At 34.4% G+C, this 210903-nt stretch overlaps 17 protein-coding genes, 1 long non-coding RNA gene and 3 other non-coding genes across 28 annotated transcripts; 8 read left to right on the top strand and 13 right to left on the bottom strand.

Annotated features, from left to right (window-relative positions):
* Positions 1-3897: 3897 nt before the first annotated feature.
* On the bottom strand, positions 3898-3969 carry Trnaw-cca. The gene has a single exon. It is a non-coding gene; the product is annotated as a tRNA-Trp (tRNA).
* An 806-nt stretch (positions 3970-4775) lies between these two features.
* LOC119080371 (C-type lectin 37Db-like) lies at positions 4776-5693 on the bottom strand. Its single transcript, XM_037188672.1, has 3 exons — positions 5433-5693; positions 5259-5367; positions 4776-5198 (listed from the first exon to the last, which is right to left on the bottom strand). The coding sequence occupies exons 1-3, from the start codon at positions 5634-5636 to the stop codon at positions 4954-4956; spliced, it is 558 nt and encodes a 185-aa protein (XP_037044567.1). The 5' UTR covers positions 5637-5693; the 3' UTR covers positions 4776-4953.
* A 2775-nt stretch (positions 5694-8468) lies between these two features.
* Positions 8469-12894, bottom strand: LOC119080218. The gene is made up of 3 exons (XR_005088293.1): positions 12805-12894; positions 12160-12263; positions 8469-8566 (listed from the first exon to the last, which is right to left on the bottom strand). It is a non-coding gene; the product is annotated as an uncharacterized LOC119080218 (long non-coding RNA).
* Trnaw-cca lies at positions 10281-10352 on the bottom strand. The gene has a single exon. It is a non-coding gene; the product is annotated as a tRNA-Trp (tRNA).
* A 155-nt stretch (positions 12895-13049) lies between the features above and the next one.
* Positions 13050-13121, bottom strand: Trnaw-cca. Its single transcript has one exon. It is a non-coding gene; the product is annotated as a tRNA-Trp (tRNA).
* Positions 13122-14632: 1511 nt separating this feature from the next.
* LOC119080208 (glycosaminoglycan xylosylkinase homolog) lies at positions 14633-16620 on the bottom strand. Its single transcript, XM_037188450.1, has 5 exons — positions 16093-16620; positions 15664-16027; positions 15290-15503; positions 15022-15222; positions 14633-14959 (listed from the first exon to the last, which is right to left on the bottom strand). The coding sequence occupies exons 1-5, from the start codon at positions 16387-16389 to the stop codon at positions 14755-14757; spliced, it is 1281 nt and encodes a 426-aa protein (XP_037044345.1). The 5' UTR covers positions 16390-16620; the 3' UTR covers positions 14633-14754.
* An 828-nt stretch (positions 16621-17448) lies between these two features.
* LOC119085723 lies at positions 17449-20906 on the bottom strand. The gene is made up of 7 exons (XM_037196172.1): positions 19866-20906; positions 19245-19399; positions 19063-19171; positions 18915-19012; positions 18734-18862; positions 17829-17943; positions 17449-17737 (listed from the first exon to the last, which is right to left on the bottom strand). Exons 1-7 carry the CDS (start codon positions 20770-20772, stop codon positions 17475-17477), a joined length of 1776 nt encoding a protein of 591 aa, XP_037052067.1. The 5' UTR covers positions 20773-20906; the 3' UTR covers positions 17449-17474.
* On the top strand, positions 18417-32166 carry LOC119085725 (BLOC-1-related complex subunit 5). The gene is made up of 5 exons (XM_037196174.1): positions 18417-18671; positions 22528-22767; positions 22836-23020; positions 31571-31759; positions 31817-32166. Exons 2-5 carry the CDS (start codon positions 22536-22538, stop codon positions 32033-32035), a joined length of 825 nt encoding a protein of 274 aa, XP_037052069.1. The 5' UTR covers positions 18417-18671; positions 22528-22535; the 3' UTR covers positions 32036-32166.
* On the bottom strand, positions 26489-28710 carry LOC119085724. The gene has a single exon (XM_037196173.1). It carries the CDS (start codon positions 28313-28315, stop codon positions 26726-26728), a length of 1590 nt encoding a protein of 529 aa, XP_037052068.1. The 5' UTR covers positions 28316-28710; the 3' UTR covers positions 26489-26725.
* An 11130-nt stretch (positions 32167-43296) lies between the features above and the next one.
* LOC119085776 (neuropeptide SIFamide receptor-like) lies at positions 43297-128729 on the bottom strand. The gene is made up of 7 exons (XM_037196272.1): positions 128203-128729; positions 127530-127809; positions 86202-86301; positions 45689-46131; positions 45446-45620; positions 44740-45386; positions 43297-43817 (listed from the first exon to the last, which is right to left on the bottom strand). Exons 1-7 carry the CDS (start codon positions 128347-128349, stop codon positions 43621-43623), a joined length of 1989 nt encoding a protein of 662 aa, XP_037052167.1. The 5' UTR covers positions 128350-128729; the 3' UTR covers positions 43297-43620.
* LOC119085787 (heat shock protein 27-like) lies at positions 48996-49590 on the top strand. The gene has a single exon (XM_037196286.1). The coding sequence runs from the start codon at positions 49024-49026 to the stop codon at positions 49483-49485; it is 462 nt and encodes a 153-aa protein (XP_037052181.1). The 5' UTR covers positions 48996-49023; the 3' UTR covers positions 49486-49590.
* On the bottom strand, positions 56918-60582 carry LOC119085788 (larval cuticle protein F1-like). 2 transcript variants are annotated; one of them, XM_037196288.1, is made up of 3 exons: positions 60546-60582; positions 57332-57480; positions 56918-57258 (listed from the first exon to the last, which is right to left on the bottom strand). In XM_037196288.1, the coding sequence occupies exons 1-3, from the start codon at positions 60555-60557 to the stop codon at positions 57048-57050; spliced, it is 372 nt and encodes a 123-aa protein (XP_037052183.1). In that variant the 5' UTR covers positions 60558-60582; the 3' UTR covers positions 56918-57047. The 2 variants fall into 2 exon arrangements, with proteins under 2 accessions (XP_037052183.1, XP_037052182.1); XM_037196287.1 differs by lacking the exon at positions 60546-60582 and adding an exon at positions 57649-57756.
* Positions 62649-63494, top strand: LOC119085784 (extensin-3-like). Its single transcript, XM_037196281.1, has 2 exons — positions 62649-62926; positions 62986-63494. Exons 1-2 carry the CDS (start codon positions 62649-62651, stop codon positions 63401-63403), a joined length of 696 nt encoding a protein of 231 aa, XP_037052176.1. The 3' UTR covers positions 63404-63494.
* On the top strand, positions 67853-74034 carry LOC119085785 (histidine-rich protein PFHRP-II-like). 4 transcript variants are annotated; one of them, XM_037196284.1, is made up of 3 exons: positions 67853-67966; positions 68134-68327; positions 73588-74034. In XM_037196284.1, the coding sequence occupies exons 1-3, from the start codon at positions 67955-67957 to the stop codon at positions 73919-73921; spliced, it is 540 nt and encodes a 179-aa protein (XP_037052179.1). In that variant the 5' UTR covers positions 67853-67954; the 3' UTR covers positions 73922-74034. The 4 variants fall into 4 exon arrangements, with proteins under 4 accessions (XP_037052179.1, XP_037052180.1, XP_037052178.1 ...); XM_037196285.1 differs by lacking the exon at positions 73588-74034 and adding an exon at positions 68384-68809; XM_037196283.1 differs by lacking the exon at positions 68134-68327 and adding an exon at positions 73327-73526 and having other exon boundaries at positions 67862-67966.
* On the bottom strand, positions 75950-76983 carry LOC119085781 (pectate lyase A-like). The gene is made up of 2 exons (XM_037196277.1): positions 76876-76983; positions 75950-76818 (listed from the first exon to the last, which is right to left on the bottom strand). The coding sequence occupies exons 1-2, from the start codon at positions 76973-76975 to the stop codon at positions 75983-75985; spliced, it is 936 nt and encodes a 311-aa protein (XP_037052172.1). The 5' UTR covers positions 76976-76983; the 3' UTR covers positions 75950-75982.
* LOC119085778 (circumsporozoite protein-like) lies at positions 112475-116531 on the top strand. The gene is made up of 25 exons (XM_037196275.1): positions 112475-112876; positions 113436-113471; positions 113556-113612; positions 113917-113970; positions 114034-114087; positions 114151-114204; positions 114270-114326; positions 114395-114448; positions 114507-114560; positions 114626-114676; positions 114734-114787; positions 114843-114896; positions 114959-115012; positions 115077-115130; positions 115189-115242; positions 115304-115357; positions 115425-115478; positions 115546-115599; positions 115660-115713; positions 115781-115834; positions 115897-115950; positions 116018-116071; positions 116132-116185; positions 116247-116285; positions 116345-116531. Exons 1-25 carry the CDS (start codon positions 112838-112840, stop codon positions 116360-116362), a joined length of 1269 nt encoding a protein of 422 aa, XP_037052170.1. The 5' UTR covers positions 112475-112837; the 3' UTR covers positions 116363-116531.
* Positions 128730-132291: 3562 nt separating the features above from the next.
* On the top strand, positions 132292-133496 carry LOC119085780 (speckle-type POZ protein-like). The gene is made up of 3 exons (XM_037196276.1): positions 132292-132461; positions 132520-133269; positions 133349-133496. Exons 1-3 carry the CDS (start codon positions 132313-132315, stop codon positions 133494-133496), a joined length of 1047 nt encoding a protein of 348 aa, XP_037052171.1. The 5' UTR covers positions 132292-132312.
* A 2984-nt stretch (positions 133497-136480) lies between these two features.
* Positions 136481-142760, bottom strand: LOC119085777 (sphingosine-1-phosphate lyase). 2 transcript variants are annotated; one of them, XM_037196273.1, is made up of 9 exons: positions 142516-142760; positions 142414-142446; positions 142156-142315; positions 138351-138775; positions 138055-138291; positions 137783-137992; positions 137341-137726; positions 136790-136910; positions 136481-136732 (listed from the first exon to the last, which is right to left on the bottom strand). In XM_037196273.1, the coding sequence occupies exons 3-9, from the start codon at positions 142304-142306 to the stop codon at positions 136616-136618; spliced, it is 1647 nt and encodes a 548-aa protein (XP_037052168.1). In that variant the 5' UTR covers positions 142307-142315; positions 142414-142446; positions 142516-142760; the 3' UTR covers positions 136481-136615. The 2 variants fall into 2 exon arrangements, with proteins under 2 accessions (XP_037052168.1, XP_037052169.1); XM_037196274.1 differs by lacking the exon at positions 142414-142446.
* A 1869-nt stretch (positions 142761-144629) lies between these two features.
* LOC119085775 (tubby-related protein 4) lies at positions 144630-200702 on the top strand. Of its 3 annotated transcripts, none has more exons than XM_037196269.1 (12): positions 144630-145225; positions 159465-159740; positions 185802-185966; positions 191147-191329; positions 191402-191678; positions 191741-192090; positions 192156-192314; positions 192388-192616; positions 192677-194850; positions 194916-195242; positions 195320-195511; positions 200359-200702. In XM_037196269.1, exons 2-12 carry the CDS (start codon positions 159645-159647, stop codon positions 200473-200475), a joined length of 4269 nt encoding a protein of 1422 aa, XP_037052164.1. In that variant the 5' UTR covers positions 144630-145225; positions 159465-159644; the 3' UTR covers positions 200476-200702. The 3 variants fall into 3 exon arrangements, with proteins under 3 accessions (XP_037052164.1, XP_037052165.1, XP_037052166.1); XM_037196270.1 differs by lacking the exon at positions 144630-145225 and adding an exon at positions 152246-152348; XM_037196271.1 differs by lacking the exons at positions 144630-145225; positions 159465-159740 and adding an exon at positions 185452-185613.
* Positions 161155-166945, top strand: LOC119085782. Its single transcript, XM_037196278.1, has 5 exons — positions 161155-161513; positions 161598-161734; positions 165687-165885; positions 165985-166121; positions 166199-166945. The coding sequence occupies exons 1-5, from the start codon at positions 161423-161425 to the stop codon at positions 166535-166537; spliced, it is 903 nt and encodes a 300-aa protein (XP_037052173.1). The 5' UTR covers positions 161155-161422; the 3' UTR covers positions 166538-166945.
* Positions 179452-182820, bottom strand: LOC119085783. The gene is made up of 4 exons (XM_037196280.1): positions 182563-182820; positions 182324-182442; positions 179942-180042; positions 179452-179872 (listed from the first exon to the last, which is right to left on the bottom strand). Exons 1-4 carry the CDS (start codon positions 182657-182659, stop codon positions 179470-179472), a joined length of 720 nt encoding a protein of 239 aa, XP_037052175.1. The 5' UTR covers positions 182660-182820; the 3' UTR covers positions 179452-179469.
* Positions 200703-210903: the final 10201 nt, after the last annotated feature.

The following is a 210903-nucleotide window of genomic DNA, read 5'->3' as shown; positions in this document are numbered from 1 at the left end:
TTTACAAAAAGAAAATCTATGAAAATAGCACTTACCACTCAATTTCACACCCAAATCACATCCACTCTGAACTTAGTCAAATATGGTTTAACGAAGAAAATCGTCGTCAATGTCGTTAATCATAACATGAGTATTGTTTTTGAAACGTCAAACAACCAACACAAAAATCAGATTTTGTGCGGAAATGTGCTTCTTGTACATTACAATCATGCAAACAAACAACAATATTGTCGTTTGGTGTGTTGTGAGGTTCAAAAGAGATGACCCAGTAGAAATAAAATGTCGGCGGTAAGCTTAAAAATTACGTTTAAGCGGAAACGCTTTAGTTTAAATGTGTGTACGTTTCCGGTAAAATAAATTAGTGAGAAAGCATCAACTTTTGAGGAGCTTTACGGTAACACCTTTAGTTAGAGGGGTGTCACATCCCTCATTATCGCGGACGCGTCGTATCAATTATGACTATAAAAGTAAATTTTTTATATTTTTCCACTACGATAATTTTCTTGATCATTCACTTTAGGGATAAAAAATTTAATTTTTCTGTAATGGAAAGCATTACCCTAACGCTTCGATATTTTATTGAGTTTTGACCACTTTCTGAAGAAACGATGAGTTCCTGAAGAAATCTCGTCATTTTTTCAGGAACTCACCATTAATTAAAGAAATCGTTGTTTTTTCGCGCCGTTTTTCACCTCTTTATTATTTTGTGAAAGAAATATTAATTGGACGCCTGAAACACATCCAACACTTATTGATCTTGACTTGACAGCAGCCCTGATACTTACCAAAATCAAATATCTTAGGAAACTTCAAACAGTTTCGCCACTGTACGGTCTTTAGTCGATATATCTTTAGGAAAGAAATTATGTTTTCGATTTTTTGAAATAAGTTTTTATTTTTAAGAAACAATTTTGTTTCTATCACGGCGGCCATTTTGTTTTCACCATCGATATAATATAGGGTAGATAAATAATGTCAAAGCAACTTTACGTTTTGAGAAAGCGCGCGAAATAATGTCATACAAATATTTGAAAATAATTGAAACTCTGCATTTCTCAATTTCCTTTTTCTCTTCGTTTTGTGTTGTGATTCGTATTTTTTGCACTTGTGTGTGTGCTATATTTCCGAAATTTCGTTCGGCTTGTCTCATTATCTACAGTATATTATATCGATGGTTTTCACTATATTTCGTCGTAAATGCTACCCATGGTTCTACGCTACTACAATTATTTGACAAAATTAGCGAAACCGCATACGCGAAAGTATACATATATATGTGAACGTGTGCAACAAGGTGCACACTGCACTATTTGTGTCGTATACAATAACAATTTCGAAATACAAAGAACGATTGATCATATAGAATTTGAACATTTTGTCATAGAAACCTCATTCATACCGTTCTATCGAAATTCATTTCTGATTAACATACAAAATGAGGTTTGAGTAGACATTGTGATTGTTTTAATTGTTTAAATTGTTCGGAAAATACCGCTTTACTAATCTGCTACTAAGATCGAAATCTGTCGAATTGAAATCAGTCATGGCACAATAGTAGATTACAGCAGAGACCATGTAAATGTTCGATTACATAAGCGGTTACAGCCGAAGGCGAGAATCGTAATTGCCTTGGTAATTGCGCTTGTGTCCATCATTGGTGAACCCAAAAAATTCCGTCGCTGGAATAAAAAATGAACTGCGCGGAATTAATGAGCAAGTCTGTGAGGTAAGAGTCGTTTATAATGTTTTTGACAGATTTAGAAACGCGTAAGGACGGACGGTGATGATTTGTAATTTGTGAACGGCCTGTGCGGAAATTATTGTGAATGTTTTCGCCACAAGTCGACTGGGTACCAACTTCGGTTGCAAACACTTGTCACTAAAGACAACGTTTCTCCTAAACGACGTTGAATATTTCAACACTAGTAAAGAAAAGTACCTTTCTTAACTAGTGTTGAAAAATCGCTACTATTTCGTTTCCAACTCATGATAAAATGCTTTTTTAGCTAATTCGATTGCAGAACTCTCCTTTGGCTAGTGTTGGAAAACTCAAACAGCCTTTTAGCATTCGTCAGGAAAGTAACTATTTGACGTTGAAGAAATATTGTTTGGAAAAACGCTGGTAAAAACATTCTATCTACTGTAATTGTTGTTTTTGTTTATTCGCCGTTTGCTTCGAAATGGTTTCTCTTTGATTATTGGACAGATGCGGCGACAATGGTCAAGTGTTATCGATAAACAAGTGCAATGTCCCGACAAGAGAGACTTAATTTTCAAAGTTCTAAATTAACTTATTTACGCTCTAATTAGTTTTAATCGATTGATGAAGGCCTAGAGCCAGATTTTTATTATAGTTCCTTGGCAAAGCCACCCTGCTAGTCATTTAAAATTTCATTATTTATTGCCGATAACAAAGCCTGAAGATGGGTCGAAATATGACCCGAAATATTGCAAACTAAAATACGAATTTTATTTACTCCATTGTCGCCGCATCTGTCCAATAATCAAAGAGAAACCATCTACTGTAATGTCATAATATTCACAATTTGGTGACACTTTTAGAATCAAAATGAGCTATTAATAAAATTGTTGTATCAAAAATGAGCTAGATTTAAACACTTCATTATCAAAACGTCAATTTATGAACTGAAAATTTCGATAATGTTTCATTTGCGCACACGAAAGGGTGGGATTATAGGACACTGTAAGTGACTTTATCACATTACCAAGCTCACTTATACTCCAATGAAGATGGTAAAATCTTCATAAATTGAACGTTATTCTGGTTGGTAATATTTTCACTTTGATCTAATTACAGTTGTGATGCGGATTCTTCGGTTCCCAGTGCTGTCAAGATATTAGACTAAAATATGAAATTAAGCATGGTAATTCAAAATTCACAAAAAACCATTGTTCGTGAGCAGTTCTCGCATGGATCATTTGTCGGTAACAATTATTTTTTTTAATTAATGGATACTTATAACCAATGCACTTCCATTGCGTTGATATAACTCAAACAATAACCAAAACGAAAACGGTGTATATTACTATATATATGCAAACTCTTTCCAAAGAAGAAGACAATTAATAAACTTGTAACGCAACGTCGTAGATTTTCAACGATACTGTTCAATGATATAATTTTGGTGTGGCTGTATATTTCGTTGGATTCTTATAATCATGTTAATGAATTATTATTTATGTTTTGCTGAAGCATACAGACTATTCAATATCAATCAAAATCGTATAAAGAAAAAACTGCCAACCATTGTAAAAATAGCCGCTTTGTTTACAAATTCATTCTCAGAATCAACTTTCAAATAATTTATTTTTTATTTTTATCTTCATAAATTGTATCAGAAGGGACTAATTTTTGTCTTCTCTCAGAAAAGATAAGTTTGGTCTTTACTCATACGATAAGTTTGGTCTTTCCCCATACTTGCGAAGTTTGTTTTTATCGAATTTCACCAAAACTCAATTGTAGAAATGGTTCAGAGAAAATAGTCAAATTTTCGGAAATAATGGTACGGTCAATCAACTAGTTATAGTCATTATATTGTTTGAAGAATGATTCCTTATTGTGACTTATCACTCACGGAAAACACATCAATTATTATCAAATCTGTTACTTCGTTTGATCGAAGTCTTTACTAAAAATTTAATCAAAATCTTTTACCTCATTAGTTTTGACGAACATTTTATTATAAACGACAGCAATTTTCTATTTTTGTCGGTCGTTCCAAATCAGTTCACATTTTATATACTTTAATGAACGAAAATTGACTTCGGTCTGATTCGAACTGTGTACTCCATACGATTTCTGCAAGGGAGCAGTTTTCTTTTGAAACAGTCACTGTGAAATCACTCTCAACACATTTAAAAAACAAAAAAAACTTGTGACCCCGACGTGATTTGAACACGCAACCTTCTGATCTGGAGTCAGACGCGCTACCGTTGCGCCACGGAGTCATACTTTGTCATGTGCTAAAAGCACACCATCAAACACAAACCTTTGTAAAGCAAAACAAAATGTGTGTGAGTATTCAGTTAAACGATAACGATGCTATAGATGCTATATATATATATATGTACGCTATGCGCTATACGCTTGAAACTGATCTGGGTGTTCAGACACGCTACAAATTCATAACATATTTTAGTTATTTCTTTTTTATTTATTATGTATGGCCTCTAACAAAGCTAAAAATCAGATCAGTGTAAGCTGTTTCAGTAACAAATAAACTAAAAATCAATTGCTGAGCTTTAAGTCGGACCTATTCTTCGGCATCTTAATGCATAATTTGGACAGAGGTAGCCAGAGCAACCAGCGCTCTTAGAGGCATGGTTCGAATTGCCTTTGTTCCAATTGAATTGTGTTCTTCTCTATTATGTCTGTTTGTTCTAGTTGATGCATTTATTTAATTAAAATGAAAATTTGATATTTGTAAGAGTTCGGAAGAACGAATCAAATGTACAACCCGCATTGTTCGTTATATTTTTCAGAATAGGATTTATATAAATGACTTTAATTGGTCCATGGTGTTTTTTTGTTGTTTATGTCACTTATATATCGAGAATTAACGAATTTAGCTGGTTACACTTTTTGTGGGTGGTGGAAATTCCATAGTAAAATTGTATAAAATTCACTAACATCCTCAAAAAAATTACTTCCAAGTATTATTATTCTTGGGAGCCGTGACTTGACCAAGTTTAATTCAAACCTAGATAACAGATAAGCTAAAACCGTTTTTGACTCATTAAAAATATGCCTGTGCTTATATGACTTCCGTATACGGTGTAAGTATACAGCCGTGTTTTCATCTTTTATTATTTTATAATCTCTTGATTTCACGTTGAATTTTCATTATTTTCATGTCGACGAAAGATGCATTGTTCGACCACTGTTATTTATCGTTCGATTTTACTTTCTTAACTTTTTTACTTAACTAGAACTCAGTTGAATTTCATTTCACAAATAAAGAAAAGGTTCGAATTACAAGGTAAATCATTCCAAGTATAAGCTTGGTCTTTCCATCGTATCTCCACACATCTTTCATTTGTGTCGTTTGAGTTGTTTGGTTCATTGGCTCCCCAGTTTGTGAAACTCATCGGTTTTCCATTGGCCAACCAATACCACTCTCTGAAAGCGCCAAGGTCATTGCCCGAAGTCCAGAAACGTGGCGATGCATCTCCACAACCTGAATTAAAATAATTTATCAAATATGTGACAAATGTCACAGAGCCAAGCCACGACTTACCCGACATATTTATGAGCATTGCGACAATATTGTTTTCTTCCATCGAATCAATGCTGGCCAAGTCCATGCCATTGAATTTACAAATATGCGCTGCTTTGTACCAATTGACCTGCCAATTAGATGAATGTTTTATTTGCCACTATGTGGTAGAGTTTTAATTAGGATTGGTGATACCTTTTCTGTAGTGACAAGGAAGAATTGTTTTGAATTCACGAAACTACTTCTGATTGCTGGTTGATCTGCCAGTGTAGAAACATAAGCGGCATCTTCTGCTTCTGCTGAATTTGCTACGTCCTTTACTGGCTCAGCAACAAATCCACTAGTTGGTGAAAGCAAAACTGCGTAAACGCATGCTATAGACAAAGTTATTTTGTACATTTTTCGGTTATTGTACTTGTCAGTTAAATAAACAAACTTATATTAACCTTTTTTTAGCGGACACAGGCTCTTTTATACACACAGGAAGTTATTGTCGAACTTATCAAAATTATCTAAATTCTCTTTTGTTACAATAATGAAAGACTTACTTGATGTTTCATATCTCCTATTTCACTGCACTTGAAATCCTAATGATAAAGAAAAGACAACAACAATTCTTTGAAAGAATCAAGCGATAGGTCTTTACGACCGAAGCCACTTGAACAACCTAAAATTGCAATTTAATGATGCGATATAAATTAGGTCTTATAATTTTTGATGAAAGATACCACAATGCATCAGTCATGCCGACTTTTATCTCGACCGGATGACTCAAAAACCTCTATCTATCTTCCCAAGCACAACAGCTGAGAGCTGGTGCGTGGTGACAACTTTCATTAACCTGCTACAGACGGGAAGCATATGTTACTTCCACCGATCAAAGTATTTTTAATCGGTTGATTTCAAATCTTTTACTTCCATTTTTTTAACAATCATTTTACTATAAGGGACCATATTACCCAGAGCTTGTCATTATTTTTGTCGTCGTTATCGATTACATATGAATAGCCGTGTGTGCCAGGTTAACAAAATTTTTCGAGCTCGTGTGAGAAAGTTAGTTAGAAAGTAAAAGGACAAGTAAAACAAATATCACAGATTAGGGCTATCGAATCAAGCGAAAGTTTGAACATTCAGCTATCTTAAGTCGGTCGTTATACATATTTGAAAATAGGGCAGTCTGCCAGCTGATGGTTGTGGTTTGATGTTAACACCGGACTAGTGAGACGAGGGTAACGCAGAACTTAGTTTTTTATAATTTATGGTTGGAGCACTAAAATTTGATCGATTTTCTTGATTTGAAAGTAAGTATAAACATTCGTATCATTTGAACCATTTGTACAATTTATATCACGGCAGAGTAAAGTAAACCAGACAGGAGCGCTTGATTTTACTAGGGACCTGAAGTATCTAGCATTATATTTTGCGAAAAAAATTAACCTAATTTTTGTCAGTGTTCATTTGAGTTTATTTCATACAGTGTAACTTGAAGTTTTAAAAATAAATCGCTTTTGCCTGGCTTATTTTCCTCTGCCGTGTTTATATCGTATAATGGAGATAGTGCACATGCATTTGAGTGGTTTACTCGCTTTAAAGCCAACAATGTTATAAACTAACCTCAAAATATATTTTTACATTTTCGAGGTTATGTCACTCGTTCCACATTCATTTCAAAAGACTTTTTTTTCTCTCTTTAGATTTTTTCTATTCCATCACGAGTGATTCAAACGACTCTTGCATCACACTAATCCTGACAGCATAGAAAACGATGTGGAACGATCGAACGAATGGTACTCGAAAAATTAAAGTAACATAAAAGGTTTGTTCGAGTTTAGTCTAAATTATTCTAGAAAAATTAATACTAGAAAATCGATCAAATTAAAAATGGTGCGGTCATGACACTCTTCAAGAAAATAAATTTTTATATGCTACATGCGTCGAAAACCGTACTTTTCTTGTTTCTAGCACTTCTTTCGAAGCCCTCAGAATGTAAAATCCATTACATAACTCGGGATAAAAAGATGAAAAGTCTTGTTTTCTATTACATGACTAGGGATAAAAAGATGAAAAGTAGAGTTTTCGTGTGAATTTTGTTGATCCGATATAATTCTAATTGTTTCTAACACTGATGAAATGAGATAATAGACAGGGGGCATTTGGTCAAAAAAAGCCTAGTCATGAAATAACGCGAAAAAAACACTAATTGGATACCAGGAATTTGGTCAAAATTGACTTTGAAAATTTCAAACCATTTAGCTGGAACTGTATTTATAGGTAATTTCGAAAATTCAAACACGTTAAAGTATGCTGCGATTTGGTTAAGATATTGAATTTCAAAATTTTGGTTTTTGTGTGAAAATAAGCTAAATTTCGTTTTTTCAGATAACTGAAATCGTCTACGTTAGTTAGTTACTTAGTTAGTTTCTATGGAAAAGTGGATCCAGCAACTTCTAAACGTTTCTATAGATTTTCCTATATAATTTCGGTTATAGGTTAATAATGGCTCAGAAAGAAGAATGGAGTGTTCGAAAGTTGGAAAAAACCCATACCTTGAGAGCTGGAGCTCCCAAAGTCTCCATATAAAAGCCAATTTGTATGTGTGTGTGCGTGTGTGCTTTGTTTATTTTGGTGCATGATATGGATGGTAATGTGGTGAAAGGTGTGTGTTGTTTTGCGGTGTGTTTCTTGTTGAAAATTGTGGGGATCATTAAGTTAACTTCCACTAGGTTGGTTCGTAAAATTTCAATTGGGGATGACAGATGATTCATCTTACACATCCTAACTTCTATAAGATTTTTTGATGGATTTGGGTTATTTTCGACATGAGTGAGGTGTTCCAAGGTTGGTTCCTAAATTTTTGTATGACAGATGATTCCTCTGGCACTTCCTAACTTCCATCTGTTTTTTTTTTTGATGGATTTGGGTTATTTCCGATTCCGATATAAGTGAGGTGTTCCTACATTTTGAAGTGACAGGTGTTTCCTCTGGCACTATCTAACTTCCATCGGATTTTTCGATGGATTTCGGTTATTTTCAAAGTAAGTAATGTGTTCCAAGGTAAGTTCCTTAATTTTGGGACGACAGATCATTCCTCTGGCACTTCCTAACTTCCATCTGAATTTTTGATGGATTTGGATTATTTTCGATGTAAGTAAGATATTCCAAGGCTGGTACCTAAATTTTGGGATGACAGATGATTCCTCTGGCACCTCCTGACTTCCATCGGATTTTTTGATGGATTTCGGTTATTTTCGACATGAGTGGGGTGTTTTAAGGTTGGTTCCTAAATTTTGGGATGGCAGATAATTCCTCTGGTACTTCCCAACTTCCATCTGTTTTTTAGCCCCGTACGAAGTACGAAGGGGCTTATAGGATTACGATGCCGTGTGTAATTGATGGAATTCGAAGCAGACGGTAAGGGCAAAGTGTTTGCCTATGTTCATAGATGACGAATCCGCAATAAAAATTTGGGCCGTCTGTCCGTCTGTCCGTCACGTCGATATCTTGAGTAAATCAAATCCGATTTCAAAATTTTTTTTTTCCCTGAAAGATAGTCAAAATAGTGAGGCTAAGTTCGAAGATGGACATATTCGGGTCGGCCCTTCGTGAGTTAGGGCCACCTAAGTGATTTAAGGTCTTTTGGTGATATTTATGGCAAAATAAACGATGGAAATGTAAATAACACGGCAAATGATAGGTATTGTCAATACCAATCCAGGAAAAAAAAGTTTTTTTTAAATCGGGTGAGTGGACCGTGAGTTAGGGCCTTAGAAGTGAAAAGCTACTAGGGCCCTATGTGTATTTTACATAGAACTCAAGTAAATTTAATCCGTTTTTCGTAATTTTTGTTTCATTTGGAAGGTAATCGAACGCCGAATAGAAAGTTGTTGAAAAAAAAATTAAATTTGGGTCCTTGGACTAGGGCCACTACTGGGGCCCTATGTGTATTTTACATTGAACTCGAGTAAATTTCATTCGTTTTTCGTAATTTTTGTGTCATTTGGAAGGTAATCAAAGGCCGAATAGAATATTGTTGAAAAAAAAATTAAATTTGGGTCCTCGGACTAAGGCCGCTACTAGGGCCCTATGCGTATTTTACATACAACTCGAGTAAATTTCATCCGTTTTTCGTAATTTTTGTTTCATTTGAAAAATAATCGAACACCGAATAGAATGTTGTTGAAAAAAAAAATTAAATTTGGGTCCTCGGACTAAGGCCGCTACTAGGGCCCTATGCGTAATTTACATACAACTCGAGTAAATTTCATCCGTTTTTCGTAATTTTTGTTTCATTTGAAAGATAATCGAACACCGAATAGAATGTTGTTGAAAAAAAATTAAATTGGGTCCTTGGACTAAGGCCGTTACTAGGGCCCTATGTGTATTTTACATATAACTCGAGCAAATTTCATCCGTTTTTCGTAATTTTTGTTTCATTTGGAAGGTAATCAAAGGCCGAATAGAATGTTGTTGAAAAAAATTCAATTTTTGTCCTCGGACTAAGGCCGCTACTAGGGCCCTGTGCGTATTTTACATATAACTCGAGCAAATTTCATCCGTTTTTCGTATTTTTTGTTTCATTTGGAAGGTAATCAAAGGCCGAATAGAATGTAGTTGAAAAAAAAATTAAATTTGGATCCTCGGACTGAGGCCGATACTAGGCCCTATGTGTATTTATACTCAATAAATTAAAATTTTAGGGCTATTTGAAATTTTTGTTTTATTTGAAAGGAACGTCGTACGTTATTTTCGATATAATTGGGTTGATCTGAGGTTTGTTACTAAATTTTGGGATGAAACATGTTTCCTCTGGTACTACCTAACTTTCATCGGATTTTTTGATGGATTTGGGTTATTTTCGACATGAGTGAGATGTTCCAAGGTTGGTTCCTAAATTTTGGAAGGACAGACGATTCCTCTGGCACTTCCTAACTTCCATCGGATTTAGGTTATTTTCGATATAAGTATCTTGAAGAGTCCGGGATCCTCGTATAAAATAATAATAATAATTCTATCTCAACTTTGAAAAAAAATAAAAAAAAATTGTGACCCCGACGTGATTTGAACACGCAACCTTCTGATCTGGAGTCAGACGCGCTACCGTTGCGCCACGGAGTCATACTTTGTCATGTGCTAAAAGCACACCATCAAACACAAACCTTTGTAAAGCAAAACAAAATGTGTGTGAGTATTCAGTTAAACGATAACGATGCTATAGATGCTATATATATATATGTACGCTATGCGCTATACGCTTGAAACTGATCTGGGTGTTCAGACACGCTACAAATTCATAACATATTTTAGTTATTTCTTTTTTGTTTATTATGTATGGCCTCTAACAAAGCTAAAAATCACCGGACTAGTGAGACGAGGGTAACGCAGAACTTAGTTTTTTATAATTTATGGTTGGAGCACTAAAATTTGATCGATTTTCTTGATTTGAAAGTAAGTATAAACATTCGTAGCATTTGAACCATTTGTACAATTTATATCACGGCAGAGTAAAGTAAACCAGACAGGAGCGCTTGATTTTACTAGGGACCTGAAGTATCTAGCATTATATTTTGCGAAAAAAATTAACCTAATTTTTGTCAGTGTTCATTTGAGTTTATTTCATACAGTGTAACTTGAAGTTTTAAAAATAAATCGCTTTTGCCTGGCTTATTTTCCTCTGCCGTGTTTATATCGTATAATGGAGATAGTGCACATGCATTTGAGTGGTTTACTCGCTTTAAAGCCAACAATGTTATAAACTAACCTCAAAATATATTTTTACATTTTCGAGGTTATGTCACTCGTTCCACATTCATTTCAAAAGATTTTTTTCTCTCTTTAGATTTTTTCTATTCCATCACGAGTGATTCAAACGACTCTTGCATCACACTAATCCTGACAGCATAGAAAACGATGTGGAACGATCGAACGAATGGTCCTCGAAAAATTAAAGTAACATAAAAGGTTTGTTCGAGTTTAGTCTAAATTATTCTAGAAAAATTAATACTAGAAAATCGATCAAATTAAAAATGGTGCGGTCATGACACTCTTCAAAAATAAATTTTTATATGCTACATGCGTCGAAAACCGTACTTTTCTTGTTTCTAGCACTTCTTTCGAAGCCCTCAGAATGTAAAATCCATTACATAACTCGGGATAAAAAGATGAAAAGTCTTGTTTTCTATTACATGACTAGGGATAAAAAGATGAAAAGTAGAGTTTTCGTGTGAATTTTGTTGATCCGATATAATTCTAATTGTTTCTAACACTGATGAAATGAGATAATAGACAGGGGGCATTTGGTCAAAAAAAGCCTAGTCATGAAATAACGCGAAAAAAAACACTAATTGGATACCAGGAATTTGGTCAAAATTGACTTTGAAAATTTCAAACCATTCAGCTGGAACTGTATTTATAGGTAATTTTGAAAATTCAAACACGTTAAAGTATGCTGCGATTTGGTTAAGATATTGAATTTCAAAATTTTGGTTTTTGTGTGAAAATAAGCTAAATTTCGTTTTTTCAGATAACTGAAATCGTCTACGTTAGTTAGTTACTTAGTTAGTTTCTATGGAAAAGTGGATCCAGCAACTTCTAAACGTTTCTATAGATTTTCCTATATAATTTCGGTTATAGGTTAATAATGGCTCAGAAAGAAGAATGGAGTGTTCGAAAGTTGGAAAAAACCCATACCTTGAGAGCTGGAGCTCCCCAAAGTCTCCATATAAAAGCCAATTTGTATGTGTGTGTGCGTGTGTGCTCTGTTTATTTTGGTGCATGATATGGATGGTAATGTGGTGAAAGGTGTATGTTGTTTTGCGGTGTGTTTCTTGTTGAAAATTGTGGGGATCATTAAGTTAACTTCCACTAGGTTGGTTCGTAAAATTTCAATTGGGGATGACAGATGATTCATCTTACACATCCTAACTTCTATAAGATTTTTTGATGGATTTGGGTTATTTTCGACATGAGTGAGGTGTTCCAAGGTTGGTTCCTAAATTTTTGTATGACAGATGATTCCTCTGGCACTTCCTAACTTCCATCTGTTTTTTTTTGATGGATTTGGGTTATTTCCGATTCCGATATAAGTGAGGTGTTCCTACATTTTGAAGTGACAGGTGCTTCCTCTGGCACTATCTAACTTCCATCGGATTTTTCGATGGATTTCGGTTATTTTCAAAGTAAGTAATGTGTTCCAAGGTTAGTTCCTTAATTTTGGGACGACAGATCATTCCTCTGGCACTTCCTAACTTCCATCTGAATTTTTGATGGATTTGGATTATTTTCGATGTAAGTAAGATATTCCAAGGCTGGTACCTAAATTTTGGGATGACAGATGATTCCTCTGGCACCTCCTGACTTCCATCGGATTTTTTGATGGATTTCGGTTATTTTCGACATGAGTGGGGTGTTTTAAGGTTGGTTCCTAAATTTTGGGATGGCAGATAATTCCTCTGGTACTTCCCAACTTCCATCTGTTTTTTTTAATGATTTGAGTTATTTTCGATATAAGTGGGGTGATCTGAGGTTTGTTACTAAATTTTGCGATGAAACATGTTTCCTCTGGTACTACCTAACTTTCATCGGATTTTTTGATGGATTTGGGTTATTTTCGACATGAGTGAGATGTTCCAAGGTTGGTTCCTAAATTTTGGAAGGACAGACGATTCCTCTGGCACTTCCTAACTTCCATCGGATTTTTCATGGATTTTGGTTATTTTCGATATAAGTATCTTGAAGAGTGCGGGATCCTCGTATAAAATAATAATAATAATTCTATCTCAACTTTAAAAAAAAAAAAAAATAAAAAAAAAATTGTGACCCCGACGTGATTTGAACACGCAACCTTCTGATCTGGAGTCAGACGCGCTACCGTTGCGCCACGGAGTCATACTTTGTGACGTGCTAAACATATACGACTAGAAATGAAATCGTACAACATCCCAACAAACACCAAACAACGACAAAGCAAAACAAAATGTATGTGATGTAGGTATATTTAGATCAACGAGAACGATGGTACTATACGTGACGCTGTACCGTATACGTTTCATTTCAGTTGTACTGTTCAATGATTAAATTTCGATGCAGTACATTGTTTTTGCCATTAGCAATTTTTGGTGCTTGGTTTGGATTAGAAATAAAGGACGCATGTCACATTAGTGACACACTGTGACTAGATTTTTATTTAATCTTTAGGCTAGCATAAAATAAATAAATGTCCTGAAAATCTCAAAAGTCTTCATAAAACCTCTTAAAAATTTATTCAGAATACAGAGAATAGACTTACTTATCTTGCAGGTAAGCAATTTCACTTGATATTAGAAAAGCTTTAAAGTCACTCTAAAATTCCTTTAAAATTTTTGAACATTCGTCGCATATTCCCAATAACGGAAGATTTGAAAATGACATCAAAACGTTAGAGCGCTGCCTAAGCCCATCCATATCGGGCATTTAATCTTTATAAATAAATTGACAAAGTCCCGAGGTATTCTCTTGAAATGTGGATTGAAAATTCTACTTTGTTGTGCTTTGTACCGATTCTAACCTCTACAAACTACATAATGAAGACTATTAAGAAAGAAGTCAATAAATAAACAATGTTCAATGTGTTAAAAGATCGGTTTCTATTACTTAGATGTATGAAAATCACGAGTGAATAGATGAGTGCTATATTTGCACGTCAAGCTTGCGGTCACCCATGCATTTGTGGTGTCATTAGGAAGCTAAAACCAGTGCATGTTTTCTGTTTCCATTCGATCACCTCCTAAGAGTAATTATGCCTAGAGAGGAAATTTCGAACATATGTGGTCTAAATATGAAATACGAAATGTTTATTGGTATGTGTGTTTGCCCTCTTAATTAAGAGGGCAAATTGAACTATCAAAAGCGAAATAGCGTCAACGCATACATGGATTGGTGTAAAATTATACGAAATGTGTACATTATAAAGACTGATGTTGGGACCACATCTCGTCGTGAAAATTTCCTCTCTAGGTATAATTACTCTTAGATCACCTCTCGCTAGCCATACAAAAGGCGAAGAACTTTCAAAAAAATATGTTTGGTGTCTAGGGACTAATCCCTATCTGGCACATATCAAAAACTCCACTTTAAAATGCGTCCGATTTCGGCAGGTCGTTTTACAAAAGAATCCCACTTTGTGTTCTATTAATGTTAGACGTGGAGGACTTAGAGTTAGTCTCACTACAAAATCATCATCATTTCATAAAATAAATATTTCCTTTCAGACCGATGTGTCGATCCGACTGACCATTATAATAATTACAACCGTGTAGAAAACTCTCCATATTTTTAGATTCGTCAAATTGCCAGCACAAGTGCATTGCAGCAACATTTATTATGAAACCAAGAACAGACCAAATAAAACGCCAATAAACCACTCAACCGTCAACTGTAACAACTGTTCAATTTATTTAAGTGAAAAGGTTATCCTACCTACATATTTTACAACATTTTTCGATTGAATGGCACAGAACTGAAATCGCACCAGTTGTTATTATTACTTGAGGACAGCCACGTTACCAAACTTTTGAAAGCAAAACTCAACAGCACTGAAAATGAGCAGAAATCTTCGGTTGACGGCTTTGTAATGACCCGGTGTCAACAGGGGATAGCTATCGTCCATTCTACTTATTTGATCGATCAATTCCGTTAACGTTCCACCGGAGAAAACTAGCAAACGTTCCCAGGTCGACCTTCTCAATCTAAAATTCAAAGTAAAAAAAAAATAATTCTCGTGGTCCAACGGCAGTGGACATCCACTTACATGCAACATTGATACAATGGAGCTAAAATATCGAGAAAATCGTAGTTGGAATTGCCCAATCCCTTGCCATTATCAATCAGTACGATCCGTTCGTTCCGCGTTTCGTAATGGTGTCGATCGCCGTTTTGTAGAATAAAATCGAATATGGAAGCGTCGACAAGATCAAGCAGCCGCGTTTGCGTATATTTTTCTTTGACCGAACTGAAAATTGACGAATGGAAGGAAAATTAATATTTGAATGGAACACGGCAGTCGTCCATGTTAATACCCGCAATAGTTCATATTGTCTTCCCACTCAGCCTTCTGATTGTCTTTGTAGGTGCGTTGCCACGGCGATCGGTATTTCGCAAAAGAGCCAGGAATTAATTGTAAAATTACACCTTCGAGGTAACCATTTTCGTCACCACAAACGGGCTCCGATTCTTTACAGTAAAAACATTTGCCGAACACACAAATTTCGGTTCGATTTTCATTTGGCACCGCTGTAAATGGAAATGTGAATTTGATTAGTAAGTCCGTTCCTTGATCATCAAAATTATTTCTACTTTTCATAGCAGAGTAAAACGCCAGGGAGGTGCCGTGGCTTTTGTTAAATTTTTTGAGCTGGTACTGAGAATCGAAAAGTAATCGAAAAATGCTCACCATTAACAGTCATCGTGCGTCTCAATGGTCTGTCAGCTTTATCGAAAATCTCTTTCATATTCAATTTCCGTCCGACCGCCACGGGTGTCCATCGCATGTTCAGTAATGATCCTAAATAGAAACCAAAGATTTCCGCATTGAAACGATCCTTTCCGGAATAAACGGGCCCATCAATAATGGCATTTCGTTCATACCATTTCGGTTTGAAAATGACTTTTTGATTGCCGTCCAATGTGAGTAGAAGTTTCAATTGTGTTCCTTTCGGTGAATTTTTGGCGGATACAATTTTTTCCGCTTTTAATGCTTGTATCAGCTGTCCCATTGTTGCATCATTTGGAGGATAAATTTCGTTGTCGTCAGGCCACTAAGAATTTGGTTGATTGAGTTTGATTTAACGTTTCCATTCGACTAAAGGCATAATTCACTTACCCAGTGGACAATATCCCAAACGACGGTTACATTGTCATAGTGTGCCGGACTTAGATGCTTTAACAATTTATTGCGAATGGTGTAGAATCGAGGATTTTTGTTTAGATACACTGGCTTTAAACTATTCACTGACCGTCGGATTAAGCCTTGAACATACGTTGGTTTATCGATTTTTAGGTGATCTTTGCCGTTTAGTTGATCATTATTTAGCCGGTTTAAAAAGTAAAAATTCAACGAAAATATTAACAAAAATAAAATTATTAACAGAACGAAAATCAAACATATTTGTTTTGTCATTGAATAACATTTGAACTAACATTTGTGCGTGCGATTTTAATAGAAAACGGGGAAATGAATGTGTGCCCTGATGAAGAATTTTAATTGGCTAATTGTTTAATTTATTGAGTTGTAAGGTTTATGCATTTTTTTTGCGGTTGTACACAGTAATAATAGAAAGAAAAACAAACCACACACTGTGCGAGTCCCATCAGCTGTCATGTGTCCATCAACCATTTTAATTTTCTTCCCTTTATACAGATGCCACTGGTGTATAGGAAATATCAAACATTCTTCGAAATTTAGGTGGGCCAGTGTTTGGGTCAGATAATAATACGTCTCGCTAAGCCAAGTTTGTATAGACCTTACCTTTGGGGTCCAACATTTCCTTACTTTTACAATGGAAAATGTTTCGAAGGTTTAATGCAGTAAACGTCAAAGCTGAAATTGAAATGTATATTTACCATAGCACTGAACCAAGGACGAGAACAGAACGAACAGAATTTTAAAGAGAGGCCTCCTTAACGCGGTAGTCAAAATTTTTCTTAGACATTTCGTTTCTAAGATTGGTATAATTTTATATATGAAAAGTGTAACCGATTTTCCGTTATAAAAGCGGTCCTAGTGCAGTGCTATGATTTTACATTCCGTTCATTGCATCAATGAAGCATTTTTTCCGTGCCCGTAGCATGTAAAATATTGTACGTAACTGGAACGAAAAATTAAAAGTTTCGTTTTCGCGTGAAGTTTGTTGTTCCGAGGCGAAGCCGACCTTTAAACTTTCCCTCGATTGTGACGTAAATATCAATGGGAGGAGTAGATACAAACAGATTCTTCGGCCGAGTCAAAATTTACCCAAAGTTCTAGAGATCCTAGCTGCTACATTGCAAGCCTTAGGTCGAAATGATGTTTGGGCGATTTATTTGTCATCTAAAAAGACCGTTACCTTTCGCAAATCACTTTTACATTTAGACCATATTTAAAGTAGAAGAGCATGGATGGAGTGTAGTACAAACAATACGCAAGAGGTAACTCGGATTTGGGACCACCTCAATTCCACATAAATTTTCAAAACTGGCTGGTTTTTTAAAAGTAAAATAAATTATTTATTCGGTTACATCCTGGCATGGTAGCTGTTGGTATATCAATTTAAAGCCACGGCCGACCACAGCATCATTTGTTCGTACGGGTATGATTATAGGACCAGCACTGTAATCGGCTACGGGTGCACTTATTGTAAAATCGTCGGTAACGCTTCCGTCGTTCAATTTGTCGCCACATAAACGTATTCCGTTTACCGATATAAAATCATCAGCACAATTGTAGATTTCAGCTCCAGCTTGTCCGGATGGTATGACGCTGGTTCCGTCTTTATTGAAGTAAAATGGTTTTAGAGATTTTTTTGATTAGTCTTGCGATCTATGGTCGACAGTGATAGAAGGTGGGTACTGGGTACTTACCCATATCAACATTCACCAATTGGAAGGGCAGTTCGAATTTGCCGATAATATTGGTGTATTGTATGGTACAGAATTCTGGCAATCGTTTTATGCAAATCGCGTAATTTAGGTTATTCTAAAGGATGTAAAAGAAGAACAAGTTGGTTGGTTTAGTTTTTATGTACATGCTTAAGAAAATCAAGTGATACTTCATGGTCATGTTCAAAATAGACAATATTTTTTGCTCATGATAAATTTTGCTCTGTCAGGTCTTCAACAAAAATCATATTAAGGAGCTAGATGACCAAGGTTAAGACACACACGAAGGCAGGTGGCAAAGTTTCATACAGTTTCACAGTAATAGGAATAGACTTTCTCTATATATCTCCCGGTACGAAAATGTTTAATTTCTTGCTTTCTTAAACGTTCATTGAAATTGACGACATTCGTAAATCGATCAACGGTTTAATGTCAGCTGTGGAAATTAGAATCTATTTAACTCTGCATTACTAAATCTTTCACAAAAAATAATAATTTAATTTTGAATACTTCCGCATATTTCATGCGACACCACTCTTTTTCATCATCACCATTGTCTGACAACGCTAAATTGACATCAAAACGTCAAACTTGGAATTTGTTATGTTTATGTTTTGTGATCAGTTAATTTACCTAATTTCGTGTGTTTTTAATGGAAAAAATGAAATTAAAGTGAAAATAGAAACCATTAATAAATGTTGTTGTTAAATGTTTGTTTCGTAGTCAGTTTACACACCATAAACTGACAACATTTCAGTAAATATTTGAATTTTTTCAACCGAATAATCAACAAGACTTTTGCAGTTCATTACGCCAGAAAAGAAGGTAAACACATCGTGATAAACACTAAAAATGAATATTTTGGTTGAACGGAATGTCACACTCACAAAATACGTTGGATTTCGTACTTCAACAATTTCGGCTAGATCGTCATAGTTAAATGTCTGTACAACTCCGTTTGCTTCTTGATAGTATTGCAAACAATTCTGCGGCGCCTGTCCGAATGCCCCTTGAATCTAAAATTTAATACAAATTAGCCGACCAAACGAATTCCATTAGTTCGCTTACTTGGGATATGCGTATGTTGAATGCTCTTGCATCGGGAGAGGCTGCCAGAACTGACAGATATAACTTTCGGTCCAGCGAACTATCAACATTAACGTAGACTGCAAAATATAGATTAGTTCAGAAACGAAATCATTTCAATCTACCATACCATGCTGTCCGGAATTCACTCCACATAAAATTGGAATCAGGTTATTCGAACTGTGTCCAGCCACAATGAATTGGTCGTCCACACAACTGCCACCTTTTGGTGCTTTCAGCTGGAAGTGTTTGATTTACTGTTTCTAAAAATTGTTTCATACATTCAACGAGTGGGACGTTGTGTGCACATACCTCGAAGAATAGAAATTCGAGAAAAACTTGATTTACATTTGGCTGTAGTTCGACGGTAAATGTACATATGAGTTTGGTTTTTGTAGCGGCCGGGAAATCGGGATTTTTGAAGTAACTAACGTTCTGATTTGTCGTGCCACCACATCCAAATTGAACTAAAAATCGGAGAATCAAATTTAAAGTCCTTGCACTGAAAATGATATTTCAGTTAAGCCAATGCCGTTGTGGGATTTTGAGTGCTTTGTGCCCGTTAATTCATTTTTGAAAACCTGGCAGCACAATAACGAAAGGGCTGTCATTTAGCATTAAAAAAATTAAATTGAAAGTTACATGAATGAATCGATTTTCTTATTGTAGGCGGAAAAACGCGTGAACCTACGAACCGTGAAAGTTTTGTGTTATTTGCTCCGACACGCTTTTCCCTGATGTGTTTAATGTCATTTCTAACTGACAGTTTTTATTCGTTTTAAATGCGTCTACAGTCACGACATTTGGTTCGATCGAGGTGTAACATATTGAATTAGTTCATCAGCTCAGCCTTAAATCTCTGACTAAAATACCAAACGTTCCGCATATTTCCGCATCAATTTCGTTTACAGATTGATTTAAATTTCAACTTACAAACACAGCACACTCCGTAGCCACCAGCACAAGTATCGACAGCAATTCCACCCAGCTGGTCGCATTCAAATTTGTGATAGCATGTACCATCTAGTGGAGTTAACGGTGGCTTTGACGATGTACAAGGCACATTCTCGAACTTTATAATATTAAACACATTCAGGAAACGCTGTGTGCTCGGATTAGCACTGACATCAATGGAAAATAGATTTTTTATCTTTGAATTTAAATGTTGAAGAGCCGCTGCAATCCTGGACGGCTGGGCTACATGTTGATATGAATTAACATTTTCGATTGATGGCTGTCCGTCGAAGACGTGTGAAACATCTACGAAGTTACTTGTTTCGTTGGTCACTGGTGGCCAGCTCGTATCATTCTGAAAAGATGTACTTAGGAGTCCTTCGTCGGCATCGTATGCATCTTCATTGTGATTGTCTTCTTGAAAATCGTTTGTAATGGTTGTGGTCTCATCAAACGTTTCAGTTGTTACTAATTCATCATTTTCTGACTCTTTGAAACTGAAACTTCTTTTAATTTTTTGTGGATCAAACCGAATGCCGTAAGCTTGTTGATAGTTGATGTAGTAGTGATCGTTGAATTGCTTATCGTCGAATCCATCAGCATTACGCGTTTGTACGTAAAAGAAGCGATTACTTCCGAAATTATCCAGTTTTCGGCTCATTCTTCCCACTTTTTGTAACTTTACATTGCCGACAGTGACATTCGGTCTTTGGTCTTGCATTCCCACGACACTAGCTAACGATCCGTTTAGGACTGCGTCCACATTATTAGAAAAGTTGTATCGATACGGTCGAACGAATGATTCATTTTCGATAAATTTTGGCGAGCAAAGCTTCCACAAATGTACAGTAAACACGAACTTAATCAAACTAGCTCGGACTACCATCGTATCAATTCACTTCATTTCTTCTTCTTCTTTTTGTATATTAAAACGAGCACGTATTTACTCAAAACGGATAAAACATTACGTTCCGACTACATCTGGTTGAATGTTGAAGAAATTAGAGCCAGTTTACCAGCTGCATCAAATGTTCAGTTAATAAATCAGCGAAGCTTAAAGAGTAGAACACTTTGTGTATTATAAAAAATTAAATCTAATTATATGTGTGACAATAACCTTGACTGATGGAAAAATGTTTTGTTTTTATGGCGGTGCAGATGATCATATTCAAATTAATTAGTGTATAAAAAATGGTGAACGTTAGAAAGTTAAGAAAACTTTTTTTTTGTAACTTTGTTACAGATCGTAAAGTTACACGGGGGGCGTTCACTAAGTACTTATTACGACAATGTATTATTGATATGAAATGATTTTGTTTGATAAGATGATGTTCACTAATAGAAAAATGTATCGCAAAAAAATAATTTCATTTACCAACCGAAACGTCTTCTAGGAAGTCGATGAAACACTAGTTTATGTTATATTTTGTAAAAGGAAGATGAGGCTATGACGTCCTGTCGCATTTGGGAAACATTGACCCTGTGGTCAGACCTAATTGTCTTCTAACGTTACGTTCATTTCTCGTGTTTCTTGAAAGATTTTCTTTGTGAATGTTCTCTATTTTGTTACGAATTGTCGATTCCACTTTCGTTTCTCAATTTTATAACCTCTAAGTTAGAGACTCTAACCTCTTCCGAATTATTTGGTTTCCCAACTGATTCATGGGGTTGGGACACGGGGCATCTAGAACTTTGACCTGATTTTTCTTCCAGAGTTGTCCAGGTTCAGTCAGATTCACATATACAGATACTTCCTCTCCGACTTCTCTGATGATTTTCTTTAATTATTGAGTTGATACTGCGAGGTGAAGCTATTTACTATCAGCAAAACTATTCATTTATAGAAATGAACAAAATTACTCCTTCTCATTACTTCGTATACTTTTACGTGAAACAATAATAGTAGTCTGAAGTGATTCTGCAACGTAAATGACCCATTGCACATAGTGACATATTTTTGGCCAAAACATTCTTCAAATCTATTATTCACCATACCATGGAACTATGGTGAGTTATGGATGACCTATTTTTGTGTAAATGCACAAAAATGTAGATTATGTTGTCTTTTACCATGTTACACCAAAACAACGCATATCATTTGTTTTTATAGAGCTTTAAGTTTCTTTTGTATTCCACTGAAATATTCCCCTTTTTCAATGGAATCAAATAGACGTTAAAAATTTCGAAAGCATTCCAAAGCATCATATAATGTGATACTATATTTCGGCTTAACACGGCAGAACTAAAAATAGCTCGAAAAACACAACATCTTCCTATGAACTCAACCGAGTTTTCATATAAGTCTCAACTACCTCAGTTTTCATATGGAATCCTCGGTCGACTAAATCAAACAAATTTTGTAATTAACACATTATCATTGTAAGTACCGCTGACACCCATTCTAGGAAGCAGATACATAAACTAATTTATTCTGTATGTCTCAGACCCACATTGTATTGAAACTATTGATATCCTCTGCTAATTTTAATTTAATTTTTCCTTATATGGGAGCACTACTTAGAGTTCATCTCTTATATTGATCGTTGTTGTAAATAAATTACGATAACAAATTAAAGCCAGTGTTACTTCAATGAGCCCATCCAATTCATGAAGTAATTTCATTTATTTTCTTTCATTCAAGCTATCACAATGGGATCAGAGCAGTCTCAACCCTCGAACAATACTCAAATTAACGCAGCACAAATGCGACATCCCACAAATGCATCTAGATTGACCAGAGGGAATACGATAGCTGTAACCGGCCAAGCGAGCCATACCGACGATGGATCACCATCTCTTTTACCTGATTCGTCACCACCTATAAGTGTTTGTTCTGATTCTGACCTACCCTACATATCATACACTGACAAGCCGATTGGAGGTGAATCATGCAACTATTTTAAATAATTAGAAGACAAAAAAATGTTTACGGAAATTTCTTGCCTATAGATTCGCCCAAGTTTCGTAACAAAGGAAACACATCAACGCGAAATGTTCGCGTTAATTCACTGGAATCAAACAAGCGACCGACTGTTGTCAATAAACGTATTATTTCCACGCACAACATCGTTGTCGTACGAGCGGCTAACAAAGAAGCTGGAACGGAGAAAGATCCAGACATTCAACGATTACAAGTGAGTTTTGTTATGCAAATTTTTATTGATTTGATTTTTTTTTTTTACTCGAAACGATTGAATGAACCTTTCACGCAACTCAATCAATGATCACCTGTAGGTGGTTTCGAATAAAAATGTTAACTTGTTTTACAATTGTGTCGTTCTAACTTGTGTGGAAAATCAAACGAAAGTCGTATGACATATAGACACCAACACATGGCTTTGTATGGTAAAGGCATTAGACTTTGACGGGAAATGAATTTGAGTTCTGTTTTTAATTGAAAACAATCGTTGCTAACAGAGGTTAATAAACATTTTTAATGTCAATACAATAGATTTAAGGATGAATATTTGATCAGCATCCGTGTAACGAAAATGAAACCAGAAGTAATGTTCAACCACATCCGACCTGTTGGACATTATTGCTCAATTCTAACGAATAATTTTTTACGTATCGTTATAATGTACTTCAAGTCGATATAACTTTGTTTAAAAAATTGAGTTCTTGCAAAACTAATGTATGAATCGTTGACTTTTTCCGACTTCCGACTTTTTATTGTTCAAGACTAAGAGAAAAATTGCCTTCTATTTCAATATTCTTCTTTACGTCTTGCTTCTCCAATAATTTTAACGCAACTTTCCTAATGTCGGGAATCATTACGCCAATGTTTACTACCAATATAACACATGAAAGCGAAAGTTCCTCGTTCTCTTACTTAGACCGTGACCGTAAACAAGGTTTCAGCGCGCTCATGAGGTTGATGACTAATCTAATGTTTTTAAAAAGGTTGGTAGACTCTGCGGTGTGTATATCCTGTTGTTAACTTACAAATTTAACTTGATACCAGCAATAACTGAAGGAAGTAGAATTGGTGTGATGAATAAAAATTGCTGTGACACAAAGTCACAGAGAAGGAAATTTTTTGAAAGAAGGTTTGACTATAGTATCCGATTCGTTGAACTTATTAAATAATATTAAGAGAAGAGGATGTCGTCTGACCCATATATATATCGCCATTAGTTAAACATGTTTTAAGAATAAATTTCCTCATGAAAGAATCGTAAGACTTAGTGACTCATTTTTGTCCCAGACTTTCTTTAAAACGATTTTTCATCCAAATTTTTGGCTAAATGAAGAAAAACGTAGCAGACGACATGATTTACATGAAAAGCCTAACGTTTTTTTACTTCCGTTTTCCTACTATAAGTAAATAGTATTCAACAAAGTTCATAGCTAATATTGGTTGTCGTAGTCGATAATAGATGACTAGCTGTTTTTGAGCTTTCGAAGGTCTTTGAAGTTTTTTTTTTCATCAGAGGCGCCGACTTTCGTTTTGCCCATGAGGGGCAATATAGTTTTTCTGAACTTAATCCATCCAAAGTCAATGTTAGAATCTCTTTGTAGTCGCTTCTCCAATAAAATGTTACAATTATGCTAGTTCTGTTCATGTTTTTTGCTTGTTGGTTGGAGGGCCGTAACAAGAATATATCTTAGTGTTTATTTTAGCTATTCAACATTGTCCGAATTGGTGTGAAAACTAAGCTGTTGGTCCCAAATGACGAATTAAATTCGGACCAAAAACGCTTCATTTTCACACCAATTTGAATTTATTGCGACGTGTGACGACTCTGCCACGCTAAGCCAAAATAAAACGTATCACATTGTATGGGAAAACCCTAGAAAGTATTTAGCTTCTTTTGGTTAATTTTGGAAAAGTCGGGAAAAGTGTCTTTAACAGTACATGGATCCACAAACGCGTAACGTTATATTGGCATGGCTACGAGATATTCACTAGGACTACGAGGAAAATCGGATACTTGAAGAAATGTGCAAAATTGGCTGATTTGATAGTAGTTGTGGCACGGTGGGGTTAAACAAAACTTAAATAGAGTCGCCATACCACCTCTGATTTTTCTTCATGTTCTTATTGAGGGACTTGAGTACTATAACTAGCCACATTCAGTTCGCGGATCCATCCAGCCGTTTCGGAGAACCGGCACTCATGGCCGTGAGGGACCGACGAGTCAATTTGAATACAGATTATTATCGCAACGGAATTCTCAGCTAATTCATGTTAAAATGGCTTCACTCGGCAACGCAGCTAAAGTCGAAATTTCGACATTTTTAAGTCGTGATATGTCCAAGATGAAGAGAGTTTGAAACTATTTGAATGGCGATATTGATAGAAAATTCCATGCTCTATTAAACGCCGAGAATAGATTTTAAAAAATTGGTTTGAATTGTACAATATTTAAAAAAAATATTTTCACCATCCTCGGCGAAACTTGGACTCATCTGTAGTACACAGGTTGACCCTGTCTGCAACAAAACAATAATGCCTGATCAGCCTGCAGTCTAAGCTTTACAACGATACCAAACTTGTTATACCAGCCTCACAACAAGTATCTGTTACGACATTTTGTTTGCAGCAAGGTCACTCTACGACGAAATTTTCAATTTACTATCTATCTTCAAGTGCCCGTTCCATTCGGATGAGTGGAATTGTTATCCATTCTTCATTAATAAGTGGTTTAAGTTATTTAAAGCATTTTTTACGATAATTACGTATATCTGGATTACGAGGGAAGCCATTTTTACACGAATTAGCTTAGAATTAGTCCCTCTATCCGTTGCGATAACAATCTGTATTCAAATTGACTCGTCGGTCCCGCACGGCCATGAGTGTCGGTGCTCCGAAACGGCTGGATGGATCCGCGAACTAAATGTGGTGACTTATAGTACTCGAGTCCCTCAATAAAAACATGAAGAAAAATCAGAGGTGATATGGAGACTCTATTTAAGTTTTGTTCACCGTGAGTGGTTTTCAATTCCTTCCACAAAAAATTCATTTAACAAATCAAAATCTATAGAATTCCGGAAAAGCAAGCATAACCGTCACAATCTCGGTCACAATCATGTTGAATTTTCGACGATGCCACTTATCGATTATTCGACAATTCGCATTTGGCACTTTGAGATTTTGGTGTTTTTCATTTAATTTTTAATTGAGAGTTATTTAATCGACTTATCAATTACTTGTTGTGCTTGTATTCCTCTTGCTTCCATTTGTTTTTGTCAACGGTCTTCCAGTTATTGGAGGTTTTTTGTATATGTCGGCTAGAGTGTAAGTAGACAATAAAATTGCGATTCATTCATTCATTCAATGCTCTGAAACTATCTGAAGGCGACAATCTGGTGTGAATTGGCTTTTATTGAATATTGAAATTTGTTAAATTTAACTGACAACAAACTATTTCCCCAATTAATGTGTGTGTAAAGAATGTACGTACATTGTACAAACTTCATCGACGAACAAAACCTAATATGTAATGCAAATACCAATTCGTGAAAAATGAAAAAGTAATAACAATAGATTCTCCAGTAATTTTTGGTTAAACAGCCATAATATAAATCTCGAAGAACATAAACCTCAATATTGCACAGCACAGCCATCACACAGAACAAATATATATTTCAAGAAAAATAATATTTATTTGTTAAATTATTTAATGTTGAATTAATATCGAACTCAAGGTTGTTTCTACATTTTATGAATTTACATAAATTGCACCATTATACACAATAATAGTAAAAAAATCGTAAAACCTATATGAGTGAATGTGATCGCATAAGCTGCGTTGTTAGACCGAATGTTAATCAATATGAAAACAAGTAGAAGAATGTCTCTGTATGAAATGTTTTTTTTCCTCCTCTCTAGTCTTCTATATAATATCTGGAAGTCCGACACCTACTCGCGTAACAGCTGATTCGCGTATGCTGAGAGGTCGTTGTTGTTGCAAACGTTCATCGTCTTGAAAGAAAATATTTGATTGAAGGTGTGTGTGGGCACGACGTCTTGCCTCATTTGGGTAATCATTTGCACCATTTATTGTTGACGAACGTTTTATGTTAGCAGCGCGCTCGTTACGGGGCTCGTTACGATATCTGCTGCTCTCAGGAATTTTCGGTGTCGCTTCTTCTTGGAATTCAACAACACGCTCGTTGCGTGACTCATTACGATATCTACCACTATCCGGAATGTTCTTTGTCTTCTCCACGTTTACTTGAACAACACGCTCGTTACGGGACTCATTACGATATCTGCCATTCTCCGGAATGTTCTTTGTCTTTTCTACGTTCACTTGAATAACGCGCTCGTTGCGGGGCTCATTACGATATCGGCTAATTTCCGGAATTTTTTCCTCGAAAAATTCGTCTGTTTCATCGAATGCAGTTGCCTGTAATCGATCATTGAATGTGTTGTTCTTGGTGTGTAAATGTTTCCTCAAATTCGTGCGCTCTTTGTGATCGTACTGGTCGGAATTTCGCCGTACCGATCCCTTGTCATCGTAATTTTTGGTGGTCGAATATCTTTCTTCGGTGAATTCAAAATTGTCGTTGTTCAATCCATGAAAGGAATTTCGTTGTGACTGTCTTTCGTTCGTCCGCGTTGGAATGTTGTATTTGGAACGATCATTGTAACCTTTTGTGTTGCCATTGTATCCTTTTGCATTGTAATCGCCACCATCGTCTTCATATCTCGGCTGGATCTGTCTGGAAAAGTTGATCTTCTCTTTGTTGTTGATGTTCAATTTGTTCAATTGGTTCGCCATTTCGTTGACCTTTTCATTCCTATCATTGTGGTCGTCGTTGTATGAAAGTTTTAATTTGGCTACATTATCCATTGACTTGCTCAATTGCAATTTCGATCCATTATTTCTGGTAAACGTTCGATGTTCGCTTATATCAATGGGTACATTGTGTTCGACACGCAAACCAACATCACGATTCTTTAGTATACCTTTTTTGGTCTTGTCCCACTCATCGGCTTCATCAAACGAAATTTTTTTCTTTTCGTGCACCATTTTTGCAGAATTTACTTTTGCAGTCGGTTCTTTCGGTTTTTCCGTCTCGACGAAGTCATAAAATTCAATTTTCGATTCAAATGTTTTCGGTTTGATCGGACTGGCATTGACATGGAAATTATTGTTTTTCTCGTACACATTGCGATTCAATTCACGCTTCTGATTTTGTTTCCGTACCGAAGGTGGAGTCTTTGACGCATCGGTTGTATCGTAGAATTTTATTTTCGACGATAGTTGGGTTTTGAACAACTCCTTTGGATTACGCACCTCACCACTCTCTGCATTGTATTTCCGAGCAACATCATTGTTTCTCGACCGGGGCGATGTATTCTTAGGTGTAGTTTCACTTTCATCTGGCCAAAAGAAATTGGTTTTCTGACGATTCGGCCCGGCTGACCGGTTGAGCTGATTCTCCGTTAATCCCGTATAGAATTTACCGTTCAACATTATTACTGTTCTTATTATGTCACACTCTTGCTTGCAAGTTCACCAATTCAATATACGTTTACTCAAAGAAACAACTTGTTCAATTAACCATGTATCACAATTTTGTTGCACACAACCCGACACACATAATCAATACCAACAGCCAATTTGTGGTACTCAACGAGATACGGTGGAACGTAAACTAAACATTGCAAAGTTATTTTTCTGAGATGCTGCTTGATTTTTGCTTAATTTGGTTATTCAATATAGTTGTTAGGTGGAATAGTTAGAGGTTTTGAGTGGATTGTTGTATGTCGACATCAACGGTTGTGTATTTTGGATGGTTTATGGACTTAACAATTGCAGTTGTTGGTTGATTAACGTTGTTGTAATGTGTGGTGTGCGGATGATCAATTAGGCTTCTAGGTGAATTTTATCGTTTGGAAATACTAAGAGAACTTGATGACTATGCAAACATTAGGTTCAGTTATGTGGGAAGTTTGAAATGGGGATTTGAATCTTGCGACCCTACTCATCTGTCGAAGTGCTTAACCCTTTTAACAATAAATAATTTAACGCGATGGGAAATAGTTTTAGAGGGTTTCCGCCTTGTGCATCATATACCCGAACCCCCCGAACCCGAGGAATAATCCACTGATGAGGAGTTTTTTTCAAGCAATTTTTCTCCCGAGTAATTTGTTTATCTGATCGATCTAGTTATTATAAATAGCCGTCGATTCTACCATACAACTCCAACTAAAATGCGAATTTTTCGGAATTAATTCAACACCTACACTTTTGGTGAATTTAACACAACAAGACACACACAAATTGCTACACGTATACGAGCATATTGTTAATATGGTCGATTTTTGGGATTCATAACCTTGATGGTTTTGTTCAAATCCTACGTAGTAAATCGGAGTCGCACAATTAGCAAATCTGAATCTTAATCAAACTATCAATGTACGTTGATCTAATAAGGGAATACCAATGATCATTTTGTTCGACTTTAGTCAATGTTGAATTCAGTTTATGTTCGATATAGATGATTACTCAACGTTTTGGTGAATTTGATGAGTCCATTATTGTTTTATTACAGTGTGAGAAAATGAAGAAGTAAAACCTATTCAACATCCAACATGATATCCACGCTAGTATTCTTACGCATACGTACGTACGCATTTGGATATGTGGATATCGCATGCGGAAAAGACAGGTTCTGTGTTACCTGTGGTATCGAATTTCGAACCATAACTGCACACTGCTGCAGACATGGTCATGAGGTTTCTCGTGGTTTCTCAGGCTTGGTATACAACAGAGTTCGAATGCCGTAGATACTGCTCAAAAGCGTTCTTCTTAAATTTATTGAAAGTTTCACCCAGATATCTAAGAGAACGAGGACCAGAAAATCTACTTTTTAACAAAACGATTGATTGTGCCAAAATGAGTTTTCGAAATCGGTTGAGTATTCCCGAGAAAGAACACTCTGTCTAAGTGGAACGATTAACATAAATTCGATTGAAATGGTCCGTTCTTATATCTGTAGTTGCAGGTGGACAGATTTTACTTAGCTTGTAAGAAAAGAAAGCCATCTTTCACATATCTTTTGTGTGTACCGAATATGTCCTACCCGCAATCTTACTTACGATTGAGAAGAAACATTCAGTGTAATTTATTAAATATGCAAAGAAAAGATAAGATAAATTGAAAAAATTGGTGGTTGTGGGTGTTTCTTGACAATAAATGCAGCAAATGCAGTAGAAACCCATGATAAAAATTTCTACTTCGATTCAACAAAGACGATCGTACTCGTACATAAAGGCTGGTTTTATTCCAATCGTATGATAATGTGTAGGATGTGATAACTACGCAGAAGTTTCTTCAAATTTCACTTGTTTTGTAATACTTACACTTGTTTTATTGTTGAATCTATTTCTTCGTTTTATTAAAGTAAAAAACGGAAAATACAGAAATGTATATAACCCTTGATTGCACCATAACTAAAGTAGTTCTGATCCGATTTTTGAAAATTTGGTCTCATTCAAAGAGAAAAAAAATTGTTGAGGTCATTTCGTAGTTGAACGAAAAGCGTAGAGATCATTGGAGCTATTTCCAAAAGAATTTTTCTTTGGTTTTTTTGATAGGAGGATATAATAGCATGGGTGGTTTTGAATCGATTTTTGTAATTTTTGTTTCCCAAAATTTTGTGAATAAAATTGTCACGGTCTAGTTCTGGACAAAATTGATTTAATAATAATAAAGTTTTATTATCAAAATTATTTTTATCTGATTTATGATGAGACGGTAACTTGATTGGTTCTCAACTGATTTTTGAAGATGTTTTCTTAACTGAAGAATCAAATGAGCCCTAGTTCATTGGTATGCCTAATCGATCTAATTCCTCTAACTGAAAGTCAGTGTCCTGCGGCAGATGATACATGTACGTAGTGCCGGACTGGTCCCATGGGCGTTCGGGCGATTCCCGAAGTGCCTTTTGATTTTTGTATGGATAAAGGGCAACAAAGGGCCTTTAGAAAAATTGCTTCATACAACGCCCGAAGGGCTTTTTTTTAGCCAGTCCAGCATTGCATGTACTCACGTTAAATATGTGAAAATGTTTGTACTTTCCTTGGTATTTAACTTGAATAAATCTCAATCGGTTTATTGTGGATTTTGAATTATTGGCTAAAAATGCAAAATCCCAAATGCGCTGGAATGAGTGGAAATGAATATGAAAAGAAACAATACCATCATAGGCATAGATTGGAATATATTTTCGTCGGAAGTAGGAAACATCCAAAAATATAATCGGAATTTTTTCACAGAGGGGGAAACATAAAATTTCTACGTTGTAACCTGTTGATATGATGGAAGATTAATAAAATGAAAGAAAGTCTCATCAGTCAAACGACCCGACCCACTCAAATAGTGGATGGGACATAGTGATGATATTGCAACAAAAACTTTCTAATAAAGTCATTTTGTGTCATTTGAAACTGACTGCAAGACACTAACGTAGTACAATAACTGAAACGACTAATATTGCCAAACGAGGACAGTTTGCGCTTAAGGCAAAATCTGTCGGCTAAAATGTATCTCAAAGCAATATAGTTCGGGAAATGATGGGCGAGGCCAAAGTTGTTTTAATAATTCGTGCATATCGAACTAGCTAAAGACCAAACTCTCTAAATAATTTTGGAAGATTATTTAACGTTAAACAAATATCTTATATGTTACATTGCCGACTAATTAAATTTTATTTAAATTTTTTAGAGCATTCCACAATTTCTGCCGGTAATGCGAGGAACTCTGTCACTTCCAGCCAATCGAGATCCAGAAGTTCTTGAGCGTCTTCAACCCGTTCATTTAACAAACATCTGTAATCGAATGCAAAGTCACTTGAATGCTTGCAGTTCGAAAATAGCATCCGATCAAGCTGTTATAACAGCGAAAATAAAAGAGGTACGGTGCAGCGATCACTTAAATTTTTTGTATGTGTTGATTGAAATTGATTTACAGGTGGATATGGAAACGGCTAAAGTATTAGCATTGATGGTGGAAAAACAGAAATATTATTCATCGTGTGCTGAACAGTTTTCCAAAGTTAGGCAAATATCGCAGCAGTTATCACGGTGTAATACTTTGTTGAATCAGAATATTGAGAGCATGGACATGCTGAACAATATGCTAAGTATCGACGAACGACTGGAACCATTTGTGTGGAAGACAACTAAGTAGATATAGAAACCGAATCGTAACATTATTATCACAGTCTGCTTGTTGTTAATTGTTTCTTTTTTTAATTTAAGAATCTTAAATTATGGAAAACTAAACCATTTAACGCGCTTAGAAACATATATACATAAAATGTGCTGCAATTTTATTTGCTTAAACTAAATACTAAAATAAATGAAAATTCCATTGAATTGAAAGTCGTCCGAATGTTTGTCTTTTCATCGAAATGCTTCAAGAAAGAAAGTTCGAAATTCGAATTTTGTATGAATAGCCTGAGTTTAAATGACTAAAGGTCAGGAAATTTTTAGCATGCATTGGTCGCAATAGGAAGGAAGGAAGGAGAAGTGTGGGTCTCCGTTTCGTTTGTAAAGGAATTTGCAGATACTTCCAGACATCGAATCACCCTAACCGGTCGCATCCACTCTGTCCAGTCAGAGAACTTTTTTTTAAACCAGATGAGATTGTAGCAAATAACTCTGATAAGCATCGTAAACATCCGTATATCTAGGGCGTGTATCTTGACACGCATCGACCTAGTCCACTGGCGTTACATCTTTCCAAAAACTATACGAAAAAATAACACATTTGTGGCACACATCATTCTACGTATCAGTAGCGTAACTCTTGTGCTCATACTAGGTACTTCCGTAAAAATGCGCGAAAAATCTTGAAAATTGGACGGTTGTCTCGACAGAAATGTGTTAAGTCGAACATGATATCTGATAAATTGAAAACTCGTTCAAACGATGGTTCTTAGTTTCATTCTGAATTTTGGATATTTTTGGGAATATTTGGGAATATTGTTGAATTCTTAAGTCTGAACGTCACTGAATCAAAAATTATGATGCGAAAAAGATGACATTATTCGTAGGTCCTGCCGGGACCGTCCTGGATAAGAAAAATATTGAATCTTTTACGCCATCAATATCGACTGATAATCGAATTACCAGTGAAAATTTACCTATTATCAGTCGACAAATCGATAATCGGTAAATGTCGACTGATAATCGGTAAATTTTCACTGGTAATTCGATTATCAGTCGATATTTGCGGCGTGATAGAATCAATAATTTCCTTATCCATGCTACGGGGCTATACAATCAGTATTTTTCTTATGCAAGCTACGGCGCGCGATAGTATCAGTATTGGCTTTATGCAATATATAGGCCAATAAGATTAGTATTTTCCTTATCTATGACCTACAAATAATGACATCTTCTTTGCGTTACGAAAAATACTTGTCAAAGAAACGTATGAGGGTTTACTGACATTCAGACCACTAGATCGATCCTGCATGATCACTGTGTATATTTGGAGATTATCCCATTAACCCAAAATTTCTCCCCTTTTTTACGGCCTAATGTTAATGAAAGTTGAGAATTCATTTTTAAATATTTGGTGCGGCATTTTGCCATCCGCTTAGGAAAACACACGAGCAATTTTGCGTTGATGGGATCGACAATTATGCTGCGTCTTCTATTGTAATTCGATATTCACCACAGGGTAAACAATGAAAAACGCTACATAATTGTCGATCCCAGCAACGCAAAATTGCTCGTGTCTTTTCGGCCTTAGACTCGATATGATCTGATTCTTAATTCGCTTTTTTCCTAAGAAGTGTTCAAATGGGTCATTTGGCACACAAAAAAATGGCTAGTACAAGCCGATGTGGAATGGAGCTACATTTGTATGACTTTGTGTTGCTGGTATCACAAGAGTTCAACTTCCAAAACAAGCAAAACAACATCTAGAAGTTGAGCTACATTTGTGTCTAAGATATACATAGTACTATTATGTTAGCGATTGGTGCTGCAGATAGTAGTAAAAGAGCTCTCCAGATGCAAATTTTCAACTGTAGGCGTCGATTATCGTTGATTAAAAAATTATAATTTGACAGTAGTTGTCAACTTAATGCTAAGTGTAGTCCCTTCGACTCGTAACTTTGAAGGTGACAGATGTAAAGTTACGAATCCTTAAATTCGTGGTAATCGACATCCTCAACATACTTTTTTTGAGTAAAGGAATACCGAGGAAGAATTTTCGTTTCTTAAAAAAAACAAACATTTTCTATGCTTTGGTTATTATAAGTTTTTATTTTGACCTATTACATGTTCACATATCAATATGTTCTTTCTTAGTTGATTAATTTTTATATTATTTTTAAACCTTAAGTTTTGCAACTGTCCATTCATCAATATGTTTTTTTTTGTTTTTTTTTATTTCATTTTTTGTTGTATTTTCAATTTTTTGAATTAATTTATTATTAGTTTTTATTATTATTAATATTATTATTATTTTATATTTGTGCTGATTGCAGCGCTTGTATAACAAACAAATTAATGGTACAAACCGAATGACAGTGTTTTTTCTTCTTTATATTTTAATTATTTTATGGCTATTTTTTTCTTCATTGTTTTCTCACCTTTTATTTATTCAGTTATTGTTGTTTGTTTTTCAACTATTTTTTATTTTATTTATTTCTTTTTATGGATATTACAAATACTATTTAAATCTTTGAATAAGTTTTTCTGATTGATGAATTACAAATTAAAGAATTTTTTTGTGGTTTTTAGTTTCATGTTTTATCGAGAAATTCGTTTATTTAGAGATTGATGTTTTAAATGTTTTATAAAATTGTTTGGTATTTTTATTAGTTTTGTTGATTTTTTTAATCATTTTTCGTAATTTTAAAATTATGATTTTTGTTGGGTTTTTCCTCTAAAAAGCCATTTTGAAAACGTTTTTATTTTATTTTTTGCTAGCATATAAATTATTTATTTTTTTTTACTTTTTTTGGTTTTATTTTATGATAATAATTTGTTATTTGTTTTCGAAAAAAAAAACTTTTTTTTATTTGGATCAGCATATATTAAAATATGGGTATACTGGCTTTTAAATGATATCTTTGTTTTTATTTTTAAAATTTATTCCTAATAAATTTTTTATATGTTAGGCAGGCATGAAACTTTTCATTTTTTTTCTTCCTTGTTTCTTTTTACAATTACCTTTTCAACTAAGTTTTAGGTAGTCGTTCAGAAATGCTATGTATATATGTAATTAAAATATATTTTAGTGATAAAAATATATATTTTTTTCTTTATTTCTTCCTTATATTGTAATCTGTTTATTCTATTTCAATTTTTTTTTGTTCAATATTCTTTTATATTCCATTAGTAACACAGTAAACATAAAATATGTAAACATAGTTGCAGTGTTGCATTTTATATTATTTTTCATTTTGGTTATAAATATTTATTTTTATTTTTACTTGTTTGCTATGTATCGTTCTAATTTCTTTTCTTGTTTTCAAATCTATATTTTTCTAGTTTTATTTTTATTTTATTTTTTGTTCTGTTTTTAAAAAGCATTAAATACCGTTATTCTTCATTGTATATTTATGCGATTATGTTTATTTATTGGTTTATGTTTTTTTTTTCTCCTTAGATATGATTCTTTTTTAGAGTAGATTTTCTTCAATTTAACTACCTTTTCTGATATGGTTTTAATTTTTATTATTATTTTCATGAAACATTTATAGACTGCGGTCTCGGTTAAAATTATTTTTTGCGTTTACAATTTACAAACACAGTTGATGTTGTTGCCAGTGTTCTACGAACTGGACTCGTATTTATACGTTTTGCTGAAATTGTTATACACATCGATATTTTGAGGGTTGTGAACGGTCATTTGTCACTGGAACTTTAGCACATTTTTCGAATTTTTTAAGAACTAAAAATGATTTTTAAAGAGGAGAAATTTCAGTTTAGTTGAAATTTTGTATCAAAATACGGTGAATTTTAGTATTGTTCTTAGAAAATCGTCAAATTGGCGAAAGTTTTGCACTGAAATTGGTTTCACTTTGTGTGCTTGTGAATTTTTTGATAAGTTTACAATTTTGAATATAAAGTTGTCAAGCTAGACTAAATAGACTGATAAGAATCAATTTGTCCTTTATTTTTTTGTGTCCTGGTACGGTGAGTGTGATAGAGTTTTACGTGCTTGCGATATATTTAATGTGTCATTACTTCCGTCCTTCAAAATGGTTTAATCCGTTAACTTTCCCACACAAGAAACGTAAATGCTTAGAAATTTCTTGTTTTGACTAATGGCGTTATATCCTTTGGTTCGGGCTATCTTGGTCCCACTAGTCAAAACAAATAATTTGTTGTGTTTGATGCCCGATTGCAAACCTATTTTGATGGCTCGGCTCAAAACACTGCGATATCTTTCCATATCGGTGGAATCTATTTATGTTGTATCTCGACAATGGAAACTATAGTAAATGAATGTAGGATTATGAAGTGAGTCTATTTAAAGTCTTAGCAAAAGATGAATTGAACGCTTTGTTTGTGTTTCTTATTCTTTGGAATAATTTAAGAGTTACATGTCTGAAAACGACGGAGAAAAAATCCAAATAGGTATCTTGACAATTACATGTTATCTCGTTTGCCAGTATAAAGAAATTCGTTTGTCGTTTCATTTAACGATTCGTTGCAACGTATAAAAACTCGTCCAATTCTGCAAACCCATGTGCACCAAAAATTTTCAATTAAAACATTCAATCATTTCAGAAAAACTCAACTTCTCAACGCAAACCTACCCACTCATACAGAAACTCCACAGTGCGCTGCGGTGGAATGAGTGGAACTGTTTGTAATGATGTCGTTTAATTCTAACGAACGATTGATCAATTGAGCAGTTCCCGTCAGGTCAGGATATATTAATCTCGATAAACATCCAGTCTACTTTTGCGATAGTTTATCGAAGAGTTTAATTTATCAGCCTCAATAAACTTTGGCAGGACTGTATGTAGCCTCCAGAAAATATACGTTTATTGAAAAGATACATTTATCAGCTTAGATAAACTCTGACGGGAGCACACCCATTGAGATTTTTCTTGTCCGTTTTTGCCATATTCAACAACGTCGATCTTTGTATACTTTTCGTTAAAGTTTCTTTCATATGATTTCTTTAAAAAAAAAACGCAAATTTGAATTAGGTTTTGTGCGCTCTTCAGTTGTAGAATAATCACCAGTTAGCGGTTGAGACCTTACTTTACTAACAAAAATCAATTTTTAAATTTGCTGATATTTGCAAAATGATAAGTTTTAAAATTCCTTTTGGTTTTCTTATGTTCTATTTTACATTGAAATTGGGTTTCATTGATTTTTTTTATTTTGCTCTGGTATTTTCTTCATTGGTTGCTTGCTTGCTTGTCCCAACTATTGATAAAATTCATTATTGTGATTAATAACAGTAAAATTAACTCAATTCCTTTTCGTGCTATGCGTTTGTTTCTTCTTTAATTTAATATTTGCAATTGTTTCTTCTTTAGGTGATGAACTACATTATATGCTGATTACATATAATATTCCGAAATCATTATTTGCTTTGCAGATGAATAAAATGGTTTCACGGCCAGGGCTTATTAGTTGAAATTTTATTTCTTAAATTTTTGAAATTCTCAAAATATTCTTAAAATTCCTAAATTTTTTTGTTTTTTTTTTAGAAATTAGGAATTTTTAAGAATATAACTCTGAAAATTCTAAAAAATTCTTGAAAGAAAATTCCGAATAATAAGCCCCATTCACGGCTCGAGTCAACTTAAAATAAGTAGTTGTATTAGCATGCCTTAATTAACGGTAAATTAAGTCCGAAGTCTCAGTAGATATATTTTTCGATTGTATCATTATTGTATGATTTTACGTCTGATATGATCGCGTAACTATATCACCTTAATTATACATAATTCTAGTCTTCGTCAGTGTGATTTACGCTACTAATTTAGCCAAGAGTCAATTCAATCACACTAGTCAAAAAATGGTCTCCCATAAATACGGCCGTGCTTACACAGCTAAAATGCTACAGTATATGAAGAGGTTCTTGCTTGTTATGTGAAGACATCCCGTAATTAATTTCCATAGGGAAAGGACATAACGTCTTCCATCGGAAATAATCCATCAGATGATAATAAATTGGTAAATTAATTTACTGAAATTTATCGAATTTACCAATTTTCGATAGATTTAGTAAATGGATTTCTCAATAATTAACCCTCAAGACTATATCGGCCGAAGTTATTACATTCCAATGAAAGTTCTTACACTTTGGCTATTTGCATGTGAAAATATTATCGTTAATTACTTTCCCCGCAACCGTCCCGTCACGATAACACCTCCGTTCTCACCTCTTTAGGAGAAAAAGTATAATGTTTGGCTACGTTTCGTTACACCTTCTACATTTAAAAATCTGCCCTTGTCGCCGCCTTTCGGTATATCAGATGGAAGACGATTCTCCTCGATATACAAAAATAAATAAATGAAGTAATGGCTTCCATTGTCGGTAAACTGAGGAGAATGAACATGGTATTTTGATTTATTATTGGAAGTAATTTCAATCCGAAAATTCGAAAGTAGATGCGGCAGAGCGACAACATTTTGAAGTACTCGAAACTGTTGAAAGGACGAATTAGTTGTGTGAATAAACCATTGTGATGGTATAAGAAAGTAACGGGTAAATTTACCATTTTGTTAACTGTCTGGAATAACCATCCATTCGAGCAATAGATATCGAGAACTCATATCTTTCGAGCATTTGTTAGAACTCGTGATTCCTAACTCTAGAATAATAGTGACTCTTACTCTCGAGGAGTTACTCGGGAAGACTGAAAGCGTTCGAGGAATTAACTATCCAGAAATCATAAGTGGTATCTATTGACGGGTCATACACATCAGGGGAATTGTTGCTGTGGAAACGGTGTCTTCAATAAATAATATTTATGACAACACATGACAGTAATTGCCGATATGAAACCTGGTAAATTGTTGATATGCTAATTAGGGATATCTAATGGGTGTTGAGGAATCTCGCGCCGCGTCATTCACAATAACCCACAAAGTGACACTTTCCTTATACAAAATGTGTCATTTTGTCAATTATTGTGAATGACGCGGCGCGAAATTCCTAGCAGCCATCTAATGCAAAAAGACAAGTCAGTCAGGCATTATCGAGATATCTTAGTTTCAGAACTAAAAATTTAAAAAATTGCACTTCACCCAATGTATGTTCATTTAACTTATTGTACCTTATCCAGCATCGGAAATTATGAATCGAGAAAGTCGAAATTATAAATTCTCTTTCGGCTAATAGCTATTTTCGAGTAAGTCATAAAATTGGCTTTTGTTTGCTTTCCATATCCGTAGAGAAGACTCATGTTGTCAACACATTGTGCTCGAAAATCTCCATTTCGTTACTGGAATAGATTTTATTAATTTACTCAAGAATTTTACATGCACTGAAACCCGTGTTTTTCTCGGCACCACCAAAATCAGTGCCTATTTTTGGAAAATTGATTGCTAAGATTTTCCAAAATTTATGACGAAATATTTCGCGACTTCGTCTAAAACTGTAAACAAAACGTTGTTCTTAACTTATGCTAAGAGGCTTATTTAGCGAACGAGACGTTTCCAGCACGAGCCAGAGTCACCATTGACCTTTGCTTCGCCTTAAATCAACAAACTTCACTCGAAAATTTGACTTTTTAACTTTTCAGTTCTAGTACGAAAACATACGTATACGTAAACAATCTAGATTTTGTTAGTATCCCGAAACCTCGCGCTACTAGTATTTTCTCTTCGTACCAAAATTTATAGCGAAATGCGAGTTTTTTTTTGCACGCAATGTGTCCTGTCAAATCTACAATGCGATAAAAAGCCCCATTTCGTCACTAGTTGCGAAAATAGCTATTATTTACCTTGAATTAAAGAACTTTCTATTTTTTTAGGTCATTCACAATAAAGTCATCGATTGAATAAATAGATCGAATGAAGTAGAAAAAATTGGTGTATGTATAGATGTCGCTCAAATATAATGTAATATCTAGCGCAGCAAATCTATATGCATACTTGTTATACAGACCTCGCACTCAAAAATGGCGTGCCTTATTAAGGAAATAAGGAGGTTTTTTAAAAAAATAAGGAGAAAATAAGGAATTTTTCGGTTGAAATTAAGGAGAAAATAAGGAGCTTGGAAGTAAATTTTTGGGTAAAAATCTTGATGATTTTTTATACGCACAACCCCTTGCACGCTTTTTTAGGCTCATAATCAAAAATTACGAAGTTTTTCAAAAATTCCCATACCCATATTCAACGATTTTACACTAATTTAATCCACTTAAATCCACTTAAACGCAATGAGCCACGTTCAGAAACGAAACGTTCATGACATCTGGGTAAACTTTCACGACCAAAGTACATCGTGAGAAATCTAACCTCAAAGTTAAACTTGACAGCGTTAACTCAACGAAACGAATGTTCACCCAGTGAAGAATTTTTCGTTCCTGAACGCGGCCTGAACGAATTACCATGGTTTAATAGTAAAAGTTAATTTGAAATTATTAACCTTAGCTTACCGCTACTTTCTTATACCATGTCAATTGTTTATTTTGTGGACTGTGAATATTTACGTGTAAATATTAATACAAATAGGTCGTGTTTTGAACCTCAGGATAAAACTGTACATTTCTCAATATGCTACATTCCTTAATTTTCTTTTAGGTGAAGTAGAGATTTGAGGTCAGAATTATATCAAATTTGTAAACAACACAATAATTTGATCAAATGAATTTAAGTTTATGTAGGTCTTGTTTTTTTGTGTGATCTACCACCAAATAGTTTTATGGGAAAGTTTCCCTCTTAGTACATCAGTGAAATAATAAAATAATGATTCTTCCCATAGATGACTTGGAACAGGTAGATTCCATTGACCTTTTCAAGCCTCCAAGCACACAAGTGGCGTCCACCAAAATTTTGAAACTTTGGGACCCCCTCCCCCACTGTGCTCTATTGTCGTTAGATTGTTTCTTAGACTGACTTTTTGTAAAGTCGATGTTTTAACTGACTTAGTATGACCGCGCTTTTTAGCGTGAGACAGAGGCAATTCTTTCCAAACATTCGTCCGTTACCTTCAATTCTTCAATCCATTGAGTGGGAAGGTAGCAAAATTACTGTAATCCACGTGGATATTTTTCTTCAGTAAAATCGACAACAAGGAACTACATTTCTATGGTTTGTTTACTAGCAGTAGGAGATCGGGTGAAGATTTACGATGACCCTATTGCTCAGTATTCTGCCGCGCAGCGATTTTTTTTTATTATCTGTTATCCAAAAATGTAGTTTTCTCGTCAAAATTATTGAAAGATAAGGAAAAAAAAGGAACTTTTTCAAAAATAAGGAGGAATAAGGTGGTTTTTTCAAAAATAAGGAAAATCAGGAAAATAAGGAGTAGTACGACCCCTGTTGTTATATCGACATTGCTAGGAAGGTGCAAATTCGGCATCTAAGCCGACTCATCCATTTCAAACTTATAATGATTTCCTTATTGACAAAAATAAATACCACGCGTTCAAAACCGTCTAATCTTGATTCATGAATAAAATATTGGTTTCGTTAAAATTGTACATTTTACAAGTACATTTATACTAAAAATTCAATACAATTAAGTTTATTATTATCGTTCCAAAACTTCTTTTTTTTTACTTTTTGTTTGCTTCTTTGGTTATGATCAAAATAATTGTATAGCGACCAGCACCAACATAATAAATATTAAAAATATTTTTTTTTGTTAGCAAATATAATTTTTTGTTTTCTTATGTTAAAATTCGATTTTTTTTGTTGTTCATTTTGTTTATTTTATTTTTTTACTTTTTGTTGTTAAAATATCATCACTAAAAAGAATACCGAATGAAAAATCTGAAATTTTTGCAACAAATGTGCGGCGTGTTACGGCTGTTGTTTTTAGCTAATCAAATTACTTCAAATAATTCAAAGTAACGCAAAGTGAAACGCACCCAGTGTGGCATCAACACAAGAAATGCAACGTATGAGTGTGATGTGAAGAAACAGGTATAAGTGTAAAGAGACAGATATACTCCATAGTGCACACTTATGTCAAATGCAGTAAGAACATAGTAACAGGAAGGGAAAGGGAGCTTCCATTCGTCCTACATTTGCATTTCTTTCCTACTTAGTTTGGAAAAGTATCGACCTCAAATGGTGATAAGGGTCACATAAAAATCATGCATAAACAGAAACGTGATGATTGAAGTGCTGAAATGGCTGAAATGAAATTGAAAAAAGTTGCAGAACAACGTAGGCATCTGCATTCAACAAACACCCAAGTCTTAGACTGGGTTAATCGAATGTGACTCAAGAGCTCGTTCAGAAACTCTTCGTTAAGTTTCACTGGTGAGGATTTTGACACTTCTTTCATATAAAATATGTCAAACTCTTCACTTTGGGTAACGAATTTTTAGTTCATAAACGAGTTCCAAATTCTAAAATGATTTCTAATTTAGATTCTTCTCTTAACCACTTCAACAGGACATTCGATATTTTTAACGTTGCGAATTGGCAACGGACTATTAGAATATCTACGAGTAAGTGTTACATAGAAAGCGAATGAAGTGCGTTGCTTAGGTTAAAGGTAGAATAGTTAAAAGTTTCAAGTGAAATAGAGTGAAAGCGAGGCTTTGGAGAGGTCACATAGAATTTCCATAGAATTACTTTACAGCGATGGTAGCGCTTTCATCATTTTTACATGTTGTAAATTAATTTTTAGCTTCAACGTGTCTGAGTGCCAGAGTGCCAATATGTAATTTTTGACTACCGATTGACGTCAACGCCATCTCTCGATGATTTTATGAATGTATACGAAGTTCGTCTGTGCGTGAAACTGTAACACTTGCGTTGCACAAGTTTCAGATTCTTCAATTGTATTAGATTTTTTTTTATATTTTATTTATCTTCTCATTACAATAAAATGCTTCCTAAATCTTTTTTAAAAATTTTTCTTATTTTTTGGTATTTTATTTTTTATTTTATTTTTTTTTCATTCCAAGAAAAATAGGATATACTTTGTCGATAGAAAAATATTTTATTTATCTTTTATTATTTCGTAAACACGCGACGCACTGCGTACTGTTTATCTATAATTTTTTTTAAATTTTTTTTTGTTTAGTTTTAAATTTTATTAATAATTATTTAGTTTTTGTGTTTTTTTCTTTGTGTTTATATTTAAGATTTACGTAATTTACCATGTTGTATTGTTAATAAAATATATAAGTATTGTTATATAAAACTGTAACAACATTTACATTTATTTTTTTTTCCACTTCATTTATTATTTTTGTGTTTAATATTTTTCATATTTTGTAAATTACACATTACATAGATAGATTTTTCATGTTTTATTTTTCTTTCTTCTTTCTTTTTCTGGGAGATTTTTGTAAGGCGCCACATAAAATTATTATTGAATTCAAGTTTTATTCCTATCAAGAAATAATTTTTAGTTTTCTTTGTTTTATTTTAATTGTTGAAATGTTTCGTTAAAAAATATTCTCATTTTCCTCGATTAATTTTTTTTTCTCTACCGAAATCAAAAAATATACAAACGAAATTGGAAACACATCCACTTTCACTTTATAAAAAGAAAAACGAAAAACAAAGAGAAAACAGATGATTTTGAACACAATAATTGGTTTGCTTTTAAAAATTTATTTAGTTTTTATTTTTAATTTTTTTTCTTTAAATCTATTCCACAAATTCTATGTTACGTCGGGGAGAGCTTCCTTGTGAATCGGTTTTCTTCAATATGGACACGTGATGGCCATCACCACTACGGTTTGAGGATGGATGTATCACAGACTCTTGTTTGGTTAGGTAGCCCCGTCGTTGATCGGCAAATGATATGACGGAATCTTGTTTGACTAGTTGGTGTCGACGATATTCTACAAAAATTTTCAATTGCTTTTTAATTCGAAAAATTGATGAAATTTCATGGGAATGGGAAAGGACACATTATAAAGACTTTTTTTATCGAGTGTTGGATGTAACATTGTTGTGCGTTGTGAATTGACCGTACTCTGCGAGGGAGATGAACCTCTACTGGAAAGAGAGATTAAAACAATTAAACACGACCTCTTTCCATTTTTGTACCGTAAACGGTGAGTAAACGGAGTGAAGTGCGGATTAAGCTCTGAAAAAAGACAAAACAACACCGTCATATGCCTTTGCATAGCTGAGTGAAAGGCATTTTTATACGAGACCTACAATCATGTATTAAGACGTGATCGGTACTAAATCCGAGACGCAAACCGAATAACCAATTGAATTTCAAACCCATAACTGGCAATTCAATGTGCAGTCTCGACTCACATTCTGTGCTGTTGAGTTAGCTTGAAGTCTCGACTCACATTCTGTGCTGTTGAGTTAGCTTGAAGCTAGAATCGCACTTACGCCTTGCAACTTTCATTTAAAGTTGGAATAGCGGTTCACTAAGTGTACGTTACAACAATAGAAAGACAGAGAGAGAGAGTAGTTTTTCGTTCGAAAACGGTTAGTAAACGGAGTGAAGTACGGATTCGGCCTAATTTTTCAACAATGGAAAAAGTAAGGAGTAACTGCGTATCGTGCTTAAACCAAGAAACGCAGTCACTCCGTTTATTACCAAACAATGAAAAGTCATCCCACTTTCCATTGTTGTAAGGTAAACGAGATCCAGGCTTTACAAACTTGTCGACTACTGAGACAAAAATTCTACAAAACTCTTCAAAAAAAAATCGCAGTTTAGAAGAGCTGCTAACTGAACTTGTAAGCACAATCGAGTCGTGGTTAGTCCATTTTATTTAATTGAAATAAATTTAAGATTACCTGGCCTTTGCTCTGCGAACGACACAATGGAATCCTGTTTAACCAGCTGATGTCGCTTATGTTCAATGAACGAAACAACACTGTCCTGGCTGCATAACGAATTCTTTTTGCTTTCAATATAGGAAATTTGCGTGTCCTGTTTGCACAACGTTCCTTTCCTTGGCTCGATGTACGATATGGTACTGTCCTGCTTCATTAACATTTCCCGTTTCGACAAATCGGAATCCTGTCTGATCAGTTGTCCCTTTTTGCTTTCAATGTACGATATTTGAGAATCTTGTTTGGATAAAACATATTTCGAACCATTGCTGTCTTGTTTCAACAGCAATTGTCGAGACACATTACTGTCTTGTCGCTGAACACTGTCACAACTTCCTTGCTTGATGAGCATTTGACGGGAGCCGCTACTGTCCTGTTTGAGTAAGGATTGTCGGGATATGTTGCTGTCTTGTTTTAATAGCATCTGTCTAGAGAGATTGCTATCCTGTTTTGCAATGATGTTATGCTTTTTGTTGGAATTTTGATCATAGATGAACGAAACTGCATCTGACTTGATAGATGGACTGTATGGGGCCTTTTTGTTGTGATAATGCGACGATTTACGAGTGCTTGTCGATGATGAAGCAATGGCTACATTCTCGTAGTATCTGTAACGAAACTGACAGTTATTTCGCTTCAACAGCAAAATATTTCCATTGCAACAAACCTCAATCGGCCACAACAACTGCGAGACTTGATAATTGCTACAAATCCTCGTCGATATTTTTTGTTGAAAAATGCATAGAGAATGGGATTGATGCAAGAGTTTGACGAGCCTAGCCATTGTGCTATTGGAGTTGCTATCTGCAGGAATTCTTCTTCTTTCGGTTCAATTACTTTGCCTAAAAAAGAACAAAAGTTCTCGCGGTCAAAACAAATTCAATTATTGTGAGTGATGCAATCGAGTTACCAAACTTAATCCTAGCAAAGATGATGTACAGCGGCAGCCAAGAGAGAACAAATAATATGACGACAGCAATCAGCATTTTCACCACTTTTATTTTCGATTTCTGCTGCATTCGATCCATTTGAGCGTCTTTCGAGTCGCCCGGTATTGACCGTTTCCACACTTTTATCCAAATTAGGACATAGCATAATGTTATCAAAACCATTGGCAACAGATAACATGCAATTAAATTGGCCAGCAAAAAATACAGTGCTCCGTCGAGACCTGGTGGCCAGATTTCTAAGCAGAGCATAACATCTGGAGCTTCTGGAAAAATGGGTACCAATTCAAAGAACAGAGCCCATGGAATTGTCGACAACAGTGCGATGACCCAGATGCCCAGAATCATAACACGAGCTCGTTTCTTTGAAATTTGTAGCTTTAGAGGCCACCAAATAGCTAGGAACCTGAAATAAATAAGTAAAGAATTTGGTTTGAAAAGATTTTGAGGTGGGTGTTATCGATAACGACGACAAAAAAAATGGCAAGCTGTGGGTTATATGGTCACTTATATAGTAAAATGCATGTTAAAAAATTGAAGTACAAGATTTGAAATCAACCGATTAAAAATACGTTGATCGATGGAAGTAATAGACCAGATAATAATTCTGGTCATATGGTTGCCGTCTGTAAAAGGTTAATTTACAGCCTTCTTTCGCATGAGTGCTTTTAATAGAATATGAAATTATATTCGAAAAACGTTTGTCAAATTAGACGCTCTCGAGTCTTTCAAAATATAAGCGTCGAAAGAGAATCCAAGACACTTCGATTTGTATTTTCGAGCTACTAACGGGCAATATGGACAATGCCTGAGAGTTGCAGTAGACCGATTTTTCTTTCATTTCACCTTACAAAAACATTTTTGCCTTCTTTACATCCTCCCTTCCGGCTAGCTACGGCCATAGTATTTTCTAACATTTGTTAGAACTATTCATTGAAATTTTTAGTGAAGAATTTTGTAGCTCCTAACACTCTTTGAGTTTATTCCTAGAAACAAATAGAAGTGAATACGTGTTTTCATCAGATTTTTTAAAATTATTTACTGGATTAAAGGCATTCTTGAGTGAATTATAGATTAGTTTCTTGCTGGCTCATCAGCTTTATGACTCCTACTTTTCTTAAACGTTGTCTTAAATTTTCTCGAATTTCCTATAATTTGTAGAAATTTCTAAAATTTTCCAAAGTTTCTTTAAATTTACGAATTTTTAGAAATTGCACAAGTTTGTCGAAAAATGTCAAAAAATTTCGGCGTGGGGTAATAGATTGTGGAAATTATCGTCACTACCGCAAAAATCAGCGATGGCACTGCCTTCGAGTCGGTCTTTTGAGATACGAAATTTAAAAATCAAAATCATTTGTTTGGAAATTAAATTTTCCATCACATTGTCCATGAAAATATTGTTTGGTGAAATGACAGAAGTGACCGACTTGCCGACAGCGTCAATCATTGAGAGTCCCTTGAAATAGTGCTCAAATCCACGATCTATTTGGCACACGGTGCTAAAAACAACGCATTTTTCAACTACGTAAAAGGTGAACTCGCTCACGATTTTTCGATACCAAAATTTTGTAAAAGTAGTCATTAAGTCGATGACATGACTAAAAAGGATTTGCTGCAATAAGCTTGCGTGTGCTGGTTCACCTTATACGTAGTTTGAAAGTGCGTTCTTTCGGCACCGTGTGCCAGATTCCTCGATACCAAAATTTCTTACATTTTCTAGAATTTGTACAAGTTTTGAGATGCGTAAAAGTTGAAATTTCCAGAAAAAATCCATGAAAATTCTAAAATTTGTAAAAGTTATAAGAATTGTCTAGAATTTCCAAAAAAAAGTCTAGACTATCTCAATCAACACTCAAATATATGCGAGTCAAAACAAAATTCTAAAAAAATCTGAATTTTTTATTAAAGTAATTTTTGACCTTTAAAACTTTGAATTGTACGAATATCTAACAATTTTATCGTTGTCATGTTGAATTTTCATTTTCCTTTACAAAAATAATTGTGATAAAAAAAAATCGTTGGGTTTTCATTCAAATTCAAACTCTTAACGGTCAAACATTGTTACTGTGGATTTACATAGCAACGTAAAAGTGACAGATGCAATGTTTTTTAAATACTGCAACCCGAAATTTCATTCATAAAATTAAAATTATGAATGAAATTTCGAGTTGCCGTATGAGAAAATTTTTGCATCTGTCACTTTTACGTTGCTATGTAAATCCACAGTTATCCTAAAAAATTCCAACTGTATACGTCCAAGATGTACACACAATGTATAATTCATAAGCAATGACATTCTAATGTCGATATAGAAAGTCACAGAAAAGTTTACGATATGACACGAGATTTGCATACACCCAAACCAGCTAAATTATCTTATTCAAATTATCAGTTATGTAACCGTCACAATATTCTCCACAATATTTTGTCAAACTTTTCGTCTTTTCATTGTCGAAAGCAACCTTCAACTTTCAAAGGCTTATAAAATATGAAACTTCCATACCGCCCAGAAAAAAAGATAATAGAAGGAACCCTTGCTCGCCAACATATTGCATTATGTGTCTAAAAAAACAATTTCATCGAGCCATAATCCACTTTGAGATAGAAAAAAGGTAACCATATTATCCATGAAACAAGAAAATGTGATGAAAGTAATTGTTAAATGATTTAATTTTGAGTCAAACGATGGGAACTTAGGAAAGCTCATAGTACGTTCTTGTGTGCTTTATAGTGCTAACGCTGTTACATTTAATTTCATTTCATCGTCTATTGTTTATGGAGCGAAAATAGAAACTTTCTAATCATTTAATGACAGCAATTATGTTTTGTTAGTCATGGCAGAGATGAGTTTTTCATTCAGATTTCGTTCGACGTAAGATAAAAACGAAAATGGAAAAAAAGGGAAAAAGAAAATTGAGACAATGGATGAAGATTAAATTTCAAGAGTAATCGCCGTCAGATTGATGTACATACCGTAGTATCCATAATATTTGAAGCGTTTTTTTTTTCATTGTGATCAAGGTTGAGTATGGATTAGATTTAGGACATTCACGTGCGTGTTTGACGGAAAAGAATCTATTGAAAATGCCTAGATCAAATGAAGTATTAGATCCGTTAGTGGGACTGCTGATATTCTTGCCGTCTGTGAAAGGTTAAGATCCTGAAACATGTTGAAAGGGTAAAACTCCTCAAACAAATTGAAACTGACAAAATTCCACGGTGTGAAATTAAGATTCTATCGATCATAGTAGACTTTAGTGCCTGTACTTCAGATCCTAAACAACCAAGAAAAGGAAAAATGGACAACCGACGTCACCAAGTTTCATTGGGAAATTTTAGTTTAATCGACTCACAACTATCACGGATGCGACAACGCTTCAGCGATGAAATGCTACGAATGGACAACGAAATGGACCGGCTAATGTCATCGGGAACGGAACGATTCTTTAATAATGATTCAGTATTGATAACCAACGATGGCAATCAGAAGGCAATAAAATTAACCTTTGATGTCAGTCAATACCGTCCCGAAGAAGTATCGGTGGAAACAACCGATGAAAAAATAATTGTTCGAGCCAAACACGAGGAAAGGTCTAATAACAAGAACATTTTCATGGAATATCATCGGGAGATGTCGCTTCCAGCCGGTACCGATCCGGCATCCATTAACATTACAATTAGTAATGATGGTGTATTGGTCGCAACAGTACCATGTACCGGTCAATTAACCTCTGCGACGACAGCTGCTATCGGTAATTAGATGGACTCAGTTATTTTACATTCGAAATTTTACTGTCTTCTATCGAATTAAAATGCATTTTTGCAATCATTTATCAATGTGATGCTTAAGTTTCATAGACGAGCTGAAAGACATCTTTAGTTTATCATCGTGCCATATATTGTAATCATTTTGTAAGAAATCAAGAAACGTTGAAACAGCAGCACACTATGTAAAACCTCAATCTAACCGAGCAAAATCTCGATAAGCTGATGTCCTATCTGTAGAGCCAAGGGGCTGATAGAAAAAGTGAAACTTGTCGTTATATTACGCTATGACCTACGTACGTCTTCAATTTTATACTGCAATTTAGACCTTTCACTGTTGAATTATATTGATCTCAGTATTTCAGAAAGATGGTACTAAAATCTTTCACTGCAATTGTTCAGACTTTAGTTTTGCTATAATAAGACTACGTTATCTACAACTCATTGTTTATTTATGTCGCCGTTGTCGATAGCAAATAGTTTAGCCGCCCGTTCATAATTTAATTCAGACGAAGATCTTTTTTCATTCGATGAAACTCTACAGAATCATGCAAAGCAGCAAAAACAGATACTATCTTCACATCATGGCATCGTCCCACCGGAGATTTCCTTCTAAAAGCGACACGTGTTCTCCGTATTTGTTATGAGCAGTAAAGCACACAGGAAAAATGCCATCAAATCATTGCTTCTTGAAGTATGGATGAAAAGTCTCGTTACATTTTATTTTTATTTTTTTGTGCAATTTTTGGGGAATTCCATAATAGTTTCATAGGGAAATGTTCACAGCAAACGATTTATGATATCTGCACCGAAAAGGTCTTGACTTTGAATGACTATACGGATGATACATTTGTGTATATTTCCCACTTACCAGTCAGTTTGCGTGAGGAATAACTATCATCTTTCGGAAGGAAAATCTTGAGCACATTTAAAACCCTTAGCAAGATAAACATTACGCTAAAGTATTCCTAAACGAGTTGCGTTTATGTATTCAAACAATAACATGCGTTCAGAATGAAATACTAACACGTACCAGTTTTTCTCTCCGGTTATATTAGATATTACTGTCTTATTATTGCAGATATAAATAAACGAGAAAGTCCATTCTCACAAAGCAACAGCATTCCATTTTGTAATATCAAAAAAATTGTAGGATATTTCTTCAGCCAGAGACAATATTTATGGAAGGATGATCGTTCTAATGGTTATGGTTTACTACTATAGTCATCTCGTGATTTCTTGCAATGATGTCACGTACAGGTTATTATTTGTTTTTTTTCTTCTTTTCTCTATACCCTCTTTGTTTTCCGTTACTTTTCAACTTTGGTCAACAATCTTACAGAGTCAGGCAGTATAATTGATGATTTATTGTTAATTCTGGAAAGAGCTTCAGTCACTTGAAGCAAATACTTGAAGTATTGAAACAAAGATGAAAATCGCCAGATTACGATTACGATCTGTTACATCTTTTGTTTAAAGTATCCTTTGGTGTGTGATACAAAATCTTTCACTTCTGTAGTTTGATTATACATTTTGTTGTAAAGATAGCTCGTCGTTTATGTATGTACTCGTTGTAGATAAGAGGTTACTATCCGTTCGATTTGTTTTGCGAATAATACGAAGAGAATGATATTCGATCAGCAATTTAATTGAGCTGCAACCACGGCAGAGTAAAATTAACCAGGCAGTAGCGGTTCATTTTCGAAACGTCAAATAACACAGTATGAAAATGAACTCAAATAAACACTGACATAAGTTGAAAAAACAAAAATCGTAAAAAATGTAGGACTACTAGATTATTCAGGTCCCTAGTAAAATCAGCGCTCCTGCCTGGTTAACTTTACTCTGTCGTGGATGCAACACATTTATTCACTTTATGATGTGATATTAAGCGAACAGCAAAAGCGTGGACAAGCTGCGATTGGAACAAAACAAATTAATGTTGTAAAAATTGTTCTAAAAACACGTCTCTGGTAAATCTCATTTGTAGGAAGCCTATCGATATTCTATTCGATTTCTAAATTAATAATTTATTTTCGGTTGCTAGGAATCTCACGCCGCGTTATTCACAATAATTCACTTTTTGACACATTTCGTATAAGGAAGATGTCACTTTGTGAATTATTGTGAATAACGCGGCGCGAGATTTTTTTTTTAAGTCGAATTTATTATCACTTCTTCGTGGGGGTACGTGTGAAGTACAAAAAAAACAAGTAACACCTTATTTTCACGTCAACCGTTTCCTGACCACAATTCGGAGGCACGTATCACTTTTGCTTTAATTTCGTGTTGACTACTGACATTACTAGCTTCATCCTTTGATCTTCAAAATTTTGGAAGTGCACGAATGCTTATTACATGAAAATGAATCCAACCGTTAAAGAATTTGTGTGTTACATTCATTGGTTGGATCCAGTAAAATATTCCGGCATTGAGAGTACATATACGGTTGTTTGTGATGTAAGTGAACGTATCCTTAATGTGGTTACTGATCATTTTTCATATTTGACTGCAGAGACTCCAACGATACCATACCCTTAAAATGAATGAACAAGTATCATGCTTCTGTTGCCTTCAAAGTAAAAAAAAAAATCAGTCACTTTGTGGTACACATTATCGGTTTTAGGGGTGATTACAAGCAAGTCAGAAAAATCTACCAGCCTTTGAGTGAATGTCTCTAACTACAAAATAAAATAAAATCAGCGAATTGTTTTTTCTCGTACAAATGTTGCAAAAGATAAAAAAATCAAAAGTCGATTCATTCTAGTCATACTACATCATCCTAATCTACCAATCATTACAAATTATTCTCCTTTGTTCAAACACTTTCACTGCAATGCTTACCCGACCCAATATATGTGGAAAACACTTTTTTTGCCCCACAATTTCCACCAATAGCAAAACTGTAAAACTCTCTGTTAGTACAAGGAAAAACTATGTTCCGTCGATGTTATAACAATCAGTCGAACATTTAATAAATTTCTGTAGAATCGGTCATTCCAAAAGTTTATCGAAATTTGTGATACGATATCATTCATTTATTTTCATTCTGAATGAACTGAGTAAGCGAAATAAAATTCAATTTGGTATGTATATTACCGCAATTTACCGATTTGATGTTTTACCCCATTGTCTTCGTGCAAAACAATAATACTAGATTACCACTGAAGTAATTTCAAATTATTTCCCGTGTGAGGTACGCAATTTTACTTTACTAGGGAGGTAATTGGACCATTCACTGCCAATAGTACATTACTTATCAATAGGGTAAATGATGGAAATGGTACTTCTTGTGTGAAATTTACCGATCGAGGCGTAGCCGAGTTGCCAAGAAAGATATTTTATTCCAAAAATTGCGGTAAAATTTAAGCTCCGTGAAGTAAAGTTAACTTATTAACCTGTTTGAATAAAATAGCATACTATACACGGAAAATAATTTGAAATTACTTCACTGGTAATCTACTATTACAGAAATTCTTGTGTATACCCTAAATCACTTGTAATAACATTCAATTTCCCGCAAAACTTTTTATGGATCTTAACATAAAGGAAATATTTTCTGGATTTTTTTTTATGGGGATAAATTACATTGTTATATCATCAGAAGCACCATAAACAATATTCTATATGCATTTCGTTTTATGTTTATGTGTGGGGAAGGCATTTGACAGACAACGTATAATTCAATATATTTTTATATAATCCAAAAAACAGGCTCTCTCCGTGACCCACTTTTCGGTCAAAATTTATATATCGCATGAAAGTCTCTACTGCGGAATGGATTCAAAATAAATGGAATGAATTCAATATTCGTAAAGGATGTTTCTGGACAATTTATATACCTAATATCATTTTTTGTGTGTGTACAATTTAATACAATTTTTTCTTGTTGGGGTAGTTCGAGGATTATGGGTTTATTGTTGCTGTTATTGTTATTTAGCTAATAATGTTCAGGAATTGAAGACCTACATTTTTTTGGTGTGTGTTCCCTGTGTAACACTGACACAATATCATCGCAAATCGTTTTCTATCACGGACACTGTTGAGTCATATATCCACATATTGTGGTGGTTGGTGAGAAGTAAATTGTAGTGCTCTTGAAACATGGGATCAAAGTCAAAAAGGGGACGGTAAGCTGTTTTATGCCGTTAGTTGAAATACTATGTTAGTTAAAGAATCCCATTTTTATGTGGGGTCGACGATAAGATCCAAGGCTAGATGGCCACATATTTTTGCTGTTAGTAGATTTCTGGAATTGCTTTGCTCGCAAACTGGAATATGGTTATTGTGAATATTTATGGGAAGGATTTTTGGTATAGGCAAAATAGTTGAACTAATCCGGAGAGTCACGGAAACACTTTGAGAATTATAGAAACGGATGGTTTTATACAATCCGATTCTCTGAATTCATTCCGCACGCGTTACCAACGATGAATATGTGGGTCGCAATTATCCGTTCTAATAATTCTTAATCTTTAGTAGCCCAACAACCTTTTCACTTCTTCTTCTTCTGTCCTCTGGTGCTCTTCGTTACGTTCAAATAATGTTGTCTCATATATTACATTCACAACCGCATGAGGTCTGGAGTACAATGCTTGTACTTTTTTTTAAATGTCCAACGTATTCAGAAGGTAACTGGTAACGCTGGAAACATTGAATTTGATACTCCTATTGTTTTAAGCAAAATCTGCTACTTCATATATTTTACCATTCATTTCGGACCAAAGACGGACTGGGAAGACTTTAGAGAACCGAAAAATCTTTCCTAGAGGCTAAAAAAGGCCCTGCTTCCCTGTGAGTGTTGAATGAGTCGCCACTTCTATTTGACGCCGCGAATGTCTTTTTTATACTTTCTTCCTTAGCATGTTGAACAGTTCTATAGACAAATTTACTGAATTGAACTGAACTCAACGAATCAAGTATTTGGGATGAGACATCCATTTTTAAAACGAATTTACAAATTGTGACAATAAAACTACGAAATTACCAAAATCATTTCAAATAAATTTCCTTGTTGCTCCCAACATTCTAAGATTTTCGTCCCAACTTAATGGCATTAATGTGGTCTGCGGTCGTAAAAAAAACGGCAAAAACGGATAAACGAAAAACGATTTTATTACAAACAAAAGAATATCCATCAACCACCCCGTAACATTAGTGAAACGAATATATTAGCACAAAACGATCAATTTGGCCTTGAACGATATGCTATTTTTTCCGGATTTATATGCGAGATTTATCCTATATTGCCTTAATAATGTTTCCACATTATAGTATAATAAATGTGCGGGTAGGGAATGGTTTGTATATGTGTACACATGAACGTCATCATACATCACATTTTTTTCCCGTACCGCATCACGTTTTTCATTCAAAATTTATTTATTTTTCGGTATGTTTAAGGCCTATGTCTTAACACACAATGTACAATTTTCTTTCTTACATTTTTTTTTTTTGTTTAAATCCACTTTGCATAATGCTGTTAGTTGCCTCCATTGCGAGGCATTTGAAGAAAGGAAGAGAGAGGAAAAAAATTGCGAAAAATGGTAGATCCTTCGAATGGTATATTCTTAAATGTAAAATGTGTCAATTTTCAACATTTTTTTTTCGTTCTCATTATACATTGGTCTATTCTTTGATGTTTAAATATTACAAATTACCAATGTTGAAACATCCGAGTGAAATGTTTATGGGATTTGTTGTGTAGCACGATTTTTGAACGGAAATCCAGCATTAATTTGTTGAGATTATAAAATGAGGAGAAAAAAAAAATATTTCGAAATTGATACGGGACGTTTCAATTTTTCATTATCATTCCACACGATTTTCTCGGAACGATAATAAATGAAAAAATTGTAATGGAAGGACCGGAGGGTGTAATTGATGGAATTTATTGGTTCGGTTCGTTCGGTTTAAGTAGCAGTGTATTTCTGTATCATGATAGGTAGAAAGTATTTTCAATCATGAGATTCGGGAATGAGGCAACACAAATCTATTGACATCAAACGACTTGTCATCTCTTTATGTGGTCCTGTATAGCAATCTCAAACATTTTAGTGTACACAAGCGACTAGAAATTATGTATGTAGCAAAAGACCGAGAATTAAAAAAATGTTTTTTTCTTCATGTTTCATATAATTTTTAGCGAACTGATGGTGTGGAAACGACAGTCAAGTACCAAAGTAGAGTGCATCATGTATAACACACGTACATACATATTGTCCGCGTGATTTGTATGATTTATTGTAATATTCACGCTGCATGTTACTCTCATACATACATACCCAAAGTATAATCGCAAATTACATTCCCCAGCTCGGTTATGCTACACCCTGATATCAACTACTAAGACAAGATTGGCGTGTTAACGTATCAGCCTTCCACTAAAACGATACAGGTTCGATTCTCCTATCAGACAATTACAAATGGAATTTTTCTAGAGATTATATCGCATTGGTAACATTCTAAAGTTCACTCAAGCTTCATGATTTGGGTAGTTGCAGTGTGTTTGGTGGCTGTAACGATGTACACACGGACGTATGACATTGATGTAAACCAAATACGATGAATTTGTGCGCGATATATCAATCAGCACCTAACTTTACCCCGAGAGTACTTGCATACTTGGAAGTCACTGCACTTGTTAGTGATACGGCCGTAAAAAGGCTGTTACTGAGGTCTCTAAACAGATCAAATCAACAATGTTCCTAATCACACAACAAATAAGTTTAAGCAATCAAATACTATCACACACTAGTTATCACACAAGTTGACGATGTGGTTAGTTATTTGTGGAAAGAGGCCGCAATCACAATAGGATGAATTTGAGATCTTTCACTTTAACAGCATATATGCGAGCAAAGCATAGCAAGAAATCATTTAGATGTAAAGAAACCGTTTTCAATAGTAAAGTGCAAGTTAAAACGATTCTACACAGACTCCTTAGCAAGACCATCAAAGTTGGAAACGAAAAGTTTAATTTCGTTTTTTTTTACAAATATTTGAAAGAAAATTTTGTTTTCTTGAAAACTGGAAATACTCTAAAGTCATCCACAAAGAGGGAAAAGGTATCGACCATATTTTAAAGAACAACAGAGAAACGAAACTGTCTGAAAAGCAATGACTGTAGTGCGATGAGAAAATAGTGTAATCGAATGTAATAGAATATAAATTTTGTATGCATTGCGATAGATAGATTCTCCCTTGATACAAGTTGTTCGACGAATTTTCCAAATGGAAAAGAAGAAAATGAATTTGTTGGAAAAAAAAAAGTTTTCAAAGAAATAATGCATTTTGTTTGTCTGTGACCGTAGAAAGAGAGATAAATTTAACCGTCGCCTTATCAATTGATTGATTTTCATTTCCGAGCAGATATGTTAGTGGAACAAGAATAAACCTCAGCAAATACCCGAATAAGAAGAAAATCCTTTTTTTTCGATAAAAAACAGTTTTCTTTATTGGCTCTGACAAGTCGAACGAGCTAAGATATAGTCAAATTTTGTTTGTACAACGAAATGTTTTAAGGTTATGCGATTCGTTCCAAAAGCGGGTGCTTATTTAATGATGAACAGCAATGACAGGGCTGTGATGGACAATTGGGCTGTGATGGATGATTGGGCTGTGATGCACAATTGGGTGCGAGACAACAGCGGTTTTGACTAGAGGAGCTGACACAACATGATGGTGTGCAACGACTGGTGCTACATGATGAGCGACAACTGGAGTGGCAATAATTTTAGCTACTGGGGCTGAGTGGTGGACAACGTGCCTGAAAATTCCGATAAAAATCCCGAGTTTTAGAATCGACAGCACAGTCGCAACGAGAAAACGCGGACACTCACGATGACGAATGGCTAACGGCGACTGGGTGATGGGCCACAGCCACTGGGTGGGCAACAAGTGGTGCAGCATGAACAACTGGAGCTGAATGAACAAGAACTCCTGGAGCTGGTGCAGCAACGGCAACGCTCAAGATGCAAGACACAAAGAACTAAAAAACATATATTTCAATTATAAGCGAGGCTAGATTCTGTTTGCGTCTTTTCACTGTTAATTTAATTAAATATCAAAAAACAATTTTCGGTTATTTTTCGATATTTTTTAGGATCACTTTGAGTCACTGGGCACTTTTTTTTTTTTAAATCACAACAACACCTACCAATTTGAACATTTTGACGGATTTTGATGTTTTATTGTTTGGTACAAGTTTAACTTGATATGTTTGAGCACTGGAAAGCTTCAGAAGTTACTGATACCTTTCAGAGAATCAAACATACCTTTTATATCAAAGCCGCGTCCATTTGCTGATTATTGGTGGGACACATTAAAACCTACATATATGTAATCAATGTAACGTAAAAATGGAAAAACTTTTGTGTATATACAATAAACGTATACAATTGTTATACCAATCCACGACGTAAACAAACTATTAAGATTCAGTTTAATTGATGAAAAATATTTAAACTTACTATATGGGTAAGGTGTACAATATATAATACAACACATACATCACATCGATCAACAAAACATACACGGTGTACGTATAAATATATGGACAGATAGTATACCTATATAATACATCTCGAACGGCATGCAGTGTGTATAAATGCTTTATGTGCAAAAGGTCTTTTAGGTGAATTATGCACCGTTTCGTCTCATTCTCTTCCATGGTGTCATAATAACACGACGCGATAATAATCTTATGAAAATGAATTGTATTATCCACTTCTTAGATGTATTTAGAAAAAGTGATCTTGAAAAATAAATGTTACATCTGATGAATGGTTTTATTATCGGGCGCTTTTCGAGCAACGCGTTTTTTTGTAATCAATGTTGTTGTTTATTATCGTAATTGTTGTTGCTCGGTAAATTAAAATTGTTGATCGAAATAAATTTAAATTCTTAACCGACTGGTTTTTCTCCAGATGATTTTTTGTCTTTAAATATCGATTTCGTTTTCAATATTGGCCACTTTTGCAATAGTTATTTTCCTAACGTATACTCGCCTCCGGCTCGAGTTGGAAACCTCTCATTCGCTAATACAAAAAAGTCTTTTATCATAAGTTAGGAACAACGTATTTCCTTAACGACGTGGGAAATAAGCGACGAAGTCACGATATTTCATCAATAGTTAGGAAAAAATTCTTTACGTAGACGCAACAGACATAAAAATTCAATTCGATTGTAGACTGTAAATGTGTGTTTCAAAAGGAGATTAAACATTTGTTCTAAATTCAATCGTTTTTGATCGATGATCATTGAATTTCAATAACATCAACCTTATGTTTCATTTTAAATCATGAAAATCGACTTTCGATAATTAAAATAAATTAAATCACCGACAAAACGTTCGTACATTTTGTAGACTGCATGCAGTTCAGAAAATGAGAAATTATTCCTTAGCACAATACTCTTCAATTTAAAGTAATGCCATCAATTACTGATCGATTTTTGACGGTGTTATATAGTGGCTGTAGATAAATTGATAGAACAATCCAATGAAACAAATGGTTTCACTTCTTCGTCGTTTCGTTTCGTTCGAAAATGTTTGTTTTTCCTTAATGTAATTTTGTTTTTATATTATGAATTTGGATGTCATGACGGCACGAAATATTTGCTGGAGTAGCTGTGTTCTATACTCTAACTTAAAGAGGTTTATGAAAATTTGAAATATAAAAAATTGATGAATCTCAAAAATAGATCTGCTCAAATTGGAAACACACTCCAGAAATTCCTATGTCACACGATTCAATTTTGAAGGATTTTTTAATCTTTTAAAGATTTTCCGCAGAACTGTTTCTAAAATTACGGAGTTATCTGAACTGATACAAGTCTCTGGTTTTCTTGTTCCCTTCTTGACTTCCAGGTTTAGTGAAGATAACTAGATCAAGATTTTTTAGGATATAACGTGTAAGGAAAGCAATCTTTCCTTGACATCCAAGTCATGCATGGCTAATTCGCTAAAAAAAAAAACCATTTAGCATAAGTTTGGAACAACGTTTTGTTTGTAGTGTGGTCGAAATGAGCAACGAAGTTGCGATATTTCAATACTAAAGAAACAAAATATTTTGGATTCCGCCAATAACGGTAACCATACCATTTTGTGATCATGAAATAAGTCTGGTGAGAAATTTCGACTAAACAACAACTTTATTACTCTATTTTTTTTTACATTTTTTTAAATTGAATTTTGAACTCTAAATCTATTCGTCGAAAGTTTTAAGCAATCGGCTCATTCACTTTAATGATGATGAAGAGCAATGACAGGGCCACTGTGGTGTACGACTGGGCTGGGATGGTGTACTACGGATGACGACGAAGAGTGATGCGAGACTGGTGAAGAGTGGACGACAGTTTTCACAACGGGAACAAGATGGACCGGATGGGCTTCGTGATGTGCTGAGTGGGCTTCGTGATGTACTGGATGGACTTCGTGATGGACTGGATGGACTTCGTGATGGACTGGATGGACTTCGTGATGGACTGGATGCACTTCGTGATGGACTGGATGGACTTCGTGATGTACTGGATGGACTTCATGATGAGAAACATGGACTGGAGCTACGTGATGGGCAACGACTGGTGTGGCAACTACTTTAGCCACTGGGGCTGAGTGGTGAACAACATGTCTAAAATATGGAAATATTGAGGAACATCACTCGAACAAAAAAAAACGGTATCCTTACGATGATGAATGACTGACGGCAACTGGGTGATGAGATACGGCAACTGGATGAGCAACAACTGGTGTTGCATGAATCACTTTAGTTGCGTGCACATCAGGTGCTGGATGGACGTGTACGGGCTCCTCAACAATAGCATGAACTACTGGGGATGAGTGGATAAAATGTCCTGGTGCAGCCACTGTGACACTCAAGATGCACGATACAACGAACTAAAACATTTTAATTGGGAGAACTTAGCCGGTTTTTTTCACAATTTCGTCTCAAATTTGTTAGAAATTCATTTTTTTATGATTTCCACACTTTTTGCCACCGAACACATTTTCTTTAAATTGTTAATTGGAAACCCCACCACAACAATAACACCTACCAATTTGAACATTTTGTGATTGTTTTCCGTAATAGATTTTTAACAAAATTGTTTTTTTGACTGATATGTCTAAACACTGAAATGATTAGAAGCTCACTGATAACTTTCGGAGAATCGAGCCCACCTTATATATGAAATTCTCGAATGCTTAATTATTGGTGGGACCTCATAACTAAATGGTTTTCAAATTATTTTTGCATAAACATTACAACCAAAACCAATATAACTCAGACATGGAACCAACATAACCGAAATATTTTTAGCAAAATATTAAGTAAATAACGTCACACATACGCTTCAATAGAATGCAAAAGCTCAATTACAACCTTCAAATTCGATGGTCTTAGTTTGTCCATTGATCACAATACAGTGAACGATATAATGAATAGTCCAAATGTTTGAGAGTTGATTTGATAAGTTATGAGAACCTCAGTGGATTTTAGCAATCTTTCTGACTTCTTTAGGAGTTTAGGGAATGAGACAGACCCTTAAAAGGATTTAGAGAAAAACAGCTCCGTATCACCAATGCCGTTTTTTTCTCAGATACTGATATAGATGAAAAGACGTGTAAAGAAATTCGTTACAATTCGTTAACAAATTACGGTTCGGGAAACTTCACACAAGAAATAGTATTTTCATGCTTCGGGGCCGAAAATGAGGGCAATTTTTCGAATTTTCTCGGGTTTCCGGCCCTCTGCATGAAAACTCACATGTGCACCTGTTTGGGACGGTTGATTTAAGGCACTTTCGCTTGTAAGCCTCACTTCGTTCGGCCTACAATCCGCGAAATTGCCTAAAATCAATCGTCCAAAACAGGAACACAAATGACTATTCCATCAATTGTCCTATTGGTAGGTAAATCAAAAATGCGTCAAAAACCGTACTTTTCGAAAGTGAAAGTGTGGTTTTCGTTGTGTATATATAAACTCGACTTGGCCTCGGATCAACAAAACTCTTCTTTTCACCTCTTTATCCCTTGTTATGCTAATAAATGTTTCAGCTACAAAAGCATTACTGCCTATTGTAAGGCAACACCATATAATGTATAAGTGAGGATTGTTATGCACTATCCATCACAAAAAGACATTTCCCAAATAAAAAGTTTTCGGTTCACGCATAGCTCTCCTCAAGTGATAAGACCAATAACCTCCACAATAAAATGTAACAGGAAAATTCTGTCACATTCCCTTAAATTCTTTAAGCGACATAATTCTTAAAAATTCCCTGAAACTACCGAAACAATTCCAAAACATTAGGCCGTTCAATATTTCCTACCATTTATCAAAAAAACTAAAACCATCGAATTTGAAGGTTGTAACCGAGCTTTTAATTTTAATTGAAGATTTATGAGTACGCTTGTTTGCTTAATATTATGCCAATATTTTGGTACATATTTGAGTTACAGTTTTGTTTGCGATATTTACTCAAATGATTATGAAATAGTATGTTGTGTTACAAGTATTGTAATGTTGATTTTTTCAGCACTAGACCCAAGTTTTCCTTACGAGCGGAGCGAGTAAGGAAAATTGGGTCGTGTGCTGAAAAAATCTCATTACAATACGTGTAACACATCATGCTTTGTGCCAACCGAGAATTGAAATAGACAAATGCACAAAAATTCAGAATTTTCATTGTAAACAATCACTCTTCGAATTTGATCGATCACGTTGCTTTGCATTTTTTTAAAACGAATGCTGTAATAACTCATACGAATTTCATTTCAACACTGGTTTGAGTGTTGTAATAAGCCATGAAAACGGGTGTTGTAATTTTGGACATTTCAATCTAGTTATCGATATTGAAATCCGTCGTATTTCAATTCTCGGTGGCACAAATGAACTTATGAGGTCGGAGGTCCCACTAATAAATTCAGTTTTCGAGCATTTTATATATAAGGCAGGCTTATTTCTCCGAAAGTTATCAGTGATTTTCGAGTCATTTCAGTGCTCAAACATATAAAGCAAAAAAAAAAACTTTCCTAAAATCTTTTTACAAAATCAAAACAATTCTAAAATGTTCAAATTGGTAGGTGTCGGCAGAGTTATTAATAAACAATTTAGAAGTGACGTTATTCATTGAAAAATGAGATTTTAAATATCTGAAATGTTTCAGTTCGTTCTGTGTTCCATCTTGAGTGTCGCGGTTGCTGCACCAGGTCATGTTATTCACTCAGCCCCACTTCAACCTACTCCAATTGTTGAGGAGTCCGTAGATGTACCCTTAGCTCCAGCAGTTCACTTAGCAACAGTAGTGAACGCAACTCCAGTAGTTCACTTAGCAACAGTAGTGAACGCAACTCCAGTTGTTCATGTCGCACCAGTCGTTGCCCATCCAATCGCTGTAGCTCACCACCACCCAGTTGCCGTTAGTCATTCATCATCGTAACTCTACCGCCTTGATTTTTGTGAGATCAATTTTTTCAAAATTTTACACATTTCAGACATGTTGTTCACCATTCAACGCCAGTGACTAAAGTAGTTTCCACTCCTGTTGTTGCCCACCACCTTTCCCCAATCCATGTTTCTCATCATGAAGCCCATCCAGGACATCACGAAGCCCATCCAGGACATCACGAAGCCCATAAAGTTCATTACGAGTCCCATCCAGTACATGTTGTTCCCGTTGTGAAAACTGTAGTTCCTGTGGTGAAGACCGTTGTCCACTCTGCACCAGTTTCACATTCCTCCTCATCGTCATCAGTTGTACACCATGACAGCCCAGTTGTACATCACAGCGGTCCAGTCGCACATCACAGCGTACATCACAGTGGCCCAGTGGTACATCACGGCAGCCCAGTCATACATCACAGCAGCCCAGTCATACATCACAGCAGCCCAATCATTGCTGTTCATCATTAAATTCGATGAATCACCATTTAGGAGCCATTCTCGACGTATACAGTCAAAGAGTAAAATATTGTAATAGAAGATGTTCAAAAGAATTAAAGAAATAAAGTTGTTGTTTAATGGAAATAATCGGAAGTATTGTTTTATAAAATTTAACAGAGGACGTGAAGGATTGCTTCACATAACCCACTGTTGTATTTTCGTTGACATACCAAGGCTTTATCACTTTGAAATACACATGGTCTTATGCTTTTTTTCGGAAATACACAAGAAATGTGATGGATATATTAGCCTCAATCCCTGAACGTTAACTCAGTTCCTAGTTATGTAATAGTATGTTGTGTTACAAGTATTGTAATGTTGATTTTTTCAGCACTAGACCCAAGTTTTCCTTACGAGCGGAGCGAGTAAGGAAAATTGGGTCGTGTGCTGAAAAAATCTCATTACAATACGTGTAACACATCATGCTTTGTGCCAACCGAGAATTGAAATAGACAAATGCACAAAAATTCAGAATTTTCATTGTAAACAATCACTCTTCGAATTTGATCGATCACGTTGCTTTGCATTTTTTTAAAACGAATGCTGTAATAACTCATACGAATTTCATTTCAACACTGGTTTGAGTGTTGTAATAAGCCATGAAAACGGGTGTTGTAATTTTGGACATTTCAATCTAGTTATCGATATTGAAATCCGTCGTATTTCAATTCTCGGTGGCACAAAGAACATTTGAAATGCAAAGCAACGTGATCGATCAAATTCGAAGAGTGATTGTTTACAATGAAAATTCTGAATTTTTGTGCATTTGTCTATTTCAATTCTCGGTTGGCACAAAGCATGATGTGTTACACGTATTGTAATGAGATTTTTTCAGCACACGACCCAATTTTCCTTACTCGCTCCGCTCGTAAGGAAAACTTGGGTCTAGTGCTGAAAAAATCAACATTACAATACTTGTAACACAACATACTATTACTTCACTTGTGAGGTAATGTGGCCATTCCCTCACCAGTGAAGACTGTTTACTTCGCTTGCAAAGTAAAACGCCATACTTCACACGCGAAATAATTTGATATCTCGTATCCAGATGAGTAAAAGTATCCGAGGGCTTCAGCCCGAGATACGAGATATCAAATTACTTCACTGGTATAGTAATGTTTCCTAACTAGTGCTGAAATATCGCGACTTCGTCGCTTATTTCCCCCGTCTCGTTCCTAACTTATGCTAAAAGGCTTTTTTAGCGAATTTGATTCCAGCACTCGCCTCGGGCTCGAGCTGGAAACCTCTCATTTGCTAACAAAGCATTTTAGCGTGCGTTAGGAAAATAACTATAATATGGATAGGATGGAACTGCTCAGTTTCGAAATACGTACTATACGTACTTGTAAATAGCTACTAAACTTTGGGGCGTTCTCTTAAAGTAGTAACGAAAACAATTTGGATACATAGCTGAAACCAGTGCCACAATTCTCATACGTTCGTAACTTTAAGAATTCGTAACTTGAGAGTTCTTACGGGATTTTATACTCGCAACTGTCAAGCTACGAACATTTTGAGGTACGAACATATGAGAATCGTGGCCAAAAATTAATTAGAAAAAACATGAAAATTATTACAGATTCCTAAATTTTTTAAATTCTTACAAATTCTGGAAAAATATTCCGCTCAATAAGCACCACTAGAGGTGTGCGCCGATCTTAAAATAGTCGGCGGCGGTGCGCCGACTGGTAAGGGATCGGCGGCGGCGCGCCGGAAGAAATTTATAGTCGGCGGCGGTGCGCCGATCGGCGCGCCGATAAATTTACAAAAAATCTAAACTTTCGAAAATAATGCAAAAACATTTGAAAAAGCGTGCGCAATCATTTTTCCGAACACTGAAATCTTACTATCTTGTAATCTGAAGTATCAACCACTTATACAAGGGGAATCAACTGAGGCGTATCTCACCTTTTATATTGTGTACAATGTACAATCACCTATTATTTTGAAAACATCTAATTTAATGAATCCAAGAATGATTAATGAGTTTGCGTAAATGACATGTAAGCTATAAGTCAAATTATAATTTGGAAATTTTAAGTCACATCTTCATACCAGATGTTCTGCAGGCTTCTTATTTCCAACTTATAATTTATGTCATTTACGCAAACTCACTACTATTATCTTTCGATTTATGCAATAACCGTTCCCGTTGCCTTTAGTCCATCTTCGATGAAGGAGTGAGATCGTAGTAGAAGGTTTTCGCAAATAAGAGATTTAGATAAACTTAAATTTATAAGTAATAAGTGCATAGACTACGCCAAAATGATTTTTTTTCCCAAATTTTTTAAATAAAGCAGCTAAAAATTGAAAATAAAGATACCCGTGTCTCGTCTTTTTGACGAAAAAACTTGAAACCGGAAAGATTTTCCACTTTATAAATTCCTAAAACACGTGATTTGCGCCATTTTCCACCCAAATTCCACATAAGGTCTTAAGTTTGCCACTTTACAATTACAGTAGTTTTGACTGATTCACTGAATTTTGTTCTCCTTCTTCTTCCTCTTATATGCACAGAAAATAGAGTAACGTACCCAAGAGTTCACGTTAAGTGAGGATACAGAAAAGACAAATGCTGTTTCGACCTCGGGTATCGATGGCGGTCTCGGGCCAGCGTGATCTGACCATCCTCAGTAGTATCCATCGATACCCTTCCCAAGACAGCAGCAAACTTTTTCTTTGGACTAGTATTTATATGGCGACCATATAAAAGACGAGCTATAGGTAGACCACCAGAGAGATGGACAAACGGAATTAAGAATATTGCAGGTACAAACTGGCAGCAAATGGCAATGGATAGCAGTGGATAGAAACAGGCTGAAAAAGAAGAAGAAGAAGTATTTAAAAATATGCATAAAACACTTGCCATCTACTGATAGAAATAGGATACGTTATAGAAAGCTACTTCGAAGATAACCCTATCGTAGCATCAGAAACAAAATCACCGTCGTACAGTGCAAGTAAGAAGAAAAACCCAAAGTTTCAACAAAAATTTTTTAACAAAAAACTCCTTTCTACGCATATAGAAACATAGCAGCATATAGAAACCTGACTTATAAATTAAGAGCGATAAACATTTGCTAAAACCTTGTACATGTACTCAGGCACACACTTTTGTATAGATTTTTCAATTTAAGTTTATATTTATTGTCGCCCATTAAAATTTCTGAAAGCACTAAACGTATAAAATTTCGGCGCGACGAAAATACAATCGGCGGCGGCGGCGTGAGCTATTATTTTTCGGCGGCGGCGCGCCGAAAATTTAGCAAAAAATCGGCGGCGCGCCGGCGTAAAATCGGCGGTGCACACCTCTAAGCACCACAACCTCGACCACAACTGTGTTTTTCAAGAAGAATTTTTGTAAAAAATATAGTACGTAACAAACTGTAGGCTTTTGCATAAAGTGTCCATTTATCTCTTCTTAAGTGTAACTTTTAGGATGATTTAATGTTTGAATAGTATAAGGCAAAAAATCATTCTGGTACATTGAAATTTCTAAGTGCCGAAAAATCCAATGGCACTTAATTCAATAAAGAATAATTTGCTAAGAACCTTCTTGTGGTCATTTTCATTATACTCGGTAAACAGTATTTTTTATCAAAATGTTACGAAGCAAACATGCTAGGGCCGATTTTAAGGAATTATATTTTAAATAATCCTAAAAATTCATGAAAATTCCCAAATTTACCTTTGGTTAAAACGAAAAAAGGATGATACGAAGTTATTTGGTTAGCTCGAGGATATCAAAACGAACTGAGAAATTCATAAAATGAACCAAGGTATTTCGATAAGCAATCTAATGTAGCGAAAATCGTTTGTTAATTTTAAGAATTTTTCAGAATTTAATTCCCTTGAAAAGGCCCTGGAACATGCTCACATACTATCACAAATCTTCAAAATCGTAAAATTGGCCAATTAAACAAAGAAAACCTATAGTCCGTGGCCTTGGCCTGGTAATAATTTTGTTAATTTAACTTTAGAAAATGTTTTCGTTCTTCCGTGACTTTAGCAGATTCCGCTGATAATGACAACAACTTCACTTACAAAATTTAAAAAATAAAATAAAATTCTTTCATTCTCTCTGACTTCGTAAAATTAACATATTCGCAAAATTTTCGATAATTCTCTAAACTTATCCAAGCCCTACACAATTCAAAAACACGAGACTATTCAACATTATAATACTTTACGAGTAATTGTCTTATGATTAAAATAAGACCATCGAATTTGAAGGTTGTAACCGTTGTAACTGAGCTTTTGCATTTCAATTGAAGAGTATGCGTGCGGTTGTTTACTTACCATTATGCCAATACTTTGGTACATATTTGAGTTATAGTTTTGGTGGTGATGATCACGAAAAAAATTCAATATTTACACATGAGGTCCCACCAATAAAATAAGCATTCGAGCATTTGATATATAAGGTGGGTTCAATTCTCTGAAAGTTATCAGTGATTTTCGAGTCATCTCAGTGCTTAAACGTATCAAGCCAAAAAAATCTTTTACCAAACCATTTCCAAAATGTTCAAATTGGTAGGTGTTTTTGTTGTGATGGTGGTGTTTGATAAATTAACAAATTAAGAATGGAAAATTGTATTTTGTGACCAAAAGTGATAACATTCACAGAAAAATGAATTTCTTACAAATTTTAAATAAAATTGTGAAAAAATCGCTAAGTTCTCCCAATTAAAATGTTTTAGTTCGTTGTATCGTGCTTCTTGAGTGTCGCTGCGGCTGCACCAGGACATATTATCCACTCGTCACCAGTAGTCCACACGATTGTTGCCGAACCCGTTCATGTCCATTCAGCTCCAGTAGTGCATGCAACTCCGGTTGTTCATGCCCATCCAGTCGCCATATCCCACCACCCAGTCGCCGTTAGTCATTCATCATCGTAAGTTGCCTTTCTGTCTACGAGTAACTTTGTTCCAAAATATTTCCATATTGCAGGCACGTTGTTCACAACTCAGCTCCAGTGGCTAAAGTAGTCGCCCATCATGTAGCCCCAGTCCATATTGCTCACCATGAAGTCCATCCAGTCCACCACGAAGTCCATCCAGTACATCATGGATCCCATCATGTTGTGAAAACTGTAGTCCCAGTGGTGAAAACTCTTGTTCCCGTTGTACACTCTGCACCAATCTCGCACCATTCTTCTTCGTCATCAGTAGTACACCATCCTAGCCCAGTCGTACATCACAGCAGCCCAATCATTGCTGTCCATCATCATTAAATTGGATGAATCGAATGCATATCGCAATTAAGAATCATTCGGATTGTACAAAAGAAATTCTTGGCGTATAGATCAAGAGATTGTAACAAAAATGTAAAGAATGTAAAAAAATAGAGAAATAAAATTGTTGCCTTTAATACAAATCTAAAAATTTAATTGAATTGAAGTTGATCGGTTTTTTTTTTGAAAACATTCACTTGTTCCAGAGCACATTTTAGGACTCACCAATACAATAATCAGAACATATTGACTCATTACGCAATTGGTGGATCGATTTTTTTTTAAACGGCTGACCCCTGGTTCCATTTGCATTCAAAATTGTCCAGAGAATCGCTTATAGAAGAAATATGTTTTTTTTTCTTCCATGCCTCAAGACCGATATTGATTGTCGGTGTAGTAGAGTGAGGTTGCATGCATTCTGACATGCAGTGTAACCATTACTATTACTGGAGTTAATAGCTGAATAGTGTAGGTTTAACATTAGCGTGTTGGAGGACGATGTCTACATTCGGGCATTATAAGTGTCAATTTTACCGACTTTTCGACAAAAAATTTCGACTTTCTTGCGGATAAAATCGACAAATTACGGCATATGAAGGCGTGTGAGGTGTGCCTGAATAGGTAATCTGTTAGGGAATCTGGGACATGTAAAATAAAATATTATTGAGTCCTGTTTTCTTTAAAATTTTCGACTAGAACTATAGTCGATGACATCTCAAGTAAAAGCTCTTTAAATTACAAACAAACTACTTGTTATTGACTTAGAATATATCGAAGAATCGTTGGTAATATTCGACCAAAACGATAATATTGTTAACTAATATTCCGACAAATTGATGTTTTATTGGTAGAGTGCGATTTAAATTATTTGTAAAAGGAAGAATTCCATTAGTGAAACGATAAAAGCATTCGCAGGAAAATGTTTCAGTTGAATTAGTGATGAAAATTCATGGTAAAAGTTATTTCAAGGATGTGTTTAATCAATGCAACTGTAACACATTGGTTCAACCTTATTTTTGTTTCCATGAGAAGAGAAATGAGTAGAATAATGCCTAAATTGCGTGCAGTATAAATTTGTCGGTTGAGTTTTCCAGAATTCTACTCGCGGAATTGATTCATCACTTAATAGCCTAACGTATCAACATAAGACCCTTGACTGTACGTCAAGGGAATATTCTTCCTAGTTATGTCTTTAGTAAATGATTAAATTTCCTTCTTTTTTCAGAGAATTAGATTAATTCAAATAAGCAAAAGAAAATAAAAAAAATTAATTCTACTTATCTGGACAACTGAATACATATGTGTACACTGTACATTTGCTCACTTTAGTTAGAAAAATTTAAAAATATATTTCTGTGTTAAACTAATTATCGATTAGACCACGCAAACACTAGTTTTTGCATATTCCTCTTAGATATGAGTAGGCATTTTGATACGTGATCTCAGGAGTGAATACCGCCAAAAAGGAAGTTCTTATTCTACTTACAGTGTGTTTATCTCTAGAAAACCAAATTTTAGATTTATAATAATTTTAAAAGCCATAAATGTTGATAGCTTCCCAGTCTATGATATTTTGGCGGAAAATTTAAATTCGCCAAGGCGTATTCAAATTTTACGTTAAAATATCATTGACTGGAAACACTTAATTGACTGGGAACATCGATGACTTTTAAAACTCTTAAAAAACTGTTAAATGAGGTTTTTTTTAGGATGAACCAACTGAACGCACTTCAAGCATCAGTGGTACCTAAATAGAGTACGAAACTGTACAATGTATCATACAAACGTAAAACACTGTAAAAACATGTGGTACTCTAAATAGAGTACTGCAACTGGACAGTGTATCATACAATTGTTAATCACTGTAAAAACATTTTCAAGTAAAATAGAGTACTTTGACCAACTGCATTTCTAAACTTACAGATTCTGACAGCTTTGATATTGGAGGTTTATTTTTTGGATTGTGTCCCAGAAAATTAAAAATTCAAAAAAATGCACAATCTAACAAAACTGACTAAAAACAGATTTTTTTTGAACAATGCATACAAATCATAATTTTTCATTGCTTTTACGAGTTTGATGAAGTTTCAAGTATTAAATGCGATTTGCATGCATTGCTCCCGAAAATTTACACTCTATCGTCAAATTACGATTAAAAACATATCACACTGCAAAAACTCTCCGAAAATGTATGCAAAAATGGATAATCTCAAAAAACTGTGCGGGGGTGATTTTAATTTTTATTGGAAAATGATCAGAGCTTAGTCATCTACTATAAACAGCCATAACATTTTCAACTAAAAAATGTTCATGCTCGCCGTGACAACTCATAAAAACCTAATTAAAAAAAAAAACTTTTTTACTTCTTATAACTACGCAGAAATCTTTTGCTATTTCAGGGTTTGAAGATAGAGCAATAGGGATACCCTTAGGAACTAACTTTTTTTTATTATCTAAACGTCATGTAAAAAATTATTTAATTGAATTCCTCCAATTATTCATTTTTTCAGTGGTCATTTCAAAACGTATACTTAACGAAAATAATAAAGCAATAATCACAAAATGTCTCTTTGTTTTCTGGCAACCAACAACCTTACGAGTGAGAGAAAAAAAAGGTTAATAAGTACACACACGTAATAATTGAAGAGGTTTTCGTCGAATTGGGTAATTTCAAGCTGACAGGTTATATTTCATGTGCTTATTATTAAAATCAGAGCTGAAAAAAGCAACATGTATATTATGCTCATTTCACTGTCGCAATCGTGAAAACAACAATTAAATTTAAATTAAAGTGAATTTTCATAAAAATATTTAAATCAAAAATAAGAAAGGGCCATACAGCAATAATATCAAAAATATTTATCATAAAATAATACGTTGAATGAAATGGCCATGATTAATTGTAAAGTCTTTTTAAAATCTTTTTTTTTTCAAGCGAAAAAATGAATAAATAAATGAGAAAAGGTGTGTTCCATACTGTACGTTTAATTATATTGTTGTATATATATAATGCGATGCCCTAAACAGTATTTGTAATTAAAAATACTGTTTTTTTTCTCCAATCAATTTTATAAGGAATTATACTCACTAGCGTGTCATTGAACGAGCGAACGAAAAAAAAAAGTTTTTCTTCATTCGATCATGATCACAATAAATCAATTGAACATGCATAAACACTCAAGTGGTGTGTATATCTTGTGTATATCTTAAACAATAATTTCTTTAACGCACAAGGGCAAACTTTGTAATAGATAATGGGATGGTACACACTTCAGCATCCTCAATATGTCGTTTTTTTCCTCATCTATTTATATTTGCCTATTTTTATACACAACATCTTAAGACAATAAACGCCAGTTAATTTACTGTCTTCGATGGTTTTAGCGTGTGTATTTTCATAAATCAATGTCAAATTTCGGGTACACGCACTATTGTGTCTGGCAGTTGAGCTTGAATTTATTTTCTTTGCAAGATGACAATAAATAAAGTTTATGAAGATATGTTGACAAGTATGCGGATAGGGTGGAACGGTTTGGAATTATTTAGATTCTTTTCTTGTTTGCGAAGGCAAGTTAATCCAATCTTGGGGTGGAAAGAGAATTTATTGAGTCATCTAGGAGTCTTCTTTTAAAATGTAAATCATTGATGTTCTGGGGATGCTATTGCATGACGTTGCACATACAGACGTTTAACTGAGATATAAAAACTTTTACGCGACTCCGACTACAAACCATGTCATCTTCAGATTTTTACCGAGTAGTCCTGCAAGGCGACTGAGTTATTTTGCATGAACTGTACCAAGCCTTATATCCTTGGGCCATTCATAAATTATATCAAGCTAAAACCGCTCCCATGTTACAAAAAATAGTTGAAAAATGAAGGGACTGTCACGCATGGTGGGACATCCTTTTTCCTCAAAGGGAAATATATTTTATTAATGACTCGGACCCAAATACATAAGGCGAAGCATCCAAAACAACTTCAAATTGAAAGCTTAAAAAACGAAGCACGCCAAATCGTTCCACCCTAATGCCCCGGTGTATATAGGAAAAAATTAGCTAATGTTTTTGCAAATATGTGTATTAGCGTAATGTTTGAATTAAAAAATGTTTGTCATATATGAATAATGCTTTGTCGTTCAGTCTACATTATTTCAATGAAAATCTCTAAATTTTTAAGTATTTCATTATCATAACATAGACTGTCTTCCTTAATATTGGCTTATGAGTAAAAAAAGAAGACCATCAACTTTGAAAGTTGTAGTTGTAGCTGAGCTTTTGCATTAGAGTTCGATTATTTACTTAATATTATTCCAAAACTTTGTTATCTGGTTGAGTCATAGTTGATGGTTCATGAAAATATGCATACCATGCGGAGGTCCCACCAATAAAATAAGCATTCGAGCATTTGATATATAAGGTGGGCTCAATTCTCTGAAAGTTATCAGTGATTTTCGAGTCATTTCAGTGCTTAAACATATCAAGTCAAAAATATTTTACCAAAACATTTCCAAAAATGTTCAAATTGGTAGGTGTTATGGTGGTGTTTTCTAATTAACAATTAAAGAAGAAAAAAATTGTGTTTCGTGACCAAAACTTCTAACAAATTTGAGATGAAATTGTGAAAAACTATCTAAGTTCTCCCAATTAAAATGTTTTAGTTCGTTGTATCGTGCATCTTGAGTGTCGCTGTGGCTGCACCGGGACATGTTATCCACTCGTCACCGGTAGTCCATGCAATTGTAGAGGAACCCATTCATCTCCATCCAGTGCACGCAACTAAAGTGGTTCATGCGACTCCAGTTGTTGCCCATCCAGTCGCCGTATCTCATCACCCAGTCGCCGTTAGTCATTCTTCATCGTAAGGATACCGTTTTCTTTTTGTTCGAGTGAATTGGTTCCACAATATTTCCATATTGCAGGCACGTCGTTCATCATTCAGCCCCAGTTGCTAAAGTAGTTGCCACACCAGTTGTTGCCCATCACGTAGCCCCTGTCCATGTTTCTCATCATGAAGTCCATCCAGTACATCACGACTCCCACTCAGCCCATCATGAAGCCCATTCAGTACACCACGAAGTCCATCCAGTTCATCTGGTTCCCGTTGTGAAAACTGTTGTCCCAGTGGTGAAAACAGTTGTTCCCGTCGTCCACTCTGCACCAGTTTCTCATCACTCTTCCTCATCGTCCGTGGTACACCATCCCAGCCCAGTTGTGCATCACAGCAGCCCAATAATTGCTGTTCATCATCATTAAATTGGATGATTCGAATGGATCCCAACAATGGAGCTATTTGGATTTTTACCGAATAGAGCTAAAGAGATCAATTTAATGTAAAAAGAATTCAGAGAAATAAAGTTTTTTTTTAATCGAAATAATTGAACATTGTATAGGGAAGTACCTGCTCCTCTTTGATGTAAAGCGCAAAAACGTCAAGAAACTAAAAATTATGATAGTGACTTCTATTCTGTGAATTTCAATTTCAATCTCACCAGAATTTCAACATCAATGAAGAAAGAACCGGTGACAATGCAATTCACAACATTTTAGATGAATATTTTGTTTGATTCTTCGAATAATTAGAAATCAGTTGAACTTGAGAAAAAAAAACCTCCAAATACATCCAACAAATATATACGAAAGTTCTATTCTACCATTTCAAACCAATCAACCATTCCAGCCTAATCTAAATTTTCACCAAAACATTTTTTCTTCTATTACTTCAAAAGATGCTAGCTTGTCGATAACAATTTTGTAATTAATTATTTCCGAGTTAATTACTCCTTCGTAGCCAGACGTATTTACTGCCATGTGTTGTGTTGTGTAATTCACGCGTGGGTGCGAATAGAATTCTCACAATTCGGATAAGTGAAGAATTGTCTAACCTTACAATAGGGAAGTTTACTGTTATTTGCTCATGCCCTATAAAATGTAAATTCTCCAAAGGGATCGAGTTACTTCAGACGTCCATCGTCTTGAAATCTTAAACGATTTGAAACCCCCTGCAAGTTTATTTTCAGATTTTTTTTTGCATATTAAAGTTAAATGAGCCAGAAACTGGATCTATACTTCATTTTCATTATATTGCATTTAAGCTCGTAGAATGAATTCTACGTACTGAATGTGTTGACCTTTTAACATAACATTAAATTCATTGCAAAACTTAAGATTTAATTGAATACATTTTTGCGAGACATTTGTAATGAAAATGATAAGAAAATTTCTAAAGAATTGTTGAAACAATGGGCTACAAATAAACGTGTATGCTATTTACTTCAATTGCAAGTCATAGAATTACACCGAATTGACACAGAAATATATTTATAAATTTAAATTTTCATTTGGTTTATATGATTTGCGAAATCCATATTTTCATAAATGTCCGTAATCAAAATCTTTAAAATAGAATTTCACGTTTGCAAAAAACAATTATCCGCCTATAGAGCAGACATTATTAACGCTGACAAATAATAAATAGAGAATGGAGAATTTACCCACAATCAGGCATGGGTGATAATACGGTTGATTATCCATTATCCATAATTAATCGATTGTCGATAATCGATAACATTTTCTAATCGATAATTACTGATATTCTGATAATATATATCGCTTTGTCGATATTACCATAATTATCGCAAATTTCTTACTCCCATGTCTACTAGCAATTATTTACCTTTTACATACTGTGTTCCGTATCGCGGTATTATCATTAAATCTGTTTGTTTCTTTATTTATTCGAATGATTAAACAGGTGACTTTTAACAGACATTTTTGATTTTTCTGTACAACAGCCACAGAACATCGTATTTTCGTAGTCGTGATAGCAGCCGTTTGTAAAAGATTAACGAATGAAATCAGCCGAAGCATCAACTACGATGAACTTTCAATCAGTCAATCAGGAGAGATCAATAATTTTATGAATGAAATATGATTTCACAGTTCTATGTGTCTCTTAAACTCTCGTATCTAGCGAAATGTATGACGAAACCTAATGAAGTGATAGAGTTTGTTGCAAACACTGGGATACAGTTCAGACAAATGAAGTAACAGATTTAAGGATTCTGTGCTACGATTGCTAAGCTAAGCGGACAGCTGATGAGATGTGCTGAGGGTCGGATTTAAATCATCATACAGATCCACATTCTTGGTAAAATGTTCGTATTAGTTCAAAGACCACTGAAGCAAGCAAATTAGCACGGCAGAAAATGTAAAAAATGTCTGCCACTTTTACCACGGTTGCAGTTCAATGTAAGGCATCCTTTAATTAAAATCTTCCGTATGTTATTTTCTTATTATTCCGTTATTTTATTTCATTTAAAATACAATTGTTGCGCCAGCAAATTGTTGAACAATGTAAGGTATCTTGGACAATCGATCAAGTCGGTAGGGATAGGGCGGATTACTAAAAGTTCCATGCTGTGTAATATTAACGACTGCCTGGCCGAATCGATTGTTTCGCTCTACAGCATATCCATCTTCGATGCTGTCTTGACTAGTCGTTAGTGCCTGCTTTGAATCGACAAATACATTCGATTCAACGAGAACTTCTGCACCCATTCTGCTATTGATTCCCGATGACAGCACATTTTCGTAGTAATTACTGTAGATGTGTGCCGTTCCGAAACGAATGGATGGTAATCTCGAATAACAGCGATAGAAATGATTGTGATGTATAGTGACGTGGAACTTTCCAGAATCGGTATTACCACTGCTGTCACTCGAACCAATTAATATAGTCTTATAGTGATCATGAAATTGGTTCCAAGAAACTGTCACGAAATCAGAACCACGAATTATGTCTAACAATCCATCGTAATAATCTTTATCATGTTCCAAATCGGAATAGAACTCATTATGGTCAATCCACACATTCGTTGACTGATCAATCGTTACAAGATCGTCTGGAGCCACCGCACAACAGAATCGAATTCCGCGAATTATGACATTTTTCTTTTGATTGATGTTGAAACCATGCACGGCTATCGATGCATTACTGTTGCCACCAAGAATGGACTTATTGGATCCTATTTGAACTCTATGTGACGGTTCGATATGACAAACAATTCGCACGATACGAGGTGTATCATCTTCGACTGCAGCAAGTAGTTCGTCTTCTGTACAAACCGACACTGTATCACCGCCAGCCCCTCCTAGTATGTGTATACTTTAGTAGAATTTATAAAAAGAGAAAAAATAATGGAAACAACCTGTAGTTCCGTCTCCTAAGGTGGCAAAACCATCTTGGGAGTAAATTGACTGTAACTGAACGGCCAACAGAATCGTGACAAATGAAATTATTTTACGCATTATGATGACTGAATTAAACTGGCTTGCTGTTATATACTACGAAATTAATTAATTATCGACTATTGATAATTTGAGATTAGTTTATCATTCATGTCATGTCCACATGTCCAGCAGGTATAGAAAACCAACAAAAAAAGACAACAGTCATGTGTTACGCGTTACGTTGTGAATCTCTGTGACATCCGTTTTCATTCATTTAAACATTGTGATCCCTGTTTCATGATTTGAAAGGAAATCAGTATTCAAGCAAAGGGAGTGCCATTGTTAAATACACCTTACACTTTAAAAAATCGTTCAGCCAGTTTTATTTGAGTTACATTACAGTTGACGTCAGACAAATTTAGATAGGAAATTGCTACAGCTGGTCATACAAACAAAATTTATAAAACCATGTAAAAACCTATAATGCGTTTTGTTTGTATGCGTGGACCAGCTGGAGAAAATTCCTACATAATATTCTCCGCTGTACTGTTTTAAACGCAATTTCTTTCTTAGCCGTTTTACGCTGCAGCTGTATTGACAAAGTTCACCAATTGCAATGGAAGAACGATGAAACGATTTGCCGCTAACATAATCAACTAATTGCACTAATAGTTGCAACATCTTAAACCCTTTGATGCCAACCGTCCGTACAGATTTGGAGTTAATGTGAAAAATTATTTTCAAAATACCTTCGGTAATTTAACTCTATAAAAGCCAATAGTCTGTGCACAACTTATTTCTGTGATAAGCATCATCTACATGCAGTCATTTTTGTTCTTTCTTTCTTTCTTTCAACAACCTTTCGTAACCGTTGATTTATTAAGTGACCTGCACAAACCAGAATCACGTGCTAAAAATATTAAAATGTCTTTTTATATTCGAGTAAAACGACAAATGAATAATAAAAAAAATGGTCAATGAAATTGAACGTAGTAAAATAAGACCAACGGTAAGGTGCGAAGAATCAGCAAGATGTGATTTGGTTGCCAGCCAGCAATATCTCCACACTTTGGCTTATCGGCTATGTCATCTGTAGTTCGTACGTTCGGTTCAATTGCAATGAATGTTTTAATGAATGCATCATCATCACTGTTCTCTAGCCAGATAACAACAAAGAACAACGACTTCTAGCCTGGCTCATGTAGCAAAATGAATGTTAAAACAAAAGAAGTAAAAGATTTTGCTTAAATCTTTCGGAAATACTTGTATCAAAAAGAGTAACAGATTCAATTAATTATAATGGTGACAGATTGTCGTCTGTGAAAGATTAAGGTATAATGAAGCATTTGTATCACCACCCGTTATTTGATTATCTCCTATTGAAGGGAAGAAATAAGCAGAAGTACTTTTACAAGGCTTGTACGATTTATTATTTGCTATAATGTGTACTACACTACACAGTGTGTAGTGCTTATTATGACCTTTTTGACATAAACTTTTCAATGTGACGTAAATCTATGATATATGCTAGCTACTGTAAAGCGCACTTTAGTTCACCGTTTAATGAGCTACCCTCCTGCTAGCGTGTAATAGTACATTACACAACTAAGGAAGATAAGGAAATACTATTTCTTGTGTGATGTTACGGAAATTATTGTGTTAATTCGCGTGATTACTTCGCTCACCTTCGGCTCTACAAACCTTACATTAATTTAAATGTATCTGTGCCATATAAGAGAAAACATCACCAACGCCACGATCCACAGAAAATGGCATTATTGTCTGACTTTTAAAGTTATGTTAAAACGAAAATTCAAGAACTTCGATGCTACGGTGTCATAGCAGATAAACATTGACATTGAATTAATTTTTTTTTTATGTTAAACGATCCAATTACCTGTTTTCAATGCATGTAACTGCATTTAATTTATCTATAAAAAGTAATGTTGTGCAAAAACAAAACTGTCCTAACATGGTACTTTCATAATGACTGTGTGATTCGCTATGGTTGTTACAAATCAATCAAGTGGACACGTGCGCTGAATGTATACATTATATCGTTTTTTGGATGCTGCAAAATTACAAAAATTGGCTGATGGCAATGGTGGCAATGAAATTGAAAAAAACTTCAGCTGTGTAGAGCTGGTAAAGTTCATGGATGAAATGATAATGAAGTTTTTGTTTGTAATTGGTTTAAATTTGCGGACTAGATGGGTATATATGGACAAAAATCGATGGACAAATATTATGTTTACTATAGTAGCGAACAACAATTTTTTCGTTAGAAAGGGAAAAGTGAACAGATCTCAATCAGTGTTTACAGTCCTTTTATCGGTTTAAGTACCCGAGTTTTGGGTTTTGAAATACAAGTATTAAAGTGTCCGAGTGCCAAGAGCTTAAAAAAATAGGTACGACCACTCGTCTCTCCTCAGTGCCGTGTCTTCTCGACGACCAACTGTACCATGATCCAGGGCGCTAGAAAACCAGATCATTTTTTTCTCTAATATTCGACGAAACACAATATTTCTGCTGCATAACGCTATACTTAGATAACGATTTTAATGTGGAATTTTCAATTATACCAAAAAAGCAGGAACTGTTTATGGCACTACATCAATCAACTTTTGTCATTCAGAAAACATTGCTCAGCTAAAAGACTATACTATAAAAGAAGCAAATCAATCTTACCACATAATCTTCATGTCCCTTCATTTGAATATTTGATTAAAAGTTAATTTATTGTTTTCGCTTTTTCAGTTTTGTTATTTAGTGTGAAAGATCATTATCGTATATGTGTTCAATAACAATTTAAATTTAACATAAAATGCCACACCGTAAAATCGAATATGTACGTACGTACAACAATAATGTTTCATTTATAAAGTGATCATTGAAGTCAATCTTTATTGAAAATCAATAATATTTCGTAATAAATCTATGGGCACGATTATTGAATGCGGTAACAATTTGAAACTACTGCGTTTGGTATAACGTTCAACAATAATGGGACATATTTTGTGAAGTGTTGGAGAATAATTAAAAATTTATGGATGCAATCGAATTACCTTCAAACTATTTCGAGGCATTTGCCTTTTTAATGAACGCATCAATACAATCGGTCGGATTTATCTCACAAATGATTAAATTAATAATTGAAATTCGACTGAAACGAGCCTTGACCTCCGGCTTCATGCTAATAATAACGAGTCCCTTCTGACAGATTTTGATTTCAGATAGGTTTTTAGGCCACCGAACCGGTTGGCATATCCATTGGAAATTTTTGTTTTATTTTTTTGGTATGGAATTGAAGTAGATATTCGTCACTCATTCAAGGCCTTCATTCAGAACTTCAAACAAATTTCTGTGTTACTGTTAGAGAATTATAAGAACCGACCATTTCAATCCAATTCTTTCTAATTCATACGTTAGCGTTACACTACACGTACTCCTTGTGGATTGAAATTGTTGGTTCTTGAAATTCTCTCTTGATATAAGTAAGTTTTTAAATTGTAGAAATGGTATAAAATTGAACAAATGGTATAAAATTGTACAAATGGTATAAACTTGTACAAATGGTATGGAATTATTCAAATGATATAAAAATGTACAAATCGTATAAAATTGTACAAATGGTCTGTTCATTTTGGTCTGTATACGAAATACATTTTGTAATGGACAACTAACCAAGGATCAAGGATTAAAAAAGGTTGAACTCCGTGACCAGCTAAGCTTCTTCTCTTAGAAACACACAGTTTCAACAAAAACACTTCTCGAACCCCTCGCTTCGACCTCTCCGCGACGTCACTCTCGAGACTATAAACTGTTAGGCTATAAATCGGAAAGGTCACGCAGACCAAGACTAGAGTCTCGGTTGCTTTAACGAGTCACCAGCGGAACAAAGATGATTTCCTGCTTTTTTTAATCAAAAATATTTCTCTGCATTTGTACGGAACGTAAAGCAAGAAGTGTTGGAGTTGGAGATGAAAAAAGTGCACCATATTTATCTTATTATTACGCTGCTGTTTACTAGAATACGTATAATAAATTTAATTTTATATGCGGTTGTTGTTACATATATATGTGTGGATTATGTGGATTTTATGTTATGTAACATTTTTATGTAGATTTTTGGATATGACATATTGGACAGAACAGGAATGTTAACAGAAAACTTTGGATTTTAAGTAAATCGAAAAAAAGACGAAAAAATGAAATTGAATTTCTATTTATATACGCCATTTCGTCCATATCTATATGATATTATGATATGAGATATGACCAGCTTTTTAGCTTTCGCTTAGATGATACGGTTGTACGAAAATAATGTCGAAAATATTTGATGTGTTGCAACACTATAATACATGTCACAGTCACTGACATATAATAATATTTTGCAAGGATATGTTATGATTGAAGTACTCTTTTGTTATCTCTACCGTCTTGTGTGTGTGTCTTTTTTTAATAAAAATAAATGTCTTCGTTTCCTACCACAGCGTAACTGGGTTACAGCAAGGGATTGAGTTTAATTTTATTTTTTGCTTGGTTTATCGACAGTAGAACAATAAATTGAAAACTGATCTGCTAGAGCTTAATGCAACGGTTAAGGTTATTCTTCACACGATGGTACACTCTGCTAGAAGAACTGTGCGTCGCATCGAAATGGCGAAACATTATGGAAAGAAACAAAATAACCAATGAATGTTCTCTAAGATTTGTGACTCCCAACCACTCGCAACCGAGTGATGATAAATAATTTCGGATGGTGCAGTGGCCTATACCATAGTATAGTAACTCTCAAGATATCGTGAACAAAGATAACTTGTAGACAATTTTTGGCGAGTTTCGATGAATGTGCCAGGTTTGGTATGAATCACTGATAGAATTGGCGCACGTATCTATAAAACGTTATCAAAAATAATAAGTCTATCTATTCATGTAAAGCCCGTCTATCCGAAGTGGAACATGTTGAGAAATAATACCCAGTGCCTTAGAGTTTTTTTTATATACAAGGTGATGACTGTCATACACGTACATCAATGTTGGGCAATTCATAATCTTTTTTTTTTCATTCACAAAATTTCGAATATTGCTCTTAAAAATTAAAGTTCGTTTACTCATTGCCATTTACTCACTCAATGAGCATCAGATCTTATATTGTTAGTGTCCAATTCAAAAATAACTGAAGCACCCTGTAGTAGGCGATAACATTAGAAAAATAGATAATAGATACAGTCCACTTGTTCCTTTAGATTCGAAATAAATCGTCCGGCATTTTGCTAACACAAAATCCAAATTAATTGTTATTTTGTTCACAGACACAATGTGAAATGATGGAAAAAAAATCCATGATTACACCTGTGGATTACAAGAGCGTGTCGGCAGGGTCGTTGTCGTATTTTATTTTTTTTTTTTCATTTTCGCGTTTTCGCTTTGCGTTCTTTTTATTCTGGTATTTGCTTTCATCACACCCGAATGAATAAATGACAAGACTTCTAGATGAAAGTATTCTTTTCAAATTAATTAAAAATTTAGATACATTTTTTGGTTTTATAGGCAATCTAAAGTTTCAACGAAAATTTGAAATTAATAAAATTTCACGGTCTAATGCGTGATGAAACCAAGGGCAGAAAAACGCAGAGGGGAAAACTTTATTGCAAACTCATTTCTTTGCTTCACACCTGGAAATTTACCGCAGCTATGAAGGTCCCCAAGAAGTGTGCACCCATGTGTGTCGGAAATGTTTCTTTCTTCCTTTTTTTTGGTCCCTTTTTCACTGTTGAGGAAACAATATATCGGTATGTACCATAATACCGCACAGAACGTTTCTAACGTTCCCTATCTATCGAAATTTTGTAATAACCTTCACTGATATCTTGGACAAAGTGACCGTTTGCTCTTTCATGTTGGCTGTACGTTGTAAGTGTCGTACATAAGTTAGACGCTTTTATCGTCGTTAATGTGACGTTTACATAGACAATGACTGTACAACGTACACTTGTATTGCCAAAACAAAACAGTTTTAAATAATAAAGGAAAGGAAGACCTCCAAAAATCTCTGGGAACCATCTGTTGAGAAAGCACCAATAATCTGTTATCGAGAGTGAAAACAAAGATAACGTACTGTGGCTAGTTTTAACTAATATATCAGAGTATATCTAGATCACAATAATGTAAAAGATTATGCATCAAACACGAGGCGATGCTAAACAAAAGAAGTAATAGATTCATTGATAATTTGGCGTTACAGTTGCCGTTTATAACATCTCCTTTTACAACTTAGAGAGTGACAATCCTTTAAGACTAAAAACTTCTTAAGAGAAACAAATTACAAGTTCTCAAACGTCTTCTGAAGAGTTGTAACCACGGCAGAGTAAAATAAACCAGGCAGGAGCGGTTCATTTACTCTGTCGTGGTTGTAACTCTTTTTTGTAGCCTATTCAAGAAGTTGTTAGCAATTTTTAAGGATTTGTATGACTTAATGACTTGACTTGACTGTCATCATAGATAACTTCCTAAGATTGTACCCATCATAAAAAGTTAGAAGTCATCAGCATTCACAGCTCATTGATTGTTACGTGATAAATTAACTCGTCAACTCGACTCAAAATTATGTTTGTAAGGTGATGCCATAAATCTTGAGAATCAGAACGATTCAATGAATTATTTCTTTTTTATGTACCAGAGCCGGTGTTCAGTTTAACGTTTTCATGTATATTTTATTATATAATTTATACAAAATATGTTTTTGTTTTCAATTTTTATCATTGGAACAAACATGTAACACTTTTTCACATATCGTCTGACCTAATTTCAAAAACTGGTCTTTATGCTTATATACGCTAATGATAAATAACGTCTCCTCGCGTTACATGCACCTCAATTACATTATATGTAGATTACACACGCTGATCAATGCAATGCTGTACTATATTTGTTGTATTTATATATATGGTGCATTGGTGCATGTGATCATGAACGAAATATCATTTTCATATAGTTTTTTTTTCTCGAATACATTGCAAGTGAATTGACTCTTAAAGAGATAAATGTGTCCTGTCAAGTATATTCTGTTTAAATATCATGTCGACCCATTGTGGACGGTAGTGGCTTTTTGAATGTTGGTTGTTTAAGTAGAAAAAAAAAAGATATTTGACTCGATTTTTTTAATTTAAGTACAGATTAATTTACATTTTTATCTTTGTGTGGTTGCTTAATTGTCATTTTTTTCTTTCATTTAATAGATAGTTTGCGCAAATGGCGTATAAATTATAAGTTGGAAATTATAAGTGAACTTCCAGAACTACTTGTATGAAGATGTGACTTATAATTTCCAACTTATAAGTTGACCTATAATTTATACATCATTTGCGCAAACTGTCTAATATCAATCATAATAGTTTCGCTATGAATAAATTCCACTTATACGACGTGTTCGAATATGGGGTATAACACCGTTTTTATTTCGCTAGGGACCCCTTTACTGCCGTAATTTGTATAAGAAACAAGTGTCTTTTATGCAAATTATTTGTAACCATTTTTCAGCAATTCTTATGAAAAATTAACGAAAATATGAAAAAAATTTGCATAAGAAACTTTTGTCAATTTTGTTCTAAACGAAATTGTAAGAGAAATTGTAAACTACTTTCCTAAAAATGACCACAAATAATTTCATAAGAAACTGATTGTATGGAATTTCTATGTATTTCGTACTGAAATTTCCTAGTTGTTTCTTATACAAATTATTTGTGGGAAAAGTTTTGCAAATTATTTATTGGCATTTTTGATCAAGTAGTTTCTTATAAAATTGAAAATTGCTAAAAAATAAATGGAAATTTACCGTTAAGTGTTTCTTATGCAAATTACGGCAGTATACTCGAGGGATGACAAAACGTATGTAGAAACGAGACATATTGAGAGACGATGGTAGCGTTGTTTTTACGGTCAGTAAAACAAGCGAAGTACAAGATTTTATATCAAACACTAGACGTACGTTTAATCAAAGTAGTAATAGATTTAGTGAGGATATTGCGATGTGCTTGCCATTTTTGCAGTTTTTAGACTGGTCCTTTACTGAACATAATTTTCCAACTGCCTTCGGGCTACACACTTGGCAAAATAAAAAGTTCCAATGAAGGACGTAATCGACTGCATCATTTTCCACATCTGCTGATATACCAAGATATCGAAATCTATCTGCAATCTGCACATGTGGTTTCAATGAAAAACTAAGTATTTAGGGAATGGGCGTTCTTAATTGAGCTGAATTTGATCATCATCTTGTCAGATAGTTTTTCAGCTTCCTTGGTAGCCAGTGAGTTAAAATGAAACTTCAGCCCAATTTTCAATTTTCGCAGAGTAAATAGTACAAGCTTTCTGCAACTGAGTAATTAAATGGTAACTTTCGTATAAGTGTCCTACACAAAATTTACATTAAATTAAATGCTGGATTTGAATCGATACACGGCATGTGGTAGTCAGCATTTGTTGTTAATAATGTTACTTAGCGCCGCTGAAAAATAATTGAGACAAACCAGTTCCAAAGACCTTGTGACAGTCCAAAAAAAACTCTATTTTTTGAATCTTGTTCTGAGCGAAATTTAAGAAGAAAAAAACGAATATGACGAAAAGGCATGAAAATATTACAGTATTTCACTAGCAATATTTTCTGATTCAATTTCTAATGCGATGTCATCATCTGATTGATGTCTTTTTATTACTAAATTATTCATGGTATACTAGTAATGGTAATTAAATTAAGCCATGACTTCGACGTTAATAGCTGCTGTTCATAATAAGACTCAATTTTTTTTTGTCGCAAGCGTCGACGAAAAACATAAAAAGCTTGGTCGTTTTTCACACATTAAATGATGACCTTAAATTTTAAGAAGTAAACTGAAATTACCAGCTTATGTCGTTGCAAAATTTTCTAATATGAAAGAGCCACACCAATCAGTTTATTTGCATTTAATATTCTTTTAGACTCATTAAATTTAAAATGCAATTAATTTGACATTGAAACGATCACATTTGCATAATTAATCGTTAAATATTTCCTGACACCGCAGCAAATACGTACACGAAGGAAGTGAAAGGAAGTGTGACTGAAAATTAGAACAAATTTGCTGTGAACTAATGTCAATAGTGAATTGGGTGCGTTTACGATAGCAATTATGCAAGGTTATCGAGAATGTGGACGTAAGAAAAGAAAATGATTATTGACCGACAATAATTCACGCAATTTTATGGAATAGTTCTTTGTCGGTAATTAAGCTCGTTCGTATTTTAAAAATTGAATTTTACTTACCTATCAACTGACACCGCACATAAACTATAAACGGATGCAGCCACTGAAACACCTTGAATGTATGGAACAATTTTACACATAAGCCAGCCTAGCATCCAAGCTGAAATTTAGAGAAAGAAAAACAAATTATTGAGATTAAGTAAACTGTTTGGTTTAATCAAAGTAGAAGGAATTATGAAGGAATGTACCAAAAATATATACAAACATATTACATATGAGCTTTTCAAACAGCATTTTCCTATAATTTTGAATAAATTTGCAACCTCTACCAGTGGACCAGTTGTGCGTATAATACAATAAAATTGAAAGAAAATTTCCTTTTCTTTTTTTATCTTGGACGTGTCTTGACAAAACATTGATAATTGACCTTAAGCAGCTTAAGCTGGTGTCGAATGAAAAAACACATTTCGCGGGAGTTGAGCTAATATAATACCCATCTAATAGCGAGAGCACACTTTTTAGTGTAAAAAAAACTAAACTAAGTGAATAAAATATCTTGAAATAAAAAGATTTCGCTGCCACTGTACTGGTTCGTGCATTTGTCAAAGACCTTTTAAATAAATCAGAAACATATGCTGCAAGCAAGGCTACAGGCATCGTGTAAATTATAGATTCATTCGCGATTATTTATTAAATTAATCCGTCTTAAAGACTAATCACTAAATTTCGTCCGTTAAGATCTCGCGCTCGGAAACTTTGAACGTAGCACAGACCTCATTAATTCACACAAACTTTACCATTCAAAACTCATCCATAACTTCAAGTTTTTTTATGATTGATGATGATATTATGGAAACGATAACACACTGTGTACCGTATATAACCGGATTTCTGTATCTTTAGCAAAAGTTTGATATTTAATCGAGTTTCTTTTTTAATTTCCGCATTTCCTTTGTATTGACTTTTCCATACATTCCAATAAATTTTGTATATAGGGTATTTTCTATCATGATGAACGTAGTCGTTAAGAAAATGAGAAACTTTTTTTTTTTTAGAAAATAGTAATCGGTAGAGTTGTAACAAGAATGAGTGGATCTATTAAGCGATGATTATAGGCATCGGGAAAGTGATTTTAATTTTTAGATATTTTTTTAAGTATTGTACGATTCACACGAGTGACAATCGTGTGAATTGAGCACCTTAAAATTTCAAAAATTTTCGTTCAATCGGTTTCATGTCTCATGAAAATGCTCCCTGCGGAGTTAAGGCAAGATTTTCAATACAGGCCCATTATATCACGAAGGGAAATTGTGTTTTATACTGTTTATAGTTTATATAGCCTATTTTCTACAGAGGTACAGGTTTCCATTTTATGAATCCGATTTTGTGATTCAGATCCATTCAAACATTATACACGTTCTACATGAAAAAGAGTCTGACGAAAGCGTACGCTTCATAAATTTTCCAGACCTTTTGTCGTGCAGAATCATGGGATACTATGGCACTGATAGACTAGGAACAACAAAAGAACTAACTAGATGTAAAACGGTAGCTCGTTTTGTACTGTTTTCAGGCATCTCCATTTTTAGCTAAAGTGTGTGGGACTATGTCGAGTAAATTTTCACTCACTTGCAAGAACTATAATCGACGGCATAGAAAGTTCTAGACCGGATTTACATAGCCAAAACGATACAAGTAAACTCCACAGTATTCACAATATCAACACATGCTACAATATCATCACATTCCACAACATCAACATACAGATTAAAGTCAGTTACACACACCGATAATATATCGTTCTTGCTTATCTTGGTTTCACTTTGTTTACGAATTAATGTCATTGACAATGGTCTGTTATGACCATAATGGTTATGGCAATTGTGAAACAATTAAAGTATAACAGCGTCGTCACGACAAGAAAAAAAAAACGTTACCAAAATCATTGTTTCTGAACAAAACAGAGAACAAAGAAACTTTCAGAACGTTTATTGGAAGTATAATATACAATTTTGATCAATAAATTTTTATTGCACCATTCCTCCCCAGACTAATTATCAATTCCATCCGTTTAGATTCATCGATAGATATTGCTGTTTTTTTTCCTCGAAAATCTAAAATAATAAAGCTTAATGCATTTCAATCATTTATAGTATACTCGTCCATTCATAAAACTACATTCAGAAAATTTTTATTTTCGTGCATTTTTAGTCTAAAATCGTTATCTTTCTCAATGAAAATTGGCGCCTTTGTCTAGACAATATATAAAAATAGATTTCATAAACGATGATGGGTTTTGTGTCATGGTATGAATAACAAAAAAGTTGCACTTTGTAAATGTGCAATTTGGAAAGAATTTTCTTTTTAGAAAAATATACTCAAAAAAATTATTGAAAAATAAGTCTTAAATAAGTGCTTCCAACAAAAGAAATGTGCATGAAATTTTCACTTTTATTACAATTCGTTCAATGATAGTTTAGAAAATATTGTAATACTTGACGAGAATACTGATTAGTAGATTATTGTTAGGGGATAGTATGGTGGCCATTATTAAGTGTCGGTATTAAACGCAACGGCTAGGTTTGCAAAGTCTGTATAATTTAGACAAGGCACGTATAAGTCTAAGTCATGTCATCCGTTAGAAGTATGTGTTGCTTTATTGTATATAGATGTGAAAACTACGACAAAATTATCCGAACCATTTTGTACCATCAGAAACTGCGTTCATTGTATGAAAAACAGACCTACAACATAAAGTTGAATCAACATATAATAGTGCTCGTATACATAAATGCAGTGTCAGATGCAGTTTCTCTTTTTTGTTGACATTTTATAGGTTCGTTGTTCATTCCGGAAGTAATCAAGGAAAAATCTTATTCACATAACTTCAGCACCATTGTGCACAATGTGAACACATTTCTGTTCGACCGATGAACGCAAAATCAGTCATTTTATGCCAAATTATTTCGCTTCATAATTGAATTTCCGGATAACGATCGAATAGATGTCGTAGTTCCAAAAAAAGTTTTTCCTACAAACAAACATCCCCCAAAGTTCTAACAAAACATTCCAATTACAAACACAAAGTGAATTTGCATTATACTATACAATTGACAGAGTGTGAGTGAGAGAGAGAGAGATGAAGTAGACTGTTCATTTCATTAGTTTCAATTTGAATGTAAGGTAAACTATTATGTTTTTGACCTACTCATGTTATTTTATGGTAAAATGCAGCAGATTTTATGTCAATTAATTGAGTTGCTCCATAATCGAAACAATGATTGTACTCGTCCAGCATCCAGCATATTGTCGTTAGTTTTATTTTCAGCAGGAAAAATTAATCGGAAATTGTTCGTAATGGAATCAGACCATTTTCATATTCTCTCAATTTTCTAAGCATTCCCATTAAATAATAACCGGAAATGACAACGCTGTCGCTGAATGCTGCTGCTATGCTATTATTCCAAAAGAAACATCTTTTTTACTTCAGCACACCATGTTTCACAAATGTATATCGTTCTGTTTATAATGCCGAACAATGGCTATTTGCAACACTTATTTGTGCACCGAACAACTGAAATACGACTTTTTTCTTAATCACAGATAGAATCGCGAGAATGAAATTTCATACATTCTTTCCGCACGAGTTATGGTAGATTACTCAATTATTTGATTGTTCGTCGAAGTGATTTATTGATTTATTTGGGTGAGTGTTTATTTCAGTTGTCCTGTGCACAAAACGTCGTTTGTACCTCGACGGAAAGGTATTTTTTTCCGTATTGGTACAAAATATACTATTCTGCATGGTGTTACTTGAGGACAGTTAAATGACCACTTACAACATTTATTTTTGCGTCCTATTAATAGCATACTACAGTCAAGCCTTACGGTGCATTATGAAGGAGGAAAATGCGAGACTTTCGATTCATCTAGAAGTAGATAGGTTAGAACAAAAAGGTTTGCCCTTTCGAGATAAATAATTAAATTATAAACATTAATATGTTGTTGAGTCTAGATAGTACTAGACCATTCAATCCACCATAGCGTTACCCCTCGTTACTTTTCATTAGCGACTCTTGAAATGGCTTGTCCATAGTGGAAAATGTTTTTTTTTATGAAAATCACTCTTTGCCTTTTACTATGGAAATTACATTTCGCAAAGAAATTCAATTTCTTATTTTGTAGGGACAATTTGCAAGACAATTTTCACTTCCATTTAATTCGTTAAATGATTGACGGTTTCAAAAACATCTGTGTTTATATTTAGCGAATTATATAGAAGTGAAAATTGCCTTGCGGGACCTTAAATCGTGAATATTTTGGTTTGACAATTGTGAGAACTACCGAAAAATCCAGTGCTACTCCAGTGTAAACTGAGCGAAACGGACCTATCCAATTAGGATAACTTTTAGTATACGGCGCAACAATATCATAGTATGTCTCATTGTTACACATTTCAAATTAGAGCTGGTTGCTCCACATAAAACATAACTAGGTCCACTGACCTAATAATAATTGAAACATTTAATGAACTCGCCTAATTACCAAGTTTCTGTATTGTTCCTTAAACTAATAATAGTCTGAAACATATAGCTTAAGATTTTACCGAATATCTTGTCTAATTTATTTTGTCGTCTATGAACTGACTCACAACTATCAAAAAACACCACAATTTATAATGATTTCACCGGTACTTTCCTTGATTTTTTTTTTCTCACAAGAATCATTCAATGAAATGACAAACTTTTACTTTCTCTGTAAACTTATTAGTTCCTCTAATGCAAGATTATTTTTTTCTTTGTAGCGATTTTCCATATAGAACATTAGCAATACAAAAGAGAAAATAATTGAACATGAAATATCCAATATAATAAACTGCACCGTTCATGTACAACTGAAGAGAAAATATGCGGAATGAAATCTTTCGAATATAAAGGCACAATTTTAAAAATACTTCAGATATTATTGAAATTCCTTTCAACAAATTTTGGTATTTTATATTATAGTTATTTGAAAATTTCGTTTATGTGTCAGACCTTGAACCTACCTTGCTCGAAACAGCACTTCCCTAGAATTTATAGGTCACGTTGGATAAGACAGGGTATAAACAATACGTGTCTATCTATGTGTAAACGATAAAAATGTGACGGTTATATTGGAATTAACATAACGTTGTTTTTTGCAGATAGGTATACACAACGTGAGTTGTTGTATTGTTTGATCCAGAAATAATTTTGCCAATGTCCAAACATTCGGCGAGGTGAATCTGTGAACATCGGATTGTATTTTCGTAATGTTGATCCTTCGCAAGCAATACAAACCGGTGTTTAAAGATTCACCCGAACATACATTCCGAAACCTACATTAATGAAAGTGGTAGATTAAATGGACTTTCATATGTACGCACTAGTGCGTAAAAGCGACGCTTGTTAAAATGAGGATCTCACTGCCCGAAATAAAAATCTTTTGCTTAACTTGTGTCTTAACAGAAATTGTACAGATAGAAAGTGTTATCAACCTAAGAGTTCGCTTCAGGCTGACAATTATGCCGAAAGCACACGAGTAATTTTCCGTTTACATTCAGGCCTCTCACTCTAAATTTGGACTCCTTATTAAGGAATTAAGGAGGTTTTAGCACAAAAATAAGGAGAAATAAGGAAATTGTTTATTGGAATGAAGGAAAAATGACAAATTTTTTGACCGAGAAACAATTTTTAAAAATTTTTTTACCTACGGCGGGAATTCTTACTTGACCCCACCCTCAAGTTTAAAAACTTGCTGGAGTAGATTTTGATCTCGTTAACTGCAAAAGCTGTTCTTTCCCGTTCGAATTTCGAAATAATAAATTGGTGAAAGTATAAATTTGAAAGAAGTAAGTGTAAATAAGGCTAAAACCTTGAATTGTTTGTAATAAGGATGCTAGTCTGAGACAATGTTAAGGGTGATTTATATGTTAAATCAAATAGTTCTACTCGAGACTCTCGAGCCGAGAGGTGGCGTGGAACCACAAAAATATAATGTTAAACCAGTCGTGTTGGAACGATCATGAACTACGACACCACCTTTTTATTAGAGTTCTTTGTGTTAAATAATAAAAAATTTCATTTTTGCCGCGCAGCGATTTTTTTTTCTTAATTTGGATTCCGTCGATGAAATTTGCGAATAAATAAGGAAAATAAGGATTTTTTAATAAAATAAGGAGGAAAAGGAGGTTTTTTTATAAAAATAAGGAAAAATAAAGAAATAAGGAGCAGTAATTTATTGGAAGCGATCATATAGTTTCGGATGCGTTCCTATCACAGAAATCTGAAGAAAAGCCTGACTAGATTCGCCTTTACTTATTGAAATTATCTGTTTTTTCAGAAAATAGGCACTCAGACTCGACCGAGTTCTATTTTTCATAAATCTATCACGGAAAGATTCGAATAGAGTGCTCCATTTTCTCCATCATCACAGTCATCCCTAAAACCCATCGAATCGATTATCCGCCAATTTATAACCTCTTACATATATTGCATGTTGCGTGGGTTCTAATTCAAATAAAATTCATTTAAAGAATGCTGGCGTTTTCCTCTAAAACATTTTTCCCGTAACATGGACCATGGCCTATATAAAATCAAGAAATGTGTATACTTGGGAAATATTCAGAGAATGAAGGTTATCCAACAACAACAACAACAACAGAAAAGCGTATAATACCACAGAGTAAAATACCATCGTAATACTACGAGAAATTTTCCGTATAAACCGATAAATAAATAGTGTCGTGGAAGATAGGCTTCCAAATACACTAAATAAACAATACCAACTACACTCAAAGTGCAAATATATTTTGTCATAGTCATGAGTCATTATACTGTAAGAGTTAAAGGTGTTCTAACTGTGTGTGTAGAGGCGCATGGCACGTAATTATGGTTGTAATATTTTATATATCTCTCGCTTAAAAAACGCACTTTATCTGACCGCAAACCTCGATATAAAGAAGGCTTTGTGATTCGCGTATAAACATCAAATATATAAGCCAATACATAAGCTTTTTAGTCGAGTATATAAGTTTAATAGTTGAACTGTAAAGGTACATAGGTGACGCGTTTATATACACATAGAATGTTTTTTTTTTGGTCAAATAAAGTGCGTTTAAGCGCTCAATATATAACATTTTTTATTCTACAAGAACGGGTATTTTATGTTCTCAAAATGGCAAATAGACCATTCCTCGAACATAAAATACCCTTTACAGTTCTTGTAGTATAAATAACTAGAATATTCCCAAGTGTATAATGATTATTCCCAAGTGTAGCATGAATGTAGACCGAAAGAACAAACCATCAGCTGTTTTACGTGAAAGCGCTAGAGGTAATTTTGTTGTGCGTTACGATTTTTTTCTTTCTGGAGAAGAGTATACACACTCCATGTGCTCTGCATAATGCTCAGTGCGGCATATACCATCTGTTGTTGTTAAACTACAGTCGACCTATATTCCGAACGACCTATCCAAAATATGTGTATAAATATCAGGTCAGGGCGGTAGTAATGGTATCTAACGAAATTGTTGAAGAACGAAATGGTTTGAAGAACGAAATTGATTATATCCGATTTTATTTTAAAATAAATTTTCTGTTTTGCCAGTATAATGTATTTATTGGAAATGATGGCATTTGGAATCGATTATTTAGGAATTTGATTGAGGCATCTTTGTTGGTCGTGGATTCAATTCTGTCTTCTGTCGTATTTTATTAATTATTAGTTAAAATAAAATGCAATACAATGCAATAAAGACCCTTTCGTAACTAGGGATGAAAATTTGAGGGAGTTAAACTTTCATGAGTTTTCGAATTCAATTGGACAAATGGTGGTAACTGTACTTCTTGTGTCCAAGGCAGAGACAAGATCGGCAGGCACACAAGAAGTTATTTCCATTATTTGTATCATTGGTACGTTAATTATTTTATTCAAAAACTTGCGATAACATCTCGCTGCCGAGAATAAAATTTCCATAGATTTCTTTTTTGAGAAATTTTTTTTTTAGATTACAGTCAACCTCAACCTCAAATTTATTCACTTTAGCTTGTTCACCAGCTGGTCAACGCATTGTGACTGTAACACAATTATAAAGACATATGAGAAGGAGAAGCTGGACGCTGGTAAGCGAGGTTATCCATATAGTTATTTCTCAGGGATTAAAAATATGACTAAACAATAATATCATAGTTTACCGGTCAGTAAATTATCCAGATTACTATAGAAAAACAGCTGAAGCAAAGTCATGTCACTGCCTCCAACTGTACATGCTCGAAAAAAGTGAAAAGTGAGCATTTCAGATGTTCAATGTATTCACATTTTAGATAGTTTTACACAGACGGCATTTTGAAAACCGACACATTGTCTGTTTCTGTTGAGTTTTGGATTTCTCCATATAAAAATATACGCAAAATTCACAAAAGACCAGTAAACCACGAAACAGAAAATGTGTCGGTTTTCAAAATTCCGCGAGTGTAAGAATAAAAAATCAGTTCTAAATAACCACTTCACTTCCTCATAAAAGCAAGACGAAATCCCTTGGAATACATAAATAATTTTTGGAATTTTATATTTAGTTAATTTGAAAACAAAAAATTACTTTTCTACAAGGATGCATTTTAATGCCACGAGTAATTAATTTCTTTGTAAAAACAGAAAGAAACTAAGCTGGGATTAAGAACGAATTGTAGCCGTGACAAGATCGTTAATTGCAGTACTGTAGGTTCTGGATTCAAATCTCGCTAGTTTCCCTACTAATAATAACAGATGTCACTCCCATCTGATTTTTTTTGATGATTTAATGATTTGGGGTTCAATAAAACTAATACCCAAAGTAACTAAATTTTAATTCCAAAAAAGATTCGGTCGCGTGAATGCCTGAAAGGTTGAGATCTAGATCCATAGTTATTTGTGTATATGATTATGATATCTTATCAAAATAAAATTCGACTATAAAAATCTATTCACAGAATAGACTAATCTTTCGTTCGGCAGATTACTCTCAACCGAAAGAAGGTTTCGGTCTACAGTTTGTTCAGTTTGTTCATCTTTAGAAAACACGATTTTATATTTATCAGAGTTTTAAAAGACATCGAAGCTTCCAGTCAATTAAGTACTTCTTAGTCTATGATATTTTGACGCGAAATTCAAATTTTACGCCAAAATATTATTGACTGGGAACACTTAATTGACTGGGAACATCGATGACTTTTAAAGCTGTTAAAAAACCGTCAAATGTGTTTTTTAGAATGACCCAACAGAACCTTACTACACATGAAGCATATCACCGTACTATGTGATAAAAATAAAAAAAAAATCGTTTGACATAAAGTTTCTATAAAACAAGTACTAAGCCGACAACACAGACACAGAGTGTATCAACATCTAACAAATGGGGCGTGAGAAATAAAGATTTTTTTTTTTAAATTTAGAGGACATCCGTTGTTTATTTACGATCCCTTAACGACGACAACTTATTTTGAACTACAAACCGTAACGTAGAAACGTACACATAAATTCCCTACGACAATGGCTCTTGCCCGAAGAGAGCTTATCGATTTGTTTACATGATACATTAAGTGAAACCAGATTTGATTTATTGTGAAAATGATATATTATCTTTGACTCTTTGACTAGATACCACCAATCGAGTGGTAATGTTTTGGCAATTAGATTACGTTATAATAACTTTCAATTCAGTTTCAATATCAATTTCATTTTAGCAATATTTGTGGATGGTGTGTCTAGTGAGACTATACATTGATTCCTATTGTATGATGGGTGATAGATGTATTTGTTGAACAACCAATATCTGTTCAACTTCTATCTACTTTAGCAAGGTCGAATCAATAGTGTTTCAGTAACTAAATGGTATCGAGTGATAAACAAAATTTAATATTTCACATCGTTAAACTTTGACCTTAAGGGTGTGTATCGAAATCACATAACAAGACGTGCCTGCCGTCGTATTATAAATTTGCTCATTAAAATCGGTACAAATCGCTTTGACTGAGTACTCCAAAAACGAAGGTGAAACCGGGGATCAGCAACCTAAATATTTTTCTCGATAAGAACTGACTTTGTTGGTTATTTATTCCTTATATACGTAGAATCGAGGTGCTTTAATATCGACAGCAATCATCTAAACACCACATTAAAAAAATGTAGGGAACGACGACGGTAGCATCTTTAAAAAAGAAATTTTTCTACATCTAAGAAAACATCCATATTGCACTTCCGCTAATGACTTCCGCGGTCCGCATTGATAAAGCGGTAATGTGAAAATAAATGAAATTTATTAGTGCAGTTCCGTGCTTCTCAATGCTGAAAATTTCATTTACCCATTTCAAGCAGACTGACTTTTTAGTGTCAGTATGTAGACTAGACGCTGAGGTTTTCTTTTCGTGCCTAAAGGTGAGTGTAATTTTACTCCCGAAATGAATGATTGAAACTTTTCTGAATTACAATCAACAGCACGTATCGCTGCCTGCCTTCGAGAAAACATTTTTGATTTTCTCGAATTTATTGAACTATCAATAGTTTTCTTGTAATCGAGAATATTCGAGAAATCTATTTAAATTTTCTAGAAATTCTTCATTTTTCTAAATTTTCTCTTTAGAGAAAATTTTCATGATTTTCGTGAAATTTTTCGATTTTCTTGAAAAATGAACAAGGCACATTACATTCTAATTTAAGTTATTTATTCCAGTCTTCTCTAGGACAAGGTTCACTTTAACCTATTTTCTAGATTTTCCTAATCAAATAAAAATATCGGATTTTTCCCAATCGAATGAAGTTCCAATACCTGATTTTAAACTTTAGAACTGGTTGATTTTGCCTGCTTTCACCTATCGAATACTTAATATTGTTATTGCGCCTCGATAATTATACCTTCTCATGATAAATTAAAGAAAATTTGATTCCGATAGTTACAACAGTATGTAGTGTCACAACAGCACCAAATACCATCTGTCCTATGGGCTCATATATACATAAATAGGTCGTACATAATTCCACACTTTTCGGTTTTGTCGAAAATGTATGTAAAGTTAGGCAGAAGGATACCATTAAAAGATTTACTTCAGATATATTCAACTGAATAACGACAAGGTTGCCGCGCTATCGAAAATAAAATAGCTCGCTATCGCTATTGAAAATTCTTTGGATAATACGAATTTCCTATAAGTTGAAAAGTGAATCAACGATTGGGTTGCATTTGAGGCAGAGTAGATATAAACTGAATTTAATTTTGAAAATAAAATTGAATATATGCCCATGTGTGACGGTGTGATTGAACTCGGACCACCAGAGCTTGACTGATTTTTGACTTCGAAATTCTTAAACATCACGTCAATAACAATAGAGTTCCATTGATCAGTGGTGTGTATGAGTACTTAAAATTTTGAAACAATTGACCAAGAATGTATATGAGGAGGTAACTCAGATCGCTGGGACAGTTATCGCAAAAATCCACCGAACTTTGCTATAATTTGCATACAAAATTGTAGCGCAATTTTAGTTCAGTTGAAATTTCGTACTGAAATGCAGTTAGGATCTCTATAGCGATAGCATATTTTGCGCTATTACGCTAATAGCACGCCAGCCTTGAATAACGGTGTCTGATTAAACGAACAGTTTCCAAACCAAAACACCGAACACAAAAAGCTTTAGCACGATATAATTAAGATATATATTGAACGACAGCTATATATCATCCATACCGAGCAAGCATTACCATATTATTTTAAGCTCTGTGAAGGTATTTTATTTTCATTCGGTAAATAGTGTACCATGCTTACTGTTCCTTTCTAAATCAAAATTAAACTGTCACTATGCGATTGAATTAATACTGACGAATAAATGTTTCGGTGTAGTTTAGCGAAGTGTATGGTTTTATACGTGAAAAATGTGTACACCGCCAATAAAATAGGTCATAATAATATTCCAACTGAAAAATTTACCATCAATCATTTTAATACCCCCCTTCAAAATGTTCCTATTCGTAAAACAAACTCCGAAATATAGTTTTGCTATCAGCCCATTACCAAATTGTGCACATGACTCATTCGGTATTACATGCACAAAAAAGTTTTGGAAGAAAAATAGTGGAAAATATATATAAAAAAAATTTGCAGCCACATCACACATCCCCCTCCCCTACTCTTTTTCATGTCATATTTATAGAATAATTTCTAGCTTTTCGGAAAAGTTTTTGCAATACATATAGTGAGGTATACAATTTTGAATGAATTAAATTTTAAATTCCATGTTTACATGCCAAGAATATTTCGTACGGCGTGTAGTGCTTGATATTAGGTGTATACTTTATTGCTCTACCGTATATTACCAATTTTTACTGTATGACTGATGCTTTTTCGTGTGTGCATCCTGACTAGTTAGTTACATAAACAACTTCTGTGTCGGGTTAGAAAATACGCACAAATGTTTTCTGGTATATAGCCAAATAGAAATAAAAGAAGGTTTTCCCTTCACAAAAATGGTTTTGCAAAACACTTGATAAAATGTCAATAATACAGTCGGGTGGGCTCACGAACGGAAAACTGTATTTTTTCTTCACTTTAGTTTATATCTACAGGGTTTACAACATGACATGTAGACATGTAGATTTATATATACATTCAAGCATACTAGGTCACAATAGAGTATATTTTATTGTTGCTGAATATTACAGTCAGAGGCAGTGGAATTTCAGCATGAATTTTCTTCCGTTGTTTTTCAGCCGATCCACATATACAATCAAAACTGTTTATACGTGTTTATACGGTTCAAGCTGCTCAATGCACACGCGTGATAAAACCGTATAAAGTAGTATTAGACATAGATAGTTTTCCCGAATTTTCTCAAATTTTCGCAATTTTTTCAAATTTTCACAAAAAAACTTTTTGTAAAAATTCACGAAAATTTGAGAAATTCGTGAAAATTTAAGATATTCGTGAAAATTTGAGAAAATTTTGTGAAAATATTTTCGCGAATATAGGCACTGGTTTTGATTATTTGTGTGGATCAGCTGAACAACAGCTGAAGCAAATTCATGCTGTTTAACTGGCTCTAACTGTACCCTGTTCGAATGTCGTTCAAGCTAAACGGCTCGTTTTTAAATTTTTCAAGAAATCGAAATTTAGGATACATCGATTTCTGTTATAAAATACTTCAATTGACATTAGGCAATTAGGCAATTGTCAAAATTCTGTGGTATCTAAATAGTATTTTATGATAATATGTCTGTGTTGAAGTGTGCGCAAGACAATTGCCGAAAAAGGCTAGTTTCATTTACAAATGAAACAGGCGACTTTAGACAATTGTCTAGAAATATTTTTTAGTCATTCAATTTTAACGACATTTGAGCAAGGGACTGGTAAGAAAAATCAAAAAAAATACTAATCGACAACAATAAAACATAATCCAAGCTATTGTGACCTGCCCCAAAAGCACTCTAACATCAAAATATCAAACGTATATATAATACACGTTTTATGGATCGACATTTGAATGCATTATTGTACAAATGTAGCGTTTTTTATTCCATTTATCATACAGCTGGTATGGTATAGATTTTTAAATCGGAGCAAGGCTACAACTACCTGTTGATATATGTTTCCTGACTAGGTCGATGAGGATAATGTTTTTCATTTTCTACGCAAACACTGTTGTATATATTATGTTTATAGGAATCTTTAGTGTAGCTATAAGAGAGACGAGTCTGTAATGCACATATATATACGTATGGAAAAAAAACCGAAGAGAATAAATAAATAAATAAATCACACACACCTTCCTCCGAAACATATATTTTATGCACACAATTGGTCTGCTGTTACATGGCTTTTGTCGGTACTATTATTTAGTGTTATATACTTAGTGTATAATGGATTGTGGATTACATTTATAGTACTACGATTACGATTTTGTAACGATCATAAAATGTGTGCCATATAATCATAAAAGGAATTTTATGGTTATTATTGGAAGAGGAAAATGTGTCCAAGAAACAATATTATATAAAGTATAGTATTAATTTTAGTAAGTGGTTGAATGTTATATATAGATAATATATTTACAGCAGACGCAAATTCTTTTACTTTACTAGGGATGTAATAGGGCCATTCGCCCCCTTGGAAAAACGCTTTACCTCGCTCGTAAAGTAAAATAGCATACTGTACATGGGAAATAATTTGATATGTTGTATCACGATGAGTAGAAGTACCTAGGGCTGTCTGATTTTTTTTTGTATTATACCAACGCACTCAAAGAACAGGAAAAAGTGAAAGTGAATAAAAAAGCGAACAAGAAAATGGTATGTTATACGTCTAATGAAATGGCGAAAAATGTTTTCAAGAGTTTGGTAATCAGTGGTAAATGGTAATAATAATGTGATTAATTATGGATTGTGGCATTTTCTTGTTTCTTCCGTTTTTTTTTATATTGATAACTAAGCTGTCCCTATCATCATGAACACAGGCCTCGAAATGTTAGTCAAAGAATGCAAGGTCATTATTACATAAATCATTCTAACTTATTGGTACATAAAAGAAAGAACTTTCGACAAATGAAATAAATTTATCCATGGAAAGTTCGCTCTTTCTCTGTCTCTCTGTTCCCTTTTTTCACTCAGCAGAAATCCATAAAACTTTAAAGTATTCAGAGACTTGGATTTTTGGGTATATATTGGATAACTGGTGAGCTATGTCTTTACGTTTTACGAACTTATTTAAATCCGACAATTTTGATGTTAAAGTAACTTTAATTCGACATAATATATGGGGTAATAAGTCAATAAATGTATTACAAAGCGCCTAGTGACAATCAGTACTACTCAGTACGTGCTGTAGGTAAATAGGTAAATGGTGTCACGCGATATTATTCGGTAAGTAACCCCTTGACTAGGTCGATAAAACCTTGATTTTTTTTTTTTGATGTAACTCATGCTTGAAATTTATATGAAATTATTGTTGATTGACTGTTTTAGCATTCGCTTCATTTGATTGGTGAATAATGGTTTTGAATGACCGTAACGTAGTCAACTATTATTTTTGTTGTTGTTAGAAATGTAATGAATGTTCTATATGTAACACACGTTAACTTCTCTATTTTAGTGAACTCAATTTAAACGAAATGTTGAGAAATTGAATATTTGGAATGAAGGTCATCAACAAGCCAAGTCAGTAAGTCGACAAGGCAAAAGATGAGCGGACAAAGCTTTGGGAAAAGTTCATCTTCCTTTGGTTTAACAGATTAATTAAAGGTTGTAAGATCATCAAATGTTTCGTGAAAATTCATGAAAATTATTGAAAAAAATTTCACGATTACAGGCCCTGGTGTGATATGAAACTCAATATTTACAGAATGAATCTGGCTTTAGGTATAGGCGTAAAACGATTTTGAACGCTTTTGTGAGTAAGGAGGTAACGAACACTTAAATTTCGACGAAAGCCTGAGTCATGAATATGCAAATAAAAAACTCTTATAGGGATAATAACATTCACGATTATCAAACTGTGTGAGTTCATTCAATTGTTAACTTGGAACCGAACAACTTCCACAACAAATGAAAATATTTATTTTTTTGTATCTTTCTCCTTCTATTATTTCAACTAGGAAATACCAATCGCACCAAGTGGTGTCTCGAATATATATCTGTTTGTCAAAGTTTATGGCTGTTCACACTTGACTTGTAATGGAGAAAAGATTTGCGCGAAAGGGAAATATCTGACTTTTTACTTCCAGATTATCAATCCATTACAACAACGAACTCCAATGACGGCTCATTTATCACAAGCCATTGACTTGCAGCATTCATTTGATATCGTTAGTATTATGTCGATACCGAATATAATCCGTGTCATGAAACACCGAGGGGAAAATAACAATAGCAATTGGTGGGACAGGACATATCTGGCACAAATCAAAATGCCATATTTTTGTGTTGACTATAAGTATATGTGTTGCTGCTGAATAACACTCACGATAAATGAATAAGATGCTTCATGGTATATTGTGGTATCAGACTATCACTTAAATTTGATGATGGAAATTTGAACGTTTTCGGTAAGAGGGTAAAAAAACATTCATTGAGCACATTTTGATAAATTATTTAAATGACAATTCTTTTGTCACAGCATACAGCAAAAGACGAGGAGAATAACCCACTTTAACTGTGATTTATCGAATAATGTTTACGCTTTCAGAGCATCACCTTTGTTACTTTCGATTTACAGAAATCTCACGTGTGTTTCTTCGCGATTTGTCCTACTTTTTGATCATTTCATCCTTATGTGTGGTATTTCCTGATTGGTTGTCCTGATTTTGATGTCGCGTTTTGATTTTTAGTTTAAAGAAAATACAAAAACATACGCGTCAGTGTGTCGCTGCGAGTAACGCAATTTCGAATTGGTACTTGTGCTTAGCAGAGGGACCATTTTAAGAAATGATCTGCTGAAATCGGACGTACTTTTTGCACGATCGACGTATCGATATCCCCTGATTCTTCTCCATCCCAAATTTTAAAACTGAAGTCAATCTTAGGCAGTTTCCAATCTGCCTAAGGTTGGCAGGTTGACAGATGTCTTCAAACATCAAAAATTCCACTTAGTGTAGTTATACGTCCGCTCAATATTACTGGTCCCGATGAGTTTGGGTTCATTGGGAAACTAAGCTGAAGTAGTTGTGAGTAAAATATACAATCACCAACTCGTCAAAATGAACATTTGGACACAGGTGCATAATATTTATTCGTCGTTGGTTGCAAGCATCTAATAGACCAAGTAGACACTGGAGTCGAATGTATCTCTATACAATTTCAATATTGACCTTATTGTGAACGTCCCTACAAGACTCGTAATAGTAAGCTTAGACTAACTGCATATATGAATGAGAGATATATACGACATGTAGAAGAAAAACATAGTCCAAAAAAACCTCAGTTGGTCACACTGATTTTCACCTAGTATTCCTTGCTCAAAATCAGTGTTACTAACACAGGTTTTTTTGTCCCACGAATATTCGACTTTGTCGTATATATCACTCTTTCATATATGCTAACTGTTTTCTCTCAATATACTCCTCAAGCCAGAACTGTTTTTGTAAATTCAAATTGAAGTACTGTTCGATTTAATGTATTTAACAACAATTACTTAAAAATCAACTGACCACTATGGACACACATAAAAACTTTATGACCAAATAGAATCTTTATGACCCTTCTCTCTCAATATTAAAATTCCCGGTTCCAAGGGTAATTCCTGAAACCATAATAACTTCTCTCTCCGTACCGCTTTCCGTTTTTCACAACCAAAAGTTACCGGTAATTCTATTGTGAACCATGTTACAGACGTTCAGCAAACTCTTTAAATTTGTTGCATGAAATGGAGAAACCTCGTTTTGCGTTCAGCAAACTCTTTAAATTTGTTACATAAATAAACAATCGGTTCAGTTCGAATCACTTTATTTATTTTGAATTTTAATTTCGGCTGGACACCACCCATCGAAAAATTATTGAATTATTAATTAGATAATGTAAATTAAATTAAGAAAGCCCAATTGAAATTGCGAACATTGAGATGGTAAAGGTATAGCACAATTAATTTAATTTAAACGCTACACCATACGGTGCTGATATGTAAAATCAACTTGATAAAAACAAAATTCTCTCAAAATGGTACATCGGTATACATCATTTCGATTTTAGAGAGTTTTATTGCCGTTACCACGTTACATTTTGTCGATTGGTATATAGAATTCACCATATATCGACTTTCCTTTCGAGCACTATCGCCCGACTCCAACATTCGATTTCTTTTTGAATCGAGTTTGGAATGAGTTGATTCAAAAGTAACGGGAACTGTGTAGAAACAAGTGAAGTAAAGGATTTTGTATCTCACATTTTTCCACCTCGTTTACCATATATATATATATATACGTTTCGCGTGCAATTTTTATTTATAAAGATTAAAGAAGGTATGAAGTGGTAAACTTATATTTTTGCCACATTTTCCACTATACCAATATTCGACCTTCCTTGACATGCCCCCATAACGACAATTCCAAAAATACTCATCACTTAATTAATCTGAAAAGAATCTATTCATATTTCGACTAAATTCGTCTCAGCGACAATGAAACAGTATACTAATTATCTATTCAGAAATATGATATACATAGGTAATTCATATGTTTCCCATTTATAATATTTTGCAAACATCCAAACGATACGTAACGCCATAAAGAGATACGGTCGTATACGGTCGAAATACTACGAATAATAAAAGGACAACGAAATGTGTAAAACATACATAATACGGGAGAGGAGAAACATTTCTATACGAAAATTGAAAAGAACTAGGTCATACCTATGTATACATATAAATATGACTCTCACACATCACAGATGCACACATGGGAATATTCATTCTACACTCGGGAATATTCATTCTACGACAATAAGTAACGAAAATTTTCCCAAGAGCGGAATGAATATTCCCATGTGTAGAATGATGGAGTGCATTCAGTACCCCTCCGGTTGATATTATACTGTTATACTTTCTGTTATGGTATGTTTCAGCTAAAGTTCAAGCACTCAAAAATATGCTAAAAAAAACCTTGACTATCAGTTGCTGCTGCAGTTTTGTATTCACGGTATGGCTGAACAAAGTCTAATTAAAAGTGTAATGCAAAGTAGTTTTCTTTCCTAATTATCATTGGTAATGATCTCCTGATCATTTTAGGCATAAAGAAAGAAAAAAGTCGGCGGGCCGTTTTTGAGATATGGACCCCAGTGAAAGTATTGGCATTTCAACAGATCTTGATCAAACATTCTCTTCTGTTTGTGTTTGTGTGTCGGGTAGCTGCTGCCACTTGCTTTCCAACGACTCTTCCGGAAAGGTGGTATCGCATGTTTTATTTAGACTGGGTCCTTGATTCTGAAATTCTATACCATTGGTCTGAAAGACGGCTACTGCGTCCAGAAGAAGGACTAAAATTTAGATTTAGTGAGTCTTAGGGAGGCAGAACGAGGATGTAGCTACCTAAAAATCCTTGTTCTGCCGCCCAACAATCATATCTGGACATGCTCCACATTCGCCTCTCCATAAAATTCAATTTATCTGAAAAACGGCCCGCCGACTTTTTCCTTTCTTTATGCCTAAAATGATCAGTTGATCATTACCAATAATAATTAGGAAAGAAAAATACTTTGCATTACACTTTTAATTAGACTTTGTTCAACCACACCGTGTATTACAATGAAATTTTTAAGGAACGAAAAACGTTTAAACAAATTAATGGAAATAAAGTTTTCCTCCCGAAAAAAAACAACAACAATAACAACAATCCCATCAACAACTAAAGTTTATTATGGTTTTCTGACATTTTCATTACATGAAAATTGTATGTTGAATAACTACTCTCTCGAGTGCCGAATTGAATAATACAACAAGTGCGTGAAGCACTTGTAGAAAGTAAGGAAAATCGAAAATTTTAAATTAACTTTGCTTCAGATACATGGCAAGCTGTAATGAAATTGGAAAATAATGCAGTTGATGCACGTCCGTGTTTTTATTGGTGCACAATGTGCTCATCAATTTAAAGTACGGTTTTCAAATTCCTAAACCAATCAAACGATGATTTAAGCAAAGTTAACTTTTTCATCGAATGCAGAAATGGACATTCGGTAAGTTTAGCAGGAGAAAAAAAAATGAGTAGAATCGACTCTGTTGAACGAAAACCTGGAACGAAAACATTCTTAAATTTAATTGAGAAATGGATATTCATAGTGTACTTTCGTACGTTAGTTTTATTTTCCATTTTCAATTCTTGCAACTCTGATGAAGGCTACAACTGTAACAGTTGAACTGTTATACTCACTCAGTCCCCACAACAACAAAAATTGACTAAGAAATCCTTGGAGAAACTTTTACAATAGATGGATTTCTAAAGTATAAAGGGTCTGCTAAACGTTAAAATTAGGACAAATATAGTTTTAAGGGAATCTCTTTTTTTTACATAACTACTACTTAGGGCATACCTTTCTCACATTTGTAAATTTCTTTCCAAATTGTGCTAGTGCGCAACGAGGCGATGCATCGGAAATATTTATACATCTAACCAGCGATATAGATTATTCAAATATTTTGGAATTTACTGGAGTAGTTTTTTTTTTCTTTTGCTTCTGCACCATCAATATACTGAACCATCGTTTCACAAGGCTACACTCTGCTCCACATTCAATTCTAACTGATGTGAAATACATTTGAAACTTAACACCAAAAAAAAAAAAAAAACTGAGCCTCAAACACACGGAAAATTTACAAGTCTTGCCAAACGTTTTCCCGTAATGTATAGACCCTGGAGAAATTATGCAACATTATCTTTTATGCATTGCTCTCTGTTTTCGCATAATTTTCAAAAGGCCAAAAATTATTAAAACATACCTTCAAAGATAAATATTTTATTATATATATTCATGATGCCCTTATTATCTTAAACTCCAGCACGAGTTATGAAACGGTATAGGTATTTATATATAAGGTTACATACCTTTAGCCGAGTGAAGAAGGTGTGTTTGTAGCACATATATCAACGACCTAATTTTGCTACTACACAACCATCCATAATGTAAAGGAATCACTTTTATTTTTTTTTTGCCTAATCTATCCTAATATGTCCGTCCAAGTTAACAGACGTTTATCTATTTATTGTCCTTGGTTATAGCCGAAGCGTATACATTTAAATTTTCGGTTTTCTTATATTTTCACTTCGCATGTGATCCCATTTTTTTTGCAGACATATGATTTCCATCATATTTCATTTTTGTTTGTTGTAGACAATCTACTAAGCTTTACAGCTCAGTAGTGGTATTATAGTCATCATTTTCCCATCATCATCCATCGTCATCAATAATACGACATTCAAATCTTTGAAGAAAAAAAAAATAAAAATCCGTAGCCAAAAAACGGAAACCAAGTTGAAATTTCATTTACTACAAAAGCTACTCCACAAAAAACACTATCAATAATCAATAATCAATTGAAAAATAACGAAAAATCCATTTTCCATTGAATGTAACGTAACGCCGAATAAACCTACCTTCCATGGTCGATTTATTCGGCGGTGCAATTCGAATGGAACACGTTGTTCGCTTTTCCAATTCTCCGTGAGTCCCTGTGTATAATAATACGCTATCAATACGCAATATGTATCGCCCGAACCGAACATATATACATAATGGAGAAAAATAAAACGGAACACATGTATCCATTTCGTAAACTGTCAGACAAGAATAGCAATAATAACAACGCATAACCAGGGCAAATACCCTTATTTTTCAATGTATGGCTTTGAATTTTCACGTCCACCAGCGAAACATGTGAGAGAGAATATAATTCCGTTCAAGTGCATAGCACGGGAGTTGTTGGGTTTTTTTTTACATATACACCATAACGATTGAAAAGTTGACTTCAAATTTTCAGTCTAGCACACGCGAGAGAGAAAAGAGAAGAATTGGTGGGTATGTACACCGAACAGCAACAACAACCACCACAACAGAAAAAAAATCCAAGCGCATGGTGCAGAGAAGTCTTCGATCGTTGTATGACCTATTTATTTCATATCAGTTTTTTTTGGTATATAAAGACCGTCAAGAATTCATTATATACGAAAATCTATGTCGGTTTATATTCACTAAATTTGTCTTTAGACGGATATCTTATAAATAAAATGAAAAGAGGCAGAATGTTATAATATATATCTACGAAATGTAGATATAATACAGAGGGTATGCGAAAATTGAAAAAGGAGGTTAAGTTTTTTTTTTACTGTGATAACCATTAATGTTGGATACGATTTATAGGGAATGTATAAGTTATACAACCTACCCTACAGAAATGTAAATTGCATCTTATCTTATCAATGTGGGAGTTATATATAGGCTTCCACTACATTTATTGTGTGGGGTTATTAATATTGTATTAACATAAGAACAGAATTTAGTGTTTGAATGGATGTGTACACTGTACATTGAAGCTTGGTATTATTATTTGTAATGGTTTTCAATAACGGCATACAATAGAGTTTATCTACACATTCACAATGTGTTTGTATGTTCCATTTAAAAACATTGACTTTAAAACTAGAAAAATAATTGTTGGCTGCACACAGCTATCGAAATATTATTGGAATGTCTCGTCTAGGCACATAACTGGAATTACAGTATTTTATTATGCATCCATGAATACACTCGATTATGAACGAAATAAAAAGCTGCGCTCGTTTATTTCTTAAGATTAAAAAGGATTGATGGCTGATTTCGGGTATAAAATATGTTGTTTTTTTATTTAAAAAATCTGTCACTTCAAATGTTTAAGGAATAATGTTTGATCATTGAGCCTAGTCAGTTAATTTCTTCAGTAAAATTAAAGTATTTGCACTACGCCTTCTTCTTTTCTGAGGGTTCACTTTAGTGTAAATGTACTAAATGCTATAATTACTCAACAGGAGACTTTTTCTAGGGCCAAGTATTAATTTGTGGTACAAAATGGACACTACTTTAACGAGCGAGATGTGCTATCACACAAGAGGCTTCTGATCTTTTTGTTTTTTGTTTATTTCAATTCATCACAATTTGATGTAATACAGGAGAAATTATTTATCACCAAATGTCATTGGAATCCAGGACATGCTTTCAAGTTTTCATTTATGTAAATCGGTTATCGTTAGAAATTTTGATACGAAAGCGGACAAAATTTTCGTACTTTCCTTTTTCATAACTTTTGCTCAGTTGTCGCTATGATAAATCTAGGACTGTTGGTTCTATAAAGGGACAAACTAACAGACGAATAAATATAAATCTTAATATTAATAATGTTCTTAAGTTACGCTACATGTCACTCTTAGCAAACAGGAGAACTAGAATCAGCAGAAGACCATTAGACTGTTTAAACATTCTTTCACAATGGAAATGCTTTTTTTCAAATGCAATGTAAAATGATCATCCTAAAGCTTTGTTAATTTAAATGCAAGATCATTGTTTAACGATTCGTAAACGGCAAGCGTACAAACGTGTGGAGTATCGCTACATTACAATTAAATCTGTTACTTCTTTTGTTAAATCCAAAACTCATTGTTCAATGAACTATTCATTTCTAAAGTATTACCCATCAATTGATGGCACTATTAAGAGGTTCCGAGTCTTCAGTTTTGATACAAATACTATGGCGCCATCTCCTTTCATTCGAATGAAACGCTTGTTATTATACTTAATATCATTATGGTTATCCTTAATCACAATACAAAATTTGAATATCGCTGTCGGCCACCATAGAAGTATTGTAAAAACAAAATGATAACTATTTTCCAACTATTTTCTGTACCGAAAATTTGGCATTCAATTATCCAAGTGTAAATTTCAAAATCGGAAAATTTCTCTCTCATAACATTTTCCTAAAATTGAATGAAATTCTAAGGAACGGTGGTGTACCACACTTTTTCCGTAAATTGTCTCCCAAATACCTTTACCTATATATAATGCGAAAGTGTATTTTCACCTTGGCTCGTAAACTTGAACCACTTTTACGTTATTTTCGGATGTTTTGCAAAAGCTGGCTAGATAACATCATCTCCAGTAATCGCACACGGCATTGAGTACACGCAAAAATGGAACTAATAGAGCATAAGAGCGCGGCAATCAGTTCATCAAATTGTCTTATATTTTAAACTTTTTAATGAGCCATAAATCTTTTATCATGTTATTCGTTGAACGTCACTTTTTCCCTTAATACATTTGCCGTCTTGTACAAAATACAAGAAAAATTTATCTGTAATGGTACCCCTTCCACTCAAATGGAACCTAAATTTTGACAATTTTGTTGTTTTTTTTTCTTTCTTGGAGTGCGGAAGGTGTAAGAGGTGTACTTATGCCATAAAAAGTAGAACACATAAATTAAGCATGACAAAAATGTTTATTGTTTTAAACATAAAATAGCGCTCTCATACATTTCAAGTGAACTTTTCAGCTAATTTATGCCAAAAAGGACTCAAAGACGTAATTTGAATGTAAGTTTCGTTCAAGTTGAAAATTTCCGTATATAAAATCTATAATAAAAAAGCGATTTGTTCTTATAAAGAATAATTATGTTGGAAGTAATATAGGTCAAACGCGTTGATTGATGAACAGCTGAAAATGAAATACTGGAACATCCTGATTTTTTTATATATCTATTGGAGGTGGGTCGTCGCTTTTTTCTTTCTTGTTCGATGTATGGTTTAGTTATACGTTTTTTTGTGTGTCAAGTGCTCACGTCTTCCAAGGAGAAATAAAATGTATTCTCATGCACGTACACACAACATCTACTTATATCGGCACAATTTTACACCGTATTGGAGGATATGCATATAGGTATCTCTTTGAAGTTAAACTTTTACAACAAGACCGATGAAGAAGAAAAAAAAATGTTTTTTATAAGTCAAATTTATGAATTAGCTAGTGACATAAATTTTGCAAAACTTTTTTATGCTAATTTATTTGTAAAATTGGAAAGACTTTTTATTAGTTTGATGCAAATCCCGCTTTTATACTTTTTCTTCTGAAATTTTTGCAATATTATTTCATGATGTCAGGTATTTGTTTTTTGACGACCGCATTCCTTCCGAGGAATATTGAAGGTAAGTGGGTTAGTGTGAAGTTGTCGAATTTTTTTTGTGCACAGTTTTGTGGTACTGTTTTATGCAAAATTTGTTCAATGTCATTATAAGACTTTAAAAAAAAGATAGTAAACTCTATAGTGAGGGGATAATAACTTTTCATCACTGAACTCTGACGTGTAATTCAAAAAATAAATTTTTCTTTCTTGAAATAAAGTCGAAAGAATTACAGTTGGAGGCTGAATTTATCATTTTTAGTCAACTTTTTCAGTTATGTACGTTGTGGAGTTATTTTAATCAAACTAATCTTTGTAGCCTACATTTCAATATAAACACATTCAAAAGGTGAAATAGAATGAAGATCATCTGTCCCTGTAGAAGTGTGTTCTTAAGCCATGAAAGGTAAGTAATGACCGTTATAAGCTTTTGGTTGAACGTTAAAAATAATTCAATTGACCAATATTTTCATCGAATTGGTAACTATTTTACGAATTGTAGAAATTTGATAAAATTGTAGAATTTAAAGAATTTTCAAGAATTATTTTCCAAATTCCTCAAAGTTCTTAAAATTTCTTTGTGAGAACAATACGTTCATAGCGTATTCGAAGTAGCTAAGTTTATCACGTAAAAATAAATCTTTCATTGGAGATATTTTGGTGTGGTGAATGTTCGCCAGTTGCTAGTTCTTAAGACAACTTCTTTCCTTTTCAATTACCTTTTCTATTGCCAACGCAAACGCACTAAGGTCTGCGTAAATACTAGACTCTATTCTTTTGTTACTTTTATAATTGAATATGAAATTTGAGCTCTCGTTCGCATTTTAGAACTACTATGAATGTAAAAAATTTCAAATTTCTGCTGTTGTTATTGTAATACCCACTATTTTGACGTCTGCTCGACAACTGTTAATAATGTAGAATGTTAATTTTTGTCTCACGTGTGGTATAAATTACTGGAATGGAAAATTTGGTAAATGTATAAATTGAAGAAAGTCAATAGAGAATAGTATTTTAAGAATAGTAGATGTAGATTATGCGAGGTTGAAACCACCGTAATGAGTTGCATAATTAATTATTGACAGCACAAAGAATTGATCGCTGAAAAGGCGAGTTAGAATGAGTGTGTCGAGTGATTTTTTTTTCGTTTCATACATTTAATATGAAAAATTCATTTCTTAGCTTTAAGTACTCCATATTTTTCATCAGCTCAACAGATTCTTTGGAGTAGGAGAAAATAAGAACCCACATTCGTATTTGCATATAGAAACGTCGATATGTGTAACATAAATTGGATTGAAAAGATCGATTCTAATAATTGTCACTCTGTACTGGAAAATTCGGACCGCTGGTTATGCAAGTTTTCAATTCACGTTCCGAAGCATTTTTTTAGAGAACGTCTAGAAAAATATCTGGTCGTGACGGTTCGAGAATGTCGCAACTATAAAAATGTCAGTATCTGCTCGGCATATCATAAATATTCTAAATTTTTTTATAAACATTGACAAAATTATCTTCTAGACGTCTGCTTTTCAATCAATTAAATGGATACAAATAAGGAATTATAAAGTGGAACAATTTTAGGCGGAATAATGCTAAATCTATTTTACGTGTATTATCCAACATGAGTGAAACATCACTATAATTAAGTACGTTGCGTCGATGTGGATTGAAAGTGTCGCCTCGTATAATTCCACGGATATAAATTTACATTTTTTCGGTAATTAATTACTTTGAAAGAACATTAACATTAGTTCAATTTTAATACGAAATGTCTCTGTAATATTTTCTTTTTTAAACAAAATTTATATGACGCAGAACACACTGTCCCTGTAACATATTTCGACATGTTCGAACTCTATAATTTGATCGCAGTTTTTGTGCTACATTGAAATTTATTAAACAATATCCAATTAACACAATTTGTGCTATGAACAAAATTCAAATGTGAAAATTCAAGTATAAAAGGAAGATAATTTTTGCGAAAGACTTTAGTCGATATATTTAGAGACACCTTATTCACTAAAAATGAAGATTTTTATAGTGTGCTCGATTTTCTTTTTGCAAGTGAGTATTGAATCAAAAACTTTCGTGCTGAATTCACGAATTGTTTCGATTTTTTTTATATTGCTGGTCTTTTTGGTGTTTGGTACCTCGGCTAACCCATAAACTATATACTGGATTTCCAATCAAAATTCGAGTCAAAATTACATTTTTAAATATTGAAGAGTTACTTCCGTGTTAATCTCACTCCCTTTATTTGATATAAAAGCAGTGACTATTTTTTGAAAAACATTTTTTAATATTTTCCTAAATTCTCTTGCATTTTTCCAAATTTTCTTTAAATTTTTTTTTAAAGAAAATTCAGGAAAATTAGGGAGTCAATGGGAAAATTCAAGAAAATTTGGGAAAATACGCAATTACGTATCTCCTATATTCATTGGAGCAGTGATCTACGATTGTCTAACTCAAAATTAATTTAAGATTAATTTAGTAAAAATAAGTATTTCGAAACAGTGCGATGGCCATTTTCCAGAGCTGCATTGATAGTGTGTATAGACAGTGTTTATAGTTAGATTTATTAATCATAACCGAATTTCTGAACTTTCAAAATTCAATTTTTCAGGGAATTTCGGCAGCTCCTGGTTTACTTTCAAACCAAGTAAGTATCGAATTATGTTTTGAGTCGAAGGATAAGTTTTTGTGAAGCTGCTTCTAGAATTGAAGAAAAACCAAATTTTAACAGATTTCTCAGTATGGCATAAATGGAGATTTGGATCAGGTCGCCGTTGTTTCAAACAGCGTAAGTATACAATAAAAGGCCTCGATTGTTTCCCTCATATGTTGATATGTATATAACCTGCTTTGTCGTGTAAAAAAAAAACCAAGAGACATTCATTTCTTCATTTTAAAGTTGAAAAGGTCATACCTAGGTATGTACAGGCCTTCTCGAAATCAAAATATTTTCAATTAAATAAGATTTTGGATGAGTGAAGGGGTTGTTTCTAAATGTCGACAATGGGGGAGCCAAGGAAGGCTTGATAGGCACTGTTCGACGATAATTCTAGAAATGACTTTCGTTTATTTACAAAAATGTCTATCCTCAGGCCGATCAAAATATTATCGCCGGAAACGCCAATCAGCTAGCAGCATTAACTAGAGTAAGAACTTATAATTGAAACAAACACTAGCGCATAGTCTGATGTACGACTTTTTTTTCCTAGTTTAGAGAAAACTTTATTTACGGAAATGCAAACCAAATCGGAGCACTAAATTCCGTAAGAGCGATATAATTATTAGTCCAGCAATATGAATCTGACAACAAACGTTTGCATTTTCAGAATATTCGCAACTATATCTTTGGAAAGGCGTTCCAATTAGGAGTAGCAAATTTCGTAAGGACAACAGATTTAGATAGTACTGTAAATGAATAACGTCCAAATCAATGTTTCTCTTTTAGCTCAATAGAAATCCACATATTGAAGGCCCCGTATCTCAAGTTGGAGTAGCAAATTTTGTAAGTAACGGAAATGTTCTACCAAAATTATTAAATATTCTAACCGACTACGCGACGATGCATTTCAGGCTGATAACAATAATATTAACGGACCTTTCTTCGAAACAGCAGTGGCAAATATTGTACGTTACATCAGCAAAATATTGGATTCTGTAAATTGATATGTTTCTGTTTACATAGGCTACTGGAAATTCCGTTGCAGGAGCATCAAATCAATTAGGTGTAGCAAATATCGTAAGTTATACGAAGCAAGTAATAACAATGCTGTCTAAGATATCACAATGAACTTCTCACTACAGGCCTCTAGAAATAACGCAAAAGAATTTACTCAAGTCGGAGTCGCAAATCTAGTAAGTTAAAAATAAATTAATTAAAAATCCAGCACACATAACGGATACTGCTTTCAGGGTCTGGAAAACAAAATCTCTGGTACATCTTTACAAGAAGGAGCTGCAAACGTGGTAAGGACAAGACAAACAATTATGATACATTTAAGTTGCCACTGTCCGTTTATAGCAAAGTGGAAGCGAAATTGGAGGAAATTCACTTCAATATGGAAAGGTTAATGTGGTAAGTGCAGATGATTTAATCGGAAGCAATTAAAGGCTTTGATATGACGTGTCTGTTTAAAGAATTTCAACAACAAAATCGCAGGCAATTCACTTCAAACTGGACTTGAGAACTTTGTGAGTGTGAATTTTTGAAAATAAAACGACCGAAGAGACTCCTAACCTGTCTTCCGATTCTCAGGGAATTAAAAACCAAATTGAAGGAAATCATGCCCAAGTTGGCTTCGGAGACTGGGTAATGTTCAGATATTTGAATCCCCGACCAATTCTGTATCGAACGTTTTCATTTCTAGGAGATCGGAAGCACCATTGGAGGAAATTCAGATCAATACGGAGTTGGAATCTTGGTAAGTGCTAATATCTTACAATCACACAGTTCCAATACTGAGATCACATTCTGCTGGTCAGGCTTGGGGAAATACAGTCGGTGGAAACGCGAATCAAGTCGGAGTTGGCACTTTGGTGAGTTGTAGTTCGTCCGAAAATGATTACAGTCTTCGATTGTAACCACCACAAACTTCTTTTTCAGCAAGGAAAAAGCAACATCAAAGGAAAATTAGAACAAGTTGGAGCCGTTAATTTGGTAAGAGAAATCAATTTTAAACAAAAATAACGAAAGTGTTTACGCTGTGGTTCTCCCGCATTGTTAGAACTTCATCAACGAAATTAAAGGAAACAACCAAATGACCGGAGTTGCAAACATCGTAGGTTGCTTGATAATGTAAAAATCATCGACGATTTCAACCTAACGTTTCGGTTTTCAGGGTTCTGGTAACAATATTGGAGGGGACGATACAGCTGTCGGAGCTGCTAACGTCGTAAGTCTAAAATAGATTAGAAAACTAATGACCCCATTTAGTTCTTACATCGCGTTTGTATTCCCAGATCCTTAACAACAACATCAAAGGAAATCAAAAACTAACAGGGGCTATCAATGTAGTAAGTACAAATTGCCTGTTGATTATTCATCAATTTGTTATTTGATTTTGTACTTCAATTAGGCGTCAGGTAATAATGTCGGAGGACAACAAGATTCTAACGGATTAGTTAACCTGGTAAGTTTGCGACAATATTAGAAATGTTTCCAAACCAAAAATGACACAGAAACTCTGAAATCACTAGGGAATCAACAACGAATCGGGAGGCGGTCAAAACATGAATGGTCTTCTTAACATTGTAAGTAAATGATTGGACGGAGAACTGTCAATAAATAATCTTTCTATTTCTGCATGATAGGGCTCGGGTAATTCAGCAGGAGGCAAGAAAACTATGAATGGACTGGTCAATATTGTAAGTTGTGCCATGGAATATGTTAACACAATCGCGTCATGTTATCGTTTTGTTTTATTAGGGATCAAAAGACACTGAAATGAGTGGACTTCTTAATGTGGTGAGTGTTCATGCAAAAAATGAGAACTTTTCCCATGGTAATTAAATAACTATACCCAGCCACTGACAAAAAAATAAGTTGAACGCATAAATGGGCTCAAGGGCATTGCTCCAGTAACACCCGGATCACTTTACACAAAGACCCCACCAGCATGAGCGAATTATATAAAAAATCTGAATTGCTTTCGACTCTTCTTTTAAATGTAATATCTTCTGCTTGAAATAAAAGCGTTTTGTTCAGACTCAGCCGTCTGGTGTTTTACGAAATATGTGAGAGAAGGTGCTTTTTTATGAAGTTTACTTAAAACGTAAAGCAAAGCTCAATCAATTTATGGGATGGGTTCTCCTAATCGAAATGGCCGAACATCAAAAATCGAACATCTACGGACTTTATCATCTGTTATCGTCAACGACCGCACCAACAAATAAGCGCAATTTCCTGGTGAATGTGGTTTGACCATGATCTTGCACATTCGAATAGGACCCTGTGGTCTTTCCGGAAGAGCTTGAGCGTTGACCCACTTAGATCCCCCTTTTTGCCCTCCTTGTTCAACATGTTGATACTTTGTATATACATTGTATCGTTGCATTAAACAGCGCCGGACCTATATCGCCATCTGATATGCGTTAAACTTACAACTAACAACGGTCACCGTCGCTTAAGTGACTGGACTAAACTATTTTTGTAAGTATCCGTGAGAAGCATGCCACAAGGAGATTTACCTGTTACATCACCTAAATTACTTATCTGTTGAAGTCAATTTCATCGCCATCCGTTTCAACTTGGGTTTGAGTCTCGCGCTAACATTTACACGTTGTTCATCTAGTAAGTACCATACCAGCGTGTTGTGTTGCATTGTTACCACTTGCAGAAAAGGCCCATCTGTGCCATCTGTCATATCTACAAACCGCTTGTTTTTCTTCTTGTGTGCACGCAAATACACCTTTCGCTCATCTTTTATGTTAATAGATGCATCAAACGCAATCTTACGAGTATTCATCATCGTTGCTCTATCTCCAACGTCTCTGCCAGTCAAGATTACCGCGGACAAATCGTATCAGCTTAACACTTCGTATCGTATCATTGTTGTTGCCGTTATGTAGGTGTCTATCTTGAATACTCCTTTAGCGTCTCTCTGTCTAATCCAAATTGTTGTTCCGGTTATCATACTACTTGTTCGTTTTTGGTTCGCTCAGCATGAATATTTTCACTATTGTAGTTTCTAGTTCACCATCAGTTTTCGTACACATTGGATGAAGAAATGTCAGGTGGTGTATTTTTTCACTTTTATTTTTGGTGTCATCTGTATTTTATGGCATTTAATTAATGGTGTTTCGCACTTGTAACAGACAACATGTATAGTGTATAAGCATGAGTTGAACGCACTTCATACATTATAGTTTACGTTGCAATTTCGTTTTATTTTTTAGTCGTAAAGCTATCCCAGTGAGGCCGGTAATAATCGTGATTTAGTTTTGTTAATCACGATAATTACATTTTTACTTAGGTCTTAATTCAGGCATCTGGTAATCAGTGACAAAACGGTAAGTGTATGACACGAAAAAAAATTATGAATCATTGGAATTGAATCATCGAAAATTAACATATTAGTGCCTCTTAGTTTTAACTAATTAATTATGGCTGTTGAATAATGTGTGTTGGTCGTTTAAGGTGGTACACAATCTATTGTGTTTCACACGTTTCTGATTTTGCCAGTCAAAACTTATATTAGGTAGTATGAAACAAAAAACAAAAAGAGTTTGTCGGTAACTTTGTCTCCAGGTAATCTTTCTAGCTGCTACAGCTGTATTTCTTGTATAACGCGCTACAGTTTTGGCAGCTATTCTAGATTACCTGGAGACAAAGTTATCTGCTACAGATAGCTAACCATATACTTTATCTACCCATAAAACTGAAAATGCTTATATTCTCATAGCATAAAAATGGGACCTTAAGGATGAAAAAGGAAACTCAAAATATTCTTCTTATTTAAATTTGCTCTATGACTAGAAAATAAACCCCGTTCAACGCTTTAACTGTGTAAAATGCTCAAAAATACCATTTTCATATGTGCGGAGTGATTAACCTTATTTTCAACAATGACATTTTATTGACAGTTCGGGAATGTAAATGTTTATTTTGTCCCCTCTTGTTTTGATAGTGAAGAAAATAGACATTTTCTTCCCCAAATTGTCACATTTGTTTTTGTTTTGAAAAATAATGTAAGAAATTGATGTTTTTGTTTCTTGGAGAAACACAGTTAATCATTCGCTCCGCTCTGGTCACAAAACTTCGCTCTTGCTGGAATTTCCTTTATTATTTCCTTGGTAAACAAATAATTATTGCGCCTACAAAATTGTTTGCACATCATGTTAATTTCTAAATACAATTTGCAAACTTTCCACTAATTGATTTTTTTTTTATTGGATTTCTCCTAGGACCGTAAGCTTTTACTAACATTTATGTTAAACGAATACATCCCAACTGTTACGATTTTCTCAATGCCATCATAGCAGATCTTATTTCCATTTCTACGATCGCAAATTCACGGTACAGAAAAAATAGGTCTCGGCATTAATTCCAAAAAAACGCTTCTCACAGTGAAGAGATTTAAAATTCGACTATAGTTGAAAAGCCATTACCCTAATGGGTTAAGAAAGAACAAAGACATTGAATTGTTGGAAATAAAAGACCAACCCTTCGTTAAACTCTATTATTGCAGCCATTGGTGGAGTAAAGATAATAAAAATCTCCTTTTAATGAAATGTTGAGAAGAAAATCAGAATATATATTGAGCTTGGAGCTGAATGTAAATTCGTTACGTGACAATTTTAATAATTTTAAATCTTATTTCTTTATTACACAAATAGTGTAGTACACTATTAGTGTACTTGCATTACGTTACGTTTCAGATAGTAAAACATATACTAAACTTAAACAAGTAAAAGATTTTCTATCAATAGATAAACAGAAGAATTAACAGATTTAATCGTAATGCGTCGGTGGACTTACTGCATATAAAATGTGATCAATTTTGATCACACTAACATGTCTACTATTGCATCACTATTACAAAACGAAGGTCAAAGGCATTTTCTAAACCGAAAATCAAAAAGCACCTAAGAAACCTGCGGATCAGTGGAAGAGTATTTTTTAGCAGAGAATAAGAGCTTTTAATATAGCAAGACGTGTGTGTCTTGTCTTGTCATGTCTAAGCAAATGAAATAAAGGATTTTGTGCCAAAAACTATGCCTAAAATATGTTAAGATTTATTGATTACATGGCGATAGGCTTGCCGTTTGTACTGGGTTTTCAGGTGATTTATACTAAAAGAAAGTTGGTTATACTGATCATTAACGGATGAACGATTTATCACCTAAAATGTGGAATCTGATGAATATTTAGATGCACACATCATCATCCATTGTATACGTACGAAACGTACTAAATTATCGATTAGTACACAGTATAATACTAATTACCGGTTGCCGAGTCAGCTAAACAAAATTTCTACGGAAAATATAATGTTATCGCAGCAAAACATTATTTGAAATGAAAAGCCTAATCGTAAACGAAAATCAAGTGTATGCATATTATTTCTATATAAATTTTCTAAAGACAAGCGATTAGTACATTACCTCGATTTATTATTTTTATTTTTCTTTTCATATTATATACGCGATCCAACAACAACATCAAACAATACAGCCATATAATAACATCTAAAGCTTGATTTATTTCATTGCAAAATCCATACACGGCTTACAATTTGAATGTTCTGTTATGGTATTTGTAATACAACAAAAATAAATCGTATACGAAAGGAAAACCTCCTTTCATGTGCATTTTTTAAGGTTAATTTTATATTATAAAAGGTAGTAGAGGTGTGTGTGTATGCACGTATGGGTTTCTTTTTATACACGATTTATATACATCCATACAAACGTATCGACGAGATTTTCAACGTTTGGGTCATCGGCACATCGACGACCTAGTTTTTCTCTTCATTTTACCTGTGTAAGCTTTTCATTGTAATACATAGCTGGTATATTGCACATATACAATTCTTATTGTTCCTTTTTTCCATCCTTAAGATACTAAAAACGTATTGTATATGTATAATGGATGTATATGTACTGGGAAGTCGTGCCAGGTGAATAATGTACTTCTAGACATATGTTAGTAGAGTGGATTATATGGTTGTTATATAAGAATTTTTATGGGATCTAGAGTATTACTTATTTAAATTCTGTTTTAAATTTTGATAAACGAAATATTGAAGGTATTCGTGGTTATTTTTATGAACTTGATGAATTGGGCTGTATGTTATATGCAAATTTCATATAAATTAAGATGTATATCTACAATACTCGGATATGTTTCAGTTATTATGTTCGGTTTCTCTTGCAATGGTATCGATTCATATGTTTGTTCGATTCAGCGGTAAAACAGTTTTTTTTTGCTTTTGGGAAGGTTTATGTTTGTACTACAAGAGAAAATTAAAATATGAATTTTTGAAAAAGAAAATGTTCTCTGACTGTGTGGCTATTATTGTAAGTAGCTTTTCAGAGACTTTTGTTGTGACCTGTGTTATTGGTCAGTTGAGACAATCGGATCAAAGATTCGAAAAAATAAATTGTAGACGATTCAAAATTAATTGAATTGAATTAGCGAAATTATCTAGATTGAAGTGGCACTCCTTCCCCCTTCAATTGACCTATCATCAATTGGTAATAAATTAGTCACTCTCTTCGTTCAATCATAAAATTATCTTAGATTTATACGAGACAGGTTTATATTTAAATGTATCGATAATATGAAAATAAAATTTGAACTTTTTTAAGAGAGCAATCATTTCTATTTTTTCAATTAAATGACCTTAACATTTAACTTAACCCATGACCCATGATAAATGAGATGCCAAATTAAAATGACTTTATTTCTGTCTTACTACTTTCCGATTTCCATCGATTATAATTAAATTCAAAATTAAAATTCTATTTTAAAACCAGTGCCAATATCTATCGGATTTTTTTTATGAAAACCTATTTACGGCTAGTATCGTGGATTCGAATGTTGTCTCTCCGGATATTGCACAAAGGGTTAACTTAAAAGGTAAGTGAAAAAATAACTTAGAAATTGGGTCAAAAGATCGATACGTTTCCCTTTAGAATGATTACCGAAATAAATCTAAAAATTAAGAAGTTCGGCTGGAATGAATTTGTTATGTTACAAGCGACATAATAATCCTAATAGGTTCTTTTATGCCGATAAGGATCGACCTGAGTGTATCTCTAATTTCAATAAACTGATGCGATGTACAACTGATAGTACCAGGACGGACCCGTTGCATACGATTCTAGTTCACATCGTCATTCTAATAATATATTTAAGTGTTGGATTCCAAATCTTTTACTTCATTAGTTTAAGCATACATTTTCCACCAGTCACAGTTCATCGTAGATAATTCTTTTGTCATGTCTTTGAATGCATCATGAATGCATGAAGCTGCAGTGTGTGAAGTTTAATAATGTAAATCCGGTAAATCCTTTAATCGCAAGTCAAGGGTATTATGTATATGGAAAAATTTAAATAAAAATCTGTTGTCTACTCTCGTCTGTGGTGTACACAAAAGCTTAAGTAATTATTTAACCAATTGGAATGTTTTATTTTTCAGTCATGTATGTTATACGTCAAAACAAAGGAGCCTCTCATTAGTCGTTATTATCGTTCCCAAAAATCTGCTGCTTTATGTGTTTTGTGCGTTAAAATAAAAGAAAATAGAATCAATTAACACTGTCACGGGTGGGGCGCTCCCCTACGTATTGTGTCAATCTATTCAAGATATAGCCACAAAGTTTTGTAAACTTGATGGAATTGTGGTTAACCAAAACGTGTATTCGAGGTTGCTTGAAAAATAGTGGCTTGAATGTAATGAATCGGATGGTAAACCGACCTTGACACACACTCACAAAATTTATTGCACAAAAAAAGGCGAAATAGTCGGGTACGACTAATTGAAACAGCCGTTGCTTGTATGAGGGTTACCCGTAAATAATACAGGATAAAAAGTGTGACCTCTTGTGTCTTTGTAATAGTCTATCAATTCCAATCGTTCCGTATGTGTGGCTAAATAAGACGACAAAAAAGAAACATTTCACTCAGAATTGAATCTTTACACAGATAGTTGCGATGTGCACGTTTTATCACCTCGAGTTAAGTATATAGAGTGCTTTCGGTAGATAGACTTCAAGTAATCATTAATTTATTGAGCAATATGGAATAAATCTCCGAGAATAAAATATGGATGTTTTTGTCAAGAATTTTACCGCTGAAGTCAATAAATTCACTTAATTAAATCCCTCAAAGATTTATGTACTTTTTCGCATTGGAACGAGCGGTAACGATATATAAAAACAAAGTTTTAAAAAAATTTCGTACATATATCGAACAATATTGCACATTGCAAACAGCTATAAAATTTAGTGCACTCGCTCTGTATATATTGATCGTATACGTTTCTCACTACAGTGTTTTAAATGAGTAATTTCTCAGTTGAAGATGCGGGAAAAATTCATGCAGGAATGCAATGTTATTTGATGGACTGAAATCAAACGGTCCGGTATTTGACCATTTTTGGCTTGGGTTGTATTCATAATGATCATTAAATTTAAAAGATTTAAAGCTTTAAAAATTGCAACTATCTGAAGTTATTAGAAGATTCGAAGTCATTTACTTCTAAATTAAAATTTGAGAATAATATTTTTAATTTATCTTATCAAGGCGGTTAACTTATACATTCCTAAAACGGTTAGTCATATGCTATCGAAGAGGATGACAAAAGTAAATGACGACCACTGGTCCTTATCCTTTTAAATAACAAATATTGGCTTAGATTAATGAAGTAAAAGGTTTTGCATCTACCACTAAAGCAAATAAAGTAACAGATTTTGTGGCAAACATACATTACCTTGCATATCTTTAGTAAAAGCTTACAGAACAAAATTAAATTGCGCAGTAAACGTTAATTTTAAATTGAATTTGTTTCATTCAAGGTCAATTCTAAATTTGTGGGAATATGCCTCGAACAATAATCCGTTTTTGCGTTTCATTCCCAGTGGAGTTAGTAAGCGCAACGTTACTCTTGACCTCAAAAACTAAATTATTGCAATAGATATTGGGCATGTATTTTCCCGGGCAGTAATGATTTAGGAAGTCAGTTTTTAATTAATAATTTATTGAAGGATTTACCATGGCTTTGTTATGTCAGTGGTGAACGTTACAGAATTCGAAGTTTCGATTGATTAAGCGATTATTTTTTTAAAATGACCGATACAACTCTCCATAGGGGTATTGTATCTTTCCCGCATCTTCTACTGCAACTTACTTATAATTTCAAGTACACTAATTGGGGTTGTTATACTTTGCATCAGGTGGATCAAACCGCCTTTACAAATTTTGAAATATTTATTTTAACTCGTTTTGTTTTCTATTTACAGAGTTAATTGTCGAATATTATGCTTCCATAACAATTCTGTAACAGAAAAATGTTTCCTTGATTACTCACACCAAACTATTTTATGGGTGTGTAAGTGCGGAGAGAAAGAGAAACGTATGGTAGCCCAAACATTACCATATTTCGACGAGGAAGCGTTTTCATTCGAGATGTAACATATTTTTTTTTTGTTTGGATACATTAGCAATGAGTAAAATGCATAATATACACTTTTCACTTTGCAATTTTTGTTGTTGGGTTGTTCGGTAATATTATATTTTCTCTCATTTTTCCGTGTTGTTTGTTAACGAAAAACTGGGCCAAATGGTAATTTGCGGTCGATGAACCTGGCTTCAGGGACACATGTGTTTGTGTGATGTGTAAATTGAAGTAAATTTTTCAAATTATGAGAAAAATGTGAGGAATACACCTTACTCCTGTGTTCGCTGTTAATAAGGTACACTAACATTTTTCTACCTTCAATTAATAATTAACTAATTTCGATGAAGCCGATGCAGGTGGAAAATATACTACATTTACTATGAAGTTATTGTGATCTGTATATCCCCTTCCCACATTTTTTGTAACAAATGAAAAACTAAAATCACATTTACTGTCTGTTCTTGTTGGCTACGAGTATGCACAGCTCTGAACTCTGATTTTATTGTTCAGCAAAAGATCTATATCCATCAGGCGATAAACATTAGAAACAACAGGTGAAATAAAACGCGATACACTTCAGGTTTGTCGAAAAGCAGCACTTCTCCGTTTCACCACTTCGCTTACGCTGGTCAACAAATTTCTTGGCACATAGAGTGAAAGCTTTTAATCCAAGCAACTATAAACTATAATGTTGGAGCGCATCCAGATTTTAATTATTTTCTTTCATGAAGTGACGAAGCATAGGCTCTAGATAAGTAGAAACACGATTTGCTATCAATTTGAAACCAACGAAATTATGGAACCAATTTTTGGAGACATTATTTGTGATACAAAGGAACGGCTAGGGTTGGAATCGAACTCCAAATAAAATGTTTAGAGCAAATCTGAAGTAAAAGATTACTGAACTAAATCAGGCTGACCCGAAAAAAGATTTTGTTATCAGGTTATCACTGGCGGATCAAAAAACGTGTTGGACCTGGTCGGTTGAAAATTAAAAATATTTTAACCTGGGCGGCTTTTCATAAAATGCAAGGTACACAAATAAAAAGAATTAACCACCGCTCATAAGGTGGATCCGTGCCAGCAGACCATTGATTGTTAAAAGCCATTATGATGCTCACATAAAAATAAAATCGAAGTCAAAATTATTTAAAATTAATTTAGACTGAAACCACGGCATAATTAACATTGCTGTGTATAATTTATGCTCAATCGAATAAAAATAACTTGCGCCACAATATATCCGAATGCATCCGTCGATGAATTTGACAAACCATGCATAATTGTGAGCTAACTAATAGCACAGTCGCCATAAATAAAAATCCAAATCAATGAGACGGTGTTTTCGAACTCCAGATAAAAAGTGGATTTCTCATTTTACGATGATTGGTAATGATGGTTTTATTGCAGTCAGTTTACGACGAAAAAAAGTAATTTCCAATGAAATGATTTAGTTAATTGGTCTTTTATGCTGGGGGGTATATGAACGCTAATAAATAAATTTCGCTTGGAATTTGTAATACGAATGTTGCATGGAAAATGTTGAGATGAAAGCTTCGGAAGATTGCTGCAAAATGTATTTTTTTTAAATTTTTTTTTTATAATTTCATTGTAGGCGATTTCTTTTGTTATTATTAAAATTATTTATGTCTGCGCCAATCTTAGCTACGTTGAACGATTAAGACAGAAATACAGAAATTATATTCCTTATTATTTGAAAGTTATCTTCGGTTATCCTATTATACAAAGCTACAAGAAAGAAATGAAACGTACATTATCCGTAAGTAGAGAATGAAGGCGATTTTTTTAAACAAAAAAAAAACCGAGCAGCGAGAAAACACAATGGAATTAATTGAGATTGAAGGAATAACCAATATAACAATTCTATATCGACAACTGTAAAACAAATTGTTTTGTTCGAAAAATGTAGCCAGACAATCGATAGTAATTTAACGCTACCCTGATTAGTAAGATTTCGTTACATCTGAGGGTTGTGTTTCTTAATCAAAATTACAACGACAACTACAAATATAGATGAAGGCTGGAGATAATATTTTTTTAAATGTTGAAAATCGTTGAAATTGGTACTGATTAACTTTAGAACCTTTTATTTTTCTTCTTTAACAGACACTCTTTCCTGATCCAATGTTTCCATCCACAAATATTTTTCACTTAATGTATATTTGCATCGAAGGACTAGATTTGGGTGAATGGAAGTTGTTCTAAGTAAATCTAATGCTTCAAAATTTTAATAAGAAAAATTGTTTCTAACGCATTTTTTTAGCTACTCAGCAAATTCTCCAATTTCTTCTTTTGAACTTTAGTTTTCTGAAGAATTTTTTTTCCGGGAAAATACAGCGACCGTTTCTTTTTGATTCAACAATTCCACGTATATTTCTTAACAACAACTAACTTTTCACACGTTGTTTTTCTCATAATTCATCGTATTCTTTTTAAGTTTCCCGATTATCGTATACTTGGAAAGTATTAAAGAAACAGAACTGACAATCTAAATAAAATAATGACAAAACATCTGAAAATAACAAAAACAAGAAAATCTACAAAATATCAGCTGGTAAAAGTCATAATTTTCATACATGTGATTTTGTGGAAGTGAGTACCCCTTGCTAATTTTACTCTGAATATAATCGAAAAGTGAATTACTCTAATAGTCCAACAAGGTCAAATATTTTGAACGATCCATTTCATTAAATCGCAAGCACTCTCTTAGTCTAACAGAATATTCATGAATTATGTACAATGTCAATGGGATAATAAAATTATATTTCCATCGAACGTTGAACCATTGTACGAAGGTAAATGAATGTAAGAGTTTTTGCTGCAATTTTATCATAATGAATAATGACTAAAATTACTGCAACCAATCGCTGGTGGCAGACAACTGATTACAGAACTAATTGGTTGACGAAAAAAAATCAATCAGCCCCAATTGGTCAATTTCCCTAAATTGCTTTAACACTAACTAAATTTGAGATTCAATTTGTCAATTGTGTGCAGAATATGATAGCTTTCGTTCCAAACACATACGATGCAGAATTATACTATCATTAAGTATAAACTAGGGTATAATTCAATCGTTTATTCAATTTTCCGACTAATTTCACTATTAATTAAATAAACGTTTTCTTTTTAAAAATTAATAATAGTACGGTAACCTTGTATTTATCATAGCCCAGTCATGTAACCATATAACACAAAATCAGTTATCCCTTTGACCGTAATATTTATACCTTCATAAAATCAATGTTTCAATAGCCGTTTTAAATTATAGAGCGAGAGAGACAGAGAGAAGGAGAGAACCTTCTAAAGTTAGTAATTAACATCAAAAAGGAAAACATTCGTGCTTTTAACAGAAATTAATGTTGGTAGTTTAGGTACAACATTATTGGGTCAATCGAAATGAAACATAAATGTTCATTTCATTTCGGTGGTTATGTGGTATATATGCATTTATATTGGTATATGGTGAAGTTCTCAGTAGTTGCTTACATTTTACATTTTGATTTGATTAAAAGAAAATTATTTTTTTTGATTAAAATTTAAATAAATAAAAAAATTGTACTCACGAACAAATATGTTGCTCATCAATGTAGCTGGTAAACAAAACACTATGACTAATATATCAGCCATTGCTAAATTCACTATAAAGAAATTTGTTGTTGTTCTCATTTTGGGCGATCTTAACACCACCGCTATAACGAAACTATTTCCAATTAGTCCAACAAGGAAAACAATCACATACGCAACGCAATACACTGCAGTTAATGTAACGGTATGACGATAAAAAAATTCAAAATCAGATGGTGTCTCAGGTAGTAATGAATCATTCAACAAAACGTCTGATGTCTGCAAAAGGGAAAAATATATTTTTTTTCTTTTTTAATATAAATAATACAAATTTAATTAAGTCAGCAATATATCTTGTATCCTATCAAATATAACGTATAGAGTACAATGTCATCAAATAGACATTTTCCCTTCGCTCTGATTTGTTTTTTTCTTCTTTTTTATGTGTGCTTTCACTTCTTTTCAAATATATACATTCCGTTTTGACTGAACAGGCAAAAGAAAAATAAGCAAACCTTTGTATAGATAAACATGTAGTAAAATGAGACTTTTCGGCCTGTTGATTATTTTTCTTTCCCTAAACACTACAAACATTTTCCGTAGCAATAGAAAATGTCGTAAAAATACCCTAGTCTCGTAATAAATAAACAGAAATTGAAATAAGGAAATTACTTTTATATTGTCTGATCCCAAGAAAAAGTTATTATCTGCAGTTGAAGCATCCGATAGTCTTAATGAGGATGCTTCAGCCGTTGGATGTGCGACTCGTTGCAGTTTTAGTGCGAATGCCATCGAAAATAGTTCGCTACCAATATCCATTGTTTCTCTCTCTCTGTTTTGTTTTTATTACTTTTTTTATTTATTTTTACAAAATATAATTCTGAATGTTTTGATTTTAATTATTTTTTAATTTTAAAATTGTATCAAATGACCGTTAAAAGTATGCGTTAGTTTACTGAGAATTTAAAATTAATTTTTAAAACTGAATTTAAAATATTGGTTGGATTTCATTTAAAAAAATTTATTTTTTATTTTTTTAGCAATTTTTTTCTGCTGCCTCTGCTATATCGTTTCAAATATTCAATCAAATGATGTTCTTATGAATTTTCTATGAATTTGTTAACCGTTCCAGGAAGCTGACTTGTTAGTCGCTTCATACCGAATTTTGAACTGAACTAAGAGTGAAATCAGATGTCTGCATATACACCAACTCTGATGGGCTGAAGAATTAAAAGTTCAAACACCCCATATATAGGTTGCTGTAGTGTTGTACTGGGGATGTATGATGCGCGCGCAGTCAGGAAAATGCATTTTCCAACATATACAGGTTTTTCTGAGTGTATATGTACACGAAAAAGGGAATATTATAGTATGGAATCCCATGGAAACAGGAATGTAACAAATACGATGAAAATTCTTCTATTTTTAATAATAAACAAAATTTTGAGATAGTATATAATACCTTCAGCTGATCGCTTCAAAGTAAATATCATTTATGTTTATCGTATCCGTACAAATGTAGATGGGGCCCGAATATTCATTATAAACGATTGTATAATATACATTTAATTACCTTAATATACTTCCTCATTCAACAAGATTATCGCTAATCTATGATTTTGTAACGAATCCTTGAAATGAATAAGTTTTTTTTTTTGCTTTTCTTTTAAGTGGGTGTATAGAAAGTGTAATGTATAGAAGGACTGCTGAGCTGATTTTACAGCTTTGATGTGTTTTTGATAAATTGTGTTTATGCAAGAACATAAAATGGGTCTGAACTAAAGAAAATTAAATTCCTATAGTCGCACGAATTTCAATTGGTTTCAAAAATTTCTTGGAGGGATTTTTTTGAATTTCGTCGTATCAAAATCGGTTTACTCCTTTTCCAAAGCGAGTTTCAAAGGCTGTTTCACATGTGTCAAACAGCTAAGTGCGATCTCAATTTAACATATTCATATGTAGAAATTTAGAGCGGTTATATGTCCGCTCTCGATGCATTTAACACTCGTTGAGCTGTTGCGCAGAATATGACACATTACCGCACCAAATTTCTACAGATGATGGGCATTAGATGAAAGCGAAGATCGTCTTCAGACTGTAGTAATATCATTATTAGACTTCGTCAAGAAAGTCATGGCTTTATAGTTCATCGAGTTGGTTATGTTTGTCGGTTACGACCAGTTCTCTTCATGATCATCCCCTAGATATTTTCATATAACCTTTTCAGGTCACCATACCTTTTTGAAATTATAAATCCCATGTCAAAATTACATATTGTGTACATTTGTTCAAAGCACAACCTATGATTGAGAAATTAGGTAGTTAGGAAGTCAGGGAAATTATTTCCGCAATATTAGACCCTGTTGATTCTGATTTTTGTGGATTCTGATTCAAAGCCATTGTGATAATTTAGGTTGCGATTTTCACTTGACGTAAACTTGAAAATTTTAGGTAAAATTTCTTCATACAAAATATATGGCAAATTCACTAATAAATCTTAAGTTTTACGTTTATAAGTGCAAATATTCCTATTCACTCAACAATAGTCGCTTTAACTAATGATGGCGTTTCAAAGCTTATCACTACTGAGCACTAAAATAATAATTCATTTCGGCAGAAGTGCACACACATTTAAATAAATGCATTTCCACCGAAAAAAGACATTTTTAAATTAACAACAAATTTCCAGGGAAAATTGACGTTTGCCAAACTTTATGATAAATTTCGGAAAATTTTGCAATTAACAATATGTTTACTTCATTCATACGTGTTCTGTGCGCGCATAGATGATGTTAACGTAGGAATGCATTGTGTGTAGATTGTCTTTGAATTGTTTACAATACAAAGTGTTTTTGTTGTACACCAGCTGGTGATATTCAGCTGGTGTTCATTCTGCACATAGGAAACTTTTAGCAATTGTATATCTCGGGAAATTATAAAATGCAAAATCTTTTCTATTTTAACTTGTTTCGTCAAATCAAGTGATGGCAGCCTCTTTGTTTTGAGTTATTAACTAGTTTATACAAGAAAAGCGAAGAAAAAATTGATCTCGGTCTTCCTTATTACACAATTTATTTCTTCTTATCCAATTAAATCTTTGGACGCTCCTCTTGCATCAATGACTTTTAAAATTTTTTAAATCTCATTCCTCTACACACCAATTTGGTTTCTCTAGTTGTAAGTTGTCTAAGATGTATATAACACCAACCTTATGACTGTCCTAGTTCGTATATAACATTTTCGCATGTGTTAAAATTTCAAGTTGTGATCTTACGGGTAACTGATATGCATGTGTGCTCTCAGTCTATTAGATAAGATAACATTTTTAAAAGAATAGTTATTTTCATATGTTTCTTGGACGAATGGTTTTAGGCAGTTTCGCGAGTGAGGGGTACAACGTATATTTTAGAAACTTAATTCCTTAAAATCGGCACTGATACAAATCGTATATTTTACATTACTTTGTTGATTTTTAACATTAACAATACTTTTGTAATAATATTAAGCTCCTAATGGAAGTATTTTTTTTACATACAGTCCGGCGACTTTATATGTCCGATGATTAGTATATCCACCCTATGTGTTTGACAAAGTTTCAAGTTTCATTTAAAAAAAAAACCGAACTAAATACTGATAACAAGCGGTCTGGAATCCGTCGATGCATGAAAAAATGTATGACACATCAGTGCATTGTACCACATATCTACAAAATAGTGGATAACAAAGTGAAACCGTAATTTAATTATTTAAAATTGTTTCCATTTTTGTTAAACGTGATAGACATTTCTAAACAAAGTGATAACAAATAGCTGATAAAATCTCGCGTTTTTAAATTTGAATTATCTGGAAAATCGACAAAGAAAAAACAAAGGGTAACGCCGCGTCGGACTGTAAATTGATAAAAGCGCAAAACTTTATCGTGACTATCGAAACTTTGGCTCGAAATCTATTAAACTTTCCTTAGTTCATATTGGATCCTACTGAATTTGGACAACTAGTAGATGAGTTAATATTAGCCTTCACTGGGACTATTGTGCGAATGATCTTGCGAATCGTACGAAAACATCTTAAAACTGTTTTTTTTTTGTTAAGATGAATGATCCAATGTTTAATGTGGAAAGGACCTTCTCGATTTTTTTTTTACATTTTTCGTCACCCTAAGTTGTTCCAGACGATAGTTCGAAAAGTGAAGGCTTTGCGAGGTTTTATAGCACTAGAATCTTTTGCGGGAGGATATCTTTCGCGCTGAGTAAAGTCGACCACCCCTATTGTACAGTATTTCAACATAGAGCTCGAAATTTATGATTAATTGCGCTTAAACACTCAACAAAAATTGAATGTATGTTAAGTATTTCAGTCAGTTGGAAAATTAGTCGAAAACGACAGACAATTTACGTTTTACTTACTTGTGTACTGTGGTATTTATTTCGTATTACTGTCCGAGATTCGGTGTGCATTTCAGTCCAGCATAGGATCTCTTTTCGAAACCTTTGCAATAGACTATTTAACAAAAATTTAACTTGAATATTCCATTCCAATAAGACCTTCGTTTTGAAACCAATTTCATAAGCAACAAGCATAGGTTTCAAACCGTGAGGTCTTATGAGTGACTGATATACACACAGACTTTTGGACCATTATGGAGGACTGTTGGAAGGTTAACTGTTGGTACATACATCAAGCACGTGTTGGCGAGACGTTTAGCTTTACCAACAGTTACCAATGCGAAGTGATCTATTTCCATTTTGTAGTTTATTTAAGGCATCCAAGCCTGATAAAAGAATGGATTGTCCCATTCAAAAGTTTACGTCAAACAAATCCGTGATCACGAAGTCAAACTGCATCTGTGAGATTGAAAACTTTAGAAATTACAAATTCAACGAAAGGATTAATTTGGCGCAAGTGTCCTTTTTCGAATTTGATTCTGAATGGTTGTTGAGCTATTGAACTCATCAAATCATATTTGATTATCGTTGACTTTTATTTTAGGAAAGCAGACATTATTCCTGATTATTACAATGACACTTACTTCAAGATCAAATTAAATTTGAATAATGCAATTGTGTGTCAATTGAAAAATCTACAATGCCAAGTGTCTGGAACATCCGGTTCAGTTAAATTATTTGAATCAGGCTACTTAAATGTTGTTAGAGGAGAATTTTTGCATAGCAGTGCTGTGGAGAAGCAAAGTTTGTTAAATTTACTTTCAAAAGAAGGAACGCTAACTGCCGTTTTGCAAGTAGAACTGAAATATAAGCTAGATCCGATAACTTTTCAAAAACGCCATTGCAATATAAATACAAAACTCCAACTGGCGGATCAGTATTCCAGCTTACTCGATGACGCAACGCATTCTGATTTCACTTTCATTGTAAAAGGCAAAAGCTTCAAAGTTCACAAGAATATTCTGGCCAGTGTTAGCGAGACAATGCGAGCAATGTTTGCGAGTCAATACAAAGAAACCATTGAGGGAGTATGCCGAGTGGACCATATTAAGCCCAACATATTTCAAAATATGCTCCAGTTTATATATGCTGGCGTAATACCAGCAAACCTTGAAGATGTCTCAGTGGATTTATACAAAGCAGCAGACTATTACCGGATCGTTAAACTGATGGAAATATGCAAAGAAGCCATTCACTTTCGCCTAATTAATTGTAATGCCCTGGAAGTGTATGAACTAGCAACAATGTACAACATCGAGGATGTCAGAGTGGATGCCTGGAAGATTGTTAAAAGGTGAGAAGCTATAGCTTTGAACTATGAGCAAAAGTGCTATGAACGTTCTCCGCATAAATTATTTTTTTTGTACGTTTAGTCAATGCTTCAAAATATTTTTTCCATTAAACTATGAACCGCTATCATTGGAAGATTTTCAAGAAATACGCGACTCAAAAATGCAAGAAAAGGAGATTTGGTCAAAGCACAAGAGAGAAAATTCGGTTAGCCCGCTGTCGGACAATTAAGTGTAAGTAATAACACGTTGTTTTGAACATTTTACGAATAAAATCGATTTTGAGATTTACTTGTGTCAGATCAAAAATTCAAAGGTTGGGAAACGACGATTGATACTACTTTCCTTTACCGAAATAACTATTTAATTTGTCTTTAATTCAAATGGTATAAAATCTTCACTACTTTACATAAAGTGTACACTTGTGGTTTCATAGACCTTCTACAATCCCATAGAACCCTTTCCAATCTTTTGTCGGACGTGGTCCGACTTTCATACAAAATATTTTTATTTTTTTTAAATATAGTTTTTTCTGGAGGTGTAACGGACGGAAAGCGCTAAAGATCCGCCAGCCTTTTTGCTAAACCTTTTCATTTTACATTTTTTTTTGAAATTTTCAAAACTCTGGCCTGGCGGAACGTTTGCAGTTTTCCGGCCATACAAAACAAATATTTTGGAAAGGGAGACATGATTGTAGCTCCATCCTGACCTGACTCAATTATGCCGTTTTCAATATATTTCAACTTATAATTCAACTACTCTAGCTGGCGCCGGCTTAGGCTATTGAGTGTTATGATGAAAGAGAAGAAGATATTTTGACAAGTACCCCAAGGTAAGTTAAAAAAGACTGCTCTTCTGTCCTCTCGCTCTCAACGTACAACTTGAAAGAGAAGGAAATACTTTGACAAGTACCCCAAGGCAAGTTATAATAACTAGTCTTCGGTTTTCTCGCTCTGATCATAACAGTCTATAATTTTTCATCGGCTGTGAAGCGTCGGTCGACAAGGCGTCGGTAAACTTGGCGGCATCTTAATAAAATTTACTAATAACTGTGCTCACCTTTTTTGTATGAAGAAATCCGCTTAGCTGTCTCAGACATTCCAAACAGAATGACATACATACGAGGATTATTTGAAAAATTTCAGGCCTCAGTAGGAAGGGCTTTGTCGATTTGGTCCAAGTTTTGGAGGAAGGAAGTGAAACCCACCTGAAGTAGTTGCAAAAGAAGTTGCAAAATTTGTTAAAGGAAAATGTTTTTTGCGAATACTTTTGCAACTACTTCAGAATGCTAGGAGTCTCCTGAAGTAGTCGAGAAAATAGTTGCAAAATTCGTAAAAGGAAAGTATTTTTTGCAGCAACTTTCGCAACTACTTCAAAAGGCTGGAAATGAAGCCTAAGTTCTAAAAATGAGCTTTATTTATTTATTTACTTATTTCGTCAATGACATCCGCCCCCTGACTACTTGCATTTTTAATTTTACAATAAAAGAACAGAAAAAGATTATACATGTCAAGTTGAATGAAAAAAAATAGAACAAAAACATAAATAAAAACATTCACCAACGTCACATAGGAGTGAGTCGCGTTTCGTTTGACCAATAACCAGAAAGTCGTCAATAGGTCGTTTTCTGAGCCACCTGGAAATGAACGGTTAGTGGTTAGCGGGAGCCAGTCGACTAGACTGGCTCGATTCGGCACAAGTCGATAAGACTCGGAGTTAAGTCGTGAGACCACTTTTTAAAGTCGTGAGACCATTTATAAAGTCGTGAGACCTAAATAACCTAATCGATACCGATTAGAAAAAGAACCATAGGTCCAGCATATTTGCATGTGAAATCAGTCATGACATTTTGATCTTACCATTCAATTTGATTGGAATCTTCAACATTCTAACAGTCGTTTTGAATGAGTTCCGCGGCATACCCTGAAACCAAAGCAGTGAGAAACGGTTAAATTCCAAGCACATGTTATTTATTGGTTCATGGTAACCATACTTAGTCCTGTGTTCATCGACAATGAGTAGATCGTCAGCTCAAGTGGGACGAGGATTTAGAGTAATTCTTCTCGTTATTTCAAATGAATCAAGACCACCACTTAAAAGGTCAAAGGTAAACAATGCACAGGCATTTATCCTGCGTCTAGCAAGCGGTTCAATGTCGAACTTTAAAGACTCAGTGGTTTCCAAGTTTCAGGTTTTTAACGCAAAATGAGTGTCAGGACACTTCGTTCCCCATAATTTGGACCGGATCCGTACAGCCCTTCATATCGGAGCACTTTCCAAATTACCCTCGTACCTTGAAAGTTTGATTTACTCCTTGCGTTGAATTACCTTTATTCTGATGATATTCAAGCCATTATTAACATTGCATTGTTTATTTGAAGACCAATGGGCACTTGTTTTCGAACAAATTCAATTAGCACACGACTGATAGTCTTTTTAGCTCTTCATGACTAAGGTTCTCTACATTCGTAATAAATCGTTGAGATTACAGCAAATCCAAAACAATTGACGTCAATTTCCATTGTGAAAAAAATATCTGGAAAAGGCAACTGCTTTCTTCACATTTATTTATTGACCACAAAAATATATAATTCAATTAGTACGATATTTAACAGCCATATTACAATCTATTTTCTTCAATAAAGACTTCAAAATAATCTACAAATTTTCGTCTAAATATGTTAACAAAGAAGACAGAAATTCAAATTCAAAATATTGGAACACATTAGTCGACAGAGAGTAATTTTATTTGGCTATGTCATTGATCAGAAGAAAGAAAAAAAAAATCAGCTAAGCGGACTAGAATCGGATATTTACAGAAATAATTGGAGTTGCATGATTAGGAACATCTACATCGTAAGTGTCAATCCTAGCAAATACAGTAGTATCAGATTTAAGGGGAAGCATTCGAAATGAATCAGGTTGTATATGATGTCATCCATAAAGTACGTACAAAAGAAATTTAAAAACGCTGCAAGAGTGCACACAGGCGTATTTAAAAAAAATTCATAAAACAAATTGTGTTTGTGTAAGCAGAAAACTGCTGTCCGAAAACTTTGTTTTTAGACACATAATTTGAGGCACAAGACAAACTTTCCGTTTCACGCGTTCTTTATGGGTGTCTTCAATACAAATGTCATATTCACTTGAAAATGACACAAGTTGCTCTTCGTATAAGAGTTTAAATCGGAGCTTTTGATACAAAAATAAATGTTATCCTTGACGTGTTCACATGGCGTCAAAGCAAATGTTTTTAGCAAATTTTTGGTCGACTACAAATTTAAAAAAAAAATCGTTTTGGAACCCTAATCACAATGAAACAATGAACAAACTTCCACTCCACTGAGCGAATTAGTTCCCTTTGATGGATGGCACTGGCGTGTAGTAGGTTGAATCCAAATACCGTCTAGTGAATTCACCGACTATCGATCGATCCGGTAAGGTCTGTGCAACACCGTAAATTGCCATCTGAAATGATACGCTTAATGTTTAGCAAACAACAATATTATCAGCCAAACAACCAACCTTTCCCTCAATCGGCTTCGTCGGATTCTTCATCAGTTCGGCGACATTTTCTTTGACATCATCTAAAAATTTATCAGCCAGTCCGTTTTTGGTGTGCATCAATGTCACACAAATGTGAATGCTGCAATAACAGACAGAAGATTGTTAATCTTAAGCTTGTACGTAAAAAAAACTTGCAGTCCAATACTGTCATAAACTTAGTAACAAGAGCCTTTAATCAGCCCAGTTTTCATCAAAATACTTGAAAGGACATTGATTCTCATGACTACTTGAGAGGATATTGCTCTGGCAAGTTACGGGAATATTGACTCTCCTTACGACTTGAGACAAGATTGACTCTTCATACAGCTTGATGGGATATTGACTCTTCTTGCAACTTCCAAAAATAGTTTTGCAACAAGAAAGATAAGATAACCCGCTGTAGACGTTACTCGCCATTACCATTATCGATTTGTATGACTCGATATGTTCGATAAGATAATTTTGGTCGACTTCATAGCAACGAGACCTGATACACGGAAATACGCAAAATTAAATCGACCAGAACTCACCCTGATGGAAACTGCAGAGCATTCAAATTCCAACCCAACTTGCAGAGACTGTCCGACAATCGATAGATATCAAAATCCTTTGAACCAAGGGCAATCACTGATGTGGCTGGGGTTCCGTAAATGAAAATTCCCTTGATCTTCCTCAAACCTCGTTCGATATAGCGGCACGTGTCAATGACACGTTTCGTTGTTTCGGTGTAACCGTCCTCTCCGTAGTGGATCATTGTCGCCCAACATGTTGCTATATTCGCGCCAGCACGAGACCCATTAACAGTTGGCGATCCATAGACACCACCCGGCCAGTCCGTGGTGACTGTGAATTGATGGTGACGATACTTTTTGTTCGAATACAAAATGACGCTGGAACCTTTCGGCGTGTAACCGTACTGGAATGGGGTCCAATGGTTAGTTGAATTAGGCTACGATGTCGTTGCTCATTTACCTTATGCGGATCGGCTGATATGCTAGTTACTCCTTTAACCGAAAAGTCGAATGGTCGAAGCTGATAACCAGCCCGTTTCATAAACACAATAACAAAGCCACCAAGACAAGCATCCACATGAACGGGAATGTTATATTTCAGACCGAGTGCAGCAATTGCTTGAATATTGTCAACAGTTCCGTACGGAAAATTTGGAACCGATCCAACGAGCTAAAAATAATGGGAACGACGTAACGACATGCCGAATTTACCGTTGATATACACGAACTTACCATAACGGTGTTCTTATTGATGGCCTTTTCCATTTTCTTTATGTCAACCTGAGTCGTTTCCGGATTTACCGGTACAGTCTTCACAAAAATGTTCAAATACTTAGCACCTTTGTCAAACGCTGAATGAGCTGTTGTTGCTATGACCATATTCGGCTTTGTAATACCGTGAATTTCTCTAGCATAGTCACGATACGCTTTACAAGCCATTAAAATGGACTCGGTGCCACCAGTAGTCATCTAAAAATTGATACAAATCAGGGGATTTCTATATAAAAAAAAGTCAGATATCGTCATACCGTTCCACACGCTTCTGCGTCACCATTAAACAATGTAGCCGTCATTCTGATCACTTCAGCTTCCATTTTACAAACGCCAGGAAATAGATCCGCATGGAGTGGATTTGTCAGCATTGTTTTAGCGTAGACTTTTGTCAACAGATCAATGACTTCTTCATCAAAATTGTAAACAGCCCCAGACACTTTGCCATCTTTCCAGTTATAAGAGCCCAACGCCAAGTACCTATCCAGTTCAGTTAAAATTTCAGTCGTTTTCTTCCCTTCATATGGCAGCTTTAGTAGGTAATCCAATCCCTTTGTGGATTTCAAGATGTCATTTTTGAAATTCTCTTCCGTTTTCGCTAGTTCAGAATCAATGCGATTGCGAACAGATGGAATGATGCGAACCCATTTGAAAAGACGTTTCTTCGTCCGGGCCCATATGGCTGAAAGAGAAGTCAATCGTAATTCAATTTATGTACGCAGAGAAAGCGCAGCGAACTGTAACTTAGTTTAAATGGTCACTCGGAGCAAATTTTATGTGTTGCTAACATTGGCTTCGCCTCAGGCTGACAATTTTCACATCGAATTATTTAAAAGTGATTATCAAGCGACACATTAACACGTTTCTTTCTAACGAAGTGATAACTTATATTTATCGTGTTCTCTAACATGTCATAACATATCTAACTAACGAGGTACAAGTTGCATGCAAAGTTGCATTATTTTAATTTTAAACATAAGAAGTAACAGATTTGCAGGTAAAATATCTAAGTATCGGGATAGTTCAAATTCAGATCATGCAAAATTAACTCAATCGTCTTACAGAGACGTAGGCAATATAGATCACATTTAATGATATTTCTAGTCATTGAAAAGTTTTTTTTTTCGAAACAGGTCCACTGGTTGACCGATCACATTGAAATTGAACCAATATGTTGAATTTAGAGTTTTAAGCTTGATCTCTCACAGTGAGGACTTCAAAGATGGTCAAAACACCGCTGGGGTATTCCTCTCCTTTGAAGTGACCGATTATTTCGCACATCAAGGAAGATGGCAGCCCACCACGGAGTGATCTTTACTTAAAACAGATATCGGATTTGGACATTAGTGGTTCAAGTGTGAAAAGCTCAATAGCTGAAAGCTAACTGACTAGACGACCTAATGTAGTGCAATTTGTAAACAATTTTCTAATATCTGGAAACCTGCAAGATTAGCTCGATTAGCGCTAAGAGTGAAGAAAGCATTACATGATTTCTACTTTAACTATTTCATTCGATTCCTTCAAAATGCTTTCGAAATGGGCCCTGCAACATCAATCTGTTTTATTCGATATTCGTAATTAATTTATGTCGCCAACATTAAAAAAAACACTTGACAACGACTAACGAGCTAAAAAAAAGTGTATGTATACGATATCAACACCGTCATTTTTTGCATCGATGCATGCATAAAATTGCATCATACCCATCTGTCTTGATCTTGTGGCGAAACAATAAATATAATGTAGCACAATTGATGTATGTGATGATGATGATGATGTAAAGAATTTTAATTCACATTCAATTGTTAATGGCAATGGGAAACTTCTCTGATTTTAATTTTAATTTGTGTTTTTATTCGGCGTCGCGCTGTTTCTCGAATTTACTGTAAACCATCTAGATTCGATATTAGATTTATTGAATTCGTTCGAGTGTTGTTCGAGTGAAATTTCGTGAAAATTTTTAATTTTTGTATTTCGGTTCCATTCGAAATAATAAAAAAAAATTGTGTGCACAGTACAAACGGTAAAATAGATAAATATTGGATGGGAATGCAACTGAATTTTAATTATAAATAAACAAAAATTGTGCAAACTATACACCGCCGGATAGTATCGTCAGAATTACACCTTACGCTTAAAGAAGTTAGAGATAATCACCGTGGACTTCTCACTGTTTTTTGTGGACGTTGTGTATGTAAATCTCAATTTAAATCATCAAAAAAAACTGTTTTCTCTCTCGTAAGTACGCATGGGTTGCATTCGCTAGTGATCATGAAAACTTATTTCAATCACTCATGTGTTGTCGGAAGAAACCTTAATAAACAAACCGTAATTAGACGTCATGTATGTGTTCTTATAATTGTCGAGCACAAAACAATTAATTTCTAAAAAAAAATATTGAAAGAAATGTCTGTGCCATGGCCATGAATTCTCGTTAAATCATTTATAGAGAGTTCTACTGTGTCATTATTATCGAGATTATTTTTGGTATTGCTTTATTAATCGATCTTAAAGTCCGATGTGAACCATGAATTGAATTGAAATATGTAAGAAAGCTAAATCGTTGGACTTTCTATCAGGGTCTTCCTAATCTTGATACAAGATATTCAAAGAATTTTTGTTGTCAATCCCGCAGAACTTTTGAAGAAGACGGTGTTTTCATTAGTTATGGATCAACAGATCTTACTCAAACATTACGTCAAATAGAAGTTTGTGCCATACCAAACACTGTTAGTACTACATGAAGAATTGAAATTAGAAATAAAACTCTTTTTTTGAAAGGTCTGCCATGCCTACCACATTCGAAAATTTGCAAATTTGACTTGTGACCGATTTCGTTTCTCTACGATTTAAACTTATTGGTATAAACACTAGACGAGAAACCCCTAGACTTCTCACCACAGACTGCAATTGTTTATTTCGGAAGGGCAATTCATGAACCGCCTGACGCGGAAGAAGTCACCCAATGATATTGGGACATTACTTTTAATCTTCCTTTGAAATTAATTAACTTTGCATCGTCAAATCAAAAACATCTAGTGCTTCCATGTAATACCGGTCGAAAAACCCGATATTCTATGAATGATGCAGTTTGAATTATACTTTCGAATTATGCGAAACCGGAATCACAAATTTTAGTCTAATATTTTCAAGTTTTACGAAGGTTAAGTCTTAAATGTTGTTTTGGAGTCGATTCGTTAGACTATCGAATATAAAATATTTGGATCATCAGTCTGTGGTCGGTCAGTGATTGTGTTAACATAGTGACATTTGTTAGAAGATAGTTTAATAGCCGATATCGTAAGGCACAGGTATGTCATGAGCTGTGTTTTAGTGAATCTGTAGACAGTTTAGCTGAAAATGAAGTGAGTCGAAAGAGTGCATAAAAGCCCGACCGATTTATTATAGAAAATTTTATAGAGAATTTTTGTCGCAGTTCAGCACTGTTACACTTGTCGGAAAAATACATTCGACTATCGAGATTGGAAAAGCAGTGCGGGTGAACAATGGAATGGTCTGAAGAATGGGGATTGCTCATGTCGGTTTTCTGAGACTGTTTCTTGTTGAACCATTTTTAATGAACATGAAACAATATGACCAGTGTGACCGGCGCTCAAACGCACTCTCGAAAATGGTAAAGTCCCAAGAATTCGAATTATGTTTTTATGGAAAGTTTTTCCATTATAATATTACGGTAAAAGTCCGTATTGCCTGCTTGCAGACCACTGTTAAAGACTATTTCTTTGGGTAATACTGGACATTTCACTGAAAAAAAAGCGAAATGAAAAAAGGCCGAGTCCCACCCAAAACACTTTGTACTCTCAAAATATTTGAGTCTGAAGAACCTTAGGAAGGGTTCGAAGTTTGTGATACTTGGGTTACTGAAAGTTACCCGATGTTCGAGAATGTTTCTTCATCATATTTCAATTCATTTGCATTGAAATGGAAGTCATTAACCAACCAGTTCCAATGTCTGCTTCTTCAGTTAATCAACACAGATCAAGAGGAAGAAGCAATACATTGGTTTGTCGGTGAACTTTATTTAAATATATGTCAACTCACTCTCATCCTGATTTAAAAGGTTCCACAGCCAAACTGTTGATAAAACCGATGTGGCAGTAATCGCTACGATTTGCCATGGTTCTCGATTTCTGAATACTGCGTTCGTTTGTCTTGTCACAAGGGAAATTGCATCCTTAGCTGTTTTTTCCATATTCTAAAACTGTGAACGAAAATTTAATTTTCTATAACAATGCACGATCGTGTACTAACTGTGCCTTTGTACTGAGATTACGATAAAAACAAGTTGTTCCACCTTACCTATATCTTATCGGTAAACATTTACTTGATTCTCTGTTGTATTTGTAAGTTGAAAGATAATCGCATTTATAATGAGCGTGGACTGTTACGGACTTTACTCACTGCAATATTGAATATTGAACGTGATGTTCGTTTAACAAAAATGACTTAGATTAGATTGATGTAAATTTTCTATGTTTCCGATTGGAATGTTTTAAACGTTCATCGACGGGACACGCAACAAAAGAAAAACAATTTCGCTACAAATATTGTGACTTGTGATGTATGTACGCATCGAAAGAATTTGCTAATTAATTTTGAATGTTGACTCAATTGTTTAGGAAATAAAGAGAAATATTTTACACGAAAGTATCAGCTGTGATAATGACAATGACTATAACCATGTACACAACAAAACAAAAAAGTGCTTGCAATGACATATCACTGTCATCGCTCAATTAAGTAAATCACACAAAGTTGGTTGCGAGTCATATAATCAAAGTTAAAACCCGGGTTTTTGTCCATGATGTTTATGGTGGTAGACTATACTTATAATGTTGGAAAATGTTTTTGGCTTAGTGTTAGTTCCCATTTAAATTATCTCCGTTGAGAAATTCATTTACTTAATGATAGAACTTTAATTTTCTCTCGTATTTCTTGTAACAGATCAGTACGTCTCCCAAATCGATATCTCAGAAGATTTTCCCGATTTATTCCAGAAAAAAATGAAGTAAAACTGTAAATTATCTGACCAAATTAATAGTAATATTTGCAACTATTCGTTAGGAATTCTCTATCTGTTGAACGATTTCCGCTCTAACGGTTGATATATCAGATACGATTATTCGTCTGGTATTCGTAGACATGTTTGTAGCAGGAGCTTACCGTATTTTCCAATAACAAACAAGAAACGGTATTTCGTTTCGATGTACTACAAGATGTCACTACTGTACTACGCACAAACACATTTGTAAAGCACTTCACTTTGATTCGAAGTGCGCAAATATCACTTTTAAACTTATTCAACACATAAGAAATACGGAAAGGAAAGGAACGAAAGGATAAGAGTGCTAATTACGGAAATGGTTAGAATTTTGAGTGATGGTATATACTTCACCGCTATATAAGAATCTTAGTCAACAAGAGCGTGAAAATTGCATATTTCCTGTTTTTCATTAACTTTGCTGTATACTGATGTGGTAACACGAATCTTCGTAACTGGTAACATGTCAATATGTAGTTGAACACCCCACGCATTGTCTTATCATCTGAATCATACTTGGGCTTGAAACTGTTGAGTAGTTCTAAACTATAAAATAGTTTAGAACTTTTCTGTACTAAGACATTCTGAATTCAAAAAAGAAACTTTTTGAATTCAAATGTCTATGACCATTAACAGTTGAATAGTTGAACATGAGGCAGCTATAATTGCTATAGTAAACTTATAATATAACAAGTGACAGGACGCCTCTGTTGTTGTTGTGCTGGTCGTCAAATTTCAATCGACTACGATTGTTGTGTAGCTCGGTTTTTGATCAAAGTAATAGTTTCGGGGTGCCGCAGATATTTATTTTTCAAATTTCTTAATGCATCAAATGCGACGCACACGCTCTTCCGACTTTGTAAAGTGCAGCAAATATATAATTTTCGAAAATCGATTATACGAAACGCTTGGAAAACACTGGCGTCCCCAGAGATTAATTAATAGCTACAATTAAACTACGAGGTAAACAGTTCGAGGTACCATTAACATGTTTCTTCATGACCTTCATAAGTGGTGTGCTACTTTGTAATAACGAAACTTATTTACAATTTACTTACGCAATCGTTTTGGTAATAAATTTGAAACCTTGAAACGTTTTCCACTTGCAAAAAGTAACCTCTGGACAATGTGCTTAAGAAAAGAAATATTGAAAATCCGTTATATTTGCTGAGTTAAAACATTGACTGTTAGCGCAAAGCTAATAGATTTCTATGCCGATAATGCCAGATTTGACACTAGTTTGCTCAAAAATGGTTAAAAGAATCCAGTATAAACTAAAACTTGAAAAGGTCTCCTTGAATGCATTCAATTTATTTGTCTTAGACACGAAATGAAAGTTCTTCCAAGTATCACTTTGGAATTCGAAGTACGGCAGCATTTTATGAACTTTTGTTTAAAAAAAAAATTATAGATTTAGCTAAAAGACGCCAACTAGTCAATAAAAAGGAAATTACTTTAAACCCAACGAAAATTTAAGCATTCAAATCAAATATAATTAAACAAAAAAAAGAACCTAAACGAAACTTTATTCATAGCGCCATTATCACAAACTTAAATTCCTCCACTTTTCACGACCGATTTTCCACCAAAGAAACACACACATACACGCACACTCACAACGGGAAAAACATAATAACAAACACGGTGTTGCCACATGAAAATCCACCCCAAGCACGTAATAGAGAGAGTGAGTGTGTTTGAATCAATAAATTGAGAGGGGTGCTTTTACTATCCACCAGTTTAAGACGTGACGTTTATTAGAAAACATCGTGTGTTTGGGAGAAGAAAAAAAAAACGTTCCTGCTGATGTTAAATTAAAAACATTATTGAAAAATACTGGAAAAATGGCAAAGAAATAATTTATTAAATGTATTGCTGTGAACTGTAACAAAACTGATGTGCTTTTGAAATTAATTTTATTGAATCGAAAACTTTTGATTTGTTTAGCAAAAAAGGAAAATAGTTTTTTTGTGTATGTAAAAGGTGTGTCCGTCGCTAAAGTTCTGTGTGTATATCGAAAAATTGATACCTACCATAGCAGTGACAAAAAAGCTTTCAGCTTTACCAATGGTAATTTCAATCTATTTTTTTTGTACAAAAATGCCTTTTTACTTGTTTTATACTAAGTCCTCTTCTCACACTGAATATTATGGCACGACGAAATGATTTGCAAGCGTTTGTAATCGAGGATTACATAATGCAATGGAATTAGAAATCTATTTTTATTATCCGATCAAAGCATCAAAGCATTGGAAAAGTGTGAAAATGTATTTACCTTTGTGAGAGGGTTTGTTTTGTATGAAAGCAGAACCGAAAGCTTAAGTTTATTGTTGAATCTGTTAAATCACACTTTCGATAGGCATTGTAAAGAAAACAAAGTCTTTTTTTCTTCGGCTAAATGGATATGCTTTGTTACGTGTGGGATAAATGTAATCCAATTTGAATGTCATCGTTGGTCAACACTTTTGACACATTTTCTTACGTATAATATTGTCCATGAACGAAGCCAAAATGTAATCCAATTTTTATTTTGTGTGTTTCGCTTTATATTTGTGTATACAACAATATAAATGTAATGGATTTTGTGTATGATACACCCTGACTTGTGTAGGACGAAGTTTATTTTATTGTTTTTGGAAAATGTTCTGGCACGAGAGCACGTATACCGGAAGCAGCGAAGAGGACAAATGTTTACTATAATAGAATGCTGAAAGCGCAAAGTAAATATTAATAATAAAGAGATAGGTTGTTACCTTAACGGTTTTTTCGTTATGACTTTCCAAGATTTTTAGAGCAACAGCAGTATCATGGTGCAAAGGTAGTTACAAAAATCAGGTGCACGAAGATATTTTTGTTTTTTTCTTAGGGATGAGCGCAATTATGTTGTAAAAAATAAGGACAACATACGGACACAGTTTTCTTTGCACCTCTCTCAGCAATTTGAGTTCTTCACAATTTTCTATTTTCTACAATCGTTCCTAGGGGAAAAGTAGCAATTTCTTCCTGCATATTTTAGTGAAAGACAGTACTGCAGCAGTGCATCATATTCGTTTCTATTTTAAATTGACACAAATACGAAGAATGGGTAGAGGATCATTTCGGAGCATTCTGAGAAAGTAAAGTCAAGCAATATTCCACTTTTAGTTTAAAATATCATTTGAAATGGTCGAGTTTAGATAGAAAAGAATCTTCTAGAGTTTCTCTATTGTCTTCAAGTCTTTTCATGAAAGAAGGCGTACCAAAATTCCTACCATCTAAAAATAGGAATCTTTTTCAAACCACCAACTGGTCGATAAATAATGTCATACGATGTAGAAGCTTGGGACCCCCTTAATACTTCATACGGGTTGCTCAAAGCTGTCGTTTTTCTGGTAGAAACACTCGTGAAATTATAGGAATTACGTGTTGTTTCTGCTCAGATGGTACGTGCTAGCTGTTGCTGCTGAGTGCTGATGTTGCATTGAAATATATCAATATTTTGTAACAACGTATCGAGTTGGATGGAGTACATTGACTGGTTTTTTGCTGTCTATACCCCATATTGTGATGTGAAATCTATAAATGAAATCTGTCAGGTGCTTATTGAATGTCCCTTTATGTACTAGGAAGATTATAGCTTATGCCTCCGTTTCGTTTAAACTTTTTCACATTTTTCAAACAGCCACAAATGTCACACAACTACATAATCTACTAAAATATAAAGTTTCTCCGTTACGAAAACGTTATTTGTGACTGGAAAATTAGGGCCACGATTTTATATTCGGTCTTATAGCATCTTATTGTAGGATCAATTCACATGAAAAAATGAAAAAGTCAATTCGCACAATTTCTTTAGTCTTCTTCGGAAGTCTCATAATACAGTTTTGGAAAAGTGAAAGCAGCTTACGTTGCAATGAAATGATAAACACAAAAAAACGTGTGTGAACAGAATATCGGTCCTATTCTTATATGAAAAGGGCATACTATAAACGTCTGCATAGGACAGTGATTGACTAGACGGTAGATAATATTTATGTTTCTCAGAATTTTATGAATGTCTTTACTTCTATCACTCGTATCTTAAATTTTCAAATTCATTTTCTAACAAGTACCTCGAATTCAAAGATTTGACTCAATGTAAACACTCTCGTAGGACTTTTCGTGAAATTACTTATATTATGTCCTAAAACCTACCGATCCGTAACAAAACTCAAACATTCCTTCTAATCTACGTTTATAATTAACTTTTTCTGTGTAAATTGAATTTTTTACGAAGATTTAACATAAGTAATCACTCAATAGACTTGTTGTCATCGGCACAGTCAGATAGTATTAAATGTGTATCCTGAAAAAATGATAATATCTAAGCAAATGCAAAATGAAATTTTTCATATCTTCGGATCAAAAATCGTTTATTTTATCAATTTTGATGAATTTTCTATGACGTTGGTGTGTAACTCAGAATAAAAATTGAAAATTGAATTTCCCGTTAAAACTGATTTCGAATTTCCTTCAGATCAACAATATTTACACGAAGCCTGGGCTTATCAATTTTTCCTACTTAAGTCACAAGTAATTTCCACAGGTACATTGAAATTATCGTTAACATGATTTCGGATTGAAAATTGAATCTATTCATCGCTGCTGAGGACTGAATCTGATTGCTTCGGTAATATAAATGTGCTTCGCTCAAAGATTCAAATGGGCCACAATAACTTTACATTCGCAAACCACCATTCAAAAATTTACTATGGCCATAGAAAATCTTTGCGTAACTTACGTTCTGGTTGAATTTCTATTTGATCGTTGATCGTCTTGTAGTCTCTGGTTACTGGTTCTGTTTTTGGGCGAAGATGTGTGGTAAATTTGAAAATTAAAAAATGTAATCGAGTTGCAAACGGAATAGCACTCAAAATAGTAGTTATACACTGAGTCACCCTGTGACCAAATCTCGAGGTATTGTTTGAGAATATCTGTTATCGGAAATATCAATCTAGCGACAATTTCATGGTAACTAGTTTCAGTAGTGCTCCTGTTAAATGGCGTCAAATAAAAAAAAACGGTTAGCTTCCATCTATAGACAATTTTCTCAATCTTAACAATTCGAATTTATGTTCCACCATTTAATATTGATTGACACTGTTCACTGGAGATAAGTGTTGTGATTAATACCATACGGGCAACATAAAATGGAAACGAGCCTGCAGCTGTACATCTTTACAATCTACAATTCAACGGTTCGCCCCCAAAATAAGTTTTAACTTGGCAGAGTTTTCGAGTTCTTTACAACTTTCAGGTATGCGAAGCAAGTGTAACTGCCGGAAAGTTATTGAAAAAGTTCCTCTTGAACGAAAGCATATTAACTTCGATTGAAACTTATCATCTTATGCCTACCGCCCGGCTTCTAACGAAATGATATTCTACGTGAACATTTTGATAAAATGAAATGTGCTGGTGATGTTTGTGATGTTAAGTCTTTTGATGTTGTGTCGGGCCATCTGGTTCGCGTTTGGCCATTTGATTTATTAATTTACAGCAACAAAATGGTTAAAATATCAAAAAGAATATTTGAACGATCCGAACTGAAAATTGTCTGATATTTTCGACTCAGTTATTAATATCGATTGATGCATTTGAATAGGTCTACGTCAATCAAGTCTTCTGTAATACGGGACTAGGTTATCTTTAGTACATAATAATAATTGCTGTAATCGCGTGAGACGCGAGGAATCAATAAGGTTTACTAATAGTTACATGAAAAACAGAAATGTGAACGATTATTTACTCCAAATATAATTTTTATTGATTGCCATAAATGTTGCTTATGGCTTCTAGATTGCATAACAGCCTCGAAAGACATTACGGCTTTCTATACGGTTGCATGTGACTTTTCAGACAAAACACATATTAGTACCTACATACACGGCACGTGTGTATTAGATGGTAATAATGCAAATTTTAAAATATTCAATATCCAAAATCCAAGAATAGATGCCTGAATATGTTGATGTTGATAGTTTTCGCTTATTACTGGGTCTGAATTGTAAGAGTTGGCGGTGTTATTGTATATTTGCGATAAGCTAAATTAGGCTATCTAATGTGTCACGATTAGGCAGGCGTTTATTTGCCAACGTTACTGCAAGTAAATTTTTCTGAGAAAAGACTTCCTTTCGAGTTTTGACCTCGATATTGGGTTCGTTCGAACGAACAAAAGAAAGTACTATGTAGAGGGCTCAGTGCAAATATTAGCAAATTCAGCGCCCTGAACCTAAGGCAAGATTTGTGGGTTCGCCTTACTAACATTACATTGATTTATACAATTTAGTTTCACAGGATGAAGAACTAGATTTCAAAAAATTACATTTCAAACTATCTTGAATGTCCAGTAGGAAGAATCTAGTTCATCAAAAGTTTAATGGATAGATTTAACTTGATACTACTCGTTGCCAATCATCAGACTTAGGTGAAGAAAGTTTGTAATCGACAGAGATTTCATTGTGCTCCAAACCCAATCTTGGCGATCAACCAAAAGGTTTCATTGTCGCCGAGTATACGGTATTAGTTTATATTGTCGGCCCTTTGAGTCGGCGACTCTGATCTATTTATTGCGTGTAAAAACTAAAAACTTAGAAAATGTTTTCATAGTCTTTCTCCAATTTCCTCACCCTCACCATCAGATAATTTTATGACGTGATTTTTCAATTGTTATTTTTAAATAAGATTTTCAATTCGAAAGCGTTCGACCGTAAAAATTGCCGTTACCAAAATTATGAAAACTTACAACAAAAACCACCCAAAACATCAAGAAAAATCCTTTATGTGCCTCGTCGTATATTTAAGCTATACAACGTACGAAAACTCATGCAATAAATAGACTATTAAAGTAGTAGAAGTGGATATGGGAGTGTGTAATGACTGATTTTTAACTAAAAGCAAAAAAATATAAAACCTTGACGGTAAAAAAAAGTTATGAAGCGTAAACGCTCCATTTAAGATATTATGTTCCGACAACGCAACAATAAATCTAAATTACTATTTACTATTTGAAAATAACACTTCCATTGCACGAAATCCATTCTAAACAATTTTGCTAAATCGAAAAAAAAGAAACGTAAAATAATGTGAGAACACACTGTGAATCGACCATGACCTATCCATATTTATCAAAGTTTTTTTTTTTTTTAAATAAAAGCAATATGAGTTCTTTAGCTGATTTGTTCTTTCTGAATTTCCCGTTCGGAAAACACTCTTGGGAATTATTTTCAAATTTGTTAAATTATGTCTTGCTCAGTGTCACATAAAATATGTTCACGTGGCATGGCGTATACAAAAATAGACAGATTCAGCGAAACATTACAATTCACTTTGCCAATTTTCGCTGTTCAGTTCGGAAATGGCAGGTTTAATGTTAAGACATTCCCGTATCACCTTGGTACGACGAAAATATGTCCGTTATCGAGGAAACATTTTTCCTTTTATCAGCTGAAATGATGGGAGGACTGATTTGTGACCTGTGATCTTGGGAAAATTTTAAGCACAATAACGGGTGTTTTCAAAATCGATGTTAAAATTGTATCTCACAGATCGAAAAACAAACAGATATCAAAAATAGAGTTGCTCAAACGTTCATAGTTATTTATACACAGAGAAAAGTAGGTGATTAAAAATTTAGCACCACATGCTATTGAACTTGGTTTTAAAATGGAATTGAGACTCGGAATAGGTCGGGTTTTACTGAAATGTTACCAGCGGAAACCTGAATTCTGTATACCTCACCTGATGTGATTTTAATGTGAAACGACCTATTCCGAGCCTTAAGCGAAATGTAGGAAAAATATGGGTTTTATTTGAAAGTTTAAGGGTATACTTGGGAGAATAAAGTTTTGTGGATGGGAAATGTTATTAGTGTTCAGGTTCCCGATTGAGCAAAAGCAAAATTCATATCAAAACCAATTCATATTACTGCACCTAAAAACTGTTCTCTTTTCAATCCTTGTATTAAGCACTGGCATTGTAATAATAGACAGTTTGCGCAATTGACGTATAATTTATAAGTTAACTTTTAAGTTGGAAATTATAAGTAATCTTCCAGAACTACTTGTATGAAGATGTGACTCATAATTTCCATAAATTAAACGTCATTTGCGCAAAATGTCTAATGTAAACCGGTAATTTATGAAATTAAGTTATCAAATTAAGTTAAAACAAAATGAATAAAAAATTAATATGAAAAAAGGTCAGCCTTATAACAAATGATAAGTTTCCGTTCTGCCGTTCTTCAGATAGGGTCAATTCCGACAATATTCCGATAAATTCCGATTTTTTTCCAGGATTTTTAGAATTCAAATTCCCAAAAACCTGTCTTCAGTTGCTGATTGCATATTGCGAAATAGTCTTTGTCAAGGCCTTTTTAACATATGCTTAGTGATCTGCGGAATCAGACTTCAGCAGAGCTACTCAACAAAATATAAATACAGAATAGAAGTCCAAAAAATGAAACCGAATGAACATTCCTTGACTAATAACCGAACTACTTAAAAAGCGCATTTTAAAAAGATAATTTATGTGATTTTACCCGTTTTACGGCCAGAGAAATACACTCCGAACACAATTACCTACACCATTCATAGCTTTGTCGATGACAAACAAAAATGTTTTGAGCAGAATAATGTTGTCTCGGTTCACTAGAAATTCCAAAACAACATTGTTTTGATAAAAAAGAAGTCATTGCCTTTAATTAATATTTTGCCTGTTTGGCTTCACTTTGCACAAAAAATAAATGTGCAACTAATCTCAGCTAGAATTAGGTCTCATAAAAATGGTTTATTTTCCCATCACAATTTTCTTTTTCTTTTTTGGCTTTTCGTGGGAAAGTTAACATTATACACTCGGAAATATTTTAAAAATATACTTTCCGTTGTGCGTAATTTGTACTGTTGTTGAACATGAGAATGAGAATGAGACATTTCACTCGTTTTGTAATGTCAGCAATGCTCGCATATTAGATCTGTGATTATAGAATCTGTGAATTTTGTGTTTACATTTTGAATATTTTCCAAGTTTTGTAGAGGAAAAACAAAATGCGAAGAAAATTAGTTTTGTTTATATTTCATTTCGAAACAACTGTGTAAAATTGGTTGACGGCTAATTTTGTGTGCTTTTAGAATTTCACGCGACATACTTAATGAATGAAATTCTATAAACATATATGGATGTGAGTAATTATATATGTTGTTAAAACGTTTTGCACCTAACTCTTTTTACAAATTTGAGAGCAACAGATTTTTACGAATTTTTAAATTAGATTTCGTGTATGATGCAATGATTTCTGGCCTCAACTAGAGTTCGTAGTTTAAATATAATTTTTTTACATGCTACATGAGTCGATAACGGTACTTTTCATTATTCATGTACTTCGTTCGACGCCTTCAACATATAAAACCATTACATAACCGGGTGTAAAATAAAAAGTCACGTGTTTGTGTGTTTACTAATCGGCTTCGCCTCAGACCAACAAAATTCACACGAAAACTCGCTTGAGATAATTGTTTTCCCTGCAATTGCTGAAAAATATTGCGACTTCATCACATATTGATTTGATCAAGTGGTTCGCATTCAGAGTCATAAAAAAACTTTACTACCTGCCCAATACGAAATTTGATCAGTACATTACGAATTGCCCCTGTGAAAATGTTCCATTGCATGTGGACTGTTTTCGGTTCATTTTTTTCATTCAAAATCAACGTTCACATGGTTCAGGTAGTAAACTAGAATACATTGAACGCTGCTACGTATTTCATTACTTCAAAAGCAACTTTGGGATACTCGCAAACCCACTCGTGTGTTTTGGAGCAACAAGTTTAGCTCTATGGTTACTAACGGTAAACCAAGAGTGTTGCATTGTTGTATTTTGTTGTATTTTAGTACTAAAATTTTTGAAATTGTATTAAAACAACACGTTTCCAAAGGGGGTAACTGTTTTTCGACAAGTATATTTGTATGCCTCTCCTTCGGCTCAGATATACACATACACTTGTGACTTATCGAAAAAAAAAACATTTCCCGAAGCTTGTTGTTCAATGTAACCTACTATTTCTGCACTTTCGTTCGCCTGTTTATGCCTTCCACAAAAAATATCAATTAAATTGACTTGTTATTAACAGAAGCAAAATACAACAAATAATACCCATTGACCCAAAAAATGTTTTCGTACTCGAAACAGTATCGGAAATGATTTTCATAATGTAATACACTAGTGTTTCCAAAATTGATACATATGTTAAAATCAATGTTTTGCGTACGTAATGCGTTGACAGGATCATAAATTTGGAAAATTTTACCAAACGAACTCATTTCTACACATTCGTATTGAAAAAAACAAACTACTTTTTGTGTGCTTGGAAATGTAGTAATTGCAATTGCTGTCTATTCCGCTTGTTAACCATCAGTCATTCGTACTCTTCAACTCGAAAACGAACATCTGCAGCTTTCCCTTAAGCGGATAAATTTCAATTACTCTACGACCACGTCCGGACAATTTGTCAAAAAATTTATTTAATATTCTGAATAAATTCATCTTCACAATTTACATTTTACGCTTCAGACTTGACATTCTGGACTTTTATCGTTCCGAAGCGTTGTTGGATGCTCTAGATAAATGTGTAAAATCGTAATATATTTCGAAAAAAGGGTTAACAAGTCATTTTGCTTCACTTAATTGCAAATCTAATTTATTATTTTTAAATATACAAAGCAGACCAACAATGTTGTATGACTTCAGACACCGACACAAAATTCATTACTACCGCTTGCGCATAGTAATGGATCGTGTTTAAGCTTCATAAATATTTCTCTCTGCGCTCACATTTAATTTGCCTATTCTGTGTGTATATACACGAAAATATAGCACAACAATATCTGGCAAGTATCTCGGCCAGTGCAATAAATTTTTTGAAAGATTATTCGTAATATTGGAAACTGTTTTGAAAATATGAAAATTCAAATTTGTGCACATGTCGGAACCTCATTCAGTGATACAGGTCGTAAAGCTGTTAGCTTTTATAATCAAAAAGAAAAATGTTGACGGAATATTTAAAGCCGTTGCATCGGGGTCACTTTTATTTACCCGAGCTGATGTAATTGGATATACTGTACCGAGAAAAAGTCGTTTGATGTTATTTTAACGAGAACCATAAAATATCATAACAAACTTTATTGAATTTATAAATACCCTCATAGACCTGTGTGCTGCAGCGGGAGTGGTTTCGAAATAATGCAAACATTCTTAGTTTTCTAACTCAAACTCTTCGTTTTTGCAACACGTAATTGATTTTACTTTAACTTTTCACTGAAGGCAAACATATCTTCTTTTTTTCCTTTTTTCAATCTAAGCACACAACGACACAGAATCTTTTACTTCAATAGTTTCAACGTACATTTTTATGTATAAATAGAAACTAGGTCCCACCTGTTGGTCGGGTCAGGTCCCTTGACTGAGAATTGTTTCAATATATTTTTGATCAATGTCATTGTTGAACTTCTAAAGCATCGCTGATACAAATGCCTACATTTGCCAGTATTCAATATTATAATCGGGTCTATTACTTCCATCGATCCAAGTATTTTTAATCTGTTGATTTTAAATCTTGTTCTTTACATTTTACTATATAAAGGACCATATTACCCAAAACTTGTCATTATTTTTGTCGTCGTTATCGATAACAGATGTGAGAGGTTAATATATAGATTACTCTATGAGTAAAGATTACTTGTCGATACTAATGACAGTACCCAGTTCACTTTGACTATTTTGTGTGCTAACTAATTACAGCCAACATCACTAAAGCGGAATATTTTTTAATTCCTGAGAAATTCAACAACAAATTTTAGCATTTTTGGAATAATTTATTGATTTTATTTTGCTCAAATGTGTTACTTCAGGTTGTTCAATGCACTTTTTAGAAGAATTTTCAGTTTATTTGTTTTCTTAGAAAAGAATTCAAAAATTATCCCGATCGCACTGCCAGTTGTCAAAATTTTGATCTATGCAAATGACAACAAAATTTGTAAAAAAAAAGTCTTCGAAATAAACCTTCGAATGTAAGACCGAATGATTTTTGACTTCTCTTTGAGATGTATAATAAAATAATAATGATAATAATGCGCCTCGTGTGAATTACGGCCCTCGCTCCACTCTGGCCGCAAACTTCCCACTCGTATGAGCTACCTATTATTCTGTTTGATTGCCTCTTTGTCTTTAATCACAGTTGATGCGAAGTTTTGGAACGATGAAAAGAATCTTTTAATTTGGTAAAAATTAAAAAAAACGCGATAAATGTTCTTCTCTTACTAAACAAGGCATCAGAACAGTCAGAGCGTTTGCTGCGACTTAGCCTCGTACGACCCGTAATCCTATTTACGAAATTTACGAATTACGAAAGCCCGTACGAAGTACCTCTCAAATAAAACCAACAATTTACGATATTATTTTAAAAACCCAAAAATTTTTGCCAACTTTCTATTGGGTATTCAATTATCTCTCAAATGAAACAAAAACTAGCAAAATCGGATGAGATTTACTCGATTTATGTGCAAAAAACACTTAGGACCGAGTAGCGGCCTTAGTCCAAGGGCCCAAATTTGAAACTTTTTTCGCCACGTTCTTTTCGGTATTCAATTACCTTCCATAAAAAACTAAATCTAGCAAAATCGGATGAGATTTACTCGATTTATGTGCAAAAAACACTTAGGGCCGAGTAGCGGCCTTAGTCCAAGGGCCCAAATTTGAAACTTTTTTCGACACGTTCTTTTCGGTATTCAATTACTTTCCATAAAAAACTAAATTTGGCAAAATCGGATGAGATTTACTCGATTTATGTGGAAAAAACACTTAGGGCCGAGTAACGACCTTTGAGCCCTCCCAACAAGCTCGCGTTGCATCCTACACAAAAACAATGTTCAGCAACTTTGTTCTACTCGTCAATACCTTTCATTTGGTATATCACAAGCAGCTATTGCGTGCGTATTTCGGTAGATATCGTCGAAAGACTGAAAAACACCTATAGGGCCCTAGCTCTGGAAGGGCCGACCCCACTATGCCCATTTTCGAACTTGACCTTACTTTTGTCGATACCAATCGGGGAAAAAAAACTTTGAAAAAAGGTTGTGATTTGCTCTAGCTAGAGGGGTCACAGACGGACGGACGGACGGACGGACGGACATTTTTTTTATTGCGGATTCGTCATCTATGAACATAACCAAATGCTTTGCCCTTACTGTCTGCTTCCAATTCGACGTGTTACAAACGGCATATTAATCTTATAAGCCCCCAGTACTTCGTACGGGGCTAAAAATGTTTACCTGTTAGAGACTGGGAACCTACTGATGAAATTTGTCTTCATCCACATTATCGAAAACAAACTTAGGATGATTTACTCACACTACCCAACAATATCAAATTTCATCAAAGTATGTAATCTTCTTCTATTGAGGCTCTAATCGACAGTATAAAATCATGTTTTTCTGGAATAGCTTTTAAATCCTTAGTCCTACATAGCTCATCTTCGAACGTAGCCTCGGGAATTTGATTCCACGCATTTAAAAAAAGAATAATTCAAATTGGTTGAGAATTACTCAAGTTATCGTGTCCTCTACGAAAAATTGTTACCCACATTTAACGTTTTTTATAGCATTTCATAAATTTTCAATCACAGTGAACCTTGGTTAGCCAAATTTTTCGGTATTTTCTGGCATAAGATCCTTGACTTTCTTTTTTCACAACGCAGACGAGAAAGTAGTCATTTTCTCACCCCAGCTGAAGCGTCGTGAGCCTTTGTTGTGGAAAAAGTTGATCGCGTGTTGATCTCGGGAAAAAAAATTAGTAAATTTCATTTTCCACAAACTGTGGCCACAAACAACACCCTCGAAATGAAATTTCCAATTTTTGTTACCTCGGTGAACAAACAACTATTACTTCATCACTTCTCCCTTTGTCCTTTCATGGGCAGATGAGTATACATTCGCATTACGTCTATCAATTCAATAATTTCACCTCTAAGATTCTTAATTAAATATTTGATATGACAAACCATATTCACCCTTTCCTAGCTACCCGACACTACTAGCATTTATAACACACGGAGACGACGCTTGTCCGAAAGCTTTTTTTTGTAAATATTTTAACTAGCACACGAAAGTTTATTGACATAAGACGGTGTGTTCTATAAAACTTACTGATGTCTTCACATACAGTATCTTGTTAAAAAGAAGAAATTTCCTTTCTTCCGTCAGGGAAATCTTATAATAAATTTTTTCAAATCATCAACTATGTGCTGTGTGAATCTATCCTTGCGGCACATTATTTGCTATTGTTCGAATAATAATTATAATATGTACAAGATAATGGAAATGCTTTAAAAGTGTTTCATTCAAAGACTTTAAAAAAAGGATCTGACAACTTAACACTGTTCTTTTGCCTAGCGAATGCTGCAGGCACAGAGGTATGAAGAAAAAACATGACCACTCACATTCAGCTTGCAGATCTTTTGTACAAATATTTAATGGATGCAGTTTCTTTTATATCCTTCACATTTCTCTGAACATTTTTTTCTCGCCCACGTTTTAGACTACCGTTTTAATGAAATTATTTACACAATCATGCAACGACTGATGCGTCGTTAGGTTTGTTAGGTAATCTTTAGAATAAAATTCTTTTCATTAACAAGACAACATGGGAATAACACATAGCACGTTTCACATCGAAATTCGATGATCGAAATGATGATAAAAACATGTAAACGAAGCCATATTCTCAAAATAAACAATTGATAGAAATACAAGATAACTATCGTGTACGCGTAAGATATTGTCATAAAACATATAAAATGCGATGTACTTAGGCATCTTGGTACTGAATTTTTTTTACCAGTCACGATATGGAAATAACAAAAGAGTTATGTTTATGAGGGAGGAGGTGACGCGGCGGTTTATAGAAAAGTGGATGCAATACATCACGCAGTTTTATGGCAGAATTACGTCGTCAGCTTTTAGATAAATGTATAAGTAGTGTCTCGTTAGTTTTGGATTCGATATAGACATTCTGATCACAAATAGGGTGTAACCTTTTTCTACCATTAAGATATATTTTATGTATATTGCGCAGATGACTTGTTTTTGGGTAGCTAATGCATCACATTAAGCGTTATCGGTGTAACTGTGTACACCAGATAGAGATAGGCTTAAATATATTTTCACCAAATATACCATTCGCTGAGGTGAATAATGAAGGACTTAAATTTATTGTGACACCCAGTCTACGGCTTTATACCTAATTAGATATTTTCCTAACGTGTGCATTACGGATGTGCAAATTGTCGAGGCGAAGCCGAGGTTTTCAACACATCCTGCGAGCACAGTTTCAGTTCGCTACTTGGATCACAATAATTTATCACTCGCTTGAATAATAAACTTTCCGGAACATGCTTGTAAACCACAAACTCCACAACCTCCTGAATTAAAAATCCAGGAATCTTATGTCTTGGATCTTCTGTTTTGCAAAATAGGACAAAATAAAGCACTTTCGCGGTTTAAAGAGTGAATCCCTTCGGGAAATAAATTCAGTATAATCTTGAAGGAAATCAAAGAATTTAACTATAATTCCAGTTAGTGGTGGTTCGCATAAAATTTACCCTTAAAACAGACGATAGAAATATAAATATTTGTCATATGATTTTCATTTGATGGTTAACGGATTGGCGGATTATGCCATATAATATTCCGTAATATTCTCTTCTCAGTCCAAACATTTTCTTAGAACGCTAAATGCATTTAGCTTAAATATTTGATTTTGTCATTTTCAAAAAATGAGAAAATAAAGTTTTTGTGTTTGCTAAACGACTGCAGCAAAGCAATTTTACTAAGTAGCGTAGCTTGACGTCATACAGATTTGTACTTTTATTGAGAGATGTATTATGTATAGAAACTCTATTTGAATGGAACAGAAATTAGATCTTCAATAAACGAATTTCCATTGTCTTCGCTGTCGCTCGAATAACATTTTAATCCATGTGGAATTTCCCGTAATTTTTAGGAAAACTTGTTAGGTTTCAATTACGGAATGAAATTGTGGCTTACGTTACAAAAAATCTACTTGAATTAATGCAATTATCGTTGACGAATAATGGAAAATACTACACTACCAATTGCGAGTTAATTTGTTTGATTGTGGGATGTTTTCATAAATATTTAGTTGATAAATTTATAATTGTGCAACAAAATTTTTTAATCAGACAAAATCATCTGAATAAAACGCAATTTTCAATTTATTTTTCAGCAACAACGTGGCGTTATAATTAATCAATGATAGCTAATTATACGAATTAAGTCAACGTTAAAGCACAAATGACAGCCAACATGTTTGTGAAAAATGTATTGTAAATGTGTGCATGTGATTAAATTTAATTTCGAAAAGGGGTGCAAGCTATCAAGCGGTAACGTGAAGTAACGACAAAACATGCATTTACATTTCGAGAAAAATACGGACACAAAATGCGATTGCTCCATTTTATCATTGTCTTGGATGGGAAAGGTCCCAGATGATATTCCAGAGGTAAGTTTTTGATCAATAAAATTTTTTCTGCTTACAAATTCCAATCGTCTGCCGTCTACTAGTCGTCATAATTAATGCAAATGAATATTTACATCAAGTTATTAAGTAACTAAAAGTTTTCCATTCAACTGAAGTTCATAAACTTGTTGAAAGATTGAAAGAAAAAAAAGTTTCGTGTGAATTTTATTAATCCGAGGCGAGGAAGAGGTTATATTTTTGTGTTTATTTACGGAAGGGTACTTGACAAAGCTTGAAGTACGAAATAGTTATTTAAGACATCGAGTTGGAAGTCATAATACACATCGTGAGTCTAATCAAGTACGTCGCACCGAGATTCATACAACGTTTTATGCAACAGAGCGAACTTCACAGTTTTCGAACATTATGATCTCGAGTTGCATAGAATACAATTTTTGACGCATGGAACACATAAATGTATATTACGTAATGCTTTGGAGATTTTTATTTTGACATGTGAACAGCTCGGGCCGAGGTCATAACATTCTTCAAGCCTTATCGTAGCTGGCCTATTATTTGAAAGTTTAGTAGTTTTGTCAGTAAATTGGGCAATTTCGGTAGTTTCAACTGTGAATTCGGTAATTCCAATTACAAAAAAAATATGCAGTGTTTTACATGTTTTAGGTATACAGGACCGAACTGGCTCTATATAGGCTTTTTTATTTGTGTATGAAGGGTGTTTCACAAATTTTCATCATACAATGCCCAAAGGGTTTTTTGCTGAGCCAGTCAAGTGCTGAGTTTTGGAAACAAAGTTGCGTTTTTGTGAGAATTACTAACAATTTTTAACTTAATAGTTCCATATCAATGATACAAATGGTCACATCTATCGTCTTTCGAAGCGTGAGTGGTCTTTGAGGTTTTGAGACATTCATTTCACCCGGAGATTATCCTAAAATTATCGTTTCAACTTCTCTTGCCTGCACTTACTATTAATTTTGTCAACGATTTAAGGTCTAAGAACTTAATACCAAAGAATAGACACGAAGGGTAGACTAATGCTAATTTAGTTCAAGTTTGCTTGGACCGGTTTATTTATTGTAATTGAAATATTCCACTAAATTTAACAAACAAAGAAAGAATAAGATTCGTGGGATCCAGCTGTCCATTTTTCTTGATTCTACCGCCATTATTTACATGAATGTGATACTTACTGAAGCAGCACAAATTAATTATCTCGACCCACATCTACGTAAACGATTTTAGTAGTGCAGGAAACGTGCCATTAATACCATTGGTTTGTACTTACGTATAAAATATTTTCTTTATAGTAAAGGCTTAAATCGGGTTTCACACTTCAATGTTGTTTATGTTAGAAAATGGAAAATTAAACAGGTAAACAGATAAACACTGTACCGTGTGCATACACATATTTACTTGTAGCTGGTTACATGTTTACATATCAATAAAAATAGTTTTTTTTTATTTCACTTTTTCAATTCCTTGCATGAGAGGGATTTCGCTTCAATTGGTGAAAATTTCGACTGTAAATAGGTGGATAGTCGATCACAAAATTCAATCGTAATTAGTTTTCAGTTACATTTCACTCATGTAGTGTAAAATAAGTTCTTGTACTCCATGAAAATCCGTCGACTGTAACAACAACAACAACAACAACAACAACGAAGGCAGAAACATTTCCATTCTCTTTGATTGCAAGGAAAATGTTAGTTTTTCAATTTTCTCTGTTGTTCGTTATATTTTCTTTAACTGGTTGTGAATGTGATACATATCGGATTGGTTGTAGAAGAAATGGTTGGTAGAATTTTTCTGTTATTTCTTGTTCATTTGTTTTCTGATTTTCTTATTTAAAAAAATAATTTTTCCGCTAAACTAAAGGTGACAAATTGATAACGAAGAAAGTGTTAATTAGTGTACCAACATCGAGTTCATCGGATCATATCATTGTCTACGAATACGTAGCAACAAAGTTCGTTTCGTTTATAGAATATCAAATTGGAAGTGGATGTCATGAAGTAAGACAAGCGTTGTGTTAAAACGGCCAGAGAGAAAGAGAAATTTTATTTTTATTTGTTGGATGGTAATTTGATTGTTCGATACTTTAATCAATTGTTTGGCACGTGTTGATGTCTTTGCTAAAATAAACGAATTTCCATTCTAATTTATTGCTTAGCAACTCTGTTCGATGGATGTAATTTTACGAAACGATGCTCATAAAGGCTCCGTTTATTATGGGAACATTATAGCTAAAGGGTATGCGTACTTTTACCTTTTCTTCTTTCCATTGATTACAACTTAAGATGGATGAAATTACTTTGAGAATACGTCTGAACACTTATTTTTGTAGACAGGTTGGGTTGAAATTTATTTTTCATGGTCGACCTTGAACCTTCTGGATTCATTCGCCTAGTGTACAATTAATTATTGGCAATAGGTTGGTTTTATGTGAAAAACGACAATATTTTGTCACGACTCGTTAAACGTTGGGAAAAACGTTTTTCACTGCCAGTCCTGATGAAAAAACCATTTTTTTTTCTACATTTATTGGCACACAAAGGAGTATTACCACTCAGTTGCACAAATAACTATTACTGTGTGGCAAGGTGCACCGCAATTTTTGTCAAACTTTCTACATTTTTCAGGTTCGTCACCAGACAATAATTTTTGGGCCTTTGGCTGAAAGCCGAACAAAATATTTGTGTATTGGGAAATTAAAGAAAAATCGATGAATTTGTCAAGGTTGTCCTAGACCTCCCTAGACCACCCATAATTGACAGGATAGTGAAAAAGTGGCGTTGATATCCAAAATGAGGTCTTCCATCATTACATAATATATGCACGCACTCTTTCCAAATACTTTTTCTTTTGTCAATATCCTCTATTAACTATTGCAGTTTCCCTCTACTAACTACTGCAATATATTGAAGTACATAAAACTGAAAGCAATGTGGAACTACTTGGACGGTAGCCAAGTCTATTACTCCCAGTGATAAACATAATAAATAAAGTGGGAATTTGTTATCCAATTAAATAAAAGAAATTCTTAGCTAAATGATTCACTATGTAAAGTCTGTTTTCTTCTTTCTCTTTGTTTAACGTAAAAGTTTTCCAAATAAATCGAATAAGATTTCTGTTTGTCGATTTGTTTCCAATTGTTATCGGAGACGCGGATTACAGTTTGAAAGTCGTTTTATGCAAGCGCATTTGTCTCGGAATTTGGAAAAAATACCTGGATTTTCAAGCTTAACAGTATTTTACTGTCGCACGTAAGAAATGTACAGAAAAGTGACTTTTAAAAGTGAAAATTTTATGAAACAATCGTGCAGTTTGATTTAATTAATCAAACAATATTGGAGACAATTGATTAGACAATAATTCTCTTAATAATCTAAGTATGTTAATACTGAGTTTCAATTCTCCAATGACAATATCACAATAATGATGAAATGAACTAGCTATTGACGCAAGAAAATTGAAAACTTTTAATTATAAAACAAAGATTTTGTGCAAATTCTTACATCAAACTTCAAACTTATTCCATAATTATTACTTCAACTTTCCAACACTTACTAAAACTTTAAATATTGTTAACGAAGAAGAAAAATATTTATCAACAAAGTTTAAACAAAATTAAAACGCGCATTGTGACGATGTTTATAGTACTAAAAACTACTACAATGCAAGCAATCTTGAATAGCTTTACCTTGTCTTAAGATTCAGGACGACGACACAGGAGGTCAAGGGATGTTTTTAATATTCAAACGTTTTACAAACCGAAATAGTAAATTTATGGCTATCACGTCCATCGCGGTGATGATGTGATTACTTCTCTGTAGAGGTTTCTCTCCAAATAAACCAAATAGTGTTTGCTACCGAAATTCACCCGATGGATGGTGCCAGGGCATAATATTATTTCACTAAATTTTACTAAATTTCATACAATTTCACCAACTTTAGTGAATTTTCTAGTCTGAAAGTACACTCAAGGTACTTTTCATAAACTCTTGCAAAGCATTATCCTCAACTCGTTGTTGCAACTTATTATGTCCTAAATTCATGACCGTTGAGCTGCGTTGGACATGTTTGCAGATACGAAGGTACTACGGTTCCCTCACATATTTAGGAGAACTAATTTCGAATTTTAGCGACAAACAGAAGAATCCAACCACAAGATTTAAAAAAAATCACAAAAGATTCTTTTCCGCGTAAAATTTAGTTTTTGATTGTACTCAAAGTGTGTTGCAGGTTACACTATTCGCCCGAAAGACCTGACAAAAAACTCAGATCAAATGTATGGTTTCATAATGAGTCAGACAATATAATGTAGGTATTTTTGGAAGAGGAAAAAGGGAAACAATTTGCGTCGTTAAACAAGTAATTTACTTTTCTGTTTGTATCAAATTATCTTTTGATTGACTTGGAATGTTGCGCGGCTAGACAACGAATAATAAAATTCATGCACTCATTAATTAAGGACTCGTCAGGCTGAAATATTATTTTCATCTAATTACTCTAATCAAAAAACAGTAGAGAAAAATGCCTATCACGATCTTAGTCCTGTACTTTCATACAATAATAATAAAGAGCTCTTCACAAGAATAATTTAAATTCATTGGGAAATAAATTCGTTCATAGCATTCGTTATGCAGCACGTTTTGCCCATTTATCTATCACATATCGCCCTGTAAAATATTTTTGTTAGTAGGTACGGTACATCCAAAATAAAACAAAATAGAATGTGTGAAGGAAATGTGGTACTGAAATTTTGGCGAAGTTCGTTTTATTTTTCATAAAAAAAGATACGAACGCCTGTAGTTATTAAAGGAAACTTCATAAACTTGCTGTGAATGACAATGGTCACATTATCTTTCGCATGAAAGAAGCGACACGCTTTTATTACCATCCAGTGGAGAACACCACAATTTTAACATGTTACTGTATTTCAAGGTCAATCTACAGTCCATGGTCAATAGAGATGCAGTTTTTTTTAACCCATTCTGCCGACATATATCTACCATATTCTGCAATTACGTGGTTTTTGGCCTTGTGTTGCAAATATATATTCTCGGCTATTTGGGAGATTTCGGAAATCTGGTTTAATTCAAATCCAAATTCTTATGTTCTGGAATTTTGTACCGAATTTCGAATCCAACAAACAAGAAGCAGAAAACAAAAATCTAGTTTTTCATGTTTAACAAAGTTTGCGAATTCCACAAACAAACTGCAACAACTCTCAAATCATAAAACGTGCCCGAATGCACTTTTCTTTGAAACAATTTCATTCGAGCGACATTTTCATCGAAATTTAATATGTTCTTATCGCATTTTCGTTGGAACATTTGGTTGTTCTTATGAACTCATCTAATTTTTTTTGTTTCTGTTCAGTCATCTGTTTAGTTTGTTCGTTTGCATATAGCGTTTATGATGACGTCGTATACTTTTGATATCCGAACACGCTAATCTAAAATTGAAAATCTCTACCTCAGGTTTTCGTTTTGTATTACTCTTGATTATAATATCGAATACAAATTCTGTTGAAATTTCAAGTGTTCTGATAAGTTTTATCGCCTGTTTAACAGAACATAAATATGCATATTACTGTATTGCACGATCAACTTGAAAAACGTCAGAAGCGTATTATAATCTGCTTCTACATACCTCTCTACCTTCGATAATAATTTCGATATATTTAGAATCTTTTACGTTGTTTTTCCCATCATAAGTAGCTCATAAATATCGACAATCAAACAATTTGAAAAACAATTTACTGAAAATGTATTACCTTACATCGGGAAGGATTGAATGAATGTCCGTCGTCTAGCGAAAAAATGTTTTTAACCAAACGCATCACGTTAATTGGGTCAAAGACAGAAAACGGATTTACACCATTTTTCCATCCAACAAAGTGATTAATAGAATGAACTTTAACTCGCATGTTACTCATGTGCTAAATCCATTCGAATTAAGGAAAAAGTGCTGGCGGAAATTGTCTTCACTGGAAACTATTCACTGGAGTCGAAATTTTTTCTTTACAACGTAACGAAATTGTTGGTAACATTAGTCGTCTATGGTTTCGAACAATATAACGTTCCATCAGATTTCCAACCGATACTAGTACCGCAGTTTCTCATAACGGAAGACGATGACACACCGAAATTTGGAGTTGGTAAGAATTTTATCGATCCGCTGTGCCTATGCGCGTATATATATATATATATATATGTGTGTGTACTGATTATACATTGGTGGGTACTTAAATTTATAGGTTTTCGCCAACCAAACGATGAACTGCTGTACTTTCAAACGCAATCATCAATCAAAACCAAATATTTAACAAATCACACATTGGATTTTATTGCGGAAGTTGATCATTTCATAACTTATGTTAGCTTCACAGTTGATGTAAGTGAACGTATACAAAATGAGCTTTCAGTGGCACTCGATTTCCCGTTGAATAAAAAAAATCATATTTTTTACAGTCGAAAACTGCGGGTGCCACATTTTTGAAAATGAGCGAACACAATTTTGCCGGATCAGTTTACGATGTGGACACAATGCTGTTGACGGCAAAAATGTTTGTGTACGGGTTTAAGCGAGATAACGTGCCAGCGGATTATAAACCAATTTTTCAAGCCAATAAAGTGGAAAGTGCAGACCAAAAGGCATACATAGATTCGCTACCGTTCTATAGTGTTGTCAACGAAAGTAGGGACGACGTAGATTTTTCCAACTCAAATAGTCAATTGGATAAATACGTTTTATCGATGTGGATTTTCAGCGTTTCGGTACGATTGATGTATACCAATATTTGGATTTAACCCGTGGCAGCTGAAACAACGTCAAAATACATCATCACCAAATTGTACAAATTCCTTTTTTTTCTTTTCTCCTCTTTTTTTTTTTGTTACATTGTCCGGATAAAATAAAAATGATTTCATCTAGAGATATCAAATATTCTCTTTGATATATAATACCGTCGTGTTGTCTATTTCATATTTTATGCACCACTTAAATTGAACCTACAATGTACATGTTCAACACTCGGCGCTTTCACCGTTTGTTGTCGTTTGATACTCAGATAAACGTAATTTCATTTCATTTTCAATGCATTGCATACGTGAGTGCCAATTAGGGCTTCTAAAAAATTTTATTACTCTATTCGAACGGGCTCATTACAGACGTATATTTTGTGCTTCTGCCTTATTTAACGCCGGTGGTGATTGGCAATAAAAGAAAACTTAATTTGCGTATCAAACTTTTGATAAAAATATTTTTATAACAAAGTCTGTCTATGAAATTAATTCCATTTTTCACCGTTTATTGGAAGACCTACAAGCTACCCATTACGAGTCCTAACTTTACCGGTATTATAGTGAAACTTTCCGTTATATGATAGAAATAGGAAAAAGTTTAAAAATTTGTTGGAAAAGTTTTTAAAGCAAAACATTTTTCATGGCTGATCATTCTTTGTAATTATAATTCATATGGAAGGTAGTCGATCCAGGAAGAGAATTAAATTGAAAAGTTTCGCTTACAGTAGGCGATAGGCTAGGAAAATTTCAATAAGGTTTCTGTTGTAGCATTGCGAAATGGAATACAGAGTAATCCAGCAGTTTAATAGGTTCATAATTTTAAGAGGGGTCATACCAACACAATTTATATTTTCTAGAATCAAATATGCAAAGGAACTGGTTTGATGAATCTTTGGCCTTCCGACTCGGATCTCGCACCGTATTCTAAAGGCTGTTTCTCTGCATTTTTTCTCGAGTTAGGTATGATAGATACTCCGGTTACGAGACTTCTCCTTCCAGTTACAAGCTGTGAAAGAGAGATCCAAGTGATGCCAGTGTATGCACGAGCGAGATAAAACAGGGGCTCGTAGCTAAAATAAAGTGGTTCGTAACCGAAATATCCACCATATTCATTCTAGACGAATTGTAATTTTTGTTGAAGTAGTAAATATAGCATTCTCATAAATTCCATGTAAGGCAAATCAATCACATTGGCAAAGAAAATTTTCTGTTTATTCGGTTTAAGTCAGACATTGTTTAAAACTGTCTTCATTCCTCACAATAAATTGGAACCTCTAACAGGTTATGGACCCAGATATGGAATAGGGTAGTGGAGAAGACAAGTCGAATATTTTTTGTGGATTGAGTAAATTGAATGAATATGCTGTTGTGTGGAATGAAATTGTGTTGGAAAAAGAAAGAGGAATGAATAAGGACTATGATTTGAATTTGTGAACAGGAAGAAGAAAATGCTGACGACAGGAATGAAAAAGTGACAAAGATTGGATTACGAGTATAGTAAATACAAAAAAAAAAATATTCACGGCACGACCTCGGCAAAGTTTTGTACAAAAGAACAGAAAAGAAGGAATTGAACAGAAAAGAAAAGTGAAGAACAAGATGAAAATATTGAAATCTTGAGGTAACGACTAAAGATATTTTACGCCATAGTAACCGGCATCGTTCCATAGTAACCTTACGGCAATGACCCTGGCAAAGTTTAACGGACGAAAGAAAAGAACAGAAAAAGAAAAGAAAAGAATAAGACGGAATAGAATTTGAGCAATAGAGCATGAGCAACAGAATTTGACCAGTACAGTTTGCAATACAACTTGAGCGGAGAGCAACAAATTTTGAGCAGAAGAAGAAGTTTAAAGAAAAAGAAAGATGAGAAGAAGACAGAAGAAGGAGGAGGAACAGGAGCTAGTACAATCGTCATTCATACTCTTACGATCTGTGTGAAGATCAAAAAAGGCACATTCCGATCTTTCTCTGATTAAATTAGATTGTGCGTTCATATTCATCGAAACACCGAGATCTTAATTGGCGTCTTCTTCTGCCATCGAGCAATTCAATTTTATCACAACTTAATATACCATGCCATTCCGTTCAGTCATAACTTATTTATTTAAATGTGTTCCATTTGCATCACATTCACAGAGAGTGGATATAATAATGTTTTAGTTTATACGGTCTGATTCAACCCTCCATTTCTGCATTACAACACCCGTACACGAACCGTCTCCATATAAACATTTTTTTCTTTTTTCGTTTTCGTTAAATTACCCCAGGTCGTGAATTTATGAAGGCAAAAGCAACAGCGAGTGAAGAGGTTTATTTTTTTCTACGTCGCCTCTGCACAAAACTGGAAGGTCTATTATCTCAGCCGTCACGTTTCTTCCATATATACTTGCGAAAAAGTATTATATGATGGAACAACACACGATATGTTTGTACTTAACCCATAAGATGGAATATATGTAACATTCAGCTATTATACATACATCTATATTGACGTATGTTGGGTGGTTCTTTTTATTCGGGTGGTTCACAGTGTTTTGGCTCATGAGTGTGTATTTTCATGCAGAGAAAGGTAATATTTGTGAAGAATTTCCGTTTTTTTTGTCATCAGAGAAAATTTTCTCGACTTTCTCACTGAACTGATGCAGGAGACATTGAATAACCTAACCGCTACATTTGTTATTTTAACTGAATGCAAACTTTCTGAAAATTGAAAGTGGAATTTAGCAGAATAATGTTGGCGCCATTATATCTATAACAATCACAAGAAATATGATTGGTGGGGTTTCGGAGTTGTATGGTATGGTTATGTGTTTGCATTTATTCACCCATTTTTGAATGACTTTAGGAGAACAGTTTTTTTCTCGATGGAAAAGGCAATAAACCCTTATACATACGCGCAGCTACCGTATACCATAAGTATGTAGATATGTATTGCGGTACTGTTGCTTTAAATAAAGTTACTCTTTTTTTCCTTTCATATAAATTTTTTCAAACTTGTTTAGAAATATTTGATTTTTTTTTCCTCCCTTGAAACCAGTACACTAACCCAGAGTGGTTCGTTTTTTTTTCAGCAATGGGAGAGATAAATTGAATAGAATTTAGAATAACATTCTTATGATTAGTGCTTTTTTCAGCAGGAAGAAACTCAATAAGTTAAATAAGTCAAGTGAATGGTTGCAGAGTTAGTTCATTGGTTAAAGTTCAAGATTCAATTTCCAAGAATTTATATTAAGGAATGACCTGTACAAAAACTTCTGAAAGCTTTTTAAAATCAAAATCAAAACTAAATCTTAAATAACTCGAGAAATCCACACTCTGCGAAGCTATGACTATGACTATGTTCTTCTCCCCCAATAAAACTCTCTTTTCTTGTGACTCTTTGTAGAGCGCGTGTTTCACGATTTTTTTGACATTTAATTTTGACGACAGCACTGAAAAAACGTTCCATATTTTACGAATAATCCCTTGAGAGTACTAATGTTGAAACCCAACATTCACAAAAACAGCCTACACATCTACTACTTCTAAGCCGCTAACATACTTAAAATAAAGTGAATAATAATTTGTGGATAACATTTGAATGACAATGAACTAGAAATTAAGACCTTGATGACACAGAGATTGAGAAGCAATTGAAATAAACTGAACAAAGACATAGTTTGCGTTTGCGAATAGCATTCTCCTACAAATAATATCTACCCCGTCGAGATAACCAGCTTCCCATGGCACATATGCACAATGGGGTATCTATTTAATACCTCCTTGTTTCCACATTGTGCTTAACAATCCACCAACTGTTCTTAATTTGTGACTTCTTGTCATTTTAAGATTTTTTCGAACGGGAGAATTACACCTAGGCACTGCTGCTCAGTCCAATTGACTGGAATGGAACAATGATGTAGTGATTTACAAGGCTTACAGTCTACAAATTATTGTAATGTGATATATCCAAGCATCAATGCTTGTACTTTAGTCTTTGGTGGGGAATGTATACTTCAGTGAAAATGAGAAGCGATTTTTTCAAATGATGTTTTTCTCTGCTATCATAACGTTATAATCTTTGAGTTCAGAAACAGAAGTCAATTCAAAATTATTCATTCAACCAAACACCGGAAAATTAAATATACCACCTCAGTTGTCAATTAATTTCTAACCGAAACCGTGTCAGATATAGCGAAACGGTATTTAATAAGTTTTTTAATTTCCCTGAAAAGTTACTAATTGTCTTCACAAATTCGATTAAAGCCTTCAAGTTGCCTCGTGGAACAATAAACGGTCGACACCATTCATCTTTTGTAATTACATCAGCAAAAGCCTGACTCTGGTTGACTTCATTAATAACTCTATCCAAGTAAATGTATAATCAACATTATATCAGCACTTTATTTTTCCGTTATGCCTTAAGCCTATTTGGAATAAAAATATAACGCTCTTTACACACAGAAGAGAAATGAAAGGGAAGTAGGTGTACCGTTACATCAAACAGAAAATATACATTTTTAATGCCACACAATAAATTCTACAGTCAAAACACTTTACACACCTAGTGTATATTTAAGCATTTCTCCATCTAGCATTAATGAAACAGCAGCAACAACAACAAAGCGAATGAATGAATGAGAAATAAAAACGAAGAAAATATTATTTACCCAGAATGTATGAATACATACCGAACCAAACCCAACATTTGGAAGTAAGAAAACAGGGTGAAGAGATATGAGACGGCGACAATTAAAAATAAAAGCTTTTTCTGGCTTAATTATAGCATCATAAAAACTCAGCTCGGTTTTATATCATCAACAATAATAAACTCTGTGAAATCTTGATATTATAAGACTCTGTGCAACGTTCGGGTTAAAGCTTCTGTTGAAAAAAAAAGAGAGGGAATAAATAAGTGGAAAAGTTGTGTGCAAATTGAACATGGCAAAAATTACGACTTTTATATAACAGAGTAGACATAAAACGTATCGTATATCGCTGATAAATGTGACCTATAGTTATTTTGAATTTATATACTTACCTAGGCGTTAAGAGTTACAGCTTAGACAGCTACTACAATGATTTGCTACGCATTCTTTTTTAGTAGGAAATAAATGGTAACTTGATATGCCTTGGTTAAAGTTGGCGTTTAAATACACTTTGCAAACAATATAAGAGAAGATTTCGCAAGGCGAATGCCAACTTAATGGATAGGGACACCGCAGATGTTTGAAGAAGTTTATTTTTGGTTTCAGTTGAAAGTAATGGACAGCAAGCAGAAATTATAGCCTGCAGTCCGGCGTATTGTATTTACAATGATATCTTTTTACAAGAACTCTTTAAAATAAATAAAGGATCTCAATCTCGACCACAAATTGCTTGTCGTAGTTTTACCAGCTTTGAGTAGTTAGAAGTTTATGCAAATTTCGAAGCGAGTGGAACTATTATAATCTATTCAATTTTGTTCATACTAACAGATTTGCTGTAGAGATTGCGGTTCTACGTATTTCAAAAAGGATTTGTGTTAAAAGATTATCAGCGAAAATACGGTACACTCTAATGTACGCTATATATGATTTCAGCATACTGTCAGTGGCGATTAAGTAACGCCGATGTTGTTGATAATGCGATTTAATAACTTCACCATTGCCACTACAGTTCACACTGTGAATTTCACAGATTGTTGAATCTTTCATTTCCAACAAAATTTAGTATATTTTGTAGATTGAACCTGAATGCTCAAGCTACAACACTCGCCATCAGCCACTGAATCAGTTTTAAACCTATGTCAAAATAGGAGGATCTTATTGAGAGGCCTGCTGTACCTGACAAGTTAAAAATTCACTAATTGAGATTCCTCCGTCCTGATTTATAGAGCTTCATCAGGTAACAGGATCAGGCCCGACATTTTTCGATGGTATGTCAATGTCAGAGATCTCTTGCATGAACTACGTATCTAAGGCCAATGATGAAGAAGAACGAAGAAAATTTCATCCTCCACCTCTTTACATGTATAGAATTTGGGGATGTTTTTGTAGGTTGACTTCCAGACCTTGAGCATTACTGTATTAGGTGCAAGCGTGGGACAGGGAAAGACGTGGAAAATCCTTTGTCAAAGAAAAAAGCCTCGGAATATTTTTAAAAGTTTAATTAGAAAATCAAATTCTTCAGAAATTCTCAGCAACCTAAAAAACCAGATCTAAGGAAATTTTCAAATCTTAGAAAGAAATTCCTTAAAAATTGGTGAAGAAAATCTTCGAAGCCCACGACGGAATTTGTTTTGGCAAATCTTTTCCAATGAAACCTACAAATAACCGGTCGGTTGCAAGTCATTTCCTAGAATTTTAAAACTTTCGACCTGTAAACTTGGGACGAAAGTCTAAACTTACAAATTTACACTTATCCTCGTTACAACTTATAATTAAATTCGAATTGATAATTTGATTTGTTTTTTTATACATCATTTGAGTAAACTCTATGATAATTACAAAGATTGATATCCTCCTTACAATTTGTTTTTAAATTGTAGCCAACATTGGCAATCTCTTGCAAATGAAGACTATCAGCAAAATACTGACAGAAGCAATTTTCTAACTAATATAACGAAAACTACCCTCGAGTGTTATTTCCATTTCTTTTTTCCAACCATTTTAATTTCAATTTTCTCTGTAATTTGCTAATTTTCCGTTGGGATGGACTGATGCGTTACATTCTCATTTCAGCTAATAAACGATAAGGGGTGAATAATACATGGTTATGAATATTATCCAACACATCTTATGAATTTCATATCAACGACGAGGTAGTAAACGAAAAAGGGGTGAAATTGTTGCCATTATTATGCCAATGTAACATTCCCATTTAATTTGCCCGAGAGGTACGACCGAATGCTATTATGCATTCAACATTTTGTGCTGAGGTTCCGAAATTAGCTTAACAAAATTAAGTCTTAACCCTACATCGATAATATCGTTTTGTTCCAGTTTGAGATAACTCCCAATGTGAATGCCCAGTCAATTGATTTATTAATATTTTCAAATTCAATCGCTATAATTTGATTCGATTTAACGCTGATACGTCAGAGAAATGTTACACAATTCTTCTACCCTACAACACACCCGAGAAATATAAACTGGAAGGATAAATATTTCAATGAGGAAAAGTCAATATTTAATCTACAGCAAGTTTTCCAATAAAGCGTCTTCTTCGAACATTACGCTAAGCTTGGTAAGCATTGCATATGAAATTGCAAAACGAAACTTTTCTATTAACATTTCAGTCATATCGCTACCATAACATTTTCATAATGTTAACATTACGTTATACAAGTACTGGATAAATTTCAATTCACATCGATCAGAGGATATAGTGACTTCATTGCAGCATGAGTAATGCAAGCTCTAGTGGAGCATTAAACTATTATTTAAGAGGGAAGCAATGCTACGGGACTTGTAACACAAATGCTTTGCAATAATATTATGTTGTTAGATTAATGTATGGTAAAATGTCACAGACAATTGGTTGATGAATACCTCGAAATATGTCTAATGGTAGCAAAAGATGTTTTTGAGTAAAATACCTCATATATTAAGCTCGCGATCGACTGGGAACAACAAGAAACATTATTTCCATCATCTGATGTCTTACACAGATTAAATGTACTTAAGTTTTTCCATTTTTTCAACTTTCAGATTACATTTTGAATGAAAGAATTTTCGAATATACTTGTGAATTTTCGCGGCGATATCAAATAAAAAGCCATGATTTTCTCTTGTTCAAGAGACCCATAAACAACTAAGTTAAAAGGAAACCATCTGCCAATTTTGTTTGTATTCCAAAATTTGAACATGTAGGACCAGGTTGGAAACTATTTTTTCACTTGATCATATGGATATGTCATAGTATATTTATAGTAGATGTCATTGTTTGGAGCATTTTATTTTGGTAAGTGTGGGGGCAGCTGGGATGCAGCCACACAAGGCAAAATACACCCAAAACAATTACGTAAGTGATTGCACTCAGTGAGTACTCATATACCGGGCCTTAGTGAGCACTACTAACTAAGTCCCGGTAAATAAGTTAGATCGCTCGTGTCAATGTAGTCATGACTCATTTCCCGGTGGAGCAGTGAGTAAAGTTACTTTCATCAGTTTCAACATTGGTTGTACTTTGTAGTATATGTATACAGGTCCACATGAGCCATTAATCACTGTCAACAACAGACATAAACCGTCTACAAAACATTTTGACGAATTTATTACAAATATCAAAATCATTTTTACTCGGGCAGAGTAACTTTCTGAAGCAAAGTTAGCCACTACCGGCAACTATTTTGTAAAGTATGCCACCCCCGTTGCTTCTGTATCACTGCTCTCACTTGTGCTTTCTGTACACATCCAGTGAAATGCTAAGCTTTATACATCACTGAAACATCAATATTCCGCTGGGGTAGCACATCAAGTGTTCATCAGAATCGAATCAATTTGTTTTAGTATTTAAATGAATCGACCATCAAAATAATATTTATTTTTACGATTTTATTTGGCATTTTCGTTTGGTATTCATCAGTAACTATATCATAATATAAGTGCAATTTCTTTGAGCATAACACTGTAAATGTGGTAACGAGAGAGACCGATGATATGTAAAAATTCTGACTAATGTGAGAGTGTTTACATTCATAATTTACATGAATTTTATGCTGTGCATTTACATTTTACAAATGATTTACATTATCTTATTAGCTATTAAAATAATAAATTATCCCTGTTCGCTGTGAAAATATAATACATTTTTCAAGCGGGCAGCCATAAATTTACATATAATTCTGAATAAATGATTTTGATGGGTAGATGGGGGCCTTGCGCGTAGCACATCTCATATAACTCTGAGCACTCGATGAAAATGGGTTTTCTAGTTGTTTTTCATTTAAGCTTGAGGGGACGTTCATTAAGTTAGTCATGGATAAATACCAATTCTCTCTACATTTTCTCTATTTATCAGCATTTTCTCGTCACAAACACCTTAGACTTTCTAGAAATGGCTCATCATCTGTTATTGACAACGACGGTTAAGACAAGCGAGATGCATTGTATAAAGATTCGAGAGATTCACATAAGGAAATATAAATGCAACCGCAAGTGAAGGTGTTTGAAGCAATGCTTCTGCATTTTAATTACTGAGAGTTCACAATAATAATGTACTTAATTAAAGTACACTAATTGTCAATGAGATATATGATATAAATGGTCCTTCTTGTGTGAAATGTAGTGATCCGAGCGTATAAAATCCCGCCTTTATCAGCGGCTCGGATATAATTATGGTTGGGAGTTACTGCCATCTCTTGGTATACATAAAATTTGTATTCTAGTTTTTGTCTATTTATAGTTCGTCCTCTTTGTTTCATCGTAGCCGATGACTACGGTCATCGTTAAATAAATGGTAAAGTTGGAAGAAAGTCTTTTATTTAGAAGGCGGAATTATGCCAATTCTGTTCATGGTAAGTATTAATCCATTTTCATCATTTGTCCGATTTTACTCAAAAACTTAAGGTAAAGTTTCGTTGAGTGTCACACGTTTTTAAGTTAAAATACTTTCTGAACGACCGCTAATGAACAAACACATTGCATCGTTGAGTTTGCGTTAGTTTTCTCTATAAACTGTTTACAAAACACGAAACGATGCATAAAGTACATTTCTGTAGAATGTAGTTCGAACTTCAACAAAACTTTATGGAAATGATAAATGATCCGACATTTTTAGCGAAGAAAAGACAGCAATGAAACGATATCACATTTATATTCATTTTGTCATTCTATTTACGCTGAATCAAAATGGTTCGTTGTGCACTGGAATACTTCAAAAACGGATATTACTTTTTATTAGAATTGTTTTCGTAGCGCCTCGTTTCCACAGGAGATGGTAGTGGGCGAATAAACAAAGAAAGGTTTTTGTTAAATAATATTTTTATGATTTATATCTTTGCAACAATGCATGACTAACGATATACCATAAACAGAGTATATACGACGATAAGTGATTGACGAAACCAAATTGATTCTAAAGTACGTATGGGATGGGGCTCTTGGCATCATTTTGTGTTAACAAAACATAAACAAATAGAGTCGACGTTTGGAGCCTGGAAAACTATTTTTAGTCTCAAATATATATATATCGGTCATTCCACTTGTTCGACGCTTGTTTCTTTGAAGAGAACAAACAGTAGAATGTCCTTTAACCCACAACGGTACATTGAATAACATTATTTATGAATTGGCTACTAAACAAACAATGTTAAATCTCATGAGTGGTCATAAAAACACAGTCGCATGTCGATACGGTATTTAATTACTTTGTTTTACTTGGCTTGCAACTAACCCGAGCAAAAAGTGATTCGTAATGGACAAGATTTGTTACGTCTAGTTGTTCAACGACAATCGGAAATTTCTGAATAACTTTCTCGCAACGTAGCATGAAAAATGCCGATTATACTCCTGGGGACTGTACATGCAATAGCTAAATACATTGAATCATGATGGTTTCGTTGCTATGTTTAGAGTTTTCTTCGAAGTGAAAAAGTTTGTTATGGTCTGGTACAATTCACTAGTTGTTGCACAGGCCATTTTTAGCACTAAAAAGATGAAAGCCCTGCTAGCAGCATGAAAACAATGTTAAATTGACAATTTTACCCTCACCATTGATTGAAGAAAATTCAATTGTCACATCGATTCTGAAACAGTCTGCGGTTTTAGGGTGATTGAAATGTATTAGCAATGTGTTGAGCTTCGAGTGCTATCCATAAATCTCTAACGTTAAACAGATTATTCTGATGATATCAATCAATCACACGTCTCAGGAACCGTACGGTTATCTATTAAATTTGACTACGTTATTGGAAGCAACAAATGTCTAACGTAATTACAGTGTGACATAAATCAAACAAAAATTATTTCGTCTCTACAATTCAATTTTGTTACCTCATCCACTAACGTCCATTATGATCAAAAATCAATGGTCATACTGACAACAACGAAATGTTAACCGAATTTACACCGGACACATCCTTAAATAGAAATACGTTTTCGTCGGCATGTTCGTTCCTACACCGAATCTAATGTTGAACCTCAATAATGGAATGGGTTATGATATACGTTTATGTTTCGGTCAACCGAAACATAGTGTAGATTAGTTAATACCATACGCTCATATGCATATACACCCAGCTCCAAATTTATGGTGTAAACAATCATATTTAGGTGTTCCAATAAATTCCACTTTAGGCAGTTGCCAAAAAAACGTTGGCATTGGTACAACTTCAATTTTAATAATTCGTTTAGACTTGGTTGGAAAGCAAAAATGTGATGCACCATTACGAAAAATTATGTGGCAAGTTATGCTAGCCCCAAAAAAAGGAAACATTTATTAAATATGCATTGCCCACACAATTAATGTATTGCCATGGCTGTAATACATTTCCCATAAACCACAACAAATAGCAAGAACAGCAGAAAATGTTGTATTGCAAATTGAATTAAGCTTTCATTTTGAAGTCACTTGGTATTCATTTATGCATATACGTGACCGTGGATATGGGTATGGAGTATTGGAGTATACATAGCAATGGTCTGACAGCTCATACAAATATATCGAAATATTGGACTAAACCCTTTTATAGTTGTTATGCACATATGGTATATATAGTCCGAGAGGCATACTCGAATACATTCACAAATTGATGTGTATTACATTCAGAAATCTACCGACAATGAATCGCGGACTATATACAGTATACAGTATATTCGATGAATATTTGAAAAATGAAAAGAGATAGCGGGAAAAATCGTCCTTTTTACAATGCAATATTTTAAAAATGAAAATGGTTTGTATATGCACCGCAAAAAATTAAACTACCGGAATTGTTGGCATTTGAGAATTAAGCGATGAATAAATCAGATCGACGATTGCATATATACCTGGCTCGACGTGTATTTATAGCTTATATTTATGAACGTTTATATAATGGTACAACGCAAGGTTCGGACACAAAGCAAGTTTCAACGCAACAACATATATTTCATGTTAAATAGACACAGAAATTGTCTAATGGTCATGAACATAGCTTCTAAAAGTACACCAACATTTACCCTGCTTCCAAACAAAGGGAACAAAGCACTTAAAAAAAGAGTTGTAAATCTCACGTGGAACAAGTAACTTTGTCTCCAGGTAATTTACTTTATCTACCACAGTTGTATTTTTTGTATGAAACGCACTACAGCTGTAGCAGCTATTGTGGATTACTTGAAGACAAAGTTACCTGCTACTGCTGAGATTTTTGCCTCTTCTTTGTCACTGTTACCGATAACGGATGAGGTTAGCAATTTCTGAAAGGTTCTAGACGGACCGGTCGATCATCTTAGCTATTCAACCGTACCTGTAGAGTTGATTTATTTTATCAGACAATACAGAAACATTTGGTGGTCAAAAGAAAAGCAAGAAAATACTTTGCCTTCCAAATAATATTACTGGTAGAAACTCAAAAAATTCGATGGGTTGTCATGGGCTGGGCACGACAAATTTACTGATAACAAATTTTAATTACAAAAGGCCAACAGACGTTTCTTGGATGTGAAACGTATCTCGATGTCTTCTAATCCATTTTATACCTAATAATAATGAAACTAAATGGTTAACATCATGATGTCATATATAATAACGCATCCGCATCTCGTAATCAGATTGTCCAACCTCTCTGTATACGTGTTCGTCGGATGACCTATCGTAACGTTTGTGATGGTAAGGTTCTTAAAGCAGCGACCTCATCGTAGAATGAGAATTATCCAAATGGTATGGAGGGTTGACTCTCTCTCTCTCTCTGCCTTTTTTGCTGTATGTTTCTATGATAACCTCACATATATAAGAAAATCTGAACCAAATTTGTCTTAACATCAAACATTTTATCATAATAAAGATACAAACACAATCCAAATAAAAATATAATTTAAAAAATTGACTTTTACAAGGACTGATCGATTTTCCGCTATCGATGTTGTGTTAACATTGATAATCGATTCTGGCTTATCTTCCACTCCATCGGTTTCCTCCTCTAATGTTGATGTAAAATCATAGTCATAATATTCGCCAGAGTCACTTTCAACGGTGCTGATGCTGTCATTTTCCTCAGAAACGTTGCTGTCTTCATTGGTGGTGTTTATCTCTTGGCTCATGTATGCTCCATTCGTTGCAATTAAATCACTCGCCTCTACACTTGATTTATTCAAATAAATTGATTTCTTTAGATTCGGTTGCAGTAAGAATTCAATATCATCATCGGGTACTGGTCCGTCGGGATACCATGGGAAACTGTATGGCAATACATTTATAATCAATTATTAGTATTTGTGGTAGACTGTGGCTAGACAAATATTTTACCCGTATACTGTGAGTGTAGCATTGAAATTCAGATTTTCGAAATTGGACAATTTTATGTAAATTTTTGTGGAATTGATGAAACTTACTTCTGTGTAGATATTCTGCAAGAGAGAATAGATAAAGTTTGTTAAATTTAAATGTTTGTGTAAAGTTAATATATTTCAATTATGGTAATTGAAAATGATGTTCAAGCTAATAGAAAAGTTGACCGGAATTCTACCAGACCGGAAGCGGAAATATGTCTTAAAAAGTTTCTTAAATTTTTGCATTTTTGCTGTTGGGAACAATAAAAACTTCTTCTCCCTGACGTTTCATATTTTATTTGTGCACAGGAGGGGCGTTACTTTTAATTTTCGAACTTGCAAAACCATTGAGTTCCGTTGTTATACATCCTGTTATTTTTGACAATGTTTGATTTTATTTTCAGTGTGTTCATAGTGTTGCTAAAGGCCGTTTTCCGTGCATCTGTTACTCAGTACGATAAAAAAAATTATTATTTGCGATTCGCTGCATTCTCAAAACGTACAAATCGAACATAGAAAGTAGCGGCATGTATGTGTAACGGAAACAATATCGTCACTAAGAAGTACAAATCGTACATAAAAAGCAGTGACATCTTTTCTTTTACACCTTGTTAAGCCAAAATACCGTATTGTATTGTTTGCGTGCGTTGGAAAACTTTCGAAAGCTTTGACTTTTTTTGGATTCCATTTGGAAAAGCGAAATAATTAGTTTGAATACAAAAGAAGTTGAAAGCTCTCGAAAGCTCTTTAAAGAGAAATAGACGAATGGCAGCCTAGTGATAGTGAAAATCGTCAATACATCGACGTCGACAATTTCTGTCAGTTGAAAACTAACTATTGATACACATTGCAACGACAATTTGACATAAATTTTTTTCCGTTTTCAGGTCTTTTCCCATTGTTTTGAAAGTTCAAACTTGCGAAAGCTACGCAATTTTGATGATTGACATTTCAAAACAATTGGAAAAGGCCTGAAAACTAAAGAATTTTTCCAGGTGCCAAAATCGACCCACCCTACATTGTTTGTCGAATATGGTAAGAAAAGACGAGGTGATAGGCAACAGGATTTAAATTGAACTGGATTTTCCGATATACACATATTTCACTATCGATTGGTATATAATACTTAAACAAAGTGGATACAGCGAAAGCTTTTGTATGACACTGGCTGGTGAATATATTTTTAAAATCGTATAACAATTGAATGTTCCGTTCTACAACATTTACAACAACAAACGACAAAGGAATGTCGACCTGTTTCGGTCCAGCAGGTTAGCGAAAGTATCATGATTTCGGCAGCAAACATATGGCAAATCGTCCTAATTCCATGGCGCGTTAACAACAGCAAAACTTTTGTCAATGTCTCGGCAAGCTATACACACAAATACGCACATTTGATATTCTGCCGATGTGAATCTTTACTGATCTATGGCGAAAGCGCGATCGCAACAGGCATTTATATCCACCGAAGTAGTGTATCAAATAAAGTGAGATGGTTGGTTCGAGATGCCATCGATTCAGTTAGCTTTGCAAGTCCATTAAAGTATGCCAACATATTGGAACCATGTTCTCAATACATATTCAATCGCCTTGGAAACTTGTATTTACCGGAACGTAACCGAAAAGCTTTCGAATTAGTGTTTTGAACAAGTAAAGTCAATCGAGCGCTTCGATTTTTATTTAATTTTTAAGAAGACATTGACCTTGAGAACCAGTTTAAGATTCGAGTGAGTCGCTGATATTTTGTAAAATTTTAATGAAATCGTGAATAAAACATGATAAATAAAGCGGAATTTTCATCAAGTTTGCTACTTAACTCTCAGGCATTGGTAATGTATGCGAAGAGATTTTAATGTTCGAGAAATTCTATTTATTTAAAAGCACTATGTGACGCACAATACATTAAATCCAGACGAAACTCACCACCTCACGTTTTATATACACAAAACGTTGAGCTTTAATTTTACGCAAACGATTTTCGTAAATTAAATGTTACACTCAAAGAGTTTGAATGGAAATTGCTCCAGGTCTCTCTCTATATATAATAGCACTAAAGCGTAATACACGAAGCGTTCGACGATTTACAAAAGGTAGAATTAAATTGATTTTGAATTGATAGCTAAATAATCAATGTAATTAAGTTTGCTAAATGATAAAATTACAAAAGCATTTTTGTTCCATTCGCATACATCCGTTTGGTTTAGATATCTGTTTTTATATAGGTTTTTTTCCTTGGAAAATGTTTATAAAAATCCAATTATGATTTTCTTTTGTTAAATCACTTTTGCAATAGGGGTTGATAATTGAATTGATATTTTTGTTTGTTCCATTTTTAAAATGCAAACATTATTGAACTCACTGTATCGGTACGCAATTGCACACATGTTACAGGTTTCTCAGCCATATAAATGTACTCGATGATCGCTTCATTGGAATCACTATCATACGTTAACAGCTCTTCATGTAGTATTTGATCATCTGTTTGATTTGTATACGAGAAATGAAAAAAAAATTAAAAAAATTCAATCATTTCACATTCATGCAGCTTAACGTGTGTTTACACTTGATATTTTTGTTATAAAAAAAATCGTCACTCACTTGAATGTCTTTTCCCCATCGCGAATCCGTAATTTCCACACCATGTACATTTTACGAGACATAAAATTGATATCAATAACACCACTTCACTTGTCATTTTGTCATGTCAGTAGAATCTTCAATTGAAGATGAGAGAAAAAAAAATTGCCTAAATAAACAGACTCATCTATAACAGAAAAATATGAAAATTGATTCACGAAACTGAACTGAATCTTTAATATATTCCGCGTCTGTTTGAGGTTTTCAATTTTGAACTGGATAATCTAAAAATATATTATTTTTCAACGCCAATACTATACATAGTACAATAACACCTCCGAATTATATGTGTACACATATAGATGGTTTTGTGAATCATGTTGTGTATAAGTCAAAAAAATACCGAATATAAAATAGATCGTTATGTTATTGAGAAATATTTCATCGCTAAGAATTTATTAAACATAAGTAATATTGTGCTTAAAGGTCGGACGGCGCGCATCACTTGTTACTTATGTTTTTCATCTTTTGCTCTCGATTTATAAAAATGTATATTTAGTGTGTGAAAAATATGCGAAAAGGTGCGGGAAGCGGAGTATATCTGTGAGTCTTAGGACTATTTTATGCAATTCAGTGATGATATTTGTAACTTACGCCGCCTGTGTACAATGTTCTGTGAACGTATTTTATCGCACTAGTGCGATAAAAGCCACGCGGAGCTGAAGTCACACTAAGATTATCTTCGGTATTTATTCGATTTGCTTCATTGCATAAAACATTGTATGGAGGTATATTATCGCACACGATGTCTTGCCAGCCTTACCTTCGCCTCGGATTGGCACCTCCATACGATTCTTGTTACATAAATAACTATTATTTTACTGTATATTTCTACAGTTTCTGAGAGTTTTGTTTAATAATTTGTTAAAAACGTCATTTACTGAATTTCTAAAGACTTCAGTTTTTATAAATAGTATTTTACGCTTTACATTTTCGTCCCTAGAGAAAACAAAAGCATGTACAATTTTGGTTTGTCATTTTTCCAGTGCTAAATTAACCTTATGAAATTTTGAAAATTGCATTTTTCAGAGCTATTAAGGAACTTCAGTTCTTATGCCAATTGAACGTCAGATTTTTTTCTAGTAAAGTTTCTCAGAAACACAGAAAAATTATTCGAGTACCCTCCTCACTGTGAAACTCAAACTATGAACTGATTAAATAAAACGTTCCAAACTATGAACTGATTTACTTCTGGTTGAAAACTGCAGAATGTTATTTCTACAAAAAAGAAAATACGCAACATTCCCGCAACACTTAGGGTACAATTATGTTGTGTTTAAAGAGATTTTTTTTAAGAAAAACATATTTTTGGCGTGTGAGACACATATCAGAAACTAGTTAAAATGTAACAAAGTGTGAAAAAGTAATTTACATCATCAGATATTGATTCTAGGATCAACAACAACGTCATGCCTGAAATTCATTCCAATTGGCAATATAGTATTTCGTAACAATATCTTTTCTTGAAGAATGCTAAGCGGAAATCAAAGAGAAATTTGAAGAATGTATTATTGTTCGAAGTGTTTTGATGTTGCCAGATTTCATCGGCTTGAAGATACCAATTTGATTTCAATCAACAATACGTTTTGATAGATTGTATCACCGTTGGCTCAAAGCAAACAATTTTTTTTTAGATTTTCATTTTGTTCATTTTTACATTTAATGAGTTAATTGAAAATTTGAAACTGCTTCCATCGTAACCAGTGTGTATAAGGGTACCTCTGAGTATGTGTGTTGTAGAAAAATTGTAAAATAAAGTGCGCTACTTGCTACATGTATCGAAAGCCCTAGATTTCATAATTCAATCAGTATATAAAATCCGTACAAAAACCTTCTTCTTCGCTTCGAAACTACTTGACTTTTAAAATTTTTATCCCTTGTTATGTAAATGACTATTAACAAGGACATCACGAAGACAGGCCCGATACATCCCGATTTTTTTTTCTCCACGAGAACAATGTGACCATGACCATGAACGCCAAGTATTTAATTGTCTTGCCTAAGATTCTCAATCGGGGCCATTAAATCTGCAAGTACCACCCTGCTTTTCTATTTATAATTGTAAATTCACATCTGTATTCGGTTTAATTCTTAAACGATTGTTATTGTCATTCCTTAAACAGAAAGATACAGACAATTCGTATCTATGCGATGAAACTTGTACCGTTTCGTTTTCCATTCGGCCAAAATAAAAATAAAATAAAATAAATCATCTGCGCCACATTAAACATTATCTGAAGTGGAAATGAACTCTAGAGAAATGTAAGATGTATTTCGGTTAATCTTATTCCAGCGTCCGCAAATTTAAATGAAAATTTTTTGCCAGCCACCACTCCAGCAAAGTTAATTTATCATACAGAAAACCACATCGCACCAATAAATAAATTTTCAATTATAAAAGGAAATTGAAAATGATTATTTGTTGGGATGGATGTTTTGAGCGAAACCGATTAATAAATTATTATGTACGGATTGTGATGAGCATTTCGTAATAAAATGACCAATAATAGTAAACGTCACAATGTATGTGCAATGCGACTGAGGTTGGCAAAGACTTACGAAATGTATCAATTCAAACGGCAACAAAATCATTGAATCTACTACTTCTTTTTTTCAAAGATGGTTTAGTGTGATGCGAGATTTTTTACTTCATTTGTTTTTTCTATGTATCTTAACTTAAGAATCTTAAGGTGATGTTTTACGCATTTATCGTCAGTGGCTTCGTAATTATCGAAGAATCATATCCCTTGAGTTGATATGCCTAGTAGCTCGAGCTGTGGTAACTCTCGTGGTCGTTGAAATTATTGTTGAAGAAAACTGTTGTGGCGGAAGCTGCTTCACAGACAGACTGACAACTGCTCTGTTTATAAAAAATAGCTTCCCATCATTAACAAAGTTCTCATATTTACAAGCTGAAATAATGTGTGGCGCCGTAATTTCTAGGTTGTGTAATTACAGAGCTGGAAGCAACGGATTTAATTAATACTTTTCCCAAAAAAAAAACGAATTCAGGTCAATTTACAACTTCATTTATTTTTCAAAACAATAATAAAACCAATTCAGTCGTTCAGTTCGACAGAAACTCAATTAAAACTACAAAATAATTGGAATGGCGGCTTTATTTATAGAAGCTGTTTTGTTATTTGTTGTTTTTTTTTTGTTAAATTATTAATTTGCAAAACATTTCATTTTCATTCCAGGATGATGGTTGGAAATTGAATCGAACCAACTACTATCAAGAAGGATGGCTTGCTACAGGAAATATTCGCGGCATCGTTGGCGTTACATTTACAACATCGCACTGCAAGAAAAATATGGATTATCCCCTTCGGACGAATTACAACCTGAGAGGACATCGTTCAGATGTAAGTTTCTAGTTATTGAATTGAAAACGAAATGTCGAAGAAACAGTAGTGGTTTCCAGCGTAACGCATGCAATATCCTTGGGGATTGTCCATTTTACACCAAGCTCAGGCTTTCGCTCCTGTGGGTATTTGAACTGTTGGTATTTGATCTACCATTTATTATATGGAAAATGTCTAACGACGCCTTACCGAAAACTGGAAAATTTCCTTGATAGAAGTAGTAAGGTCAGGGAATAGGGCAGAGCATGTAACATATACAATCCATTCGTATAATATACTCATCATTTATTCAAACAGGTTCGAATTGGCTGTTGAAAAGCTCCAAGGTTAAGGTTTAGTCGAAAAGGGCGTCAATATAGTAATTAGAATAAAGAAGTGAAAGTCGCCCGATTTAACTATAAAGAAAGTCCGGTCCTAGGTCAAGTAAGATCTTTTGTGAACTTAAGGTATTCACTTATTAGTGTAATGGTCTTCTAATTGTAGATTACTTATCTATGGGAGAAGTGATAGAATATGGACCCTTGCAAATCCATTTTACATCAAAATACCATAGCTATTGTGATCACGATGTGTTTTATGACACACGGCCTGCGGCCTCGTGTCATAATTACACATCTAGAGCCTGAAAGTACTTAGCACCGAGATTCATACAACGGTTTATGCAACATATGCATTTAAATCAGTATCTAGACTCTAGAGAACTTCTACTTAATTTTCAGAATTTTGGATCGCCCCCCTTGTCTGCGTGTCACACTTTAACAAACCCATCTTCCATTCATGACGGACGTTCTTTATTGATGGTCCCTAAAATATCTAGCAATAAAATCGAAACTCGGAAGTTACTACGGAGTTATTTTCATGTGGAGGTTACAGTTAATGTATTAAATATTCATTAAGCTTTCCGATGCAATTCGAACAGTTTTTCTTTGAACTTCAGAGGTAGTGAAAAATCTGTGCCATGTCGGCGTCTGTTGTTGACAGCGACGAAAAAAAGAATAAATAATCGCTAATATGATCTTACATACGACAAAGCGAATGAAAAGTTTTTCTATCGATAATGATATTCTTGCCATATGTGAATGATCAACCAATCCCTGTAAAATAAAAAAATTTACGTTTTACCACCTTTGCGTCGTGTTTGAAAGGCTATCAACAAAGTCTGAAGCCTAGTCCCCTAAACATTCATTCCTTTGTGTTGTTGTTGCCAGACTATGGATATGTAAATTAATGCTGTTCGAATGTTACACACCTACGAAACATATCAAATTGTTTAACGCCAAATGAGTATAGGAGAAACCTTATACTATGCAAAAGAAAATAGGAAAATTGCAATTGAAAACATTGCATTGAACTTGTGTTCTACTTGTGTTATGTAGTTCAATGTTGCATTTCCAATTAAATATCAACTGCAGGCTTCATGACGTTTGCAATATGCAGGACTCTTATTATGATAGCAGAGGTGTATTGTGGATGGTTTTCTCTAGAGCATTTTGTAACATAACCATTATCGCTTGAATTGTGTTTCGAATAATGCAGGGAAAAATTGCGTAACATGTTGAGAGTAAGGTTTAAGAAAAACACATTCGTCAGCATTATTACAAATTGTAGGTTGCGGGGCTATAGACTTGTCCAAACAAGGAGATTAAGTAACGAGATTCAGTAGCAAATTCAGTAAATTATTTTAATTTGTAAGTGGGCTTTATAGTGTTAACCTCATTAGTTTCGATGTATGCGATATTAAGTAATCACATGGTTTATCATACCATCGTACCGCACTACTAAATGAGAATGAACAGCAATAAGCTTATTATCAAAGGGAAATATCGGCAAAGATAATTGGATACATGCATCGCCGTGGTAGAATAAAGCGTCAGGATTTATAATGGCTTTAATACGCGTTGTATTTCTGTCCAACTGAGTTTGTATTTTGATAGTACAATGAATGCACTACAAAAAGAGTCTCAAATTATTCATTTGACTTGTGCGATTATTCCACTCTCTACCTGCAATGTTTTGCAAACTTGACAGGACACAATCTCAAAGATTTTTTAGGGTTACAATTCGGCAGGAGAATATTCTTGAAACATTTAAGTTTTGTGCTTAGCATCTAATGTTTTTAGAACCTTTCGCACCTTTTCTTAAATTTCTTAAATTTCGTGACTAATATTTTCCAAAGACTTCTCAACTTAACAAGAATATGTCAAAGAAAAGCATCTTAACTTTGTTTTTCAGTTATCAGCCTTATGCTTGGCTCAGGGCCTATTTTTGGAAATTTTTTCCAAAATTTCCAAAAAATTGCCAAAAATTTCCAAAAACTGCGAACGTCCAAAACCCAAATTTTTCCATAATTTCGAACTGTTTTGGCAACTCCGGACCTCAGACTTATGTTTTAGCCGGCTCTCAATGATTTATGTTTGATTATTGACGCTATCATCTTTCAAATTAATCATGCTCGTCGTCATTTGAAATCTGATAGTGTCAAGAAATAATCGAGAGTCAGTTAAAACGCAAGACTGATTCAGCAGTTGCCAAAACCGTTCGAAATGGTGGAAAAATTTGGTTTTTGGACGTTCGCAGTTTTTGGAAATTTTTAGCAATTTTTATGGAAATTTTAGAAAAAAAAATCCAAAAATAGGCCCTGGCTTGGCTTGGTTATTTAGCAATGCCTTATGCTTGTCTAAAATTGTGGTCTACATTTGTGTTTTTCGTATTTTATTTTTGACCAGAACCCTTTTTGTACGAAAAATCTACGACCACAATAACGATCACGAATGTGTTTCATAATTGATTTAGTTATAGCAGTTGGACCAGATCTGAGAAAAGTCAGTAGTTTACCTAAATTTTCGAAGACTGCACCGTTTTCTCAGAGCTGGTCACAACAAAATCAATTTTTTAAATTTTTCAAAAGGGATTCTGGTGAAACGATATCAGAGAAAATAAAACACAAAACACAAATGTAGGCTTCTTTGTCGAAAAGCCTATATTTGGGCGTTGATTGTCGTGTATTTTCGCTGATATCTTTTCACATAAATCTTTTTCGGAAAATTTAAGACGACAATAACCACCTGAAATGTGTTAGCTTTCAATAAAAAATGGATTTATTTTTGACCATCTCTGAAAAAACTCGGCATTTTATGCAAATTCAGGCAAACTGGTAACTTTTCTCAGAACTCACTTCAATAAAATCATAATTTCAACATGATAGGATTATGTAGGTCGAGTCACCATATGTGTGCAACGCCCTCAAAGGCTGTCAAAACAGTTTTTAAACACAAACCGCATCTTTAATCCGATAGAACAAGACTTTCAATTCAACCCAATTTCCCAACATTCCATGTGAATGAACGTACACGTACTTTGTATCGGTGACCCTAAACCTGTTAAAAGTTTTACGTTGTTTTGACTCGAGTATCGGTTGTGTGTCGCCATATATTATGCGGAAAAGAAACTTTTTAAATTAACATATTAATACAAACTTTCTACGTGACTGGATTTGATGAACGTATTCTTGTTGTTTCACATAATAAATAACAACCCTGATTAATTTATGTATTAATAATGCGGTGTGTTTTTGCACGTCAACATCGTGTAATCCACACATAAATCTAAATAAATTTGTATTCAATTTTTGTCGGTGTAATGTACATATAAGGCCCTCCAGACTAAATCATGCATTATGAAAGTACTAGTACTCTACTTTTTAATTGTTATTTAAATGGATTTTTCGTGAAAAGGTGCTTTCAGGGATGAATTGTTAGTGATTACAAAAGCCTTTTAAACATTAATGTCAACCTGAACAACACACGTTCCATTTTATGCTGTGGAAATTTTGAGCTGTAGGTCAAATTCGCTTTACCTTTTTTCATTTCTGTTTATTTGAATAAAAAGTGGGTGGAAACTTACAATTCAACTCTGGTAATTTCTTTGCCAATTTGTTAGACCAAAAATGAAAATGTTTTCGTTGTTAGGAAACGTAAAACGTTCAAATATTTCAAATGTGATGGCTTAGTATACTATACTTTGGCTGAAACCATTGATCATGGCGCCACGTTAATAACGCGCCGTGACGCAAGTTCTAAGACAAGTCACGAGTTTTGAAATTGAGGAATTTCACCAACCTTTGTCATCTTGTCTGCTACCCGAAACTTTTGAATTACTCGGTGTATTTGGCTGAAATTTTCAGGGTATGGCCAAGACGAGATTCTAAGATGACACATTTTTCACAATTTGTAACAATTTTCCTTACAGTAGTTTCCTAATCATCTGCCAGTTGTGACGCAATTTTTTTTTCGGTTCAATGTTTTGTTGATAAATTATTTGCGTACAGACGCAAGGCCGTCTTTTATTTTTTAGTAACAAATTTTTCAATCAGTTGTTAACACTTTCCTCATCATCTGCCATTTGTGACGCATTTCCTTTTGCGTGTCGAAGCTGTCAGCGTCACTCCCACCAATATCTTTTGTAAGTGGATAAACGGACTTGCGTCACAATTCCACTGTAAGTGGTTTTGGGCGATATATAATAGTTGATTATGCATCTCCGCCCAGAAGGTTTATTTTAACGATTCGGAAGTTATGTACCCAGCCGAAGGCATGATACATAATCCAAATCGACAAAATTATCAATTTGGGCGCTATTTTATCTGCCGAGAACAGACATATCGAGATAAACAGTTTTGCGCTAGACGATAAATACGAGATAACCGTCCCAGGCAAACAAAATTCAATAAGGTATGGCATGACACACAACTGTTTTGCCAAAACAAATTTATGGTAATATGCTTGAATTTGGCATCTTTTATATCCGTGAAAAGTACCAATCACCAGTGAAATGCCATATTATATGTCAAGAAGAAACTCGACCATCGCAAGACAATTAAAATTTTACTTGCATTTAGCGTCGATTCGGAAACAAGCTTATTACTTTACCATGTATGTGCTTAAGCAATTATGTCATCACAGTCATGCGATTACCCAACGGGGCCTAACGATTTCAACCTTTCCGTCGCTAACGCTGTTTTCATAATGTCGCCTCCTCTTTATGATATAAGGCTAATTGCATGGCATTGCTGAGCGTTATGGGAAAATCATGTTTACCTTTTCAATTATCCCTTGTTACGTTTGTCGTTAAAGAGAGATACGGCAATTAACTGATTTCCCATTGCACATTAAATATTGCAGGTAATTCTTGTGAAATGGAACGAACCGTATCAGAAATTAGCGTCCTGTGACTCATCGGGCATCATTTTCGTTTGGATCAAATACGAGGGTAGATGGTCCATTGAGTTGATAAATGATCGAAATACGCCAGTAACACATTTCTCCTGGTCGCATGACGGACGAATGGCACTGATTTGCTATCAGGTAGATTTGATTTAAACATGAAAATAGAAGGAAACTCTTTAGAAAAACCAAATATTTTCCTGTCTCATAAAGGATGGTTTCGTATTGGTTGGGTCGGTAGCAGGACAACGGTATTGGTCGTCAATGTTGAATTTGGAATCAACAATAACGTGCGGAATATGGACGCCTATGGACGACCAAGTGTACTTCGGAACCACACAAGGTCAAATAATCGTTATGGATGTTCACGGGGCCATGGTGTCACAAGTGCAATTGTGTTCAGATGTTGGAATCACCTCAATGGCTTGGTCCTGTGAGAAATTTAAAATGGAAGAAGGTGAAGACACAGAACCGGGTGTATCAAATGCTGGTAAGGAAATTTGTCTCTAAGGTAATTATCGAGAAATCTCATTTCTACCAACGTTTCCGCAGCTAAGCGTTCGTTTGTACTGGCTGTGAGCTTTCAAAATGGCTTTATTTATCTGTTGAAATCGTTCGATGATGTGTCACCAGCTCACATAAACACCGGTCTAAATGGATCGTTAGGATTTGTTATGGAATGGAGCAACTCACGAGAATTACTAGCTGTGGCTGGCACGTCTCAACAAACCACTCAATACGGCGATGCTCAAAATGTCACGACTTACAAAAATATTTTAAATTTTTACACGGAATCGGGCATGTTATTATATACAACACAAATACCGAACACCACCACTACTGTGTCAGCTCTAACATGGGGTCATAATGACAAAAGATTATTCATAGCGACTGGAACTCAAGTGAGCTTTATCTCTTCCGAAATAATCACATGAGTTGACCTCGCCCTTTCTTTACAATTATCTAGGTGCACATTGCTTGGGTCTCAAGAAGAGTCGCATCGTTACAACTGTTGTGCCGGTTACAAATCCAGAGTTGTATTGGCACTGAATTATATATTCCACGGTTGCCACTTCCTTCACGTATAAAGAATCTGATAGGACATTTATTTGCTCAAACAATTCGGGTGAGTGGGGGTCACCACATTCACTGTGGACAGCAAATGGATTTGAATTTAAAATTTTTGTTGGTTTTTTTAGTGCTGTGTTCCGAACGCCAAATCATTGAGAGAATTTGTGTCTAGGCCTCCAGCTTGTTCGACAAGACTGCACTGTACGATGATTCGGCATGACGATGAAAATAATCTCAGCTCGGGTACCTGTTACACTCTCTACTTGGAATATCTGGGTGGCCTTGTACCACTGCTGAAAGGCAAAAGAACTTCAAAAATTCGTCCAGAATTCGTCATATTCGATCCACAAACCGACGGTGAGAATAATTGATTTCTTGATACGTTTAGATTGCCCATACTAATTTCCATCAATGTAGAAATGGGTGTGTTCCTTCCTTATTCGGACGTTACGCCAAAAAGTTCGTCTGCGTCAAGTCATTCAACAATTAACACTAACGGGCGTACGGATTCGTCAGACAGTGACGTGGATGATGGATGCAAAGGATCACCCAAACTCACCCGGAAACGAAAACAAGAACGAAAGCGTAAAACTGCCAGCACAGGCGAAAAATCGTCAACACAAGATCATGAAGTTTCCGACGAACTAGCATATGTTGATACTCTGCCTGAGGAAGTGAAATTAGTTGAAGTGAACTCAAATATTTGGGGAACCAAATTCAAAATTCACGGCATAGCCAAGAATGTTCCCGCTAATCTAGGACAAATTTCGTATAAAACGTCGCTACTTCACTTGCAACCTCGTCAGATGACTGTTGTCGTTACCGAACTTCGAGACGACTCACCAGGCGGTCCAGATCCTACCTTCAATCCAAATATATTTTCGGAGGACGAAGAAGAATCGCCGATTAGCCAGAAGCGATTGAATGAAGTTCTAACGACAATTGCACCAATGTCACCCCGCCCGAGTAAATTTATTCCACGGAATCGTTCAAATCTACCATCCAGATCGGTTGAAAAACCAAACGCATTGGGTCCGCTAGCAAAGGCTGAGTCTTACGAAGATGACTTTCCATATGTCGAATTTGCAGAAGTCACACATCACACACCGATCGCCCGACCGAAGAATATCGAAGCATCCAGTCCGAGGCCTGGGCCCAGCTACACCAGTCTTGTAACGCAATACAGTCGTTCTTCATCAAATTCTAGTGGTCAATCACGTCATGCTATTTCACCACTGTGCTGTGAAGGATCCGTCCCAACATTGCAATCGCCGAAAAACGCTGTAGCTCCAAGTGATATAATCTTTGATCGTCCGCCAGCGTCCCAAACGACTGTTATGAGTTATTCCAGTAGCATAGATTATGCGAACAATGTCTTTCAAGTGAAAAGTGCTGTTATGTCCGACGTAACAAAAACAAGTGCCCATGGCAGCCAAGTACCGTTCAACTTGAGCTTAAATTTGGATCGCTTAGAAGGGAAAACGAGCAAAGAAAAACCAATGGTCAAGAAGAAAGAAATTCAATACATTGACGAGGAAACGCCAACCACTTCGACGAACCCATCAGTCCTTGAGTCAAAAATGCGTCGCACTCCAACGGTAATATCTATTTCTCCAGCATGTCTATCCGAATCCATAACCCGCAGCTGCAGTGTGGGATATCTTGACTCCGTCGAAATGGTGCCGTCAGACATAGCTCTATCGATGTTACGAAAAGATGCGCCCAACAAGCGTCTGGTCCTTGTCGACCGAAAGCCACGGAAGAACAAGAAAATGAGCGAAGACATGCGTAAGCAGAAATTGCAGCAATGCGGCAAATCGAAAAGTCTTGACTCGTGTGATATTCTCCAGGATTTCCGCAAGCACAACAACAATGACATTGACAATGCCATGCCAAAGTTACATGAAACATCCGAAACAGATTCGTCATCCGATTCTGTTGAACCAAATACGTCCACAGAGTTAACGCAACAGAGAGTTAACCGAATAAAGAGTGACAGAACTAATGAGCTTGAGAAATATGTTAAAGAGTCCAAGAGTAACGGTAACGACATTGAAAAAATGTCCACATGTTCAAAATGCAAACAGTCGAATTGCGTATGTCGCAAGCCAAAATCGTCACAGCAACAACAGCAACAGCAACAACAACTACCAAGTAGCCTTTTAGATAGTCGTAATAATAATGCAACAACTCCAACAACCGTCCTGCCTAGTGGTAAGAATAATAAATCTTCACGGATCGAGCAAAGCCTTACCAGCGAAACGAATAGACCGAATAGTTCGAAAGGGAATACCAAAAATGATAGAATGACACGCAAGAAATCTGAAGTGATTACCAGTTACACAGACAGTCCGCTGTTTTCGCGAAAACATCGTTTCGGAGACGATGCCGATGGTTCTAGGTTCTTGAGCTCAGATTCGCCTATATTAGGCAAGAAGAGCGAAAACAGTTTCAGCTTTATCAAACAATTATCGGAAGCAAGGCGACGACGGAAGGAAGAGAATGCTCAATTGTCGAAGACAGAAATCGAAGTGCAACACGTCGAAATTTCCACAACAGAACAGAAGACATCGGTATCGTTACACACACAGGTTGCAATTCAATGCACTTGCCATTCGAATATTGACTTTTCTAACCTCAGATTCTTATCATTTAGGCACTTACAACACTAGAAAATATAATTAGTCGATTACGTGACCTAGATGAGAGTCGTTATACACCTCCATCATCGCCGAAACCACACCGACAACCCCGAAGTTCTCCCGCTTCACCAGCTCCCAGCAAAAAGGGAAAACGGCATCAAAGTGCATCGCCCATTCGACATATTCTTAATTCCCCGTTACTAAATCGACGCCAGCGAAAGAAGCCTCAGCCCGATAGTTCCGACGACGAATCGAATCAACAAGAAATGGATGACAAGCCGAACAACAGCAAACAGTATCGCGATTTGGAGACGTTCCAGAAGGCTCAGCTACGTCAAAAGGTAGGTGGAAAAGCAATTTTAGTTTTACACGGTCGTAGGGGTTGCATTTTCACGACTTATTGCTTCGTTCGTTTCAGCTGAAACGTGGAAAGATCGAACCGAATGGAACTCCAACAATTTCGCATCCAGCACCACTTCGAAGGGAATTTGTTATGCATAATAAGGCTCCGATGTGGAACGAAAATAGCCAAGTGTATCAGTTGGATTTTGGCGGTCGTGTTACTCAAGAATCAGCGAAGAACTTTCAAATTGAATTTCGTGGCAAGCAGGTGTGTAAACAGTTTTTTTTTTCATGCCTTTCGGTAATTTCGGTTTCATATGCTGAGTAATTCATTAAATATTGAATAGCACGCAGATAGGGTATATTATTGGGCGAACTTTATTTATTTGTAATTCATCTCTAGTTCCTATTTCTCCGAAAAATCTTCGGTTTTCAGCTGATAATCAAGCCTAATGAAACGAAGTAGGGAAGACGGTGTTCATTTTTGCTAGATAGCCGAAGTAGTCTAAAATACAATATTTCCACCAAATTGTCGAAACACTCAAACGTTCAGCCGGTTTTTAGAAGGAAGGTTCAAGTGGTTCAACGCGCTTCTGATGATACACTCAAGTGGTAGGTCAGTTTGCACAAGAAAGATTCAAGTTATTTCTGTCGAAACGCTCAATTGGTAAGCCAGTGCATACAAGGAAGGAATTGTATTTGAGGCTATTGACAACCGGGTGCAAATAGTATTATTCATGCGGGCGTTGTGTTTTGCCTTATTTTCTCCCCTCAATAGGCCATGAGAAACTTGCGTTTTCTTGACGGCTGGTCGAATGACATTTCTAGTGAGAAAATATAACTTTTCTCATTCGAACTGTCACTTTGAATGAATGAATGAATTTATTTATCACCGCCAAGACTGGCTGAATAAAACAATGATAGCATACATCAAAACTTACACTACACAATAAATAAACTTAATTTTACATCACAATCAGAGCATCACAGTCCGTCGTCATAAAGTTTTTCCATAATTTCACTTTTAAATAAAGTCCTGCCGTTACACCTAGTCACTACATCTTTATGTTCATTGATTAACTTTATCATCCGTACAACTGGCTGATTCGACAAATATACGGTCGTCACCCTCGGTTCAACCAGTAGCTGCAGAGTAGAGTGTCGAAGATCGTAGACGCTCTCATTCCGTATAAAATTCGGTGAAATGATGTCATCCTTGATATTTTCCTTATAAATGTCAAAGGCAAGCACGGCATCTGCAACTGTTCGTCTCTTCTCCAAACTTTGCAAATTCAGCAGCTTACACCGATCCTCGTATGGAGCCAATCTATATGTTGTCGCATTAGTACGACTTTCCAGTAGATATATGACGAATTGTTTCTGTATGGACTCGATGTCATCAATGTATATCTGTGCAGCTGGGTTCCATATAGTCGAAGCGAATTCCAATCTCGAACGAACGTACGCTACATAGAGAATCCTTTGCGTTTCTTTGGTGAAATTTCCGTTCGAAAAATGTTTAATGCATCCAACCATCTGTCGAGCCTTCATCGTCATTTGCTCGATGTGATATCCAGGATGGTACCATCTGTTGAAAAAGACGCCCAAGTCATTCATTTCTTCGACGCGTTCAATCACATGATCGCCCATTGTGTAATTCGCTTGAATGAATGATGAATCGTGTCGGTATGCACTGAATATATAACATTTGTCGTTGTTGAAATGTAGTCGATTTCTTTCATTCCAATTCATTACGTTATCGATGTCTCGTTGCATTCTTTGAGTGTCTTCGAGGTCAGAAATAATGGAAGCCAATTTCATATCGTCAGCAAACAGCAAAGTGTGAGCGAATTCCAATACGTCGACCAAGTCATCAATGAAAACGGTGAACATTACTGGTCCCAAAGAACTTCCAGGTGGTACTCCAGATGGTGACTCGTACAATCTGGACTTCGACTTTCCAATTTGAACATAATTTACACGGCCGATCAAATATTGCCACAACCATCTTGCAGTGTTTTTACCAATTCCAAATCTGGCAAATTTGATGATCAACAGCATGATGATCAGTTTGTCGAATGCTGCCTTGTAGTCGCCATAGAATGTATCCAATTGACAGCTCCGTTCGAATGCTTTGTGTGCAAGCGTAGTCTGGCCTAACAAATTCGTCACAACTGACCTCTTGTCTCTGAACCCATGTTGAGCACTTTTCAATTGCGGCTGTATCATTTTACTGAGTTCACGTTTAACGGCCACATCATGGACTTTCATGAGCATCGTTTGGATGGCAATAACTCTGTAGTTTTTGACGTCTGTTTTGGAATCTTTCTTTTTGTAGACAGCAACAATTCGCGATACTTTTGATGCCGCCGCTATTTTCCCACAGTCGAATGATTTTTGGAACAATAACCACATTGGCCAAGCGACTACTGATGCACACATTTTGATAACAAACGGCTTGATTTCATCAGGTCCAGCACCGCCCTTCCAATCAAGTGAATGAATTGCAGCTTCGATATCAAAAAGTGACAGATTGACATCCTCTGCTCTACTTATCGGAACATAATTTTCGTCGAAATTCCAATTTTCTGTATCGGCTACGTACAATGATTCAAAGTAGTCTGCAAACATGTCGATTATTTCTTCGGTTGAAGTACCAACCCTGTCTTCACAGATCATTCTGTCCGGATACTTTTCGGTTCCACCATTCAACTTTGCGAATTTCCAAAATTCAGCTGGGTCTGATTTGACGTTTTCTTGCACGATACGAATGTGCTCTTTATACCGACGGTCATTTTCTTCGCTAAATGCTTTATGTGCTTCTTCATATTCAGCCACCGAACCCAGTTCCGATTCTGACTTCCGTTTGTATAACTTATTTCGACGATTTTTCAATCGTTGCAATTCATCAGACCACCATTTAGGTTTGTTTGAGTACTTTTTGACCTTTTTCTTCGGGACATTCTGTTCAATTAGAGATTTCATTGTTTGAACGAAAAATTCGTATGCCGAGTCCACATCTCTATTGTTGAATTCATGCTGGAAATTGATGGCTTCTAACTGTTGTGCCATTCTTTCGTAATGTCCTTTCGCATATTGGTAAATTGTGACATACTCCACATTCGCCGATGAACTCATGTCGCAATGCATTTTTATTTCGTATGGAATGTGTCTGGCATCTTGCTGAGATTGCTCAATAATGGTATACTGGTCTGTTGTTACGTCAAAAACATCAGAAACATTCACGAAAACCAAATCCAAAACGTTGGAGGCATTATTACGAATATTCGAAAGTTGCAAAAGCGGTAGGCTGAGCATTTTGTCCAAAAAGTCGTACGCATCAATTTGATAACTTGAACGGTTTCCATTGCCGCTGTGGTCAGTCGAAACGTATGGTAAATAAACATTCTCGTCATCCTCGTCAGGTGACCAATTGATGTTGTGCAGATTGAAGTCCCCCAATACCAATATTTTATGATTCCGGTACTTTTCTACGATGTCTTTTACATGATGATAATGTTTCATGGCAATCCGCAGATCAAACACACTCATGTAGCAGGCATACAGGATTAACGGTTGAGGTTTGATGCGAATCTCGATGGCCAAAAATTCAGTTGCATCGTCTTGTCCAATTGTCGAACTTATCGTTACTGTTCTGCTATTCAACGATTGAATAGCACGCAGATAGGGTATATTATTGGGCGAACTTTATTTATTTGTAATTCATCCCTAGTTCCTATTTCTCCGAAAAATCTTCGGTTTTCAGCTGATAATCAGGCCTAATGAAACGAAGTAGGGAAGACGGTGTTCATTTTTGCTAGATAGCCGAAGTAGTCTAAAATACAATATTTCCACCAAATTGTCGAAACACTCAAACGTTCAGCCGGTTTTTAGAAGGAAGGTTCAAGAGGTTCAACGCGCTTCTGATGATACACTCAAGTGGTAGGTCAGTTTGCACAAGAAAGATTCAAGTTATTTCTGTCGAAACGCTCAATTGGTAAGCCAGTGCACACAAGGAAGGAATTGTATTTGAGGCTATTGACAACCGGGTGCAAATAGTATTATTCATGCGGGCGTTGTGTTTTGCCTTATTTTCTCCCCTCAATAGGCCATGAGAAACTTGCGTTTTCTTGACGGCTGGTCGAATGACATTTCTAGTGAGAAAATATAACTTTTCTCATTCGAACTGTCACTTTGTTTTAGTTTTCATGACTGATCTATGTTCGTGGAGAAAAACGGCAAAACACAACATGTCCTCATGAAAAACGTTGTGTTAACCTCTGGGAGAAATAGCAAATTCCAACCCGAACAAAATTTCCCTTTTTCTCGTAAACAAATAATTATTAGAGGCCATTTGCACCCGGATGCAAATAGTCAGTTCGTATATTTGAAGCACCTTACTTTAACGATTTGAGGAGCTTAAACACTTTAAATTAAAACGACCGGCAGCTGAGGAGGTTCCAATAAGATTAGATTGTACGTCTTACATATATGTAGTAGCAAAAGGTGGTGTGGACAAACTGTTGCCTAAAATGTATGGAAAATGTTTCTGTCATGACTTGGCATTCCATTTAAAAACGTAATGAGAAATTGTCAGAAAAACATTTTCTTGATTTGTTACGTACACTCGCGGAAGTTTGAAAACCGACACATTTTCTTTTTCGTCGTTTAGTGGTTTTTTGTGAATTTTGCATGCATTTTTATATGGACAAATGAGAAACTCAAGTAAAACAGAGAAAAAGAAAATGTGTCGATTTTCAAAATTCCTTGTGTGTAGTGATATTTCTGGTCAATGAATCTGACCAAATTATATTGCCGGGTTCATTGGTTCAAATAAATAAATGAACTCATATCGCCTTATACCGACTTGTACATTCCTATTCAATTTACCAATTTACCAAATTCACCGATTTATCAATCAAATCTTCCACGTCAGAGGTTTATAGCCTATGTGTTATAAAAAAACTGGTACTTCGACCAAAGTAATGAGAAACAGTTTTTTTTTTTTATTATTAAAATCCACCTCCAATAGATCATGTGTTCAACATATCCTGATTTTCTTTATTCGTCGATTGACCAACGATTTTCTAATTTCTTGAATTCTACTGTTTTCAGGTAATGCAATTCGGACGTATCGACGGGAACGCTTACACTCTCGACTTCCAGTATCCGTTTTCGGCACTGCAAGCCTTCTCCGTTGCATTAGCTAACGTAACTCAGAGGTTAAAATAGAATCTATTTTCCATCCAAGTTTAAAGAAATTTTTTTTCTTGATTTTTACATTTCGTTTTTTAATGATTAAAAATAATTTCAAAATAAGTAAAATGCGATAGCGAATACGATTAACCAATTTATATTTTGGAAAATATTTGAAGAAAAAAATACGAAAAACAATCGTGTCGGATGGTCTTCCGTTATTTGTGTGTGTTTCATGTATGAATTGTGTTGGCAAAATATCGGTTTAGCAACACAATGAATATTTACAATAAAGACATAAGATCACCTGGCCAGCAGCTGGTCCAGCTGGTGCAAGTTTTGTCCAGAATATAAACAGGAAAATGGTAAGAGAAAATATCGTATAACATTGATGGCTCACATTGCACTTAAAACAAAACATTAAGCCAGCAACACTAGAGTGCTAATTAAATATTAAAGTAAATTAAAACATAGACGTGCAATATATATATAATAAAAAAAATATTCGGTTATGGTTATTCATATACCATTTTGTATAGCGTATAACTTAAGCGTTTTTATGAAAAGCTTTATAAGAAAGAACAAAAAAAATTAAATTTTTTTAAAAATTAAATTCTGCAATTTTTTGAGACAATTAAATGTGCTTGAAGTGCTCTCTATTATTATAAATATATATATTTAACATTTATTGTATGTGAATGATGGGCTGTTGATTTTTGTATATAAAACAATTGTAAGCAAAATATTTTTCAAAAAACCCATCTCAGGATATACAAACACATTTTTCTCTTTTATGTTTTTGCAATTCGAACGACGTTTTGATAATATTAATAAATGCGCAGTCAGTCTACACAAATTCACCGTGAATATTAAACAGATTGAACAATGCTTGTTATTGCTCCGTATTAAAAATCCATCAAAATTTCTACAATTACTAAAATACTCAAAAAAAAAGTGTAGAAAGGATTTTCTGTAGAGTTTTAGGCAATCACTACGTCAGTCTTTTTTTTATATTTATTTATCAAGGTAACTTGCCCCTTGACTACTTACATTTTCAATCAATTTCCATTTGTTTACATTGCAAGATAAAAAGGACAAGATTTATAAAACACAAAAGAAGCAGAAAAAGAAAAAGAATTTAAGAAAAAGCGTGACGTTTAAAAGCAGCAGTAGTTCTGATTCGAGTGACCAAGGAATAAGGACGAAGAAGATGCGTTTTGTGTCAACGAGCCACCTGGAAAAGAACGGATTAGCGCCAATCGACTAGATAGGCTCGGTTTTGCACAAGTCGATGAGACTTGGAGTTTAACATTTAGAAGTTATGCTACAATTGTGTCATCAACTCTATTAACATCTTTTCAGATGAAATGAATGAAAAAAAAAATGTCCATGCACTCTAAGTCTGAATTCACCGTGAGCATATTGTTTGAAATGACAACTGTCACGTACACGGAGGCAAAGCGGAATGAAAACGGATGATTGTGAGGCCACCTCAATATGAGAATATCGTGAAGTGGAATAATTCCAAGCTGCAGTTGTCATTAGAGTCATTTTGAAATTTTTAGCGCATTTTCAAATTATCGTTTTACAAGTAATACAGCTGTAAGCTTGGTTGTATAGCAACCATTTTCCTTTCGAACCACATTGACGTGTTGTACTCAACCGAGCACTCGTCTACACACCTATTAGCACAGTTCAACTCTGGTTAAGGAATCGCTAAGAATTTTTATTCCACAAATAATGTCCCTAGGATTGAATGCCAAATTTTTTTTTGTGCAAATGACATATACGTTTTCACTATAATTTTCATTTCTGAAGGGAATTAGCGGTGGTTCCGAATGGTTTATTTAAATTTGTCTAGTTCTTGTGACGTCCATTATGTCGACAAGATATCCGTCGATTGTCGATAGGTACTCTTTTAAAATCGTTTTTGTAATTGATACTGACGAAGCGGATTTTTTAAGTACATCCTGCTAGCAGATAAGTCGTTGTATCGTTTGCTTCCGAATGTTTTCAGGAAAATCAATTCAATATTCACCGCTGAATGTGTCGACTGGCATTAGTTATGGATAAAGTTGAAAGCTACCGTGTAAATTCAAATTGTAAAATGATAGGAAATTAACTTAAACAAATGATAAAGAAAAGGAAAACCAAAAGCATAAATGTACGTAAAAACGAAGAGAGATTTAAATAAAATAAACAAACAAACAAGAAAAAAATGCATCAAAACATATCGCTAAAATTCAAAATTTATTTTCCGTACAGTTGACATCAAATAAAATGTCTTAAACTTTTGATTTAGCTCATTTTCGTTAGCCTAATTAATAAAATGTCTGATATTTCATTCGATATCAACTGTGTGTAAAACAAAATAGACCGATAGCCTTTCTCCGTATCTGTCCCTTGTAATACAACGACTTGACACCATACGATTGACACCGATATGAAAAACATTTATTCTGTGCCCTAAGCGCCCTATTGAAGGTCGTGACACATCGTTTGAAATTTTAATCAGTCAAAAATATTCAACAGAGTAGAAGTGACGCAAGTCCCTGTGGCATACTTCCAAAACAACTGATGTGCTTGTAGGTGACGCATTCTGCCCTTGCACGCAAAAATTGTGAAAGCAAACATGACCGAAAAAAATTTGCCAAAACAATTTGCGTCACAAAGTGGCAGATGTTGAGGAAAGTACAGTAACGCGCGCCCATGATTTTGTGCCAAACTGATAGAATTTCAATTGAACAGTCAAGGATAACTTGTCTGGTCAGCCTAAACATTATATATTTGGAAATTTCTGCCGTCATTTTGTGACCAATGGCTTATTTCTGATTTCAGTTTGGATTTTGTACGATGTATACGAAGTATAAACTTGACCCAAATTTGAATAAATGTTTTCTAATCGGGCAGTGTTATATTATGGCTACCGTGACCTCATGAGGGACAGACATGCACACTGGCTCTCAGTCTAAAAGGAAAGAAAAACTTACAATTAAAAATGTGGATTAAACTTAAAAACTTCCTGTTGCATAAATGTAGTACTTAAAAGAAGCAAAAATATTTTTTGTAATTTTCATTGGTTAGATTACATTTTTACTGACAGAGTAGATAAAGCACGTAGCACAATTTAAGAATATATAATTTACCGACGTTAATTATTATGTTTCCCATGCCATTTTGTCTTTCATTTTATTTTTGTGGTCTCGAGAGTAACTTTAGCAGATGCCCTAACCAAATGTTCTTGTTCAAATGCTCAGAAAGAGGTTTAAAATTTCGTAAAATAAAATCAGAGTAATTCCAATTTGCAATGACTCTGTCATCTAACGACGGGATTTTGTTCAATATTTTTGAACAAAATGAACTTTGTAATCATCCTTACTTGTCATAATAGTTTTAGTCTTGCACTTTAATCACTAACGATTCCAACACATTATAGATTTTGTAGACACTGTGGAACCAGTTTTAAGAATCAATTTCATCCGTTAAAAACAATGACTACAAGAATGCGTGATTAATAAGTTAAAATTCTTAGATCAAAAGAAGTGAATGACAACTGTTTTGGCAATGTGATTGCCGTCTACGGATGGTAATGATAAGTTCGGTAAAATTCGATAAATATACTCAAATATTACTTAGTAGATTCTTTAGAACTAGCGAAATAGGCCTTGTTATCAACTATCATTCGATCAATGTTAAACTATAAACAGAAAGTGTACGTCCTTCACAAGGTACCATCGTGTGGCTCACGGCCCAGTGCCTATTTTCGAGTATTTTTAAGAAACATAGATTTTGCAAGAATCTTAATTCTCGAAAATAGGTCCCATCTCGGCCTATTAGTTACGTTAGTCTGCATCGAAAAGCTTTAAGTGGTACATGAAGTCACTTTACCGCCCTCATGCAAATGAAACAGCTCTTACGTTTGTGATGTAGGATCCCAATTCTGTGATAATTCAAGTACTTAATTTGTGTTGAATTTCAAATGTAAGTAGGGTTGTACTATTTGGAACTGCGTTCTGCAACAATCAGCTAACAGATTAAATTTAGGCACTTTTAGAGTGTTTTCACACACTTTTAACGATGTTCCAACAATAGGTCTTTATTGTAGAAAAAAAAAATCGAATTCAGTCAACCCATCGCAATTATGAAAGGTAATGAAAATCCAAAGATTTCTGAGCACCGAAATTTAAATCGCTAAATTTATATTTACAAAATGCAGCACCTTTAATGACAATTTCATTCTACTTAAGTCGAGAACCATTTACAAGGCATCAACTGCTAAATATCTCCCAAAAACACAAATGTATTCTAACAAGTAGAGGCAGAAGAATTAAGTCTACAATGCGTATCTTCTTGTAAGATTCAGCTGTGTTTTTTAAGAGTAATCGAAACAATTGATACCTTGTGGACGTTTTACCTCATCCTATTCTCAACACCAATTTCACAATGGATTAAACCGCAAGTACGTACGGTCGGCCGGTCTCAACGGCACCTTTGAGGCCTTTTAGAAACGATTCGTCATCTGTTATCGACAAAAATAAAAGATGAGCGATACGCTTGCCGTTTACGAAAGGTTAAACAAACTATTTTAATAAGTTCACCACAATAGGTCAACTTATTAAAATATTTGAATTGTCCACATTGAGAATAAAATTAAAATTCGCGTTGAGTCTCCGAAAACCAAGACACAAACCATTTTTATTTAGATTTATAAACTCTACGTTTTGTTTTATTATTATTGTTACTGTAGAAATAATTGCGTTTTTTTTTTAAAGACAAGAAAAAAAATTGTTTTCATTCTCCTCTTCCTAGTTAATATTTAATGAAAAAAAAAATTAAAAGAAATTGCCTAGCTAATTAAAACTCCGAATACTCAATACAAAAATTTAAATTGTTCTATTTAGTAGACCCATTTGACGGAGATTATTAGGTTAAATGAAAAGAAAATAGTTATGAATTTAATTAATTTATTTCCGTAAAATGCCAATAAAATAATCAAAGATTCGTTGATGACAGAATGTAAGAAAATATTGTAAAAGAAACCAAAAAAAAATTGTAAATCGAGTCTAAGTCTCATTTTATGTAAAGTCGATGAAGAAAATGAATGTAAAAAAAATTAATGAAAAATCAAATAAATAAACAAAAAATAGGAAGGTTCATATTCCAGTGTTTTATTGACTGAAACTATTATTTCAATAGATATTTACATGCATGCGGTTCGAAAAGTGTTCGTTTCATTGACTATCATGAACTTACCATCAACTCTGGTTAAAAGGGAAAAGTATGGACCTATCTTTCGCCTCGATCAACAAACTCACACGAAAACTGCTCGTTTCGACTTTTTGTCTCTTGTTATGTAATAGTTATTTGGTTACCTAAGGGAGAAAATAGAAAATTTCAACAAGAGCGAAGTTTTGCGAGGGTCGCTAATAGTTAGAATATGTGCGGGGTGTGATTAACAGTTTTTTTTCACCAAACAAACACATAGATTTATGGAAAACTTCCATATTATGCCTACCGATGTAAATTTATTGGCCTAAAATGTATAAGCCCAAACACGTAAATGCAATGTAAAGGAAAACAATTTTTTGCCACTTTCATCACATTTTCTGGGAACTTTTTACAAAAATTCAATTTTTGTCCATTTTCTGTAAACTTTTTTTTTTAATTTCCAACATTTGCAAATTTTCTGTGAATTTTTTTTAAACAAAAATTTCAATTTTCATATCTAGGATCACAGCACTGCTCCTAACATGAACACTAAATTGAGAAGTGTCAAATTTGGAGGCTTTAGTGATTAGAGCTACCGCTTACGATTGTTTGTATTGTATGTTTTAACTCACACATCGAAGTCATCTATCTATCTATACAAAAGAAACGCAGTTCCTACTGTGATTTCATCAGCCTCCGAATATCTTGTATGTTCATGCTAGTAGCAGGGCTGTGCTAGGACCCGAAAAGTGCAACTTCGACGCATTTGTCTTTGTCGAATATGAAAAATATTATTCGTACCACGGACCTAGGTACGAAATATACAATTTTTTCAAATTTTTGTATGATTTGACGAAATCTCGATACAACGATCGAAGTCATATTTCAAGGGTCTTGAGGCGGAAAGCACACGAGCAAATTTGCATTGATGAGGTCGACAATTATGATGCGTTTTCCGTTTTAATTCGATATTCACCACAGGCTAAACAATGGAGAACGCAGCATAATTGTTGATGCCATCAACGCAAAATTGCTTGTGTGCTTTCGGCCTAATATGCATTCACTAATATGTAGCCGCACGACTAGCAACTTCAAGATAATATTCATTTATAAATTCGATATTCGAATTATTCGAATTGTGTTGCTATCGTTATTTGAACATGGCTCTTACAGACATCAGCTAACCATTTTAATTATGTTCAATTCAAATTCTTTGTTAATCAATATATCTTATTATATAATCTAATACTTCATTCGATCGAAATATTTTTCAACAAATTGATCTGAAATCTTAGAACGACTCAGCAATCATTTTGCTACGAATGACCACATGCCACAGAGCTCGCTTATTAAGAAGCGGTAGACGATAACTATGGTTATGGAAACGGAAACGCTGGGGTTTATACTTGTCTGGTGTGTGCGTTTACCCTTCCACACAGACATAGCTAGTCATAGCTAAAAAAAATAGAAACTAAATTTCACGAAGCTTCATTTCTGTCGATGACAGCTGAGAGGCGATAGGGCCGAATATTAGAAAACCCATTGATAGCGCCACCATTATGTCATTCGAATATGAACTTTAAAAATCTACGATCTTATTACTACCACAATATCTACTGAATTTGGTATCAATGTCAGTTTACGTCTTTTTACTGACAGTCGTTAATATATTAAGAATCCGGTAACGTTACAAAACCAAATAAAATCTTTCAAGTTATAAGTTCCTGATTCAGGGTAAAAATGTTTTCCATACCAGCTCCACACAAATAGGAAGTGCTTTGCGCGATCTATACGTGGGTAGACGAAACAAAATGAACTCAACGATGACTTTTTCGTACATGATCCGATGAATGTTAAATATTGTCAAAAACGAAAGTGCAACCAAACCCGCATCATTACAATTTCGTACGCTTTGGTTCCATTACTTGATTAGTGAATTAATATCGAGACTAAAATATCGAAAACAAAAAAATGTTTGAACCGAAAGTCCACCTTCCGTTTTATGATAATGACGATGGTAAACAAAACAAATCGCCTTTTCGTGTTGAGTTCAGCCAAACTGCATTTGACAGCAGATATATTTATAATCGAAAAGGGATACGTGCTGTGGCTCCGTAATGATCATAGTGAGTAACCATTTAATAAATTATTCAGTGTCTGTAGTGTTGATAACACAAGTTTTTTCAATTGTCTTAGTTTTCAGGCTTTTGAGATAGAGCGACCAAATAGCGGATAAGATATTCATATGGATGGACGGGGTGGTGGCGATAAGGATGCTAGTCATTTAGGTACCAACGCTTAGTGTACAACGACTGTACAGTATATTTATGAAGATTATACAATAAGCTTGTGGGTAACACACCTCGCTAACACACCAAAATAACTTATAGTCTACGGTTTATAGTTATATACTGTAGTAGTCACTGCATCTAAATGACTGTACTATCAAAATAACTATAACAATAAGAGTATCCGATGTATCAAGTGGAAAATTTGTTGAACTGAGCCTGAGGCGAGGTTACAATCACACTTGGCACAATTAACTTGATCGTCCCGTAGAAATGTGTGTGAATTTTGAGAATTGATTGTAAACGATTTCTGGAAACAGGTTTTTTTCGACAAAGTTCAGGAAAGCAATTTTTTAGCTCAAGATGTTTTTGCTCACTGTAGTTGTGTATGCAAAAACTATTTCTCGGAAATTTGATTTACAAATTTTTTCTTAAACCTTCAGATTTATAGAAACTGGCCCGTTGTACGTTGCAAGTTTTATTTGAGGTGATTTAGTTGTTAGTTGACTAACTTTAAATTTTTGTGGAGGGTACTAAAACTCGTAATATTGTGGTTGTAAAAAATTGATGTTACTGTAGTCCTCAACTCACACGTCAAGACAACAACACCTAGCAAGACCCCTATTCAAGACCAAGAATAAAAAAAACTTCCACTCTTTGTCTAAAAGCTGTATAATGACTAGTAGCTCTTCTCCTTTCTGGCACACAAACGTTATTTGTGGTGCGTCAGAAAAAAGACTTTTTCGCAACAAGTGAGAAGTAGGACTTTCCAATAGAGGAAAAACGTTTTATACAACTCGTTGATAAATGCCTTGTTAGGCACATGATGTGTATGTGACACTCAACCTGCCTAAAAAAGCATTTATCAATCGGTTGTATAAATAATTTTTACTCGATTACCACAATCGTCGAAATAACAATGTCCGAACAATATTCAAAGGAGTGCCTTTTTTATAGTCACGCTAGACTCTGTTTTCTAGAGGGAATAACTTTTCTCAGCTATGACTCAGAATCAGAACAGGTCGTCAGGCCATGTAATATTAACTCAATCACTTAATGGAGACGTATACAATCGATATACAATCGATCGAATTTAGTCGGACTTACAGTCAACCGCACTAGCTTTCCGTCGCATATATTGGTGCTATAGTAGTGAACCTATTGAAACTTAAATCTCTGACCAGGTCAAATTTAGGTTCAATCTAACAGGTCAACTTCAGGTTCAACCTTACAGGTCTAATTCAAGTCAAAATTTACAAGCCATTTTCACGTTCAACCTGAGACAGGCCAACTTCAGGTTAAACCTTTCACAAGTAATCTTCAGTTTCAACCTGACAGGCTAACCTGAAGGGAGATTAAAACTTGAATATGGTCATTACTCTAGCATCGAAATGTGTAACGGAAAGCTACACATCAAACAAAATTCGAGCTATTGCCTTCGTGTCTGCCATTGAGCAGTTTTGGTGGGAGCTGACTTTGACACTAGATAAGAAGAAATGTTACTGTCTACAATTAAGATTTGGTTAGATGATTGTGATCAGTATATGGGTCAATGACGGTTTTCTTTTTGTATACGTAACGTTAGCACCAAGATCAATTATCGAAGCAGAGACAGAAATTTTCTTTTGGGAATCAAAACTCCATAATTTTATAAATTTATCTGCCTAGAACGATAATCTCGATGTTTAGGGCAAATTTGTTTATCTCATTATATCTGTTCTCGGCAGATCAAATAGCGTATGCACCTCTGTCTAAACTGTTTATTTTTACGATTTGGAAGTTATTTACCGAGCCGAAAGCGTGGTATATAATCCAAATCGCCGAAATAAACATTTAAGTATAGTTTCCACTTAAAAAGAGCACTCCGTTTAGCCTCCGTCTACATGACAGTTGTAAAATAGAACAAAGGAACTGTCACGTAAACGGAGTAAAAAATTGAAATAAATTCAATTTCCACTCCGTTTGCGTGACACAATCCATTTTTCTATTCATTCCAATCTACTAGAAACTGCAAGAGTATCAAGATATTAGATCTATTGCTTCATTTCTTCAAAATATCGAGTAGTTTTTGATACAAAATTTTCGCTGCTTCCTTTACCTGCGCTTTTCGGCAAATTATAGTATATTACTTCCGAGGTTCCAAGTTGTGTATTTGATAAGTGGGGTGCCTGTTTTTACTGAAATGAATAGGTCGATTTTTTTAGTACCGAAATTTGAATGCTATCGTCGTCTATGGCTTCACTTGCTGAAACAAAAAACAGGCAAAAAAGGTTTTCACCTAACTCATCAATTTTCATCATAATGTCGTTCGAATTTTAAATCGAAGTGAACTTTCAATGGTCTAGGTTTCAAAGTGGATTTTCTCGAGAATATTTTCGAAACCGCTTCAGTGTGATTAAGCAACTAGATAATGCGCTAGATCGCGATCTAGAACAAGACAAAATGCTGCACAAACTTTATATTTACGAATTTTCATTTTGACTGTTTCCTGCAGCCCTCCATGAGCCACATGGTCGGGAGGTGTAAAAAAGCGTTTGATGTGAAGCTTTCCCCTTTTTTTTTCCTTTGAAGCCTCAAGTAACCTCGAATAGATACAATGATCCATTCACTTTACTCTTGATTGGTTATTGTCATTTTTAACTGTTTAAATATTAAAAAAAAAAACTGGAAAGAAAGATCCAATAAAGAAAACCTGGAGAATTACAAGATCAATTAGGTATAGTTGATTGAATGAGGAATTATTGATTGAAAAATGATGACTAAATCGTTGGAAACCACATTGTTCAATCGATTCAAATATCTCAATATTTTTGGTACTGTGTTTGAACCATGCGGAGAGGATTGAGCTCATCGTTCTGTTCTTTCTTCGGTGTGTCTAAGTGCTTTCCACCAAACTCTCCCAATGACTAACGTTTTCATACATGATATAAATGAGTGTGTATGATACTGAAAACGATAGAAAACCATT

This window comes from Bradysia coprophila, chromosome X (assembly GCF_014529535.1).
Source record: "Bradysia coprophila strain Holo2 chromosome X, BU_Bcop_v1, whole genome shotgun sequence".
Classification (NCBI taxonomy): domain Eukaryota; kingdom Metazoa; phylum Arthropoda; class Insecta; order Diptera; family Sciaridae; genus Bradysia; species Bradysia coprophila.
The sequence above is the reverse complement of the archived record's forward strand: the minus strand, read 5'-3'. Positions and strand labels throughout refer to the sequence as shown.

What these genes read in the sequence shown, in the direction of transcription:
- LOC119085780 (XM_037196276.1), top strand. Translation starts at nt 132,313, where the DNA reads ATGGATTGTCCCATTCAAAAGTTTACGTCAAACAAATCCGTGATCACG. An exon ending in TTCGAATTTGATTCTGAATG is followed by an intron (nt 132,462 to 132,519) that starts GTTGTTGAGCTA and finishes CTTTTATTTTAG; the next exon opens with GAAAGCAGACATTATTCCTG. An exon ending in GCCTGGAAGATTGTTAAAAG is followed by an intron (nt 133,270 to 133,348) that starts GTGAGAAGCTAT and finishes TTGTACGTTTAG; the next exon opens with TCAATGCTTCAAAATATTTT.
- LOC119085777 (XM_037196273.1), bottom strand. Translation starts at nt 142,306, where the DNA reads ATGGAAAAAACAGCTAAGGATGCAATTTCCCTTGTGACAAGACAAACG. An exon ending in TATCAGCCGATCCGCATAAG is followed by an intron (nt 137,727 to 137,782) that starts GTAAATGAGCAA and finishes ACCCCATTCCAG; the next exon opens with TACGGTTACACGCCGAAAGG. An exon ending in CGAAGCCGATTGAGGGAAAG is followed by an intron (nt 136,733 to 136,789) that starts GTTGGTTGTTTG and finishes GTATCATTTCAG; the next exon opens with ATGGCAATTTACGGTGTTGC.
- LOC119085776 (XM_037196272.1), bottom strand. Translation starts at nt 128,349, where the DNA reads ATGGATATTGGTAGCGAACTATTTTCGATGGCATTCGCACTAAAACTG. An exon ending in GATGAGCAACATATTTGTTC is followed by an intron (nt 86,302 to 127,529) that starts GTGAGTACAATT and finishes TCTAAATTTCAG; the next exon opens with CTTGGATGCTAGGCTGGCTT. An exon ending in TGTGCGGTGTCAGTTGATAG is followed by an intron (nt 46,132 to 86,201) that starts GTAAGTAAAATT and finishes TATTTATTTCAG; the next exon opens with GTTCCTAGCTATTTGGTGGC.
- LOC119085784 (XM_037196281.1), top strand. Translation starts at nt 62,649, where the DNA reads ATGTTTCAGTTCGTTCTGTGTTCCATCTTGAGTGTCGCGGTTGCTGCA. An exon ending in GCCGTTAGTCATTCATCATC is followed by an intron (nt 62,927 to 62,985) that starts GTAACTCTACCG and finishes TACACATTTCAG; the next exon opens with ACATGTTGTTCACCATTCAA.
- LOC119080208 (XM_037188450.1), bottom strand. Translation starts at nt 16,389, where the DNA reads ATGACAAAACAAATATGTTTGATTTTCGTTCTGTTAATAATTTTATTT. An exon ending in ACGCACGATGACTGTTAATG is followed by an intron (nt 15,504 to 15,663) that starts GTGAGCATTTTT and finishes TTCCATTTACAG; the next exon opens with CGGTGCCAAATGAAAATCGA. An exon ending in GACAATATGAACTATTGCGG is followed by an intron (nt 15,223 to 15,289) that starts GTATTAACATGG and finishes GTCAATTTTCAG; the next exon opens with TTCGGTCAAAGAAAAATATA.
- LOC119085725 (XM_037196174.1), top strand. Translation starts at nt 22,536, where the DNA reads ATGGGATCAGAGCAGTCTCAACCCTCGAACAATACTCAAATTAACGCA. An exon ending in CACTGACAAGCCGATTGGAG is followed by an intron (nt 22,768 to 22,835) that starts GTGAATCATGCA and finishes TCTTGCCTATAG; the next exon opens with ATTCGCCCAAGTTTCGTAAC. An exon ending in CAGACATTCAACGATTACAA is followed by an intron (nt 23,021 to 31,570) that starts GTGAGTTTTGTT and finishes TAAATTTTTTAG; the next exon opens with AGCATTCCACAATTTCTGCC.
- LOC119085781 (XM_037196277.1), bottom strand. Translation starts at nt 76,975, where the DNA reads ATGCGTAAAATAATTTCATTTGTCACGATTCTGTTGGCCGTTCAGTTA. An exon ending in CTTAGGAGACGGAACTACAG is followed by an intron (nt 76,819 to 76,875) that starts GTTGTTTCCATT and finishes TACACATACTAG; the next exon opens with GAGGGGCTGGCGGTGATACA.
- LOC119085723 (XM_037196172.1), bottom strand. Translation starts at nt 20,772, where the DNA reads ATGGTAGTCCGAGCTAGTTTGATTAAGTTCGTGTTTACTGTACATTTG. An exon ending in TCGAATTTCTATTCTTCGAG is followed by an intron (nt 19,172 to 19,244) that starts GTATGTGCACAC and finishes AAACACTTCCAG; the next exon opens with CTGAAAGCACCAAAAGGTGG. An exon ending in TACGAAATCCAACGTATTTT is followed by an intron (nt 17,944 to 18,733) that starts GTGAGTGTGACA and finishes TACATCCTTTAG; the next exon opens with AATAACCTAAATTACGCGAT.
- LOC119085785 (XM_037196283.1), top strand. An exon ending in GCCGTTAGTCATTCTTCATC is followed by an intron (nt 73,527 to 73,587) that starts GTAAGGATACCG and finishes TCCATATTGCAG; the next exon opens with GCACGTCGTTCATCATTCAG.
- LOC119085778 (XM_037196275.1), top strand. Translation starts at nt 112,838, where the DNA reads ATGAAGATTTTTATAGTGTGCTCGATTTTCTTTTTGCAA. An exon ending in AAACAGCAGTGGCAAATATT is followed by an intron (nt 114,449 to 114,506) that starts GTACGTTACATC and finishes CTGTTTACATAG; the next exon opens with GCTACTGGAAATTCCGTTGC. An exon ending in AAGTTGGCTTCGGAGACTGG is followed by an intron (nt 115,131 to 115,188) that starts GTAATGTTCAGA and finishes TTTCATTTCTAG; the next exon opens with GAGATCGGAAGCACCATTGG.
- LOC119085788 (XM_037196288.1), bottom strand. An exon ending in GCCGTTAGCCATTCGTCATC is followed by an intron (nt 57,259 to 57,331) that starts GTGAGTGTCCGC and finishes CGGAATTTTCAG; the next exon opens with GCACGTTGTCCACCACTCAG.
- LOC119080371 (XM_037188672.1), bottom strand. Translation starts at nt 5,636, where the DNA reads ATGTACAAAATAACTTTGTCTATAGCATGCGTTTACGCAGTTTTGCTT. An exon ending in TCCTTGTCACTACAGAAAAG is followed by an intron (nt 5,368 to 5,432) that starts GTATCACCAATC and finishes TCTAATTGGCAG; the next exon opens with GTCAATTGGTACAAAGCAGC. An exon ending in AATGCTCATAAATATGTCGG is followed by an intron (nt 5,199 to 5,258) that starts GTAAGTCGTGGC and finishes ATTTTAATTCAG; the next exon opens with GTTGTGGAGATGCATCGCCA.
- LOC119085783 (XM_037196280.1), bottom strand. Translation starts at nt 182,659, where the DNA reads ATGACAAGTGAAGTGGTGTTATTGATATCAATTTTATGTCTCGTAAAA. An exon ending in TGCAATTGCGTACCGATACA is followed by an intron (nt 180,043 to 182,323) that starts GTGAGTTCAATA and finishes TCTCTCTTGCAG; the next exon opens with AATATCTACACAGAAGTAAG. An exon ending in GCTACACTCACAGTATACGG is followed by an intron (nt 179,873 to 179,941) that starts GTAAAATATTTG and finishes ATTGCCATACAG; the next exon opens with TTTCCCATGGTATCCCGACG.
- LOC119085775 (XM_037196269.1), top strand. Translation starts at nt 159,645, where the DNA reads ATGCATTTACATTTCGAGAAAAATACGGACACAAAATGCGATTGCTCC. An exon ending in ATTCGATCCACAAACCGACG is followed by an intron (nt 192,617 to 192,676) that starts GTGAGAATAATT and finishes CCATCAATGTAG; the next exon opens with AAATGGGTGTGTTCCTTCCT. An exon ending in AGGCTCAGCTACGTCAAAAG is followed by an intron (nt 195,243 to 195,319) that starts GTAGGTGGAAAA and finishes CGTTCGTTTCAG; the next exon opens with CTGAAACGTGGAAAGATCGA.
- LOC119085782 (XM_037196278.1), top strand. Translation starts at nt 161,423, where the DNA reads ATGTTAGTTTTTCAATTTTCTCTGTTGTTCGTTATATTTTCTTTAACT. An exon ending in GATTGGTTGTAGAAGAAATG is followed by an intron (nt 161,514 to 161,597) that starts GTTGGTAGAATT and finishes GCTAAACTAAAG; the next exon opens with GTGACAAATTGATAACGAAG. An exon ending in CACACCGAAATTTGGAGTTG is followed by an intron (nt 165,886 to 165,984) that starts GTAAGAATTTTA and finishes TTAAATTTATAG; the next exon opens with GTTTTCGCCAACCAAACGAT.
- LOC119085787 (XM_037196286.1), top strand. Translation starts at nt 49,024, where the DNA reads ATGGACAACCGACGTCACCAAGTTTCATTGGGAAATTTTAGTTTAATC.
- LOC119085724 (XM_037196173.1), bottom strand. Translation starts at nt 28,315, where the DNA reads ATGTTGAACGGTAAATTCTATACGGGATTAACGGAGAATCAGCTCAAC.